The sequence below is a fragment of the Trachurus trachurus genome (genome assembly GCF_905171665.1).
Source record: "Trachurus trachurus genome assembly, chromosome: 3".
NCBI lineage: Eukaryota > Metazoa > Chordata > Actinopteri > Carangiformes > Carangidae > Trachurus > Trachurus trachurus.
In genome coordinates this window covers 6623075-6873051 of record NC_139893.1, presented here as the reverse complement: position 1 = coordinate 6873051, position 249977 = coordinate 6623075, and the positions used below count along the sequence as shown (strand labels likewise).

The 249977-nt window shown below is 40.8% G+C and overlaps 14 protein-coding genes across 17 annotated transcripts in view; 7 read left to right on the top strand and 7 right to left on the bottom strand.

Annotated features, from left to right (window-relative positions):
• gpc5a (glypican 5a) overlaps positions 1–21509 on the bottom strand; it is a 146489-nt gene extending 124980 nt beyond the window's left edge. Inside the window, exons 1-2 of the mRNA XM_084001279.1 lie at positions 21056–21509; positions 16435–16596 (exon numbers count right to left, since the gene is read on the bottom strand). Of these exons, the coding sequence (XP_083857405.1) occupies positions 16435–16596; positions 21056–21227 (334 nt within the window). The 5' untranslated portion in view covers positions 21228–21509. The remainder of the gene's footprint in view (positions 1–16434; positions 16597–21055) is intronic.
• An 11503-nt stretch (positions 21510–33012) lies between these two features.
• LOC310984223 (ephrin-B2a-like) lies at positions 33013–41741 on the bottom strand (the record flags this gene model as incomplete). Its single annotated transcript, XM_083969382.1, has 5 exons — positions 33013–33425; positions 34468–34560; positions 38660–38752; positions 40530–40810; positions 41620–41741. 5 exons carry the CDS (start codon positions 41739–41741, stop codon positions 33013–33015), a joined length of 1002 nt encoding a protein of 333 aa, XP_083825508.1.
• A 20489-nt stretch (positions 41742–62230) lies between these two features.
• On the top strand, positions 62231–64560 carry LOC311008084 (C5a anaphylatoxin chemotactic receptor 1; the record flags this gene model as incomplete). The annotated part of the gene is made up of 2 exons (XM_084001519.1): positions 62231–62350; positions 63613–64560. The coding sequence occupies 2 exons, from the start codon at positions 62231–62233 to the stop codon at positions 64558–64560; spliced, it is 1068 nt and encodes a 355-aa protein (XP_083857645.1).
• Positions 64561–66548: 1988 nt separating this feature from the next.
• On the bottom strand, positions 66549–70081 carry cenpq (centromere protein Q; the record flags this gene model as incomplete). Its single annotated transcript, XM_084001518.1, has 7 exons — positions 66549–66707; positions 67672–67791; positions 68022–68151; positions 68501–68569; positions 68943–69060; positions 69180–69237; positions 69977–70081. The coding sequence occupies 7 exons, from the start codon at positions 70079–70081 to the stop codon at positions 66549–66551; spliced, it is 759 nt and encodes a 252-aa protein (XP_083857644.1).
• A 1146-nt stretch (positions 70082–71227) lies between these two features.
• mrpl16 (mitochondrial ribosomal protein L16) lies at positions 71228–74723 on the bottom strand. The gene is made up of 5 exons (XM_083994206.1): positions 74499–74723; positions 73376–73447; positions 73065–73213; positions 72286–72579; positions 71228–71510 (listed from the first exon to the last, which is right to left on the bottom strand). Exons 1-5 carry the CDS (start codon positions 74566–74568, stop codon positions 71319–71321), a joined length of 777 nt encoding a protein of 258 aa, XP_083850332.1. The 5' UTR covers positions 74569–74723; the 3' UTR covers positions 71228–71318.
• A 1302-nt stretch (positions 74724–76025) lies between these two features.
• Positions 76026–80304, top strand: LOC311008082 (tyrosinase-like; the record flags this gene model as incomplete). Its single annotated transcript, XM_084001517.1, has 6 exons — positions 76026–76763; positions 77985–78195; positions 78320–78461; positions 79223–79431; positions 79633–79658; positions 80149–80304. The coding sequence occupies 6 exons, from the start codon at positions 76026–76028 to the stop codon at positions 80302–80304; spliced, it is 1482 nt and encodes a 493-aa protein (XP_083857643.1).
• A 454-nt stretch (positions 80305–80758) lies between these two features.
• Positions 80759–82731, bottom strand: txnl4b (thioredoxin-like 4B). Its single transcript, XM_083994268.1, has 3 exons — positions 82531–82731; positions 82271–82422; positions 80759–81555 (listed from the first exon to the last, which is right to left on the bottom strand). Exons 1-3 carry the CDS (start codon positions 82660–82662, stop codon positions 81390–81392), a joined length of 450 nt encoding a protein of 149 aa, XP_083850394.1. The 5' UTR covers positions 82663–82731; the 3' UTR covers positions 80759–81389.
• A 363-nt stretch (positions 82732–83094) lies between these two features.
• On the top strand, positions 83095–88230 carry trmt10c (tRNA methyltransferase 10C, mitochondrial RNase P subunit). Its single transcript, XM_083994831.1, has 3 exons — positions 83095–83883; positions 85831–86307; positions 87650–88230. Exons 1-3 carry the CDS (start codon positions 83335–83337, stop codon positions 88208–88210), a joined length of 1587 nt encoding a protein of 528 aa, XP_083850957.1. The 5' UTR covers positions 83095–83334; the 3' UTR covers positions 88211–88230.
• A 1611-nt stretch (positions 88231–89841) lies between these two features.
• blzf1 (basic leucine zipper nuclear factor 1) lies at positions 89842–108326 on the bottom strand (the record flags this gene model as incomplete). The annotated part of the gene is made up of 7 exons (XM_083998909.1): positions 108259–108326; positions 107878–107974; positions 106273–106760; positions 104683–104882; positions 103853–103981; positions 91195–91462; positions 89842–90030 (listed from the first exon to the last, which is right to left on the bottom strand). Exons 2-7 carry the CDS (start codon positions 107894–107896, stop codon positions 89842–89844), a joined length of 1293 nt encoding a protein of 430 aa, XP_083855035.1. The 5' UTR covers positions 107897–107974; positions 108259–108326.
• A 712-nt stretch (positions 108327–109038) lies between these two features.
• On the top strand, positions 109039–126328 carry ercc5 (excision repair cross-complementation group 5). Its single transcript, XM_083994166.1, has 15 exons — positions 109039–109222; positions 109923–110098; positions 110776–110891; positions 111046–111156; positions 111923–111983; positions 112093–112236; positions 112315–112525; positions 113412–114317; positions 115744–116030; positions 120587–120706; positions 121770–121983; positions 122714–122858; positions 124221–124421; positions 124573–124657; positions 125492–126328. The coding sequence occupies exons 1-15, from the start codon at positions 109135–109137 to the stop codon at positions 126122–126124; spliced, it is 3498 nt and encodes a 1165-aa protein (XP_083850292.1). The 5' UTR covers positions 109039–109134; the 3' UTR covers positions 126125–126328.
• Positions 126329–127465: 1137 nt separating this feature from the next.
• LOC311007953 (protein-lysine methyltransferase METTL21E-like) lies at positions 127466–135420 on the top strand. Its single transcript, XM_084001376.1, has 5 exons — positions 127466–127739; positions 131599–131756; positions 132598–132715; positions 132824–132921; positions 134437–135420. Exons 1-5 carry the CDS (start codon positions 127691–127693, stop codon positions 134761–134763), a joined length of 750 nt encoding a protein of 249 aa, XP_083857502.1. The 5' UTR covers positions 127466–127690; the 3' UTR covers positions 134764–135420.
• A 4225-nt stretch (positions 135421–139645) lies between these two features.
• On the top strand, positions 139646–149853 carry LOC311007929 (protein-lysine methyltransferase METTL21C-like). Of its 2 annotated transcripts, none has more exons than XM_084001347.1 (6): positions 139646–139718; positions 144345–144394; positions 144657–144950; positions 147200–147360; positions 147989–148106; positions 149372–149853. In XM_084001347.1, exons 3-6 carry the CDS (start codon positions 144698–144700, stop codon positions 149764–149766), a joined length of 927 nt encoding a protein of 308 aa, XP_083857473.1. In that variant the 5' UTR covers positions 139646–139718; positions 144345–144394; positions 144657–144697; the 3' UTR covers positions 149767–149853. The 2 variants fall into 2 exon arrangements, with proteins under 2 accessions (XP_083857473.1, XP_083857474.1); XM_084001348.1 differs by having other exon boundaries at positions 139664–139718; positions 144345–144407; positions 144658–144950.
• Positions 149854–153995: 4142 nt separating this feature from the next.
• tpp2 (tripeptidyl peptidase 2) lies at positions 153996–181579 on the bottom strand. 2 transcript variants are annotated; one of them, XM_083995067.1, is made up of 29 exons: positions 181330–181579; positions 179082–179210; positions 178827–178922; positions 178111–178215; positions 177847–177971; positions 177567–177730; positions 176417–176571; positions 176240–176316; positions 175993–176120; positions 174689–174937; positions 173927–174042; positions 173651–173822; positions 172609–172766; positions 171779–171855; positions 171569–171675; positions 169959–170113; positions 169686–169802; positions 168654–168754; positions 168456–168552; positions 168228–168365; positions 165188–165432; positions 163363–163441; positions 162089–162127; positions 161466–161617; positions 161272–161368; positions 160327–160457; positions 158712–159054; positions 158344–158463; positions 153996–157548 (listed from the first exon to the last, which is right to left on the bottom strand). In XM_083995067.1, the coding sequence occupies exons 1-29, from the start codon at positions 181492–181494 to the stop codon at positions 157459–157461; spliced, it is 3927 nt and encodes a 1308-aa protein (XP_083851193.1). In that variant the 5' UTR covers positions 181495–181579; the 3' UTR covers positions 153996–157458. The 2 variants fall into 2 exon arrangements, with proteins under 2 accessions (XP_083851193.1, XP_083851194.1); XM_083995068.1 differs by lacking the exon at positions 162089–162127.
• A 9683-nt stretch (positions 181580–191262) lies between these two features.
• On the top strand, positions 191263–247581 carry rasa3 (RAS p21 protein activator 3). 2 transcript variants are annotated; one of them, XM_083993167.1, is made up of 24 exons: positions 191263–191505; positions 209044–209161; positions 211111–211214; positions 214390–214484; positions 218041–218117; positions 224666–224746; positions 224933–225005; positions 229013–229086; positions 229191–229295; positions 230292–230448; positions 230578–230726; positions 231159–231273; positions 231754–231828; positions 231992–232115; positions 233627–233733; positions 235193–235270; positions 235405–235482; positions 235631–235704; positions 241797–241903; positions 242902–243017; positions 244291–244499; positions 244603–244706; positions 246012–246195; positions 247394–247581. In XM_083993167.1, exons 1-24 carry the CDS (start codon positions 191451–191453, stop codon positions 247467–247469), a joined length of 2535 nt encoding a protein of 844 aa, XP_083849293.1. In that variant the 5' UTR covers positions 191263–191450; the 3' UTR covers positions 247470–247581. The 2 variants fall into 2 exon arrangements, with proteins under 2 accessions (XP_083849293.1, XP_083849292.1); XM_083993166.1 differs by having other exon boundaries at positions 230292–230726; positions 242935–243017.
• The last annotated feature ends 2396 nt before the right edge of the window (positions 247582–249977 follow it).

Genomic DNA, 249977 nt, shown 5'->3' with positions numbered 1-249977 from the left:
GCTGTCTGCTTTTGGGTCCAGTTCCCCTAAAACCCTGACAAAAGAAGCTCCAGAACCAGAAGGAGGAAAGAAAAACTGCACAGTTTTCTGACCTTGTTGTTGTTTTTGTTCACTTGCGAGTCTGCAGGCTTCTTCTAACAAATGTTCTAAATTATGTTTAAATGAGAAATAGTGCTTGGATTAGAAAACCACATAATCAACAGTTTCAATCATCATGGTTTAATTTTCGCTTTTCAAATCTTCTCTTTTCTTCTGACCCACAGTTTGTGTAAATGCTGTTTACCACACATTTAAATACAAAACAGGTCTTTTACCCAAATAATGCTTAAATGAGAAATTGATGAACACTGGGACGGTTCCCAGTGGCCCGCTGGTCCAACTGGGCCTCTGGTAGCGACTGCATCATCAAACAGTTACACAACAGCATCATCAGGCTGATGGTTTACGTGAGGTTGACCTGGGACGGAGTCAAATTCACTCACTGGCTGATTTATTGTTTCTGTCTACCACCAATTTTAGTTTTAATGCGAATTTAAGGGCAGAACATTATGTGCCCCGAGTGGCGGCTAAATCAATCAAGGTTAACTTTATTAAATTTCCATTCAGTGCCATGAAATATAAAAAGGGAGGCGAGCTGTGAGCTGTGAGCTGTTCACACACGCAGCTTTGTTTTCTCTGTGGTGTTTATGACATTTGCACTTTGTGATGGGATAAAACATTTTTACAGTGCAGCTCACAGACGGTTAAATAAAGGGGGGAAAAAAAGTGGTCACCATCATCATCCTCGGCTCCACAGACTGGAGACGTTGAGAAGCTCTTAAAGGGATGTGCATAATATATACACTTATACTCACTCCCAAGTGCTGCTGTTAGAAACACGTGTAGAAATTTAAGAGCGATCGTAGAAAAACCCTCATAACTTCTAAGATCGATCGTTATCAGACCACGAGACTCGGGTCTTATCTTCGCTACAAAGAACAAGAGCTGGTGAAGAAAAACTAAGAGCCTCTCTGGTGTTATCTAGATTCACCACTTCTCTGACTGTTACTCCTCTTTACATATAAACTTTAAACTGAAGAGACGGATTGACACATCGAGGGAAACGAACAGATCTGAGACCAGTGACATTATTTCTATGTAAAACCCAGAACAACTGAAACTCCTGTGTCGCAGCTGTAACTTCAGTGACTGGAGTTTTCCCAGCAGTCACTGGGAAAGTTACGTCAGGATGTTTCATTAGATTTTATGGCTGCAACTACCAGTTATTTTCAACACGTATTAAAGAAATAGTTCATCAAAAAAATGAAATTCAGTCATTATTGACTCACCCTCATTATTGACTCACCCTCATGCTGATGAATACTAGAATAATAGTTTTTTATTAAATATATTTTATATATTTATGGAGACCCGGGAGGCCGGTTCATAATCCACCCAAGACTTTATATGAGAGTCAATAGCGCCCGACACAAAAACGTCCATAAAACTACACAAAAACCATTTAGTCTTCCTCCACACTGCACGTCCACTGCAATCCAAGTGTCCTGAAGGGATATAGTCCAGAGTTTACTGGAAACGACGTCATTTAAGACATTTTTACAGCCCCAGGCAAATTCAATACAGGACTGTTTAGGCTGTAAAAATGTCCTAAATGACGTTGTTTCGAGTAAACTCTGGACTATATCCCTTGGTTTGCAGTGGACGAGCAGTATGGAGGAATATTACATGGTTTTTGTGTAGTTTTATGGACTTTTTGTGTCGGGCGCTATTGACTCTCATGTAAGGATTTCATTGGACTACGTACCCCCCTCCCGGGTCTCCAGATGCACTTTGAGGAATAAAAAACTACTCCGCAGTATTCATCAGCATGAGGGTGAGTCACTAATGACTGAATTTCATTTTTTGGTGAACTATTCCTTGATTTTTTTTTTCTCCAATTAATCAGTGAACCACTGTGTAAAATGAATTATTGTTTTGTTTTATTTGGGAGGGAAGGTCAGGCCTTCAAATTATTTAAAGTTACTTAGCAACATATTGACTCAGCTATAATATTAAACCGAGGGGGGAAAAAAGAAGCTGGAACCGGATCGTATTTCAGACTCTAATGAACTTGATAAATGATAAAAACAACTGTTATATAAGAAGAAGAAAAAAAGCTGGAGATTCATTTTCTACCAAATGGCAAAAAAGACCATGAATTCATTTTATAATTTGGATGTTTTAGCACTAATATGTCACATTTGTTTCCCAATGAACTAATTTCATAAACCAAACAAACCAAATAAAATCAATTAACTCTTTAGTGCAGCTTTATTATCTAGGAGTGTCTTAAATTACAGTTAGTTGTAAAAACTTTCAACTAATCACGAATGTGAGAAGAACAAAAACTCAAATTACCATCAGTATTGAACAGACACTGGGCTCCTCGTTGTAAAAACCAACATTCATTTGTCACTCATGCCAGGATACCAGTGATAAGCAGGACAATTATACCATTATATCTGCCATGTAGGGGAGAAGGACAGGATGAGGAGGGGAGGGGGCAGTGGCAGTGGGAGCAGACAGTAGTGCTGCTGTGTGTTGCTGCTTGTGTTTAGGATTTCATCGCCCAGACGACTGCGGCCTAATCCCCGGAGACTCCTTCCTTACTTAGGAAATACTTCCTTCCGTCAAACTGACAGAAAAAGTGATTTCTCTTTTCCTCAAAACAACTGCGGTGAAACGGAGAAGCACAATCCTAAGAAACATGCCAAGAGTTCAAGAGAGCTGGAGGGGGAAAAAGAAGAGAAAAAAAACTGACAGGGATGTTTTCACAGCAGAAGGAGAAAAAAAATGCAAAGAGTCGAGTTTGGGCTGAAATCTTAGAGGATTCAGTTACAGAAAGTCGCTTTTTTTTTTCTCTCTCAACCAAACGTCCTGATGCGCCAGAGAACGGCTCTAATCTGTGTCTGGTTCAGCCCCAGAGCTGGACTGGAGCTGAATTATTTGAAGAATGACTGGTTTAAATTGAGAAAAAAGAAAAAAGGCGGCTATTACGGGGTCACACCAGTCACTTAACATACCACCAAATCAAAGCTACATGGTTTGTGCAGCGAGCTGTGAGTTGAGCTGTGAGTGTGTGAGCTCAGACTTTAGTGTGTTTGTGCATTTTTTAGGGGGGAGCTGCACAGTCAGCTCTCCTGCACAAACATCACACTATAACATCAGCCAGGTCGAGCCAGCGTGAATCTACGAGGCGAGAGGGGGGAAAAACACAGTGTGAATCTGTTGTAAAAGATCCAGTTCCTGTTTAACAGCGAGATTTGTCATCTAATGAAAATGAAAATGGCCCTAAGACAACAGCCAGGGGCCTCGAATCTCCATTTCAAACGGGCACACACACACAGAGGAGACAAACAATGTAAAGTGCTGACAAGTGTGTGTATTTTTAGGTTTCATCTCTATGCAGTGGTGAGTGGCTACAGTGCAGTGTGTGCGTGTGTTTGAAAGAGACAGAGACAAAATGTAAGATAGAGAAAGTCGGGCTTCATGCGTGTGTGTGTGTGTGTGTGTGTGTGTGTGTGTGTGTGTGTGTGTGTGTGTGTGTGTGTGTGTGTGTGTGTGTGTGTGTGTGTGTGTGTGTGTGTGTGTGTGTGTGTGTGTGTGTGTGTGTGTGTGTGTGTGTGTGTGTCTGTTGATGTGCACAACTGGGACACACAGCAGTCGTCCAGGATTTGAAGAAGTGTGTCAACTGAACTGGGTCTCCTGTGCAGCCAGAAACACACACACACACACATTCAGTATCTTGTATCAGTGTAACAACACTCAGGGGTCTCCTCCAGGAATGAGGATGTCGGGCATTAAAAAAGTTATTTATAGGAAACAGAAACAACAGAAAAACTGCAGTTTGCATACATCACTGTGAGTTTCTACTTTTCAAAGCATCAAAACTGAGATGAATATTTGAAAGAGAAGAAGGTATGTGATATGCAACAGAGGAACGTTGTGAAGATGTGAAGATACTGACTCGAGGGATGCACAATGACGGTTTTTTAATAACTCATAATGGCGATAATCAGCAAATGTAATTAATTGTATGTCATTGAATGAAATTATCTGATTTGCCGATAATAATTAACATAGGGGATGTTTTACTTCTTAGATGGTGAGAGTACGATAGAAGATCAATTCCACTCCTTTCCAGGAGCAAAAATGGATGGATGGATTTTGGCACCACTTCTTCACACTAAATTAAAGGGATAGTTCAATAGTTCAACATTTAGTCTTAGGAGTAGGTTTGTTACCTTTTATTGTCGGTGCAAGCTATTTTTAGAACGGCGGAGCAGAGCCGCGAGCTGCTCAGAGCTACGCTACGGAGGCTCATGGGATTTCTTGGTTTCCCTCATCAAACTCATCAAATACACAATCCAACAACTCCACAACGCTCTGGTGGTCAAGTTGTGACCTGCACATTCACCACGCTATGAGATAATAACAGAACGTTACAAGACAGAGTTGTTTTAGAGGTAAATTCATGCAAAACCGCTGATGCGCGTTGCCTTCAGGAGCAGTTTTTCATCAAGCAGTCTCTGAATTTACCTCTAAAACAACTCTGTCTTGCTATATTGCGTTATTATTTCATAGCGTGGTGAATGTGTAGGTCACAACTTTTGGAGATGAGTTTCATGAGGGAAACCAAGAAATCCCATGAGCCTCCGTAGTGTAGCTCTGAGCAGCTCACGGCTCTGCTCCGCCGTTCTGAAAATAGCTTGCACCAACAATTAAAGGTAACGAACCTACTGCTATGACTATAGGGAATATGGCAATGGGCCAATTTGCCAAAAGGTTGAACTTTCCCATTAATGCTTTACATCTCAGTTGTTGAGTCCATAGAAAAGACAAAGTCAATCATGAACAAATGGGATTCATTTCATATGGATTTAGAAAAAATAAATTAAGAAATGAAGTCTCTTAATTAATTAATGAATCAACGAGCTGTGGAGACGCAGGTAAGCAGAGTGTGTTACCTTGGAACAGAGCAGACAGATAACAGCATCCATCTGTTTCCTGTCTCTGTGCTAAGATAAGCTAACTAGCTGCGACTGATGGAAGCTGTATCCAACTTCTCATCCGACTCTCTTGCCAAAAAAACAAATGAGTAAATTGGCCCAAAAATGTCAAACTATTCCTGTAAGCACTGGGAACAATAACAAGATTAGAAAAACTTGCTACGCTAACTAGCACAGGAGCAGCAGCGACAGGAAACAGGGGGGGAAAACAAGTCCCGACTACGTTGTTTCTCTGCAGCAGAGCGAACGCCTGGATTTGTTGAAGGGTATTGACTCTGAATAATCCCGCTTCCCTCCAAATCCTGATCCTCTGACTTCAAACGCTGTGCAAAGACTCTCAATAGAATCTGGCATCCTCCCAACTTTCTCTCTCCATCAGTCGCTCATTCTTCTTCCGCGCATTCTTTTTCCACTCTCTGTCCTCCCCTGGATCAACTGTCCGGCCTTGAATCACAAAGCCAAACCCCAAATTCTGTGGGAATCTCGAGGAGAGGAGAGGCCCCTGCGTTGGCTGGAATACACACACACACACACACACAACACACACACACACACACTCCTCTTGTAAGAGTGACAACAAAGAGGGGATGGCTGTGGACCTGGTGGACAAAGACTCAGCTTAAAGAAAGGTCGCACACAAAGGAATAGAGAGCAGGTTGGAGAGGACAGGAAGAAGAATCAACCTATGAAATCTTCAAACAAATCCAACCACAGCTCAGTTATATTCACTTTATGCAAATGTTCATCACACATTCATATCACAAAGTCGGCAAAGAGGCCGATGATTTACGTCTTTTCATTCACACACTCGGCTTTTTGCTGCCTGACAAAAACATCTAAGAGTCGACTGGTTTGTCTACAGCCGAGCTCGAAGCCTGCTCAGAGAGGAACCAACAGGATCAGGAGGTGTAACGTTTATTATGGTCCCCCTTTAAAGGAGAATTCCAGTCATTTTCTAAGTAACGCTCTACAGCTCTAGGTCCCCAAGTGCGACCATAGGAAAAAATCTGAGAAAAATCTGTGCAGCCCGGACCTAGCTCTCCTCCTGCTAGCTACACTACACTGCAGTTAAACAGCGAAGTAATGGGGGCAGTTCTTCTAACCGTGACTTTGGCCTCTATATGATGCTCAAAATATCACTACAGATGCTTTGCAACATCCACCAGTTCCTTACCACACAACACTGGGTCTGCATAACTCTGTTAATATGAGAAAGCAGTGTTAACTGTGTGTTTTTATCACGTAGCTCTGTTTACTCTAGCTTCCTGGGTAGACCTTGATAGTCGACTGTCGAGTTCAGGACTGTTTCCATATACAAAGACAAAAATGCGAGGAAAACATGGATTTAGGAGGAAAAATTTGATTTTGGATGGGGAAAAAAGCGTAAATATGAATGTAACTGCTTTTTTCCCCCATACAAAATCATATTTGGATGGGAAGGAATTCTCCTTTAATGTTACCATGCTACATTTGCTCATTAATAGCAGCTGCAGTTTACAGGAATGTTGTTCCTTTTGCAGCTTTTTGGTCTTAAAACCAAAGTATGATACACATGTTTAAAAACTACACTGACATGATAGTGACAGATGAAAAGTTAAGGGACCAAGCTGCAAATGTCATAACACGACACATCCAAACACAGCAGAGACGGTTCACTGAAAAACAAAAAGATGAAGTCACAGATCAACAGAGTCGTTCGTGCAAAAGTTTGTGCTGATGCATCTAGAGATATTTGCAGGATCTGTGACCTGTTGGTGGCGCTACAGTCTGCACTACAAGTCACAGCAATCCATGTATCAGGTTGGACAAACCCAGTCTGCTGCCAACTCTTAAAAAACCACATATATGCAACCACTACAATAATATTTTGTGAATAACCTTCAGAGATAACAGCTATTCAACAAACTGTTTGTTCTCCTGCTCAGTCTCATACAAAATCTAAAACCAACCGTCTTTTATCACATCAACCTCATTGACCCTGAAAATGTCTTAAACAATCCATAAAACCATGTGAGGCAGCCTGGTGTGTCTTGATGGGACTGGGAGTGTAACTTGAGGAATGCTCATTTTCAAGACAAAAGATCCTAAAATGTTGAGTCCTAAAAACAGCAGCATATTTTTCCCTGACTGAGGCAAGCGGCCAATTTGTGACCAACATAGAAACTTTTACTGGAACACTGTGTTACTGTAGACAGTGATGCAGTGTTGTTCAGCGGCTGGTCACAGCACAATATCTGTCCTTGGGAAGAAAAAATTACTGTTTGTGAACTTGAAATTCTTGGAGAAATGTGGATTGCAAAGGAGCAGTTAGGTAAGTGTGGTGGCTGCTCCAGTTCTGCTTTTAGAGCAACTCGCTCTTTTTTTTTCTCTCTTTGCACAACGTCCCGTGAAGAGCAGCCTGGTGATCACACGGAAATATTAAAGTAGAGGAGAAAAGAAGAAGAAATGTGTTGGTCCAGAGTTCGGCTGAGGGAAGTCGCCAGCAGTGGAAATTAGTGTGTTATCTTTTTTACGTCACCTCACACGTTAGCTACACAAAGACAAAGTGTGTCGTTTAAAAGCTGAAGTGGAAACAAATGTTTTACACTCAGTCTGACGATGATGTCATTATAAATCTGACGGTTTGACAAAGATTACAGCTCCAAGAAGCACAAAAAACTGATTCAGTGTATTTTCCTACTGATTTCAGCCACTTAACACTGCAGACAGATAAAATACGTACAAAGAAAACTATTGTGAACTGCAGCTTTAACTAGTATTTTCACCGTTTTCAGGTTTTCCACTGATCAGAAGTGTCCAGATTACAAGAGCTGGATTAGTTCCCTCAAAATGAACTGTGTGTAGCTGCACACACGGTGTGTAATTATAATCTTGACACAGGTCTTTCTCAGGTAGACAGATAGGTGATCTTGCAGGACCTGCCTCGAGGCCCAAACAAATTTGAAATTAATGAAGCCCCCGAGGGCCCGAGGCCCCGAGGCCCCGAGGCATTTGTCCAATTGGTGATCCAGCTTTTCCTCTAGAGGATCCTTGCAGACTCGTTGCAGTTTTCAGCCACACACAACATGCATATGGAGAGGAAGAGCAAAAATAATTTACATCAGGAACTCAGTTTGTTAATAACATTGACCAATAACAAAACACTCAGCTTAGATTCATTCAGATTTAAACATATTAAAGGGGTAGTTCAACATTTTGACAAATTGCCATAATCCCTATGGTCATAGCAGTAGGTTTGTTACCTATAATTGTCGGTGCAAGCTATTTTTAGAACGGCGGAGCAGAGCCGCGAGCTGCTCAGAGCTACGCTACGGAGGCTAATGGGATTTCTTGGTTTCTCTCATCAATTCATCAAATACACAATCCAACAACTCCAAAACGCTCTGATGGACAAGTTGTGACCTGCACATTCACCACGCTATGAGATAATAACAGAACGTTATGAGACAGAGTTGTTTTAGAGGTAGGTCACAACTTGTCCACCAGAGCGTTTTGGAGTTGTTGGATTGTGTATTTGATGAGTTTGATGAGGGAAACCAAGAAATCCCATGAGCCTCCGTAGCGTAGCTCTGAGCAGCTCACGGCTCTGCTCCGCCGTTCTAAAAAAAGCTTGCACCGACAATTAAAGGTAACAAACCTACTGCTATGACTATAGGGATTATGACAATGGGCCAATTTGACAAAATGTTGAACTATCCCTTTAATATATCCATTTATTACTGAATGTGGTGATTTTAAATTTGTGTAAAACTGAGGCAGTAACTTTTTCTTCAATGCATAAAACCTTGTTCCTTTTCTCATAAAAAAGGACATTGAATTATAAATGTCGTGTTTTGTAAGTGCAGCAGCAGTAACTAACTGTGGCTCTTGCCAGGAGACCATTATCTCCACCTCCTGCTGCCAAGGCTCCGTGTCCAGGGGCAGAAAAACGTATCAAAACATACAGGACCTTTAAGATAAAGCTGGATTAGATGAGAAATGCACTGACACAGAGCTGATAACAGGGTGTTTTTCTAACTTTATGAAAAGTAAACACTGCACAGTAACCTGCAGAAATCCAACCTTTCATCCCTCATCCACTCAGATTTTAGCTTGTGACCAATGGGGTTTGATATCACCGCTACGCATTCCAGCCTTTCACAAAAAACTAAGTCTCATTTCTTCTTCAAGGTCAAATTTGTCACAGTGTCTTGATGTGCTGCATATCTACAAGTCAAAGTTGAAGGTTACAGTTTCACTCGCTCCACGATGTACATTTGTCATGTCTGTCCTCTGCTCTGTTTTACAATCAAATTAAAAATATTCTTTTATAGGATTCAAACCCAGGATGTTGTGGCCGTATGGTATGGGCGTTAGCCAACTTACTGCTGCCTTTACTGGACTTAACCAAGATTTATGCACTGAAATAGAGACTGTTCAACAGACACACACACACACACACACACACACACACTTTAAACCATCATCTGTCTAATCAGCACCGTCCACCACCCCCCTTTGGCTTCGACATCCGCGGCTCAGAGTGTGTTGTTGTACTAATTTGACAGCCGACTGTGGTCTCCTCTCAGTCCCGCTGTGGGGCCGCTGCCATTCAACTAGTTCTCTTTTCAAGTCAAAAGAGTAGAAGTTGTGTAGTGGATCCCTTAAAAGCTGGTAAACAGAGACGCAATTAGCATTTGCGGGTACAAATAGCACGGCGGGCTAGCTTTCCACTCCAGCGGTAGCTCGGCACTCGGTCCGACAGCCGCTGTTTGATCAGCAGCAGCACTTGAGCTCCGGACAAAGCAGAAGCTCACCGTTAGAAGAAATGCAAACAGAAAAAAAAAAAACGAAAAAGAAAGAAGAAGGCCGAGACGGTGACTGTGTCGACCAGATTCCTGTGTCTCATGTCGACTAAAAGTCTTTTTCTTCTCCCTGGGATAGAAACCAAAATGACACATTGACTGGAAAGTCGACCACAAGCCCCAGATTGTTAATGGTCACGACAGCTACACGCCACAGACGTTGATGCAACAGCAGCATCGGATTTATAACCATCGGTCTGAGTTTGCTCATCTAGTGGTCATGTAACGCTTGAACAAGACTTCTCACTGACTCAGCCCGTTTCTCGCGAGCCAAAACTGTTCAAAACTACCATTTTATACTTCATACTTTTATGATAAATTATCATTATGCAGCTGGGGAAAAGAAGTATTGAACTTGTCAACATTTTTCTCAGTTAATATATTTCTAAACGAGCTATTGACATGAAATTTTCACCAGATGTCTGTAACAACCCAAGACCCAAGTAATCCACACAACCAAAGAAAGCACAACTTGTATGTCCATAAATTAAGTTATGTGAAGAAAAGGAGGTGTAGACAGGAATGGAAAGACAAGAAAACAGCTGGAATCTGTCACTTATTATCATGTCCTCTCTCAGTGCTCATTGACATCACTTTAGTCCTAATTGATGCCTATAAAAAAGGTCTCATCATCAAGATGTCACACAAGAGGCATCTCATGATGCGTAAAAGCAAAAAGCTCTCCCAAGACCTAATGTCCTAACCCAACCTAATGTTGGAAACATATGGCCCTTTCCCAACAGCACTACTCGACTCAATTTTCTTTCTTTTTTTTCCACTATAGGAGTACCTGTTACCTGGTTTCCTGCATCTGTGTCATGTGGGTTTCACAACCTTTAGGAGACCAGCAGCAGCAGCAGCAGCAGCAGCAGCAGCAGCAGCAGCAGCAGCAGCCGGTCTCGAGTCTGTTGCCTCCAAAGGGAGAAGTGAACGTGAGCACAGATTATGGTCGATTGTTTGGCCCGATAGTCATTTAAGTAAATACTGGACTTCTTTTTTTTTTTTTTACAAGCCACCGAAATCATATCTTTTGATACGAAAATGGCAAATTTCAGGCAGACAATCAAGAAGACCTGTTTCTGTCTCAACAACACACTCTCGCTAGATCTGGCACAGATCTCCTAGGTAACATCAACTAACATTCGCAAACGTGCTAACTAATTTTCAGAATGCTAAATATGACTGTTAGCTCTGCAGATATCTTACGTTAAGGTGCGTTCACACCGGACATTTTATTTTTGTCGCTGGCGACGAGTTTACATATTAAGTCAATGCAAACGGGCGACTGAGCGAATATCAGTTGAATCGCTGGGGATCGGAGCGACAGAGCGTTCGTCGCTCGAGATGAGAAATCCCAAGTCGACGTCATCTCGCTGGTCACCAGTCGCTTGCCTTTTAACGCTGATTGGCTGCCATAATCCTGGTGGTGCCGTGTATAGAGACATGGCAGTGGGCATGACGCCATCAAAGCAAAAAGGCAAGTCTGTGCCAAACTGACAAGTGACAAAGGAGCGTTACGAGCGACAGCAACAAAAATAAAAGGTCCGGTGGGAACGCACCGTTAGCAGAAGAAACTAGCTAATTTTCCACCAACAACTTTTATCCATCAACACACATGTTCACAACATGAGGTGCGAGCACGGGCGACCACGCCCACTTAGGAGACAGGAAGTGTATAACATTTCATATCATTGGCGCAGCTTGTAATGAGCGATCTCATCATAGTAGAGTATCTTTGGTACTATGAAGTAATCAGTGGCAAATGGAAAATGACCAAAGTCAAGCAGAGCTGTAACTGTGTAATGGAAAAGGGCCATTACTGACAGCATTGGTTACAGACGTGTTTCTTAACTTATGAATTAGTTGGGGCCGAAATCTGGAAGTGAAAAGAATGTAATTTCACCATAAACCAGCTTCAACCAGGTTTCCTGCGAGATTCAAGAGTCAGAATCAAAAGAAAACTCAGAAGAGTCGTCCAAGAGCCGAGGACCAATCACAGAGAGAGAGCTGGAATTAGCAGGTACAGGGAGTTTAAGAACCAAAAACACTGAGTAATGACCTCAACCTGCATGACCTCTATGCACGCTCACCATGCAAGACTCTGTTGTGTTGATGTGTTCAATAAATATTTGTGTTTTATGTGTTTCAACAACGCATCGACTCTGGATCGGTTCATGTTTTATTCCTCCTCACAATCTTGTTTCAGGTTCAGTTTGATTCACGAGCGGCCGCCGCAGCAGGAGGAACCGTGTTGTAACAAAACCCCCTTCGCTCCTCTCATCACATAAGGAGCAACACGCCGATTATTTATTTACACAACTGGAGTCTCCTTCAGCTCATCCCAGAGGAAATCATTCCTCTGATCTGCTGATCTCAGACCAGTCAGACCTGGATTTGAGCTGCACTTCTCTCTCTCTTTCTCTCTCTCCCTCTCCCTCTCTTTCTCTTCTCAGCTGATTCACTGTGTGTTTGAGTTTTATTTGAATCCTGCCCTACGGGACGCTGGGATTGCACAGGTTGGTTGCCATGGATTTAAGACAAACTTGCACAGGATGAAAAAAAAAAATTGAAAAAAAGAAAAAGCTCTCCTCCCCCTAAAGCCAGCGCTCAGCAGGGTGCATATTTGTGCATTGTGTGGACGACGTGCAGGAACCTCACAACCGGTGAATGAAAACATGAAGTCCTGAGAGACTTACTGACAGAGCAGGAGCAAGAAGAGGAGGAGGAGGAGGAGGAGGAGGCGAGGTGGGGGTGGGGGGGGGAGAAGTGATGTGCTGCAAAGCTCAAAGGCCGGCGGCTTGACAGTATGCCATCAGCTTAGTCTTTATTCTTTCTATTTTCTTGCTCCCCTGTTGCCCCGACTATCTCTCCTGGCTGCGGAGCGACTTGAAAGGCGGTGGTCAGGTTCATTTAGGGACAAGATATTGAAATAGTGTGGCACATTTCTTCAGAAGCGAGAGTAGAGAGAGAGAGAAACGTAATGAACCATTACTGCGGGGACGAGCTCTGCTTTGAAGCTCTGCTCATAATTAACAGCTAAAGCGCTTGTTTTCGGTTATTTGCGTTACTCATTATGCTGAAAGTATCGAGCGTTTTTTTTCTTTTTTTTTCCGACATAAAGGATGCCCTTGAAGGTTTCTTTTTTTTTTTTAACTGTAAAAAAAACTGTCTGTAGCCCATTACAAGCGCCAAAAAACACGAGCATTAAATCCCCCAGGAAAAAGCATCTTAAACAGCGTTTTATGGGCTCGTTTTTATTTCTCGGTGTCTCCTGAGTGTTTTACAGTTATCCATCTACATTCCTCTAATTTCTTCATTCCCCCTCTCTCCCTTCGGCTGCATCATATAAAGACGCCTAATTGAAGGCTTTGCTCAAAACAAATGACCACATTAGCCTGCCCCCCTCTTAACTCGTCCTTCTTCCTGTCTGTGGTTGTAATGCATTATACACTCATGCTGCTTGTTCTCCATTGTCTCTCAAATTACAGTGCAGCCTGCCAATCATTTACAGACTACATCTATAGGGACATTTACCCACAACCCCCCCATTTGCCCCCGCCCCCAGATCGTCCCTCTGCTCCTCCACAATGTTTATGGTAAAGTAGACAGAGTCAGACCAACACCACAGGAATGATAGGAAGTGCTGAGTGCAGCCAGTCAGTGTTAAATGTTATTTCAATTTCAACATCATCTGTTTTTTTGGCCGATTTCCACGTCTATTATAATCTGAAAACACTCGAAACAAAACCCACGGTCACACACAAGATGAATAACAAACAATTCACTCGTGTTAATTCGGCATAATTGAACACTCCCTGGATAGAGGAGCGGCTGATTAAATGCTCGACTTGTGTTTCTTTTTATGTCTTCACATGAACAGTGCAACAATTCCCCCCCCCCCACCCCAGTCAGTTAAGATCTAAGAAGCTGCCAGACATTTCTGTCCCTCCGTGCTTTCCATACATATGGTGCCACAGTGAGGTTTTTCTTTCTTTTTTTCCTTATTCATGTGACAAAGACTCCTAAACCCTCTACGGCCAAACAGAACAATGCCACGTGGGTGGCTCTGTGTCTGTGTGTTAAGTGTGTAAACAGATATTTTAGGCTGCGAGTCAAAAAGTCTCCAACTGAAGTATCAGCTTTCAGCAGAGTTGCTTCAAAGGAAGAAAAAAAAAACAATATAAAAGCAGGTGGAGATGAACAGAGTTAGGAAATAAATCACTTTTTAACCAACAACTCACAAGAGGGAAGATGCAGGGAAACAAGCAGCGTATCGACAGTTTTCTGACAAATCAATTGTTGAATAACTCGAGAAAATTAAAGCATAAAGTTTATGCAACTTCAGCCCCAGTTCGGCAATTAACTAAACCTCAAGAGTGGCTGAAAAACAATAATGGTTTAACCTAATATTGGGAGGGTTTATAGCGCTGCTGCTGCTGCTGCTGCTGTGACTCCAATATGCAGCTTTAATTGCTGAACTTCTGTTACCACTTGTATTATGCAGCAGCGTGGATGTTGGAACAGCCTCCAGTGTTTGTTGACTGATGCGAGCCGATGTTGACAGGGAACTCTGTTTGGTTTGGCAGGAGCACACACTCGCTGCCATTCCACACAAGAAACCATGTGAGTTTTCGGAGGATTTTTGCAGCAGCAGCAGCGAACAAAACCCTCCGTTGGTTCCTGGACAGTTGACAGAAAAGTTCAGATTTAAACACTTATTAAAGACTGAGGCCTGGCGGTGAATATTCAATATTTCTCCCTATTGTAAAAATAAAAAAATAAAAAAATACAAGCTATAATCAACAAACCGACAATGACTTGATGAAACCAACAAGTCGTTTATGAGGCTCCACTGCTGCCAAACACCATTAAAAACGCATCAGTGGACCACAGTGTTGCACTGGGTGACATGGCCCTTCGTTAAAAAGAAAGTGGGTAATGTCACTAAAGTAGCGTGTTAATCCGCATCTGAAAATAGTCCAACACAACCTTTTCATTCCTGTTTCAGAAAAGTTTTATAAAAAAACTACTTCTTTGCTGTTTTAGAGAATTAATTCACCTTTTTTTTAAAGGTCCAGTGCGTAAAATGAGGGAAAACCAACGTGATATCCAGCGTTCAGATTCTAGATCGCTCGCAAAGTGACGGTGGCCTTCGAGGACAAAAAAACTTGTTTACCATAACTGGGAGTATTTCAGGAACGATGAGGTGAAGATCTAAACCATTTTACGATATGTCTGCTGTTTCTTTCTCCTCCTTCTTTCCTTCCGCCTTCTTCTTCGTTGTTTACTTATGAACACAAAACTTACAAAACGTGCTCTGATTTTCTGTTCGGGATACAAAAACCAAACAAATTTTATTTTATAGCGATTATACACTTACACAAATATATTTATATTCAGATTTTCCAATAAACCTTGCAAATTATTACACACTGGACCTTTAAGCAGAATTATCTGTGACCTATTTCTAAAGACGTCCTCTGTAACAAGTGATAAACATGGACAAGGTAAAAAATAAAAAAATAAAAAGTTATATATAGTAATGAGAAACGTCAACGCCGGCCCTTTATTTTTGAAAAACCGCTGCACTCCATCCACTTTTATGAGGTCAGCCATGTTTTCAGCTTCGGTTTAAGTTTTTAGAGGTGTACTTTAGAGGTGCCAGTCTTCATAAACACCGGCATAGATACTGAGCATTTTAGCTGAACTTCAAAACTTCAAAAACAAACCTGAGTACACACATGAAACATCTGATGACAAAGAAGAGGGCACTGCCCCTGCAAAACCGCCACTAAAACACTGTGATCACGCGAGACGCTCCTATAAATCATTTGAGCTGAGGAGGAGGAGGAGGAGGAGGAGGAGGATAACAGCACATCTTTAAACCGAGAGACGTCGTTAAAGTGAATTGGTTTAATGATACGTCTGAGACTGTACATGCAAGTCATAAGCTCTGAATTTGCTGCCCACCCCGTTTCAGCCGTCACATGACGACTATCAGCTGCAGAGGGAGAAACATCCCACGCCTCGGCACCGAGACGGGAGGCAAGCTGTTGCCTGCCAGTCAGCTGTCAGTCGCTGCTCAATGGAGACGGACAGGAAAAGATTTTGGGGGGTTTTTCCAGCCATTTGACTTTTTATCTCCTCGGACAGGAAGTTAAAGATTTGGTAAAAGTAAAAAAAAAAAAAAAGGTCCCTGTGCAGATATTTACCCTCAGACGGTCTCCTGAGCCTCCTACAGGAACAGAAAACCTTTCTAATCTCATGATCAGAGTGTAGAAGGAGGAAAGACCCTGCTCTGTTCACTGTGAAGTGGAGCCTCACACATAAACACACACACATATAAACACACTGACTCATCCACTGTTTTCACAGCAGCCCCACTCCTCTGCACACACTCGGAAGTGCAAACAAACATTTACACACATGCAATTATCCACATAAACACGAGTGCGTGTGCTTATCTCAGCACATGTTTATGAAGCTTCGCCCTCACAGCAGCAGCAGCAGCGAGTCAGCGACACACTTTAACTCTCCTTTACCTTGAAACGCGGCCACGTTGCGCGAGATGAGGAACTTGAGGCTGGTGCTGGACATCTGGAGGAGGTTCTGGATGTCTCTCCGAGCCGCCACCTGGTACTTCTCCTCCATCTTTTTGGTGCAGCAGGTCAAGTTCCTGGACATACACACCTGAAGGTCTGAACCTAAGAGTCACAAAGAACAAATGTTACGATCTTAAAGGGGACATGTTATGAAAATATCACTTTTTAAAAGGCTCTTTAACATATATTTAGGTGTTTGTTTTGCCTTCCGACCCCCAAATTGGGAGAATTGACTAAACAAATCTGTCATTTTCAGGCTCCTGAGGATGAACTCCATGTGGTTTTATGAGTTGTTCCCTCAGTTGTCTGACAATGATGTCATTAGTTTTTGAATTTGCATAATACCACCCCTACCTGTGAGTAACAGTACCGGTAGAAGGGGTGGGGCAAGAAGTGGTTAATTTGCATTTAAAGGGACAGGCGCTGAAACCAGCCGTTCTGAACAGGACTGTTTTAAGCGGATGAAAGGAGCTGTGATGTTTGCATTGGGGTATTTTGACCAACGCATGTCACAGACATGTCTTTAAGACACCTGGGAACTATTTTAATTTGTGGAACAGGGGCATAATACGTCTCCTTTAAGACGCTTGGATGGCTCGGTGTCTGAAATACAGTAAAAAAATTTCCACCTCCACCCTTGGTCGTTTCTCTATTGGATTTGACAGCCGCAGTTTGTGCCACTCGTGTTTCTACTGAGTCATTCAAGAGTCACAGAGATTTGATATTTGTTCCTCTGAATAATGAATATAAGAGAATCGATCGAACCCGGCTCTATCTGAACATGCCCAGAAATGTCGCTCCTAATCCAGTTAGTGATAAATGACACACGCTCCTGTTACATACAAAGGAAATTGTTCTGCATCGTGTTGTCAGAAGATATGAGCAGAGCACACAATAAAAATCAATATCAGTGCAATCAAATACTACTGATAACACGTGTTTGGTTCCTCTTGTACAGATATTTGTTGTTGCAATCTTTGTTTTGGGGGCATGTTGCAACAAACTGTTATGTTCATTATCAAATCATCTGCTTGTTCGTTTCTCAATTACTCATTTGGTGAATGAAACTCCAGTAAATCATTAAAGATGAACTCACTTGTTGATCCTTAAATCAGCTGACTAATCAATGAAACTTGTGAAATCAGAGCAGTGGGTTTAAGATATTATTATTGTGCAGGAAACAGAATATTTCTATCGGGATTAAACGTCTATTTGGGTTTTGCAGATACCTTCAGAGCTGATGTGTGTGTTTCTCTGAAGAGAAACGAATGTTTTCCACTGTTACTCGAATTCAATGCTAATACACGAGAGGCCTAAACTGGGGGCTCATGCATTTCAAAGACAAGTAAGTCTGGTGGATTTTAGCACTTTAAATGACCCAGTGATATTAATAAGTGAGTGTGTTTAACTTCTTACAGTATTATCTAACTGGCACCTGTCCAAACTGTCGAGCTTTTCGGCTTTTCTTCCTTCAGCAGCAACAGATCCACAGTCATCATGTTACAGCTGCACTGAGAGGCTGAACCCTATAAACTGGATAAAACTACTTTCTGCTGTGAGTTACATGACAACACAACCATGTAGATGTTCAACAGGTGGAAACTGACCTTCTTGGTTTGTGGTGTGAAGGTACAGCTTTTTTTTGGCAAATTGGCCCATTGCCATAATCCCTATAGTCATAGCAGTAGGTTCGTTACGAGACAGAGTCGTTTTCGAGGTAAATGCAGAGACTGCTTGCTGAAAAACTGCCCCCGATGGTAAAGTGCATCAGTGATTTTGCATGAATTTACCTCGAAAAACAACTCTGTCTCATAAAGTTTTGTTATTATTTCATAGCGTGGTGAATGTGCGGGTCACAACTTGTCCACCAGAGCGTTTTGGAGTTGTTGGATTGTGTATTTGATGTATTTGATGAGTTTGATGAGGCAAAAAAGTAGATCGAGAGTAGAGTCGCGCACATCCAATTTAAAAAGGTGCTGGCCTCAAACATAAATGTAAACAGAAAATAGAAAAGAGGAGACCGCACACTTAAGCTGTGCTGCACTTAAGTGTGTGGTCTCCTCTTTTTTATTATGAGTTTGATGAGGGAAACCAAGAAATCCCATGAGCCTCCGCAGCGTAGCTCTGAGCAGCTCACGGCTCTGCTCCGCCGTTCTAAAAATAGCTTGCACCGACAATTAAAGTTAACAAACCCACTGCTAAGACTATAGGGATTATGGCAATGGGCCAATTTGCCAACATTTTAAACTATCCTTTAAGCTTTTTACTCACTTTGGACAAAACAAAACTCTTAAAACAGATGTAAAGTCATGACAACATCCTCTGGTACATAACACCATGATAATCTCTGTATAATCAAAGTGTTGGACCAACACAAAGACATCACGGTGGTAGACGAACCCACCAGGTAAAAAAAAAAAAAGCTCTTACAATGGAAAATTGTTTTAGCAAGGACAAGAAAACTCAAAGATCTAGATGCTGAGGGAAGATCTGAAGTCAAAGCGTTATCACCTCTCTAAGTGATGTCTCAGATTTTTCCCCCCATGAACAAAATGTAAGCAATCTGCACACATGCGGGGCGATCAAAACATCTTAAAAGCCACCAAAAAAAACCTCCTCCTTCGACATGCCTGGACAGAGAGACCATATCAGCCCCAACGCACTACGAGGCTGAAGCATGAGGAGGAGGAGGAGGGAGGTGAGCAGGCGATGGCACACGTGGTGGAGGAATTCAAACTCTTCCAGATAAGACAACATGAAAGCACCCCAGGCTTTTTTTTTTTTGCTTTTCTAACCTTTTTTTTTTCTTTTAAAAAAAGGCTTCTCAGAACTATTTCCACTTCTAACAACAGCAGCAGCACAGACAACAGCTTTTGTTTGGCCGAGGCGATAGACTTCCCTCTGACCCAAACTGAAGACGGTTTGGCTTCTTCTTCTTATCAGGCAGCCGGCGTCAAACATGGAAACAGCTCTCTCTCTCTCTCTGTCTTTCTCTCACTCTTTCTCTCACTCTTGGATTCCTGGAATTTCTGGAGGTTATTTTTCACAGGCCCGCACTCAATTATAGATAACTTCTTAAAAAAAAACAAATCACACTCAAGGATCAGCTCCTACCTCTTCTCCCATCTCCCATTACACTATCTTGTGTATCTCAGCACATTAATCTGCATCCATCAAGGAAGCGATTCCCATCATCTTCACAGTGTCAAGATGAATTTGGACTTGGAAGACCTTTTTTTTTTTTGCCGCTGTGCCGCCGGGGGATTAAAGGTCAGCGAAAGGTGCAGCTTTTTGAGCAGTAGCAAGTGTTTTTACAGGGTGAGGAGCTACTGAAGCAGGGGCTTATCATCACAGGAGGGGCCGACACCGCACCGCACTGCACAGAAATGTATCTCAGAGCTCAAAGTTTGTCCGAGTGTGCAGATGTGAGGAGAAACAGCAGAGGTTTAAACCGGTACAGGCTCATTTAGACGGGCAGCAGAGTTGGTGGTGGTGATGGTGTTATGAGGGTTATTTAGAGGTTTAGACGGCATTTGAGGTTTTTTTTTCTGTCAATTAAATGTGTTTTCTTCGCAGCAGCAGGAGGAGAAGGAGGCGGAGGAGGAGAGTGATGATGGAGTTTATGAGGAGCAGTTTGTGGCAGAACGGTAGTCAACACCATTAAGATTTACTTTTTTCCAAGAAGAGCAGGGAGCAACAAGCTGTCCACTCAATTACAGCCCACATGAAATATCCACAGCCCTAATCTCCCCTACACACACACACACACACACACCCAGCAGAACCGTCATGTGGTGTTATTATTACACACTATGGGCAGTGTGTGTTCAGAAAGTTACATGAAGCTCCAGTTCAACCAACTTTATACACAAGATAATTCCTGTTTATCCCAGCGAGCCACTTATCTGCTGTGGACAGGCAAAGGAAGAGGGAGGGGGGGAGAAAAGTTTGGACTCCTTTTCATCACAACCCACAAGAAACCTCAGCACCTGAACCTCCTGGGTCCACTGGATTAAAACAGAGTTCTTTATAAATATAATTAACCCAAGCAGGGCTGGGGATGGAGTAGCTAAACAATAAGTGGTATTTAATGGAATAAAGTGATTTAAAAATGGGCTGAAAAAGCAGAATATATCTAAATATTTCATCATATATGAAGAACCAGATGACACAGAAGACAGGAACTTAGGAAACTCACATTATATTGATTTTAAAAAGTCCCAGTTCAAACAGTTCAAAGCTCATTATTGTTGTTCTGTCTATATCATTATCACAACTGCACACACACCCTCTAAAATGGGTTTAAAAAGGTGTGTTCCCCCAACTTCAGAGAGCAGCTAAATGGCAGGTTAAAGAGTGAAGCAAATAAGGTGCAGTTCATGAACTCCACAGGAAGGTTCAACAACTTCTACTGAATATTTCTCTGTGTCACATGTAGGAAAATTTTGAAATAAAAGAAATAAAATCAATTTTAAAAAAATGTGAGATAACAGTTTGTGTAGCACCAACACACAGAGAGAGAAGGAGAGACTGGATGGTGAACTTCATACATCCAACATACCTGGTCTGGGGCTTAGAGGCAATAACTGAGCTGGTCCGATTTGCCTGAGTTGGAAAACTTTGCGCACTTCGTCGCAGCTGTTGGAGCTTGAACCACAGCAGCAAAGGGCCAGAAGCAGCAGCAGCAGCAGCGGCGGCGGCGGCGACGCACAGCCTCTCCACACCGAGCCCATTTTAACAAGACGCCAGGGAAGTCCAAGTCCTATAGCTACACTCCACAACAACACACTCCAAAAAAATAAGAAGAAAAACTCCAAGTTTGAAGTCTCTCAGGTGAGTCCAGTCCACATCTCAGGTCTCAGGACTTCAGGGGACTCGAACATGTGCAGAAGAGGAGCCGCTGCTGCTGACGGTGATGATTTAGATCCAGAGAGAGAGAGAAAGTTGCTGCGGTGGGTGCGAGCCGCCGCCACACAACGGCATGTTGTGTCCAAGTTGGTTGGACCGACAGGCAGAGGCGGAACCGTAACCATACCTGCTGCACTCAGCGTCTCCATCCGCGGCCGAACAGCAGCCGGACGGCGCCATCTAGTGGACACCGCCCTACTTTAACCAAACACCAGGATTTATTTATTTTTCTTTTTTTTTAATGGCACTTACATCCTATGTATAGGCTAAATAAACGGCGTAAAAACTTAGTTTGAAGGGGTTTTATCCAGGGTTTTGGGGGATTCATTCCTAGGATTTATTTTAAAATTCATCAAAAAGTATTTTTAAATCACTCATGAGTAGCTATTCCTGCAGCTAAATTCAGGTGAACAATAGGGGGCCATGTCAAGCTTTCATGTCATTTCTGGTCAAAAGGGAAGGTTAAAAAAGTTGTTTTGGCGTAAAAACTTAGTTTGAATGTGTTTTATCCTGGCTTTTGGGGGATTAATTCCTAAGATTTATTTTAAAATTCATCAAAAAGTATTTTTAAATCACTCATGAGTAGCCTACCTATTCCTGCAGCTAAATTCAGGTGAACAATAGGCTAGGGGGCCATGTCAAGCTTTCATGTAATTTCTGGTCAAAAGGAAAGGTTAAAAAAGTTGTTCTAATATGTTAATCTTAAATTTAATTAGGTTTAAAAAATATATTTTGTTTTTTCCCCATTCTGCCCTAAAAGACTTAACTGTTTGTATCAAGATTTATGTAAAAATACAATAATTTAGTTCAATGTGATGAATTGTATTCAGTGCACATCCACACATTAATTTCTAATAGCCTATTTCTTTATTTCCCCAAAATACTTTTCAAGATTTATGAATAAATACAAGAATTTATGTTTAATTGTATTCAAGAAACATCCACACATTTATTTCTAATGAGCATTAAGGCCAAATGTAAAACAAACTGCACATTTCAGGAGCTGTAAATAAACTTTATACTGTGTGAAAGATAGACTTTGGCATGCAAGTCTTTTTACTGTTCTTGAACATGGACCCCTGTGATTTACCTGCTGTCACTCAAAGATTGTGATCTAAAGTGTCTTAACTGGGGGGGAATCAGTGCAGACTGCACCACAGTTCATTACCAGACTAGAAGGGGTTTGACGTGACACTACTTAGTATTATATTGGTTAATAGTTTAATTTGATTGCATGAAGTGTGGAGAGAATCAAACATTGTTCTCGGCTATAAACTATGTTCTTTTGTTCTCCTCCGTTTCTTACAGAGTTAAAACTACAAAAGAGAAAATCCATAAAGTTTCTATGTAAAAATCTTTCTGAAGAACAACCCAAAACTTGTATGTAATGTTTAAACACCAGTATCTGTGAGGTCATTATTTTGTGCAATGTACATAAGGCATTCAGAGGGAGGAAAAAGGTTTGAGAAATTTAATATATTACCAGCAATATTACAATTAACCAATTCTAAAAGATATGCAATTTTATATAGACCAAACTGGCCCAAAACATCACAGGACATGTAATTGAGTGCAGCAGTTTTCTTATCAACATTCAGGTCAGGATCGAGGTCAGCTCCATCTCCTCGTTCCTACACAGGCCGGGACAAGTGCAATACCTCAAGGTACACAGCATTGCTACTAATCCCCACCTGCACAGGAAGGGACGTCTCCACACATCCAAGATTCACCACACACACCCCAAAAAAAACAAAATAACACGAGGTAAACACTCAGTAAGCAGAAAAAAAAATACAATCCTGAGGAAAAGCAACTCCACTTGGCGAAGCACATCTCATCAGCCCAGTCAGTTTTGCATGGATTTGCACAGCGAACCTCAGTTAAAGCTGAATGCAAACCAGCAAAACTGACCAAGTGATGATTAACAGTCGAGTCCTGGGACGACTACAGAAAAAAAAATCTCATCTTCAGACAAGACGCAGTTAGTTAGAAGTACTTCAAGTGCTTACATTGCAGTAGATAGGGGAAAACACTACCTGCACTATAAGCACTTTAGTACTGCTGAAACTGAGAGGTCAGGGTTTGAGAACTGGCATATACTCCTGGGTTTTTTCTTTAAAAAAAAAATAAAAAAAAAAACATTTCAAAGTGTGTTATGCAAATCAGATTGTGTTTTGATGTGTCACCCCCAAAACCAAACATCTTAGCAGGTGGAGAGCAAGCAGGCCACCATCAGTTTTGCATAGATTTGCACAACTCATCTATTCTTGTAGTGCAACTATGCAAAACTAGCAGAGAACTGCGAGATATTTGAGCCCAATTAGAAATTAGAGAAAAGAAAATGGTCTGGTGGTGCATATCACAGCCCCTTATGCCAGAAGGAGCACTTAGGGCAGTAGGTGCTAGTCTATTTCACTATCTGCACTAGATGCACCTTAGCACAAAGACAGTACTTCAAATGACATGTAACAACATCAACAGGGCGTAATAGTCTTGCACACCAGCGTCAGAGTATTGCTGTAAGTGCCTCCACTGCAGTAGGTATGACATAGTACTACCTGCACTGTAAGCACTTTGACAATACACAGACTGATTTTAGCATCACTGCCTTCCAGCACCACTGGAAATGACGGTCACACACACACTCCTCCATGTTTGACGGCCCTGCACCTCATGGTGGATCTGTAAAAATACACAAAAAAGGACACAAGTGATCGATTAGTACAGGCAGTGAATGGCACTTTTTGTTTTTTGGCATTGCAACAAGTTATTTACACACATATATGCAGGTAGATGCAGTTTATGGTGATCTTTCTTCCTTTTTCTTTCTTTTTTTTTTAAAATCGTGTTACCTGAATTGTTTTTAACGCCAGATAATGTGCATTGGTTGATGGATAATTGCACCAGTGTGTTGCTATGGTGGTTAGAAGATGTTATGATTTATTGTAGCAGCACGAGGTCAGTGAAAACATGAATGAAGCAGCGCAGCCTGAGGCCCCGCGTCGAGTTCCCTGCAAACACGGTGACGGGAGCGCGCCTGCGCAAGCACGCACGGCACGGCGTGTTGTTCACCCCTCCCCCACCCGTCTTTAACATGGCGCCTCGAAGTGCGCCAACCTTTTAGCCATAAATGACTTCTTTAAGAAAAAAAAAGAAACCACCAAGCTAAACGCAAGGCTGTGGTTGCATTAAATTGAATTCTTGTTGTTTATTTAATTAAAAAAGAAAAAACGGGGAGGGAAAACACCGCGGAGCTTGTAGATAGACACACACGGCCACCGTCCGTCCGTCCATGCAGCAGCAGCGAGCGGCTAACACACATTAGCCGCCTGGTGAAAACATGGCACAACCCGTGTTTTTATCACCGTGCTCCAGCGCAGTTTGGCGGCACAGGGGCAGGAGGCTGTAATCAATATTAATCAATCGAAACAAGCTTGTTAATTTTTTTGTGGGGCGTAATATTATTATTAATTATTATTATAATAATAAAACGGTAGGAGTTGTAGTTTTGGACGACACTGATTAGCATTAGCACGCTGCTAGCTAGCCCAACCAAACAACAAATGGAGCACACGTTTGTGAAACACACACATCTGTCCCGCAGCTGGATTATTTACCCGCATTTATACACTTTTTTGGCTTTTTATATCACCCGCCCCGCATTTGTGATAAGAATAACAACAATAACGTTAGGTTTTTTGCGTTTACTCCCCCCGCGAAATCTACATGCAGCGCTAAGTTGATGCAGCTAGGCTAACGTATGCTAGGCTAAGCTAAGCTAAAACGCGCGGCCTACAACTGCCCCATGTGCTGCTGCTTTGTTCTGGGGGGCACTTTAACTCACACACCACTGCACTCGAGTCTGTGCAGCGAATAAACGCAGGATTTTACAAGTTTTTACTTTTCGAAAACACCACACTGCGGTTGTTTGTTTAAAGTGCACGGTTGTTGTGAAAGAAAAAAGAGGCCGGGTGTTTATTTTTTAGTGTTAAAACTATAGTTCCTCCGCCCGGGGAGAGCACAGCACAGCGCACAAACAGATTCAGAAGCTGCTTTTTCAAATCTCCCTCATTCCCCTTCAATGGTGGAGCTGAGCTGAGCCGAGCCGAGCCGAGCTGGGCTGCCATGCGCCTCACGTTGCACTGTTTTCATCTCATTTTTATGTCTTTTTACTGTTTGGATTATCCCCCCGCGCACTGGCGTGATCAGATGTGAGCGGCATTACAAAAAAAAAAAACACATACACACACACACAAGCATTTAAAAAAAACCTACCTTTAGGATTTAAATTCACTCCAAAAAAAAATAAAAAATACACACACATGGAAGGGAAAAAATGAGCCCAAGCCCCGACGACTTCCTTGCCCGATAAACATGCGCTCGGCACAGACAGACACTACACTCACCAAGCCGAAATCCACCATCTTCGCTCACTTGCTTGGGCTGCCGTGTTAGTCTCTCACCACCGACCAAAAAAAAAAAAAGAGAGAGAAAAAAGGGGGATAAATACGTAACTATCCCGAAAACTTTTCTACCGCCGGATAAAAACGACACACACTAAAGTGAAATCCGAGCCCAGAAAAACGTTGCCTTAAAAAAAATGATCACGGAGAGGGTTAGGAAAGTGGCGCGAAGAAGGCGACCAGTTGGTAACCATGTGGGTGAATGAAGGGCGGCTCCCACTGAACGTAAATATCTAGCTACAACCCCCCAACTCTCCACATTAGCATACATAAACTACGGTACTTCCGACAGACAGACACAGCTCCAACAACCATCCTCTCTCCCAAGGAAGGAGAGGGGAGGAGAGGAGAGGGAGAGACAGCCAGGGCCACACATCACTGCTCCTCTGCTCTTCTTTTAATGTCACCACTACACATGCATGCATGCATTGCATTGCACCGCCTTGCTTAGTCATATATAACACTACTACACTTTGATGCACGTTTAAGTTTGTGCATTGCGTGGATTAATAATAATAAAATAAAATAAAAAGATAAATAATTAAACATTAAAAAAAAACTGAGAATCCGTTCATGCTTTAATTTTACAATTTAAACTTTTAAAGAAATGCAAAAATAAAACAACAAATTAACCTGTTGCACTTTAAAATCAGGATTAAAAAGAAAAAAATATATATATAAAACCTGTACCTTTTTCATGTTTAATTTCTGTCAGCCTCCATACAAATAGATGCATGAGAAAAATGTGTTATTTTACAAACTCAATACAAGTTTTACACATTTTTATAAACTAATTTAAGCCATTTTTAAAGTTGTAAAGCCAGAATCACAGTTATATTCATGATAAATGAGCCTATAAACTAATAGGACCGAAAACAGCATATAAAACCGCAGAAAGAAAAATATATTAATTAATTCATCACCCATTATAAAGCCTGAGTCTGTGGTTTGTGAACAGTTGGATGAAGGTCTTTATTTTAGAGGTAATACATTACACTATTAAAATAATGAATCATAATAATATCTTAAAGTTATGTCAGATTACATATTGTTCTCTAAGTTTAGCTTTTGAAAAAAGTGTATTTTGTTGTGAAACTATTTACATAAATGCAGCAGTGAGTGTTGAGTCTGAGTCTTTAGTTTTAGTTTAATTAAACAAACAAAAACACACAAACGTTCTACAAAATTAAGTCCAGACAGATGATTGAAAACATTTTTTTTTACCAGAAAAATAACATAAATTGATAAAGAATAACTACACAACAAAAGAAACAGATGAACAAGTTTTTTGTTTTAGAATAAATTTAAAGTATTGTTTTAGTTGTAGTTATTTGTGATAGTTTGTCAGCAACATTTCTGCAGAGTTGAAGGGAAAATACACAAATAATCTAAAACACATCCAACTTCATGTATCTGGTTTGTGTCGTGTAGAAAATCACAGTTGTCAAAACTTGTTTAGGACAATAAAATGTTTGTGATTTGAATTCCCTGTCAAATAAACCAAAATATCTGCAACATCTCATGGTCTCAGAAGTCACAGTAGCTTTAACACATGCACTGTTTTTTTTTTTTTTTTGGTTTTTTGTTTGTTTTGGTTTTTTTCGTCTCAGATTTAAAACGAAACGTCTGGATGTTTGGATGTTGTGGAGACTTCATGAGCAAAGACATGAGCCAACAAACCACAACAGAGGAGCAGTAGACTAGTCCTCCAACAGATCTGGGGCCTTCACACAGGATGTGGGGGCCCAGGCGCTTTTCTGCATCTTGTTATAAAAGTCAAATCTGACCAGACTCATTTGAACTTGTGCCATTAAAGAACTGTTAAAATCCACTCAATAGAGACAAACAACACACAATCCTACAACAAATGCTTCAGGTGTTTATTGCACGCTGGATGCAAAATGGACTTTTCTGCGTTTGCATTTGTGCACAGTGGACGTTTTTTTTTTTTTTTTTTCAGGGGGCTGTTTTGAACATGAGCTGTAAATCTTTTGTGGTGTTTTTGTTTTCAAATGTTTCTTAAGGTTTTAACTTTTAATTTACCATGAATACAACATATAACTGAAGCGGCATACCTCAATTTTCTCGTTTTCAGTCAGTCATCATCCACAGCCGACACTGGAGCATAAATCATTTTTATTTACTTCCATAATCTGGATTTTTATAGTAGAAATAACACAATAAACTTGTAGAAACAGTTCAAAACTCATCACATGCGGAGAAACATGACATCCGGGACCACATGGCACCAGATGTTTTATGAGCTGAACTGGTCATGCAGTAGTCATCTAAATAATTGTTTAAGACCCAAAGATGTTAAATAAATCCGGTATCTTATTTTATTTTATTTTTTTCATAGTTGGTTTGGTTCTTGAAAGGTTTAAGTTCTTCTTCCACCACTGCAGAACAACTATTTTTGGGGGGAAAATAGTCCTCTTAATGATGTTTATTGTCCACAACACAAAGATAGAAATACAGTGATTGATTAGAAATGACACTAGATTGTTGTTTTTTTAATTATCCAGTACATTTTATGTGTTGAAGACCGACAACAAAGAAACCAGAGATTCTCCATTCTCCATTCAGCCTTTGAATCCTCCAGATTCACCTCCACCTTTTCCCCTCATTAAACCAAACCAGCGAGAGGTCAAGAGTCTAACAAAAGGTTTGATGAAAAGCTTTAATGTTTTGTTTTTTTAAATCATTTATCTGAAACATGTGCATGATACAGTATAGTAGCCGGCCAGCAGAGGGAACTAAATACTGTACAATAACAGCGGTGTGGTGGGTTTGCAACTGTAAAAAAGAAACACTAACCACAACTTCCCCATCACTGGAGTTCCTGTTGTTAAAAAAAAAGCAAAAAAAAAAAAAAAATCATCTTTATGTAACCCACTGAGATTCAGAGGGAGGATGGAGGAAGCTGCTGCTGCTAAAAAAAAAGAAAAAGAAAAAAAAAGTCCAACATTTCAGTTTTATGGTGTTTGTGTAAAACACCGTACAGGATATTATTGTCCTCTTCTCCCTGTTTGATTTCCCCCTTCCTCCAACTGTCCATAGACAACTTTTCACCCTATAATACCAGAGTGTGTGTGTGTGTGTGTGTTTCTCCTCTCCGCTCCTCTCACTGTGGGAGTGGGAGTGCTCAGTCATGACCCCCCCAACCCCCAACACAAAGCCAGCGGTGGGGCTAGTAGTTCCTCTGCATATGGAAGTGAGGTGGGGGAGGTGGGTGGACACAGGGAGGTTTGTAGACTTCACATTGTCCCATGGGGTCAGATAAAAGCTTATGCCTCTCCTTATTAAACCCCCCCCTTCCAAAAAAAAAACCCCACTCCACCTCCCACCTCCCCCTTTAAAACCCATGTGCTTGTTCTCTGCACAAATAACTGTTACAGATTCATCAGAGCAGGTATCAAGTTGCAGGAGCATTTAGGTCATGTTTCATGTGATAGTTTAGATAATTTGTAAAGGGAAATAAAGAGAAATGTTATGCACTTGATTGTAAAAATGATTGTTTCTTCACTATAAAACCAAGCAGAGGAAAAATAAACTCTCCCTAGGTAAAGTGCACAACTTAAAAAGCAGCACGGATGATATCCAATCCCATACCTGAGATCCAAAACATCCCCTTCTTCTCCTGCATGCAGCACCACTTCTGCCCCTCTTTTTTCCTTTTTTAAAATGGCCTACCCCCCAGTCCAAGCCCCTCCCACCCACAGGGGCCATGGGCCTGGGGGTCTCTTGTTTTGTTCTTCCTATAGAAGCCCCGGGCGCCATTGTCTGCGCGTGACCCCGGGGTCAACTGAACTCACCTCGCCCGACCGCAGCCCATTCAGCTGTGAAGCTTCACATGGGACAAAAACATCTCACAAGAGCAAAAAAAGGGACCGGTCCCGAGCGAGGGGGTGGGAAAGACACGGACAACGAACACACTCTTCCGCCACCGCCGTGCTGCTGCAAACAAATTTGTGTTAAATTGTTTTTGGTTTTTACAGTGCTGAGCTGCACACAAGTAGTTCAAGGGATGGAAAATTCACCTTCAATGAATCAAATGCAGTTTGGTTTATTAGAGTAATAGCTCATTGTATTGTCAGGATCGTATGTTTCCCCAATGAAAACACTGAGATTGGCCAAGAAGACACATCAAGCCTATTAACAAAGTCAATTATAGAGGAGTAATGAAGTTATCCTTGGCACATTTTCTATTAACTCTCCTTCAGATATTTTAAATACATCTCTCGCCAGAGGGTAAATTGCGTTTTTTGCTGCAGGATAAGAATGAGGCCGCCCACACCTGTCATCTATTCTGCAGCAGCTCCGTCTGCATCAGGGCTACGGGCCAAAGAGGAAAAATGAAAAGTGGTTCACGGTGAAGAAGAGTGTAACCTAATTCTCTCAAAAGTTGTACAGCAGAAAATTAGTCAAATTGTTTATTTATCTGTTGTGTTTAATTGTAGCTGAGTAGTTTGCTGCACACACACACACACATACACACACAGAGAGCACATGTCCTGAAGATCCTCCTCCCTCCTCCTCCTCCTCCTCCTCCTCCTCCTCCTCTTTCATTCAGAGGCAACAGTGTCCCTGGCGGAGAGGAAGCTCATGGAAGCTGACAGGTTGAAAATGTGTTGCATGATGTGGCCGAAGGAGCATGAAACATGTTCATCCATGGATGCCGTGCACAGCGCCACAGGAGAGACTATGTGAGACAATTAAATGTATAAGTGTGTGTGTGTGTGTGTGTGTGTGTGTGTGTGTTTTTTATATATTTAAATACTTTTTTTCCCCCTTTGTATACGTTCACAGATAATTTCATGGCTTTTGTAGACACATTATTTCAAAGATGGTGCTACAGCCCAGAGAGAAGTTCAACCTTCAGCTCAATTCAAGTCAATTTTTATGAGAATATAGCTCAATTTGTGCAAAGATTATAAAACAATAAAGACTTCCTATTCACAGAGAGATTACAACACATCCAATCCAACAATTACCGTTTTCTACTAAACATTATCCAACTGTATTTTGCCTCATGTCATTTTTCTTTTTGTCCTCTCAACCTAATAAGACAGGGTGAGAAACTCATCATGGCGCTCTGAGCTGCAGACAGACAGTCACTATCCCAGGAGCACCATTAGAAGTGTAATGAAGAGACATGCTCCCCTGGGCTGGACCTAATTTTATGCCTTCAACCTCCAAAAATCATTCAGAAAATGTTTTTTCTTTTTCTTTCAATAGTCTTAAAATAGTTCCACATCAAATCAACCCGGCAGCTGAAATGTCTGAAAGTCTTTTCGAGTGGCTCCAAGTGCTGATTTAAGACCACGATGGTGTTAACAACCGCCGTATGCAAATAGTGTGGCTGATGTAACTTACTGCTTTAAGTCATCATGTGCTGCTCGCTAGTTTTTTTTTTGTCCACAAGGAAAACTGAGGCAGTGTGCTGTGATTTATTAACATTAATTCTGACTCAAACTTTCATTTCTCCACCGTGTTTCTGTTCATTCTCAGCGTCTGTCACTTTTACTTTTTGTCCCTGTTGGTTTTGGGGCAGAGAAGAGGAACAGAGACAAAGTTTCTCACTTATAACAAAACCCAAAGCCTTTCCTGTGTTGAGTCATCAGCAAAATTCAAAAGAAGATTTCCTTTTTGCCACCTACGTAAATCTCGGACTTAAAGTGCTGTCTATTCAAAAAAAAATGTAAAGAAATTATACAGCACAGAATCCCTTGAAATTGTTTCACTTTTAATAAACGCCACAAAATCAATGATTTTCATTTCAGTGAAACAGAAATTTACACACGTCAGGTATGAAAAATCTGCATCGAAATCAATCTCAAATGTGATGTGAGTGAGTCTATGTAGTGCATTACAGCAGGGCTCCAGACTGTATCGCCCCTAAATGGAGGCGTTTAGCCCCTAAAATTTAAAGGGATAGTTCAACATTTTGGCAAATTGGCTCATTACCATAATCCCTATAGTCATAGCAGTAGGTTTGTTACCTTTAATTGTCGGTGCAAGCTGTTTTTAGAACGGCGGAGCAGAGCCGCGAGCTGCTCAGAGCTACAGTACGCTACGGAGGCTCATGGGATTTCTTGGTTTCCCTCATCAAACTCATCAAATACACAATCCAACAACTCCAAAACGCTCTGATGGACAAGTTGTGACCTGCACATTCACCACGCTATGAGATAATAACGTAACGTTACGAGACAGAGTTGTTTTCGAGGTAAATACAGAGACTGCTTGCTGAAAAACTGCCCCGACGGACCGCGTATCAGCAGTTTTGCTTGAATTTACCTCTAAAACAACTTTCTGTTCTCGTAACGTTCTGTTATTATCTCATAGCGTGGTGAATGTGCAGGTTATAACTTGTCCACTAGAGCGTTTTGGAGTTGTTGGATTGTGTAATTGATGAGTTTGATGAGGGAAACCAAGAAATCCCATCAGCCTCTGTAGCGTAGCCCTGAGCAGCTCACTGCTCTGCTCCACCGTTCTAAAAATAGCTTGCACCGACGATTAAAGGTAACGAACCTACTCCTAAAACTATAGGGATTATGGCAATGGGCCAATTTGCCAAAATGTTGTACTATCCCGTGATTTTTCCATCTACTGGCACATGTGTAACCAGTAAATTGTTTTCTTTAACACTGATGAAACGTTGAAGGGGAGAGACTCAAAGAATCCGGCATCTGTCATTCCAGGTGTGAGGATCATGAATGAAAAGGAGTTGTGAATATTTGCTTTGTGAGTCGATTTACAGTGTGCGCCCCTAAAATGTTCTGCCTTGTGCTCCTAAAATCTTTCAGTTAGGGGGCAAATGTGCTCCTAGTAAAAAAGAAAAAAAGTTAGTCTGGAGCCCTGTCCTGCATTAGAGCCTTAATATCAACCTTTATCCCCCAGCTTATCAATAAATTAAATTAAATACACATATACTGTACATCCGAAGACAAACAACTGATGTCTTGGTTTGCTCAACACATAAAAATAACTGGACACAACTACACAATTCTCTCTCTCTGATTGTCTCTTCACTAAGAAAACAAAGTTGTCCAACAGTTTTGCGTGCACATGGTCCAGTGTGACCAGCATGAGACTCCTCAGATGTTGTGTAACTGCAGCCTGAGAGTGTGATCAGCAAAACACACTAGACTTTGTAGTAGAGGTTGGTGGGAGTCTGGGATGTGAGCTCCTGCACGATGTAGACCGGCGGCCCGTAGTCGCCGGTGCTGACGCGCTCGTAGTGGCGACACACCATGCTGTCGGACGGCCGCAGCGGGAAGACGAGGTCGCTGCGGTCCGAGCCGTCGTTGTCGCCGCCGCCGCCGCCGCCGCTGCTGCTGATGCTGTCTCGCTTCGGCGCGGCCAGGGTGCTGAGGGACAGGGAGGCCGAGCGGTTCTGGTCCTCGGCGACGCAGCGGCGGCGACGGTACCTCCACAGCAGCAGCACCAGGGTAACCACGACGACCAGGACGAGGACCACGCAGCCGGAGAAAACCCACACGAACAGGCCGGACTCGGAGCCACCGGGGGTCGTTGGTCCTGTTTCTGTTTCTGAGGCTGAGGAGAGGGAGAGGAAGGGAAAGGAAAAAGAAAGAAAGGAAGGAATGAGTGAGATGAAAGAGTAAACAAGGACATGTGACGCAGTTGCAGAGATTTAAAAACAGTTTCACTCGGTTTCTGCCCCGGTTCAGGCCCCATCAGCAATGTGTAAACATGAAAAACCTCTGTCACAGCTGGACACTGGAGAACATGCTCTAATCTGTAGTGTCACACTGATAAACAGCCTGGTTGCCTTCCCCTGACACTGAACCACAGTCACTGGAGCTTTGTATATAAAGTGAAATATGGACGGAGGTATTAATAAATCCCCCCCAAAAAATAAAATAAAGGAAATGCTTTTTGATCCCTGTGTTGATGCCGTTTTTCATTCTAAAAGAAATGAGTCTGTTTGTTGATTCATTAGATGCAGAAGGAGGAAGGAAAAAATATTTCATCACTTTCTTGGAGCAGATCAGAGACATCTGAAATTTAGACATTTACACATCGCTCTCTTTTCTTTTTAAGATTTAAACTTGTGTTTTTGTGCATTTTGTGAGTTTTCTTCAAATTACAAAGAGGAGCAAACAAAAAAGCATCAGAGAAGAATTGACCCTCGTCAGAGCAGCCAAAGCAAGATAATGTTTCTTCTGCTTCTGTGCCACCAAACAAAGAAACATCAATGAGCAGCATCACTGCACAAACTCTGTCATTACACTGGGAACTTGTCTTGAACCCTCACACACTAATGCAACAAAGCCTTGGGCCCGAATAAACATTAATGCAACATTTATTCCTGTTTAAAGGAAAACTGCTATAAAAAAAAACCTAAAAATCCTGATTCCTTTATAAAAATATTTGGTCTTTTATAAATCCAGTTCATATTAATAATGAATAGTTATTGGTTTTATTTGTTGTTTTTAATGGATGCGTGAGCAAAAACCAAAATACAGTTTATTATACTGTATAATCACCCGTTTTCTTTGAGAATAGGTTTTGCAGTTCACACATCTGTGCAAAAATAAAACGTTTAATAAAAACTTTTGACTTCTCAGTTTCGTACCGTTGTCTTTCCCAGACGAGTCCTTGGACTTTGGTCGTTTCGGAGGGAACCTGGTGGGCGACTCCTGGAGAGTTGTAGGTGGATCTGAAGAACCTGGAAGATAAAGAAGAACAGTTGAAATCACAACATACTGCACTGCTGGGACCAACCCCAAACCCCCCCAACCCCCCATCCCTTCTTCCTGTCTCCTCATTTTCATTTTTATCTCTCCATCTTCACGGTGGTTTTGTCATGACACGATGTTCCTGTTTGTCTAATGATGCGTGTCCGTGTCGGCCCCTCAGAATCAGAGCGAGAGCAGCGTTTGTCTCTGGACTGATCATTAGAGTCATTCAGGTAAAAAACACATCACAGGAGAAGTCGGGGAAAACGTTTTTTTAAACGGTAGACACATGTGTTAGAGTCACGACTGGGACACACCATGTTTTTCCAGATTGTAAAAACTACTAATGCTGCTGTCACTTCCCACACCTACAGGTTTATCTACATGTGCCTTACTAATGTGGAAACTGTAGGAGATAACATTTAAATATAGATAAACAAGGGTCACTTGAATAATGTGTGTGAAGTTCTTTATTACATTTATGGCTCATAGGATGTGAATGAACTGTTCAATGGAAAGTGGAGGATTCCTCTGCTTTGACTAAAGACATTTATTCAACTGATGTTTAAACTACAACATTACAGGGGAAAATAATCTACTTTTTACTTCACCACATATTATTAACAGCAGGTTTCATGTTAAGAAAAACATGTTGTGTTTTTCCAACCATTTAAAAACATCAGTGATTTCCTTTCCTTTCTCAACTCCACATTATGTTTCATTCATGAGCAGTTCAACAGGTACATTATTCAATCATCACAAAACTAAACAAAATAAAACTAAAGCCAAAATGTTATCAGCAAAAGTTCTTGGAGTAAAAACTACTTTGTAAATCATAACTTTGTTTTTGTTTTTCTTCCTATCTCCATGAATCATCTCATCAGATTTATGCTGTGACTGTTTGGATTTAACTGAACATAAAGGAGTTATCTCTGATGACGACAGTAAACTGCTGCGTACTTATTGTTGGCGTCAGCAGAATTAAATACTTTTACTGAGGGTGGACACAGTGATGTTGTCATGTGATACACAGGTTGCATTAATACTTCAGTATATCCACTACAACAAAACTACCTAACTATAGTCTAGTCGATGTGATGGAGGTATCAAGAATAGGGCTGGGTATTGCTACTGATTTACTTAATCAATTCGATTCCGATTCACAAGGTCCCAATTCAATTCGATTTCCGATCCCATTCGATATTGATTCATTTAGAGACATTTCAGTTTTAACACCAATTTTGCTGGGTTATGAAAGAGATTTTCACAGAACTAAGAAAGATGAAACTCTCTAACCTGGTGCATTATCAAAAATATCAATGTTTACATAAAGAGTTTACCCAAAAGCAGTTAACATTAATGCACATTTATTTAAAGGGACAACGAGGAGTTTTGGAAAAGCAAAGCGTTTTCACACTACATTTATGAGCCTCCGCGCGCACCGTAAAATTCTTTTGACCGGTGCAAGACGGACTCATGTTTTCATTCATCAAGAATTAAAGTCAGAGGTTCAAAGAGGTTCACATACCGTCGTAGTTCCGACCATAAACGGCGATTCAGCTGCGTTATTCTCATGACTCGTTGCGAAACCGAAAGTAAAAAACGCTGGTCGGCTCGACCAGCATTTCCGCCACCACTAATAATAACAAAATAACGATAGAGACAGAACGATATATTTATCGAAAATGGGCCCATTAACAAGTGTGGGTAGCGTAGATTCATCCACATTAACGTGAGACTTTTTTATAACCAAATAGAAACTCCTCGTTGTCCCTTTAATATGCCCCACTACAGATGTAAACAGTGCAACTATTCAGTAGCCTACAGTTGTGGGTGGTAATTGCGATCACGCAGATGTAACAGTGGAAACAAGAAATTACATACATTAACAGATCGATCTAAGGATTTATCAGATCTTTTAAATGAAGATCGATATAAATCAGAGATTACATGCCCAAAATCTAACACTTTGAAAAGGACAGTTATCTTTCGTGCCATCAAGCTTTGGAATAACTGCCCCCTCCATATACGACAATCTAACAGCAAGTCCTCATTCAAATACCATCTAAGAATGCACTATTTAACAGCTGAGCAATAATCCAGTCTGGCAAGTATTATATCTTATCCCTGTTTTGTTCCTGTCTGTGTTGTTCCTGTTCAATGAATGACTGATATTAAGTCAAGACAACTTGTTTAAATGCAATCAAATGTAAAAATGTATGATTTCACAGCATCAATGTGCTGTTGTTAGTATTACTGCAAACACGACGTATTAAGATCAGGGCCGTTGCTAAGAATTCTGGGCCCCTGAAAGAATACGCAAGTGGGCCCCTGACTTTTCCACTTTTTTTTAGACTACGTATGTATTATCATTTTTTATTTAGCCTACTTTGTTTTGTTGCTAAGGCAGCATTGCTATGAGTATTAGTCAGGGTCTTATGCAGAATAATTCAGTCATACAAAGATTAGACTACTGGGGTTTTTTGTGGGCCCTGCTGGGCACTGGGCCCCTAGAATTATCATCACCTTTCTCCCCTACACAACGGCCCTGATTAAGATGTCTATTTGACTGATGTGATATTGAAAATATGATCTGTTTTTCTCTTTTCGATGTAAGGAAGACTAGCTTGTGCCATTGACATCAGCTAATGGGGATCCTTATAAATAAATAAACAAATAAATAAATCGGAAGAGGGTTAGGGATTAAGATTTCAGTTTATCCACTTCAAATAATTAGTCTACACCACTAGTTGTACACCTCATGCAGGACTTGTTGTATTTTCATATCGCTGCAGTGACACTTTTATTCTAATAAAGGGTCTGAATATGTTTCCACCACAGCTTTTGAAGCTTTAAATGCAACACTGAATCACTGCAGCATGTTTTTAAGTAACACAGGCGAAAACATGGAGGTAGCTTCCTCCAAAAAAAATGTAGGCTAGTGTGCAACACACCAGGGCTGTGGCCTTTGAGAAAACTAAACCAAAATCTAAATTAGGATATTTTTTTATATATTCATTTCATTCATAGATTCATGAAGACAACACATAGTAAACAACATCCCTGTCAGTTTAAATGTAGTTACTTCCTCTGCCTTAACATCCACTCACTGATGACAACATGATTATATTTTCAGATCTGAAGGCACAATGCGAGCAGAGCGGACACGTCACCGTGCCGACGCCGAAACACAGGACGGGAAGCATCAGCGGCTGATTTGACAGGACCTTGAATACGCGTTAGAGACGTTAACGAGAGATCACAACCGAATCTGACTTATTAATGTTTGCTGTTGCTGTTTACAGCGGCAGTGTTTGTAAACACAGCAGAAAAACAGCCCCCACATTTCCAGTTATGATCATTTGAGAAACACACAAAATGCTGATTTTTTCATCTCAGCCCTTTGAATAATTTATAAGAATAATATTTCACATTTCTGAGGTCAGAAAATAGCATTTTGAGTCGTTAACACATTGAGCTTTTAAAACAGAGACGTGCAGCATCTGTCGATTTCTCCAATCGTGTGCAGCTCCATCAAACATCAATGTATAAACGTGCACATTATAAATGCTTATTTGTTTGTGAATGTGGGATAATATATGCAATATCTCAATATGTTTCTCTGTGAATATTGTATTTTAGAGCGATTTATCCTCAGGACATTTAATCTGATAGCAGCGAATATGATCAGAATCTGCTTTATTAAATTTCAATGTATGTGATAAGAGCACAAAATGATAATAATAATAATAAAGAAGGACCACTGTTTATTCTGATGTTAATACAAAAAAAAGAAGGGAAAAGAGATTATTGACTGTAATAACCAGTCCAAGCGATGGCATGCGAGATAATACTGATGGCCTTAAGCTGCCAGAGGTTTGAATTAGGATTGGAGATAATTCGCGATGACAATCTCTCCACAAGAGACTGAATGGATGATGGAGATTATCTGACCACTTACTGGCTCCACAGAGGAGCTTGATATTATTGACTCAAACATACAATAATAATAACCACCACAATCAAACAATTGTCAAACTGTTGTAAGGCAGCTGCACACACACACACAAACAAACACAAATTACTCACTTTGGCCGACTCTCAGCACCAGCTTCATGGATTTAGTCCTACACACACCCCCATTGGTGTTATCCAGCCCCTGCAGAGCTCCTGTAGAAGTGGCTGGCACACACACACACACATAGACACACACATACACACAGAGAGAGGAGGCAAACATTAAGTTTATATTTCACGCAATCATGCAAACACAAGATTATGAAGCAGCACATAGTTTCATTATGATTTCTTTGCAGAAAGTCTCAGTTGCCACATGTTGCATCACTTATGCAACATGAAGATGCAAACACAAAAGGCACAAATTATGATGTTACATATAAACATGTTGATAATTACACATTAAAACAAAAGATGCAAATAACCGAGGTTGCAGCAGCTTCTCATCATCTTCATGTTGTTTGTGCACAAAACCCGAAGATATTTAGTTTAATATCACACAAGATAAACTGCGTCCTCTTAAAGGACTTGTGTTTACGATGTTGCATGTTTGCGATTATATGCAACTCGTATGATTAATTGGTTATCAATAGGCAATCCAATATAACAGTCCAGCTGTTTTGTGTTTGATTGATACAGCCCAACAGCTGCACAAACTGGAAGATGGAAACACAACCATCATCTCTCAATAATAATAATAATGTAACATCATAACCTGTACAAACGGTTTATGCTGCAACTCTAAAACTGGCAGCTGAATTTAATCTTGTTTTTGCCGAACTGACTAATCGATGAATCAACTTTTAATTTCAGCCCGAGGTGGTTCGCAAACTCAGTGACATTAACACAAATAAATAGATTTAATAACCTGACTTTTAAAAAGAAATAACCAGCAGGAACTCAAATACACAAACACACACACACATACATGCACGCACACCAAGAACTCTAGTTCACCCCTGTCACTCCCCCATCCACACACACCCACATATACTCACATACACTCACATACACGCACACACATAGACTTGTTAGCAGCATTTAGGTCAGATAACAACATCTCACAGGCAACAAGCCACGTTGCCATGAAAGCTCCCATCAAATCTGCCTGATGCTGTAAAAGCCTTGTGTGATTTGGGGCATGTAAGCCCTTGGAATCACACTGGCCTTTGCAGAGCGAAGTGTGTGCTGTCAGAGCGTGGCGAGGTGGATGAGGCTACATGGTCAGACTTGCTCTCTATCTCATGCATCACTTGCCACTAAGATGCTGGTTTAACCGACAGCGGTCCAATAACGAGGCCACATTTTTTGATTCTCACGCAAACTGACAAATTGAGAGGGAGCCAAAGAGATGACGGCCTCCTCCTCCTCCTCCTCTTCTTCTTATTCTCCCTCTTGGGGGAAAAAGAAACAGTTGCTTGCACTGGTTCATCTAATGCTCCATGCACTCCACCTGTGGCAACCAGCAGCTCCATGTTGCATATGCTCAGCGAGACAAAGACACAGGTGATGGATTATTATCTATCTATACTGCAAAAACTCAAAATCTTACCAAGAATATTTGTCTTATTTCTAGTCAAAATGTAATTTCTAGTCAAAACAAATCTCATTCTACCTAAAATAAGACTCATCACATTAACAAGTAGCTTGTTTTTAGACACTTTTTTACTTCTTTCAAGCATATTTTCACTTGAAATAATCTGATCGTGGGTCAAGTTTTTCTTTCTTATTACAAGCACAAAAAACTTGCTTTCACTGGCAGATTTTTCTTCTTATTTCAAGTGAAAATAATCTAAAAACAAGTTGATTTTTAGGTGATGAATCTTATTTTAAGTGGAAAGAGATTAGTTTTGACCAGAAATTAGACATTTTTGACAAGAAATAAGACATACTGTATATTCTTGGAGAGATTTTTGAGTTTTTGCAGTGTATTCTGACTCACAGGTGATGTAATAGTCCCTCCCCTTGAGGAACTCCAGGCCCCACAGGTTGGGGCTGAACTCCTGAAACTTGAAGGTGAACTTGACGTCGCGGTGAGGCTTGTCACAGTTGAGCAGCGGCGTGTCCGTCTTGTCGATGGTGCAGCTCTCTATCTGACTCCTGGAGACCAGGTAGATTCTGTAGAACTCCTCGCTCCCCGAGGAAGCGTCCGCCCGGGGACACACGATGTCCATCTTGTCCCCTATCTGAGGATACAGGACCAGACCCTGACCTGGAGTAAACCTGCAGAGACAGTGGGATGCAGGAGAGGACAATATGATGAGACATGGTTGTCTGCGTGCAACACAAAAGAGACAAAGTTATAAAGTTTTCAATGAGATCTTTTAGTTTTCAAAGCCAAGGAATTAGAAAAAAATAAATTAAAAAGCATTGAAAGAAAAAGGTTGCGGATGTTTTCAGATTGCTTTTTATTGTCTGAGGACAATGATATTAAATTTTTTAAAGCTGTAAAGGTTAGTCATCAATCAGTTTAGCAGATCAACACAAAAATGTATCTGCAGCTCTTCTGATCACTGAGTCATTTTTCAAGCAAGAAACATAAAATAAAAAAACATTTTAAAAAATCTTCTCTTTCAGCTTCTCACTGCCGGTGTTCTTTGTCTTAATGTGACAGAATATTTTTGACTGTTGCACATGGACCCTGAGCTTGATGCATCTGATTTTCCACATTTTCTAACATTCAATAGATAAAGAAATAATCAGTTAATGGGGGAGAAATAAATCACATTCATTTAAATGACACAGAACAGAGAAAGGAGAAAGTCCCTGCAGAAGAGACCGAGAACAGCATCAGTTTGGCTTCATAGATTAAAACAATTAATCACAAATCAAAACAGTCATTAGCTCATTTTCGGTGCTAATTGACCTATAAAACGCTGCAGCTTCCCCTCTTGTTGCACCTCCAATTAACTAATGAGTTGGGTCATGAGTCACGCCACATGCACAAAGCAGCTGCAGAAAGTTGCAGCCATCCATCCCAGTGTGAAAACAGATGCATCCAACCAACCAACCAACCAACCAACCAAACCTACTTTGCATTGGAGCTGGTCCAGTGGATGGAGTCCAGAGTGGCGGCTCGACAGCAGCAGATGACGGCCAGCAGCAGCAGCAGCAGCAGGATCACGGCGCCGCAGCTCCATGCGCGTCTCCCCATCACCGTCCGGCAGGTAACTAAATAAAAAACACACGACGGCGGCTCGGTCTATCATAAAACAGAGTGAAAAAAACGGGCTAAAATCTGTTGCCCGTGCATGTCTCCTCCTGTGGCCCCAGGTGCGCGCACAGTACGACACATCCCTGAGTGAGATCCCACCACCAAGTTGCCGCTCTTCCAGTTCCTCCCGCAGTTGGATGAAATCTTCCACATTGTGCGTAATTGGCTGCAAAAACCAAACCATTCGTGTGACGAAATCCGTGTATTGAGGACAGAGATTGTGTGTTGGAGTATTTAGTCATCAGCTGACTGACCGGTCCGCCCATACACAGGCTCATGCGTAGAGAGGAGACCAGAGCAACCCCCATCCCCTCCCCTCCCTCTCTTATGTACATACATTTACATTAACTCAGACCAGACTGTGAAAAAAACGCCCAAAATATCTATTAAATCAGAAAAACGTGTAAAAAAAATATCTTAATTTATGGTTTAATTTGTCTTTATATTCACATCCACATCAATGAGTGAATTATTTATCATATTGATTTATTGATATATAGCTACCGGTACACATTTATTTGTATTTAGGGGAAGCATTTTCTACATTTTAGGGTTTAAAGATGAACAATGTGTCACCTAAGGCACATTTATGATTGTAGGTTTTAGAAATAAAAGTTTTTTTTTTTTGTGATTTCTTTTTTAAAACCGTGATTTGTTCACAGACTGATTTTTTCCATCAACATGATGACTAATTTAACCTTCAGTTACAACATTACTATTATTCATTCTGTTTGGACTTGATGTGCAATGTTTGGACACACGCACACACACGCACGCACACACACACACTTATCCCCATGCAACTCAACTAACCACATGGGGAGGGGGGGGGGGGATTCAGGACTAGAAAGTACAGATTTGATTAATCAAGCTTTCTGTGGTCTCCCCTGTTGTTGGGAAAATTCATGGTGACAAACAGAAAGGAGAGTGAAAGCGATGACTCACCAATCACCTTAACTGAACTCACTACACACATACACAGACACACACACTTTAATGAGAGGAGGACAGAGCGATGACCATCTACTGCAAAAAAAAAAAAAAAAAGTTGTGCAAATTCCTCAAGTAAAACAAAATAAATAAGAAGCTGAGTTCACTTCTTCCTGAATTTGTTTGGTTATAATGATTTTTTATGATGATGTGGATCAATACGTTTAAAATCTTTGTAATGAGTTGGGATTTTCTTTAAAATCCTGTATATTCTGTATTTAAGGAGCCGAGGCTGTAATCCGCCTCATTTTCAGGGAATCTGAACTAATGTCAAAGTGGTTTAAAAGATTACAGAGGGCTTCTGTCACAAGACTAAAGCAGCACAAATGACGGCTGAACTGCACAGACGTGTCTGCCTCGATGTCTGGAACGGCCTCGGCTTTTTATATATATATGTGTGTTTGTGTCTGTTCAAAGTGCTGGCAACATCTTTCATATTTATAATTCATTTAAACCTCGAGTATTTGTTGACACAGAAAACAGATCCAGAGATGTTTGACTTTCTGATGTAAAACACAAAAATAACTTTTTGGTTCTACTGAGACAAAGTTCAGAAACACAAATCAAATATGTTTAGCACTGATTTTTATTTTATTTTATGTCCAGCTGCCAACATAAATGTACAGGGAAGATTCAAGGCATGACACAAATACAGTACAACTAACCCACAAAAGGCAACGCAAAGAAAACACAGTGAATCTAACCACAAAATAATGTAAAATGTAAAATCTTTACACTGGTTGAACCATGTTTTGTTCGTTATTCAGCATCTTTTCCATCTTTATCTGTAATTAGGTGCAGTTACAAATCAAAAAAGTCAAACACACTATGCATGAGTATGACCTTTAGCACAAATCTATATGTTGCAATGAAAACTATATGACTGATGTTGAAACATCCGCGTTTCATAAGTCTGTTTCTATAATTCTGACAGTGCTCTTGTTGCCACATGGTTGTCAATGAGCTTTTTACTGAACCTATAGAGGAGGAGCATAAAAAAGCAAACTGTAACTATTTTGACATATGTGGTTTGAAGTTAATGCAGCACCTCCAACATTTAGACCCTATATTACATTCATCCAGATCACTGAAGTCTTCCTTTAAACACACAGTCCTGGTTAAAGTTGTTGGTATCTGTGAATTTCATGCACATTATTCAGATTATTTTAGGGCATAAATGCAACAGTCGTGTTGAAATAAATTGCTCAAGGTCAAAGAACAGTTTGCGATGCTATCAAGAGGTTCCCAGGACATGGTGCTGAGAAGAACTAATGTGTGCAAAGAAGGTGTGAACTGAAAAAACACCACCCAGGATATTTAAAGAGCTTCAGGCTGACCTGGACCAATCAGAAGCAAACTGAACTAAGTAAGGCCACCAAAGGAGCCCATTATTGAAAGAAAGGCACACAAAAAAAAAGCTTTCTGGAATAATATTCTACAAACAGACAGAGCTGGTCAGTAATTCAGTTTGTTTATAGGCAGTAAACTAAATGAAAACCCTGAAACTATAAAGCAGGTTCTCTCCTGCTGTCGGGGCTACTTTGGAGTCTCTGGTACATTGAATGTATCAGAGGAATGATGAGATCAGAAGATTGATTTTCAGAGTGATTTGTGTAAAGCTGGGTTTGAGGGGAAGGTCAACCCAATGCACACACACATACACACACACACACACATCCAGCAGTGCCGCAAAGAAAAAATGGATCTGAAATGGAAAAAGATGGACTGTTTTTTAAAGTGGCCTGCAATTTGAGGTGTGTCGAGGTTAAAAGCTTTAAAGGTGCTCTTTTTCTTTTGACAGCAGCAGCAGCAGCAGCATCTCCACTGCTCGACGGCTTCGTTGACAATAGAGTAACGCACAGTGAAGATTTAGTCCTTTACAGCCTCACTTGGTGCTTTATGATGAGGTCTCCGTCCCAGTAGAGGCATCAGTTGGCACCAGAAGTCTTCAGTGTGTGTGTTTTTTTTCCCAGAGTAAAGCTAATGCTAACATGTTAGGTGTTTAGTGATTGACAACCCCTATCACGATTAGCATTAACCTCAACCTGGGACTGGACTTGCTGTTGCATCATCACCATCATCATCATCGTCATCATCCCTCCCATGCTGCCTTACCTCAGACTGCTCAGGACGTCCTGCAGGGGGAGGCACACACTCATATTACGGGATGGCTTTGACAGATCATTTCTACATTTATAAACTGCAACAGTTTCATTCACAAGAATTCACCACATAAGCAAATGACTGGGTGTTGTAATTCATTCGTAGTAAGTTGTACTACTACGCTTACAACAGCAAAGCTTTTGGAGAATCCGATTAAACAGGAAACTACCACTCATTTAACATAGTGAGAAATAATATTAAAAAAAATATTAAACTGGGATGCCAATTCATGATTGATCAGAAATGTCATCTCTATCTATTCTCTTTACAGATATAAGCAACCCATTCATAAGAAAAAAACAAGAAAATACTACACCGACAAACATTTCTCTCACCGTCCTTAGATTTTATTCTTAACAGCTGAGATTTAAACTTTGGCCTTGTAGACATTTCTGCTCTTTTTACTTCTCTTTTCACTTCAGAAATCTAAGATATATTTCAGCGTTGACCCTCTAGAGGGTCCGTATTGAAGAGTTTAGCTGTGAAAACTCTCGAGGTGAATCAGCCCCAGTTTTTTTTTTTTTAAAGACTGAAGGAGTCCAGGTGTGGAGCTGGTACTTTCAGTAAAGTTCGTTATCCATCACTCATTACCTCTCCCCACAGGGAGAAACGTTAGGAAAGGCAAAAACAGGATGTAACCAGGTGTTGCCATAAGTCGACTCAGGTTAAGAGTTGATATTAATTTAAGTCGAGATGTTGTCAGGAAGTTAAAGACTGTGTGTGTATTTGTAGTTAGGTTGGTACTGACCTGTCACCACATCCACAGCACTTCCTCTTTCAGCAACTGGTGTTTCACTCCTTTGCTCTGAGCTTCTCTCTCTTCTTGTCGTCTCTCCGCCCTCTGCATTTGTGTGTGTCTCTCTCTCTTTCTCCTGCCCTCTCCCATTCATCAGTAAACCAACATGTGGGTTTACATTTCTTTTATATACTTGCGTGAGTCATGCAAAAAAATCCCCTGTCTAACTGAATGACTGTTAAAAAGAAAAGAATATCACGCAACAAACTTATTAAAGTAAGATGCCATTTATCTTTATGTAAATTCCGCCTACAGTATAACATGTAATGTGTTCAGAAGTCACGGTAATATCTTAATTTCTTGGATTTTTATGGGGTTATTTTACGGTTTTGCCAGAAGTAGTGACGGCAGGAAAAGGTTTAAACAAGAATGAGGGCAATTTGACACCATGAATTGAAAGTAAAATATATTTTCAAACATGTGAAAGGTTTGCCAGGAAAACATGTCCAATGAGCAACATGTGTAAAAATAAAAAATCCCCCTTCTTCTTTTCTTGTCTATTTAAAGGATTTTTAATGTGATGTTCGAAGAAATCTAAAGACAGAGATCATATTAGCCAAAAATGAGAAGAAATGGTTAGACATTGTATTAACACATTACATTAATCTAATACTTCTACATCTGATGTAAAAAAAAAAAAATTACTGCAAATGGAAACAAATCTGACTCAGTATCAAACTGTTTCCCCTCCCCACAGTTTCCACTGCTTCAATGAGAGTGGATGAATAAATAAAGAGGATTGAACCACATAGTTGGTGATTCCTCACTTTCCCTGCCTTAGAAATAAGACCAAAGCTTTTGCCCCACATACATCTACAGCACTAAATCTGTAGTATGTGCTACTATAATGTTTGGACACTTTCAACAAATAGGAAATGACACAATAGGAATAGAAAGTTCTCTGTTAACATTTGATATTTTTATATCTGTGTGTTTTGTTCACCCAAACTCTTTCTGGAGGTGTTTCATTACCACCCACATCTTGTGCTTTTTTCCATCTGTGGCAGTTCCTCCATTTCCCCTGTGTGTTGCACCATGGGAGAACACAGTCCACTGACAGATCACTCACAAAATCCAGCACAGTCTGTATCAGGTCTGGTTTGAGTCTATTTCTGAGTATAAATCTGGTTAAAACATTGTTTCTTGCAAAGAGCAGGTGGTGATGATGGGTGCTTAATTGCCAATGTTCATTAGTCATCATTATGTTCAATAAGGGAGATTGTAATATTCCCCTCTGAGTAGTGCTACTATTTCAAAGTTGACTGGATGCTACAGTGACACTTTTGTAAGTATGTTAACTTCAGAAAGTAATAGAAATAGAAAACAAAATTAAAGATACAAGCAGCAATCGACTGGCCAATGGTCATCATGCCCCTGCTCAGCAACGTCGGTCAAAGTGGCTGCAAATCGCCAGGTACAGGGCTCAAAAGTCAAAGTCAAGGTCACAAAAACCAAGATGTCATTGAGTGTGTCACATGGTAAGTGGCTATTTTAAAGGTGGCCATGAGGTGATGCTATAACTGTAACCAAATATGGACACGCAGAAGTGTCTTTGTGGCCAGTCTGAGGAGGGCACGCTGGAGTTATGGCAAGTAACATAGGTAAACTGTTCTTCTTGGATTGCAAAGGAATTAAGTTTGATGCTGAACTGGCAATATTTTCTCAAGGTTGGCGAGTTATGTTATGTTTTTTTTTTGGAAAAACTGAATGTCACCCACTACAATAAAACCTGGTCACCATTCATACAATTTGTCCAGAGCTGATCCCTCAAAACACACACTCATTCATCCCCTCCATTCCTCCCCCTCTTTCTTATTCTTTCTTCTTTACTTTATCAACCTCCGTATTCTCTGTTTTTATTTCCAATATACCCAATATTCCTGCTCAACACCACCCTCCACTCTCTGGTTTGTTCTGTCCCAGTTTGTTTGTTTGTTTGCTCTGTAATCGCCCTTCGCCCCATACAGTTTTGTACATGTCTAACTGTCTGTGTAACTGTCTTGTAATGTGTGTTTAAATGTTGATTAATAAAAATAAAAATAAAGACTGGTGAGTTAACAGCTGTTAATGTTGACGTTGGCAATGTAGCAATAGCGAAAATGTACGTGCAATTCCTTTAGGTGGGCTAACTGGGTTATGCCAGCATGTACGTAAGTCATGCTAGCAGCTCTTTAAGATTAGCCGATCTTAGCCACAGATGTGTGAGTCGGTCGGAATTACATCAAAGCAAAATGGCGTTGCACTTTCTCCTCAACTTTTACTTACGTGTCATCTAATTTGTGTTAAATTAATAAAAGTGTAGAATTACTTTGCAGTGGCATTTCCATTCCCACTGTTAATTTGTGATTTAAAAAGGTCTGTGCGCATATGTAGTAGGGACGAAAAAACACACTTTCTTTCTCTCCCTTATGTAGCTGATGTATTTCCCCAGCCGTACTTTTTGATGCTCGAAAGACATCCAAACAAACATCACCTTACTGTGGCCGGCCTTGTTTTCCGAGGCTGTGCAATGAAACGCATTTACCTTGGAAGTCGGAATTTCCGACCTGGATCTTTCCGAGTTCCGAGTGCAATCGAACGCAGCATAAATAAAGTCAGTAGTGAGATAACATCACAATTACTCTGGAGCTTTTTAATTAAGGTAAAAATGTAGCATAGCCATGGGAAAAAATCCTGCTTAGTTCTTCTTTAAATTAGCAAAGAATATCTAAGGCTGTTGGGAATGTCATTATATTTTGCTGATATTTGGACTTGAACCAAAGTATTGGGTAAATTAAATAAATAAGTTGACATTATGAGAATGTAAGGCATCACCATGTAAATACATCCTCAGGGGAGAATGAGTGTGTGAGCTCCAATCTGATGGCGGTTCACTCAACAGTTGTTGCAAAATTTCCCTCTAAATCACAAATATCGGCCTCACCTCAGGTCATATGAGTTCATCTTCTGAGGACAATACATGACTGTTCAAGAATTTGTGCCTGTTGATTCCAAGAAATTTTGCAATATATACAGAAGTGTCATGGCAACCTGTCTATGATACAGCATGTCAATAAAAATCACAAATGACAACCTCATGGTGGCATTTCTTTTATTTTCCTCCTACAAAAAAACAAGCCGTTTGTGCAGCAGGTTAATGTGACGCATAGTTACGTTTTGTTGTTAGACGACATCTAGTGGCCGTAGTTGTTATTACAGCAGCAGAGTCTGTGGTAATGTAGAATAAAAAGCGCCACATTAGGAGATAATTGGGTCGGATTGATTGATAAAACTGGGTCAATACAACATAGGGCAGAGTGGTATTTGATTCCCGTACGAAAGTCACGGTAAAGCCTTCAACAAAGGTGACTGCGTCATTATCACAGTAGCCAGGGTGCGATTTGCCGGGGGGGATGGTGGGGATTTTCCCCCCCTCTGTTTTCGATGTCCCCCCCTCTGGTCATTTATTATTATCCCCGGTGGGGATACGTGTTGTCCCCCCCTCTGGTCAGTAATATCCTACTTTAGATCAAGTCTACATCATTTGAACCGTGAGCCTTCTCATCCCCCCTACAGTAGCGCACAGCGTCTCCCAGACCGTCATGTGTAGCCCAGGCTACTGTAAATTCTCTAAAAAAAAAAAGAAGAAAAAAAAGGCGAGAGATGCCGGTTGCACTGGGTCGGGTCTGTCTCCAGGTTTGAGCAAATAAAAGCCGGTCTCAAGCCGGGTCTGTTCTATATGCTTAATGTTTGGGTGCAACAAAATCAACATCTAATCTGTCCCTTCGAAATAAAGTTTGTGACGTGTCTGTTTGGAGCAGCTGCGGACAGATGTGCAGCTGCAGTGACAGTTTCCTCATCACTAAACCTGAGCCACCATCCGATCCTTCCTCGGGACAAAGTCTCTTGGACATATATTAGCTATATTCTGTGTTTTTCCTCTCTTTAACCGTCTCATTTCAGTTTTTGTCGGGTGGCAATCATCTGGTGCACCCGCTGTTTCTCTCTCGCGCTCGCTCACTCACTCACTCTCGATGCGCATATAAATGTTATAAAACTAAATAAAAAGGAAATTGAGAATTGCGCAAATTGAAATGACCTATAGTGTAGTCTATTCAATGACCACAGCTGATCACCATGCTTGTCGTGCCACACCTGTCACGTCTCTATAAACACAGCTACAGGCTTTCTTTTATTTATTTATTTTTGCCGCGGTCCGACCGCATCTGGTCCAGGGTCAACACTGGTCGGACCTGGTCGGGTCTTTGCTCATTTATTTGCTCAAACTTGGAGCCAGACCCGGTCCACTAGGAGACCAGGTTGAGAACGGTAGTTGTCAGGTGCGGAGGTACAGTGCGTCGAGGGGGAGGGGGGGGGGGGGGGGGGGGTTGGGGGACTAAAGTGACCACAACAAAAGATCGTCAAGCGCTGACGGATTAGATTATTCGATCTTTTCCTAAACTGAACAAACTAGTTTTGGCGCCCAAAACCCTAATCAAGCGATGACGATTATTTCAGTAATCATGGCGTCAATCGGTATGCCACACTTGCGGGCGACATGTTTATATTATGGTAACCGTGGCAACCAACGTCCGGTAGTACATGTGTCACTACCTCAGGAGCCACTGCTATGGTTCATATCACGTTGTTAGAAGAAAAAAAAAAAACGAGAGAGATGGTTGTTTAAGTTAAGGACGACTTGTTGTATTTACACCTTCACTTATACGACTATTAACCATTCATTTCTTGTCAGGCCACCTGCACAGTCACTGAACACTATGAGTGAGCAGAGTTGTGAGATGAATTGGTTTTCAGTTATGGGAGTGTCAGTGGGGATTTTGAGAGACCCCTTTTCCACTAAATGACTGTGATCCTGCTTCTTCTCCTCATTACGTATCTCAGACGTTGCCTGCGAGTTGGCCTAGAATCTCATTGCCTGCAGTGTTTGCTTGTGGTAACTCCGTAACCAAGTCATACATGGCGTTTCTGAGAAGACGAGGTGCCTCCCCGTCTATTCTCACAATACCCAACCCTCTTTGCTGTGGCATCGGCGTAAAACTCACTAGCTAGCTTCACAATTTGGCTTCACTCAAACTCTTTTCCTACATGTCACTCGTTGGAGAGAAAGACTCGTCCTGTGTATCACATCCCTGCGAGTGTTGAAGAGAGAACACTAAAGCAAAAGTACAGCCAGATGATGTAATAATTTGAAGGGAAAAGGTTGAAAGTACATGAAGAGGTGGGGGAAGAAGCAGAACCGAGGCAGGGACCCCCCCTCATTCACTTACTGGAAATTCACAGTGTAATATACCAACACGATCCCCTACAGTATACGTCTGGCAGCTTTCTGGCTCTCTGTCTTCTTATAGATCACAAACGTTGTGAGGAAGTTGCTTCATAAGTTTCCCTTTTCATTTAAAACCTCATATCGTGAAGATTTATGTCTGTCTGTCTGTCTGGGTCTTCAAAGAGGAACTGACATCATGTTTAGGTGTTAGGGGGAAAGCAGATCCTAATCTTCTTTAGAACTTCGAGTGAAGGGACGGGATGTAAAACTTCACCGGCGGCTACTGAGAAAATCAGAGAGGGTGAAAGTGTCCTCATTGTTCACGGTGTATTTATTTGTGTTTAGTCAAAAGGAGGACAAAAATGTACTTTCTTTTTCTCTATATACTGTATCTTGAGCGCAGGAGAGCGTCGTTTCATTGTTTCCACGTGGGCACCTCGAGGGCCTGACGCTGACTCTGACTGTCTTCCTGTCATATGTGGGATATGCATGCGAGACGCGACAGACGTACAGCTGATATGATCTGATAACATTTCCAGCTCTCTATGCCGTCACTGTGTTTCAGTCTGTGTGTCCGCCATGAAGGAAAATTTCCGACAGACAAGACACATGACAGTTTTTTTGTTTGTTTTTGTTTTGTTTTGTGTTTTAGTTGCGTTCTTTAGAACACATGTTTTTTTTTCCCCTAAATTTACCAGCTTCAGTTTCACAACAAAAGCAGCATTTGTTTTATCCCACAACAATATTGAATAACGACTAGATAAACACTACGAGCAACAAAGCACAGAGCACAGAGCTCTCTTTCATTTCCCTTCATCTAAAATTAGCACATTTAAAGGAAGTGTGGGTGGGCTTCAGAAGTGGAAAGAACAACACCATAAACCAGAAAATTCTTTCTAAAATTTCTGGTTATTGAAAATATTTAGCCACAAAAACTGGTTCCATGAAAACCGGCGTTAGATTTAGTCTTAATTCACTTAGATATTGATATAGCACAACAAAATATCACTCGTTTCGTTAATTACTCTATGAAGTTGAGGTTTCGATGGCTTGAGATTGATTATAGTTCATACATAAGAGGGTTGTATTGTAAAATTGTTTCATTGTCTTTTCACCATGTGATGTTAAACGCAGAAAACCAACTTCCCCTAAGTGTGTCTTGCTCAATCCCAAAATCTAAAATTATTAGTCTTGAAAGTGTTTTATATTGTAAATATTTTCTTTGTTTCTGTGTCTCTCATGGATTTTCCCTCAAGTAAGAGCAAAGGATGCTGGGAAATGGTAAATGGCCAAAAAATTTCTTGAAGGAAATGATGCATATAGGAGGGGATAAACAGAGGGAATCCGCTTGATTCAATGTAAGACTCTTTATTCATGTCCTGATTTATACCTGTAGAAGGTGTCAGTGCTCCGACAGACTTGATTCATGGGTTTTGGAAAAGCCCTTACCTATTTACTGGGAAAGTAGTTTGAACATCTATTAACATTATACAAGTCAAGCAGAAATGTAAGAACAAGCATCTGGGCAGGGTTTTTCTTTGAAGAACATTGAATTAAAGAATATCATAGCAATTTTAATCAAACTGGAAAATTACCTGTCCTGCCCCTGCACAGCCCCTCTGGTTTTACGAGCTGATAAAGTTTACTTGACTGAACAAGTTGGATTCCATTTGAGATCCAATGATGCAACCGCTTTGGTGATTTTAAGAGTCATTCGTACTGTGTGTCAGGGGATCCATCTATTTGGTTATTTGGTATATCAATTGTAACATTACTGTGTCCAAATAATGGGCAAGGGGCTTGAAAGGACAAATAAAGATAAATAAATTATCACAGTGCTCATAAAAAAAGAAGAACGAATGAAAAACATAACTTGAAATATATAAAATACAGTTGCAATAGTCTAAACTTGAATGCTGTTGCTGGTTTTATAAGTTCAAATTGTCTCGCGTCACACTTTGAAATTTTTTCCAAGTTCACCACATTGCCACAGAACATGATGAACATGAAACTCAAAATCCAAACCAGTACATTTACATATTTATATTACAAACCCAACAAGCTTTGGAATAATGATGAGGTTTTGGTTCTTTGATTCCATGTAAATTAGTAGCAGTGACAACATTTTAACTGTTTCTGTTCATGTTTCAGGCTCAATTTGATAAATGTCTCTGTGTTTGACAGTGATTAGTCCAAAACAAATAAAACCAGTTTATTACTTTGTTAGTTATTTTTCCATGTAGTTTGTTAGTCCATATAGCCACCAACCATCTCAGCATTTTTATCATTTAAACCAAATATGTACGGCATCAGTGACCTTCACTCTTAAAAGCAAAAATATAGTTAAAAATACTGACAGCTTTTTTTGTTGTTGTGGAATGAAAATAGACAGTTGGAATTTATTTGTCACTGCTATGAAATAGTCTGATACTTCCAATCAGGGTTAAATATTTAGTCATTTTCAAATGAACTTATTAATAGTCAGAACTGTGGATCAAAGCGACTACCAATGACAAAACTAACATAAATTAACAATGAAATTGCTGTTATGATTTTATAGAACTTAATAAATGAACAAAGACGAGCTGATTAGTCATAAAAATGAAAACTGCAGTGTTTCATATCTGAATAAATTTGAATTCATACAGTTTGGATTCACATCAAAGAGAGTGATTAACAACTCAAACTGCCTAAAATTTTGCACGCCACAGACATGTGAAAGTTATATTTCAATACTAATCAAATGTCATCAATGTGTCAGAGGCGACAATGAACTCGCCCCTTTGAATCACTGAAGCAAACTGTCTCATTTATTCCAGGTGCATGACTTTGTTACATGAAGTCATGTCTCAGGTCCAGTCAAACAATTACTGATTTGATTTCCTGTTTACAAAATAAGCAGCACTGCCATCTACTGGTAAAGATCAGCTATTGTAGTTGTTATACCAATGTCATCAATATAAAAACCTGATGAGGGGCGTCTCTTTAAAGTCATCAAAGCAAAAGAGCTTTCTATCATAAACAAGGATGAGAGTGGTGATTTAAAAGTTTTCTTGTTGTCAACAAACTCAACAACACAAATGCTGAAAAAACAAGTTGTGTGTGGAGCTAAACCCAGATTACTTGTTCCTCTTCTTACCACAGAACCCCCTTGTCTGGAAACACTTCAGTGAACCAGGCTGTTGCAATGGCTGACATGTTTCTTCACCAACATGAACATGAGCAATACAGGTTATTTTTAGTGAGGAGCACGCTCACCGTCCTCCTGCAAAAAGTACTTGTTGTTGCACACCAAATCTGTGTCTTGAAATGTATTTATTCCTTTATGAGTAATAAGTGTTTTAAAAGCAACAATGATCCACCGTTTTAGGGAGTGTATATTGGAGGGGTATTAATGTTTGGCTTAAGAGCAACAGACCGGCTTAGGAAAAAGTATTGCAAGACAAAGGTTCAGTGATTTAATGAATGGCCAAACCTACTTCCTCCAAACAAACACTTCCAGTGCCACACATACAACCTGCAGAGGGTCTTCATAAACAGGATGCACACAAGCTATGTATATCCCTCCCAGTGCTTACGCTAAGGAGGCCCTGAATCAACTGCATGATGCACGACCAAGTGATTTTTCATTGTCCACAAACCTTGCAAACAGAGGACAATAACACACGGTATTAGAAATACAGCAGCTCAAAGGGGGAGGGGGGGGGGGGGGGGGGGGGGATACAAGGCATCTCCATCTCCATCACTGCAAATTTAAGTGTGGGCAAAAGTGAGCACCTGAGCCCTACAGGACTTTACTGGAAACTACAGGCCTGAAACATCAAAACTACCACATCTTAAACAGTGACTGCGATGGAAAACATCAAAAAGTGCACAGATGATGTAAGAGAAACCAGAAAAATCACTGTACACTCGAACCACAAACCATGGTTGACTGGGGATGCAGCAGGTGATGGAGCAGCTCTGAGAACGAAAACAAACAATCTGCCTGTAGACCGCCTCCCCGTCCTGTCTCAGATCAACCCCACAAGGTTTCACCTGTACAACATATGTTGGAAACTAAGTGCTTTGTGCAGAGCAGCTGAAAGACGCTCCTCTAGACATCTTCAGCACCTGAACAGACTGCTGTCCCATCTGCCACCAGCATAACAGTTCTAAAAAAGTCACCTGCACCACACGTAATACTAAATTCTGCATTGAAATAAAATATCCATCTTTTTCTACAAGAGGTTTCTGTTTCTTAAATTTTGTTCACAACTGTATTAATCAGTCAGTGAGCACTTCTTTGCCAAGATTAGAAGATCCATCCACCACCCGACAGGTTACACAACACGATTACCGCGCCTCAGGCTTGTCACAATAAAAGGCCACTTTAAGATGGGAAGTTTTTATTTTACACTGAACTCCAGATCTCACATGACTTTGGCAACAGACGTGCAAAATGAGTCAGTACCATCATTTACCTCATACAGTGCGACACCCTTACAGTCCACCAGGTTGTTTATTTAGGTTTTTAGGTTTGGTATTTAGGTATTTGGGTATATTTTGGTTGTGGCCGAGGCATAACAAACAAGCTACACTGGAACACATTTGCATGAAAGAAACATGAAGCAGATGAACCAACGAATGGCCTTGAGATCTCATTGCAGCATCTCTGTGTATTCAAATTGCAATCAATAAAATGCAGCAGTGTGTGTTGCCTACAGCCCCACCACCAACATGGGCAACCCACACCGTGAAACCAAATGCTTAGACAGGAGAATACAGAATAAAAACATATGAAAGCTTGGAATTCTTTCCCACTGCCAATGACTGGACCTTTTTTTTTTTATGACAGTCGTGGTTAGAGACAGCAAGTGAAGCTAGATGTTAATTGTCAATACAACAATAACTTCACTCAGTTGCGCCAATCAGAGAGAGACCAGAGAGAGAAGGGAGACAGTGACGACAGCAAGGCTTAGACTCCAAAATAAGGAAAGCTGATGCTGATTACCGAACTTTTAAAGATGAATGGCGCTGACTCCAAACCAAGATTCAAATTACTAGCAGGGCACATGGCCATTTCTTCCACTAAGGCGGTTTTTACACATACTGATGGGAACCCATGGGTGCGACTCGTGTGTTCACACACTTACCCAAAAGCACTGCACTCAGGCCCAAATTTCAACTTGGCTGATCTAAACACAGCCTGCGTGGAAACCCCCAAATGTATTTAAAGAGAAAATGGGCTTGTTCAAGGCTCTTTTTGCACTTTTTCTAAAAGAGGCACTTTCTTGTTAATTCTATTCTGAGGTTTCTGTCTTGTTCTCTTTAACTTGAAATGCAGGACTTAAATTCATTCACCTGGGGCTACTTTTATTTATAGTAAAATAGCTAGTTGTTTACTACACAAGTGGCATATACAATACTAACGTTTCCTGCGTTGAAAACTGACAATAAAAATGAAAATGTACATTGCTGATATAATGGACATAGTGGTAGGTAGGCACCTTTTACTTAAATTTAGTAACTGGACCTCACTGAATTTGAATTGAATACCCCTGGCCTAGAAGATGCTGTTATCAGAATAAAAATACCTCATGGATGTTTCTGCTTTCGGATTGGTGACTTTATTATTATATTATATATAACCACTGTACACTGGAATGTTTTATGTATGTTTTTTTTTATTTTATTTAGGATGGTGATTCATATGTATTGCAAAGATTTAAGGTATTTTTTGTTGATTTGTCTAGTCTTAATCATGGCATGATAGTAAATGTATGTACTGGTGCTTTAGAGCACAGCTAATGGGGATCCCCACAAATACACCCATATAAACAGATGACTAATTTGCCCATTCAAGTCGATCATAGATCTTGGGTTTGCATGTGTACCTGTGCTTTGAGGTTGTGAGGTTCATTTGATTAATTTCATTACCTCCACATTCTCCAAAACAGTGATACCCAAACTGGGGTACTCGTACCCCCCAGGGGTACGCAAAGTCATGTAGGGGGTATGAGAAAAAAATTAAAAACAAAGAACTTAACCTCAGATTACAGGGTGAAGTGTTATGTAAAATATTAACAGGAGGTGGCTATCGTCTCTGGTCCACTTTATTGACGAACGGTTAACATATCACTGGACCGACTAACTGGATTTCGCTTAACGTTGCCAGAGGTCACATTGCCATTTCTTTCACTAAGGCTGTTTTTACACAGTTTTTGTTCCTACGTCCTGCACTACAGAAAATAGTACCAACACACAGGCCTTATTCAATATGTGAGATAAAGTTGAGGCCATGATAAAGACATTGAACACCTAAACTGCATGGACGTTTTGTGTGCAAACAACCTCTTTTAGACAACACAGTGCGAAACGTGACACAACCAGGCACCACGCAACATCTGAACAGGTGGACTACAGTACACCGATCGGGAATAACATTATAACCAACTGTCTAATTGTGTTGGTCTCTTTTGCTTCCAAATACACAACAAACTGTGATGCACTGTGTGTTTTGACACGTTTCTATCAGAACCAGCATGAACTTCTTCACCACTTTGAGCAACAGTAGTTGTCTGTCTGTTGGCTCGGACCACACGGGCCACGCAGCCCCAAACCTGAAAACAACATCATCTTCTTTGTTATTGTTATGTGCCATAGAACAACATGCACTAGAAGAAAACCTGTTACTGTGTGACCCGGCCCCGGTGGACAGACTGTCTTAGCCAAGAGGAAATGCTCACCAACACTGATTTAAAACACGGTTTGTGAAAAAAAAAGTGGTTTGGAGTGTGTCCGGCTAAACTGGAACTTGCAGAAGAAACCACAGCTGTGTGCCCATCTTAATGCCGTGATGTCAAAACAGCTCAAGTGCGGTTGAAGCCAGTGTCTGCACTGACCAGTGCAAGCGCATTAGACAACCTCAGCGACATGTAACGCGCTGGAAGTGGCAACTCCACACCTCAGACAGATACGTGGAGAAATGACAACAATTACCCAGAAACTATAGTTTGTTTATGCGCACAGTGATTGACAGTGTTCAAATTATGGAAGAAGAAATATGTTGAAAAAAAAAAAGAGGAAGCTGAGGAAAGCCATGTGTTTTACTTCACTTCAGAGGGTTCGAGCACCAGAACTTCACCACCCACAGGTTCATCTTGTACATTTTGACACACGGGCGGCTATGGCTATTCTTCAATGCATTACTTGTGTATTAAAATCATTTAAACAGAGATTTAAAACGTGCTATGTCACTGCCCACACACGTCTTTATCAACATGTGTAAGATTACCAGATAAATACTGATTAGATTACCACATCCTGTGAAAACATATTTCCAGTTTACACTGGAAAGAGACAAGCGCGTCCTGAATCTTGCCGGTATATTCACACCCACCCGTCCTTCATGAGGAGACGCCTGTATCGCTGTGGGTGCAGGGGTCAGATTTGAACTAATGGCGACAATTAAATAAAAATAAAACAAAATGTTGGCATCGCTCTCTGCTTATTTCCTGTCACATGTCACTTTATCTACAATCTAATTGGGGCAAAAATATAACCAATTCATAAACTTTTAAAGGTCCAGTGTGTAATATGGGGGTAAAACCTGTGATATCCAGCGTTCAGATTCTAGTTTGCAGCACTCACTTGCTGGCACTCACCCCTCCCTCCCGTCGGTAAAGTGACGGTAAAAAAACTTGTTTACCACAACTGGGATGACTGGGAGTATTTCAGGAGCATGGAGCGATGAGGTGAAGATCTAAACCATTTTACGATATGTCTACCGTTTCCTCTTTCTTCATCATTGTTTATTCATGAACGCAAAACTTGCGAACCGTACCCTCTGGCTGGCTGGATTTTCCGCTCGGGCTGCCGTACAAACATGGCGGCACAAGATGGCGACACTCTCTAAAGCAAGACCCTTGCTAAATGTATATAAGAATAATTATAAGGCTACGAAAACCAAACACATTTTATTTTATAGTGATTATACACTTATACAAATATAGCCTATTCATGGGTGGTATATTCAGATTTTGCCAATAAACCTTACCAATTATTACACACTGAACCTTTAAGGCTTCGAGGAAAAAGTATGAGGAACCAGTTAGAGGAGGATCAAAGAGGAGGTCGGTGATGTAGCTCCACGGGGAACTGGGCTTTCTCCCTTCCTCTGCACCTTGTACACCACTGACTTTCAGTACAACTGTCATGAGTCATGTCACCTGCAGAAGTTTTCTGATGACTCCAGGAGTTCATGGCCACTGGTAGACAACTTTGTAGAGTGGTCAGAACAGAATCACCTGGAGCTGAACGTCAACAAGACCAGAGAGATGGTGATTGACTTAAGGAAGAAGAAGACGCCGGAAGAGGTGGAGGACTACAATACACTGCCCATCCAAAAGAAAAGTCACACACTCTAATATTTTGTTGGACCGCTTTTAGCTTTGATTACGGCACGCATTTGCTGTGGCATCGGTTCAGTAAGCTTCTGCAATGTCAAAACATTTATTTTCCGTCCAGAGTTGCATTCATTTTTAGAGAGATATGAACTCTGTGGCCACATTGGACCACAGTTCTTCCTTGAAGATTATGGTTCCCCACTATCCTTCCAGTTTTTTCGCCTTTCTTAATGGAAAGCACAGTCAAGAGATGGACAGGAAATGGGGAGGCAGAGAGGGGGGAATGGCATGCAGGGTATTGGATTACTAACAATAGAAAAGCGCTATATAAATGTAATCCATTATTATAGGAAAGGGCCGCTCAATGCAGAATTTGAACCGGGGCCGCCTGCAGTGAGGAGTGTAGCCTCAACACATGGGCCGGCTGCTCTACCAACTGAGCTAAACACTGCCCCCTTAACCCAATTTTAATCAGCAATCTCCTTAGATGTTTTATTCTGTCACTACAACACATGTCTATTGTTTGCAAGTCTGTCTCTGTACTTATGTCCATTGCATGTATGTCTGTCACTGCTTATTGCTGCTTATATGTCTTATTGAATTGTTGCTACACGGTGCACTTTTGCCCAAGACGAATTTCCCCTTTTGGGGACAATAAAGTTTATCTAATCTAATCTAATCTAATTTGCTTGATGCTGCATACCAATAATCTGACCCCTCTGAAACATATTAAAATATTTTCCACAACCACAAGATGTGTCTTCCGACATGGTTGTTTAAGAAATGAGACTGCATCAGTTAGGGTTAAATAAGTTGTTATCAGCTTAAACATAATCATCCATGCAGAAGTTATCCAATGGGAGACTCTTACCTATTAGCTTTGTTAAATCCAAGTGGTGACTTTTTTTTTATAGGCAAGGCAAGGCAAGGCAATTTTATTTGTATAGCCCGTTTTTACAAACAGTTTGTCTCAAAGGGCTTTACATGGCATCGTAGCAACATCCTCTGTCCTTAGACCCTCACATCGACTGAGGAAAAACTCCATGGAAACCCTTTTAACAGGGAAAAACAGGAGAAACCTCAGGGTGAGCAACAGAGGAGGGATCCCTCACCCAGGACGGACAGACGTGCAATAGATGTTGTTACAGACAAGAAAACATTATAGACGCGCAGTGTACCTGGGAGTGGTGATCGGTAACAAGACTGGACTTGAAATCTAATGATAATGATAAGATAATGTTTGACATAAGAAATTGACATAAAAAATTAAATGACAAAAAAAAATAAAACAGCTAAAACTCTGGTCATAGGCATACTGTCACTAGGCACTTCCGTTTTTACGCACTGCACCTTACATTTTATTTTGCACTAAACTACAATCAACACTGCTTATCTATTGTATATGGGTCAATGACATGAAGCAATCCAATGTCAAGTGGTGTAACCAGATTTTTTTCATAGAAACCTGACTATATACAGGACAATAAATCTGGACTCAAATGTGGAATAAATGTAATGCACTTTTACAATGCAACACACACATTGTTTAGATGAAAAGCTGCGTTTTTAAGATAGGTCCTGCCCAGTGTTGATAAAATGCATTAAAATTCAAAAAATCCGAAGAAAGTATTTAAATCCACTTTAGGTAGATAAGAATATATAATATTTATTATTCTTTCGTGGTGACTCCATTTGACATTTTCAGGGCATTCAGTATTACTTTTGTTAAATAAAAAAAAAACATTCAAATGTCATTTCAAATGAAATCTGATGCATGGTCTTAAAAAAACTTATTTGTCACTGACCCATATACATTTTATTACATTTTATACATCTAATGTGTAATTTCATTTTAATTACACAGAGCAGCTAATCCAAGTGGTTGTACACAGAGGATAATGCTTCTCACGGCTAAAAAAAAACATATGTGCGAAAGTTGTGTAGTGCTTTCATATTTCATAGGAAGGAGTGTTGCAACCACAGAGAGAGAGAGAGAGAGAGAGAGAGAGAGAGAGAGAGACTGCTCTTATAACAGTCAGTAGGCGCACCTTCTTTCTTTATCTCCTGCTGTTTCTCCACTGCACAAGGCAAATAAAGCAGGTAAGAAGAAAATTCTTTAAATTACCATGACACAGATTCTGTTTCTGTCTTAATGTCTTACTGTGTTACTAATGAATCTAGAAATCTGACATTCATGAGCTGTTAATCACGGAGCCAAGATTTTAATCAGTAACCTCATCCTTCGTTAGCGTTGCTATTGTGTGAAGGTGTGTTGTTCTTCAGCGCAGGAGCGTTTGCATGCATGCTCCTCTCATTCCTGCGACATACAAACAGGTCCGGTCTAGATGTTTTTTCAGTTATGGCCCTGGGGCTGCAGGGATTGCAAGAAAAAAAATCTGTCTCAAATTCCTTTCCATTTAATCATTGCTTATAATTACTGCTACCTGACATTTCGATTGTATGTATGTCAATGTATATTTTAACCTTGTGAGTAGCTCAACTCCTTTTCCAGGAGACAAAACTGGTCCTTCCAGTTGCTAACCATGGAGGGACAATCACTTGGATACATAAAATCTACTTGAAATTCAGTGAATGATGTATTTCTAAGGTTGAAAAATGATTTTATCAGACATGAAATCCAACAAGGAAGGAAGTCTCATTGGTAAAGGATGTCGACACCACATCTGTGCTGAGAACAATACTCCATATGCAATCGTGCATATTTCTTGTGAAATTTCAAAAGAGAACTTGAAGAAATATGAAAAGTATGTTACATTGAATCAACATTGGCTGTGCTTCAACTCATCTTCACCTTGACAGCTCCTCAATGGCTCTATTGAACGCCACCGGCCGTGCAGGTCTAACGAGCTCCAACAGCTCCAACAGCTCTGTGCAGGATGAGGCGATCAGGGGCATCCAGATTGCAGCCACATTGATCATCTTCTTGGTGAGAACTCTTTTATATGTTTCCACATCATTAACACTACCGCTTTACGTAGGGCTGCAAACATCAAGGGCGTGTAATATCAAGTAATAGCTGGAAATGACCTGTCAGCTATGAGATTCAGTGGCACTGGAAGACTGAACTTATGTAAATTATTGTCAAATTTAAGATAAACTGCATTTGCATTGTAAATTTCCCCACTGTGGGATGAATAAAGGATAAAGGATTATCTTATTTTGGTATATAGCCTACTATGTTGTGGCTCACCTTTTAAAATACAGTTTTGGGAGGACAGCAATTTCTTTGGGAAATAGGATTCCTTTATGCAAAAGTAAGCCTTAATATTTTCATATTTCAGACTGGTCTCCTCATTCAGCTCTGCAAGAAAAGCAAATATGCATTATGTAAAGGAGCGATATGTAAAACTATGGCCAAAACTGCTGCTGCAGTCAAACTCAAACAATGCAACAATCCTAGCTCCGGTGCATTTATTATGTTATTAATGCAAAGTCCTTTTTTAAATACATAAATGAATACTGTAGCGCATCATAGTGAGGTCTTTTAATTTTAGTAACATCAGACATAATCCACAATGCTTGTAGCTGCAGCTCAGTGGTAACTAGCGACCTGGATGCTGAAATGCGACCGACTTTGTGATTGGAAGATTGAGCAGAGCAGTGGGTGGAGCAACAGGCCAAAACATAAACGTGATTTGTGTGCTGCAAATAACATTTCTAAATGCAAATATTCTGGCTGTACTGTTCAGTTCAGTTCATATTAACATGTTTCCTTAGTCTCTGATGACATATTGGGTGATTTTATGATTAATTGCCATAGCCTACATTTCTTACAAATAGCTTCTTTAACCATGACAAAGACCAGAGCATGACCGAAACATGTTGGTGTTTTTAATGTTTACAATGAACTAGCCGCCTAAATCATTGTCTAAATGTTGTCCATTGTCTAACTGTGTCTGTTTATGCCTCATCTTTGTATAATAGCTTGTATTCTGTGTATTTTATTACTTTTATGTTATGTGTAGGGACTACAGATGGAAATTAGCTGGGAGCTAAATCTGGTGCAACCATCTTTTCATTTTTTTCCTTTAAATGATTAATGTAATTGCACATTGTCCCTTATTAAACTAATAAACTAAACTACACTGAATACATTTTGTTTGCTGTTGTGTTAAAGCAAATATGCATATTCTGCATAAAAGCCTGTAATCTGATTGAATGTCTGGCTGGTTGTCATGGTTCCTCCAGGTGGGCATACCTCTGAACGGGCTGGTGGTCTGGGCGCTGGGAATGCGGAGCAATCGCCACCTGGTGCGCAGAGGCAGCGGCGAGGAAACGCGCGCCGCCAGCAGCTTCCGCATCTACGTCCTGAACCTGGCTCTGGCCGACCTGGTGTTGCTCCTGCGTACGCCGCTCATGTTGGGCTACCTCGCCTCCGACTACAGCTGGCCGTTCGGCCACGGCTTCTGTTCCCTCATCATCTTCCTGCGAGGCCTGGGGTTGTACGCCTCCGCCTTCCTCCTGTGCGCCGTGGCGCTGGAGCGATGCCTGTGTCTCCTGAGGCCCGTGTGGGCTCGACTGCGCCGGCCCGCCTGGGCTGTTCCTCTGGCCTGTGGCATCTTATGGCTGGTGGCAATAATCCTGTCTGCCCCTTACTTCCACAGCGCTGTCCTGAAGGAGATGGGTGGGAAACTCCAGTGCTTGGAGAGCGGGGTGTTTAACATGGGGCTGTTTCTCACAGAGACCATAGCAGGTTTCATCTTACCCCTGCTGGTGTTCCTGGGAAGTAACATAGCTGTCATACTCACGATTCATCAGGCAGTGCCTCCAACACCCACCTCCTCCTCCAACCCTATAAACGCCCGCAGGATGACCAGGATGTACCACGTGCTCTTCTTCACCATGCTCCTCTTCCTCACCTGCTGGGTGCCCTATTTTGTTTGTCGGTTCCTTCGTGTCTTGACCATGGGACGCTCTGATTGGACCAAGCTGCATAGACGGGCATTATATGGCGCATACATCTCTCTGTACCTGGTGTACATCAAGAGCGCTATTAACCCCGTGCTGTATGTGTTTGCCGCCCGAGGCTTAGGCCGGGCGATCAGGGCTTCGGTTGTGTCCACCATTGAACGACTTTTCAACGACGACTCCATGGAGTCCATCCGCAGGAAGTCACTCAAGAGCTCGCAGATGTAGCCGAGAAGTCTAAATCTTTACATTTTAAATACTTTTTTTTATATCTAAAACGTGAATGCTTCACATCTTTGAGAGTTGAACATGTCAAATACTTTTTAACTGGTTGATTTGACCACGATTCCTCTATTTGCACAAATTGCTCACTGCTAAACCATCACCACCACCACCCACTCACCTTAAACAATGAGCTGGGGTTAGAGAGGCAGGTTTAAGCATGTGTTGTAGGCCAGGCCAGTATTTTCCAATTTTATGTCCAAGACCAAGAGTCACAGCAAATAGAGAATTATGTGGATCTCATCTCAACATGTAGAGATGTAATCATGTGGGGTGATCTGACTATAACTAAATGTGATCAAAGTTGAATCATAGTTTGACTGCACCCACTTCTGCCAAGTCACCAGATAACAAATACGAGTTCCCCTCTGACGGGGCTCGTTGGCATGCAAATGATTAATTAACTCAAAGGCTTGGACCCATTCAAAGGACCTGGCTGAGAAATACAGCTCAACCCCCCATGTCTTGTCAAAAGTGTGAAAACCACAATGTGCAGAGGGGCAAAGCCACATCTCATCAAGCTGTGAAGGAGGCTGTGTTTCTCTACAGTCAAGGAAGAACAAGAAGATACACAGTCAGTAAAAAAAACTTGATGACTGAAGACTCTAGAAATGCCGATTTGTTGCGACACGCTGAAAAGAACTGTCATAATCGGCATGGAGCTTAAATCATGAATCATCTTTTACAGGGGAGGATGGAAACACCTTCTTTGTAAACAACAGACCCACACAAAGTCCACACATATCAATGTCGCAGCTCGTGGACCCCAGAGTCACCGCTGTCACGTGAGTGAGAGCATTAACCTGTGTGGACTGTGTCAGTACGATCCCAGGAACTGATACTCCATCATTGAACCAGAAACTGATCATCTGTTCATTCATGCATGGGACTTTTGTTTTTTAAAGATATTTTAGTGGTATTTTATGCCTTTATTAGATAGACAGCATAGAGAGAGACAAGCAATCGGGAGCCGAACCAGTGATCAATGCTTCAGGCATATGCTGACATGGGAAACTGTTCTCCAACCACTATGGGATTTCCATGTTAAAACAGCTATTATCTGTTGCTTACTTGCACATATAGAATAACATACATATTGAATATCCTGTGTGTCTGTAGGTAGCAGGATCATTATCGTGTTGTGAATGTACAGCATATAACTGTACCTGATTTATGCAAAGATGGCATTTCTGTTCATTTACTTTGTATTTATAGGGATTGAACTGTAATAAATCGTAGCACTTTACATTGATTTTCTGTCCACAATAAAACAACAATAAACAAAAGTCAATTTAGCTAAATCAGATTCTAATCTTTTAATTACATCTGATCATTGTCTACACTTTTCTATAGAATGCAGAACTTGAATTAACCACAATCAGTCTTTATTTACAAATACAGTGTGTCTTTATACTGTTTTGGTGTACTGTGTATAGGCTTAAATTATGATTGAGATTCGATACTGGGAGTTTCTTTCCACCGCAAACCGCATCCATGGTGTGACCATCAGTTCAATCTTTAATGTTCACAATCAACTGAATGATGTTTTTTTTAAACTGAGAGCAGAAATACAGAGAGGGGACAAGGTGCAACACGTTGCAGAGTGTGGGTGCCAATTCACTGAGTTTCAAAAACATAGCAGACATTTGTTTTGTTTTTTTTACCTTCTTACATGATATTTCTTTGCTTTTGCCAACAATTCACACGGTTGCCCTGTTAAGCATTAATATTACCACTGTTTGTCTACTTTTAAGTTATATATTCTTACTGCAAATGCCCCACAAAAGCAAAAGTAGAACCATGTCACTGTGACCATGTACTAGTTCCCTATGCAGCAAAACTCCCATGAATGTATGCACACACCACTTTGAACAGTGAATTTCCCCTTTTTTCCAAAAAGAAAAAGTTGCAGGCTTGTGCAAGGAGATACTGATCTAGGTGAAGTTAGCGTTAAGCAGCTGATCAGCATGTTTGTGTGCATGTAGCAGTAGCACCTGCGCATCATGGATGGCCTCTGATTTTTGCAGAACTTCTCCCAGTTTCTGGGCAGTGGCCTCTGAGTCACTGTCTGTTATCAATTTTCTCATCCAATTCTGAGAAAGAAAGAAAGAAAAAAACATCAGTGCCACTGTATAGTTTCACGTGTTTCAGGTAAATGCATAGCAACTTGCAAAATGTTGTCTGAAACTAAAACAAAAACAAATATTTGACCTGTAGCTGAAAAGATCAGCCTATGTAATACCACAGTCTCTCTCTGTGCCTTGCACAAGACATATTTCATTTTTTCTATTGCAGCAGTACAGAGACGTTGCAACACAGGGAACATGTTTAGACTTTCCTGTTACAGTGAAAAGGAAGAACCAACCAATACTTTTCACAACTTATTCACAAAAAGAAGAACAATGTGGACGTGTTAAATAGTAAAATTGCGAAACATGACAAATACATCACACATACTGCAGAGGAGTGACGCCCTTTCACTCACCTCTAATATCAATTCATCTTTCGGTGGAGGGTAAGCTGGAAGGTTCAGAACTGCATGTTCAGCTATCTTCAAACGCTTGTATGAAAAAAAACAGGAAGAGAGATAATTCATATGTAGAATTCAATGTCTTAACCTAATTGTTGAGATAAATGGTATAATTGTGTAAATCTCTGGTTTCATGTGATTTAAGTCTCGTTTTTCTGACAGAAAACAGACATATTTTATACTCGCCGTCGCCGCCTTGAGTTGTTTTCTCAACAACAGGCAAGCAAACAAACAATTTTGTCAAAACAGTCACATTTCACCATGCTGTTCAACAAGTCACGTACAACTGGCTGATATCTGTGTATCGGAGAACCACAATCTAACACTTCTGTTTCTGGGTCACCTCAATTCTTATGTCTATGTTAATGGCATGGCCCATTTAATGAAGTAAAATCTAAAAGACAGAATTAGCCTTTGTGCATTTTTACAACAGAATATTCCTCTTCTGAACATATTCAAAAACACAGCATAACATTTGCTTGATGTGCATGCTTTTGTTTCTATATGCTTGTGCGAGAGTTTTGCACCTCTTTAGCTTTCTCTTCCTCTTCCTCCACCTGATCCCTCAGTGTGCGGCATGTGTGTTGTAAAGAGGTCGTCTCCTCCTCTGCATTCTCAAGAGCTCGGACCACTGCCCTCAAGTCTTCCTGAAAAACCGCACAACGAAACCAATTGTAACACACAAATGCTACAGACATTATTTCCTTACGTGGATTATATAGAATCTATATCTGTTGACACACATCTTCTATAGTATGTATGATTATTAAATAATTGTTCCAGTACTAACCACAAAGTAAAACTAATCAAATAAATTCCATTTTGAAATCATCACACTCTGATTGTAGCTCCCGCCTCCGACTACAGTGTTTTTCACCTCCAGTGTTCCCAGTGTCTTCTCTCCAACCACAGATTTCTTGGACTCCTCCTGGTGGCGATGGGATGAAAGCTTCACATCTTTTTGTTTCTGCGCTGGAACTTTGAGCTGTGCACACTGAGCAAGGAACCTGAAAAGATTGAGAAATAAATGAGAGAACAAGAACAATAATATTTCAAATCAATAGTAGAAATTAATGTTTACTCAATTCAACATTATATGATGATATATCAAATCATCATTGTACAAAATGATGCCATCTGAAACCAATGATCGAAAGGAAATACAAAGGAAAACAATGCACAGAACAGTTTTCAAGCCAGCTGCTATACTACCTTTCTGAGGCAATACATTGGTAATACTACATTTACTAATAAGTAAACATTCAGTTTTGTTGGGTATATCGCCATTTCTTTCTGCTAACTCTTGTGAATAGTTTATGTTAATGACTATATTTCAATATCTGACTTGATGCTCACCGGTTTTTTATTATGTTCAGATGTTCCTGGCTCTCCTTCTTCTCTGTCCGTGTCAAAGGAAGAGTTGCTCTGTTAACACAGGAAAACAAAAGTTCAAAACAAAAGAGCTTCCAACAGATTCTCAGTGATTAAGTTCAAGTCAGGGAACTGTGGGAACTGTTGCAAAATATTCATTACAGTGAGTTTGGAGCTAAACTTTGTATTACTTAGCCAGCCTCTTTTTAAGGTTTGACCATGGCATGGTATTTTCTGCTGAAAGAAAAACATAACCCTGAACTAACATTTAAATAATGGTCCATTTCATATGTTTTCATATAAAAAAACAATGAAATGTGTATTTCACCCACATTTTTGCATACTGTATCACTTGGTAGGTCATGACAATTACACTTTTAAAACTAGAAACCAGAGTGTAACATGGAGTAAAAGTTGTGAAACTTACAATAGTGATAAGTCCATTAGGTTTTCCAGAGCACTGATGGAGGACCGCGGCATCAGCACCCAGTTTTCCTGTCCTTTGGCTTTTTTGGCTTTCGTTGACACTGAGGGTGACCTTGCAGCTGTTCAGGACACAAACAGTATCTGGTTTGGTTCATAGACACTGACAGTGTGCTCCACCCTTTTCCCGACATCATCTCATATTTTTACTGTTCACCCAGTTCAAAGCTGCTGCTCTTACCTTTCCTCTTCTGTGCCGGTTTTGGTTGGACGACGTCACTGTCACTGCCCTCCATGTCCTAAAGTGAAGACATCAGGGGAGACTGGGGTAAGTTGAGCCACTTTTTATATTCGGGATCACTACATCAAGGCAATTATAGTTTTTTGCCAACTTATATATCTGCATCTGCATATATTTCAGGATTAGGGCTGGGTATCACTACTGATTTACTGCATTGATTTGATTCAGATTCAGAAGGTCCCAATTCGATTCAATATTGATTCATTTAGAGCTATTTCAGTTTTAATTAATACCATTTTGCTTGGATATGAAAGAGATTTTCACAAAACTAATTTTGCAAATTGTACAATATGGACATCTCTAACCTGGTGTATTAATAAAAATATTCATGTTCACATTAAATTGACCAAAAAAACAGTTACATTAATAATGCACATCAACAATGCAACATTATATAGACCCTCCAGGATTTTGTGATATTTTGTGATAGGTTTCCAATGGAGAATAATGTGGAAAAAGACCCCTAAAGACCCCTAAAGGTCAGCCACGTCTGAAATTAAACCTTGGGGTATGTAGATGAAATGCTGAAAGTTTCATGCTTTAGTCATTAAAACGCACAATTATTTTTGCTTATCTGCCCCACTAAATAACCTAGTTTAGGACACTTATGGTTTCCTAGCAACAAGCGTTGACTCAACCAGCCCCAGTCTCGCCCCCACCTACACGTTTCAAGTAAAGACAGGACGACACAGACGTCAAATCTAACGTCATGGTGTTAAGATTAAACTTAATCTTACCTCATTCTCTGTTTCTTGTGGTTTCGTCGTCTTGTCGGGTTTTTTCTTATTTTTCGCCTTCGGTGCTTTCGATGCCGCCCGGTTGGAGCCCCGTACGGGTTTCATAACTTCAGCGTCTTCAGCGTCTGGCTACGCTAACGATAATGAAATAGCGGAAGTAAAGCAACAACAAACTGGGACTCTCGTTGTGTAAATTAACACCTATACTTATGTAAAGTTAAAACACAAACGTCGTGCGCATAAAGTCACAAAGTACATAGATAGTTGACAAACTAGCCTAGTTGTTGTTGTTGGTGACAGAGCTCCCTTTTCGCGCTGCCGTTTTCGAACAGTTACTACTGCGCATGCGTGGAAGTCGACAAACTTTTCCCCTGAGCTGATCCTGACAGGCAGTGATTCTTCCCCCCTGTTCAAATATTGACCTTAAATCAAGTTACCGATGTGTTACAAAACTATTGATGTATCACACATGGGTACACCACATGTGAATGCTGCACACCGTAGGCTGAAATTAAACGCAGCTCTTTTAGATATTGTAGTTTTGACTGTGGCAAGGCGAAAACCCTGCCTGCGAGAACTGGAACAGGGCAAATAATAGATGGGTGATTTGGCTGTAGTACTTGTTCACAGTCATGTTCATAGATACAGTATAATGGTACTTGTTTAACTGAGCCATTTCGATCAAAGTGACTGTTAAAAACATACTCTGTGATAGGATATGTTTTTTTTCTCCATCTTTCTGTAAACATGAAAAAGAAAAACAATATATGGACATATTGGGTACTTTTTTGACATTTGTTGTTTAAAGGGAAATGTTGACAATGTTCACATTAGAGATTCTTGGTAAGAACGCATTTGTTTATTTCAATACCATCTTTGAATATAATGTAATTTAAATGGTTTGCAGCAAATGAAAGGCAATGATGTTGTGCCCTAGCAACTGTTGCTTTGTGTAGCTGTTTGACTAGCATCTCTTATGTCAGTAACGGAAACTCATCACTTCCTCAGAGCTGTGTCTGGCTGTGACTTGTTAGTAGTGAATACTAGTGAATACTGAAATCTGTAGAGATTTGTTTAAACCTCTCTTTTTTTTTTTGTTATCTTTTTGCAATTGATTAGACAGAAAGACTCTACCAACACACTGCAGTCACCATATGAAACTGAAATACATAATGTGGTTTATTTTTTATAAACAGAGAACAAAAACATGTCAAACACAAATATGTTTCTTTTTTTCTTCTTTTTTTAAAAAAAAGCGAAAATGAAAGATCAAGAGTTAGAGGTTGTGGTTGCCTCTTCAATGGTGTGGTCTGGGTGGTGGCACAGGATGACAGTGTGGCTGTCACACTCTTCCTGGGAGGTGAAATTTGCCTGTGAAGCGTCCGTGATTGTGCAGGTCAAATGGACTGATCACCTTCCTGATGCCCATCATGTTGCCCCGTGCGATCATCTTAAAGGTCCAGGGGTTCTGGTTGTTCTGCTCCAGTTCAGCCTGCTTCTTGTGCATGGCTGCAAGGCTCTCTCTGCTCACCACCTGGAGTAAATACATAAGAATAAGAAAATATTGTAACATATACAGCAGACACCAAGGAAGAAATTAAAAACTAATCAAACTGTTAGAATGTCTTTGCTCAACTTTCTTCACGTCATATAAATATATTACCATCTACACCTAGATAAACTAATACATTCAAACAGTACACAAGTCCTTTAATTGATTTATATTTTTATTATCTGCCAATTTAGACATTTGTGCTTCTTTGTTTATCTTATTTATTTATATTAGTATTTCTATTGTTATTATTTATTTTATCTACTCATTTTATCTACACATTAATTTATTTACTTGTTCATTTATTTATCCTCTTTCCCTCTTCCTTTATCAACCCATCTTTTTTTTTGTTTTTCTTTGCCTTTTAACTATATGTGTACATATCGGGGCTTGGTGCTGGAGGGGTGGGGGTGGGGGGGTGGTATCTCGTCTGTGGTATGTTGGATTTATATCTGTAATTACTATTGTAGGGAGAACTAATGTTTTTTTTGTTATGTAAAATTCAATAAACGGATTGCTAAAAAATACTGGAATAAAAAAACAGTACACAAGTCCGACCTTAGTGAAGGTTAAAATCTTATATTTTGCACAAAAACGTTTTAGTAAAGTGTCTGAGTGTAATTGATCCATCAAATTAAAAGTCCTATCATATAAGTCACCACTTATAGACTTGAGTATTAAAGCTACATTAAGAGGAACTCTTTCAGGATATAATGCATGTATCAAAACAGTAACTAAACTGTATCCGTCATCTCACCTGAGCCGGGAATGGAAGCTTCTTTGCCACTTCGGTCAGGATATGCTGAACCTCCCCCAGCTCCACCTTCCCTCCCACCTCCACGATGAAGCGACCATAGCGGACAGGTGTCACGTAGTGGTCGATGGCTCCCTTTCCTCCGCCCATGCGCTGACCGAGGCCTTTACGTGTGATGGGCTTATACGGGCCGTCGACGCGCCAGCGGGCAAATGTGGTCCGGGAATCCATCTTGCGGTTGATGGTTAGACGCATCATCTCTATGTGACCCCAGTGGAGGTAGCCCCCTCCCATGGCCTGAATATAACAGAGCGAGACAGAGAAAGAGGAATTCAATTCAACACTTTGTATTTTTCACCTGAGTTTCAATATGTGTAAGGGAAAACATTTATTAAAAAAGTGAATGTCGATAATTTCCATAAGTCAGAAATGGTCATAAATATTATTGTTCTTGACGCAAGAGTGAGTCATAATTATCATGTATTTGAATCACTACATTTCTCCTTTAAAGTGAGTCATTTTCTATTTTCCATAAATGTAAATTTTAAGTTTTAAATGTTTCTATATAATTCTATGATTAAAATAACAAATGTCAGAACACTTTGCACTTGTATCCTGTCTGGACTGTGACATTTATAACAGTTGGTATCACAAGTTTGGCAATAGGCAGTTACCTACGGTTTCATATTATAGACAGGTTTGAAAGACTACTTGTAGGTACTATAATCTTCCTATTTCAAGCAGCGGTAACAACAGTGTTAACACAAAATAAATGCACTCACCACAATAGCGTACTGTCCTGTAGTGAAGTCATTTGCTGTCTTGGCTTGGCCTCGGATATCGCGCAGCTTCTTCATCTCTTTCCTCACCCTTTTAAGGTCTGGTACCTTGGCTATAAACTTCAGCTTGGGTTTCTCTGGCAGCACCACATCTTCAGGAAATATCACAAAATAGAATCAAAAGATGAGAACTATGTCAACATACAGTTTCAAACACAGACGACAGTGAACTCTCCATATAACTGTGTACATGCATTATGCATTACATGGAATAACATATGAATGAAAAATTGTAGGAACTTGTTGTAAATTACCACTGAAGTCTGGAGGGATGTCGTGTGTTTTAAACCCAGCAGCTAGGACTTTCAAATGGCTGCACAAAGGACCTGTGGGAGAAACAGCAGACGACATGTTAGCATGACGATGGTCTAGGTAAAACAACAGACTCTTCCTGATGCAAAATGATCAAATTACTGCTAATAAGCCACAAATTATATTTATTTATTTATTTATTCAGTTTAATGGAACAGTTGCCTCTGTTTTACTTTCACTTGTTTCATTGTGTTAGGCAAGTCTCCAGGTTGATTATAATAATGTCCTAAGAACATTATTTAATAGACCAAGTTGGTTCAGTGCAAATGCAGTGTTTGTAAACGCATGTGTTAAATGTGTTAAGAAACCTAATGTATGTGTAGACTCGACTAGAACAAACTTATTTTAGCTTGACTAACATAAAGTAACTTTTTATGCCTTTAGAAACTTAGCTTTCATATTTTTTAATATATGTATTGTTTTGTGTATTGTGTGTCTTGTATTATGGACCTGAGTGTTTAATAAAGTTTATGCCTCCACATAATAAGTTGGTTATTCGTAATCAATTTAGTCAACAATCATATTCCTAATACTCCTTGCCATCCTCTGTACAGGAGATAACATCACTTTGCTTTTGAATGTCTTCTGCTGGGACCCAACCATTTATAGCATATTGAAGCCCTGCATTATACATATCACCTGTACACTTTATATTATTGATCTGCATGTTTACATTTGACTTTAATCACCATTTTAACGGCATGTTGTTTTTCACTGATTAGGGTTAAGTAGTAGTAGTAAGAAGAAACATCCTGGGCTAACCCTGCTCAGACACTTACACCATGTTTATACGTACACTGTGTCTGTTAAATGAACAAATATATATATATATATATATATAAAAAAAAAAAAAGTATACAATAAAGCTATTCATTATAAGGCTAGGACCAGTCCCAGCCTGGTCAGATGCGTTCATGAACTGATGAAGCCTCTTGGATGAGAGGTGAAACGTCTTCCTAGACAAATAACCAAGTCCATTTGCTTTCTATTTAAATTTCTTTGAGATAACTATGAGCTGGACAAATGAGAATATTCACAGGCTTATTAATTATGATGTTAATTTACCTTGGAGGTGACCGGGGGCTTTACAAACACCCGTCAATCCGCCGACAGCAGCTTTGATCAACGAAATCATCTCGCTAACTTTCACAGTGGAGCTATAAATACAAATCTGTCCCTGTGTGTGACCGATAAAGGAGCATTTTAGGTGGTAAACTAATCAAACTGTTGTAGACATCATGCTCGGTACAAGGTCGCTGCCATTGCTGTGCAGCGCCGCTACTTCCGGTTCCGCTGTGACACTTCCGGTACGACGGATTTTCACAATAAAAGCGTTTCCACCAACAGGTGCCACTGGGGCCAAAAGGGGGCCCTAATACTGATTTGTGCACAAGCCAATGTTATTTTTTTCTTTCTTTTTTTCTTTTAAGTGAATAAAATGTTTCTATTCTATTATTGCATTAAGTTTAAAGTGGTGTTTCTGTTGTGAACAAAAGATTTCTGTTGTAGATTATCCAGGTGGCACACGTAGGCTACATTTTCTGTCCATGGAAGTTAGGAAAGATAAAGACCTCACCTGATATGTTGCTGTTATATGTTTGAATTGTATTGTCATATAATAACATATAACTTCCAGTATCTGTTTTTCATAAAGAAAACTAGCCTATATCCACTGTGGAGATTTCTTTATAATGAAAACTAAACCAGAAGTTAATTAGCAACTAAAGCAGGAGGGGGCAGGACCTTTGCTGTTAGGAATTTGTAGAATTTATTTGAAAATACTTGAAGAAATTTGTAAAACTTAAGGTTTTCTTCTCTTTTTTTTTCGTTTTATTAAAAATTTTTTTACCACATTTTCTTCCACCTGTTAAATAACAAATGTAGCCAGCATTCAAGAGTAGTCTGGTTTTATTAGATGTGATATAAAAAGTACAAATGCTAAATAGTTGATGATATAATTTCTACAAACAAAGGCCCCCACAGCTTACACGTTAGCATTACTGTTGTCTGCATTACATCATTAGAGGACATGTGTTTACAGGCCTCCTCCAATGACTGATGGATACAACACGTGATGCAAACAGCACCAGAACGAAAACGAACTATGAGCCACGAGTGATCTGTGGTTGGTCCATCCAAAGTTCTGTTTTTCCTCTCCTCTCTTTCCTATCTCTCTCTTTTTTGTCTCACACACGCAGGACACTGACCACATCAGATGACCTTTTGGGGGCTCATGTTGACACAGGTGATAAAACACAAGGGCCATCCGCTTTCACTTCCATTTAAAAATTAACCCTGAATGCTAAATAGCTATGCAGTATAGAGGTTGTGGTGGTGAACCTGTATTGCCTGGTCCAATGATGTAACACAGAGAGGCAGCTGTCTGGAGACTTCACAGAAATGCCTACGTGCCACTTGTTCAAACATTGCAGCCAAAGTCAAAGTATAAGAGCCACATATGACCCCTTTAAAAGGAAGCTGCCAGCCAGCAACAAGCTTGTCTCAGTTGATCTGACTCCATCATCATCCTCCACCATGGTGTTATTATTATCACGCTATCAAGGATTTGGGCTGCTCCTTCTGTTTTGTTTGATGAGCCACCACCTTAGAGATGTCGAGGCTCAGTTTCCACGTGCTTGTACGACACCAGAGGCGCTGCGGACCCGGACGTGTTGCCCGCTCTGGAAGGGTTCGCCCTGTGGGTTCAGCTCAGGACGGGGAGTCTGTGCCCCACATCCTGCCAGAGACCTCCCAAAACCAGTGGACTTCAGGGTGAGCTGGCCTCGTGCCTTCTACGACTCGGTGTGCACATGCTGGGGGAACTACGACGGGTTTGAGTGCGGTCGGTGCCTCCCGGGCTGGAGGGGCCCTCACTGTCTGCAGCGGTATCATGTGGAGAGGAAAGAGATAACGGATCTGACTGATTCTGAGAGGGAAACCTTCCTCGAAAACCTGCACCAGGCCAAACGGAGCCCCAGCGAGCGTTACGTGATCCTCACGAGCGACGACACAACGGTGGACGGGAACTATGAGTTCCACAACACGAGTGTGTACGATCTGTACGTGTGGATGCACTACTACTCGGCCAAGAGCTTCGCCGGGTCTGAGAGCAACGCGGCACACAGGGGCCCAGCTTTCCTCTTCTGGCACCGTGTGTTCCTGCTCTTCATCGAGAGGGAGATCAGGGAGCTCACAGGGAACCAGGACTTCCACATCCCATACTGGGACTGGACCAGAACCGACCACTGCAACATCTGCACCAACAAGTACGTTGGTGGAGTCGGCCCCGGCGGTCGTATTGACAGTGCCTCCCCTTTCTCAACGTGGAAGGTAGGTGAGCTATATTCAGAGATGGACACAGAGTACTTGACCCCAGTACTTGAGTAAGAGTATGCTTTTAAATTTACTTTAAAGCAGAAGTGAGTGATATATTTGTGTTAATATAAGTCTTAAATAGTTATATCTTCCGACAGCAATCACTTACATAGAGTGTTTGGACTGAAACACGGGTCTGTCAGTCCCTCTGCTCTGCTCTGAGCCGAAGAGAAAACATTTATCGTATCCTACAGTTTTTATCCAATGAGGAGAGAGAACGGCATGCAGGGCTGTGTGTGCAGCCAAGGAACGCCGTGAATGTGGTGACGTAGCGACGAGGACTGTTATGGTGCGTTCAAGGAAACTCGTATTTTTCCGACCGTGAAGTGGTACCAGTTCGATCTGGTACGAGTTCACCGGTCGGAAGTTACGAGTGGCCGTTATAGTGACTTTCACCGGTAAAACAGGTCGGAAAAACACGAGTGGGTTGCCTGGAACGCTACAAAGTCGTAAGTTGTAACTTGAAGCTGTAATTTACGATTTCAAAAGCCTGCCTGGAACGCAGCATTAGCGAAAACGACCGGACCACTCACTTCTGCTTTAAGTAAGAGTAGAGTAAGAGTAAATTTCTTATTTTTCACATCAATGAATTTCTATAATTTTTTCTAAATTAATTTCAATAATAATAATAATACATTTTATTTATAAGCGCTTTTTCGAATGCTCAAAGCCACTTTACAGTTTAAAAATCATAAAATACAGCAATTTAAATTGTAATTCAGTTAAAAACAGCAGAGACAGTATAAAACACAGAAAACATTATAGAACACAAAAATTATATATTAAAAGCTAATTTAAAAAGGTGGGTTTTGAGCATGGTCTTGAATGTAGCTCTTGTTTCTGAGAATTAACTCTTTGAAACCTGCACTGATGTGCTGCTTTTAGGGGTTAGGGTTTCCTTCTTTGACAAACACAGCTTGTGTCCAATAGTATTTTAGAAAAAAAAAGAAGGAAAAAAAAGAGTAGACCTGAAAGTAAAGAGTACTTTTCAGCCTTCCTAGAAATTAACTCGAGTAAAAGTGAAAAAATATTTGTCTTGGAAATGTATTCAAGTAAGAGTAATAAGTACCAAAGAAATCTAATACTCAAGTAAAGTACAAATCCTCTGGATATGTACTCAAGTAAAGTAGGCTACTCAAGTAAATTTACCAACTCATTTTTCTTTTCATCCCACAGACCATTTGTCCGTATCAGGAAAGTCTCGGCATCATCTGCATCCACACTGATCCCTCTGCTCCGACACATCTGATCCGCAACCCTGGAAAGGATCTGATCTACAGCACGCTGCCGACCGCCGGTGACGTTCAAGACGCCATGGCAATGCCTCTTTTTGACACACCTCCATTTGACAAAACATCTAAGAACAGCTTCAGGAACAAGCTAGAAGGTAAAATCATGAATGATATCTCTTTTTCTTCAAATGCCTGTGACCGGAAGTTCAACAATTTGTGTCAAACAGGGCAAGGAAATTTTAAATGTAGTTAAACATGTTCTTCTTTTGTCCTCCAAAGGTTTTGAGATGCCCGATGATTCACGACACCTGAATGCTTCGATGCACAACCTGGTCCACAGATACATGAACGGCACCATGTCTCTGGTCCCTACTGCAGCCAATGACCCCATATTCATGCTGCACCACAGCTTCATTGACAAGTAAGTCGAGTAGTTTAACTTTTTCAATTCCCATTAAAAGATTTGTCTTATTTTATAATAAAGTCTGTTTGAATACCAACTTGCTGTATATGCACTGAAAGGATTATTGGCCGCTCCTGTCCCCAGTGACCTCTTCACAAAACAGTTAAAATTTAAAGGGATAGTTCAACATTTTGGCAAATTGGCCCATTGCCATAATCCCTATAGTTTTAGCAGTAGGTTCATTACTTTTAATTATCGGTGCAAGCTGTTTTTAGATCGGCGGGGCAGAGCCGCGAGCTGCTCAGAGCTATACTACAGAGGCTCATGGGATTTCTTGGTTTCCCTCATCAAACTCATCAAATACACAATCCAACAACTCCAAAACGCTCTGGTGGACAAGTTGTGACGTGCACATTCACCACGCTATGAGATAATAACAGAACGTTACGAGACAGAGTTGTTTTTGAGGCAAATGTAGAGACTGCTTGCTGAAAAACTGCCCCCTGAGCAATAACATGACTGTAACTCCTGAAGATACCCACTCAGTTTGTCTAGCTCTGAGCTGAGGCCTCACGTTACCTCTGCTTAAACTTTGGATTGTATATTTGCACAGGATGAGGGCTGTGCAAAAAAAAGGTGAAGCAATCCTTTGAAAACAAACTTGTGCTATACGTTCACAACCAAGTTAGCCACAGATTTGAGTTAACAACACAACAAAGACAATGGTTTCTGTGGTAATGGTATTTTCTCTGCTGTGTCATATAAATGGATGTCATCAGGCTTCTGGAGAAGTGGCTGCAGGACCACAGTGAAGCCTCCTACCCCGACAGCGAGCATGTCCCTCCAGCCCAGAGAGCGCAGGCCTACATGGCGCCTTTCTTCCCGCTGCGAACCAACAGCTACTACTGGGGCCGGGACACCAGCAGCCTGGGCTACAGCTACAGCGAACACAGCCTCCCTCGCTCCGGTGTGACACGACAGGCTGAAGGTAGAGATGATGATAAAAACTAATGTAAGAACAAGTTGAGAGCTCATTTTATTTTTACTGATTCTCACCTGTCTGATGGTGGTGAACATGGGACATTTTTGCTTTTTCACTATCAGAGTATTTAGAGGAATCTTCTACCAGTGGAGTCCAGTGGCAGTGGCCTGTTCTGGGTGTGTTCAGTGTCGTGCTGCTCTGTGTCAGTGTCGGAGCGGCTGTCAAGTGCAAAGGTGAGAAATTAAAAACCCCAAGATTGTGATGATGAAAACATGTTTCATGCAGAGGTAGATTCTTGTCTCATCAAATCCCCTCTGATCAGGCAAACAAAGGCAAAGTCAGGACGCGCCGACAGAGGCAAAAGAGTCAGAGGTGAGTGAGTCTTTGGATTCGATGTTCAGATGTTAAAGGTGAAACGTGAAGAAATCATTCTTTAGCAAAGATTTGTAGCACTTCTGGATCTGTCAATCTTTATCTTTCTATCTATTTTTAATGTTATGAATTTCTGTATTATCATCTTCTTTTTTTAACTTTGAAGACAACCACTGTTGTTTTTACATAGGGGAGATATTTTCATAAACCTTTTTTGGCTTCCACCTCTCCTGCACAATGTTTAATTTCAGTTTACATTGTTTCTATGTAGGTTATATAATGTGCAAATAAACTGAACTAAGTAAATACACATATAACCTGTGTCTCTTATTTGACTTGTGTCGCTCGCAGTTTGACTACAGGTCCAACGCTCTGTATACGGTCTGGGCCAAGGAGACGAACAGGAGCAGTGATGTTACATCCTGTGGGAGTCGTCCACAGATCGCAGCAGCAGGACGTCCATCAGACGGCGAGGAGTCGGCTGTCGATGTGGAGATCCACCTTTAGATTTAAATGAGTGAATCTACTGCAGAGCACAGTGAAGGCCATGTTATAACAGTGTAACATTAGAATATACATCGATTCAAGGTTGCAACTAAAGACTTAATTCACTATTAGTTCAGTAGATCTTTAAAAATGATTATTTAGTCAATTGTTCAAACTTTTAAGTTCATTATGCACACCTGTATGAAGCTGGTCCACTTGAATACAACAGTTCTGCTAACAATCATGAATTTTCTGTCATTACAAAGAGGAATGTTTCTTATATTAGTCTTTGTACAAATGGCTAGTGTGAAATACACATTTATACACACCTTTGTGTTGACATTGTAAACAGATGTGACCCCACCAGTGTCATCAGTTAACTTTACCTCCAAACAAATAGAAAATAAAGTACAAACAATGTTACATGATAAAATATAAAAGTTTATTATAACAGCAGAATATGTACAGTGGATAAATTAGTTGCGTCTGGTGTACGGCTGTTTTCCATGGGAAATATCAAAGTGCCACAGGATATTTTCACAAGAAAAAAAAATTAAGAATGAAGCTGCAGAGACTCAGGACTTACATCGTCTCTGTCAATCATTAACTTATGATACAACTATACAACTATATCCTGATTATAATAAATAACACTGTAGGAATTTTAACAAGACCCATTACACTGTGTGTATTTGTTAATTTGTTGTATATTTGTAATGTGTCTTTTTTTATAAAACACTTGAAAAACCAATTTTTATTAAAACTGTCTCACAGCACGTTCACATTACTGTTTGATGTGTGACCCATTGCAACCTATTGATCAGTGGCACAGTTGGAAACCACTGCCTGGAGAGTGTGTGCACACCTGTGTGGTAAAAAACAACAACAACAACCTCACAAAGGACCAGAATTAAAAGGAAATGTAACTTTTTGTTTCTTCAATTGGAAAATAAATATGTTCAATAAGGCTGCTGAGTTGAGACATTGAGGTTGTTTTCTGTCTGACAGTCACAGTTTTTTCTTGTGAGTTAGTGGAGCAGCAGTGGTAGATGCCACTCAGAGAGAAGTCACTGTGGTCATGAGGCGACACGGTGAACATGGTGAGTTTATATTCCATGGTAGAGGAGGTCGTATTTGGGAATATTCTGAGGATCGATGGGACTCTGGACAATCATCTTCCCACGCATGGCTCCTCTGTATATGACCTCGATCAGATCCATGAAATCCTGCTTCGTCTTAAAACTGCCCACGAATTTGGTGTGATCAGGAGAGCTGGAAAAGAAAAAAACAGTAAAATAATTATCAACCAAATCAGGTCATTATGAGTCTCACTATTTACAACACATGCATCTGTGGTAACTTATAGTTTGAATGTGGATGTGTAAAGTGTGACTTTAGTGGATGAACAGACAGATTTTCTTCTTTTTTTTTTGCAAAAATGCTAGATATTCTCTAATGTGGTCTTTTAAAGGTGGTGATTTGCTGTTTTTTTGTCATATATTACAGTGGGCTCAATATCTTTCAGTTATCCTTGGCTCTGCAAAGGGCTGAGGATTTTTTTTATCCATTTATTTATTCATTTTTAATGTTTAATAGACTTGATACATAATCAGTGAATCAAACCATGTATTACGGTATTCTTCCAGCTTTAAATTATTACTTCTTTTTTTTTTTAAACCACATGGGTCTGAAAAGTTGACAGACATTTATTTAAAAGAAAATGAATGCTTTAAATGAATCATGCAGGATATTTTACCCTGATACAGCACAATAAAACACACCATAGTAAAGTTGAGGCAACTTTTCCATTCATTTATTAATCTATCAATAGGAAATTATTTGGATAGGCTACTATTTTAAATCCTGGTTTAAGCTTCACTATGGTGGCAAATACAATGTCTGGGAGATTTAGACCTGAAAATAATAAAAGGCATAACTAATAATGAAAACTTTCATTTCTGATCCAGTGTATTGATCATATATTTACCCATAATCCACTTTCATGTGCTGCCCGTTGAAGAAGAAAACAGTGGAGGGGATGTAACTGATGTCAAAGTATCTGGTGTAGATCGGAGCTCTGTCCACGTCCACGATGTAGATCGACGCCATGTTGCTGAGGTCGTGGGCAGTTTTTGACAACTGAGAGAAAAGAAAAACAACAGAGAAGACAAAAATCAGCAAAAACCAGTTCACACACAGACAGAGGGAGAAACTGTAGAGACATTTAACAGAGTTTCTTCTTCTTACTATCTCGTCGAGCTGGAGACAAACCGAGTCTTCGTCTCTGCCGAACCTCAAAACTACGACCTTTTCCGCCACACCTTTAATAACCTCATCTATGTCTTTTTTACACGTTAACTTGGGCAGAAACAAACTCATTTTCGAGGCTCAGAGAGAAATCAGCTCCGCTTGTTTTGTTAACAACCGGAAGTGACGACATCGTTGCTGTGCAACACTGTAAAAGTCCCGTTCCCCTGGAAACTATTTATCTTTTCTTTGAACTATATTTTTTATTTTTTTGTGTGTTTTTTGTCGTGCTGTTCTGCATAAATGTATAACTTTTTGGTTCTGTATATTATACTTGCTCAGTTAAAAAAATAAAAATAAAAAAGCCGACGTAGATTTTATTTTTTGTTGTTGTTACAATTTATATCGACGTTTCATACAGAATTTAAGTTTTTATTAGTTTAAACATTTTTTCTAGGATAAAAAATAAAATAAAAACGTCGATAAAGATTTAAGACCAAATCAAACACTCAGCGTCATTTCACTACGACACATAATAGTGTGACACCGTGCGGCAACGTGACCTTCCCCTGCAGAGTTGACAAGCATGGACGCGGAAACCACTAGTCAAGTCAACTTCGGGTATATTTAAAACACCGGACAGCGCGCTGATATTAATTATAATGTTTTTATATATATGTATAGCCTATATAAATGGAAAGAAGCAGAGTAACTTCTGTTTAAATTCTCCATGACATAGTCGCAGCCTGTGTTTCCTATAGTTTTCGTTCCTAGCTGCTGTTGATAGTCCTTAACTTAATCGCTATGTTGCGGCTCTTCACCTCCCCGGCTCTTCATTTACTCCACACATGTTGTCATCCGGTGGCTTCCTGTGTCACCAAGAGGAACCTGGTGAGACTGAGACTTGTCCCCGTCTGTCAGCATCATCATGCCCGCCACCTCAGCACTGGCAGCCCGCTGTGGAAAGACGCTCTGCAGCCTAAAGGAGAGAAGCCAGAGGAAACAACAGACACAATAATAGATCTGGACAAGTGGAAGTCCGTGATGCGATCTAGAGCTGCGATAGAGGAGAAACAGCAAGTCAATGATGAAGAGGAGGAGGTTAGTGATGATGATGGTGATGATGAAAGCATCGTTGAACCTGGAGGTGATGTGAAAGATGGCTCTTCCCTGGAGGCGACCAGAGATCTGGTTGTGATGTGGCGGCTCGCAGGGAAGCTGGTGCCGCAGGAGATGAGCGACGAGGAGGTGGAGACTCTGGCAGCTCTCACCACCAAGTCCTCCAGGAAGAAGTACCTGAAGTACCTGGCCATCAAGGAGGGCCACAAGAGGGCCCGCAAGGAGAAGCAGCAGGTGATGCACACAACACAACACAACACAACACAACACAACACCCAGCAGCTCACTCCTCCCTGCTCCAACAGAAACACTGCACATACAACGAGATAGATAGATAGATAGATAGATAGATAGATAGATAGATAGATAGATAGATAGATAGATAGATAGATAGATAGATACTTTATTGTCCCCCTGGGGGGAAATTTGGCTTGGGCACAATGCCGCCAGACCCATCAACCACATACAAAAATCCACATAAAAAACCCCATAGAGATTTACAAAGAGCACAGTGGATCATAAAAAACCATAAACAATAGTTTCTACCAGGCTACAGTCAGTCAGACTCCTAGCAAAAACAAAATAACCCGGGCACATGGCAATACAACACACCAATTTTATTTTTACACTTTATTTATATACAGATATAGATCTCTGACCTTTTTTTTTTTTTTAGAAATTTTATGTTCTTGTCCTTCTCTTAATCTCAGGCTCAAGCCTTTTTAAAGTGTTTTTCGTTGTGTCTTTCCACCTGACCTGGAACAACCACACAAAAGTTCCTATGTGTGTATGCACAAATGGCACTAGGGATGTCACGATTATAGATTTTCTTTGTACGATTATTGTCAGAGAAATAATCATGGTATTACGATTATCACGATTATTATGCATCAATTAATTTCACAACACTATGAATGTGTAAAATCAAATTCAGTCAAAATATAACTACATTACTAATCTCTTAATAAAGAACCAGTTATTAATCCCCCAGGGAAAGTGTTTGAAATATCTAAGTCTTTAATTGTCATCTATCCCAAATGTTTAAGTTTATTTAAAAAAAGATTTTTACAATACAAATGACACGCAAACATATAACCAATTCAGTCTTACTTTAGATAAATGGACCAGTATCTGTGCATTTACCTTTACTTTGGCGCACATCTGCCAATATGGCTCCAACATAAACTTTTTGGGAAAGTGATGGAATGTTTACGATTAATTAATTGTGGCGTTTAATACCACAAGTAATTGAAAGTGAAAACAAGTAATTGTGACATCCCTACTTCAGACACAAACGACTAGACAGCATCATCACACACAGATCAGCTTCTTCAATAGTTTCTACCTGGCTACAGTCAGACTCCTCTCAGTAGCACTTGGCACTTTTTACACCTATTTTATTTTTTTTACACTTTATTTATATACAGATATAGATCTCTGGCCTTTTTAGAAATGTTATGTTCTTGTCCTTCTCTTAATCCCAGGCTCGAGCCTTTTTAAAGTGTTTTTTGTTGTGTCTTGTATGTCCTTGTGTTTTTCCACCTGACATTCTTGTCATGTCACAGTTAAAAGTGCAAAGGTGTAAAACAAGCAAACCAAGCAAGAGCTTTTCTTGGTGATATAAGTCAATAATAATAATAAGACTGAAAAATCAAACATAAAATAAGCACATAATCATGAAATAATCTTATTTTATGCAAGGGTTAGGGTTAGGTCTTATTTCTTGTCAAAACGCCTTTTTTCTAGTCAGAACTAAACTCTTTTCACTTAAAATAAGACTCATCACCAAAAAATGAACCTGTTTTTAGATCATTTTCATTGTTTCAAACTAATTTTCACTTGAAATAAGTAGAAAAATCTGCCAGTGAAAGCAAGATGTGCTTGTTATAAGAAAGAAAAACTTGTTCCACTATCAGATTTTTCTACTTATCAAGTGAAATATGCTTGAAAGAAGTAAAAGGTGTCTAAAAAAAATAAGCTACTTTTTAATGTGATGAGTCTTATTTTAAATATAATAAGATTATTTTTGTTTTGACTAGAAGTTACATTTTGACTAGAAATAAGACAAATATTCTTGGTAAGATTTTGAGTTTTTGCAGTGCTGGAACAACCGCACAAAAGTTCCTATGTGTGTAATTATGCACAAATGGCAAATAAAGTTTTTGACTCTGACTTTGACAGGTGAGGAAGGTGGAGCGGGAGGCGGCGTTGGAGCAGAGGAGAGCGCAGGCCGCCGCCGATGGAGAACCGACGGAGGAGCTGAAGAACTCGTTGATCCTGCAGTTCTGGGACCGCTCGCTGGACCGGCTGCTGGGCTGGCGGAGCGTCCAGGCCATGCGCTTCAACCAGCCGCTGGTGTTCGACATGAGCTACGACGCCAACATGTCCCGACGGGAGGTGGAGAACACGGCGTCGCAGCTGCTGGAGGTGGAGGGCTGGAACCGCCGCGCTGCCGAGCCCTTCCACCTCCACTTCTGCAACCTGCAGCGGAGCGGCGCCTACGAGAAGGAGCTGCTCAAACGCTACGGCGCCGAGACCTGGGAGCGCCTGCTCATCACCAGCACCGAGCGGCAGCACGTCGACGTCTTCCCCCGGGAGCGGCTCGTCTACCTCACCGCTGACTCCCCCAACGTCCTGCGCAAGTTTGACCACTCCAAGGTAGGGATGATGTCAGTGTCGCGATTATAGATTTTCATTAGGGCTGGGCCGATATGCTTTTGTGCCGATTCGATTCTCTAACGATTTTTGGGTCCCGGTTCGATTTAAATTGCGATTCTGATTAAACAAGTATTGTGATTCGATTTTTACCAAGTATTGCGATTTTATATTTCAATTATTGTGATTTTCTTTCCTTAAACAAGAGCAGGTTGAACCAAACACTTGATAATACATCATAAGTCATAGATATAGATATAGATAGATATCTGTGAACAAACGAACACAACAGGCCGGTTTGATTTTGTTGAGTGTAATAGCACAGAATACATGATAGTACAATAAAGATTGGTCTTCCCAAAAAAAAAAAAAAAAAGACGATAATTGTCAGAGAAATAATCACGGTATTAGGATTATCACGATTATTATGCATTAATTAATTTCACAACACTATTAATGTGTAAAATCAAATATAGTCAAAATATAATTACATTACTCATTGTTTACACAAAATATTTTAACCCTCCTGTTGTCGTCCTGGGTCAAGGAAGGAAGGAAGGAAGGGCGAAGGGAAAGAAGGAAGGAAGGACAAAGGGAAAGATGGGAGGAAAGAAGGAAGGGAAAAAGGAAGGAAAGATAGATGGAGGGAGGGAACAGATTGGGTTAATTGGGTCAAAAAGCAAGGAAGAAGTAAGGACGAAGGGAAGGAAGGAAGGAAGGGAGGGAGGAAAAAAGGATTGTGGAAAGAAGGAAGGGACAAAGGAAGGAAAGAAAGATGGAGGGAGGGAACAGAATCATTCAAGGAAGGAAGAAGGGAAAAATGAAGGAAGGAAAGAAAGATGGAGGGAGGGAACAGATTGGGTCAATTGGATCAAAAGAGGAAGGAAGGAAGAAGGGAAAAGGGAAGGAAAGAAAGATGGAAGGAGGGAACAGAATCATTCAAGGAAGGAAGAAGAAGGAAAGAAGGGAGGAAAGAAAGATGGAGGGAGGGAACAGATTGGGTCAATTGGATCAAAAGAGGAAGGAAGAAGAAGTAAGGACGACGGGAAGGAAGGAAAGCAGGAAGGATGAAGGAAGGAAGGGGACATTTTGGGTCAATTTGACCCAGAAGGAACAGAACAGGAGGGTTAAGTCTCTATTAAAATATGCAAATGACACTGACTCTAGCATTTAAATTCCTACCAATTCAGTGTTCCTTTGACGCACATCTGCTGGTACGATTCTGACATAATTTTTTTTGGAAAGTGATGGTATTTAGGAATCTTTACAATTAATTAATTGTGGCGTTTAATACTGCGATTAATTGTGAAAACAAGTAATTAATTTGTGACATCTCTGCTCCAAGGTCTACATCATCGGAGCGCTGGTGGACCGGTCCATCCAGTCGGGCTTGACGCTGGCCAACGCCAAGCGCCTGAAGCTGGCCACGGCCCGTCTGCCGCTGGACGAGTTCCTCCACTGGGAGATAGGAGCCAAGAATCTGACTCTGGACCAGATGATCCGCATCATGATGACCATCAAGGACACGGGGAAGTGGACGGAGGCTTTGAAGTTTGTGCCCACGAGGAAACACGACGGCTTCTATCAGCAGCAGACGCGTAAAGAGACGATCAATAACAGGACGAGAGGAGACACAAATCATGGACCACGGCGGCAGAACGGTGACAGGCCGTTTAGATCTGGGGACAGAAATACAGAAAGGACGTTTAAAAATGATGTGGAAAAAGGTTTTAACAACAGGCCCCATAAAGAGCTTCGGTTCAACAACAGAGACAAGGCGGCTGCACAGCAGAGCGACAGAGAAAACAGCCACGCGTCCATGAGCAGAGTACGGACTTCGTTTAAGAGCAACGTGGAGGGAAGAAAGTCGAAAGGCAAAAGCAAAAAGTGGTGGGATGACGAGTGAAGCCAACAACTAATGTAAATTAATATGGATGTTGTATGTTTTTCAAGCACTGTCTGAGTAATGAAATGTAAAAAAAAAACATGAATGAATGAAGTGGTGAATAAAATTTGCCATAAATGCTCTTAAGTGCTTTTTTATATACAGTATATACCAAATCAGGTTTATAAACAAGACAATAAGACATAAAAAAGGTAGAAAGTACTTTGGTTTTTATTTTAGTCTGGTGAACAAATGATGTATAAATATTTTCACTGTAAATTATTCCATGTTCAATACAGATGAAGTAAACCAAAGTATCACAACAGCTTGGCTTTAGAAAAATGTAAAAAGATATAAGCATTAAATTACCGTTCATTTCATTGTAGTGTACTCTGAAGAAAAAAAAAGTCTTTTTAAAATATTTACAGCAAACATGACCCTGATGAGTATGACATTATTCAACAAATCAAATCGATCTTTTCTGAAAAATGTTGTTCATATACAGTATAGCGTTTCACACCATAAAAGTCAAACTCTTTGCAAATAACTGGACCAGTGTGTGTGTGTATGTGCATTGATCTGAGCTTCCGTTGAATAATAAAGCTGCACAATAATAGTTCATATCAGTACCGATGAAACACTGAATGTATATCATATCCATTACAGCACAAAATATACAAAATACTTTATATAACAATGTTTTTTTAAAATAAGATAGCACCATCATACTGAGGACCTGCGGCGTTGCAGTGTAAGAGGCTCAACTTATCTTTATCATTGCACAGTTACAGTTTGTGTCCGGCTGAGCTGTTCGGCTGCACCGTCATACCTCTGACCTGTGCAGGACATCCTGTTTGCTCTGCCGTGGACACACTGAGTCATGGAGTAAAAAGAAAATGCAAATGCAAATAAAACTTTATAATAAACCCACACAATCTTAACGGTCAAGTATGATGTTCACTGTTGTAACACTGACTCATCCAAACCTCACAATCCCAGCAGTGAATGAAATGGCTCTGAAATGCAAACATCATCATCATCGTCATGGGTAAAAGGTTGATACAGCAGGTTGATACAGTTTAAAACCATCGTCATTCAGGGCTGCTAAAGCTAAAGCTCTGAAATAGTTTGCACTCACCAGGGTTCCCACTCTTTTCTTGAAATCATTTGACTTTTCCAGGACATTTTCAGCGGCTACAGTCTGACAGACATGTTATTATACATCCTCTGTCCCGTTCATGCTTTGGAGAAGTGTTCTTCTTTTCGACAGTTGTACCTTATTTTGTACATTTTTGTTTCTATGTTTCTTCTTCTCTCAGCCAAGATGTGCAGTCTATGGTTATGCAATAATCTCTTACAGTAACATGCTTAGAAACACAAACATGGGGTCCAATACTGGAAACACTCATCAACTCAAAGTCTCTTGTTTTCTCACTAGGCACTTTTTTTTTTAGAAAATAAATCCTTAGTGAGGTCTGAAAACGGCAAATAGAGCTCTGGTAGCTGATGTAATAAATAATTTCCAGGACAACTGAAGCTTTTCCAGGACATTTGACTTTTTTTCTCATTTTCCATGTGTTTTCCATGGTTGTGTGTCCAAGTGGGAACCCTGACTCGCTCGTGTTCAGACCGTCTGAAACAGTTTGTCCCCTCTACAGCACCAGGATGTCTCCCGTGCAGCGCTCGCAGCAGTTAAACGTGATGTTCTCGTAGCGGGTGTAAGGGTGAAACCTGCCAATGCTTTTCTTGCTGCTGAGGAAACTGGACGAGGCGGAGGAGTCACCGAGCGGAGGCTCCGTGTGGTTTTCTGAACAGGAAATTGGATCCAAACTCTTCAACACCTGGGGCAGATAAAAAAAAAAGAAAACACATCTGTGAACTTGTGGATTTCTTGTCAAACATTACACTGTGTGCACAATTATTAGGCAATGGAGTATTTTGACCTCATCATCATTTCTATACATATTTTCCAACTTTAAGCTATATATAAACCTGAATGTTTGTTGGATTTAAGCACAATGAAGTACTATATTAAGGTGTACATGATTATTAGGCAACTTTTTTACCTTGGACAAAATGGGCCAAAAGAAAAAAAGAAATTGAACATGACTCTGAAAAGTCAACAATTGTAAAATGCCTTTCAGATGGATGCAGCACTCTTAAAAGTAGCTAAATTATTGGGGCATGATCACCGAAAGTCAAATGTTTTGTTGCAAATAGTCAACAGGGTCACAAGGAATGTTTGGAGAAAAAGAAAAATACGCAAATTAACGGCTAAAGTTTTGAAAATAATTAAACATGAAGCTACCAGGCAGGAACCCTCTCATTATAAAAAAAAATACACATCATCTCACTACTTAAATCCAACAAACATTCAAGTTTATATCGCTTGAAGTTGGAAAACATGTATAAAAAGGATGATGAGGTCAAAATACTCACACAGTGTAGAGAATGAGACAATCAAAGGACACACACATCCTACAGACAATTAAAACTAGGTGCTGCTGGACCACAATGTGGAGTCTGCACACTAGAATATGATAATATCGCACCTACATCTCTCTTATACATTGCTGTGGATCCTTTGTAAATCCTTTGTTATCCTCTGTCACTATTTTTTAGAGCAGCAGAGGTGCCTCTTTAGATAGATAGATATTTTAGATAGATATATTATATTAATAAGATATTTTTTCTTCGTGATATTTGCATCTCATGACAGTTTACACCTGATGTTTTTGTCATGTAATATTCAAGTTGTTTTGATATTTTCAGAAGTGGATTATGTGATTGTTATATGTATTGAACTGTGCAGGCTTTTTAGCTTTGTTGATCACTAAGCAGGTGTATCTCTGCAGCAGCTTCACATCTGATGAAGCCCGGGACAAAACGTCACATGTGGTGATATTCATATTAAATATTCTGGAGCATATTCTAGCGTGCAGACTCTATTTTTCAGTTTTTGACTGTGTGTGACTGATCATTGTACATGGATGTGGAGTTTGTACCTTCTCAGCCATCTTCTCAGCCGGTGTGCTGCAGAGCTGCTCAGCTGTCGTGCTGCTGCTCTTCACTGCAGTGTTGCTGCTGCTGCTGATGCTGCTGCTGCTGCTGCTGCTGATGCTGGTGTTGGTGTTGCCCAGCAGGTGACCGTTGATGGCGTCTGCTAGCTTGAGATTGGCTGCTGCCAGCTCCCGTGTGCTGAGGGGCTGCGCACTGGGGTAGTAGGTCTGCTGCCGGCCCCACTGCAGAGACACCAGGAGCTGTTCCAGAGATCTGACCACACAAGAGAAAAGAAACATCGGCACATGGACTCTGTTGTTTGATCCACGCTTTAGTATCAGTGTCTCAGCTACGAGGGCTTGAATTTTATGGGCTCAAAATGTAATGTTCATCAGGCTTTCCACCTATCTGATTGGCTATATCGGATCGGCCGATATTTAGCATTTTATGTAATTTGTGAGATCGGCCGTAATGTCTTCATTCATGGATCCATTCATGGATCGTTAGCTAATGATTCAAGATTAGAACAACTTTATTGTCCGTCACATAGTGACAAGGCTCAAAACATAAACTCCACAAAGACATAAAACACACATTAAAACCAATGAGATTTGTTTCTTTTGATTTAAACAAACAAAGCAAAATAGACACGTCTCATTTGTCAAACATTGGCAAAAAATAGAAAAAGCATGCAGCTCCCTGATGGATAGATGGACAGTTTTCAGAAGGCCAACATTTCTATATTAAAAATGCTTTAAAAAAATAAAAACCATTGCAATATTTCAGTTTTGGAAATACTGATTTTTAGGTCTTCACTGAATGTTAGTCATAATTATAACTATTAAAATAAACTGAAGAAATAAAGACAGTGTGTAATGGACATATAGGCCTATATAATGTGTTAGTTTCACTTTAATTGAACACATTCTACATCGCGGAGGCGACGTCTCTCCTTCACCTCTGAAACGGGGCAGAGCTCCGTGGGAAACACCTGCCTGACACAGCAACGGACATGCACGGGGGGAAAGAACGGCGTCGCCGTCGCACCGAATGCACGCGGATACGCGCCGCTTTAATGAGCGCACGTCGCGTCTACATTGGAGGTGAATAGGAAGGCTGTTACCAGTATAATCAGAGACCATGAATGAGTTGTCGCACACACTGAGGTGAGCAGCAGCAGAGCGGCCGCACCGTGACCGTGGTCCGCTCCAGCTGCCTGGTGTCTCCATTACGCACCACGCGTCTTTTCAGTCACTTGTCCAAGTTCTCCTTTACTTTTTTTTTTCGAGACAACACTCATTATCTCTCTCTCTTTTACCGGCGGTGTCAGCTGATGTGCACATCTGCAGCAACCCAAACAAATGCACATGTTACTGTTGACTGGCTCTATTCCAGCCACATGATTGGTTCGGCGCGAAGGAAATCTCACGGCCTTTTACACCGCGGACGTAACGAATAAACGTGAGCCAGGGGCCAAAATTCGAAACAAATATATATTTTTTTAATCATAATTCTCATTATTCTCCTGATGTCGGTTTAATGTAAACCGATTGCGCTGATATGCGTCATGTGACAGACAGCGGGGCAGTGCTGCAGCTGCTGTGCTGTGATGGACCTGATCAGACTGGTGGTGGTCCACAGTCAATCAGTCCCAGATCCTCCACCGTCAGCAGATCCCCCGAAAGCCCCCGCAATAATACATCGACAAGAAGTTAAGTGACAAGTTACACCTTTTCGTCGGCTTATTATTTGCGGATTTTTTTTTTTATAGCCTATATAACATTATCGTTATTGGCCTCAGACGAGTCTCGGACTTGCAGAGCAGCTACAGTAGCGTTGTGACCTCAACCATGGTTGGTGAGAGCAGAAATGTTGTTGTAGGCCTGTGCATATTCTCATTTGTCCAGGTCATAGTATTTCAAAGGAGGTTAAATCGAAAGCAACTGGACTTATACTGAGTCTCCACACCAGATAGTTGGACCAGTCCCAGCCTGGTCAGATGCTACATGAACTGATGAAGCCTCTTGGGTGAAGGTGAAACGTCTTCCTAGACAAATAACTAAGTCCAGTTGAACCTCCTTTGAAAAAAAAAAAAGTTGTTGGTGGGCTCGTGAATTTTTTTTTTTTGACACGAGTCAAGGAGCGATAAATCGCGTATCTCGCGTTTGGTCGCGCGTCACAACTCGAGCGAAAAAAAAGCGTTCCTCGTGTTTGGTGGGAAGCCCCTCGTGGGTCTTCCCATCACCTCATGACATCATGACATTATGACATCATCGCCTCATGGCATCATGACATCATGGCATCATGACATCATGACATCATCACCTCATGGCATCATGACATCATCACCTCATGGCATCATGACATCATGGCATCATGGCATCATGACATCATGGCATCATGACATCATGACATCATCACCTCATGGCATCATGACATCATGACATCATCACCTCATGGCATCATCACCTCATGGCATCATGGCATCATGGCATCATGACATCATGACATTATGACATTATGACATCATCACATCATGACATCATGGCATCATGGCATCATGACATTATGACATCATGACATTATGACATCATCACATCATGACATCATGGCATCATGGCATCATGACATCATGACATCATGGCATCATGACATCATGGCATCATGACATCATGACATCATCACCTCATGGCATCATGACATCATGACATCATCACCTCATGGCATCATCACCTCATGGCATCATGGCATCATGGCATCATGGCATCATGGCATCATGACATTATGACATTATGACATCATCACATCATGACATCATGGCATCATGGCATCATGACATTATGACATCATGACATTATGACATCATCACATCATGACATCATGGCATCATGGCATCATGACATCATGACATTATGACATTATGACATCATCACATCATGACATCATGGCATCATGGCATCATGACATTATGACATCATGACATTATGACATCATCACATCATGGCATCATGGCATCATGACATCATGACATCATGACATCATCACATCATGACATCATGGCATCATGGCATCATGACATCATGACATCATGACATCATGACATTATGACATCATGGCATCATCACATCATGACATCATGGCATCATGACATTATGACATCATGACATTATGACATCATCGCCTCATGGCATCATGACATCATGGCATCATGACATCATGACATCATCACCTCATGGCATCATGACATCATCACCTCATGGCATCATGACATCATGGCATCATGGCATCATGACATTATGACATCATGACATTATGACATCATCACATCATGGCATCATGGCATCATGACATTATGACATCATGACATTATGACATTATGACATCATGACATCATGACATCATCACATCATGACATCATGGCATCATGACATCATGACATCATCACCTCATGGCATCATGACATCATGACATCATCACCTCATGGCATCATGACATCATGACATCATGGCATCATGACATCATGGCATCATGACATCATGACATCATCACCTCATGGCATCATGACATCATGACATCATCACCTCATGGCATCATCACCTCATGGCATCATGGCATCATGGCATCATGACATCATGACATCATCACATCATGACATCATGGCATCATGGCATCATGACATCATGACATCATGACATCATGACATTATGACATCATGGCATCATCACATCATGACATTATGACATTATGACATCATGACATTATGACATCATCGCCTCATGGCATCATCACATCATGACATTATGACATTATGACATCATGACATTATGACATCATGACATTATGACATCATCGCCTCATGGCATCATGACATCATGACATCATGACATTATGACATCATCGCCTCATGGCATCATCACATCATGACATTATGACATCATGACATTATGACATCATGACATCATCACATCATGACATTATGACATCATGACATTATGGCATCATGACATTATGACATCATGACATTATGACATCATCGCCTCATGGCATCATGACATCATGACATCATCACCTCATGGCATCATGACATCATGACATCATCACCTCATGGCATCATGACATCATGACATCATCACCTCATGGCATCATCACCTCATGGCATCATGGCATCATGGCATCATGACATCATGACATTATGACATTATGACATCATCACATCATGACATCATGGCATCATGGCATCATGACATTATGACATCATGACATTATGACATCATCACATCATGACATCATGGCATCATGGCATCATGACATCATGACATTATGACATTATGACATCATCACATCATGACATCATGGCATCATGGCATCATGACATTATGACATCATGACATTATGACATCATCACATCATCACATCATGGCATCATGGCATCATGACATCATGACATCATGACATCATCACATCATGACATCATGGCATCATGGCATCATGACATCATGACATCATGACATCATGACATTATGACATCATGGCATCATCACATCATGACATCATGGCATCATGACATTATGACATCATGACATTATGACATCATCGCCTCATGGCATCATGACATCATGGCATCATGACATCATGACATCATCACCTCATGGCATCATGACATCATCACCTCATGGCATCATGACATCATGGCATCATGGCATCATGACATTATGACATCATGACATTATGACATCATCACATCATGGCATCATGGCATCATGACATTATGACATCATGACATTATGACATTATGACATCATGACATCATGACATCATCACATCATGACATCATGGCATCATGACATCATGACATCATCACCTCATGGCATCATGACATCATGACATCATCACCTCATGGCATCATGACATCATGACATCATGGCATCATGACATCATGGCATCATGACATCATGACATCATCACCTCATGGCATCATGACATCATGACATCATCACCTCATGGCATCATGGCATCATGGCATCATGACATCATGACATCATCACATCATGACATCATGGCATCATGGCATCATGACATCATGACATCATGACATCATGACATTATGACATCATGGCATCATCACATCATGACATTATGACATTATGACATCATGACATTATGACATCATCGCCTCATGGCATCATGACATCATGGCATCATGACATCATGACATCATCACCTCATGGCATCATGACATCATCACCTCATGGCATCATGACATCATGGCATCATGGCATCATGACATCATGGCATCATGACATCATGACATCATCACCTCATGGCATCATGACATCATGACATCATCACCTCATGGCATCATCACCTCATGGCATCATGGCATCATGGCATCATGGCATCATGACATCATGACATTATGACATTATGACATCATCACATCATGACATCATGGCATCATGGCATCATGACATTATGACATCATGACATTATGACATCATCACATCATGACATCATGGCATCATGGCATCATGACATCATGACATCATGACATCATGACATCATCACCTCATGGCATCATGACATCATGACATCATCACCTCATGGCATCATCACCTCATGGCATCATGGCATCATGGCATCATGGCATCATGACATCATGACATCATGGCATCATGACATCATGACATCATCACCTCATGGCATCATGACATCATGACATCATGGCATCATGACATCATGACATCATCACCTCATGGAATCATGACATCATGACATCATCACCTCATGGCATCATCACCTCATGGCATCATGGCATCATGGCATCATGGCATCATGACATCATGACATCATGACATCATGACATCATGACATTATGACATTATGACATCATCACATCATGACATCATGGCATCATGGCATCATGACATTATGACATCATGACATTATGACATCATCACATCATGACATCATGGCATCATGGCATCATGACATCATGACATTATGACATTATGACATCATCACATCATGACATCATGGCATCATGGCATCATGACATTATGACATCATGACATTATGACATCATCACATCATGGCATCATGGCATCATGACATCATGACATCATCACATCATGACATCATGGCATCATGGCATCATGACATCATGACATCATGACATCATGACATTATGACATCATGGCATCATCACATCATGACATCATGGCATCATGACATTATGACATCATGACATTATGACATCATCGCCTCATGGCATCATGACATCATGGCATCATGACATCATGACATCATCACCTCATGGCATCATGACATCATCACCTCATGGCATCATGACATCATGGCATCATGACATTATGACATCATGACATTATGACATCATCACATCATGGCATCATGGCATCATGACATTATGACATCATGACATTATGACATTATGACATCATGACATCATGACATCATCACATCATGACATCATGGCATCATGACATCATCACCTCATGGCATCATGACATCATGACATCATCACCTCATGGCATCATGACATCATGACATCATGGCATCATGACATCATGGCATCATGACATCATGACATCATCACCTCATGGCATCATGACATCATGACATCATCACCTCATGGCATCATCACCTCATGGCATCATGGCATCATGGCATCATGACATCATGACATCATCACATCATGACATCATGGCATCATGGCATCATGACATCATGACATCATGACATCATGACATTATGACATCATGGCATCATCACATCATGACATTATGACATCATGACATTATGACATCATGACATTATGACATCATGACATCATCACATCATGACATTATGACATCATGACATTATGGCATCATGACATTATGACATCATGACATTATGACATCATCGCCTCATGGCATCATGACATCATGACATCATCACCTCATGGCATCATGACATCATGACATCATCACCTCATGGCATCATGACATCATGACATCATCACCTCATGGCATCATCACCTCATGGCATCATGGCATCATGGCATCATGGCATCATGACATCATGACATTATGACATTATGACATCATCACATCATGACATCATGGCATCATGGCATCATGACATTATGACATCATGACATTATGACATCATCACATCATGACATCATGGCATCATGGCATCATGACATCATGACATTATGACATTATGACATCATCACATCATGACATCATGGCATCATGGCATCATGACATTATGACATCATGACATTATGACATCATCACATCATCACATCATGGCATCATGGCATCATGACATCATGACATCATCACATCATGACATCATGGCATCATGGCATCATGACATCATGACATCATGACATTATGACATCATGGCATCATCACATCATGACATCATGGCATCATGACATTATGACATCATGACATTATGACATCATCGCCTCATGGCATCATGACATCATGGCATCATGACATCATGACATCATCACCTCATGGCATCATGACATCATCACCTCATGGCATCATGACATCATGGCATCATGGCATCATGACATTATGACATTATGACATCATCACATCATGGCATCATGGCATCATGACATTATGACATCATGACATTATGACATTATGACATCATGACATTATGACATTATGACATCATGACATCATGACATCATCACATCATGACATCATGGCATCATGACATCATGACATCATCACCTCATGGCATCATGACATCATCACCTCATGGCATCATGACATCATGACATCATGGCATCATGACATCATGACATCATCACCTCATGGCATCATGACATCATGACATCATCACCTCATGGCATCATCACCTCATGGCATCATGGCATCATGACATCATGACATCATCACATCATGACATCATGGCATCATGGCATCATGACATCATGACATCATGACATCATGACATTATGACATCATGGCATCATCACATCATGACATTATGACATTATGACATCATGACATTATGACATCATCGCCTCATGGCATCATCACATCATGACATTATGACATCATGACATTATGACATCATGACATTATGACATCATGACATTATGACATCATCGCCTCATGGCATCATGACATCATGACATCATGACATTATGACATCATCGCCTAATGGCATCATCACATCATGACATTATGACATCATGACATCATCACATCATGACATTATGACATCATGACATTATGACATCATCGCCTCATGGCATCATGACATCATGACATCATCACCTCATGGCATCATGACATCATGACATCATCACCTCATGGCATCATGACATCATGACATCATCACCTCATGGCATCATCACCTCATGGCATCATGACATCATGACATCATGACATTATGACATTATGACATCATCACATCATGACATCATGGCATCATGGCATCATGACATCATGGCATCATGACATCATGACATTATGACATCATGACATTATGACATCATCACATCATGACATCATGGCATCATGGCATCATGACATCATGACATCATGACATTATGACATCATGACATTATGACATCATCACATCATGACATCATGGCATCATGGCATCATGACATCATGACATTATGACATTATGACATCATCACATCATGACATCATGGCATCATGGCATCATGACATTATGACATCATGACATTATGACATCATCACATCATCACATCATGGCATCATGGCATCATGACATCATGACATCATCACATCATGACATCATGGCATCATGGCATCATGACATCATGACATCATGACATTATGACATCATGGCATCATCACATCATGACATCATGGCATCATGACATTATGACATCATGACATTATGACATCATCGCCTCATGGCATCATGACATCATGGCATTATGACATCATCGCCTCATGGCATCATCACATCATGACATTATGACATCATGACATTATGACATCATGACATCATCACATCATGACATTATGACATCATGACATTATGGCATCATGACATTATGACATCATGACATTATGACATCATCGCCTCATGGCATCATGACATCATGACATCATCACCTCATGGCATCATGACATCATGACATCATCACCTCATGGCATCATGACATCATGACATCATCACCTCATGGCATCATCACCTCATGGCATCATGACATCATGACATCATGACATTATGACATTATGACATCATCACATCATGACATCATGGCATCATGGCATCATGACATCATGGCATCATGACATCATGACATTATGACATCATGACATTATGACATCATCACATCATGACATCATGGCATCATGGCATCATGACATCATGACATCATGACATTATGACATCATGACATTATGACATCATCACATCATGACATCATGGCATCATGGCATCATGACATCATGACATTATGACATTATGACATCATCACATCATGACATCATGGCATCATGGCATCATGACATTATGACATCATGACATTATGACATCATCACATCATCACATCATGGCATCATGGCATCATGACATCATGACATCATGACATCATCACATCATGACATCATGGCATCATGGCATCATGACATCATGACATCATGACATCATGACATTATGACATCATGGCATCATCACATCATGACATCATGGCATCATGACATTATGACATCATGACATTATGACATCATCGCCTCATGGCATCATGACATCATGGCATCATGACATCATGACATCATCACCTCATGGCATCATGACATCATCACCTCATGGCATCATGACATCATGGCATCATGGCATCATGACATTATGACATCATGACATTATGACATTATGACATTATGACATCATGACATCATGACATCATCACATCATGACATCATGGCATCATGACATCATGACATCATCACCTCATGGCATCATGACATCATGACATCATCACCTCATGGCATCATGACATCATGACATCATGGCATCATGACATCATGGCATCATGACATCATGACATCATCACCTCATGGCATCATGACATCATGACATCATCACCTCATGGCATCATCACCTCATGGCATCATGGCATCATGGCATCATGGCATCATGACATCATGACATCATCACATCATGACATTATGACATTATGACATCATGGCATCATGGCATCATGACATCATGACATCATCACATCATGACATTATGACATCATGGCATCATCACATCATGACATCATGGCATCATGACATTATGACATCATGACATTATGACATCATCGCCTCATGGCATCATGACATCATGGCATCATGACATCATGACATCATCACCTCATGGCATCATGACATCATGACATCATCACCTCATGGCATCATGACATCATGGCATCATGGCATCATGACATTATGACATCATGACATTATGACATCATCACATCATGGCATCATGGCATCATGACATTATGACATCATGGCATCATGACATTATGACATCATGACATTATGACATCATCACATCATGACATCATGGCATCATGACATCATGACATCATCACCTCATGGCATCATGACATCATGACATCATCACCTCATGGCATCATGACATCATGACATCATGGCATCATGACATCATGGCATCATGACATCATGACATCATCACCTCATGGCATCATGACATCATGACATCATCACCTCATGGCATCATCACCTCATGGCATCATGGCATCATGGCATCATGGCATCATGACATCATGACATTATGACATTATGACATCATCACATCATGACATCATGGCATCATGGCATCATGACATTATGACATCATGACATTATGACATCATCACATCATGACATCATGGCATCATGGCATCATGACATCATGACATTATGACATTATGACATCATCACATCATGACATCATGGCATCATGGCATCATGACATTATGACATCATGACATTATGACATCATCACATCATCACATCATGGCATCATGGCATCATGACATCATGACATCATGACATCATCACATCATGACATCATGGCATCATGACATCATGACATCATGACATCATGACATTATGACATCATGGCATCATCACATCATGACATCATGGCATCATGGCATCATGACATCATGACATCATGACATTATGACATCATGACATTATGACATCATCGCCTCATGGCATCATGACATCATGGCATCATGACATCATGACATCATCACCTCATGGCATCATGACATCATCACCTCATGGCATCATGACATCATGGCATCATGGCATCATGGCATCATGACATCATGACATTATGACATTATGACATCATCACATCATGACATCATGGCATCATGGCATCATGGCATCATGACATCATGACATCATCACATCATGACATCATGGCATCATGACATCATGACATCATGACATCATGATCACCCCTCGTGGGTCTTCCCACCAAACACGATGAAAAGGACGAAGACGCGAAGGTCCCGTCGCCATAAAAGAATCGCGTGTATTGCGTCGCAAAAAAAAAAAGTCGCGTATACCGCGTCTCGCGCCTAATCGCGTCTCGCGCCGAATCGCGTCTTTGCGTCACGGCCTTTTACACCGCGGACGTAACGAATAAACGGTGACGGTGTGAACGAACAACATAGAACAGGACCAGACGTGGCGTTGTTTCCTCTTTTCACCGACAGCTCCACTCTCCCTTACTTACACTAACTACTGTTATTGTTGAGAGCAGAGCATTGTGGGATTTGTAGTTTTTGACCAATCGCAGGTTGTGCTCTTTCTTTTTTGTGATTCTCCCGGTTCACACATGTATTTTTTTTTTTAGGGGCAAATGCGAGTGAAATGCTCGCCCATGGTGGGCATAAGAAAATTTAAGACCTGTCTAAAATTATTTAAGACTTGAACACAATAATTCAACAAATTTAAGACATTTTAAGGCCTAAAATTTAGATTTTCAAATTTTAGACTTTTTAAGACTAAGATACTGGAGATACTGAATTTTAGGTCTTCACTGAATGTTAGTCATAATTATTACTATTAAAATAAACTGAATAAATAAAAGACATGGGATGTTCCATTCAGTGTGTAATGGACATATAGGCCTATATAATGTGTTAGTTTCACTTTAATTGAACACATTCTACATCGCGGAGGCGACGTCTCTCCTCCACCTCTGAAACGGGGCAGAGCTCCGTGGGAGACACCTGCCTGACACAGCAACGGACATGCACGGGGGAAAAACGGCGTCGCCGTCGCACCGACTGCACGCGGCTACGCGCCGCTTTGGGTAACGAGCGCACACGTCGCGCGTCAACATTGGAGGTAGGCTGTTACCAGTATAATCAGAGACCATGAATGAGTTCACCTCAGTTTCACGTGATTGTCACTGTCAGCCTGTTAGAAAAACATTTTACTGACCCCAGCTGAGACGCTGAGACCCCCCCTCCACCTCAAAAACAAAAACTCACCTAATTGGTCATGAAAAAAGCGAGTTTCGCTTTTCATCTGTCGCTATGGGAGGAATTTGTTTTACCAGCAGGAAATATTCTTTGACAATTGCCTAATAAAGTCAAGGGTCTTTAATTCATAGGGCGAGTGGTTTTGTTACCTGTGAGTGAGCACCATGTCCCCAGAAAACTCTTCTCTTTCCAACAGCAGGTCCTGAATTGCACCTTGTGCCTCTCTGGTCTGTCTTTGCAGAGCTGCTCTGGCGTTCGTCAGCTCCTCTGCCATGACCCTGAAGAGACAATATTCACATTAAGGGTATATACAGGAATCTTGAAGTTAATTTTAATACCTTTTTAAGACTTTTTCAAGACCTTCTCAATATTTTTTAATACCTCACCGCCACTTCAAGCTGTAACCATTTACATCAGTGACACTTTTACTGTAACAGTTTTAGTTTGTGATAAAGACTATAGACCACTATGATACAACAGAATTCAAAATAGGCTGGGATAATAAATCAAAGGCAAATTTTATCAAAAAACAAAACAAAAAAACATTGCTCCACTCAAAAAACAAAAACAACAATCTTCTTTTCTTTTTTATGTACCGGTTCATCTTTGGTTTTTAATAAAATGAATAAATCCACACACTTTTACAATGTTTTTTAGGACTCAAACTCTTGGACAGCTAATTCAGAAAAAATACCGTCAAAATTTAAGACTTTATAAAGTCGTGAAAAGACTTTTTAATACTTTTTAAGGGTCTTAATTTTCCCAAAATTGATTTATCACCTTTTAATACTTTTCAAGACCCCGCGGATACCCTGAAAGTCTTCATCCAGAGTTATAACATTGATACTCCTCCGCGTACACATAAAGCGATTATGAAATGACAGGAGCAGGTGGTGCTTTCCAATAAAACCCATCTATCCCATCCCTTTTTTTTTCTTCTTTTTTTTTTCCAACCATTTCTATTTTGTCCGTTTCATACCTGCTGGCGAGGAACTTGCTCCTCCAGACGTCACACTGGATGCTCATTCGCTCCAGCTGCTCCGCGGTGTGAGCCAGGCTGCGGCCCAGAGCCTCGTTCTCCAGGATCAGCTGGTTCTTCTCCCGCGCCAGACGCTCAAAGTGATACTGAAGGTCATCGCCCACCGACGCCACCAGCAGCTTCTTCAGCTCCCGGTTCACCTGGAGCGGATAAACAGTAACAAGTTCATTTCACAGCTGATGGAGACACACATGAGGAAATAAAGTGTTTCTTTTCAAAATAAACAGAAGAACAGTGGTGTTATCTCGTGGACAATGAAAGAGCAGGATTCCTGCGTATTAACAACTGTATGTCCGGACTGAAACGGGAAAAAAAGCATTCAGTTTCTCTGCCGCCTCTCCAATCTGAACTGAAATAATCAAAATGTATTTCACTGGAAGCCTTCTGTGCTGTGTTAATAAAAAAACGGATATCAATCGAACAGTGCCTGTGTTCCTTCCTAAACTCATCTGTAACCATAACTCCTGCGCTTTATTTGTCAAATCTTTTGTATTTCAATGTTTGTTTTTGTTATTGTTATCTATCTGGCTTTATTCACTATGCAGTGTGCTGCTGCCTTTCTTGGCCAGGTCACCCTTAGGAAAGAAGTCTTGACCTCAATGGGTCAATATGGTTAAATAAAGGTTAAATTAAAAAAAAAAGTTAATAAATAATGTCTCATATAGAGGAAAGTTCAGCTATTATAGATTCTCCTACTTGTGGTGAGGAAAATGATTACCCTGTCCTGGTTTAAACCTCTACCTCCATACCTTCAACACTGGTGAGAGAGACTAAAGGAACTTTATTTTATGGAAAAGAAAAATGCAAAATTTAAAGAGACACCGAGGAGTTTGCTTTTGGTTATAAAAGAGTCTCATATTAAAGTGGATGAATCTACGTTACCCACACTTGTTAATGGGTCCATTTTAGATAAATATATTGTTTTGTCTTTATAGTTATTTTGATGAGTGATCAACTCGCCCAGCATTTCCTAGTTTCGGTTTCCCGGACGCTGCCCGGATCGCTAGTTGGCATCGTTTATGGTCTGAACTACGACGGTATCTGATCGTCTTCCAACCTCCGACTTTCATTCTTGATTAATGAAAACATTCTTGGCAAATGTTTTCGCTTTCGTCCGTCTTGCGCCGGTCCAAGAATTTCACAGTGCGCGCGGAGGCTCATGGGAAATGTAGTGTGAGAACACTTTCCGAAACTCCTCGTAGTCCCTTTAAGGACTTGACTTTATTGACTTGTTTTTGGTTTTGTGGGCCCCAGTCATCTCCCATTTTGGATGGCCAGACAGATGAAATGAAAACAGCTTGTCGTGAGAAGTTTTTTTTTTTTTTGTGGAGGTCTCCTGTCCAATGTATTTTCTTTGTTTTGTGGGATGTCCATTTGTGATGTAGATCTTGAACCAGGTTTGTATGTTTGCTGAGACACCAACTGTTCCTTGGTTGTTGTGTTTTGTCTTTAGTGTATTGTTTTGTTTTTATATGCATAGTTTTAAATAACTAATCTAATAGTCTAATATCTAAACAAAGCTGAACTCACCTCTGTTTGCACACGGAGCTGGTTCGAGAGGCCTTCCTTATCCTGCAGCAGCCGGCGCTCTGAGTTCTCCAGCTTCTCCAGCTGAATCCTCCAGTCTTCCACCAGAGGCAGCGGGGGCGAGTGTTGCTCCTCCGCCTCCCCTCTCTCCTCGGCAGCTCCTACCACGCGGCTGCTCCGGCTGATTGCTGCTCGTGGGACGACGATCCTCACGGCCTCCACCTCTGTGCAGTTCTCGCGGCTCACTTTACCCAGGTGCAGCACCCCCAGGGGCCGAGGGGCCGGAGGAGGCGGAGCAGCAGCAGCAGGATGGGCCGACTCTGGGCTGCGTTTAGCGGATGATTCTGGGCTGCGTTTTGGACTCGCCACCTTCAGGAGGGGAACCGCGGACGGACTCGGTGGCCGTGTGTCTGTGTTTACCTCCAGGATGGCTCTCGGCTTTTCAGTTTCCATGCCATCGCCAGCGCCTCGGACGGGCGCTCTGGCAGAAGCTGTAGGGAAGTAAATGAGATCCAGTTGTGAACATGTGAGACGACCAAAACCTAATCACAGTGCAATACGGCAAATTGAATGTATGGTTGTGTGTTTTGTTTTATTTCATTATTAGATAGATAGATAGATAGATAGATAGATAGATAGATAGATAGATAGATAGATAGATAGATAGATAGATAGATAGATAGATAGATAGATAGATACTTTATTAATCCCAGAAGGTTAAATTCAAGTCTCTCTCGCTCATCCAGACAGTTAAAACAGTTAAAACACAGACCAGTGCATACAATAAATACATACAAAGCCAGCCTAGTGTGCAGTGTAAGAGCACGTATAAATGTGGAAGTGGAGCTATAGAATAAAATCACAGTGTAAGTGCATGATAAGAATTGTATAAAAGATAAAAGACTGGATAAAAAACTATAAATAAAATAAATACCAACTAATAAAACAGATCAATAAAAATTATTGCACAGGTTCTAGTCAGTAGCAGGAGCACAAGCCATTAGCTGAGGACTATTAACATTATTTATTCTAGACATTTTTTTTTCAAGCTCATCTACAGTCTCTTTTTTATTTATCTTGATGGTTGCACTGTCTGGTTTGACATTTTAAATTTCATTGTACATGTAACAATGACAATAAAGGATATTCTATTCTATTCTATTCTGTGTTGAACCTCAAAATATGCAAATAATGATAATGACAGTGGGATTTTAGTGGGCTGTTGTGCCAAACAAACAAGTTCCTTTACATTTGGAGAACATGATTTATAGGCCAGGGTGTTTCTGCAGCACTACAACACTTGGTGGCAACAATGTGACACATTTTGCCCTTATCTGATATGATAAATCAATAATCAAAACAGTCGTTGATGACTTTTCTGTGGCCAAACTAATCAGATAAACACATCAGCTCAAGATGTCAAGACATTAAATGCATTATTCTCAGTCTAAAGAGGCAAACTCTACACACGATGGATATGAAGAAACCAGTCTCCTGCTTATTCATCTAAAGATAAGTCAAATTTGATGTGATATTATTAATAAACTGTGAACGAAACTGTGAAAAAGTCTCTTGTGTCTTGAATAAAACAGGAAACAATGCACATACCTCTCACAACAGCAGTCATGGTGGCTGGTTGTGTCGCTAGCTGTAAATGGAGCCTGTGGTTTCAATGAAACCCGGTGCGAGTCGACTCTTCTTCTTCCTGTGGCGATAAACAAAAAGAGAAAGTATTTTGTTGTTATTATTATTTTATAGCACTCAGATTTGTTTTGTTTGCTTCAGCGGTTCAAAGAGAGGCCGCTAGTCAAAGGTCGGAGTTAATCGCTGCTGTAGTGAGATGATAACGGTGGCCTTTCGCCGGGCGGTTCGCTTATAACGTAAACAGAAAGTTTAATAACAACCCAGATTACGGCAACATAACACAACTACAGTGACTTTTATCAACAAAACTGGGATTTATTCAAACTCTTAAATAACGTACCGGACGATTGTGGGTCCAACTCCCTCGATTAAATCGCTGTAAACCTCAGAAGAGCTGTTTGGTTTATTTTGTCACCGGAAACAGTTGGCTCCTTGTGACGAAGTGGAAAAATATTCGTGTTATCCTGAGTTTCGTCTCTCAGGCACAACTTCCGGTCCGATGCAAGGAGCTCATTGTTGCTCTAATTGTGGCTTGAAATTACAAATAAAACCTCTAAATGTGACCTTTGTAGTGTTTATAATGTTAATCATAGGAAGTTTATTTTGTAAAAGCAGTAAAATTACACAGCTATACAGCCTGCTAGACCAACCCGGCAAAATAATACCACTCCTTTTATACCGGAGGTTGACGGTGTTACCGGAGAATGTGTAGCCTACAACGTAAATTTTACATACACAGAAGTGCAAATTTATAAAACCGACTCCTAGATTTTACATTTTTCATAACAAATTATTTAAAAAATAAAATAAAAGCAAATCAATCTTGTGAAAAGGAAAAATGCCATAAACAGTTTAGTATTACTGATAAATATGGTTTACAAAAGAAGCCCTTCATTTATTTTATGTTTGTACACAATTATTTGTCCAATTAATTTTTTTTTTTTAATAAAATAAACTATCTATGAGTTAAAAAAAAAAAGAAAAAGAAAAAGAAAGAAAAGAAAAGAAAAATGTCTATAACACGGAACTATTTGACCGTTGTGAATATTTTCTACACGGACGTAAATTACTGTTACAAGAAGCCGCTTTGTTGTTTCTCTGGTTGCACTCCAGTGGTTTCGGTGACAATGTTCAGATTAACTGGGCTCAGGTCGCTGTTTGTCGTGTGTTTCAGGTTTTGACGTTCACAGTTGTTGAGTGTGAGTTGTAGTTTCCGCCGCCATGGGAGTGCAGGGGCTGTGGCGGCTGCTGGAGAGCACAGGGAAACCCATCAACCCCGAGACTCTGGAGGGGAAGATCCTGGCTGTCGGTATCCTCCACCTGCTGCTCATCTCTGTTGTAAATGGGACTTTTACAATATAAGCAAAACTATGTGTAGTATTGATTTGAAGTCACACCTCATAGAAGTTATTGGTGGGGGGAAAAAGTCATGCATTTTCCTTTAAAAATGTTGTTATGAAGTAGAAGAAGCACTAATATCCAAAATGAAGAAGTCTGCACATAAGTTACTTTGCTTTATGTAGAATTTGTTTTTGGTGTTGGATCTGTTATTAACATACATTATTAAAAGAAAGCTGTTGAAAAAGTTGATTATTTCTTTTAAAGCATTAATGTGAAATAAGTATTGGATATTATCAGGTTCACACAAGACCAAATAAGTTTAATAATGTGGTCAACTCAGTGTGGAAATATTATTTGAATTTTATCATTGAAACAGTCATTTATTCATAGTCTTTACATCATCTCAGCTCAGCTTAAACTTTATTTATAGAGCACTTTAAAACAACCAAAGTGCTGTACAGATCAATAAAAACATACCATTATTAAAATACCATATGTAAAGTGCAATAGAAAACAAACTATAAGGTCATTTCACAGGGTCAAACTGAGTTTTAAGATAAAAACTAACTTATTAACAGTCATTTTTGCCTTGGTTTGTTGTTCTTTGTCAGCTGTATTGATGTGTCTGACTGTCCTCCTGAGCTTTAACCTTAACCAGCCGCCTCCAGACATCAGTATCTGGCTGAACCAGGCCGTGAAGGGAGTGAGAGACCGCGACGGCAACAACGTCCAGAACGCCCATCTCCTCACTCTCTTCAACCGCGTCTGTAAGCTGCTCTTCTTCAGAATCCGGCCGGTGTTTGTGTTTGACGGCGATGCACCGCTGCTGAAGAGGCAGACTCTGGTAGGTCCAGAGGTTCCTGGAGAAACACGCAAATGTTCAGTGTTAAAAATATGGATGGATGGATGGATGGATGGATGGATGGATGGATGGATGGATGTGAGTAGGGATGTCACAGTTATACATTTTCTTGGTACGATTATTGTCAGAGAAATAATCACGGTACTACGATTATCGCGATTATTCTGCACCAATTAATTTCACAACACTATGAATGTGTAAAATCAAATATCGTCAAACAATAATTACATTACTCATTGTTTACACACAATATTTCAAGTATCTATTAATATATGACCAATTCTTAATCCCCAGGGGAAATGTTTGAGATATTCAGGTCATAAATTCTTATCTACCGTATACCAAATATTTGCGTTTATTTTAATCATTTTTTGTTTTGTTTTGCTTTTTTTTAAATTAAAAATGACACGCTAACATTTAAATTCCTACCAATTCAATGTTACGTTAGTTAAATAGACCTGTATCTGAGCATTTACCTTTATTTTTGCGCACATCTGCAAATAAGGTTCTAACATCAAATTTTTGTGAAAGTAAAGGTATTTAGGAATCTTTACGATCAATTAACTGTGGCGTTTAATACCACGATTAATTGTGAAAACAAGTAATCGTGACATCTCTAGATGTGAGTTAACGTGGTTTTGGCTGTTTCTCTCCTGCAGGCTCTGAGGAGGCAGAGGAAGGAGGAGTTGAGCCGAGAGTCCAAACAGACCAATGAGAAGCTCCTCAAGACGTTCCTGAAGAGACAAGCCATCAAAGCTGCACTTGGAGATCGCAGGTGAGATATGTAACATTTTCATTACATTGTGTGACATGTGGCTCTGTGCATATGCAATTAAAAGTTTAAACTTTAAATGCTCTTCTTACATAATTTTCTACTAAACTAACATTGAAATATTTCAAGTGTCCCTCTTGTTTTTTCCCGGCCACAGTCAGGAACCTATGCCCAGCCTCTCCAGTGTGACCAGGAGTGAGGTGGACGACATGTATGTTCTCCCGGCTCTTCCACCTGCAGAGGAGAACGACAGAAGCAGATCAGAAAGGTTAATAGTAGCCAGTTATCATGGATAAAGTGTAGAGTAATTCAGTCCAAATGTTCAGTCACATTTGCAAGCAAATTTAAAAGGATAGTTCAACATTTTGGCAAATTGGCCCATTGCCATAATCTCTATAGTCATAGCAGTAGGTTCGTTACCTTTAATTGTCGGTGCAAGCTATTTTTAGAACGGTGGAGCAAAGCCACAAGCGGCTCATGGGAATTCTTGGTTTCCCTCATCAAACTCATCAAATACACAATCCTACAACTCCAAAACGCTCTGGTGGACGAGTTGTGACCTACACATTCACCACGCTATGAGATAATAACAGAACGTTACCAGACAGAGTTGTTTTAGAGGCAAATTCATGCAAAACCACTGATGCGCGTTCCCGTCGGGTGCAGTTTTTCTGCAAGCAGTCTCTGAATTTACCTCTAAAACAACTCGATCTAGTAACGTTCTGTTATTATCTCATAGCGTGGTGAATGTGCAGGTCACAACTTGTCCACCAGAGCGTTTTGGAGTTGTTGGATTGTGTATTTGATGAGTTTGATGAGGGAAACCAAGAAATCCCATGAGCAGCTCGCGGCTCTGCTCCGCCGTTCTAAAAACAGCTTGCACTGACAATTAAAGGTAACGAACCTACTGCTAAGACTATAGGGATTATGGCAATGGGACAAATTGCCAAAATGTTGAACTATCCCTTTAACAAAATGCTCTGCTTTATTCAGTATTATTTCACCTGTAAACTGACACTTTTATCACTTTGCAGCTCAGAGGAGGAGGAAGAGAAAGACTCGGAGGAGGAGATGGACAGTTTTGATGTCTATCAGGTAACAAATAAAATCGTCACATTTAATTATCAGTGCAGTATATTTTTGTCACTCAGTCTGTCTTTGTGTAAATGCCCAGTTTGTTTGATAATAGGTGATTGTGTTTCAGGAGGAGCTGTATGATAATCCCAACTCAGTGGACATCAACTCGGAGGAATTTGCCTGCCTGCCGCCGGAAATGAAACACGAGATTCTCAAAGACATGAAGGAGTTTTGCAAAAGACGTCGGACCATGTACCACAAACCTCCAGAGGTGAAGATCCAAAACAACTCACACAAACACTCACCCATCTCCTCCTCCTCCTCCTGACTCCTCTCCGCTCCCTCGTAGCTCTCGGGAGACTTCTCCCAGTACCAGCTGGCCGGCCTGCTGCAGAGGAACAAGCTGAACCTGCGCCTGGAGAGCGTGGAGAAAGAGATGAGCCAGCGCAGCGCCGGCAGCGCCCCACAGCTGTACCAGCAGGACGGGGACGAGAAAGACCACAGCGTCGAGTCACGTCGCCTGGTTTCAGAAGACAACTCCCACTACATCCTCATTAAAGGTGAGAGATGTGTGAAGTGAACCTGCTCTGATTTATCATAGTCTCATAGTCACAACTCAGAGCTGCATTATCACACAGGAAACAATAAAGTAGAACAGTAGTTGTGTCTTTTGTGCAACATTTAAATCTGTATAAATCTGACTAGAGTTTATCTATAAATTAAACACATTAAAGGGATAGTTCAACATTTTTGCAAATTGCCCTATTGCCATGATCCCTGTAGTCATAGGAGTAGGTTCGTTACCTTTAATGATCGGTGCATGCTGTTGTGAGATCGGCGGGGCAGAGACGTGAGCTGCTCAGTGAACACAATGGAGGTGAACGGTACCGGTCCCCTGCCCTGCCCCTCATCAAACTCATCAAATACACAATCCAACAACTCCAAAACGCTCTGGTGGACAAATTGTGACCTGCACATTCACCACGCTATGAAATAATTGTGTATAATTATGTAACATTACAACACATGAAGCAAATACTCTGAACTACTTTGCACTTTTGAAATCCCTCCGCCCGGCAGCCGTGTCTGGGATGTAGTTCCGGCTGCATTTGCCTCTAAAACAACTCTGTCTCGTAATGTTACATGATTATCTCATAGCGTGGTGAATGTGCAGGTCACAACTTGTCCACCAGAGTGTTTTGGAGTTGTTGGATTGTGTATGTGATGAGTTTGATGAGGGACAGGGGACACTGTACCATTCACCTCCATTGTGCTCACTGAGCAGCTCACGTCTCTGCCCTGCTGATCTAAAAACAACATGCACCAATAATTAAAGGTAATGAACCTACTGCTATGACTACAGGGATTATGGCAGTAGGAGAATTTGCCAAAATGTTGAACTATCCCTTTAAAGACTGCATGCTTTGTAAAACCTTTCTCACTCAGGCTCCGCTAAGAGTAAACCTGTCCCTGAGGACCGGCCTGCAGCTGCTCCCTGGGCTGGGAGCTCCCTGTCCGGCTGCAGAAGACGGGCGGCGGACAGACCTGAGCCTCTGTGGAAAACTATTAGTGAGGAAGAGGAGAAGAAAGAGAAGGAGAAAGAGAAGGAGAAGGAGAAGGAGAAGGCGGGTCCTTCCTCAGAGGAGGCCAAACCCTCAGCATCTAAACCTTCTCATGGAGACACGTCATCACCACCTTCTCCCCGTACGCTCAAGGCCATCCAGGCTGCGATGAACGACAGCTCCGACGAAGAGAAGCTGGATGAGAAAGACCAGGGTGAGAAGGATGGGAGGGTTTCTCCTCGTACACTGATGGCAATCCAGCAGGTGTTGGCTGAGGAGGAGGAGGAGGAGGAGGAGGAGGCTCTAATCAGCAGCTCGTCTGTCAAACTGCAGGCGGATGTCCATCACCCTGCACCACCGGTCGTCATCAGCAGCTCAGAGGAAGAGACCAGACCGGATGATGCAAAGTCTTTACCGAGTAAAACATCTGTGCACGAGAAAGACGGTTTGATGGTCAGTAGCTCTGAAGATGAGATGGAGGAGGTGATTGGTCAGAGGAATAAAGCTCTTCACATGGCAGGGCAGCAGCAGCAGCAACAACCTCCAGAGAGAGAGACGATGTCAGAAGAGGAGACAAAGAAAAGACGAATGACAGAAGATGTGCGGACAGGAAGTAGAGAGCAGGCGAAGGAGAAACAAGAAGAGAAGGAGAGAAGAGAAACACGGATCAGAAACAGAGAGGGTCCGGTTCAACCACAGGAATCTGCTCCGAACGCGTCCAGTGAAGCTCCAAAGGAAACAAACGGAGACAAAGTGAAGACAGACGACGGAGAACGGAGCGAATCAGAAGGTAAAACCACATTCACACCGGCCCAAGCCTCCATGGGGCCCTCTATTACTGCCAGTAATATTGATTATTGACCATTTACACACCTACTACACACTTATTTCATTTTTTCTAATCTGTCTAATCCTGATCCGACCCTGGCATGTTTTTACCCATCTGTGGTTTTTAATAGACCTTTTCAGAGAGTATAAACAAAGACAGGTGTGGCTCATTAGAAAACGCTCTGGTACACTAAATGGAATGGAGCCTTAATTAGTATCCTTGGTAACACCTGTATTTGTTTATACTCTCTGAAAAGGTCTATATGAAATGGTACCAAATTCAGCTAAAGGTGCAGCCTGCGGTTGATTTACACTTAATATTCAAAGTGATATAGTACTAAGTGGGATAATTAATGTCATATGGACCTACTAAAATTAACAAAACAAACCAACAGGTAGGCTAATGCATTTGCTTTAAACACGTCATCTGCTTTTTTTATTTTTGGTTTTAAATAAACTGCAACAGGTACAAATGGCACGCACATCCCAAAGAAAGTATGTAATACTGGGTCCGAGTCCGCTCTGCACACCAGAAGCTGCTCCTTGAAAATTTAATAAACGTGATGTTTCAGGCACCTGCCCTTCATTTGACATTAAGTAATAAAGTGGAGACTCACCTCCTTATTTACAACCCCTAGGGTCACCTGATGCAATAAGGTGTGAAAAATAACAACCTAATCAGAGGAAATATAAGTTCATGCATGTTCATGTCATTCAAATTCATTGGTGGATCAGTACAGTATGTATAAGCATAGGAAAATACATGCAAAAATAACAGAATACCAATATACACAATTGATTTGGAAATATATAAGAGAATTTGTGCAAGTGTAAGACCTGAAATACACATAAATCACACACACACTCATGTGGTTTTAAAGGGAAGAAATGTTCTGTAATGGCGCCTCAAATACCTAAGTATCAACAACACAGTGAGAAGACTTAATTTGTCTTCACCTGCACAAATTAAAAAGTATACTGGTATTCTGTTATTTTTGCATTGCATTGTACCCTCTTGTATTGTATCACTGCATGTATTTTCCCATGCTTATACATACTGTACTGATGCACCAATGAATCTGAATGACATGAACATGCATGAACTTATATTTCCTCTGATTAGGTTGTTATTGTTCACACCTTTGGTTGATCACACCTGACTGCATCAGGTGACCCCAGGGGTTGTAAATAAGGAGGTGAGTCTCCATTTATTACTTCATGTCTAATAAACTGCAACAGCAGTGTGAAACAACAACAATTAAGGGGTTTTGTAATTATGCAGGATTTCTCTAGGGATCGACAGAAGTTATTATACGCACTATAGATTCAAAAAAGTGAATTGCTCTTCGAAAGTCGATGTTTACATGTTGTGCTGCGTGTTCCCTCAGAGAGCTTCATCGAGGTTTCAGAGGAAGAATTTAAAGAGGAGGATGCAGATGATTCACCCGTGATAGTAAGAGAGGAAGGACGAGCAGCTGGAGTCGACAGAGACGAGACGAAGACGGAAGAAAAACCAGAGGAGAGTTCGACCGAGTGTTCGGCTCCGGCTGCTGCTGCTGCTGCTCTGAAATCTGAAGACGACGAGACGGAGACGCAGAGCGACGAGAACGAGCTGAAGGAGGCGACAGAGTCGAGCTCTTCTCCAGCTGTCAATGAATGGGAACACATGGACGTGGTCAGTACTTCTATCACATTAATCGATTGACAGTGAGTTGATTAATTAAGGCATATACTATTTCGGTAATCTGTAAAGAATTTTTCTTCTTACAGGGTTAGTTCAACATTTTGGCAAATTGACCCATTGCCATAATCCCTATAGTTTTAGGAGTAGGTTCGTTGCCTTTAATTGTCGGTGCAAGCTACTTTTAGAATGGCGGAGCAGAGCCGCGAGCTGCTCAGAGCTACACTATGGAGGCTCATGGGATTTCTTGGTTTCCCTCATCAAACTCATCAAATACACAATCCAACAACTCCACAACGCTCTGGTGGACAAGTTGTGACCTGCACATTCACCACGCTATGAGATAATAACAGAACGTTACCAGACAGAGTTGTTTGAGAGGTAAATACAGAGACTGCTTGCTGAAAAACTGGCCCCGACGGTATCGCGCATCAGCGGTTTTGCATGAATTTACCTCTAAAACAACTCTGTTTCATAACGTTCTGTTATTATCTCATAGTGTGGTGAATGTGCAGGTCACAACTTGTCCACCAGAGCGTTGTGGAGTTGTTGGATTGTGTATTTGACAAGAAATCCCATGAGCCTCCGTAGCGTAGCTCTGAGCAGCTCACGGCTCTGCTCTGCCGTTCTAAAAATAGCTTGCACCGACAATTAAAGGTAAATAAACTCAAATTATTCATCTTTTTAAAATTTTTGAAGATGGCTTTGGAAAATCGAGAAAAGCATTTTTCACAGTTTTCTCACATTTTTTATTGACAACTAAGGATTTAAAATAATTTCCAGATTCCTTTATGGTAAAAAAAACAAAAAAACAATCATCAGTTGCAGCTCTACAGTTGTTGTGTAAATGTCTGAGGTTTCAGCTGTGACGTCTGGTCTGAATGTAAAGGGTCAGTTTACCACAGCTTCACCCAGTCAGACGCGTTACACAATGACGGTCAGATTATGTAACGCTGTTAGGTAAAATGCACTAACACATCTGTCTGTATCTCCAGTCAGATCGTATGAACCCATCGTTGTGATCGTTGCGTCACCAAAGTGTCTGTGAACATTTACAGAAGCTTCGTCAGAACAAACAAAGAGTCTGTTATTAACTTCTGTTTACACTTCACGTAACATGGAGCGGCAGAAAAGGTCGACGGGTTTAAACCTCCTGTTGTCCTTATGCGTCAGATTGACCCAATCTGTTCCCTTCCTCCATTCTTCCTTTCTCCCTTCCTTCTTTCCACAATCCTTATTCCCTTCCTTCTTTCCTTCCTTCCTTTTTCCCCTTCGTCCTTCCTTCCTTCCTCTTTTGATCCAACTGACTTGATCTGTTCCCTCCCTCTGTCTTTCTTTCCTTCCTTTTTCCCTTCCTTCTTTCCCTTCTTCCATCCTTCTTCTTCCTTCCTTGAACGAATCTGTTCCCTCCCTCCCTCCATCTTTCTTTTTTTTTTTTTTTTTTTTTTTTTTATTGGTATTCATATGTATTTCCACATATCTTTTAGTTTATATCACATTTTTCTTTCTGTTACATACATATGAAAAAGTAAAATTCCAAGGTTATTCGTGAAATGTATAAACTGAACAGTCAAAGAAAAACAGTTTGGCAAACACTCATTCACTGGACTGTTTCTGACATTCTTCTAAATCACACATAGACAGTTCTTGTTAGTGTTTTACATTGGCAGGTTTAAATATTTGCTTACAGGGCCCCATCTTGTTGAGAAGATGTCCATCTTGAGATGAAGGTGTGCTGTTATCTTCTCCATCACGTATACCTTTTTAACTCTCTCCTGCCACTGGGGTATGGTGGGAGGGAGCGGTTTAAACCACAAGACAGTTATCATCTTCTTAGCTATTAATAATAGGACATGTAATAGATACAGCTTTCTTTTTTCCCATCTTCCCTTAGGGAGTGCTCCTATAATATAAAATTGTGGGGTCAGAGGTAAATCAATGTTTAATATAGAGAATATTTCTTTCTGAATCCCTTCCCAATAGTTTTTCAACTTTGGGCAGTCCCAAAATATGTGTGTGTGGTCTCCTATCTGGTGACAATCCCTCCAGCACAAATTTGTTGTGTTACTGTCAAATTTGGAAGTTATGGAGGGGGTTCTAAAATATCTCACTTTCATTTTCCAATTAAATTCTTTCCACATTGGGCTATTGGTTATTTTATGTCCCTCCTCACCAGTGATGGGAATAACGGCGTTACTAACGGCGTTATCTTTTTCAGTAACGAGTAATCTAACTAATTACTATTTCCACCGTTACAACGCCGTTACCGTTACCGACAATTAAATGAGGCGCGTTACAAACTACTCAGTGAAGCCGTTGTCCTCCGACTTGGCTCATCTCATCTCAGCCACAGAAGCTGCTAAACTGTTGTTGTTTTTTCCTCCTCTCCTTTGGTGAGGGGAGGGGGGAGGAGGGAGGGACGAGACAACCGCATAAGTGATGATGATTGGTTGAGGCAGAGTAAGGTTTCATGCTAAGCCAATCAGAGGCAGTGTTCAGTTTGTACACAAACCACACACGCACGCAGTTTAGCCTCACACACACAAACTAGCAGAGGGAAGCTGCCGAGATCGGAGGGAAAGTGGAAACAGACACTACTTTAATCTCCCTGAGGTAAAAGACAAGAACATGTGAGGTGTAGCTACATTATGTCCCGGAGCGAAGTGTTTGTCCTGAGCTTCTGCTCACCTGACTCTGTGCAGCTTCTTCATTAAATCCAAACAGTCCCACACAGCGACGCACTGCTCCTCTTTGACCCCAAAGTCTCTGTAGCTCATCAGCTGGAACTCTTCCAGAGCAGCTACAGCAGCGCTGTGACCTCAACCATGGTTGGTGAGAGCAGAAAAATGTTGTTGTTGTAGTGAAAATGGGCGGGCTCGTGAAGACGCGAATTTACACAAAGTCAAAACGAGCGATAAATCGCATTTCTCGCGTATCTCGCGTTTGGTCGCGCGTATAAACTCGAGCGAAAAAAAAGCGTTCCTCGTGTTTGGCGGGAAGCCCCTTGCGGGTCTTCCCGCCAAACACGATGAAAAGGACGAAGACGCGAAGGTCCCGTCGCCATAAAAGAATCGGGTGTAGCGTCGCAAAAAAAAAAAAGTCGCGTCTACCGCGTCTCGCGCCTAATCGCGTCTCGCGCCTAATCGCGTCTTTGCGTCACGGCCTTTTACACCGCGGACGTAACGAATAAACGGTGACGTGTGAACGAACAACATAGAACAGGACCAGACGTGGCGTTGTTTCCTCTTTTCACCTACAGCTCCACTCTCTCTTACTTACACTAACTACTGTTATTGTTGAGGCCAGAGGATTGTGGGATTTGTAGTTTTTGACCAATCGTGTGCTCTTTCTTTTTGTGATTTTTCCGGTTCACACATGTTTGTTTTTTTTAGGGGCAAATGCGAGTGAAATGCTCGCCCATGGTGGGCATAAGAAAATGTAAGACCTGTCTAAAATTATTTAAGACTTGAACACAATAATTCAACAAATTTAAGACATTTTAAGACCTAAAATTTAGATTTTCACATTTTGGACTTTTTAAGACCCCGCGCGCATACCCTGTTATTTCATATAAAAGTTTAAGTGCATACATATTTTATGATGCTGTGTATTATATATTTAAGACCATCTTAGAATTTTCTAATAAATTTAATACTTTTTAAGGCCTTAATTTTAGATACATGAATTTAAGACTTTTTAAGGATCCGCAGATACCCTGTTGTGCGCTCGCAGCAGGACAGATAATCAGATGGATAATCGGTAAAGTTAATAATTTCACTTAATGTGGCCATGAATAAATTATTTTCGATGTTTCGCCTGTTATTAAACGCAAATCTTGAATAGGTCTCCGCTGTTTTCACATTTAAAAAGGTCTTTGTTGTCTTTGTACAGAGACAATATGAGATTTGCTTGTAGCCACATCACTTAAAAAACCCACTGTAACCTATTTTCATAGGCACACCAGCCTCGCTTCCAATAAAACACACACTCGCATTCCATAATTGCGATCAGTGAAATATATGAAAACAATAAAATACAATTTAAAAATGAGAGAAAAAAAATCCAAATTCTTCGACATATTTAAACTTAAAAAAAAGAAAGAAAAAGTAACGCAATAGTTACTTTCCCTGGTAACTAGTTACTATTATAGTGAAGTAGTGGAGTTACTAACTCAGTTACTTTTTGGGAGAAGTAATTAGTAACTATAACTAATTACTTTTTAAAAGTAACGTTCCCAACACTGCTCCTCACACACATCTTCCCAGCATGTATCTTCGATAATAACATTAATTTCTAACTCCCATTTCCCTTTTATATCCAGAGAGTCCCTCCCTCCATCTTTCTTTCCTTACCTTTCCCTTCCTTCTTTCCACAATCCTTTTTCCCTTCCTTCTTTCCTTCCATCTTTCCCTTCGTCCTTCCTTTCTTCCTTGACCCAGGAGGACGACAGGAGGGTTAAAATGACAGGGATGCATTTTAGACTCAGTGGGGTATCAGGCCTGATGCCGGGTGTGTGTGTGTATCTGTGTGTGTGTGTGTGTGTTGTGCAGGAGGAGCTGGAGGCTCTGGAGAGCTCCCTGCAGGTGGAGCAGACCAACCTGAGGGAGCAGAAGCAGCAGCAGGAGCGGATGGCCAACTCCGTGACGGGACAGATGTACCTGGAGAGTCAGGTGAAGCAGAGAGACCAACACACACCAGCATGTACTGTACACACACATACACACACACGGTTACACACTGTCGCTGGGCCAGGAGATAGATGACGACCCGGAGCAGGTGTGAGACCAGGATAAGTTTCTTTGTGGCGTCTCGCGCCAAAAACTTCCAAGAACTATGACGTGAATTCACCGTCATCGTTTTCTCCTGTGTAAAATCACCACTATAACGTAACGAGACGCTAAAGGAGAATTAGTCAGAGTCTGATGACAGGAAAGGATTTTAATTACATTAACCGGCCAAAAACAACCACAGGTTTACTGCTGCAGATTTTAAAGGGATAGTTGTTCAACATTTTGGCAAATTAGTTAGTCGTAGGAGTAGGTTCGTTACCTTTAATTGTCGGTGCAAGCTGTTTTTAGAACGGCGGAGCAGAGCCGCGAGCTGCTCAGAGCTACGCTACGGAGGCTGATGGGATTTCTTGGTTTCCCTTATCAAACTCATCAAATACACAATCCAACAACTCCAAACGCTCTGGTGGACAAGTTGTGACCTGCACATTCACCACGCTATGAGATAATAACAGAACGTTACCAGACAGAGTTGTTTTAGAGGTAAATACAGAGACTGCTTGATGAAAAACTGTCCCTGAAGGCAACGCGCAGCATGAATTTACCTCTAAAACAACTCTGTCTGGTAACGTTCTGAATTATAATTATCTCATAGTGTGGTGAATGTGCAGGTCACAACTTGTCCACCAGAGCGTTTTGGAGTTGTTGGATTATGTATTTGATGAATTTGATGAGGGAAACCAAGAAATCCCAGCTCTGAGCAGCTCGCGGCTCTGCTCCGCCGCTCTAAAAATAGCCTGCACCGACAATTAAAGGTAACAAACCTACTGCTATGACTACAGGGATTATGGCAATGGGCCAATTTGCCAAAATGTTGAACTATCCCTTTATAAGCACAATCTAAATGTTTTTTAAATCTATATAAATCATGTCTGTATCTTTGACAAAGACACAACCCTGGATAATTATATTGAATGTTATCAAATGTTTTCCTCTGGGGAACCAGGAGCTGCTGCGTCTGTTCGGCGTGCCGTTCCTGGTGGCGCCGATGGAGGCCGAGGCTCAGTGTGCGGCGCTCGACCGGGCCGAGCAGACCAACGGGACGATCACCGACGACTCGGACGTGTGGCTGTTCGGAGGCCGACACGTCTACAGAAACTTCTTCAACCAGAACAAATACGTTGAACACTACCAGTTCAGTGACCTGCAGAACCAACTGGGTCAGTGCTGCAATCAGTCAATCAATCAATCAATCAATCAATCAATCAATCAATCAATCAATCAATCAATCAATCAATCAATCAATCAATCAATCAATCAATCAATCATCATCAGTTAATTTCCTATTGTCCTTTTTACCATGTTTCCATATAATAGCACCAATAAGAGCTGAAGGAACAAGAAAAAAGTCTTTTCCATGAGCAATTCGGCTTTGATTCTCTGTTTTTATGCAAAATACATCCAGAAAAATTAAGTTTGTGAGCTTTTTAAAATCAAAATCAAATCCACTTTATTAGTTTCTGGACATTACAGCCTATTTCCAATCAGGTCTATTAAAACTAGTAACCACTCAGTAAACTGCTGGAAACAGTATCACTGTTTCATTTAATGAGTTTGTTCCTAAATTCTCTGTGAACCCTGTGAGCTGCCGTAGTCTCTGTCAGCTATTTCTGAGCAACGTATTTATCCAGTTTCTTTATTCAGTTGAAATGGGAGAGTAGGGTTTTGAAATAGTGCAATGGTGACACATTACAGCAGGAATCTGATAAGCTAATATTGGACGTATCAGCGACAGGTGTTAGTGGCTGATGAGCTGTCAGCACAACTGACCGCAGAGAGTCCATTAACTGACCCCCCGTCGGTGTCCGTCTCTTCTAAACTCGGCCGTTCCTTTTCAGATTAGGTCAATCTGTAATCTCTCTCTCCCCCCTCTCTCTCTCCCTCTCTCAGGCCTGGACCGGACCAAGCTGATAAATCTGGCCTACCTGCTGGGCAGCGACTACACCGAGGGCGTGCCAGGGGTCGGATATGTGACCGGTATGGAGATACTGAATGAGTTCCCAGGGCCGGGGATGGAGCCTCTCCTACAGTTTAGGTGAGTGTTTGATCCAGGGTTTGGAGGAAGTTAATGTGTCAATCATCTGAAACCAAAATCTAAACAAAAAGTCTGATGTTATGAAGCGTTCAAATCTTGATAAGAGGTTCACGGTAAACAAAATAGCAAAGGTTTGTGGTTTGGTTTGGTTTGATTTGATTTGATTTATCTTATTTGGATGCCCATTAGCTGATGTAATACAAATAAACTATTCTTCCTGGGGTCCGATCAGTATGTAACAATAAAAATACAAATCAGAAATACACAATCAAAGCATAACAAAAAGATTTACAAACATAAATTATCCATAAATAGTCTACATAAACAACATACAGTATGTAAAAGTAACAGCATATAACCAATTAGCCTGTGCATATTCTCATTTGTCCAGGTCATATAGTATCTCAAAGGAATTTTTCAATCGAAAGCAGCTGGACTTGGTTATTTGTCTAGGAAGACATAGGGCACTAACGAAGTCGAAACCAACTTTCCATCAAAGACACTCAAACGACTGTCGTTGGCACTTGGAGCACAAAAGGGAACCAGTGACATCATCAGCCTTGTGAACGCCCACACAAGAGGTTAAATAGTGAGTCTCCACACCAGATAGTTGGACCAGTCCCAGCCTGGTCAGATGCTACATGAACTGATGAAGCCTCTTGGATGAAGGTGAAACGTCTTCCTAGACAAATAACCACGTCCAGTTGCTTTCGATTGAAAATTCCTTTGAGACATATAACCAATTATCTAAGATAGTATCTAACAAAAGATAGAGCTCAGATTTTTTTTTTCATTTCTCCTTTATTTATTCAGGGAAGGTCAATTGAGAGCGAGCTCTCTTTTTCAATGACGCCCTGATTACAAAAACACAATTTTATACAATATACAAGGTCATGATCCACAATTACATACAGGTTGTAAAACATTCGATAATACGTTTTTAAAACTATCTAAGGAAATAAGATGATCCAGTTTCAGACAGTTTTGTAGGTTATTCCACTTTTGGGGGGCATAAAACTGAATGGCAGTCTTCCCCAATCCTGTCCTGATACTGGGAATATGTAAAACCAAGGTGTCCTGTGAACAAGTGTGCAAGTTACAAATTCTAAGTGAGATTAAGCTGGTAATATAAACAGGTAAAATTTCAAGTAAATGCAATGTTGTTCCCTCCTTACACTTAAGGATGGCCATCCAACCTTATTATAAAGAACACAGTGATGGGTTCGGAACACATCTCCAGTAATAAAACGAAGAGAGGAGTGATAAAGTGCATCAGCTAGATACAGCTACATACACAAGAAATTAATAAAGAATAAAGAAATAAAGGCTTATTAAAGTCTGTTCATGTCCTCTCTCCTCCAGTAAATGGTGGCTGGAGGCTCAGGAGAAGAAGCGCCTGACGTCCGACCCTCGCGACACGAAGGTGAAGAAGAAACTGCGAGGACTGAAACTGCAGCCGGGCTTCCCCAACCCGGTGGTGGCTCAGGCCTATCTGGAGCCGGCGGTGGAGGAGTCGGACAGCGCCTTCAGCTGGGGACGGCCGCAGCTCGACATGATCAAAGAATATCCTTTGTCTCAGTGTGTGTGTGTGTGTGTGTGTGTGTGTGTGTGTGTGTGTGTGTGTGTGTGTGTGTGTGTGTGTGTGTGTGTGTGTGTGTGTGTGTGTGTGTGTGTGTGTTTAAATTGTGTGAACTTTCCTGAGCTGCTCGTTCACGTTCTGTCTGAATCGTTTTGGATGGAGCAGCCGGAGGACGGAGGAGACTCTGCAGCCGGTGATGAAGCAGCTCAACTCACAGCAGGTAACTAACTGGGAGAGACCTCAGGGGAATAAACTGGAAAAAACGCAATGACATTAAAGGGATAGTTCACCAAAAAATGAAATTCACCCTCATGCTGATGAATACTCCGGAGTAGTTTTTTATTCCTCAAAGTGCATCTGGAGACCCGGGAGGCCGGTTCGTAGTCCAACGAAATCCTTATATGAGAGTCATTAGCGCCCGACACAAAAAGTCCATAAAACTACACAAAAACTCTGTTATATTCCTCCACACTGCTCCTCCGCTGCAATCCAAGTGTCCTGAAGGGATATACTTTATTGATCCCAAGCTGGGAAATTACAGTGCAGCAGCAGCAGCATTACACACAGTGACGATAACAACATATAAGAATATAAAGAACAAACTATACATAATAAAATAGCAATAGCAAATAAAATGTAATGTACAAAAGTATGTACAACAAATTGGCAGTGTTGATTTCAGTACAAAGTAAGTAAGAGTCTGACAGAGTAGGACTGAACGGGTTGAGTCACTGGAGTGTCCACACTTAAAGTAAACTACAAGTAAATAACTAAGATAGTGAATAAGCTCTAAGACATTTGAATAAACCGTTGTCGGAGTAGTTGGCCAGAAATAATAGATCTTTATGACCAACACAGATGGATTAAAGTAACCTAACACTAAGTAAAAGCTAATTTTAAAGCATTTTCTGCCATAGAAAGATGTAGCTGCACCAACAAATCCAGTGACAATACTCTTCTCAGTCAGAGTAGAAATTAATGAAATCACTTTGTCGTCTCGTCATATGTTTTGATTCTACACATCTTCTCTCTCTCTGTCTCCGTTTGGGTTCAGACTCAGCTGAGGATCGACTCGTTCTTCCGCCTGGCGCAGCAGGAGAAGCAGGCGATCCGCAGCCAGCGACTCCGCCGAGCCGTCACCTGCATGAAGAGGAAGGAGAGGGAGAGCGAAGAGGAGGAGGAGGAGGAGAAACACTCACCTGTCAAATCTAAGAGAGGAGGAGAGAAGGCTGCAAACAAGACTCCAAAGAAAGGAAAAGGAGAGAAAGAGAAGAAGGAGAAGGAGAAGGAGGGAGAGGAGGAGGAGGGGAGGAGGTCTGTGGCAGGAGGAGGGTTTCTGGGGTCTGAGGTCATCGGTGAATCTCCAGTTCCTCCTCTGAAGGATGAGAGCAGCAGCAGCAGCAGCAGCAGCCTGGACCCCTGCACTGTGGCGGTTTCACCTCAGTCTAATAATAATATTAATAGTAATAAGATTAATAATAATAATAATATCAGTCGTCCAGCTCAGAGGGTTCATAACAGTAACAGCGGCAGCGGCAGCAGCTCCGGTGACGACAGCGATGGCGGTTGTAAGGTTGCGATGGTCACGGCCCGATCCGTCTTCGATGGCGCCCGACGAGGCCAAAGAGGAAAAAGCACGAGAGCGAGAGGAAGAGGAAGAGGAAGAGGAAGAGGGGGGAAGAAGTGAGGAAAAGAAAACACACTGAACTGTCAAAAACATAAATTATCTTAAATAACTGACATGAACATGAACATGTGACACACTCCTGAACAACGTCGGTCATAATGTTTTTGATATTTATGATAGAAATGTAAAAAATGCCCCATGTTGTCAGCAACTATGAATTGAGCTTCGTCTGTGTGATGGAATATTTGTTTTGTAAACTATTTATGTGACTGTTTGTTTAGATTTTTACCTGTTTAGTGGTAAAAAAAAAAATTGTGAATGGATAAAAAATATTTTTGCATTACAACTATTTTCCACAGCAGATCAGTCACTTGTCGTTTGTTGTGCTGATGAAGTTTTGGTGCCAAACGTCACTTACATTATTTCTTACAGGCTTTAATTCAGCTTTGACATCTATCTATCTATCTATCTATCTATCTATCTATCTATCTATCTATCTATCTATCTATCTATCTATCTATCTATCTATCTATCTATCTATCTATCTATCTATTCCCCTCCGTCTCTTTCTTTCTCTATATTTCTTTCTATCTACCCCGTCTTTCTTTCTTTCTTTCTTTCTTTCTTTCTTTCTTTCTTTCTTTCTTTCTTTCTACCCTCAACTCTCTATCTCTTTCTTTCTTTCATTCTATCTATCTATCATCCCCCTCTCTCTGTCTCTTTCTGTCTTTCTTTCTTTCTCTCTATCCATCCACCTCTTTCTTTCTTTCTTTCTACCCCTCTCTCTTTGTCTCATTCTTAATTTCTTTCTTTCTTTCTTTCTTTCATTCTATCTATCTATCATCTGTGTACCCCGTCTCTGTCTTTCTTTCTTTCTTTCTTTCTTTCTTTCTTTCTTTCTTTCTTTCTTTCTTTCTCTCTATCCATCCACCTTTTTCTTTCTTTCTTTCTACCCCTCTCTCTTTGTCTCATTCTTAATTTATTTCTTTATTTCTTTATTTCTTTCATTCTATCTATCTATCATCTATCTACCCCGTCTCTTTCTTTCTTTCTTTCTTTCTTTCTTTCTTTCTACCCTTATCTCTCTATCTCTACCTCTTTCTATCTATCATCCCCCTCTCTGTCTCTATCTATCTATCTATCTATCTATCTATCTATCTATCTATCTATCTATCCATCTATCCATCCATCTATCTATCCATCCATCCATCCATCCATCCATCTATCTGATAAAACAATCATTCATTCCCACATTAATCTGAGCTGTAATTAGTAAAACCAGGTGTTTTTTCTTCTCCTGTCTGTGTTAATTATAATCCTGTAACTCTGTCCAGCTCCACTCGGCCGCCCGGTGCAGCAGGTGCAGCTGTCACTCACTTTTACAGCTGAGAGGGTGAGGGTGAGGGCGGGGGGAGTAAAACATACCCGGGGAGAGTGAGAAATGTGGCGTGTTTGAACCAAGAAGTCTGGAAACTCTGTATTTGCGTGTAATTTAAAACCCCAGCAGCAGCAGGATCAGGATCAAGGACCTGGGTCCAGACTGACCTGGATCGGAGGACGTGACCTTGGATCACTGAAGGTTTTTCCTGTCGTGCTCCTTTTCCTCCTGCTGCGACTCCTTCAGACATGGAGACCCAACAGTCCAAGACCATGGAGGACTGCAAGACCAAACAAGGTGCGGGTTTAGAGTCACACATACACACGACAGGAGAGAAAAGACTTTCCTTTCTTATTTCAGTGCTGGAAATTCAGCTAAGGTCAAAACCAGCATTAAATGTGTTGTTTTTGAAATGTATCAGAGATTATAACCCGTTTAATCCCCTAAAATCACCTGAGTATGAATGGTATTTCAGAGTTATGTCGTGTTGAAATATTTATATGCTGTAAACAACTGCATCTCCTCCTGTTAATGATAAATATAAAATAGATATTTATATGCGCCACACACAGACAAAAGCTATAAATTTAACCCCTGGACGTCACTCAGGCTTTTGCATTGTGGCGCTGCCAGACCTTCTCTACGAGCCGCCGTTGCATAACTGCCGTGTGTCAGACATAGTTGGAGTCCAACACGCTGACAGGATGTTACAGACAAACACGACGGGATCAGACACAGGAACAATGAGCTGCTCTGTGTTTTAATTATAGACCTGAGAATCAGATTTTTACCTGTAACAAGATATGAAAGAAAAACACACTGCAAAAACTCAAATGTCCTACCAAGAATATTTGTCTTATTTCTAGCCCAAATGTAATTTCTTGTCAAAACAAATCTAATTATACCTCAGGGATGCAAACAGCGCGCCGAAAAGCGAAACTCGCTTTTTTCATGACCAATTAGGTGACTTGTGTGAATCGTTCAGATCCGAAGAGTTTTTGTTTTTGGGAGGGGGGGGGGGTCTCAGCTGGGGTCAGTAAAATGTTTTTCTAACAGGCTGACAGTGACAATCACGTGAAACTGAGGCGAACTCATTCATGGTTGTCTCTGGTTATAGCACATTATATAGGCCTATATGTCCATTACACACTTTTAGGCCTTAAAATGTCTTAAATTTGTTGAATTATTGTGTTCAAGACTTAAATAAGACAGCTCTTAAATTTTCGTATGCCCACCATGGGCGAGCATTTCGCTCGCATTTGCCCCTAAAAAAAAAAAACATGTGTGAACCAGGAAAATCACAAAAAAGAAAGAGCACAACCTGCGATTGGTCAAAAACTACAAATCCCACAATCCTCTGGCCTCAACAATAACAGTAGTTAGTGTAAGTAAGGGAGAGTGGAGCTGTCGGTGAAAAGAGGAAACAACGCCACGTCTGGTCCTGTTCTATGTTGTTCGTTCACACCGTCACCGTTTATTCGTTACGTCCGCGGTGTAAAAGGCCGTGACGCAAAGACGCGATTAGGCGCGAGACGCGGTAGACGCGACTTTTTTTTTTTGCGACGCTACACCCGATTCTTTTATGGCGACGGGACCCTCGCGTCTTCGTCTATTTCATCGTGTTTGGTGGGAAGACCCAAAGGGGCTTCCCACTCAAACACGAGGAACGCTTTTTTTTCGCGCGAGCTTTTACGCGCAACCAAACGCGAGATACGCGAGATAAGCGAATTAGCGCTCGTTTTCACTCGTTTCAAAAAAAATTCACGAGCCTGCCCATTTTCACTACAACAATTTTTTTTTTTTTTTTTTTTTTCAAAGGAGGTTAAATCGAAAGCAACTGGACTTAGTTATTTACTTATTATAACTAAGTCCAGTTGCTTTCGATTTAACCTCCTTTGAAAAAAAAGTCTAGGAAGACGTTTCACCTCTCATCCAAGAGGCTTCATCAGTTCATGTAGCATCTGACCAGGCTGAGACTGGTCCAACTAACTGGTGTGGAGACTCAGTATAAGTCCAGTTGCTTTCGATTTAACCTCCTTTGAAATACTATGACCTGGACAAATGAGAATATGCACAGGCCTACAACAACATTTCTGCTCTCACCAACCATGGTTGAGGTCACAACGCTGCGCTGTAGCTGCTCTGGAAGTCCGAGACGTCTGAGGCCAAACGCCGCCGTCGCTTCTGGTCCATGAGGCGAGTTCCGGGCTGATGAGCTACAAAGACTTTAGAGTCAGCGCGTCGCTGTGTCGGACTGTTTGGATTTAATGAAGAAGCTGCACAGAGTCAGGTGAGCAGAAGCTGCCCCCCCCTCACCGTGGAGCCGCTGCTGTCTCACAGCCGCCACCGACCCCTAGAATAAAACACCACTAAGCCGTGGACGGTCGCTGCGTGGATAAAATGCTGACGACCAAAACAGCCGCCACCAGGTCACTGACTGGAGAGTTTTAAAGTCGGCACATGAACGCAGCTCAGACCGGCCGGTGCCTCAGCACGGTGATCAGCAGGACGCTATAGCCTACCCAGTACCGGCCAGCTCAGTACAGAGGGGGGGGGGGGGGGGGGGGGGGGGGGGGGCGGGGGGCGATAACGTGACGCACAGTATACTGTTATGAGACACATTATGCATCCCAACTGTCTTTTTTTAGAGGATTTTTTTTTTTTTACCAAGAATGCGCCCAAAAAAATCATGATCCAGGGGCCAAAATTCGAAACAAATATATATTTTTTTAAATCATAATTCTCATTATTCTCCTGATGTCGGTTTAATGTAAACAGATTGCGCTGATATGCGTCATGTGACAGCGGGGCAGAGCTGCAGCTGCTGTGCTGTGATGGACCTGATCAGACTGGTGGTGGTCCACAGTCAATCAGTCCCAGAGCCTTCCTATTCACCTCCAATGTAGACGCGACGTGCGCGCTCGGTACCCAAAGCGGCGCGTATCCGCGTGCATTCGGTGCGACGGCGCCGCCGTTTTCCCCCCCGTGCATGTCCGTTGCTGTGTCAGGCAGGTGTCTCCCACGGAGCTCTGCCCCGTTTCAGAGGTGAAGGAGAGACGTCGCCTCCGCGATGTAGAATGTGTTCAATTAAAGTGAAACTAACACATTATATAGGCCTATATGTCCATTACACACTGAATGGGATGTTAAATCCCATGTCTTTCTTTTCTTCAGTTTATTTTAATAGTAATAATTATGACTAACATTCAGTGAAGACCTAAAAATCAGTATCTCCAAAATTGAAATATTGCAATGGTTTTTATTTTTTTAAAGCATTTTTAATATAGAAATGTTGGCCTTCTGAAAACTGTCCATCTATATGCACTCAATACTTGGTTGGGGTTGAACTACTGGAAATAGACTTTTCTGTGATATTGTTGACTTTTCTGTGATATTGTTAATATCCCCCCCCACGACAATTCCTCTCTTTTTTGGTCCTGACCCGTTTGCATCCCTGATACCTAAAATAAGACTAATCACATAAAAAAGTAGCTTGTTTTTAGACACTTTTTACTTGTTTCAAGCCCATATTCACTTGAAATAAGTAGAAAAATCTGATAGTGGAGCAAGTTTTTCTTCCTTATTACAAGCAACAAAAACTTGCTTTCACTGGCAGATTTTTCTACTTATTTCAAGTGAAAATTTGTTTGAAACAAGTGAACAAGTTAATTTTTAGGTGATAATTCTTATTTTAAGTGGAAAGAGATTAGTTCTGACTAGAAATTAGACAAATACCCTTGGAAAGATTTGAGTTTGATTGAGTTTTTGCAGTGCAGACGTTGGTCACCGTGGATTTTCTGTGATGTGCCGGCGTGGACAAAATAAAAGCAACACTGCACAGTGACTTGGTTGGGTTTGTTTTTTGTCTTTTGTCTTTCTATTTCTTTAACTTTTTCTTTAACTTTAACTTTTTCTTTTCTTTTCATTTACTTTTCTTTTACTTTTTCTTTTCTTTTACTTTCCTTTTCTTTTTTCTTTTTTCCCCCATACTTTGTATTCAAACCATTTTCAGACCACAGCTGATCATATCGGACTATTAATTCACCCACCTATAAAGATTTTCGTCTACCAAAAAAGTCTATATGAGTCTTGTGTCTTGTTTATCAAACTCTTAACTCTGATTTTGGTAATAATATATACAAATGTTTTTATTCAGTCTGTCCAGCGGATGCAGAGCTGGCCAACGCCATCATGTCTCGCCGTTCCCTCCCCACCGTCACCGGCCCGGTGGCCTATGAGGGATACACCTTCTCCGACCTGGAGATCCGCCTCAAAGAGTCCACAGACCTGTACGGCGCCGTGCTGTGGCCCTCGGTGCGTTGACATGGTTGGTTATTGGCAGAGATGGACAGAGTAGCTGCTCGACCCCAGTACTTTAGTAAGAGTACAAATACTACTGGTCAAATGTACTCCGTTACAAGTAAAAGTAGCTCAGTCGACATGTTACTCGAGTAAGAGTAAAAAAGTACTTGCTTTTAAAGGTACTTAAGTATCCAAAAGTACATGCTTTTGAATTTACTTTAAGTAAAAGTAAGAGTAAATTTCTTATTTTTCACATCAATGAATTACTAAAATTTTTTCTAAATGAATTTAAGGACCTTTTAACTCTTGTTTCTGAGAATTAACTCAGATAAGGCCAAGGATTTTCAGAAAGTTCCTCTGGATCATTATCAGATTCAGACTGAGACTCAGCGGATTCTTTTCTTTCTTCTCCTGATGATGCAGCCATTGTCACGGTGTAGTTTTGAGTTGACAAACGCAGTCGAGAGCGTGGCTACTTTGGCGGTATCCTTATGGGGAGGGATGACGTATTTCCGCTTTTACGTAGATCCCAGTGGAGAGCTGCACTGTGATAGGTTTCCTTCTTTGACAAACACAGCTTGTGTCCAATAGTATTTTAGAAAAAAAAAGAGCAGACCTGAAAGTAACAAGTACTTTTCAGCCTTCCTAGAAATTAACTCAAGTAAAAGTAAAAATATTTGTCTTGGAAATGTATTCAAGTAAGAGTAATAAGTACCAAAGAAATCTAATACTCAAGTAAAGTACAAATCCTCTGGACATGTAGGCTACTTAAGTACAGTACTCAAGTAAATTTACTAATTAATTTAACCAGCTGTTGTGAAGCCTCTTTTTTAAATCCCGTGTCTCCGTGCAGGCGATGGTGTTGTGTCACTTCCTGGAGACAAACCGAGACCAATACAACCTGATGGACAAGAACGTGATCGAGCTGGGAGCCGGGACTGGACTCGTCTCCATCGTCTCCAGCCTGTTGGGTACAAAGCGATAGATCCTCCTCGACCTCATCTCTGGTCGTTGTTATTGATTATAGTTTATTGATTTGGTTTGTAGCTTTAACCGTCTCCCTCCCTCTCTCTCCTCAGGTGCTAAGGTGACCTCCACTGACCTTCCAGATGTGTTGGGGAACCTCGAGTACAATGTGCTCCGCAACACAAAGGACCGGTGCAAGTACATCCCTCTGGTATAATAATTAAATTAAAGGGATAGTTCAAAATCTTTTGGCAAATTCTCCTCTCACCATATTCCCTATAGTAGGTTCATTACCTTTAATTATCGGTGCATGTTGTTTTGAGATCGGCGGGGCAGAGACGTGAGCTGCTCAGTGAACACAATGGAGGTCCAAAACGCTCTGGTGGGGAAGTTGTGACTTGCACATTCACCACGCTATGAAACAATCATGTAAAATTGTGTAACATTACAACACATGAAGCAAATACTCAGATCTACTTGAGCTTTTGAAATCCCTCCACCCAGCAGCCGTGTCTGGATTGTAGCTCCGGCTGCATTTGCCTCTAAAATGACTCTGTCTCTTAATGTTACATGATTATTTCATAGCGTGGTGAATGTGCAGGTCACAACTTCTCCACGAAAGCGTTTCTGGAGTTGTTGGATTGTGTATTTGATGAGTGTGATGAGGGACAGGGGACCTGAACCGTTCACCTCCATTGTGTTCACTGAGCAGCTCACGTCTCTGCCCCGCCGATCTCACAACAACATGCACCGACAATTAAAGGGGTACGCCAACATTTTTTTCTGTGTCTTGCCTCACTCCCGAGTCCATGACAAGCAGATAGACACCTTCCTTTCGACTGTGCGTGCAGTAACAAGGGAGATAGAGCCGTATCGCCCGTAATTAGCTTAGCTCAAACACTGGAAGTGTATGGGTAGTGTTAGCCTGCCTCCTACCTGAGCCGAAATCAGCAGTCAGAAGCTGATTTCATTTTAGCTCTAAACTCTGTAAATATATCACTTTATCAACATTTCAAACATTATTAGGTGAGAAAGTAGCCGTTTAGATCAGCAGTGTGTCGTTAATTTGTCTAAATACCAGCTGTTTACAATTTTGTTCGGACGAATTTGGCGCTACTCAAGCTAGCCGTTGTGACCAACGCACTTCCGGTTACTTTCACAAAACACCCGTTGCCCTTTACATACAGAAAACCATGACGATAGAATTTGTGCTTTTACTTTGAAACAGGAAGCTAACCTACCCTCGATGTAGCTAGCTTGAACCAAAATAAACCGTCTTTGCTTGAACCCTCCGTTTTGACCGATCTCGTCCCGTTAGCGGCATTTGACCGCTCAAGATGCCTTAGATCGGTCCGTTTAGAGTTGCTGAAGAGTGTCTCCAATGACTTTAGGTGGAGGCAGGCTAACACTACCTATAAACTTCCAGCGTTTGAGCTAAGCTAATTACGGGCGATACGGCTCTATCTCCATGGTTACTGCACGCACAGTCGAAAGGATGGTGTCTATCTGCTGGTCATGGACTCGGGAGTGAGGCAAGACACTTAAAAGGTGATGAACTTACTGCTATGACTATAGGGATTATGGCAATAGGAGAATTTGCACACAAAAAAAAGTTGAACTATCCCATTAAGATTTATCAAAGTAGAAAGACGTGTGGTTTGTTTTTGTTTTTCTTTGGTGTAGCCTACAGACAAAATGTTGAATCTACTGTCGTGCATGTCTCCAGGTCACTGAGCTCACCTGGGGTCCGGAGGTGGAGCAGCGTTTCCCGCGGGCGACGCACCGCTTCGACTTCATCCTGGCGGCCGACGTGGTGTACTTCCACCCGTACCTGGACGAGCTGATGGACACCTTCGACCACCTGTGTCAGGAAAACACGCAGATCCTGTGGGCCATGCGTTTCCGTATGGACGCGGAGAACCGCTTCGTGGACCGTTTCCGGCAGCGCTTCCACCTGGAGGAGCTGTACGACCTCCCGACCCTCAGCATCAAACTGTACCGAGCCGGGAGAAAGGAGCGGAGGAGCAGGGAGCAGGGCGAGGCCGCCGCCTGAGAACAGACTCTTTGTTATTGACCCTGAACTAAGTAAGGGTCACATCTGGAAACTGCAAAAACTCAAAATCTTAGCAAGAATATTTGTCTTATTTCTAGTCAAAATGTCATTTCTAGTCTAAACAAATCTCATTATACCTAAAATAAGACTCATCACATTAAAGCAGAAGTAAGCGATCCAGTCGTTTTGGCTAACTTCTTGTCAGCAGATGGAGTTAGCAGTCCCCGCCCTCGTCCCTACGTCACCACATTCACGCGCATCCCTTGGCTGCACACACAGAGAGGACCGCCCCTTTATGCCGTTCTCTCTCCTCATTGGATAAAGGTTGTAGGATACAAGGAAAGTTTTCTCCTCGGCTTACAGCAGAGCAGAGTGACTGACAGACCCGTGATTCAGACCAAACACTCTATGTAAGTGATTGCTGTCGGAAGATAGAACTATTTAAGACTTATATTAACACAAAAATATGGCTTACTTCTGCTTTAACAAGTAGCTTGTTTTTAGACACTTTTTAATTCTTTCAAGCATATTTTTACTTTTTTAAATATTTTTTTTATAAGTGTTTATTTCACACCAGTCCACAGTAACCAGACAGAACAAACTCACACATCAACATACCAAAACAGCAACAACACAGAAAACAACAATACCTGGCCTGAAAGGGGGATGGACGAAGCATAGCTTTTAAATTTCCATCCCCATTTACACACTAAGACACCATCAAGACATACATAACAACAAATAAATAAATAATAATAATAACAAAAGGAAGAAACAAGCAAGCAGACAAACAAACAAACAAACAAAAAAACATTGCGAACTCCCTCAACAGTCCTAATTTAATTTAATTTAACCACCCCCATCTTCCCTATACATGTCAAATAAAAATGAAATAATCTGATAGTGGGGCAAGTTTTTCTTTCTTATTACAAGCACAGAAAACTTGCTTTCACTGGCAGATTTTTCTACTTATTTCAAGTGAAAATGTATTTGAAACAAGTGAAAATGATCTAAAAACAAGTTGATTTTTTTTTAGGTGATGAATCTTATTTTAAGTGGAAAGAGATTAGTTTTGACCAGAAATGAGACATTTTGACAAGAAATAAGACAGATATGCTTGGAAAGAGTTTGAGTTTTTGCAGTGCATGAATAGTAACTGTAACAGTCATGTCAAAACCAGATCGCAAAATGAAACTTCTGGCATCAGATTCACTTCCACATCTGGGCAGATTCCAGCTGTTACACACCCCCAGTATTGACCGACAGCTGGAAGATCTGTGTGTGTGTGCCAGAATCGGCCCAAATGTGGAAGTAGCATCTGACACTGGATCAGTATTTGGACCAGATGTGGTCGGTGGAGTCGGGCCAAGGACACAAGTGTGTGTTGGACTTATTTTGCCATCTGGGAAAAGTTTCATGGCTGTTGAATAAATGTCTTAAACACTGAGACTTGAGGTTTTTTATAGCTCAACGCACATAAATATTTCAGAATATATTGCTGTATTTACATATTGGATATATTTATTGATGTATTTTTATTCTATATAGTAGACACAACTCAACTCGGCAGGTTACTTTATATTACATTTAATAATAAACTGACTGTATTATATAATATCTGGACACTCTTGTGGCTTTTTTTGTATTTAAGTGGCCATTTGGATTCATCTTAACCACCTGTGGTAGTGCCATCTTCCCAGCTTGCTCTTGGCTGACTGTGTTGTTGGATTTATGATGATCTGATGATCACTTTGCAGATGTGACTTTATATTATAATATACAGCAGGAAGACATTATAATATGCAATCATGTTCAACCCAGTATAAACAACCGTAATAACAACCACATGAGACAAAGCAGACATAGCAGAGCCGGCCGAAGGCATTAGCGAACTAAGCACTTTGACCACTAGGGGGCCGCCTGAGAGTATTATGAATGTTGAATGTGGCTGCGGCTGCAATAAGGCAAATAACAGTGGTGAAATCTGCACGTTTAGCTCTCGGTTTCTTTGCTTGTTTTGAAATAACCTCCAGTTTTCAAGACACCACTGCCAAACTTTTTACGTAATCCCACTCTAACTCTTGTTGCTGTATGAGTGTCTCATATTGATTCAGTGCATTTTATAATACGGGATGGTCCAGTATTATTATTAGCTAAAGGGATAGTTCAACATTTTTGCAAATTGGCCCATTACCATAATCCCTATAGTTTTAGGAGTAGGTTCGTTACCTTTAATTGTCGGTGCAAGCTATTTTTAAAACGGCGGAGCAGAGCCACAAGCTGCTCAGATATGGATGATCATGGAATTTCTTGGTTTTCCTAATCAAACTCATCAAATACACAATCCAACAACTCCAAAACGCTCTGGTGGACAAGTTGTGACCTGCACATTCACCACGCTATGAGATAATAACAGAACATTACCAGACAGAATTGTTTTAGAGGCAAATGCAGAGACTGCTTGATGAAAAACTGTCCCTGAAGGCAATGCGCATCAGCAGTTTTGCATGAATTTACCTCTAAAACAACTCTGTCTGGTAACGTTCTGTTAGTATCTCATAGCGTGGTGAATGTGCAGGTCACAACTTGTCCACCAGAGCGTTTTGGAGTTGTTGGATTGTGTATTTGATGAGTTTAATGAGGGAAACCAAGAAATCCCATGAGCCTCCATAGCATAGCTCTGAGCAGCTCGGAGGCCCACGCTGCACAGGCCGATCCCCAAGGCCACGTGGTCCCCGCTGCTCTTGGGCAGGAGGATGCGATTGGCGCTTTGCGGGTTGATTGTTTTTATATTTTTACACATCACCAGTGAAACACTTTTACACAGGTCAAACTAAAGGTCGCCTCCATGTAGGGCGGTTGCGGTTTGTGCTGCTTGCTTCAGTAACATGAACACCGACGTGTCGCACAATTTCTTCATGTTTTGGAAACTCACCAGTTCTCGTGAAGATCTTGGAAACAAACTGTTATAAATTAGAGCCACTTGAGGTTATAGAGTGGTGACCCATAAAATCTGATCTCTCCTTTATGATTCCAAAACGATTCCTGCAGCATTTTAAGGGACTCGTTTATCTGCCTTGTGACACCTTGTCTTTGTGCCCACTGTGTGTGTGTGTGTGTGTATGTGTTTGTGTGTGTTATTATCGGAGCAGAGAGGGGTTTATCTCAAAGCCGGTGACACTAAAGCTCTACTAAAGTGTGTCATTGTCAAGACAAACAACAACCACACAACAGCTGAAACCGCGCGGCGGCGACGTCTCGTCTTCGTAACTCCATCACTCTCTCAACAATCCTCTGGAGAAGATGCTGCCCAGCCCATCAAACCGAAGAGAAGAGCTCCCTATCTCTCTTTTCATCCAAATAAGGCTGCTCGCTCGCTCGCTCCACATCAACAACAACACAGCTGGGCCATGACCTCACCGCTGTGCCCTCTCCGACTCCCCCCTCCTCCTCACCCTCCTCATCCCCCTCCTCACCCTCTCCCACCATCCTGCAGCTCCTGGATGCGTTTCAAGCACTTTTGGATGAGGGAGGGGGAGTGAGTGGATTTAGTTTGCAGAAAACTAAAACTGGGTGATACTTCATGGTCGCTATTAGCTGTCAAAATGCGGGGGGGAAGCCTAATTGAGGTTTGTATTACAGGATAGCCCCCTTCTTTCTCCCCAGGGACGGGGGTGAGGGGGGTTTGGCACCATCTGGGGTTGGTTGGTTGGTGGGTTGGTTGGATACCGGCCTGATCCTGTTACTTCCCTTCTCTGGTGAAGCAATTGAGGCCGTCGCAGGAAAAGTGAGCAACAGAGAAATGTTCCAGAAGAGTCTTAAATAGACTCCTCCTGTCTCCATGTAGCTAAACACAGGCAGAAGACGGAGACACCAGGAAACAACAAACTCATGGAGCTCATGGGGATTTTCTTTTTTTTCTAGAGGTTTTTGGTGACAACATAAACACGAACGCCCATGACGGGGCTGTCGGTCAGGTCAAATACAAATCATGCAATGGCCTGGATTTCAGCAGAGCTCGAGTCGTCTCCCCTCCTCTCTGTGTGTTTGTGGACGACCGAGTGAAACTGATGCACTGTCATGCACTGACCTGAACTCACAATTGTGTCCAAATATGTGGAAATCACTCAGTAGAAGTGGAAGTTTATAGTTTTACCTTCATGTTGTTTCCATACACTGCAAAAACTCAAATATCTTACCAAGAATATTTGTCATTTCTAGTCAAAATGTCTCATTATACTTAAAATAAGACTCATTACATAAAAAGTAGCTTGTTTTTAGACACTTTTTTTTTACTTCTATCAAGCATATTTCACTTGGAATAAGTGGAAAAATCTGCTAGTGGAGCAAGTTTTTCTTCCTTACAAGCACAAAAAACTTGAAACAAGTGAAAATGATCTAACAACAAGTACATTTTTAGGTGATGAGTCTTATTTTAAGTGGAAAGAGATTAGTTTTGACTAGAAATGAGACATTTTGACAAGAAATAAGACACTTTTTTGCAGTGTATTAAGTGAATTATCCAGCGTGAGGTTTGTGGCTGTTGATATCAGGACATTCCTGCTGCTGCTCCCTCTGGTTTTTGGCTGCAGCTCTGACCTATCTCTGCTGTTGTTTTTGTGTGTCACTGTATGTGTGTGTGTGTGTGTGTGTGTGTGTGTGTGTGTGTGTGTGTGTGTGTGTGTGTGTGTGTGTGTGTGTGTGTGTGTGTGTGTGTGTGTGTGTGTGTGTGTGTGTGTGTGTGTGTTGTGTGTGTGTGGATGGGTGTCTGGATCTACGTGCACTCCGTTCCTGTGTTGATTTCTCATGCGGCATGGCTCTAAAAATACCCCCGTGTCCTTGTGATGGTGATGGGTGGGACCTTGCAGGATGCTGAGTCTCTATAATCTTTGCAGTCGTGGGTCTCCAGATGCAGTCGACACGGCCCCGAGGTCCTGAACCGGGAAACGTCACAGGTAGGTGGAGGTTTTCACTATGCATGACAGAGTCGTGTTATCAGCTGCGATTGGACAAGTAAAGTGGAAGTGTAAAAAGAAGTGAATAAATATAGATATAAATATGATATGATGTTCATCTTATGTTTGATGTTTATATGTTAGGAGTCGGACAGCATTTATGTATTTAGCTTGCTCATGTGTGTGAGATTTGCCTTTTCTGATGAAAAAATAAAATGAAACTGTAACACTTTATAATAAGTACACACTATTAAGCATTAGTTAAGCATTAAATACTGAATTCTTCATTTATAACACATGAATACTCATTAGTCTGTAGTTTATAGACACAGTTAAAAATGTTTTACTCATCATTGATAAGCATTAACTGTATTTATAAACTACATACTAATGAGTATTCATGCATTATAAATGCAGAATTCAGTATTTATTAAGGCTTAACTAATGGTTAATAGTGTGTAGGCTTATTATAAAGTGTTACCAATAAAATAAAAATGAGAGTAAAAGAATAAATGTGAATTTCCCATTGAAGGAGTGAGTAGAGCTGTAGAAAAGAAATCAATATATGCAGATAAAAATATGATAAATATGACAATAAATTAGGAAAAAAGTACCATTGCTTAGTCAAGAGATTTAAAAAAAAAAAAGCTTCTCGTGATTTAATTTACAAATTGCAGCAGAACCTAAAATGCATTTTTTTTTAATATATATGTGTGTTTTTCCAACAATACAGAGCATTTTATATGGAGACTCTGTTCGCGCACTCTGTGGAGGAGAGCAACTACATGAGAGGAACAGAGGAAGAAGAAGAAGCAAGTGAAGATGAAAGTGAAGATGAAGATAAAGATAAAGAGGAGGAAAAATGTAAGATAAGTCGCTCAGCTCCACATTTTTGTGATTCAGACTCCATTGATTTCAGAGTTTTGACCTTTTTCCTTCTTCTATCTTTCAGATGATTCACAGACTGAATCGGCGGCTGTGACGCAACGGAAACTGAACTGGGCTCCGTTGTTCTTCTACAGGACAGATAAAGAGGTTTATCACTATGTGGGACAGGAGATCGTCATCAAAGAGGGTTTGGACTCGTACGCAGGCATGATATGGCCGGCGGTGAGTTTGTCACAATGACTCTGAGCTTGTTTTGGTTCTGCACTGCAAAAACTCACAATCTTACCAAGAATATTTGTCTTATTTCTAGTTAAAATGTAATTTTTTGTCAATACAAATCTAATTATACTTAAAATAAGACTCATCACATTTAAAAAGTAGCTTGTTTTTAGACACTTTTTTTTACTTTTTTCAAGAATATTTCACTTGAAATAAGTAGAAAAATCTGAGCAAGTTTTTCTTTCTTATTACAAGCACAAAAAACGTGCTTTCACTGGCAGATTTTCTACTTGTTTCAATTGAAAATTAGTTTGAAACAAGTGAAAACTGTCTTAAAACAAGTTCATTTTTAGGTGATGAGTCTTATTTTAAGTGGAAAGAGATTCGTTTTGACTAAAATTGAGACATTTTGACAAGAAATAAGACAAATATTCTTGGAAAGATTTTGAGTTTTTGCAGTGTGATATTGATTGTAGTATTGATCGTCGTGTTTCCTGTCCTCAGGCCCTGGCTCTGTCCAGTTACCTCGACACTCACCGTGAGCAGCTGAGCCTGGTGGACAAGGCCGTGCTGGAGATCGGAGCAGGAACTGGGCTGGTGGCGGTGGTGGCGGCTCTGCTGGGTCAGTGGGGGGGGGGGGGGCAACATGAACCTGAGCTCAGAGAGAGAGACAGACTGAGCTCATGGGGCCAAAGAGAGACATTAATACAACACAATGTGACACAGAACACAAGAAAAACAACACAGAAGACACAAAGGGAAACAGAGAAACGAAAAAGAAATGCAAAATGATGACAAAGAGATGGAAATCATTGATATAAAAAAGTTGGTAACCTTTTAATTTACAGGACGTGTGATAATGTCAAGAAATAACGATTAATTGCACAGTAATGTCAAGAAATAGCCTAGAAATAACAGCCAATTTCATATAATAGTAACATCATGTTTTTCATAAAGGCAAAAGATTACAAATGCTTTTCATGCTTTGAGTTTTTTGGGAAATGCAAGAATTTTTCTCCACCAAGTCCTCGGTGCAATTGACAGATATTTCTGGGCTATTTTCTACGCAATCAATCGTTATTTCTTGGCTATATTTCTCGACATTACAATGAAATTTAACGTTATTTCTACGCTATTTCTAGACATTATGACGCAACTTCTTATTATTTCTTGACATTATCACATAATTAACTGCCTGTAAATTAAAGGGTTACCAAAAAGTCTAAATTGACCACAATGACACATAAAATGACAAAGAAGAGATGCAAAACACTTCTGAGGAGCCAAAATGGCTTTAAAGAAATAGTTCACCAAAAAATGAAATTCAGTCATTATTGACTCACCCTCATGCTGATGAATACTCTGGAGTAGATTTTTATTGCTCAAGGTGCATCTGGAGACTCGGGAGGCCAGTTCGTAGTCCAACGAAAACTTAATAGGGCCCGACACAAAAACGTCCATAAAACGACACAAAAACCATTTAATATTCCTCCACACTGCTCGTCGGCTCCAATCCAAGTGTCCTGAAGGCATATAGTCCAGAGTTTACTTAAAATTCATGTCATTTAGGACAATTTTCGGCCTAAACAGTCCAGTATTGAATTTGCCTGGGGCGCGGACATGAGCGGACTTGCCTCAATGACGTTGTTTCGAGTCAACTCTGGACTATATCCCTTCAGGACACTTGGATTGCAGTGGACGAGCAGTGTGGAGGAATATTAAATGTTTTTTGTGTAGTTTTTTTGGAGGTTTTTGTGTTGGGCTCTATTACTCTCAAAGTTTTCGTTGGACTACGAACCGGCCTCCTGAGTCTCCAGATGCACTTTGAGGAGTAAAATAAAACTACTCCGGAGTATTCATCAGCATGAGGGTGTGTCAATGATGACAGAATTTCATTTTTTGGTGAACTATTCCTTAAAAAAGAGATGAAAAATCAACCAAAATAGCTACAGAGAAACAGACAACTAAAAAGCGACACAAAAACACTGCAAAAACTCAAATATATTACCAAGTATATTTAATTTGTCTTATTTCTAGTCAAAATGTAATTTCTAGTCAAAACAATTCACATTCTACTTAAAATAAGACTCATCACATAAAGAGTAGCTTGTTTTTAGACAATTTTTACTTCTTTCAAGTGTATTTTTACTTGAAATAGGCTAAGTAGAAGAATCTGACAGTGGGGCAAGTTTTTCTTCCTTATTACAAGCACAAAAAACTTGCTTTCACTGGAAGATTTTTCTACTTATTTCAAGTGAGAATTTGTTTGAAACAAGTGAAAAATTATCTAAAAACAAGTTCATTTTTAGGTGATGCGTCTTATTTAAAGTGGAAAGAGATTAGTTTTGACTAGAAATGAGACATTTTGACAAGAAATACAACAAATATTCTTGGAAAGATTTTGCAGTTTTTGCAGTGAAGACTGTAAAGCAACACAAACTGTGCATATTTTACAAGGGGGTCCGCCCGCTATTCAGACATCCCGCTATTCCGACATGTCTCTATTTAGACATCCCGCTATTACGACACACACACGTCATCTTTTTTTTTTCTTTTTTTTTTTTACACAGCTATGATACCCATGCGCGTCTCTCTCTTTTTTCTTTTCAGCATGCCTATCACTGGTTTGATGAGGGAGTGATGTTCTTAATCTCAACAACTAAATTATCAAGTCGCAAACAAAACTGACACACATGATAAACAAACTATATGCTGCAGTTTGTTTGTCAAGTTAACGTGTCACCTTCAGCACCACGGACAGCGCCGCGGATGAGCCGCGGAGAAGCTGCAGCTGTGAGCGTCTGGGCTCTGGGCTTAGGGCCTGGGGCCTCATTTATCAAAACTGTAAGTAAGCAGTGTAAAACTGCTGCTACTAAATGTTTTGCTTAGGCCTATGGCGAAAAGACACCCAAAATATTTACACCTTTTTCAGATATATCAAACTGTGCGTGCACAACTCTCCGCAATTTCTCTTTGATAAATCAAACTGGATCAAAGAATGGTGCGCACTTGCGCACGTGAACACACCTCCGCCCCCGGAACGCCTAGACAGCACGTGCATATTAATTAGCCATGTGCGAGCAGCTACAAAGTGACAACGAAGACAACGGGCGGAGGGTGGGGGGAAAAAAGCGAGATACATGGCATCGGGCAATAAATCAGTCAGAAAAATGATCTTGCATTTTAATAAGCTACAATAAAAACAAAAACCTCCCATATCTCAACAAAAGGGAGCAGAAAGAAGAATAATCTTATGTAATCTGCCTCTTTATCCCAGAAAATCTTTTTCTTTTCTTTTACCTATGTTAAAACAATGTAGCCTAAAATGTAAAGTGCCGCTACGACGATGAAAAAAAAAACGTCGGAATAGTGGGACGCTTGAAAAATAATGTTAATGCCGCTATTCCGACAATTAGAAGTCAATGTCGAAATAGCGTCATGTCGGAATAGCAGCATGTAGCCTAACCCATATAAGGAGACGTTACATGAGTCTAAATGTGTTTTACCTCCTGTCCTCAGGCGCCTCGGTCACGGCCTCAGACCTGCCTGAGTTCCTGAGCAACCTGAGCTTCAACCTGAGCAGAAACACCGCCGGCCGCTGCAGACACGCTCCCCAGGTGGCCACTCTGTCCTGGGGCTTCGAGCTGCAGCAGACACACCCCACATCCCTCCACCGCTACGACTACGTCCTGGCCACCGACGTCGTCTACCACCACGACTGCCTGGACGAGCTCCTCGCCACCATGGAGCACTTCTGTCAAGCAGGAACCACGGTGATCTGGGCCAACAAGATCCGGATGGAGAGCGATGTGAAGTTCATGGAGAAGTTTAAAAAGACTTTTAACACCAGTTTACTGGCCGAAGACGGAGACATGAAGATCTTCACGGCAACGTACAGGGAAGAAGGAGAAAGAGAAGGAGATGTAGAAGGAGAAGGTGAAGAAATCCAAGAGAAGTTAGTGAAGGAGGAGGAGGAGGAGGAGGCCGAGAGAGGAGACGATGAGGAAGAAAGTGATGATGAAGAGGAGGAGATCATCGATGAAGATGATGGATATGAAGAGGATGAGGAGAATAAATCGGACTCAAACTGCAGCAGCACAACGGCCAGTGAAGAGGAGACGACAGGTGAGTGAGGTGTAGAAAGGTGCAAAACTATTCACATCTACTTAATTAAATTAATTAAACTACATTTTTACCTTAAAGGGATAGTTCAACATTTTTGCAAATTGGCCCATTGCCATAATCCCTATAGTCATAGCAGTAGGTTTGTTACCTTTAATTGTCGGTGCAAGCTGTTTTTAGAACGGCGGGGCAGAGCCGCCGTGAGCTGCTCAGAGCTACGCTATGGAGGCTCATGGGATTTCTTGGTTTCCCTCATCAAACAAATCATCAAATACACAATCCAACAACTCCAAAACGCTCTGGTGGACAAGTTGTGACCTGCACATTCACCACGCTATGAGATAATAACACAACGTTACCAGGCAGAGTTGTTTTATAGGTAAACGCAGAGACTGCTTGCTGAAAAACTGTTCCCGACGGGAACGCGCATCAGCGGTTTTGCATGAATTTACCTCTAAAACAACTCTGCCAAAATGTTGAACTATCCCTTTACTAGCTTCAGAGTAATTGTGATGGTTAAATAAATGACTTGTAACCTGTTACAGGGAGAATGGAGGCTTTCTGCCTACCACCTAGCATCTCTTGGCTGAAAACAAACCTTGCAAGATCAGTGTCCCGTGATCTCTTGTTTATGACAGATAAAACTACACAAATATACACGTCGGACACATATATATGATATATAACGTTATCCACCGCTACATGGATTGATTTCTTGCTGGCTTCGTTGAAAACAAATGCACATGGCCAGGAGGAGGGTTAGCAAAACAGAGGAAAAGCGACCAGACTTGCATAGTTCCCCTTTGATTTAAACAGCTTCAGAGTAATTGTGATGGTTAAATGACTTGTTGGCTCTCTGCCTTCCACTTAGCCTCTCTTGGCCTAAAAAAAAACAAACTTGCGAGATCAGCGCCTCCAACTCGGAGTCTCAGATCTCGTCTGGTGAGAATGGACATGGACCAGTGATTTACGGCACTACGACAAGAAAAGAAGTGACCAAAATAGCAAAAAAGCAACTTGTGGATTTGCATAGTTCCCCTTTAAAATACCAAAAGTAGAAGTAACTTACAAATCAATGCATCTTCAAATCCAAAAACACGACATAAAACAGTGAAACACTGACTGGAACCATTTTTCTGCATAGTGTGGTATATTGATGTGTTGATGAAAAGAAGGGATCACCGCCGACACGTCTTTTCTTGCATTCAAAAAGAGTTTATTACAAGAAGAAGAACAGTGTTCAAAAATGCCGAATCGTGGAGCATCTCTGGTGCCAAAATGAGATCTCTCTCTCTCTTGGCCTAAACCCCAAACCTTATATATACGTTTTCTAATTCTCCACCTTTTTCCAATATAAGGATATGTTTGACCAAGATGGTCAGACAAAGACAGGATCTAAAAACAGAATCTAACCTATGCCTTCTGACATTTAACCTCTTGACCACTATAACTTAAACATAGATACAGTGTCAAGTATCCCCCAAAACTATATGACCCACAGAGATGGGTAAATGACAAGAAACACATTTCTCAGGATACATTCCACACTACTACTAGACACCTAATCTAAACATCTTGCTGTAAATGTAGCATGCGTGTGCCTTTCTCTCTTGTAACATCTGAATTTATTTATCCATTTAACTATAAACTTTTACTTATCACAAATGAAGTTCCTATCCAAATGGTGAATGATCTCTGACCTATCCCTTAACTTTTAGGCTAAAAAAACACCATGAAAAACATATGATAATTGAAGATATTAAAGCAAAAAATGTTCAGGTGGATAATACACTACAATAGCGACACCTTTTATTTTTCATATCTTGACCCCACATGTGTCTGATAATTGTGTTTCCAGAGTTTGCTTTCACCGAAAATAAAGATTAAAAAGCTATTTTTGGGACGTTACGTTACTGTGTCTGTCTGACTGATGAGGTTACTGTGGTGAGAGAGAGACACACATCATGGAGAAGCCAAAACTATTATCAGTGAAATCAAAGTGCCGTCGTTCTCTCTGCCCACTGGTGTCGAGTGTCCGGTTTTAACAGGACGAGAGGCAGAGAGAGACTCACTTTTTCCATTTGGTTCACTTGACAAAATGATGTCATGTTTTATGGCTGATGCATCTTTTTATTGAACCATACGCAACACAACATCTTTATCTTTATTGATGAATGACTTTTAAACTTTTAAAATCTATATATTTTTGTCTTTATTGAGTTTGATTCTGAGGGAAAACCTTTGTTTTACAGGGAAGACGTCGCTGTTCCAGAAAGCCGTCCAACAGGACCGGGTACCAGCCTGGGTTCCCAACATCTATAGCAGCTTTGGTAAAGACATCTACCACTATGTCGGAGAAGACATCGTGATTTATGAATCCATAGACTCGTTCGGAGCGGTCATGTGGCCGGCGGTGAGTGTTTCTGATTGGAGGAGATTTGAAGGGATAGTTCAAATTCAAAATTCAAATTTCACTCATTATCTACTCCCCCTCATGTCGACTAAGGGCTGGGAGAAGTTTCAGAGTCCTCCATGGCTTCTCTGAGTTACAGCGGGGCTCCGTGCAGCACTGCATGTCCATATGACGGTAGCAAACGGAGCTCACTTTTCTTTGTCCAAAAAGACACACCAAAAAACATCCAAATACCTCCATACTGCTCGTCTGTAATGTCCCTCTTGTATTGAAGCCCCAACATGAGACAAACCGCTACAAACAAGCTTAAAACATAGACTTATTTTATTTTTTTCGGAACAATTTCTCATGTTGGGGCTTCAATACAAGACGGACATTACAGACGAGCACTATGGAGGTATTTGGATGTTTTTTTGGTGTGTCTTTTTGGACGAAGAAAAGTGAGGCCCATTCACAACCATTATATGGACATGCAGTGCTGCACGGACCCCCCCAGTAACTCAGAGAAGGCACAGAGGACTCTGAAACTTCTCCCAGCCCTTAGTCGACATGAGGGGGAGTAGATAATGAGTGAAATTTGAATTTTGAATTTGAACTATCCCTTATGTTTCTCTGATATTCTCTGCAGGCGTTGGCCCTGTGCTCCTTCCTGGACAACAACAGGAACCTGGTGAATCTGCAGGATCAGGAAGTCCTGGAGCTCGGAGCGGGAACCGGACTGGTGACCATCGTGGCCAGTCTGCTGGGTGAGCGCACACACACACACACACACACACACACACACACACACACACACACACACACACACACACACACACACACACACACACACACACACACACACACACACACACACACACACACACACACACACACACACACACACAAATACATGAATCCAACATTTACTATGGTCTATTCTGTATTATAGCAGTATTATAGCATGCCCACTATTATAGCCTACATTATACGACACTAGGTTTTATATTCTGTCCTATTTTCTCTTTACCATGTTATATTAGTGCATTATTTCACCTTATGTTTAATGTCTTTACCAGTAGCCTACTACTACATTATATTTTAATATAGTACATGTCATATATTCTCATAAGTATCATATCGCCTATAATTAGTTAAATTGTTATATTCTATTATATATTGCATTGTATTTAAACTAACACATAAATAGGGCTTCAACTAATGATTATTTTCAATTAATCAATTATGTTTGGTCAATAAAATGATGTTGAAAAATGTCAATCGGTGTTTCTCAAACCACAAAATGACGTCCTCAAATGTCTTGTTTTGTCCACAAACCAAAGAGACTCAGTCTGTTGTCATAAAGGAACAAAGAAACCAGAAATATTCACATTTAAGAAGCTGAAATATAAGAATGTTGACTTTTTTTCTTAAAAAACTACCTAAACCGTTTATTCAATTACCAAAATAGTTGATGATTAATTTAATAATCGATTAATCAATTAATTGTTGCAGCTCTACACATAAATAGTATCACTTTACTCTTGTAAACACAATAAATCATTTGTCTATTCTAGTTCTGCATATGTATTTATTTGCTCTTGGTTTGTGGATAATTCTTACTTTTAGTGAACCAGTGTTTGAAATCACATTGTGACTTAGTTTCTCCTGTTCCTGTGTTTTTTCACAATGCTACACAATAGATAAATGTGTGTCACAGGAAGTTCAGTTGATTTATTCCTGAACAGTTTTTATAAGATTTTATTCACATTATATCCGTCAGTTTTCAAACGCACCCTTTGTACAATCTTCTCCTTACTTTGCTGTATTTTTTTAATTTCTTGTTACACTGATCTTTCACACAAATGAACAAAGCACGGCATTATGAGATTATATAACAAGAAGGACAATATGAAAGTGTCTGTCTCCTCTCGTGAAAAAGATGTTCACCTAAACCTCAACAAAGAACCCGTCTGTATCGTCACATTTCCTGTTAATAAAGCTCATAACAGTGTCTCATGTTTCTCCTCAGGAGCTTCAGTCACCTCCACAGATTTACCGGACGTGCTCAGTAACCTCCAGAACAACGTGCGGAGGAACACGAGGGGTCGGTGCAGACACGAGCCCCAGGTGGAGGTGCTCTCCTGGGGCTTCGACCTGGACCGCTCACACCCGACATCCCTCTACCGCTACGACTACATCCTGGCGGCCGACGTGGTCTACCACCACGACTTCCTGCCCGAGCTCCTCGCCACCATGAAGCACTTCTGTCGCCGAGAAACCACGGTGATCTGGGCCAACAGGTTCAGGATGGAGGGGGATGTGACTTTCATGGAGAACTTTAAAAAGACTTTTAACACCAGTTTACTGGCCGAAGACGGAGACATGAGGATCTTCATGGGGACGTTCAGACGACAGGAGATATAGAAAGAAGCGTGGATGGAGAGAACTGGAGCGGTCGGTCGGACTAAGATCATGTTTGAGAGAATTTAAATGTCCCAACCTCAGAAAAAGAAAAAATTAAACAAACGTCATAAAGCTGATAATAAAGGGATAGTTCAACATTTTGGCAAATTGGCCCATTGCCATAATCCCTATAGTTTTAGCAGTAGGTTTGTTACCTTTATTTGTCGGTGCAAGATATTTTTAGAACGGTGGAGCAGAGCCGTGAGCTGCTCAGAGCTACACTATGGAGGCTCATGGGATTTCTTGGTTTCCCTCATCAAACTCATCAAATACACAATCCGGCAACTCCAAAACGCTCTGGTGACAGAGTTGTTTTAGAGGTAAATTCAGGTAAAACCGCCGATGCACGTTCCTGTCGGGGGCAGTTTTTCAGCAAGCAGTCTGTATTTGGCTCTAAAACAACTCTGTCTGGTAACGTTCTGTTATTATCTCATAGCGTGGTGAATGTGCAGGTCACAACCATAGACTGTAAAAAGAATGGACGTAGCACCCGTGACGTCACCCATTGGTTTTGGGGAGTCTGTTTTGTGCCGCTACTACGGGGGTTTGAACCGCGCCATGTTGGATTCTACTTGCCATATTTGGAGTGGTGCGGCCGTTGGCCGGCCGAGAGCCCGCCCACTGGCCTTGTAACAACGGTCTCCGGACCTGTCACTCAACGTTTCCGCGCCCTAATTGGCCAGAACTTTAAACCTAATAATAGTAAAACGGTAGAGTTTAAAAAAAATTCACCCCCCTCAGAGTGTGTGCGGGGGTAGAAACTATCGGTTGAGACCAAAATATTAAAATGTACCAGGCTGTAAATATGTTTTTTTAAGCTGTAAAATCGGCTATTTTAACAAGGGGCTCAATTGGAGTTGCTCCCTTCTGGAGCCAGCCCCCAGCGACAGCCGAGGGGATTGCAGCTTTTTGAATGCGGAAGTGAGCTTCACTTCTCAGACCGACAACTGCCCCCTTGGTCACAACTTGTCCACCAGAGCATTTTGGAGTTGTTGGATTGTGTATTTGATGAGTTTGATGAGGGAAACCAATTTGTAGCACGCGTTTTCTACATTTGAATTTATTCATATTCATTTAAACAAAACATCAGCAGAGTGACAGTTTGGATTTGTTGTTGTGAGGCAGCTTCTCTTCATCTGCATGAACTCATCTCATCACATCTCCAGCCTAAATATTAAATCCACAAATGTCTCTTTTCAAAATAAAACTTCACATTTTAAACTGCGCTTTTATTGTGACAAGGCTCAGGCACAGCTGTAGGAGGATGGATAGTCATAGTCAAAATCAACGTTGTCAGTGTCTGTCTATATACTATACTATATATTTATAGAAAATATAAATTGTGTTTCTCTCTGTTAGCAGTGCTGTTTAAATAGAACTAAATAAATGTACAGAATATAAAATATGTGAGACAAAAAATAAGAGAGATAAAGAGATTTAAAAAAAAGAATAAAATAAAATAAATAAAAACAATAGTGCAATAGATATTTACTGTGCAAGGTATGGGTGTGATATTCTGTAAGGCGATATGGATGTGAAGATATGTGACATTTCTTGTCAAATGAAAAGTTTAACATGAATTTAAACATGTTTATGAAGTAAGTTTAAAAGTAAAACTTTTGTTTTGTTCAGTGAACATTATTTTTGGGTCTTTAGGGGACAGTTATTGGCACAGAGACAGGAAAACAAACCAAAGATGCTGCAGTGATGTGCTCAGGGATGCAAACGGGTCAGGACCAAAAAAGAGAGGAATTGTCGTGGGGGGGGGGGGGGGGGGGGGGGGGGGGGGGGGGTGGCTCACCATTAACAATATCACAGAAAAGTCTATTTCCAGTAGTTCAACCCCAACCAAGTATTGAGTGCATATAGATGGACAGTTTTCAGAAGGCCAACATTTCTATATTAAAAATGCTTTAAAAAAATAAAAACCATTGCAATATTTCAATTTTGGAGATACTGATTTTTAGGTCTTCACTGAATGTTAGTCATAATTATTACTATTAAAATAAACTGAAGAAATAAAGACATGGGATTTAACATCCCATTCAGTGTGTAATGGACATATAGGTCTATATAATGTGTTAGTTTCACTTTAATTGAACACATTCTACATCGCGGAGGCGACGTCTCTCCTTCACCTCTGAAACGGGGCAGAGCTCCGTGGGAGACACCTGCCTGACACAGCAACGGACATGCACGGGGGGGAAAACGGCGGCGCCGTCGCACCGAATGCACGCGGATACGCGCCGCTTTGGGTAACGAGCGCGCACGTCGCGTCTACATTGGAGGTGAATAGGAAGGCTCTGGGACTGATTGACTGTGGACCACCACCAGTCTGATCAGGTCCATCACAGCACAGCAGCTGCAGCACTGCCCCGCTGTCACATGACGCATATCAGCGCAATCTGTTTACATTAAACCGACATCAGGAGAATAATGAGAATTATGATTAAAAAAAATATATATTTGTTTCGAATTTTGGCCCCTGGATCATGATTTTTTTGGGCGCATTCTTGGTAAAAAAAAAAAAAAAAATCCTCTAAAAAAAAGACAGTTGGGATGCATAATGTGTCTCATAACAGTATACTGTGCGTCGTTACCATGGTTGGTGAGAGCAGAAATGTTGTTGTAGGCCTGTGCATATTCTCATTTGTCCAGGTCATAGTATTTCAAAGGAGGTTAAATCGAAAGCAACTGGACTTATACTGAGTCTCCACACCAGATAGTTGGACCAGTCCCAGCCTGGTCAGATGCTACATGAACTGATGAAGCCTCTTGGATGAGAGGTGAAACGTCTTCCTAGACTTTTTTTTCAAAGGAGGTTAAATCGAAAGCAACTGGACTTAGTTATAATAAGTAAATAACTAAGTCCAGTTGCTTTCGATTTAACCTCCTTTGAAAAAAAAAAAAAAAAATTGTTGTAGTGAAAATAGGCGGGCTCGTGAATTTTTTTTGAAACGAGTGAAAACGAGCGCTAATTCGCTTATCTCGCGTATCTCGCGTTTGGTTGCGCGTAAAAGCTCGCGCGAAAAAAAAGCGTTCCTCGTGTTTGAGTGGGAAGCCCCTTTGGGTCTTCCCACTCAAACACGATGAAATAGACGAAGACGCGAGGGTCCCGTCGCCATAAAAGAATCGGGTGTAGCGTCGCAAAAAAAAAAAGTCGCGTCTACCGCGTCTCGCGCCTAATCGCGTCTTTGCGTCACGGCCTTTTACACCGCGGACGTAACGAATAAACGGTGACGGTGTGAACGAACAACATAGAACAGGACCAGACGTGGCGTTGTTTCCTCTTTTCACCGACAGCTCCACTCTCCCTTACTTACACTAACTACTGTTATTGTTGAGGCCAGAGGATTGTGGGATTTGTAGTTTTTGACCAATCGCAGGTTGTGCTCTTTCTTTTTTGTGATTTTCCTGGTTCACACATGTTTTGGTTTTTTTAGGGGCAAATGCGAGCGAAATGCTCGCCCATGGTGGGCATACGAAAATTTAAGAGCTGTCTTATTTAAGTCTTGAACACAATAATTCAACAAATTTAAGACATTTTAAGGCCTAAAAGTGTGTAATGGACATATAGGCCTATATAATGTGCTATAACCAGAGACAACCATGAATGAGTTCGCCTCAGTTTCACGTGATTGTCACTGTCAGCCTGTTAGAAAAACATTTTACTGACCCCAGCTGAGACCCCCCCTCCCAAAAACAAAAACTCTTCGGATCTGAACGATTCACACAAGTCACCTAATTGGTCATGAAAAAAGCGAGTTTCGCTTTTCGGCGCGCTGTTTGCATCCCTGTGTGCTACGTTTCTAATACTGGTTTTTCCACATTGAATCAGCCTGAAAGTGACAAATTTGGTCCATGAGATCCCAAATTGTGTTTTAAAAACCACAGATCTCAGTGTAGATGAGAGGATTTAATGTTCGTCTTTGTTAAATGTGAAAATAAACAGTTGCTCAGATAAAAACAGTAAGTCTGAAGAGGTCGCACTGAGATATGGGGAAGTATTTTATTGTTTTAAAGTTTCAGAGTTGCTTTTGCTTTACTTTTTAATTTTTTTTTATATCTTATTGTTTTGCACAGTAATAAAAATCTGAAAGAAAAACTTTTTGCTCTCACATTTTGGTCTCATTTTCTGTATTTTGAAGCTGTGAACCAGTGACGACCAGTGGACGCTTTGATTCTTCCAAATAATTTTTATTCAGTGTCATTTTCCTTGTTTGTGACTTAATTCCATGTGACCACAAAAATTGTGCGACAGTAGCTCAGGTCTTTCCAACACGTCTTTTGAGGAAGAAATGGGTATAAAATAATACTGAGAGCATACAACCTTATTATCTCATAACATTCTGTAAAATATTGGCATTTACTAGATTTTTTTATGACTATAAATATAAACACTCAACATCCAGAAGAAGAAGAAGCATCATCATCTCTGAAAGTCTTTCCTGACACCAGCAGCAGAAGAGCCAGAGCGACAGATATGAAGAGAAGTTCTGGTGCCAGAAGTGGACGGTACAAGTCCTGTGGTGAAAGTTAAGGCCATTTTTTCCCGGAGAGAGAACTTGTCATTGGCAACGCGTTAACTGTCAACAGCTGAGTCCTTGAACGTAACATCAGTCTGAACCAAAACCCAAAACACAGGAAACAGGAGAAGAGACAGAGAGAAAGAGAAAGAGAGATAGAGGACGAAGAAGAAGCAGGAAACAAAAAAACACAAGGTCCAAAAAAGGTAAAAATGATTAACACAAATAAAAACCCTACTGACTTGAGTAAACCTGTGCACACTGCAGGAGAAAAGGAGGAGAAGAGGAGGAGGAAAGGGGGATTGGTGGCCTGTGCTGAGGCTGCTGCAGAAAGTGCACACACATCACAGCTAAAAACAGAAACACAAGGGCGTTCGTACCCCTGGGTAAACATGAGCGTATAGAAAAGATCGTTTACTCCCTCCAGGACCGAGCAGCTGCTTTTACATTTTACATTCTTCTTCTTCGTTACGAACCTTCGCACTGTGAGAAGACGTGAAAACAAACATCAGCGTGAGAGAGGAGGAGACCGACCGGTGATTGATTAAAGCCAGTGGTGTTTTTCTTTTTTCTTCCATTTCAATATTTAAGTCCTAACTTTTTTAATTTTTATTTCTGGTGTTCTGGTAAAAACCTTTTATATCTTTCACATGTTGTTAACAAATAAACCAACTGAACCATGATGGGAAATTCATTCTTTGGTTAAACTGACAACACTTGCAGACTGTGACAGGAAGTCACAGCTGGTTTTTTACAGATTGATTGAAAATAGTCAAAATTCATGAATATACATAAAAAGGTAAAAACCTACGGAATCGTATTGCATTCACTTGAATAATAATTTTTAAAAATCCTGTTTTTCTGAATATTTTTTTCTGTTTTTCGTGGTCATTTTTTTCGGACTTAGCTATTGAGATTTCAAAGAGAGAGAAGCTACCACCTGCAAGTAACGTAAGGACTGATTTTAAAATAAAGGTGCTAGTGACACTCTCTGAGGTGGTGTTCTGTAATAACAGGTAGTTTCCTTTTCAATATAAATCTGAATTTACTGGGAACACAGTGAAAATAAGAAAAACGAGTGGGGTTTTCCTTTGAGAATCTACATTGCCGGGGATAGCTCGACTGTATTTTTTGTGGAGCATATTATCCGTGATGAAGTGGAGGCTTGACAGCAGCGGTTAAACGGGAGCTTCTCGCTGGATTTTGAAATCTCGTTAAGTCTGAAAAAAATTACCCAGAAAGAAATTAGTCAGAAATCGGGGGGGGGTTTTTCCAAGTGAATGCAATACGCTTCCGTAATAACTGAACATGTTTTATGTATTTTTTTGAGTGAGATGTTTAAAAAGTGACCATGCCAAATGTTTTTGCAGTTTTTTTTTCTATTCAGTTCCTTAATTTCCATAATATTGAAAACAAATGTCAAAAAAAAAAAAAACACACACAAAAGCACTGGCTTGGCCCTTTCAAGTACATAAAGGTATCTGAAGGAAAATAAATGCTCATGTTTAACCAGCCTCTGAATCATTTCATTTCATTTCTGTTCATGTAGACAAAAATATGCTCAACAGTTTCACATAAAATCTTTCACAAACACACACTCAGAAAAAGAAGATAATTGTCAAAATCTTATGCTGGATTAAAAATCTTTCAAATTGAAACAAACTAAAAATCTGCCTCCAAATAAAAACAGCTTTTTCCTTACACCCTAGAAGACATGCATATATTCAAAATACATAATTAGAATAATATTTGTATTATATACCTATTGCATCTTAATATTTTTTTTTCCTTTTAATGTTACGTTGTGTATGTACATCATTTTATGACACTGTGTACAGGTGCAACATTTTGAATGCTGCGGAGAAAAAAAACATCTCTACGACGACCGTGTGAACATTTTACAGTGAAATCTGCTCTGAACATCCGACTGCTGCCTGCGACTGCATCCGTCCGTGTTATAGTGATGAGGTCTGTCTGAAGGTCGACACATGGTAACAGCAGCGTGAAGACGACACATCTGCTTCACGCTGCTGTTGTTGTTGTGGTGTGAGCTTGAAAAACCATGTGTCAACCAAAGGCTGATGGGTGAAATGACTGTTAAGCAGCTGAGTGGGTCGATAGATTGATTCTGCTGCAGCTTCCTGTGGTCAAAAAACCTCTCGTCTTTCATCCCATCAGGAAAAAAGAAAAAAACAAACTTAAAAAAAAAGGTAAGGTACATGTAGAAAGGCACCTCAGCACTGTTTGTGAGTTGTGAGACTATATGAGTGTGAGTCAGAGACTAAATCTTTGCTGGAACGATTGAAAAAAAACAGAAAAAAAAGCTTGTTTTAATTCAAACGTCATTAGCAGCAGCAGCAGCGGCGGCGGCGAGTCTCTCCTGTCCTTTCACTGAAGCTGCTGTTGTTGTTGGTGGTGTTTTTTGACCACATCGGGTCACAGTTTATTGTTGCTAGACTTTTGGGGGATGGATGAACCCCCAGGAACCCACACTGGCTCTTTTACAATATTTACACGAGAGAGAGAATGGAGAATGAGGTCATTGATATGATACGAAGCCCGGGCAGCTGAGGCGGGCGGGTGGATGTGAAAACCTACAAAATGTGTAGATGCAGACGTAGACAAACACCAAAAAACAAAACCCCAAAAAGGACGACGACACCTGTCATAGATTATCATTGAGCTACAGTATCAACAGGACGAGGCGAGAGTTTTTCTTTTTTTTTTTTCTGTTGTTGATATTCAGACGAGCTGCTGAGTCGGTCGCGCTACATTAAAGACGTTTAAACTCCACCGCCACCACCACAGGATCAATACGATCTCTCGCCTGACGAAGGTGTCGAGTGCATCGAACTGTTTTTAACAGTGTCGTCCTCCATCTTGGTTTTTGTCTACATCTGAATTTTAACTAAAAAAAAAAAACCCACAAGAACAAGAACAAAAAAAAAAAAACGAAGTAACTCTCAGGAGGCAGCTGGTTGGTCAGATGCATAGACCACGTGACCCTGAGGGACATGATATCTAAACTTGCCATGTAATGGACCATGTACGGCCATGCTGCTCATGCATGTGTGTGTGTGTGTGTGTGTGTGTGTGTGTGTGTGTGTGTGTGTGTGTGTGTATGTGCCTAGAAAGGTGTGAAGTCGACCGGGTACATGATGGGAAGCCAGTTCTCACTGAAGGTGGCGCAGTGTGTCCATCGGAGATGTCGCATGAGCTGCAGAAAAAGAGAAACAGGAAATTATTTTTAGGGAACTGAGCAGATTTTCAGCAAAAACAAATCTGTTCAATCATTTAAGTTTTAAAGTTTTCCAACTGGAGTTTTGGGAGAAAAACGAGTCAAAATGTGTAGAAGATAAGAAAATATAATGTTGAGCAGACGTCATCTCTCTTCTTAATAAATCTTGACTGCTTACTTATTTATCGAACGGTTGTCTCATCTTTTATTCATATTATTTTTAATCCCATTGTTGGCGCTTTATTCTTGATGATGTTCTTACATATTGTTGCTGCACAATAGTTTGTTTATTTATTTATGGTGCTGTATATTGTCTCATATCATAGTATGGATATTATTATTTATTGTTTGTCATGTGTCAAAAACATACATTAGCATATCCAAAATACCAGTGATAAATTGAAAATAGAGAAGTCTAGTTAAAAACAGGAGCAGTTGGAGGTAAAATAAGATGCAGTTATGGATTTAAATTGTCCTAATGTTAAGTGTGGTAAGTTTCAGATGGTTTTGCAGAGTTTTCCAGGTTGCAGGTGCACGGTAAGAAAAACCGGACTTTCCAAATTCAGTATTAACAGAGGGAACTTGCAGTGTGAGCCAGTCCTTTGATAGAGACTTGCATTAAAAGATACTTAAGAGTTAATATAGGATGGTAAGAGGCCAGTGAGAGCTTTAAAAATAAACAAAATCCACTGTCTATCACACCTAACAACGACTTTTCTCCAGGGGACAGTAGAGTACATTTTAATAGTAATCAGGAGTCGGTGCTTCTCCTACCTGGATGCAGTTCCTCATGTTTTCTTTGGTGGGCTTCTCCTCCACCATCTTTGAGGCGTATTTTAAGGCTCGGCTGTACATCTTGTTCACCAGAGCGTGTTTATACGAAAACATCAACACCTGAACAGTGGGAGGAGTCAGAAGACAAGATTATATTAACAAGCTTAACAACGTCTGAATAAATGCAAACATTCATGGCTTCATGGAGACGTAACGTGAATCTTATCTTGTTGTTTTTTGTGTTTTTCATCGGATTTGTTGAGAAAAATAAAACCAAAGAGCCTTCTTCTTTCATTTCACATCTTAAACAGAATCACATCAGAATATTTACAGTAATATTTTCTAAAAAAACCCCCCGTCTCGCTCACCTTAGAGTCCGTCAGCTCCGCCCACTTCTGCACCTCCCAGAAGGTGCTGTTCAGGGATTTGGCGACGCTCTGCACGGTGTCGTCAGAGCTGCTGGCCACCTGCTGCTGCTGCGGCTGCTGCTGCTGCTGCTGCTGCTGCTGCTGCTGCTGCTGCTGCTGCTGCTGCTCCCCGATCATCTCCTCCTCTTCTGTTGGTGCCGCTAGACCCGTAGCCACGGCGACAGCCACGGCAACGGCACCGGCGCCATCCTGTGAGGCCTGAGGCAGCAGCAGCTGGTCGGCCAGAGCGCAGCCCTTCCTGCAGAGAGCGTCCAGCAGAGACGACTTCTGCTTCTCCATGTCGCTGAAACACAGAGGAGAGGTTTGAGTTGCGATGATGAGTTCATATTCTCTGCTTGATTTACTTCTGAGTTGTTTTGTGTAGGAACTCTAATCAGGGTTCGTACGTTTTGAAAAAAGCTGGAAAAGTTATCGATTTTGAAAATATAATTTTGGACAATTCCAGGCAAATCTAACCTGGGGCTCTAGTTTTCTAATATTTTAGGTCTAAAAGAAGATTTTCTTTTTAATATCTCCTGTTACAGCAGCGATGAATGGGAGCAGACCGATCTTACACTGTTTAGGCTGTTTACAAGCCTCAAAACCGCAATTTTTTTTTCCACAGACAGCATCAGATGGCTTCTAACACACATCGAGGGATTTGTTTACTTCAGGCAAGCCGACACGTTTGTAAACGGAGCTGTCATACAAAGTCTTGTGAAATCTCGCGTGAGAGTCAAGTTGATGACTAACTATGTTTACAGGTCGTCTGAAGCTCCCGTTTGTTTTATCAACAAAAGAAAATCAACTCAGAGCCACAACGTCTTCGTAGCAGTGAGAGTGAGTCTGGATTTTTATTCTACCTTTAAAGATACTGAGCGTGTCAACTTGACTCTTGCACAGGACTTTGTGTTACAGCTCCGTTTACAAACATGTCAGCTTTCTTGAAGTAAATAAAACCCCTCGATGTGTGTTTGAAGCCGTGTAGGCTGTAAATAGCCTAAACAACCTAAGATGGGTCTGCTCCCATTCATCGCTGCTGTGGCGATGAACGGGAGAAGACAGAACTACAGCAAAACAGGAGAAGAAAATCTTCAGATTCATTCTTTTACACCTAAAATATTAGGAAACTACAGCTCCAGGTTGAATTTGCCTGGAATTGTCCTTTAAGTGTTTGATCTCAAATTGATAAATAAAGATTTCCTATCAACAAATTGCACGCATTCATCTGATCAGTCAGTAATATTCTCTGCTGTCAGGTATTGTTCCCCACCCCCTGCTGTAAAGAGTGAAGGTTAAATATAATAGATACAAGGCTGAAAATCACAGCACATGTCTATTCTGATGATACAAGTCAGCGGTGTAAAATTCAAGCATGTGGAAGCCTCCTTTTATATTTAATAGAGGATGGGACAATATCTGAAAGTACAGCTTTTTTTTTTACATTTATAGTTTTATTCCTATATTGTATGGTCATGGAAACTTGCTGCCAAGTCTAAAATGTGTATGAACCCTGCCTAATTTTACTGCAGATCCAGCTTCAATGGATTATTTTCATGTTTATTTTTCTACTTACGTCTTGATAGAGGCGGCGTCGGGGCGAGGGTCCGTCTTCATGGTGAGGTAAACAGCCAAGGCTGTCTGGTCGATGTTGGAGATGACGATTTCGGCTGCTGACACCACCTCCCTGAGGCGTTTGGCACGCTCCTGAAACACACACACACCATTGAAAAGAGATAGTTGTTAAAGGGATAGTTCAACATTTTGGCAAATTTGCCTCATGGACAAGTTGTGACCTGCACATTCACCACGCTATGAGAAAATAACAGAACGTTACCAGACAGAGTTGTTTTAGAGGTAAATTCATGCAAAACCACTGATTAGATTAGATTAGATTAGATTAGAAAGACTTTATTATCCACCGTAGTGGAAATTTGTCTTCGGCCTTTCCAAGACAACAAAGCATAAAACAATCAAAGCACTCCACAGCATACACATAAAATACATAGAAACAGGAAACAAACTGAATGTTGTGCAAAATAGTCACAGACAACAACAGCCCTCTAAGGGGTTGCCAGGTGCAGTCAAATGATCATAACATATTCAGAGCTTGTATAGCCTGATGCGCGTTCCCATCGGAGGCAGTTTTTCATCAAGCAGTCTCTGAATTTCCCTCTAAAACAACTCCATCTCCTAACGTTCTGTTATTATCTCATAGCGTGGTGAATGTGCAGGTCACAACTTGTCCACCAGAGCATTTTGGAGTTGTTGGATTGTGTATTTGATGAGTTTGATGAGGGAAACCAAGAAATCCCATTAGCCTCCATAGCGTAGCTCTGAGCAGCTCTAAAAAAACAGCTTGTACCGACAATTAAAGGTAACGAACCTACTGCTAAAAATAGGGATTATGGCAATGGGACAATTTGCCAAAATGTTGAACTATCCCTTAAAGTTTAGAGACTTTAACTTCTGGAGCAGAATAACTCCTAAGCTCCTGATGAGTCGACGTCTGTGTCTTAACCTTCTCTGAGTCGAGCTGGTGGAGTCTCTGCACATGCAGGGGAAGGTATTCCGAGAAGTTTTCCATCAGCTCGTCGTAGATGGAGCTAGAGTCCAACCTGAAGACGACACAGTGAGGACATGAGGACACGTTTATTGAGAGAGAAGCGACTGAAACACACACAAAAAATCAACAGATAAGAAGCTTTTACACACTTTGTCATCCACTGAATCTTCAGGTCGCGCATGGCTTCTGCAAACTCGTCCTTCACGTCTTTCTCTTTATCTGCCTCCTTGTCCTTCTCCTTCCCTCCATTCTTGGTTTTATTGGGAGCCGGGATTAGATGGTAGAAGACTGGAACGATGTCCTGTGTGAGCACAACAAAACTGTTTTAGCAAAAAACAAACAATTTAACAAAAAAAAAACATGACACATCTTTTTCTACTCTGAATCTGAAAGTTCTCACCCTCTCAACCAGCTCGCTATGGATCTCTAACTCACAAAATGCTTTATAAATTTATAGTTTTACAAATAGTAGAGCCCCATTATCAACTGATACTGGTATTTATAGATATATTAATAATTTTACTGACCACCAGAAATCTTTAACTACTCCATATATATATATATAAAAAAACCTTTATGACTAGACTGTATGTTCCAGTGCAGCAGCAGCAGTGTTGACATGCTTTGACATGATTAATGCAGATGTAACAGATCCCATCCTAAGGTAAGGAATAAGCCAGTTTCCAGATGGTAGGAGAGCACAGGACGCTCTGTTGTACAGTGTTTTTCTTTTTTTTTTTTTTTTTTTTTTGTATTTTAGCTCATCCAGTACCTTTTTAAACTTTCCTTGTCGTTTTGCAGAGGCCTGCCCCTGGTGGTCAGAATAACACACAGTGAGGAAGAGACAACACAAACACACCAAAAAGGATTCGCTCTGTCTTCATTTCATCTGTGACCCTCACACTCAAGAGACTCAAGAGTCAAGCCTGACACCTACCTGTCACACTTTAAAACACACGACACAGTGGCAAAAAACAAATCTTAACCGACTTGTTTTTTTCTTTATATATATATATTTTTTCACATTTCTTTGCTGAAAACTGAATAAAATCAGTGGGTTACATGATGAGTGAGCATTTCACATGACATTAGCAGAATTCTTTCAAAGCACAGGTCTTTAGCGATGCAACATGAATCAACATCTGGACAAAGAAATATTGATCTGTAAATTAGTTTCTGAATTCAGAAAGTGGTTTGCAGTGGAGCCACTGAGTAAAGCAGGTTCAACCACAGGCACACAGAAGCTGAAAAATATTCATGAACAGCTCTCGAAAAGACATAAAGTCAAGCACTTTGCAGCCTGAAACGATAGTAAGAGTCTGCTCTGGAGGTAAAAACATTTGCCATTGTAAAAGAGTTTTTGCTATTCACCTTTTAGATATTTTATCCAATTTACTGGTGGTTTTTCCTTTGGCACTTCCTTCTGTGTGATTTATTCTTTTGTTTTGCTTTTTAAAACTAATGTTTTTTCTCAAATATATATATGAAATGAAGCAAGAAATTCTTATTTCATTTTCATTTAAAATCATTTGTGTGTTACAGATTCAATAAATAACCAGATCCACTGTGTTGAAATCTGACGCACAACAGCACCAGATTGGTTTTTCTGGATGAATGGACAAAGGCAAATGAGTGAGGAAGAAAAAAAAAAAAAGGACATGCACTAACTAAAAAGGATGGAAACCGGTTTAAAAGCAACAGACCAGACCGATGAGCTCAGGTCTGTGTGTGATGAAAGATACAGACAGAAACTTAAAAAGAGGAAAAAAAGCTGAGAGCACTAAAGCACTGGTCTTTAATCCTGATCATCAGGGCTGTAAATACTTGATTTTACTGACTAAATTTCATATTTTACATCATTTACCAGGGTGGCAGCTCTCGCCGTGTGGTCTTGTTGTGTGTTTTCACCCAATAATGTGTAAAAAAAAAAAAAAAATCCCTGAATTTGGCAGAAATGAAAAACCAGCACCAGTGACTTTGGGTCCTGAGGAGCAGGACTGACCACAGCTCGGAAGTAAAAACACAAACAGAGAAACTGTCACTCACTGCTTTCTTGCCGTACTCGCTCTTGGGGACGACGAGCGACCCCGTGAGATAGCAGCCTGGACTCGTCCCCTTAGGGATCCTGAGAGAGGTGAAGGGAGAGAACAAACACAAACAACATATCACACATATGAAATCATGAGTGTAGAGAGAGGAGGTATCACATGGGTCGACTCGTGACTAACTTTTCTTATAACTCAGAGCTTAGCTTCCCCCTAACTTAAAATTTTAGGAGCGCAAACAGAAAATTTAGGGGCGCACAGTCGTAAATCGACCTGCAAAGCAAATTTTCACATTTCCTTTTCATTCATGATGCATCGGGATTCTTAATGGGACGATTCTGAATCGATGCCACATGATCAATTTTAAAATTTAAATAATTCATTCAAGTTTGTTTGATGATGTTGTTCACATACAGAGACCGTGATATAGTATATATATATATATATATATTTTTTTTTTTTAAGATTTGTTTTTGAGAAATTGCGCCTTTAAGTGGGCCGATTATTTTTCTTTGTGTGTTCAGACTGCTGTATCGTGGAAACGCATTTCAATTATATTTTCTATTTTATTTTACGTAAATAAAAAGTTATATTTGTCTGACTATTTATGTTAAATAATGAAAAAACCATGTGTGGCAACATAGAAAATTGAGGATGTGATGCATCGTATCATTGAACCGATGATGAATCGTAATTGAATTGAATCGTGAGGCCAGTGAAGATGCACACCACTATTCACCAGTGTTGAAAACGGCAAATGATGGCAAGTAGATGATTTTAGGGGCAGTCTGTATGATATCCAGTGAATATTTACCCCCAATTCCAATCCGTTCCCTAAAGACTCAAGCCCTGAACCCTCACTGACTAAAGTGACGTCAGCTGTAAGTGACAGAGTGTGAGAGTCTGTGAGGGTCCAGATGCTGTAAACATGAATGGAACAGCACTTACCCACTCTCACGACACGTTACCTTGACAACAACATGTTTTTAACTCCGCCCTTGGACCGATAAATTTACTGTACTTTCAATACGCACAAGGTGTGCAAGGGAGGCGGACTCAAAACAAAATATTCCTGGATCAGATCTGATCAAATCATCATCAATAATCACAAACTGCACGTTAACACTGACAGTAAACTTCTTCTTTTCTTTTTATTTATTCCTTTTTTTTTGGCTCCTGTCCATTAACAATAAAGAGACTGGCGGAGCTCTCTCTGACTACTTGTGTTAATTTCTTTCTTTTTTTAACACTTGCGTTCCGACGGCATCTCATGTGTTATGGTTTGACTTCACAACGCTATGAACTGTGGGTAATTCCCCTACCCAAAGTCAGCATCGGTGCTGACTTACGGTAAGGGGGCAGTAAGGGCTCATTCACTGACTCACTGACTTGATGATCTGACAACGGAACAGCCCTCACACACTCACGGACTTCCCGTGAACGCGCCTCTAAGTCAGTGAGTCCGTGAGGGGTCGGATTGGAATTGGGCCTTAGGGTACAAGAGCCTCAACAGAATTAAGTGAGGAGGAAGTGAACACCACTCTCTTCCTGCCTGAGCAGATATTCAGACTCTGAACACAACTGTGATCCAGTTTACCCTGAATCTGTTACCAATCTTCATTTAAAACTAAATTTATCAGCCTCCTGTCAGTTTATCAGACAGCTGCTTCTTCCTCAGTAATATTATAAATATTATCTCCTCAGGACTGACAAGATTTCCTGTGAGAAAGAATGATGATATCTTTTTTTATACTGAGAGACATCTTCTGTCCTGTCAGTTTTATCATCTGTATTTACCATAAACCCCCTGTTCTGTTCTGACTCACTTGTCGTCGGGCAGGGCCGTGACGTAGAACGGCTGCGTGGCGCCGGGGCACAGCGTGACGGAGTTCGCCTTCTTCTTGCTCATGAGGGCGCCGCGATGCGACTCGTACACGTCCAGACTGAGCGTGGTGGACAGACGGTGGGACACCACGAAGGGCAGGTCCTTGAGTCGCTCCAGCTCGTTGGACTGCTCGTGGCGAACCTGCAGACGCACGGTGTAGTCGCCCTTCTCCAGCTTCAGGGAGTACTAGTAAAACCAAACACAGAGAGAGAGATGTATCAGTTTATACAGTCAATCAATCAATCAATCAATCAATCAATCAATCAACCAGGCTTTATTTGTATAGCACTTTTCATGCCCATGGCAGCTCAAAGTGCTTTACATGTTAAAAACAAGCAATATAGGGGACACATATTGGGAGACATAGGGAACACATGTTAGGGAGACATACATAGATTCGCAAACACATACACATTCACACAATAATTTTAGAACATTGGATTTTATCGGGGAAACGCTATCTAATACTCACTCATTTGCAGTGGGGAAAACACTAGATAAAATGAAGTAAAATAAGTAAAATTGAGAAGACGAGAAAGACACTAGGTAAAATTAAATAAGATAGATAGAATGAGAAGATAAGAGAGATACTAGATCAAATGAGGTAAAATAGATAAAAAGAGAAGACCAGAAAGACACTAGGTAAGAATAAGCAGGTGTAGTGGGATAAAATAGAGAAAAGAATGGGTGAATTAAGATAGAATAAAAAAAGATAATAATAGCAAACAAATAAATAAGAAAATAAGATAAATTAAGTTAAATGCATGTTTCAAAATAATAGAAATAGTACGAATCAGTTGAAAGCAAGGCTAAAAAGGTAGGTCTTCAGTTTGCTTTTAAAAATGTCTTGTCCTTCTTATCCATGATCAGTCTGGTTACTCATTTCATTAGTGGTTGAAGAGCGTGTTTACATTTACTGCAGTAAAAACGCTGAAGTCTGCATTACAGGAAGCGATTAGTAATCAGACCTTTCTCTGGAAATGTGACTTGTTTGTTTATTGTACATCGTGTGGTTGGAGATGTTGTCTCGGTCCTGTTGTGACTTTTTGTTCTGCTGTGTGTGTGTATGTGTGTTGGAGCAGCGTGACTTATTCAGACTTCTTGTTCTACTTTGTGTGGGGGGCAGTGGTGTGTTCCTGACCACATGTGTCTGAGGGCTGAAACCATGAACCAGTTTTTACTTTCGTCAGTCTTTTGTCATGTATACTGGATATATTTTAAATGTTAGAAACTGTCAGTGGTTTGCATGTCAGAGAAATCTGTGCTTTTCTATAAGGTGAGATCAGATTTCTTGTACCGGTCTATAGAAGATGTTATGTTAAGAGATGGGCTCACTGGAAAAGGCTGAGGCCCAAGTATGTGTTGAACCCACTGAATGCTACAGATGTTTTATTTATTTTACCTTTATTTTACCAGGCAGATCGCTTGAGATAAAAAATCTCTTTTCCAAGCAAGGCCTGGCGTGAACACTAGGGAAAGAAATAGCACATAGTCTTTCCACAAGTGCAACTCAACTCCTTTTTTTTGCTTTTCGACTAGAGATAGTACCTGGTGCTATCTCTAGTGGAGATACTCAGCCCTGGTTTCAAGCGAGCCGATACTAAAACTTGACGTCAACCGACTGCCTTCCACAGAGTGTGTTGTCACTGGAAGAGTCCCGAGTCCAACGTCTGACACAAGAATCAAACCCGCCATTTTTAAAAACTCATCTGCAACAGCGCCCACTGATCTGTACTGTGGCTGTTATTATTATTTCATGTAAGTTAAATGGCTGCTGTGCAGAAAACCAAACCATGGTGCGTCGATGAGGTGCAGCAGGTGAGTTTGGAGCTGACGAGAGAATCGAAAAAAGAGAGCTGGACGGTGCGACTGTTCGGGGTGGGAGAAAAAAATCGATTCACATAAGTATCGTGATATTTTTGGGACGATTTTTAAATAATTTTTATTTTTTTAAATAGATTTTTTTTTCTTAAAGGGACAACGAGGAGTTTTGGAAAAGCGAAGCGTTTTCACACTACATTTATGAGCCTCCGCGCACACCGTAAAATTCTTTTGACCGGGCGCAAGACAGACTCATGTTTTCATTCATCAAGAATTAAAGTCAGAGGTTCGAAGAGGATCACATACCGTCGTAGTTCCGACCATAAACGGCGATTCAGCTGCGTTATTCTCATGACTCGTTGCGAAACCGAAAGTAAAAAACGCTGGTCGGCTCGACCAGCATCTCCGCCACCACTAATAATAACAAAATAACGATAGAGACGGAACGATATATTTATCGAAAATGGGCCCATTAACAAGTGTGGGTAGCGGAGATTCATCCACATTAACGTGAGACTTTTTTATAACCGAATAGAAACTCCTCGTTGTCCCTTTAAATATTGTGCAATGTGCATTTGTTCGCCTTTTTTACATACATAGAGTCCAGGTTTTGAAAAGGGTTTAAGTTCACTTTATAATTGAGTATGTTAATTTATAGGCTCCTACAGTATGTGTGTGCAGATAAATGTTAAAATGTAGCAGTTTACCTCAGTCTATATCTCATTTTGTCAGAAAGGTTTCAGAAGCCTGTTTTTTCTATACTCTTTTATTTTTGCCTCTTTTATGCAGTCCAGGCTTTTGAAAAGAGAGTAATCATATATATTGCTGCTGAATAAATCTTAAAAACTGACTTACTACATGTGATGTGTATTTTTTAGGGGAAATATGGTTCCCGGAATAGTCTGTAGACAATCATAATCATTCAACCGTTTCACTGGTGTTAAAAATGCAGAAAATCGAGAAAATCTGCAATTTAAATCGAATCGGCATCCAAAAAAATCGTAGAAGAATCGAAACGGGAGAAAAGCATATCGTCCCAGGCCTAGCGACTGTACTCAGTTGTAAAGGAAAATGACCTAAACCGAGTCAGGGTGAGGGGAGGCGAGCCGAGTAGAGCTGTAACTGTGTAGTGGAAAAGGGCTGTAAGTGGCCGAGCGAACCTGGTGCGGGTAGGCGTCTCCTGAGCCGAGTAGCCTCTTGTTCTGGTCGTACAGCATCCAGAGCTGACTGTCGAACTCAGACTCGTACAGCAGCTCACACAGCAGGGGGCAGCTGGGGGTGACTTCTCCACTCTTGGGCTGAGGAAAGAAACAGACGAGGATCATAAACACTGGAAACAACGAGGAGAGAAGTCTCTTTCTGTCTTTCTTTCTTGAACGTTGCTGTACCTGGTGGAAGCTGTAGGTGAGGACGATCTCGTAGAGTTGTCTGTTATTGGGGAGAACGTCCCTCATTCCCAGGGCTTTAATCTTTGAACTCAGAGGTCTAGAAACACAACAACAACAACAACAACGGTCACTCGATGAACTGCACTGCACAACTGTTATCAAACAACAAAACAAGCATCTGTGTGTGTGTGCACTGACCTGAGGGGCTGCACCCAGGACTTGAGGGTGATAGTGGGGGAAACCTCCTCGTACCTCAGAGGAGACGACACCTCGAAACTCGTCACTCCTTCTGAGGCATGCTGGGTAGAGAGTCAAAAACACACAACTTATTTTTATTTTATTTATTATAATTATTCTTATTATCATTATTTGAGTTACTATTGCTCTTGTCATCGCTGTTATTATCGCCCTATGATAAGGTACTGTTTACAGGAGAAACCATGGACAAAGGAAGGTGCATGTGGGGCAGATAATCACAGTTATTATTGTTATTTTTTAATTATCATTTCTCATTTTTCGGATACTCAAGTTACCTATAAATTTAGGTAATATACCTGTTCAGAAGTGCTGTGTTAGAGAGTGTAGGTGCTTTTGTAATGAATTAATTTAGATTTTTTTTTTCCTCTTTCCTTTTCTTTTTTAACCTATTTTTTTCTGTATATGCTCTGATGATATGACTTGATGCGATGTACATGTATGAGCTGTTTCTTCATATAAAAAGTTTAATAACAAAAAAAAACACACAACTGTTACTTTCTGTGGTTCACTCTCTGTTGTGTCTCTCTACACCTCTTCCTCTCAGCTTGGATTGAATTATAGCAGCCGAGGTCAAGCACAAACATTTGCATATGCAAATTCTTGCAACGTGCTTGCAAACCGCACCCTGTCAGGAGATTTCTATTCATCTGCTGCCACCAGAGGAGCTCACATTTATACACAGAGGTGTGCAGGGGGAAATGTCTGCCCAGCTTATATGTGAGAGGGATCAAAGATTTAGGTAAATACACTTTTGTTGCTGTTATAAGTCCTGCTCTCTTTCTCTCTTCTACCTCTGCTTCTCCCAGCGGAAAAGCAGAAGCAGCAAAACAACAGATTTTCTGCCTCATCCTCTCTTCTGTCTTTTAGCAGATGAATAGAAACTAACTAAAACATTTTTTAAACAGATCAAATTCTCCTTAATCTCACAAGACAGAGTCAGTAAACTCAGCAGCATAGAGGTGAAACTCTTACTATGTGCAGGGGGGAAGGAGAAGTGCTCAGTCCGTGGAAGGAGATGCTGTAGTCCACCGTGACGTCACCCAGGCTCGCCCACCAGCGCGCAATGCACAACTCTACAACCTTTCCTGACTGCAGAGGACACAAAATGCACAGAAATCAGTCTACCAATGCCATTTTTATGTGCATGCATCTAAAAGATCTCTATTAAATGCATGTATACATTTAGCAGAAAACCACAGATGACCATGTATGCTAATGTGCAAAGGAAGAAAAAAATGTACACACCAGCACAGGAAACGCCTCAGTTAGAGAGCCTCGTTCCAGTAGTGAAGAGAACTTGTAGAATTCATTTGCTCTGTAGGCTTTCTGTTTGACCAGATGCACCGCGTGGAGAACGAACTTTGACGACACGTCTCCCGAGTGAGAGGTCAGCGTGATCTCTGCAGGAGAGAGAGAGAGACGGAGATGGACAGAGGTGAAAACACAACAACAGGGAGAAGAGAGGATGCAGACAAGAGGGTGAAATAACAAGAGGTGAAAGCAGGAAGTGTGGGAGAGGAAGATACGAAGAGGGAAAGAGTCACATTCTGATTATTCCCTGATATCTCCATGTGAAAAAAAAGTAAAGTCACAATTTCCACCTCGGATTTCAAATTTATCAAGAGCTGAAAAGAAACTATTTTCAAACTGAGTCAAACCAAACACCACGGTTTCATTTTCAAATCTAAAGGTTACATCGAGACTCAGAAATGTGAAAGCAGCTCTCAGATGTAACCAGCACTATACTGAAATGTATCAACGTCACTCTGTGACTCAATGTGGAACAAAATTCAACATTTGATACCTAAAACAAAACACATTGAGACTGAATGACGCCACCGGTGATACAAGGTTTCTGCCGTATCTGACATTGAAACATTATACGCTTGTTGTAAGGGCAGATAAAATGAAATTTAATGCTCATTTCACAGTCATATCAGTGGGAAAAAGAAAAACCAGTATGACACTTAAAACCTGCAGGTCCAAATCAAATAGATACATTCATTGAGATATATGTTTCAAGGCTATAAATAAAAATATTTCTTGACAATTAAACCACTAATGTGACCAGGAGTCACATAGACAATATCATAAAACTTATAGGGATAGTTCAACATTTTGGCAAATTGGCCCATTGCCATAATCCTTATAGTGATAGCAGTAGGTTTGTTACCTTTAATTGTCGGTACAAGCTATTTTTAGAACGGCGGAGCAGAGCCGCGAGCTGCTCAGAGCTACGCTACGGAGGCTAATGGGATTTCTTGGTTTCCCTCATCAAACTCATCAAATACACAATCCAACAACTCCACAACGCTCTGGTGGACGAGTTGTGACCTGCACATTCACCACGCTATGAGATAATAACAGAACGTTACCAGACAGAGTTGTTTCGAAGTAAACGCAGAGACTGCTTGATGAAAAACTCCCCCTGAAGGCAACACACATCAGCGGTTTTGCATGAATTTACCTATAAAACAACTCTGTCTCATAACGTTCTGTTATTATCTCATAGCGTGGTGAATGTGCAGGTCACAACTTGTCCACCAGAGTGTTTTGGAGTTGTTGGATTGTGTATTTGATGAGGGAAACCAAGAAATCCCATTAGCCTCCGTAGCGTAGCTCTGAGCAGCTCACGGCTCTGCTCCGCCGTTCTAAAAACAACATGCACCGACAATTAAAGGTAACGAACCTACTGCTATGACTATAAGGATTATGGCAGTGGGCCAATTTGCCAAAATGTTGAACTATCCCTTTAAGTTTTAAAAGTTGTAATACCATCTTCATCCTTTCTTGAGTGAAATCAATTGAAGCTTTTTCAAACACACACACACACACCCAAAGTGTCCTATACTGACCTGCCCAGGAGGCTCCCTGAGGAACAGTGATGAAGTGGCGTCTGATCTGTCCCGGTCTGAAGTGGACGTCTGTGAAACTCACCTCCTGATTACGACTGTCTGTCACTCTGATGGAAGATGGACATACAGAGCTGTCAGACACACACACATACACACATATAAACAAACACACACACTCACCTTCTACTACAGGAAAACACAAGAACTCACTTGGTAGGGACGATAACTGTGATTGGGACTCTGAACAGTGGGCCACAGGTCGGCGCTGCTGTGTCGTATCCACACACCTGAAGAACAAAACACACATTAGCTGCGTTTCCATCACAGGTAACGCAAAATAAAAGCGATATTTCTGAAATTTAAAAAAAGGACAATTACTAATTTGCAGGCATTTTTACTCCTTGGCTTTTAATACAGCATGGGAGTTGTGTGGTCTTTGTCTTTTACTGTATTGTTATATTTCTCAGGGTTTTATCTGATCTTATGGTTTTCTTATTGCTTTCATATGCTTTTAATTTATTGTATTTTAACTTTAACTTTCTTTATTTTACTGTTTTGTATCTGTTGTGCTGCAGCACTTTGGTAACTTTGTTGTTTTTAAAATGTGCTATACAAATAAAGTGGATTGGATTGGATTGGTAAGCATCTTGCGTTTCCATGGTGTAGGGACAGCGATCTCTATAGCTGTTGTCGTTATTGTGATTTCTCTCATTGTGAATGAGGATTTCACAGACGAACTATAGATACAAAATTTCAAGAGCTGTGTGATGTTCTTGAACCAAAAGAAATACTTCCGTAACATTTTTGCGATACGCTTTTATATCGATACGTCTGAAAAACTGTGCGTAAAATGAGAGTGTAAAAATGTTTGAGCTATATTTGAGAGGATTTTCGAAATGTAGTCGTTTCCATTACAATATTTAGGTTTTTTGCACATTTCCAGGGGTAATGGAAACGCATCTATTGACAGTGATCAGACAAACATGAACACACACAGCTTCATCTTCTCCTCCTCCTCCTTCACTCCATCCTTTCTCTACCTCTGTGTAGTGCACTCCCTCCCTCAACCCCACAGGATCGATGCGGACGTTGACGTGGCGACACTGGTTCATTAGCTCCAGGTGGGAGGGGCACTGGACCCACGGAGCTGCACATGTCAGCGCCAGGTGAAGCTGCAAGGAGATTCGTTCAGAGTTTCCTGTGAGGAGCGTTAGAGGAAGACAGAGGAGTAAAAAGAAAAGAAAAAAGAGATGAAAACACTGAAAATGTTGAAATAAAATTCTGTTAAACAAAGAAGAAGAAATTATGAAATCCCATGTTATGAAATGTAATGATTTGGTTTACTATAAAATAAGCAACATTAAAGTTACTCCCTGTTTGTGTACAAAGTTTAGGTCCAAATATGATTTGCGAGATGTTTGTAAATTTGTTGTACAAAAAGCTAGACAAGAGATTAAAAGGAGATGTTGTTGTTGTTGTATATCTGTTGTTGGAGTTACACTATGTAATGACCTGTAGTTCATTTTCACGACGGAGTATTAGGGCCACATTGAGAAAAAAAAGAAACACAGAGAATAAAGTCATAAATTTACAAGAATAAAGTCGTACATTTCCTACGAGAAAAAAGTCACAACATCACGAGAACAAAGTCGTAAATTTACGACTTCATTCTCGAAGTTTGTGATTTTTTCATTTGTCAACGTGGCCCTAACTCTGTCGTACATTTTCGGTTTTCAAAAAAAAAAAAAAAGGTATTATGGGCAGTTTTTGAAAGTTAAAAGTGTTAATGATTTTGTAAATGTTTTTTTCTCCTTTTCCTTTTCTCTCTGTTATTTAATGATTTCTTTTCTACTTCTATATTTAATTACTGTTAACTTTCCTTGGTTGTGGTTTAGTTTCGCTTTTATGTTTGTTTTTTTCCTATATAGGCATAAATGTGAGCTTTATGCTTCTGCCTTTTCATTCACTACCTTATTGACAATGTTTGTATTGTTGATAGTTGTTGTATTATGTGACAACTGAATTAATAAATATTTTAATTTTATCATCATCAACATCAACATCATCATCATGATTGAGCACCTGTGTTCTCTGGGAAGATGGGTTCGATTCCTACTCCATGGTCTGAAGGTGTAAGAACTTGGCCTGGGTCCCTGAGGTAGATGCCTCTCTGCGATCCCACGCTTACTGTGAAGCCGAGGTGGCTTGTGGGTAAAGAGGCGTGTTGAGTGAGGTAGTCTAATGCCCTCTCCACCTGAAGAGGGAGGCAAGGCGGAAGGAAAATTACTGAATGTCAACACAAGAGCAGGTACAAAAAAAATTCCCGATAAGAGATGAAGCAGCTGCAGTTGCAGTTACCTGGATGATGCCGTGTCCCTGCGCAAACACCTCGATGTCATCGACCTTCAGAGCCGCGTTTTCCAGCGCTCTCCTCACGGCAGGGACAGAGGGACGGATCCCCATCTGTTTCAGTCCTTTAGCACACAAGATAAAAATACACGTCATTAGCATTAGATTTGCATTCATGCTAACATCCAAAAACTCTGGAAAAAATTAAGATACCACTGCAAAATGATCAGTTTCTCTCAGCTTTACTATGTGTTTGAGTAAAATGAACACGTATTGTTTTATTCTATAAACTACTGACAACATTTATCCTGAATTTGAAATAAAAATATTCTCATTTAGAGCATTTATTTATTTGCAGAAAATGGCAACTGATCAAAATAACAAAAAAGTTCCAGTGTTTTTAGACCTCAAATAATAATAATAATAATAATAATAATAATAATAATAATAATAATAATAATAATAATAATGCAAAAGAAAACGTGCATCTTCATTTTTAAACAACACATTTTTTTTTTTTTTTTTTAACTTTTTAAGAGTTCAGAAATCAACATTGCTGGAATAACCTCAATTTTTAATCGCAGCAATGTTTTTTATAATCTTCATTAAATACAATTTGGTTCAGGTGATCACCTCATCAGTGCTTGTGTTGAATTTCAATAGACGTGGGAATCGAACGGCTGCCAAACACGTAGAGAAGCTGATTTATTAAGTCGTAGTCTTTTATTTTTTCCCAGAGCTGTACGTATATTCCCATGAACCTGAACGCACCTGACAGGACTAGTGCGATGCCTCCGCAGGCGTTGGGCGACGACATGGATGTGCCGTTCATCAGCTGGGTGCCACGCAGGGTCCAGTTGGGTACAGAAGCGATGGCGCCACCGGGGGCGCTGATGCTGACCCCGAGGGCGCCGTCCGTACTGGGGCCGCGGGACGACCAGGTGTACTGGTTGGGAGGCAGCTTCTCCCTCAGGGAATACTCCGCCACCATCATGTCTGGAGTCACATACGCTCCGACGCCTGCGGAGAAAACAAAGGGAGAACGAATGAGCACAGATTATAAACAACAGCAGAGAAACATTTTTAACCGTCCTGTTCAAGACTTGAGGATCATTTTAACTTGATTCATCTTTAACTTGGCCTTATTACACAATAATTTTACTCACATGATTGTTTTTGTTTTATCATTGCTATTGTTTTATTGTCTATCACTGTGTTTTATTACTTTCTGATTGTTGACTAATATTGTTTTTAATTGTTTGATGTTTTGTTTAAAGCACCTTGAGATGCATTTTATGTATGAAAGGCGCTATATAAATAAAATTATTATTATTTACTGCGTTTACATAAACTTTAGTATCCCGGTTTTGATCGGGGGTTTTTAAGTATCCTGTTTTTGTGTTTGAGCATGTAAACACCACTTCCCGATTTCAGAAATAGGGATAAGCCCTTAGGACAACAACAAGAGCATATTTCTGGAGCGACGAGGAGACTGAATTTTGCCCTTTTTTTGTAATGAAAGAGCTCAATACAACGGGATGTTTAGATGGAAGGAAACACAGAAATGCTGACCTATTCAAGTCTGTCGCTAATAAATTATAGGATGCCGGTTTCCCAACACGGAGAGCATGGAGCAAGTCAGGTCACGGTGGAAAAAAGTTACTTCATGGCCAAACATCAACACAAAAAAAGTGGCTCTGATCCATCACCACCTTTTAAATTCTATCAAATTATGGACGATATGCTGGGTCACTCGCTCGCCACGAATGCGGAGCCTCCACATATGCGCACATGAGACGAAGTAATCAGAAACCAGGATACTGGTATTTATCATGTATACAGGGATACTGAATAACCAGGTTTCTCTAAGTTCATGTAAACACCATATCCCCAATTTGATCAAAATCGCTGGATAACTATCAAAACCGGGAAACTGAAGTCCATGTAAACGCAGTAACAGATGAAGAGGCTAAAGAACAAAAACGATGAATTCTGGATATCTGCCCAGTTACAGGATGATATGTGTATCAATATATTTGTTTTATATATGTGTGTGTGTGTACGTGTGTGTGTACCTATGACACTGCTGGTGGTTCCTCCCGGGCAGCCGACTGTGGAGAGACAGGGGCCGTTGTTTCCAGCACTCGAGACAAATATCACATTGTGCTTCTGGACAGCTTCTGTGATCACCTCACAAATCCTCCTGAAATACAACGATAAAATAAAAAAAATAAAAAAGGTGTGAGAAACAGAATAAACCCACTAAATGACACACACACACACTCCATGCTCCTACTACACACACACACACACAGTACATACCCAGAATTGGGCCAGTGGGTGGCTTCCCCGTAGCTGTAGTTGACCAGGTCACACTTGTAGTTGATGACTTCAATCATCTTTAAGGGACAGAGAGATTAAAAACAAAAAGATTAAATAAAATAGAAAGGTATAATATAAATACAAACTGTTTGAACTGTGTTTGACAGAGTGATATACCGCTCGGATGAGTCCTGTGCCCGTTTCCATGGTGCTGAGGCGAGTGTCACCGATCTTCAGAGCCAGGATCTGGGCGCCGGGGGCGACGCCGTTACGTTCTGGTTCCTCTGGGAAGTAACCCGCCGCAATGCTCGCCACGTGTGTCCCATGAGCCCCTTTAACAGCAACCAACAGGTTAGACCAGAGATGACACAGCAGAACCTCTGCAACCTGAATGAACTGAACTGAATCGAGATCTTAAATTGTTTGTTTGGTGAGGCTGGGCGATATTCATATTGATATCGATGGAAATATGAGACGTGGTCGATAGAAAGTCGATACAGTGTTTCCCACACATTCATTAATTCGTGGCGGCCCGCCACAAATAAATTACGTCCGCCACGAATAGATTTTTCAGCTTTTGGCTCAACCAACACAATATCATTCCGTTCATTAATCTCTGCATAGCGCTCTTTCTCCGTTATTGCCGTTCACACACACACAAACACAGAAGTGCGTATGCGTGACAGCAGTGCGCAGTAAAAGCGAAACTCATACGGTCTGACCGGAGTTCGGCCTGAAGATTGTTCCATGTTGATGGGGCGGCAAAACTGAACGCTTTTTCCCCAGTTCAGTCCAAGCAAGGCGTACCATACCACGTGTTTCCTCGAACGAAAATGTGAAGGAGAACTCAGATGACCGACCATGAAAAGACGCGTTGTACATTATGTTTACGTGACTGAAACTCTGACAAGTAACGCTAAACTCTCACAATGGACACACCAGGACCGCCGTCACTCTACTCCTCACCCCAGAGCAACTGTTGTGTTCATACTGACACAACCGCACCACACTCGGGCGTTAAGTTCAACTGTGCCGACGAAGACACTTCTTGTGTATATATATATATATATATATATATATATATTATATTATATTATAATACCTGTTTTATTTATATGAAACTGTTGTATAATGTTTGTGATTACGCCTGTCATGTTCAATTTTTGACAGAATATAAATATTTTAATCACAAATAACCTTCTAATATCTTCAAAATCTTTCTTGTGAGTATAAGGGAACATTAAAACTTGACAAAAATAGTGATTTGAATTATATTGTGATATATATGGACTAATATGAAAAAAGTTATTGAGAATTGGGACCTTACCTCCACTGGTGACGATGCAGAGTGTGTTTCCCTCATCATAAATATTGACAGAGTAGTTCAGCATCTCAGCGTTTCCTAACGTGGCGTACTCTTGTGTCTCTCTGTAGGAGCACAGCACAGTGCACTGGGACAGATCTCCACACTCTGAAGTGTCCACGACAGCCCTAGAGAAAACAAAGAGGAACAAAGTGGTGACGAGAGTGGACTGGACTGTGAAGAGGAATAGTTTAAAAGGTGCATGCTGCATGATGAGGGGGGGAAAAAAAGGCGTCATTGCTACCTCCATGTTACACCGTCATGCCAAAGCACACAGTCGTATACCGGACCGGGATCACTGTACTTCTTTTCTAGCGACGCCAGCAGCTCTGACTGACACTGCAGCTCTTCTTTCTGCAGCTTCTCCATCTGGAGAGAGAAAAACAGGGAGAAGAAGGAGACGTGCGAGTGAGTCATGACCGAGAAATCAAAGCAGGAAATGCCACATTACTGCGACTAGCCTGCGAACAGTGATATGAACTCAAGAACTCAAGTTCGTAGCTCTGACCTGTGAGGGTGTTGGGTGAGAGAGGTCAAACTCTTCGGTCTTGCGACAGACTTCGGCCAGCGCTGCTCTGTGTGGCGGGTCCCACATCTTCTCCTTTCGCTCTTTCTAGTAGATAAAAAGTAACAGAGCCTTAACAACACTGATAAAAACCAACAAGTCTCCAGTTTCTATTTTCTATTTTATAATAAAGATTTCTCATATTGCACACTCTTGTTTCATTAATCTGGTGTGACTAAATACTAACTTTTTATTTATTTATTATTTTTGCTCGAACATATCATTTAAAACAGTATGAACAATAATTATGATTGGGATGTGCGAAGGGGAGGTATGAAACCCAAAAGGACTTATATGAAAACCTCACCCATGAAGAACATAATCAAAAACCAAATTTGCTACAAGTAAAGACAAGAAAAATAAGGAATAATTAAATGATAACGAAAAAATAAGTAGAAAAAAGTCAAGTCAATCAATTTTGCAACATAAAGTCTGGAAATCAAATAAGTAAACTCTTTCTTATTATGCAGATATTAGATGTAGTCTAAATCAGTCTTTGCATGCATAGCCCTATCTCTAAATTTGTGCTCATGTGCAAGTTTTTAGATATATTATATGCTATAATGTAATCGTACATCTAACAACGTGCACAACCAAAGTGTTCAAAGTCAAAACCAAGCCAGAGCTCATCATACAGTAATAATGTCATGTCTTCCTACCTGTATTCTCTCTTTAAGGGCCTTAGGGAAGAACTCATAGCCATTTTTAACTCCAATGCGATACTTCCCTGATGGATTGACCCAGGCAGGAGGGATCTGGGAGACATAAAAAGACACAATGTGACAGCGACATGAAGGAAGATGTGTGCCACGAGGGTGCACAACATGAATTCACAAGAAGCTGCAACAGAACATTACTAAGGCGACAGCTGTTGTTGTTGTGTTGGTGTTAAAAAGGTGTTTTTTTTTACTGACCTTAAGTATTCTACCAGAGAGGCCGGTGATTGTCCCGTCTTTAGGCTCAGCCACTGTGGTCATGTTCACGTCACCGCTGCCTGTTGTGTCAATGATGTCGACGATCTTTGGCTTCCCCTCAGTTGTAACCTGAAGAAGGTGAGATGATAGAAAGGTCAGGCTGTGCAGGAGGCATCACATACAGTAGATTCAGTTACTGACACTGGCCAGGAAGTGGATAAGGAATAAGTGAACCTGAAAAGTGAATAAAGTCTAATATATATATTTTTATTTTTTTTGTGGGGATCCCCAACAAATAAGTGTCTTACATCTAAAAACAGTACATTTTAAAACATAGCTACATGTACAATCATGACATGAAGTCAGCAAAAACATTAAATCTTTACAATACATATACAGTTAAGGTCAAAATTATTAGCCCCCATGCAACTTTTTAACATTTCCCTAAAATAATGCCCAATGTTAGCAATATTCATAAAATTTTATTTAGTAAATCATTCATCAATGATATGACCCCATTTTGGTACACTTTGGAATGTGAAATAAATATTCAAGATTTATTTATGAACAATTTGGTAAAAATTGAGATGGTCAAAATTATTAGCCCTCTATGGGATTTTTTGCTTGCTTTTTCTGCTAACTCGGTTTGAAACCACACCTGAGCAGTCAAAAAACACAAGATTTCCAAAACTTTGGAGCGCAAAATAATCAGAGATGTCAACAAGAAACCCTGGACCTCTGCAAAGACGATTGTTGCTGAACTGGCTTCATCTGGACATGATGTTTCATGCAAGACTGTTGTGAGGGCTCTTCATCGTGGTGCATGCCCAAACAGCTCATGTGTAGTTTCATCAGACCAAAGCACAGACTTCCAAAACTCACCCTAATGTTTCAAATTGTCTCTGGCAAAGTTCAGTCCGACTTTGATGTGCTGCCGTGAGAGCAAAGGGGTTTTTCTTGGACGATGACCATTAAGTCCACCACGATGAAGATCCCTCACAACAGTCTTGCATGAAACATCATGTCCAGATGAAGCCAGTTCAGCAACAATCGTCTTTGCAGAGCTCCAGGGTTTCTTGTTGACATCTCTGATTAGTTTGCGCTCCAAAGTTTTGGAAATCTTGTGTTTTTTGACTGCTCAGGTGTGGTTTCAAACCGAGTTAGCAGAAAAAGCAAGCAAAAAATCCCATAGAGGGCTAATAATTTTGACCATCTCAATTTTTACCAAATTGTTCATAAATAAATCTCGAATATTTATTTCACATTCCAAAGTGTACCAAAATGGGGTCATATCATTGATGAATGATTTACTAAATAAAATTTTATGAATATTGCTTACATTGGGCATTATTTTAGGGAAATGTTAAAAAGTTGCATGGGGGCTAATAATTTTGACCTTAACTGTAGGTATAGTGTATGGTGGGTATAAAATAAAAAGGCAAATCAAAGTGACAACCACAAAAAACCGACACAAAATTTTTCAGTACAGCTTTAAAGTCACCATCCTAAGCCGAAAATACACAGGAGGTATTGTTATTTTAATAATACCTAATCTTTTAGGCCATGAAATCAGATTTAAATACCTTACCCTGTATTTATTTACACACACAAACTGAAGGGGGCAGGTTTTATATTTGCTGTGAGAGGTTGGATATTCATTTATAACAATAATAGCTAATAATCCATACTGTATATATAAATATATAAATAGCAGGTCCTTCTGAATTAACACTGTGCAGCTAACTACTGGGGACTGTGGTGTGACTTGGCAGCTAACATGGAGCTAGTTAACGACTCATCATTACCGACAACTAACTAACCAACCAACCAGCTGTTAAAAAAAACATTTAAACTAAACTTCTGTGCAGCTAAACCTGATTGAATTGAACCATATGACAGGAGGTTGAATAAAACGTGTGATTACTGAGCAGAGAGAGAGGGTGAGTGTGAGGCGGAGTGCAGCTGTTAGCTTCCAGGCTAACATGCTAGCTAACTAACTAACAAACAACCGTTAAGTCAAATACATAACTGTCAAGTGTAGTTTTTTAACCACCGAAATAATATTTAATAACAGAAAATAATTGCATTTCATCGGTTACTTTGTGTTGCTTTGGTTGTCATGGCTCTTGTGTGCATTTTTTTTTGACAAAGCTATGTGAATGAGTAACGTTAACGGGCCTTTTAGCCTTTAGCTTAGCTTCGATGCTACCTCCACAGCGGAGCAGCAGCAGCCGGTTAACGGGCTTACCTGCATGCCGGGGGCCCCGGGGTCCACGCCGGTGTCGAGGATAGCGATGAGCACCCCTCGGCCATCGTACTCGGGGAACCTGGTGAGGTAAGACGCGGCGCCGGTCTCTTTTTTGGGGAGCAGCCCGTGGAAGGGGAACGGTTCTTCGGTGGAGTGAGCAGCCATGATGATCCGCGTCAATGAAAACAAAAAGCAGCAGCAGCGAAATGGGGAAGAGAAGAGAGGGAGAGAGAGAGATTCACACACCGTGGGAGAGACGAGGACGAAGGAGGAGGAGGAGGAGGAGAGCTCCTGCTGCTGGTTAAAGGGCCAGTGCGTGAGGTTTTTATCTTTCTGTCCTGCATAGACACATTTCTCACCAACTTTCATTCAAATTCATTTATTAATCATGATTTGTTTTGTTTTATTTCCCCCAGTGCTGCCTCATTCAGGAGGAAATCTCTGAACTCCCTGGCGGTCCCTGAAGGTAGCACCTCTCTAACCTACTACAAGGCCTAGCCTACTAAAGGTAAAAGTTTCTTCATTTTCACTTCAAACCCAGGAATGATTTGACAGTTTTGTTTTGTTTTTGTTTTTGAATTGAACTGAATAAACTTTAAAGCAGAAGTAAGCGGAATGTGTGTGTTAATATAAGTCTTAAATAGTTATATCTTCCGACAGCAATCACTTATAGAGTGTTTGGTCCGAAACACGGGCCTGTCAGTCACTCTGCTCTGCTGTAAGCCGAGGAGAAAACTTTCCTTGTATCCTACAACCTTTATCCAATGAGGAGATAGAACGGCATAAAGGGGCGGTCCTCTCTGTGTGTGCAGCCCTTTACAGTCTATGGTGCAGCCAAGGGATGCGCGTGAATGTGGTGACGTAGGGACGAGGGCGGGGACTGCTAACTCCATCGGCTGACAAGAAGTTAGCCAAAACAACCGGATCGCTTACTTCTGCTTTAAATACATACAAACGACGACCTTGTGAGTTGTGTAGCCTGATTGCCCTGGGGATAAATTATCTGTTGACTTGTTCTTGAATGTCAGACCAGCAGCTTCAGAGAACAATGATCTGCACTTGTTATTTTGACCCTTACCTGTAGGCCTATGTATTACTGGTATGTTATTTTGTCAGGTTTACCAAATCTAACAACAAAAGAGTGTCCTATAGGTCAGTGGTTCTCAAACTTTTTTCCCTCAAGGACCCCTAAATTGACACAAATTAGACCACGGACCCCCATTGGACAAAATTTTGAAGTCTAAACACCAGAAATGCACTAATATTTGTTCTGAGACTGAAGAACATTACTTTTATAGTCAATGTACATTGAAATTAGGGCCAATGGCATGAATTTTTGGAAATAGGTAAAAAAAATTCTAGAAAGAAGTGGAAAAATTCTCCCCAAAAAAAGTTTTTAAAAAAATTCTAGAAAAACTGGTGAAATTAAAAAAAATAAATTAAATTTCTCAAAAAAAAAAATATATATATATATACAGTATATCTTTTATATTAGATATTAGATATTTGAGAACCATTGCTATAGGCTACAGTAGCATGCAAAAGTTTGGGCACCCCTGATCAAAGCAGCAGTGCGTGAGGTTTTATCCTCCTGCATAGACACATTTTCTCACCAACTTTCATTCAACAATATTAATTATATGACTTCAAATTCATTTATTAGTCATGATTTATTTTTTCCTCCTCAGTGCTGCCTCCTTCAGCAGGAAATCTAGGAACTCCCTGGTGGTCCCTGAAGGCAGCAGCAGCAGGAGTACCTCCGTCTGTGTGTGTAATACAATACTAAAGGTAAAAGTCTCTTCACTTTCACTTCGACTCACAGACCCAGGAATAATCTGACAGTTTTGTTTTGACTTGTTCTTAAATGTCAGGCAGCTGCAGAGAACAATGAATCTGACACAGATTTTATTTGAATGGCCTGCACTTGTCGGCCCTGAAAAACTATCTAATAAAAATCCTTCATAAAAATTATTTCATCCCCTTTGCAATAACCGCCCTGAATAACTAAAAATAGACACATGTTGCTTTTAACAGCCCCCTCTTTTTTCTTTTTTTTAGTATTGGATGATTGCACTTATAATGTTGTTTGTTCTGTCAGTCATGCAACAGAGTCACTTTTACACTTAAATTTGGGGAACTGAGACTTTAGAAGCACTTTGAGGTTGATATTTAAGACCATTCATATGTGTGATTCCTAGATGTCTGATAAAATATGAGCTCTCTTAGATATTTATTCATTCAACTTTTATTTTAGATCAGGGAGACGTTGTTGAGGTAGAGACGGCAGCAATTTTGAGCTCACATAAAAGTGTCAGGGAACACAAACACAATAAAAGTGAAAAAGTGTCAAGAAATAAAACAACAATGAAAAAGCAACGCAATCGTGAAGAATAAATATATAACCATAATAACTTTTAAAAATAAAGGTGTACAGATGAATAAACTGATGCTGTTAAGTTCTTGATTCATTTAGGTCTACGTATTTTTGACTAACACAAGTTTTTCTCCCCCAAAATTAATAAAAAACAACAGACTAAGCAGCAGTAGCATTAAACTGTTCAGCTTCTTTCACTCCAGTGGTCCTCTGGGGAAACCAACGCATCATTTAACGACAGTATAACGACACAGGAAGAACTCCCAGTAACGCAAACAAACTGCTGCTCATTTCGGAGCTGAGATGCTGAAGCTTTTTTCTTTAATGTGGCAGAACTTGTTACTTCTGCTAAATCTACCTCGGAGGATGCTATTGCTGTACAGTTCTCTCGCTTTCTGATTGAAAACCACAATTCACAAGCCACATTTTCCTCTTGTTGTCAGCAGCACAATAAGAGCTGTCACAAAATAAGCCTCTTTTTTATTATTGTGTATATGTTTTCCTTGCATTAGATGGATATATAGACAAAATTAAGACCTGCTTAAAACAGACAAATCTAAAATATGTTTGTGAAACCAACCCAGGTGCCTCTGCCTCCATCCTGTGATTGTGAATCTGTTTCAGTGCGATCATGATACGTCCACACTAGATGGAGCTGTAGTACAGAGAGTTGTGTGATTGCTGCAGTCGCACTCTGCTCTTTAGACTAAACCAAAGTCATTGTTGGGAAAGTTTTGCTGTGCTGCTGCTGCCTGTGACATTTCAGAATGAGTGGATTCTGTTGTAATTGTCAGTGACATTTTAATGTGCAGTGCGCTGTCAGAGGAGTTGAAGATCAAACTCAGGTTTTTATGCAAACAGCTGCTGTATGAGAAGTCGTGACTAAAGTTTGCGTGCAGTAAAGTTCACATCATCTTTGACCTCAGATTGTGACTGAATCTGAACATGCAAGTAATCCTAAATAATAAATCCACACAAGGAAACAAAGTTGGATAACATAAATGCATGATTGTGTTGCTTGCTGGTTTGGTTTTCACACCATCGGCTCACAGTTGTTGATTTTGTGGTTTTATTCTCCACAGATTTGACGCCGAGATGAGAACTGAGGAGAAAACCATAAACAACCGATCCAAATCAAAACGGAAGTTCTTCTCATGTGAGTTGAACACATTAATAATCTTCAGATTAATGTCGTATGTTGTATGATGATGATGACATTGTTGTTGTTATTCTTCTAAGATTTGATTCATGCTCTATTCATAGAGATTTTTTTTATTTATCTTTTCCATAATACCAGGATTAATTTTGCACAGGTCAACCGCCATCTGTTCACCGTCCTGCCTCTCTCTAATGTATAACCACCACGTCCATTCATATTTGTACACATTATGGTACGGTGTGTGCTTATACAGTAGTACAAAGAGGGGGGGGGGGGGGGTCAGTCCACAGTTGGGAGGGTTAGTTGTGAGCGTACAGTTATTTTGAGCGTGCCAACGCCCTCGTACTCTGCACTGGTGGTTTGCTTGTGCATAATAAAACAACAGTGAGCATCCCTTCACTAATCTGCTTAGAATCAGCATCTGCCCCCTCTTCCTCTTTCTCTCAGTGGCATTGTCACTCAGATAAACACACACACACATGTATATGCAAACTTGCACGGGCATTGTTTCATGTTGTGCTTATAGGACACATGGTTCAGTTTTAGTTTATGCCTTCTTCTTCTTCTTTTTTATTTATTTATTTAATTATTTTTTGCAAAAATGAGTTACACCTCAACAACATGAGGGGCTTGTCTGTTAGAAACCATTAACCAACACACTCACGTACACACACATACACAGTTACATATGCAGGCTTGTGGTTTACCACAGGGCGTATCCACTTTTGCTAAACTGAAATAAATGCATGTCGCGAACATCTTTAAAGCTTTATTTCCCTATGTGATGCCGTGCATACAGCTAGAAGAAGAAACTGTACCCTCATCCTGCCGTTTTTGCTTGCAAATATGATACTGCTTTGGTTGGTGTGTGATGATAGTGGCCACCCTTGCCCCTAACAAAGCAGTCCATGGTGGTTTGACTGGGTGTGCATCTGCGCATGCAAAGTGGAAACCAAGAGGAGAGTCCTCGATTTACCTGCTGGGCGAAGTCGACATGAAACGAGAGCCCACAGGCCTCTCCCATCTCGCTACGAGCAGCATAAACACGTGGCTGACAGGATGTGGCCAACACAAAGGATCCACATTATTACTGTTTTCCCCACAAGCAAACACCAAGTTTTTTTCCACTGAAGACAAAATAAATTCGTCTCGAGAGGTTATTTATACAGCATGGCTGATACCATGGTTATTATCTAGGAAAATAGCCACAGAGTTTTAGAGGAGATAGGCAAAACGCACACGGACCGCGTCGTTAACTACATCGCTGATAATGCACGCAAAGGCACAATATGCACATTCAGTCAGCCGTGAGAAAAGTACTCAGGTCCTGCACTGAAGTTAAAGTGAAGTGCAAGTAAAACTCATCTGGATATAAACTTAAAGTATCAAAAATAAAAGTGCTCATTTAGCAGAATGGTCCATTTCACAATTTTGGGATTTTTGGATTATGTGTTGGTGTCACTTCAAATATTAATAACTTTAGAAACCATTGGATAGTGTATTCTATCACAATGAATCATAATGCACTTGTTAATTATGTCTTGCATTGACAAACCTCTGTAAAAATACCAATACACATCCATCCATCCACTAGCTACACAGCCTCATCTCACATTAGACAGCAATGTAAATGGTGAAACACTTGCATTTACACTGCTACTTAAAAATATAAAAGTACTAACACCACACTGTACTTTAAGTATCAAAAATGAAAGTACACATTATCCACAGCCCTTGGGTTGTTAATACAGATGTGTAAGCAGCATTTTACTAGTTTGGCTTCACAGATGCATGTTAATTTTTGGTACTTTTCTTTAAGTTTTGATTCTTTTTCTGTAGAGTATGGGCTCATTTGACCTCCGTGCAGGCCTTAACAAGTTAAAATTGGCAGGAAATTTCAAAATGCTTAAAACACTCATAGATGTGTGCATCTTGTGACCACAGGCCCTAACAGAATACTGCTGTTTGTTTGTGGTCACAAACCAAAAGTATTGAGTAGATGACCCAAAACTATAATCTCATACAGCACTTCAGTGGATGTAGTAAAATGTAAAATGCAGTGAATGTTACTTTTCACCAGTTCAATGATTTGACTCTTTTAAGTCTGTAGAAAGTGACGCAGTTGTTACCGGACTAGTTTGGCACAGTTAGCTAAATTTGGAAAAACTCAAAATAGCACTTAAGCACTGTGCTTGAGTAAATGTACTTAGTTACTTGCCCACTGCAGGGCTGTGGAGGCTGCGGTGGGTCTGACAGGGAAAACGGGAGCGCTGAGACGTGCAGCCTAATTAGATTTAGAGCTGTTCTCAAGGAGTCACGGATAATCCCAACACCTTGGCACCGGCCGGCAGCGTCGTTCGACCGTTCCAGGTACACAGAGACTTGTCCGACTCTTCTCCTTCTTTAAGTCCCACATCTCTGGGCTGCTTTGGGCTCGGCCAGCTGGGTTTGTAGAGTGTTCCAGACCAGAGCTGGGGCTATTTTGAGGAATGTGGTCATAGTGATCTCAGAGGCGCGGCCCAATAGGCTCAAAGTGTGGGCCGACGATGGATGACCCTGCACCTTTTCACCTGAATGGATCTTAAATCCCGTCCAGACATCCCTCTCTCCCTCTCTCCCTCTCTCCGGGAGCTGGCCAGCGCTCTGTCTATTCTTCCATCTGTTAAATTTGGCCAAAGATCAGTGTCAACAGGAAAATAAGGATCATTTATTCTTTCCAGTCTGTTGCTGTCTTGTCCCGTGGCTGCCTTTCAAAACATTCAGTCAGAGATTATGTTTCCATTAGCTTCTTGTCTGACAAAAGATAAGATAAGATAGGTGTTAATTCTCTCTAAGCCTTTAAACAAAACACTTTAAAATGGCCGGTTAATGTCAATGTGTGGGCAGAGAGAGGAACTCCCTTGTGCATTTTTTCCTCAATTTTCTGACTCTAACCTTTAAAAAAAATGCATTTCCCTGCATGAAACATCAATTATAATCAATGCACTTCTCTTCTGAAACATATCATTGAAACACACAGCCTATAACTGAAATGTGCATATTGTTGATCCTCGGTAGTTTTTCAGCCTGCAGCCCTCAGATCAGCGTGTTTATAGCAACAGACCATTTGCTCCACAGGAACAGTTGTGTTGCCTCTTGCATCTGCAGTCTCTCCCTGATCCGGTGGAGTCAGGCCCATGTTGCTGCATGTGGGGCCCATGAAGGGGGAGTATAACACTCACAGTCAGTGAACACTCACAGATGATGCATTGTCAGTTCTCTGGGAGGGTGGGGTGCACAAATAACTGCTGATGTACAGGAGTGTGGTGACCTAGCTTTTGCCAGCGCCTACACTACACTATTAAAAAAAAAATCATTCAACATTATGAGCCAGTTCTTGTCAATTCAGAGTCTGGCCAGCCAAAGTATGAGGGGCGATTAGTGACACAGAGGGGGCGGGGCTTTGTAAGCATTGTATCGCGGGTGATTAGTGCCAAAGATTTGCAGGAAGAGTAGAAGCAGTGCCATCCACCACAGTTTCTGGCTGTTTTAAGGGGAGTTTATGCATTTTAGAAACATTATTTTCCCATTAACATTACCATGTTTTTAGTCTAGCAGACAAAATACAATGTTCTGGACAACCTTATGTCCATTTAATACTTATTTTGTTTCCCCAGTGTTGTTATTGGTTGATTAAAATTGAACTGGGTAAAGATATTTGTGATTATCTGACAGAGGCTGACAAATGGCTGCTGTGCCATGTTGCAGGTTTGTTGACATGAAACTAATGTGCTGCAGCTGAACCAAGTAATACAGAGTCAGATGAGAGTTTATGTTTATATTTGCAACTTGGACAAGGTGAAGACTTTAGCAGTTTGGTGTATTGCTGTCAAATAGTTTCGCACGGTGAAATTCTTGGACCAAGGAAAGACGCCGAGAATGTTTTCATTCATCAAGAATGAAAGTCGGAGGTTCGAAGACGATCAGATACCGTCGTAGTTCCGACCATAAACGGCGATTTGGCGGTGTTATTCCCATGACCCGCCGGGCAGCGTCCGCAAAACCGAAAGTAGGAAACGCTGGACGCTGGTCGGCTCGCCCAGCATTTCCACCACTAATAATAATAACAAAATAACGATAGAGACAAAACAATATATTTATCGAAAATGGAGCCATTAACAAGTGTGGGTAACGTAGATTCATCCACATTAATATGAGACTTTTTTAAAACCAAATACAAACTCCTCATTGTCCCTTTAAGTTAGCAAACATTATATTACCAATATTCACAATTGGATCATGTTGGGCAATGATATCAGTCTATAAACATTTTCAAATTAGATATTAATAAAATAGATAAAATGACATTGCTGAATTGCTATGCACGATTTTAAGCTTAAATGTTACATTTTTTACCTTAATTAAACAGCTTTGGAGTTATTGTGATGGTTTAATAAATGACAAGTAACTTGGCTGAAAATCAACCTTGTAAGATCAGAGCCTCCGACCTGGTGTCCCAGCTCTCGTCCAACCGGACCTGCATAGTTCCCATTTAAATCTATTTTAATTTAATAATTTTGATCTAAACAGAGGAACTATGCAAGTCTGGTCGCTTTTCCATTGTTTTGCTAACGCTCGTCCTGGCCATGTGCATTTGTTTACAACAAAGCCGGCAAGGAAAGCAATCAATAGAGTGGTACATAACGTTATATATCATATACGATGTTACAAAGTGTATATTTGTGTAGTTTAATCTGTCATAAACAAAAACTGTGCTGCAGAGACGAGATCTGGGCCACCGGGGCAGGGGCGCTGATCTTGCAAGGTTGTTTTTCAGCCAAAATACGCAATAAGTGACACACATGTGAAAGGCAGAGAGCCTCCATTCTCCCTTGTAACAAGTTACATGTAATTTACTAATAAACCATCACACTTACTCCAAAGCTGTTTAATTAAGGCAACAATGTAGCAAAGCCCCAGTATGTAACTTATTTGGCTTTTTATTAGCAAAAGTAAAAGTTGAATCACACCCGCATACAAATGAAAGCTTTCTCGTACCTTAGAATGAGTTGTTACAAGTCGTTACAAATACATAAGTGGGCAACGCACCGAACCGAGGCGGCCATGTTGCATCGCCATTTTTTACGTTCAGTGGCAGCGTGACCGTAGGTAACCACGGAAACTCACCGGAGCTGTGGGCTCGGCCTGTTAAAACTGTCACCACTGTGTAGTGTGAGGAAGGACGGAGGCACTGGTGTTGCATTCAGGTGCAGTCAGGCAGACGGCTGTCAGCAAACCAACCGGATGTCATTTTACTTGATGAGAGAAAGACGGTAAAACAATACCACATCACCATGACAACATATTGTCAGACCACTTGTTTACATAGACGCTGTCTATGTCCTGTTGCATGCAGTGTTTGTTGTCTGTCTGACGTCTGCCCGATTTCACGTGAATGCAACATCAAGAATACGTTCCGATATGCAACTGCACCGCTAGATGGGGGGAATTCCTATATTATACCTTTAAATTTGGATAGTTTTTTGTGTGTTTCCACTGGCATTGAAGTGTGGGCGGGTATGTTATCCTGGGGTAGGCTCTAATACATAGACTGTAAAAAATATGGACGTAGCATCCGTGACGTCACCCATTGGTTTTGGGGAGTCGTTTTTGGGACTCAAATATGGCGGCCTGAACAGCGCCATGTTGGATTTACGGGCCTCGAACCTGCCCACTGGCCTCGAACGGCCTTGAAGTCGCGGTCTCCGGACCTGTCACTCAACGTTTCCACGCCCTAATTGGCATGAATTTTAAACCTAATAATAGTATCGGTAGAGTTTTAAAAAAATTCACCCCCCTCAGAGTGTGTGCAGGGGTAAAAACTCGGTAGAGACCAAAAAAATAAAATGTACCAGGCTGTAAATATGATTTTTTAAGCTGTAAAGTCGGCTATTTTAACATGGGGCTCAATTGGAGTTGCTCCCTTCTGGAGCCAGCCCCCAGAGGCCGCCGGGGTAGCCTACTGCAGCTTTTTGAACGTGCAAATGGTCTTCACTTGTAGAACCCACATCTCCCCCTTGCTCTAATATAGAGAATATGGAGTTTTATATTATGGTATTATAGTAGTAATATTGAGTATTTGATAATAATCATTATCTCTTTATACATGTAGATTGAGAGATTCTCTGATTCAGAAAGTGGGCGGGGCTTCAGCTGTTCACTTTCCTCAATGACAACACCACCATGTTCCAGCTCCGTCACAGCAGGGCACTGTTCACCCTCCATACCACCCCGGTGTGGGCGGTGTCTGGCCGGGCCACACCTCCGCTGCTGCCGCTGCTGTTGCCGCTGCTGCTGCCGCTGCTGCTGCTGCTGCGGGACTGAAGCCGAAGCTGCTGCTGCTGCTGCTGCTGCTGCTGCTGCTCGCCTGTTCTCACCCACCACCACCACCAGTCAGTCAGTCAGTCACCAGCGGGGAGTATGGTCGCTGTCCGGAGCGCATAGATGTGCAAAACCCCTGGAATATCCGCGCGCTGGAGAGAGAGAGGCCGGACCGTGGAGGACCGTCGACATTCAGCCGTCTAAAGGGAACCAGCCACGGGAGAAAGCATGGCGGTAGAAGAGGAAGGTCTCCGGGTTTTCCAGAGCGTTAAAATAAAAATAGGTAAGAAGCGAAAAAAAAAAAAAAAAAATCCCTACCCCCTCCTCCTCCTCCTCTTCTCCTCTCCTCTCCCTCTCCTCTCCCTCTCTCTCTGTCTCTCTCCAGGCTGAGCGCCTCCCTCGGCGGCCGAGCCGAGGGGGCTGGAGGCTGGAGGGAGCAGATCCGTCTTGTTCTGCCCCTGTTATTGTAATTCAAATCACACGCTTCGCCTCCGGGGCTCTCACACTGTAAAAACCGCAAAACTGTACAAGTGAGAATATAAACGGAAGTTAATAAATAGATAAGTAAGTAAATAAATATAGCCTAACAACAATGTATAGAGATTTTTCACAACACAGGCTGGTGGTGGTGGAAATGGAGTGGGAACCCTGGCAGCTGGCATTAGGATACAGATCATGTGTCTCTCTTACATACACACGCACACACACACAGATACACGCACACGGAGACTTGGATCGATTTTATTTTAGCACAGTATGCGACACAAAGTCTCCACAGCTGTAAATATCCAGATGCCTGCTAAAGCTGTTTCTGCATGTACACTTATTGAGATCAAATAATAAACCTTTATTATTATACACCTCAGCTGCAGACACCCATTCATGCCACTGGCTGCACCCCCTCCTCCTCCTCCTCCTGCTCTCTTACCCCTTCCCCCCATCCCCCCCTCCAAACAGCTTTATGCTCCACTGTCTAGCTATTGATTGTTAGCCTAGATTTCTATATTTAGAGATCTTGCTGGTCTCCAGTGGGTTCCCCGGGTTTATAGCAGGCATGTGCTGCTGCAGATCTGTGAATGGAGGCTGAGCGACGTTGCTGCTGCTGCTGCTGTGGTGGTGGTGGTGGTGGTGGTGGTGGTGCAATTCAGAAACTGTCAGGGAATTAATTTCCTGGCTGTTAATTAGTAATGTATGTGTAATTACACAGTGGAAACTCTGCATTAATCTGCATAATCACATGTGAACTACCTCAGAGGCTGGAATAGATAATGAAGGACAGATAATACTGACAATATTGTAACCAAATCAGCACATTATATTGGAAAATTGGGATTATTTTTGATCTGAAGATTGTTTTCCCTGTACAAAATTTCCTAGAGTGTCTTTAATTTTAAGTTTTTCCATTTTTACATGATATAAAAGCAACAAAATCTGCAAATCTTCACAATGAGAAGCATTTATAGAGTGACCATCACAACTTTTAATGTTAAAATTCAACTAACTGTTTGTAGAGTGATCATTATAGTGTCTGTGTGACCTGTGAAACAACATTTACATATATATTTCTGCCTTTTCAGTATCTAATCATTCAAAGCAGTCCATAATTTCCTCTAAACTGATAACTCAGGTCATTACGGGACATTTGTGACCATCTCCTTTCTCTCTCTCTCTCTCTCTCTCGCTGACATCTGGCACCCGTCTCGTCCTGGCTGTGCTGTCCGGTTTGTTTTGACTCTAAACATGCGACAGAAGGGATGAGCAGAGGAGGAAAAAAAAAATGACAACAAACACACGGACAAGCTGTGAGGCCGTGTGGTCATGCCAGCCAGCGTTAGAAAGAAACACTCTCATCACTAGACATTTATTTGATTTTTAAATTTATTTTAAAGCTCCTTAAACCTGCTGTTGCTCAAATTGGCCACAGAAAAAAAAAAAAAAAAACAGCTGGAGAGTGAATCAGCCCGGGTGGAGTTAATTAAATAGTCCGGCCTCAGTGAGATAATATGCTCAGACCTGTAACTCCACGGAGAGTTGTAATATTTAAATCACAATGGTCTCATTAGTTTTGCTGCACTTCTTTGTGAATGAACAGTTCAGTCGCTGAGTTCCTGTGAATGAAAAGTGAAAGAGACGAGGACGTCGCTCGCTCTGTCGCAGCAGAGCGGCTCTTCTTAGAAATAAACCTGCTTCAAACGAACTGGCACAGAAAGTAAAAAACAAGAAGTCTGATGACCAACATTGTCATCGGTGAAGCCCAGTGAGTCTTGTTTATTATTATAATACACATTTCTGAGTGTTGTTGTAGACAGGGACGGACTGGCCATAGCCAGGGCAATATGGGCAAATGCTGTGACGACACGACCGAGGTGGCCGCGTGAAGATACAGCCGGGCTGATGTGGCTGCATTAAAAAGGTTGGTCAGGGCCAGCTGTTTACGGCCGGCCAACTCTAAAAGAGTGACAACACAGTTATAAATGCATAAAGGTAACATATAGCTCACCTGGTAGGGCTGCTTGTCCTATGACCAGGAGTTATGGTCCAGTTGGGTCCATGCCTATGTTCCCACAGCCCTATGTTCCCACAGTTCTAAGATTTTTCTCAAAATTAGGCCCTATGTTCTCACTGGACTCTCTCTACCTATCTGGACTCTATCTATCTGGCCTGTCTAGCCTCTACCGGGTCTTTTTACTAAACTTAACCAACTCTTTTCTTCATTGCCTAAACCCAACCAATGGTGGGACCAAAGGGTTGTGGGAACATAGGGCCTACTTTTCAGTGACAACAAAAGTTAGAAATGTGGGAACATAGGGCTGATAGGGCTGTGGGAACATAGGAATGACCCCGTCCAGTCTGGGTTTGAATCCTGCTATTGGATATCAATGCATTTTCTTGTCTCATCATCATTATGATCACTGCTATTTTATATGTGGCCGATGTTGTTCTGTGACCTGCCCTGAGCAGGTTTCGAACCCGAGTCTCCCACACCGCGGGCGACGATGCTAACCGCTTCGCCAAGAGGTCAATGACCACTTGGCAAGTGGATTAGTACGTCCTTTATGGGTGAGTTTGACTTCAGTACCGCTAACCGCCACACGCTGTCACTTCTCCACACTGGTACCTCGTGACTGTGACTATCCACAAGTTTCCGAACGTGCATTTCTGGTGGAATTGTACATTTACATTTCCATGGTTTTCATGGTTTTCATGGTTTTCTTTTAGCCTTTACAGTCTATGGTTTTCAGTCATAGTTGCGGTAAACGCATGGATCTATTAACGCTGGCTTTTAACACGGATGTCAATTTGTGTGATATCCATTGTTAAAAGCTGGTGTGTTGATCCGTATGCGTTTCACAGATTTTCATTGAAAAAAAAAAAAAAAATCCATGCATTTAACGCGACTACCGAAACCATGCAAATGTAAACATAAAATTCCACTGGAAGAGCAAAACCGGCTTAAGTTTTTGACGTTCGGAAAAAGGTGGATACCCGCGGACCTCCGTAACTGTATATTATAGTATATAGTGTTTGTGTAACGTGTGGCCTCTCTTTTTGGTGCCAGTCCGTCACTGGTTGTAGATGAAACACTATAGTCTCGCTTCAACAAATATGTGTCTTCATCTTCTCAGATATGAGGATTTTTTTTTTAGTTTTCCTTCATTTTCTATAAGTGTCATTGGATGTTTATAGGTTTTTTAAATTGTCGGTTGGACAAAAACATGAGTGGATGGATCAGTGGTAGTCGTTGAGTAAAGTAGGAGGAGTGGAGATGAAAAGTCAAATATTTGCCTCTGACATGAAGCACCGGTGGAGTGGAAACACTGGAGTGAAGCAGTTGACGTTTGCGTTGACACTTGTGTCGTTACCTAGCAGCAGCAGCAGCAGCATCGGTCGTCGTAGTCAGCCTCATTCCCATGGTGCACTGCTGCCTGTAACGTCTCTGTTATACGCTTGCATCACATTGTTTTCATCAGAGCCGTGTCCTTTTCTTTGGCGTGAGGCTGCAGTCGGACCGATGACTCACAGCTGAAAATCTGCCACATATTTGTAGCTGAGGGGGGAGAAAACTTATTACTTGTTATTACGCTTTGCCAGATGATGATGATGATGATGACGACGACAATGACGATGTTGGTTTCCTGAAGGAGAAGAACACACTGGGGGGTTTTCGGAAACCCAAGCGGGGGACTATTACTGGGCCTTTTTGGTATCCGCGGCGTCTGGGGGAACACAGGAAACAGGAAACTACCCCCCGATTCCCCTTCCTGATTGGCTGGAAGAGACTACAAAAGAATTGTGTTTTTTCCTGCATGGCAACAAGCTATAATACAAAGCAGATGTATGTGTGTGGGACACGGCGGGACAGAGGTGGCAGCTTCTCCTCCTCCTCCTCTGGTCCATGTAGGAGTCAGCAGCAGCAGCCTGGGCTTCGTCTGTCAGCGCTCGGAGGGACGACGACGACGGGAGGATCTCTCCGTGGCACAGCTGGAGTCGGAGGCTTCGCGCTTAATTAACGGGAACATATGTGTGCAGTCGACTTCGCTGTCACAGTTTGATCTGACACATCAGAGTACGAGCCGCACGCCCCATCCAAGAAACACATAAAGATGATGAATTAGTTTAACATCCTAAACCTCAGATAACGAGTATAAAATCTCTGGTTATTACAAGGCTCAGTTGAGTCTTTGACCTGCAGTGAGGTTTTCACAAGAGGGGCCCCTTGTTTTGTTTATATCATGCCCACTGACGCACGTTCGCACAGGCGTGGTGATTCACGCCACATTATTTTGTATTTAACACTTATTCGCCGCATTGCAAACACATAACAACGGACCGACCGACGGAGGCAGTGAAAGTACAAAAAAACACACAGATTAAAAAGAGGGGAGAAAAAAGTTGGTTTTCCAAATGTTGCAAGGAAGGAAATGCCTTCAAGATGTTTGTCACACCTCAAGGATACACACCACGTTCGCTTGTTTACAAGAAAACTCCAGAGGGCACGTTCAAGTCTGGGAGTTTTAGCCCAGAAACTATTGTTTTGTTTCAGCGAGGAGGACGTGTGTGTATGAAACAGACGAGACACGTACTCTAAACATAATACAGATTAAATCAAGAGTTAGAAGTGTATTTCCAGTTTGATAATGTCAAACAATACAGATATAAACCTGCAATAACTAAAAGTTGAGCTGCTAACCTGTTATCACCTTTTAAACAATTTATACAGATGTTTATACAGATGTAAAGTCTCATTAACACCAGTTTGGAGTTTGTGTGTCCAATATTTTCCCTTTTTTTGCTTCGTTTTGGATTCACATCTGTCCCTTTTAGCTGCTAATAACAGCACCTCTATATTAACTACAGTATGTGGCTGCTGCGTTGTCTTCTGCAGGTTATTTTAAAGCAGAAGTAAGCGATCCGGTCGTTTTGGCATGCCGTTCTCTCTCCTCATTCGATAAAGCTTGTAGGATACAAGAAAAGTTTTCTCCTCAGCTCAGAGCAGAGCAGAGTGACTGAGAGACCCGTGTTTTGGTCCAAACACTCTATATAAGTGATTGCTGTCGGAAGATAGAACTATTTAAGACTTATATTAACGCAAAAATATCGCTTACTTCTGCTTTAATGAATGAGAACAGTTGATATTAGGGTGATTGAAGTGAAGATGTGAGGCTGTGAAACCAAAACAGTTCAGTTTAAAGCTGTGAAAAAAAGCGTGAACTGTGACTCATTTCACATCATCACATCGTCACATTAAAATATACAACTATCGCAGGCAGCAGCTTAAAAGGACAGTAGCGTTAGTTTAAGGGAAGTACTATTTAATATCAACAGATGATGACGTTGCAGGTTTAGATCCGTCCAGATTTGTGATGTTGCTAAAGGAGAAGTTTTTATTTGGTTTGACGTAGTAGAGGCGGTGTTGAGCGAGAGAGACAGTAGATTACAGTAAGTAAAAGTGTTGGGGGTCCAGGAAACAGTGGGCGGCTGAATTCAGGCAGCTCAGGCTGGATGACTCAGCCGGGTCGACCCCCCTCACCCCCGCTCTCCCCTCCCCTCCTTCCCCTGACAGCTGGCCAACAGAGGTTCCCATACTTCCTCCCGTCCAGACGGAGCAGGAGACGAGGACGAATATTATCGTAGAAACTCAGTAACCTAGTGAAGTGAAAGAGCTCAGGGTCCGTTTTTTGGTTCTGTTTTGTTTTTTTTAAACAGAATAACGATGAATTTCATATGATTCAGCGATTGCATGAGTGATCGATGTGTGTAGTAAGTAGTTTGGGAAGTAGTTTTGCAAAAGTGTATACAGAGATCTGTGATGTTTGAGCTGTTGGCAAGAATCTGATGATGTGATGATTCACATCCTGATGCATCAGGAAACACCCATAAACAAGGTGGTAAACCTCTTATAATATTAAAAAACACGTTGTTATACACATATTTTTTTTAATTATCGCTCCACAACACCATAGGCCATTGTCCGTCTGTCTGTATATCTGTGTTTATTTAATTATTGTCGATGTCTGTGTCCACTTTTATGTTATATGTGTGTCGTAAATGTTAATTTGCACATTTGGAGTTTGGGGGAAACGCAATTTCGATCCCCTCATGTGTAATTGACTGTTATATAGTGTGATTGACAATAAAGTTCACTAAACTAAACTAAACTAAAACTTAACAAACACATATTTATTTTTGGTATATTCAGACTTTACACTTCCTATATAGTATAACATCCTACAAAAATAGTAAATACTTATTAAACAGAGGAATAAACATCTGTAAAAAAAAAAGTGCCACAGGAAGAACAAGAGTGTTATATACATGACACTTGTTGCAACACTTTGTGCTGTCTGGTCAGAGGTGTCAGAGGCTTAAATAGACTTCGACTTAGATTTATTCGTCCCAGAAGGGAAATTAGTTTCCATTCGACTCTACATTTACATAAAGGACATCATACAAATAAACACACGGAGCAGCAAAACAGATTATCACACACACAAGCATGCTTATCAAGATCAACATATGGCATAAACGGAGGAAGAAGAACGTCAACGGGGTCTAAAAACAACAAAAAGGCCTCTGTCACCATGTGAACTATTGATAATAAACGATCAATACAGAGCTTTAAAGAATCAATACAACATCACATCGTACAACTTTCTTATATTTGTCTTTTACACCTCTGTCGATTGTGTCACCGTTAAAGGTCAGAGCGTCTGTTTTAGTTTCTTAGTGAATATTTAGCTCCAGTCCAGGATCATGATGGGTAACACACCTCTGAGATAATGAACAAACCTGACACACACACACACACACATACACATAAATCCATTTCGTCCATTTTGTCCTAGAAGTCTCGGCTCTCTGGGAAGTCGTTTGCTGTAAACACGCGTCGTGTTGACTGTTTAGACGCTCGCACTGTTTCGGTCCACGCAGCTTCAGGCTGGTGGAATAATCCGGGTCGGGAACAACAGAAGCTGTGGAAAGCGAACGTGTCCTCCATGAAGAGAGAGAGAAAAAAAAGAAAAAGACGTCCGGGGAAGTGTGGGCGTACAGTATATAGGCCCAGCATGCAGGGTCAGCAGGGGTAAACACAGAGTCCTGCAGGAACGTCCTTCAGACGCCCTGCGGGAGAGCTCGACCTCTATACCTGCCCACAATGACACCAGCGTTCAGAAAAAAACAAAACATGGCGTCGTCCGTCGTGCCGCAAAGTCGAGTGTTAGAGAGTCAGTTTTTGATGTTGTTCGTTGTTGAAAAGCAGAAAGTTTTTGTTCACAGTGGTGGTGCTGCTGTTTGCTGCTGAGTAAATCAGGTTTTGCAACAGTGTTCCTCTCCTCTGGCAACAGCAGCAATGTCAGCTTGCCACATTACAGCCGGGACTTACACTCAACTCAACTCAACCCGCTCTCCCTTTTCCTGTGCTTGCAAAAGATATCGTATCTTCTCAGGCCTCAGTGTGCCAAGCCTGTGTGTAAGAGAGTGTGTGTGTGTGAGAGAGAGAGTGTGTGAGTGTGGGTAGCAGAGAAGAAACAGAGAGCCTTGACTTTATTTGTATTAAACCTTTAATTGTTTTTTTTCAAGTCAGAAGAATGAACAGTTTTGTGATAATTATGTAAATTAATGTAAAAAAAATCTGTTTGGAGAGTTGGAGAGAGGTCAAAGCTGTGAAACCAGTTCAGCCTCTTTTCTCACCGTGATACCACTCTGCTCTGGGTTTGGAAAGATTACACTCCACACACACACACACACACACACACACACACACACACACACACACACACACACACACACACACACACACACACACACACACACACACACACAGAGGCCAGCAGGTTTCTGACCGTGATTTGAGACATGTGAGCGACTCATGAAGCCGATTTTGTCCCCCAACAACAAACAGACTGTAGCTTCGTGCTCCGTGTGCATTTGTTTGTGTATTTTTAGTTGTTTTTTTTTACTCAAGTTTTCCACTCAGACTAACGGACGTGTGTGAACATTAGCTCCGGGCTGCAGCCGACAGACACACACAGAGTTTGATCAGTAACTGAACTCTGGTTTATCACCACAGTCAGTCGGCGGCGGCGTTGGCAGCGGCGTTGCTGCAGCTCAGTCGCCCTTTAACTGTCAACTACTCCCCCCTTTCTTTTCTTTTTTTCCCTTCTGTTTTCCTCACACTGTGTGGAAACTTAAAGGTACAATGTGTAGGAATTCCCCCCATCTAGCGGTGCGGTTGCATATTGGAACGTATTCTTGATGTTGCATTCACGTGAAATCGGGCGGACGTCAGACAGACAACAGACGCTGCATGCAACAGGATAAACAAGCGTCTATGTAAACAAGTGGTCCGCCAGCACGAGGCAAAACAATATTGTTACGAGGGAGAATGGAGGCTCTCTACCTTTCACATGTGTGTCACTAATTGCGTATTTTGGCTGAAAAACAACCTTTAAGTTACGAGAAAGCTTTCATTTGTATGCGGGTGTGATTCGACTTCAGCAAAATACGTATTTATGAAAGCAATATTAGATTTTTGCTAATAAAAAGCCAAATAAGTTACATACTGGGGCTTTAATCAGCTCAGCTGGTCGTTTCGGGTTATTATTATCATTATTATTATTATTATTATTATTTTGGTGAACAATTAGGGACAAGCAGAGCCGTATTTATAAAGAGTTGGGTTGGTACAGTCTGCTAATAAACCAAAACCAGATGTTAGATCCGCTCCAACAGCTGGTATTGACTCTGACACTGACAGGAAAACGTGTACATTATTAATTTCCAACATGTTCTTTCTGCTTCATCTTGCCGAGGGTCTCCTCTCCTGTTTTTCATGTTTGATGTATCACACAGTGTTTTATGGATAAATACTGGATCACATTGCACAGATGTCTGCTGTTTTTTTTTTTTTTGTGGTTTTATTTTGTGGTTGTGTCGTTGACGTCCGAGGAGGAGCTGGATGTGATGTACGGTGTGTCATGTCAAACTAAACCGGGGAGGTTGTTTTATCTGACCTGACCTTTAAGGCCACTTGTAGTTTCACTCCACCCAAACTCTGTCTTTTTATAATCAAACATTCAAACCAGACGCGGTTGTGTTGTTTTTCTGCCTGCAGCTGTTTTTTTTTTTTTTGGGCCAAACTGAGATCGTTAGGAAAATAAGAGCAGCAGCCGGTGGATCATTACTGTGATGAATGAATGAATGAATGAAGCTCTGTCACTAACTAACTGACTATACTTTACTTTACTTCTCTGGTTGTTTACATGCAAACTGACCGCAGCAGCAGCAGCAGCAGCGTTTTCTTTCTCTCGAGGAGTAGAGATGCGGGTGAAGCGGAGAAGTGTGACGTGACATTAAAGGTTTCAGAGGTTTTTTGTTGAGTGGCGGTGGGGTTTCAAGATGAGCGGTGAAAGGTTTCTGTCGTGGTTTCACCTATCGACGTCAATCACAAAGGTGCAAAATCATTAACTGGCTTTTGTTTTCTTTTATCTTGTCTGGCTGAACTGTTTGAACGTTTGATATAAAACAACTTTGTCCAAGACTTTTATTTTGAAATTTGACCCAAACATCAAATCCTAATTGTCTTTGTATTTGTCTGAACAGTTTATTCGCGGTCAGGAGCTGTTTTTTTTTTGTTTTTTTTAGGTTTGAGTCAGTGTCAAAGTATTGAGTCTGACAAAAAGACGCCGTCTTCCCAGTTGCATCATGGGAAGTGTAGGATCCCCGGCCCATAGGAATGACTGATCACCTATCACACTGTGTGTTGCACCAAGTTTTTATCCGTTCTTGTTGTTGCAATCTGTGTTTCACAAGAGAGAGAGTGTGTCACAGCCAGGAGGAGTGTGTGTGTGTGTGTGTCAGCTGAGATCAGATAATAACATTTTTCTTTCGTTTAAATGCGAAAGAAACATCTTAGTGTGTGTGTGTGTCTCTTTATGTGTGTGTGTGTGTGTGTGTGTGTGTGTGTGTGTGTGTGTGTGTGTGTGTGTGTGTGTGTGTGTGTGTGTGTGTGTGTGTGTGTGTGTGTGTGTGTCTATATTGGGAAACAGTAATGACTTCACAGTTCTGTTTCAGTTCTTGATTGAATTGACTGTCGACGTCAAAACATTAGAGACATTAACGCTGAGACTGTAGATTTGTACTTTACAAGTTTCACTCCTTTTCTTTCTCATCATGTCTCTCTCTCTCTCTCTCTGTCTCTCTCTCTGTGCCACACACACACACACACTCTCACACACACACACACACACACACACTCTCTCTCAGGGGTAACTGGGTTGTTCGCTGCTTTTAAACTACATCTTGGATCCAGTCAAAATTCCTTTCTCCTCATCTCATTTCCTGTTGTAGCTTTCTCCAAAGCTAACCGCTCTCCACTCCTCTATCTGGCTGACGTCTCTCCCTCTCTCCCTCTCTCTCCCTCTCCCTCTCTCTCTCTCTCTCCTTGTATTCCCTCCTCTGTCTTTCACAGGCCTCGCTTAGTCGAGTGTTTAGCCGCTCAGAGCGTTTTTTTGTTTCTTTTCTCTTTTCATTTCTACGCCCCGTGAATCCTCGGATGTGTTTGTGTTTGTGTCGGGGCAGATTATGAGCGGAGCTGTCTGTGGCTCGTCGTCGGTCTGAGTGTGGTCGTCTGATCTGAAACCAGCCGATGGAGGAGGAGGAGGAGGAGGAGGAGGAGGAGGAGGAGGAGGAGGAGGAGGAGGAGGAGGAGGAGGAACAAAGCTCCACGTTCACCACCGCGTCCATTACGCCGTTTGAATGACTCGTGCTTCCTCATTTCTGCAGTTTTCTCTCCTCTTTCTCTCCTCTGCAGAGAGTCAACCTTTATTCCTTTTTTATTTTTATTTTATTTTGATGTGTCGATCTGCTCCCGTTCGTTCGCTCTCGCCCTCTTCGGGGTGTTCTTGTCATCATTATTTCTCCACAATCCTGCTCACACCGCCCCCGTGTTGTTGTTTTTATGTCCTTTTTTTCTCCCCTTTTTCCTCCCTGCGTGCATGCCACACACACGTGCCAACAGTGTCGTTGTTTTGCACAGATACTAGGGCAAGATATTCTCCAAGGGCAGCTGCAGTGATGCCTGATGAAAAGAGAAAGCTGCCGCTGCCGCTGCCGCCGCCGCCGCTGCTGTTGTTTTTTTCTTATTCTGCTGCTTGTTTTTGAATGTTGAGGAGAGAAAACACACTCCTCCTCTGGAGAGAGCAGAAGACGGAGAGATGAAACAAGAGGAAGCGAGCAGAGATAGAGGAAAGTGAAAATGGGTTAAAGCTGATTTTGAGAAAGAAAATGAAAACAAGGGCGCAGGATAAGGAGTGCGTGGATGACAAGGAAGAAACTAAAAGGAAAAACAGAACAGCAGCAGCTCATGGAGAGAAGGAGAAGCAGATTACACACTGTGGTTTTATAATAATAAAGTCTTTAAAGTGTTGGATGACAGGTGAGAGGAGAGGCCGGTCCTTCTCTAACTCTCTCTCTCTTTTATTCTCTCCATAAGAAAACAGAAAAGTTTATCCGCCCTCCTCAACTTCCCTCAAACTGACAAACTCTCCAGTTGCTGCTTCTTATCAGCTCGTCCGTTCCTACGAGACGACAGGAAGCCGCATCATTCATGTCGCCAACTTAACTGTTTTCTAGCTGGACTCATGTGAACCCTCGGGTGTCTGCTGCAACAGTTTGTGACGTTTGTTCGATCACCGGCGTTCAAACCCCCACGATCTCGTACACAAAACATGTTTCCACTGCACGTTTAGAAAAACTCATGTGACGACAAGTCAACGTTTCTCTTCCTACTTGATTATAGACACGATAGTTTACATCATGAATCTAATTTTCCTAAATCAATATGCCAACGCTGCTGTATAACAGGTCTGTTATTGCAGCTCTGACGTCACAATGTTCATGATAAGAGATGGAGAAAAAAGTTGAGCACAAACGTCACATCGTTTGGATCAAAAGTCGACTGATCGATCGGTTCGATGGATTAATCTACAGTAATAGGACATTTTTATAAACTTAAAGGGATACTAAACCCAAAATCGATTATTAACCAGTCATCTACTCACCGTCATAACAAGGAAGGGTTTGGAGAACTTTAGGAGTTCCAGGGGGGGTTCGGCTTGCAACATATTTTTATATAATGGCGGTGGATAGAGTTCACTTTTGAATCGTCCAAAACACACACTATGAAACATCCAGATACCTCCATACTGCTCGTCTGTACTGACCCAAGTGTCCTGAAGCCGCTGCATGGAAAAGTTGTTGATCTCTGTTTTTGCACAAGATGTGCGAGATTTGCTGTGAGATGTTCTTCCGTATTTACATCAAACATCCAATGGTTTACAACGACGAACGAACATCTTGCAGCAAATCTCGCACATGTGCACAAACATCAACAGAGCCACTGGGAGCTACTGCTACAACAAGGATAAAAACAGAGATTCTTCAGGACACTTAGGTCAGTAGGACGAGCAGTATGGAGGTATCTGAATGTTTCATAGTGTGTGTTTTGGACGATTCAAAAGTGAACTCTATCCACCGCCATTATATGAAAATCCGTTACCAGCCGGACCTCCCCTGGAACTCCTAAAGCGTTTTGATGACTCAGAAAGTTCTCCAAACCCTTCCTTGGCATGACGGTGAGTAGATGATTGGTGAATTATCGATTTTGGGTGAAATATCCCTTTAACTTATTGGCAGGAATATCAGCTTCTTCTTATTATTGCACCAGATCTCCACACTGAAGATTAACAGGGTAACACATCACTCTGTACCTGAGTAGTTTATGTTTAAACAGGTCTTTCTACGGGGGGCAGTTAGGGACAAAAAGAGGTTGTTGTGATTAAAATGTGTTGCATCACTGTCTGACTGACTCTCACTGAGCTGTCTGGCCTTTTGACTCCTACTATGCAAATTCTTTTGTATCGGCCAATAAACTCATCTGTCGCCTTTTTCCTGCTCCAAACTATTGTTATTATTACTGTATATCGGCCTTTGAAAATCCACGTTCAGTTGACGTCCAGTTTGGAGTCGTTTTCAGTTCACAGGCAACTGAGACATTTATTTTTAAGTTTTCTCACGAGTTTTTTAAATTTTTATTCCTTATCTGCTATTTGGGCTGATAACAATACAGCAACACTGTCATATGATAAAACTGACCAATCGTGTCATCCATCCATGAGCTTCACAGCTTTTCCTTATAAGGTCGTACAGGAAGTGAGTGCCATCGGTCACCAGTTAAACCAGTCAGCATCAAGTCTTTGGACTGAGGACACACAAATCCAACAATACAACAATCAGAAACAACTTCAAAGTTCAAACACTTTATTATGACGAATCTCTGACAAGTTTCAAGTCTCTGCTGCTCGATTTTCGTATTACCCTGGAAAAAAAACAATAACAGAAACGCTGTCATCAGCCGAGAGAAAAGTCCAGTATTTGGAGTAAAACTTGTGCAAACTGTGTGTGTGTGTGTGTGTGTGTGTGTGTGTGTGTGTGTGTGTGTGTGTGTGTGTGTGTGTGTGTGTGTGTGTGTGTGTGTGTGTGTGTGTGTGTGTGTGTGTGTGTGTGTGTGTGTGTGTGTGTGTGTGTGTGTGTGTGAGAGAGAGAGAGAGAGAGATTTATGTGGACGTCTTAAAGTATTTACTCTATGTGAATTATATAGATGCAGTCGTATCCTTTTTTGTCGATGTTTTTTTCTCTCTCTCCAGTAGCTTCTCCAGTTTTTGGCAAAGAGATTTGTTTTTACGTTACACGATGAGTCATTAAACACACACACACACACACACACACACACACACACACACACACACACACACACACACACACACACACACACACACACACAGTGAGAGCTGAGAAAGCCGTGGTAATCCCGGGGTGTTTTGGTTACTGGGATGACCTGGATGGTGCAATCCAATCAGGAGACTTCACAGGTCATGAATGAGAGAGAGAGAGTGAGAGAGAGGGAGGAAAACAGAGATTGGGGGGGGTGGGGGTTCGGGAGCGCGTGGACGGGGGTGAATGAGGAGGATTATTACGGCAGCGAGATGAAATAAATGTTGGAGAGAGATCGAGAGAGACAGGAGGAGGGAGATATAATGACGGGAGGAGGTGGAGGGATAAAGACGGAGATAAGAGAGACTGACGTCAGAGCTCAGCTCATAAACACACACTCTGTGTAAACTAATTGAAGCTCAAGTGTAAGTCTATGTGTGTGTGAGAGAGAGAGTTTCACAGCTCAGGTGTAGTTTGGATTTGTGAATGAGTGTCTTAGTGTAACTGTGCAGCTTTAAATAATCTGTTTTTCAGAGACTTTTTTTTAGAAACAACAACAAACCAGAACAATAAGTGACATTTTTTACTTGATAATTGTCGAGAAGTCGCATTAAAAGACCAAAATCAACCATGTTTAAGCTGTTTGTTGACTGTATTTTAAGTGTTTGTTGGAGGATTGAGCAGCTCAGCTTTAGAAACACACACCCACCTCGCAGGTGAGAAAACACCACAGCAGTTGAGCAGCTTCCTCAACTTCACGTCTTTTTTTTTTTTTGCTTTGGCCTCAACTATTTCTGTCTCTTTTCACGTGAGCGTCATCATGAATGTCTTCCAGGAAGGACCGTCCTTATCTATTATCATTTAACTCTCAGCTCAGGATCTGAATCTGTGACCAATTCGAACAACAGCAACATTTTTTTATTTTGCACGAACATATCACATATCAATAGTATGAACAATCATTATGATTGGGATGTGTGAAGGGGAGGTAGGAAACTCAAAAGGGCTTATATGAAAACCTCACCCATGAAGAACATATTCAAAAACCAAATCTGTTACAACAAGTAAAGACAAGACAATAAGGAATAATTAAACGATAATGAAAAATAAGTAGAAAAAGTCAGTGATTATACAGTGAATATAGGAAGAAAAGAAAAAATACATACGTACATGAATGAATAATGCATGTGAAGAATTTCAACCTCTGATCACATACATTTATCCAAACACCTGCACCTTTAGGTAATTACTAATTTCCTAAAACAACTGTGGGAACTGTGGGAACTGTGCATTTGTCAGGGACTATTTTCAGTCGCGGATTAAGACACATTTAGGACAGCAGTGAGTATTTATGGCAGGAAGTGTTTTACTAAAAATAAACTACAGTGCTGCTCATGTTGTTGTGCTGTGATTTTCTCTCCTCCGGCTGCAACAGAAACAACGACTAACTTGTTTATTTCTAGATTATGAACTATTAAATGTCTGAGTTTAAAGAAAACACACAGGTTTTTTTTTATCTCAGCAGTGTCATTTTTGCACGTTGGCGAGTGTTTCATGACTCATGTGATTCGTTCTCATCATTACAACAACAACAACAACAACTCTTCCTGCTCAAGTTTCAAACTGATGCAAAGAATTGAGTTGATTGTTCGACATAACAGAATAACTCAAAGGTCTAATAATGGCCGTGCTGCGTTCAGGTGCAGATGTAAAATTACTTCTTGGATCTGTTTCTGTTTTTTTTTTTTTTTTTACAGCCTGTTATCCAGTGTCAGATGTCAGCTTCCCCTCCTCCAGGGTGTAAAACACTGCAGCTTGTATCACAGTGTCGTAGCGTTGTGTTTCTTGGTGCAGCTGCAGAAACTTGTTCCTTGTTTTTAAAAAATGTTTACTTCCAAGGAGCTGATGATTTAAACTTTATAACAGAGGTTTTTTTTTTTTTTTAAGTGGAGGTTAAGGTGGAAATGAAAGTGAAACAAAAAAAAAACAGTGTATTTCTGAGTTTTGCTCTAATTCTTGTGAAACACACGTCACAGGCCTTTTGAAATCCCGAAAATGAAACCAACCAATCGAGAAGGAATCGTGAAAAGCAGATCAGACGTTTTTTGCTTTGTTTTTAATCTCATGGGGGGTTGAAACTGAAAATGTGGAGAGAGATGCAGTCGTGGATAATCAGATTTTAAAGAGAAAGCGTCAGTGTTTGCAGACGGCAGCGCTAAAAAAAACGAAAAAAAACACAGTGTTTTCTTTGCAGAGAAGCCACTCGTTTTTTTGTGTGTTTTTTCCAGTGTTGAATTCACCGTAGCTCGGCTCAGTCGGCTGAATGAATGAATGGCAGCATCAGATTTCCATGCAGATAATGGAGCGTCATTGGAGCAAACAATGACCGTGTTGCGTTAACACATGTGTAACTGTAGAGCAGCGAGTCCCGAGGGCAACGAGACGCACAACAGCAACCGGCAGAGTCCTGACAAACACCGACTAATGTGCATCCACAGCTTCATAAAGGGGGAATATATTGCTCCTCCGGGACTGGAGCAGTGCACAACCTTTGTGGTTTGTGTGTGTGTGTTTGTGTGTGTGCATGTGTGTGTGTGTGTGTGTGTGTGTGTGCGTGTGTGTGTCTCAGTGGGTGGTTGGACCACATTCTTGTGAAAGGGAGTGTTATCTGTCACACATGTGCGATGAACAGATTTGAGCTTCAGCAGCAGGAGTCAGGAGGAAATGTCCCACGCAGATTCTTTCATTCACACATCTGACAACACGGACACACACACACACATGGACACAGACACACACACACACATGCATGCACACACACACACATAAAACAGTCGTCACTCACTGTGCAGTTTGATAAATTGTGACATTTTAAAATTTGTAAAAATGCTCTGCTATGACTATTTTTTGTTTAAAATTGCTTTCCCACAAAAAAGTTGTTTAAAAAAGCTCCCAAAGAGGCTGAAAACACGTCTACTATTTCTCCCTCATTGAAAAATCCAGATTCTATGAATATTCATGAGTATGCAAATGCACCATGACTCGCGTTAACGGAGGAGCGAAGTCAAAACACGAGGTTTGCACCGGGGCAACTAATGATAACATGTTTGAACATCTGTGGCTGTGTAAGTAGATCACATCACAGTGAACAACAAATGAGATGCAAAACAATTTCAACGGGATTGGTTGCTAGGGATTATGACGTATTATTAATCCCGACTGTTTGCTGAAAAACTGAATCCAACTTTTTCAGACTCTGGCTTTGGAACTGTATTTTCAGATCTAACATGCTCAGGTGTGGTTGCATTAGCGACTTTGCTGCTGAAATGTCTTGCAGCAGAACCCAAACACTACAGTGACATTTTAATAATTTCAAAAAGTAAATTTTTTGGTTTAGGGGGTCTTTAATCATTTTATTTCTTTTGCCTGCTTTCAATTTTCCCGAGTTCTGTTGTTGTTGTTGTTGCTGATTACGACAGTGTCCGTGAATAATGATAATAATAATGATAATAATAATAATAAAAACTTCTTCTCTCTTTCCTCGGTGCAGGAGAAGCCAAAAACATCCCTCCGTACCCGGGGCCCAACAGGATGAGGGACTGCTACTGCACCGTCAACCTGGACCAAGAGGAGGTGTTCAGGACCAAGATCGTGGAGAAGTCACTGTGGTACGACGACGCTTTCCTTTCACAGAAACGTGAAATCATGACGGTCAAATAAAAACCAAAAGCTGACATGGTGTAAAAGCAAAAAAGAAAACATAAAACGCCAAATGAAATAGGTAAAAAAAAACAGAAAACCATACAGAGCAGCCGTCAGTGTTTAACAATTAATGATCTCGCAAATACAGTATGGTTCAAATACTTGGGACAAACATACACTGGACTGGAGGAGTAAAGTAGAAGTAAACTCTTGGAAAATGTCAATAAAATGAATAGAAATAAGAAGAAAAAGGTGAAAATCCTTGAATAATTATCACGCTTTGTTTCCCTACTGTGTTGTGTGGATATAAAACTTGTAGAAATGAGGTGAAACCACAACACCGACATTATTCTTCTCCAGTCGATCAACATTTCTAAATGAAACGAGACAGTTTGTCGTTCACCTGCAAAGTCTGAAGACACAAAAAAGCTTGTTTTTATCAATGAGACTGAGACGACTGTGGAGAATGTAGAAGGAGAAACTCCAACACTGAACCTTAATATAACAGGAAAAAGAGCAATAAAACACACAGGGACTTCAGCGCTCAGCACTTTTTAGCATTTCTATTCCTGTTGATATACAGTGGAATGTGTTTCACATGTTTTAGGATGTTGATGCAAAACAACCTCAAGTTTCATGTCTCTTGTCGGTGATCCTGTGATGTTTTTTTTAATCTCATTTATGAATCTTATGATAAAGTTTGGAAGACAGTGAAGAAAAATGACAGATGACATATAGGAGCATTGCTTTTTAACTTTTTCTAAAGTATCCTCATGGAAAGAAAACACAACTCTAGCACAGTAGAGTAAAGTTGAATACACGGATAAATGTCCTGCACCACAGTTTTAAAGAAAACATTAAGAAAAAATATATATTTGGCTTATATTATCCCATTAGATCTATATTTTTCTGTTTGTTCAATCCTTTCCTAGTTGTTTTATGTTTTCCTGTCAGTTCAGAGTCGAGCTACACGATCCTGTAACCCGTGGGATTGTTTGTAGATGCAGTCAGTCGAGCCTCCGTCCATCCGTCAGTCTGTCTGTCTGTCTGTCCGTCGTCACGTCTCCTGAGTAACAGAAGAAGTCAGTCATTGTCAGCAGCAGCAGCAGCAGCAGCAGCAGCAGCAGCAGCAGCAGCAGCCTGAGGCCGCAGCTCATGAGATTCTCATTGCCCTGATTTCTATGGTCATTGTTTCTGTTTGGACCGACGGACACAAATAGAACGACTGTTTGTAGGAGGAGAACGAGCTGTTGAGTTTGACGTGGGTTTTTTTTTTTATATCTGCAGAGTTGATTAATAGTCACAGACTAAGATAATGGAGAGTTTAGTTGTGTGATGTTTACATGAAGGTGAAGGCGACTGCTTTAATGACGAGGACAGACCCTGTTTAAAGTCTAAAACTGTTACCAACTTCTCTATAGATTGTCTAATGGGTGGGATTTATGACACATCACGTTATTTGTTGTCAAAAGAAGAGAAGAAAGACCGAGTATTGGTAATAAAACTTTGTATCAGTCACAAGAACATCCTGGAAATTGATAAGACAAAGACAAATCACACTAACTAATGCAGAAACAAAGGTGTCTGTTTAAAAACTTATAAAAACTCACAATGTTAATAAGACCATCATAAAACAGGAGGGGGGAATCTTATTATGAAATCTTTTCTCGTAATAATTGGTCATCAGTTTTAGATACTAAAGTCTTCATTGTGCAGAAAATTGTGATTTTTTGGGGTCATACTGTATAAATTAAATTGGCTCCAGATTTCACATCTTGTTTCTGCCGTAAAAGTCTTTTACTCGACAGTTTGTACAGAACAAGTTACAGAGATTTTATTATTTTTTGACACAAGCTGTTTCGCTCCATTGGATACAATCGGTCTCTAATCTCGGCCTCTCCTTTCTCTCCTTCAGTCCGTTCTACGGGGAAGATTTCTACTGTGAGATCCCTCGGAGCTTCAGACATCTTTCCTTCTACATCTTCGACAGGGACGTGTTCAGGAGGGACTCGAGCATCGGTGAGTAAACGTCTCGGCTGCTGTGAAACTCCTGTTTTCACACCTGCGACTCACTGGGACACAGAGGGCCCTAGTTTGCTGGCGCAGCGCAGGTGGCGCAAGGTAGCGCAGCCGGTCTAATGCAAGTTTCGACCAGCGCAGCCTAGCGCAAAGTCAGATTGGGAGATTTGTAGATCGCGCTGCGCTGAGATAGGCGTGGCGGCGCAGCAGGGGGAGGCGTCACAGATTCTGCTTGGTGCAGTGGAAGTTTCGTCCGAAAATGTCCCGCCGAAGTTGCGCTGAAAGCTCGCCACCTCCAACCAGGTCTATTCTCAGCGCAGAGCGGAGCGCAGCAGGTGCAGTGGAAGTTTGGCTGACTGACCTGCAGTGCACACACGTCACCAAGACCTCACAGGCAGATCTCCACAGTTCCAGACACATTTCAATGCAATAAATATCCACAATAACCACTATTTAATGCAACTAACGGAATCAACACGTGAATTTATATCTATATAGATTGTCCCGTCACATCTGACGTCAGATCAAAGCAGAGATCAAAGGCTGTCGGTGCGTAATGGAAACTCCACCTGAATTAACACAGCAGGGACGAACTGGCACTGAAAAGCAGCTGTGGATGTCCCAAGCAGGACTGAGGGTGGATGACTGCATGTCACTGTCGTGTTGAGATACCACTCTGCCCTTGTGATGATCGCTTTATTTATTTATTTACTTATTAATTCATAAGCACGTGCGACCGCATCACGCAGCCGTAATGAAAAACAAAACACAAATCATTATCTCTCTTAGTCCACCACAACAGCCTCGCTATCAGATAGTCAGTATATAGCCTACTACAGTAGGCCTACTCAGCATCTCTATCACAGAAAAAAAAGAGAAAAAAAGAGACGGACAGAGAGAGAGAGAGAGAGAGAGGGAGAGGGAGAGAGAGAGAGCGCGTCCTTGCTGTTTTCATCCACATGGTGTGTGTTTATGTTGTGATTAGTGTAGCCTACACCTCTGATCTTATACACAGGGTTTGAATAAATGTGAGTTTCTTTATTAGTTTATAGTTGTTGTTTCTTAGATTGCGTAGGGGTTCTCAGTGTATCAGATCAATCCTGGTTAAGTATATTAGTAAACTCATTATTGGTCACTCTGAGCTCGGACCTCCGGGGAAACAGCTGTTTCCTCCGGGGAGAGGTTCGGCCTCTGGCGTCGCTGTCTCCTCCGTCCAGTCCAAGTATAAAATGACAAACTTGCAGCGCGCATCGCCCTCCGCGCAGTTAAAGGTGAGGAGAGGAGCTCATTTGATTGGTGAAGATCTGACTCAGCTGTGTCAAACCCACTCCACGCCTTTCTCTCCTCCTCCTGTCTTCCTCCCGCCCTCTCTCCTCCCTCTTCGCCGTTTGCGCCGGTGGGAGGGACGAGGGGAGGGATTACGCTGGTCTAAGTCTGACTGCGCGGCCCACGAATCTTGCGAAATGGACCTGGTCCAGCCCCGTTGGCGTGGCGAAGCTGCGCTGATCACAGACTTCACCTGGTCGACGAAACTAGAGCCCAGAGACTCTGTCTGTCCGTTCAGGCTCCGCTGAGGTTTTACAGCAACTAGAGCCGGAAGATTTTTACTGCAGCAGTCGACTCTGTGGAGCATTTAACGTGTTTTCAGATAGATCCTGTTATTAAACCAAACAATAGACACACAAGAGAGGCAAGAGGCAGTTTGATTTAAAATCTCTGCTTAAATCTTACAATTTTAAAATAGTTAAAACTAAAAAAAAATGTGGACTCAAGTTTATGAAATGTGAGAATTTGCCTTTTTTTTGTCTTAAAAAATCACTGTAACTGAGAAACTTTGAGCTTTGGTGAAATGTTACAGGCACATTTAGATATATTCTGACATTTCATAAACTTACCGATCAAGAAAAATCAACAAATTAAGTAAAACTAAGAATCATTTTCATGGCAGCTCTGAAAGTGTTCCATCAAACGCAGTGAAGTCATATTGTGTGTTTCTGCTTATGCTAATGTATTGATGAATATTACCACTATTTCACTTTTTAGTCAGTTTTATCTCATTGATAATAACTTCAATTTATATAGTGCCTTTAAAAAAAAAACCCTGGTCGCTTTACAGTGGAAAAACAAAAAACCATTATACATTAGTTCTGTAGATTTTATTTTCTGGTTCTTTCTCTCTTTGCCCGTAATAAAAAAAAACACAGTTCATTCAGATGATCACAGTCAGAGTGAATCATTTATCAGTTAAAGAAGCAGATTTGTCCCTCAGACGTTGGTTGAGACCAAAACTGGAGCAAAAAAGTCGACTCAGGTTCAACAGGAGTTTAGAGGAAACGATGACAACGTTGTTCTGTCACAGCTGGAAACTTAAGAATAAACAACTCTGTGTTAATAAGTTTAACACAAAGCTGTATCTGGAATGGGATCAATACAGTATATATATACAGTATACCCACACAAACCTGGATTTTAATTGATTAAGTCATTAGTGAACTGTTTAACATCAACACTTTCCTCCTGTTTCGAGTCTTTAACACTGAAGCTTTTTGTTCAATAGGTGAGAGAGAGAAAGTTATTGATCAGCTCGTTCTCTTGATACGGGCGTGAAAAGGTGACAGTTGAATGTGTGTGTGTGTGTGTGTGTGTGTGTGTGTGTGTGTGTGTGTGTGTGTGTGTGTGTGTGTGTGTGTGTGTGTGTGTGTGTGTGTGTGTGTGTGTGTGTGTGTGTGTGTGTGTGTGTGTGTGTGTGTGACCAACCGCAAACTGTAAAATCTCCTTCTGGGTGGGATTTGCATTTTAAACGGCTCCTGTTTACGTGTGTTTATGTAGCATGTGTGTGTGTGTGTGTGTGTATGTATGGGTGTAACCTGTTAGTTTCAGACGTGACAGGGTCGTTTCCAGGTCACTGACACTGCATTCACCTGACAAGCATTAAAAAGAGAAAACTAGTGTGTGTGTGCGTGTGTTAGTTTGTGTGTGTGTGGATTTACAGTACAAGAGCAGACATGCCAGCCTGCGTGAGTGTTTGTTGAAGCTGGCATCTGAACGCTTTGTTGAATACTCAGCAATGACTCAATGTGTTTGACTCAGTGTGTTGATGATATATGTGTTGATGATGTGTGTGTTAATGTGTGTGTTTGTGTGTGTGTGTGTGTGTGTGTGTGTGTGCATACAGGTAAAGTTGCAGTGAAGAAAGAAGATCTGCAGAAGTATCACGGCAAAGACACCTGGTTCCAGCTGCAGCCTGTCAGCGCTGATTCAGAGGTGCAGGTCAGTACAGAGACAAAACACACACACACACACACACACACACACACACACACACACACACACACACACACACACACACAGGCCTTTGTTTTACCTGAGTGGTGGTGAAATCCAGACCTTTTAATTGGCTCAATTAGTCACTTCCTCCTACTCTACGACTCCTCTGCAGATTCATGTGAGCAAACAGGTGTGAAGCTGAAACACCTGAGATCTGCAGAGTCACAGTCAGTTACCTGTCTGTCTCTCTCCAGTGTCCATATTGAGATCCGATCACATATTTAAATTTAAATTAAGAAAGAAAATAAGTAGTAGAAGTATTTCCGAACCTCCAAGTACTATCTGATTGCAATCCGATCACTGAAAACGTATGAACGGACCCAGCTTATATCACGTTTTCTAAAACACTCCTGTTGGTTTTTGTGAATATTCTATATCCGTCCTGACTGAAATCATCTCGTCAAATCTCTAATGTTGATTTTTCAGTCTCATTGTTTTTACCTGAGCTCAGAGCTGCACCTGAATCCACTTAAAGCAGAAATAAGCAGAATGTGTGTGTTAATATAAGTCTTAAATAGTTATATCTGCCGACAGCAATCACTTATATAGAGTGTTTGGTCTGAAACACGGGTCTGTCAGTCACTCTGCTCTGCTGTAAGCTGAGGAGAAAACTTTCCTTGTATCCTACAACCTTTATCCAATGAGGAGAGAGAACGGCATAAAGGGGCGGTCCTCTCTGTGTGTGCAGCCAAGGGATGCGCGTGAATGTGGTGACGTAGGGACGAGAGGCCAGGGACTGCTAACTCCATCCGCTGACAGGAAGTTAGCCAAAACGAAGAACAGCTTTTATTTTTACACTGAGCTAGAAAGTTCATTTATTTGCTTTTTATTGGACTTTTTAGTCGTCGTAAAGGACTGAGATCTGGACAGTTCATGGACGCCTTTAAAACCTTACTGAAGAAAAATCGTTAGGTTTCTGTTTTTTTGTTTTTTTTGCTCTCTGGCTCCCACTACAGTTGTGGAGTCTAATTCCTTTTTTTTTTCGGTATTATTGTTAATAAGTCGTAAGTTGAGCTCCAACAAGATGTTGAGTTCAGTGTCTCCAGTTTTCATCCTGTCTTTTCTCTGAGCTTTCATTAACCGGTAAAATCCAGTCCAGGATTTCCTCGTGTGCGGTCTTCTCTTGCCTCTTCTTCTTCTTCGAGCTACAGTTCAGCTTCTTATAGCAACGCCAGAGGTGTTGATGTTGGTGTGAGACGTGTTGACGAAAAGCGATAGTGAGAGTTTTTTATAGTGTAAAATAACAGCAGACCACAGACCAGCAGGGGGCGCTGCGTTAACGACAGGAGCTGTTCTCTATGTTACAAACCGTGAAACGTCTAAATGATTTAAGATTTAAGATAAAACAGTCACATAATGACGATTTAAAAGTGAATTTATTCAGATTTCTGTGCCGTTTCATCTTGCGTGCAGCCACTGAGGCGATTAAAACTGAATGTAATTGTGCATAAATTAGTCTGTTTGACCCATTTTACGAAAGGGAAGTGTATTATTCTTAGCTGCAGAAAAAAAAAAACCAAAACAGTATTGATCTTTGTTACATTAATGATCTCAATGATTAATCCATTGTTTCTGAAATCCACCAACCAGTAATCTGCTTAAATTTTTCTTTTCCTTTTTCTTTTTTCTTTCTTTTTTTTGCACTTGTCCTACATTCTTATTTAATGCAGTGTTTTCTACTATTCACTATTCAGCAGCCTCGACTCTCACCCACATGCATGCACGCACAGATAGGAAGGCACACACCCAGCACATAGCACCACACACACACACACACACACACACAGAGTGCGAGACAGAGTGAACAGTGAACAGTAACATCTGCAGACAGATGGGTGTGTGTAGCCCTGGAGCAGGGATCTGAAACAGAGACACATTCATCCGAGGAGCCGGGGAGAGGAAGGATGTGTGAGAGAATGACAGAAAAGAGAGAGAAGCTGAGGGAGAAGGATCAAATGAAGTAGGAAGATAGAGTGTCTCTCTTCTCTTTTCAATAGAGGACGCATTGTTTGACCTGTGTGCACATGTGTAAGTGCGTGTGTTTGTCTCTCTCTCTCGTCTCTTCTTTGCTCGAGTCGGGCCAAAGCCGCCCGTGTGTTTGCATACTGATGCTGTTAATTAATGGAGCTGCTTCTTTTTTTTTCTCTACACAGCTGCACCACTGCACTGTCATTATGTCATTAATCCAATCACTTCATCAGGGAGAAAAACAACTTCAGCAGCAAGCGTGATGATTTTCAAACGCTGGCTCTGTTGGCGGATGGTTGATGATACTTCCTCGTGTTTCATGCAGTTGGAAAAAAAACAGTTTCCAGCATTACACAGCACATTAGATACATTATATCACTGTATTAAAGGTGCATCTCAATAGATTAGAATAGTATTTGAGTGCATAAAGATGGACTTACTTTTCAGAAGGCCAACATTTCCATATAAAAAATGCTTTTTTAAAATTGGTTAATTGGTTTTCAGAGACTGAATTTTAGGTCTTTATTGAATGTGAAGCCATAATCATTACAATTTTTGGCAACCCTTTAATTTATAGGCTGCTAAAATTACGTGATAATGCCAAGAAATAACAAGAAATTGTGTCATAATGTCTAGAAATAACGGTCAATTTCATAGTAATGTTGAGAAATATAGCCAAGAAATAACAGTTGAGAAGTCAGTTGAGAAAATTCTGGCCTTTCCCCAAAAATTCAAAGCATGAAAAGCACGTGTAATCTTTTGCCTTTATGAAAAACATGATGTTACTATGAAATTGACCGTTATTTCTAGGCTATTTCTTGACATTAACACGTTATTAACAGTCTGTAAATTAAAGCGTTACCCAATTTTTCTTTAAAAATTAAAAGAGATGAACTAAATAAAGACATAAAATGTTTATTCTGTGTATAATGGATCTATATAATGTATTAGTTTCACTTTTTGAATTAACATAGCCTTTAGCCTTAACATAACGTAAATAAACTTTTCTAAATCATTGAGATGCACCTGTATGTGGATGTGTGTTGGAGATGAGCATTAGATTTTTATTTGTGCTGGCAGCTGATGAGGGCGTGGGGGGCTTTTATTGTGAAAACCGTAGTTTCATGCATGTTGCACAGTCTCATGTTGATGATAATTGTTGTTGTTGCACAGTTAAATCTGTGTATAGCAGCACAGGAGAGTCGTGAAGCGAGCGGCTCTTAAATCTGAGAAAATGAAAACCATGTGACGGATAAAAATGTTTTCAGAAAACTGTGATTATTCACGGTGAGAGCTGGACCGTCACCAACCAACCAACCAAACAGGCCTGAGATCAGTTTATAGAGTCGATGTTAAACTGGATTAAGTTTTAATTCACATTCACACTGAACGAATTTGACCGGCGGACAGTGAAGGCGGTCTCTTTAACGACACCAGGAGCCTCCATGTCATGTCAATGGAAAAATATGTGATGCATAAATAGCGTTGATGTGTGTGTGTGTCTGTGTGTGTGTGTGTGTGTGTTATGTAGGGGAAAGTGCACCTGGAGCTGCGTCTGAGTGAAGTCATCACAGACAGCGGAGTCATCAACCATAAACTTGCAACACGGTGAGTGCTGCACACACACACACACATGTAATAATACCATACACTGTGGTTTTATCTGACCCACATGCAGAGAAAATCGAGTTTATGTGAAGAGGAAAAAACAGAAGATTAATTTATTCTGCACATTTTGGAGTTAAAGGGATAGTTCAACATTTTGGCAAATTGGCCCATTGCCATAATCCCTATAGTCATAGCAGTAGGTTCGTTACCTTTAATTGTTGGTGCAAGCTATTATTAGAACGGCGGAGCAGAGCCGCGAGCTGCTCAGAGCTACGCTACAGAGGCTCATGGGATTTCTTGGTTTCCCTCATCAAACTCATCAAATACACAATCCAACAACTCCAAAACGCTCTGGTGGACAAGTTGTGACCTGCACATTCACCACACTATGAGATAATAACAGAACGTTACCAGACAGAGTTGTTTTAGAGGTAAATGCAGAGACTGCTTGATGAAAAACTGTCCCTGAAGGCAACGCGCATCAGCGGTTTTCCATGAATTTCCCTCTAAAACAACTCTGTCTCGTAACGTTCTGTTATTATCTCATAGCGTGGTGAATGTGCAGGTCACAACTTGTCCACCAGAGCGTTGTGGAGTTGTTGGATTGTGTATTTGATGAGTTTGATGAGGGAAACCAAGAAATCCCATTAGCCTCCGTAGTGTAGCTCTGAGCAGCTCGCGGCTCTGCTCCGCCGTTCTAAAAACAGCTTGCACCAACAATTAAAGGTAACAAACCTACTGCTATGCCTATGTGGGGTTATGGCAATGGGCCAATTTGCCGAAATGTCGAACTATCCCTTTAAAGTGACTCAAAAACTGTTTCTACATTTGAATAAAGAGTTCACAGCCGATTATTGATCAAACTGATAAAAGTCAAGACGCTGTTAAAGGTGAAAACAAATCAAAGTTTGCTTTCATTCATTATTTCTATATCTATATGTATACTCCGAGGCTGTGAGCTCCTCTTCTTCTTCCTCACCTTTGTTGTCGTCTTGTTGTTGCTGCTGCCTGTCGATCAGTGTGTGTATGTGTGTCAGTACACAACGTCAACACACACACACACAGACACACACTGATACTGTTTATGTGTAACTCATAAATCTGCTCTTACAACGCCAGACAAGTGCTGTCGTGTGTGTAAAATGTGGTTCAACATGCATGTGATCTGTTTGGGTTTGCAGGCGATCAATGATTTGTTTTGGATGGATTATTCTGTGTGTGTGTGTGTTTGTGTGTGTGTGTTGTGTGTGTGTGACATGCAGCGGTAAAGTGTGACGATGAGCCGACGTGGCTCCGTTCCCAGAGCACAGTGTGGGTAAGGAGCTTAGAGCAGAGCAGGAGGTCATCTAGTCAGATCTCTCTAGAAAGACACGTGTATGAGAGAGAGTTTCTGTGTGTGTGTGTGTGTGTGTGTGTGTGTGTTTCTGTGTGTCTGTGTGTGTGTGTGTGTGTGTGTGTGTGTGTGTGTGTGTGTGTCCATTCAGCTCTGAGGATCACACTAACTGACGACATCACACATCGCTACACACTCGTCTTTATTTACAGCTTCATAAGAAAAACGTGAGTCAAAGAGCAGCAGCTTCTTTCACAGTCCTGATTTACTTCCTGTTTATTCTCATAGATGTTTCACAACATTTACATACAGTAGATTATTAAAAAACAAAAACAAATTATTATATTTAAACATATATATATTCAGATATAAACATATATTTCCATCTGATGCTACTTTCTACCTCTGATCTCCAACACAGTTTAGAGGGAAATGTTCTAACTTCACTCTTCTACTTTTATCCGACTATAAATGTCACTGTTCAAAGTTCAGTTTATACAGATGAAAATTAACTAATTTGCTCTGTTTCTCAAAATAAGTAGTCCTCTATTCTCCTCTAACTCCGTCATCATCATCAGACACAAATCTCTGCCAGTGAATTATTGTAAATTAAATCAGGTGTAGTTACATAAAATACAATTATCCGTCAGTTTTCACTTGTTTGGTTCATGAAACTGCTTCAAACTCTCAAACAAACTCTCCTCAGCATCAGCAGATGAATCTGTATTGTAGCAACGCACTAATGATGCTGCTGACCTGTTTCCATGAAGACGCCACACTTCCCTTCCCTATACGTAAAACATTTGTAAACTGAGTCGTTCGGTTCGTTGTTCGCAGAAAATATGAACATATATCAATCAATGTGATCAACTCAAAACATTTGATCGACTAGCTTTAACTTCCTCCAGGTCGTCGTTTTTAAAAAACACTGTAAAGTCTAAACGCTTCACAAAGAAAACTGACACACACACACATACACACACACACACACTGTTCATCACTTGAACTCAGTTTATCGAGGCGACTTTGGTCCTCGGGCTGAATTCATACAGTGTCGTCTTTATAAAGTGAGTTAAAGTGATGGAGAGATTCTTTGTAATAACAACTTTAACTTTACTACAGAGGTAAAATATCTCTAAACTTTATATAACAATGTGACATTCAGGTTCAGTTTTTACACAGTATATACTTTACTTTCAACACTTACAGTACATTTTCTTCTAACACGTTTATTAAAGGCAATAATTAAATGTTAAAGGTTTCTCTCTCTTCACTCTGACTCAACATTTTTCAGACCCAAGTGATCATCTGGTTTCAGTTTCTTCACATTTGGCCTGTTAAATCAACTTAAATGTGTAAAAAAACAAAAGAATGTCTTAAAGCAGAAGTGAGTGATATATTTGTGTTAATATAAGTCTTAAATAGTTATATCTTCCGACAGCAATCACTTCTATAGAGTGTTTGGACTGAAACACGGGTCTCTCAGTCACTCTGCTCTGCTCTGAGCCGAGGAGAAAACATTTATCGTATCCTACAGTTTTTATCCAATGAGGAGAGAGAACGGCATGCAGGGCTGTGTGTGCAGCCAAGGAACGCCGTGAATGTGGAGACGTAGGGACGAGGACTGTTATGGTGCGTTCAAGGAAACTCGTGTTTTTCCGACCGTGAAGTGGTACCAGTTCGATCTGGTACGAGTTCACCGGTCGGAAGTTACGAGTGGCCGTTATAGTGACTTTCACCGGTAAAACAGGTCGGAAAAACACCAGTGGGTTGCCTGGAACGCTACAAAGTCGTAAGTTGTGACTTGAAGCTGTAATTTACGATTTCAAAAGCCTGCCTGGAACGCAGCATTAGCGAAAACGACCGGACCACTCACTTCTGCTTTAATGTAATGTAATAACAACGCGTGGTCTTGTGATAGAGACACACACACACACACACACAGTCTGGTGTTCAGAGAAACTTCCTGGCCGGTTGTGAAATATCATCGTGAATCACGTCTGGTAGCAGGAAACTTATAACACAACTGACCGACCGACCGCTCTCTCTCTCTCTCTTGTTTCTTTGATTTCTCTTTTCTCGTACTTGGAATATTTTCCGTCCCGTCACTGATGCTGATTCACCATCACTTCCTCTTTTTGTGTGTGTGTCTGTTGTTGTTTCTTTTCTTTTCTTTTCTTTTCGCTGTGATGTAATTCGTTTTCCTCCAATTTAGTATTTCCGACTCCCATTCCGACTCAGAGTGAAATTGTTTTCGACAGGAAATGTGGGAGCTGAAACAAAACAAGCCGCACATTAACCTCCTCGTGAGTAATGCGGAGTTTAAACAAATAAAGTCTGCGTGGCGGTCGGTCGGTCGGTGTGGATGTGGATGTGGATGTGGATGTTGAGGGACGGGGGGATGACGGGGACACAGAGGGACAGAGCAGCAGAGTATAGAGGCCGAGCAGAGGTTATATATAAGCTTATTGGACAGGAAGCGCTACGGCATTAGTGACGCTTAACCCAGCCCACTCCTTACTCCTTATTAGGAACCTGTGTGTGTGTGTGTGTGTGTGTGTGTGTGTGTGTGTGTGTGTGTGTGTGTGTGTGTGTGTGTGTGTGTGTGTGTGTGTGTGTGTGTGTGTGTGTGTGTGTGTGTGTGTGTGTGTGTGTGTGTGTGTGTCTGTGTGTGTGTGTGTGTGTGTGTGTGTGTGTGTCAGTCCAGCCGATTTGCTGTGTAACTCGTCGTGAGCTGTGACTAGTGGTTCATCACAGTGACAACAGGAAGTGATTCGTCCTGTGTGTGTTAGTAATCCCCTCGGAGCATGATGTCACCGTAGGATGGAGGGAGAGAGAGAGAGAGAGAGAGATGGAGGGATGGAGGGAGGGGGGATAGACAGACAGACAGACAGATATAGATAGATAGATAGATAGATAGATAGATAGATAGATAGATAGATAGATAGATAGATAGATAGATAGATAGATAGATAGATAGATAGATAGATAGATAGACAGAAAAAGAAAGAAAGAAAGAAGTAAAAATACAGAGAAGAGGGATAGATAGAAATAAAGAAAGAAAGTAAGAAAGAGGTGGATCAATAGAGAGATAAAGAAAGAAAGAAAGAAAGAAATAAAGAAAGAAAGAAAGAAAGAAAGAAAGAAAGAAAGAAAGAAAGAAAAAAGAGACAGAGAGAGGGGGATGATATATAGAAAGAGGTAGATATCTAGAGAGAAGGGTAGAAAGAAAGAAAGAAAGAAAGAAAGAAAGAAAGAAAGAAAGAAAGAAAGAAAGACAGAAGTAAAAATACAGAGAAGATGGTTAGATAGAAAGAAAGAGGTGGATGATAGAGAGAAAGAGATAGATATAAGAGGTAGATATATATAAAGAAAGAAAGAAAGAAAGAAAGAAAGAAAGAAAGAGAAACGGGGTAGATTGAAATAAATTAAGAAAGAAAGAAAGAAAGAAAGAAAGAAAGAAAGAAAGAAAGAAAGAAAGAAAGAAAGAAAGAAGGAAAGAGATATAGGGGAATAGATAGATAGATAGATAGATAGATAGATAGATAGATAGATAGATAGATAGATAGATAGATAGATAGATAGATAGATAGATAGATAGATAGATAGATAGATAGATAGATAGATAGATAGATGCGTCACTGAGAGGAAGTTATTTTGGTTCTTGGAGTCAGAGACCGGTTCAGTTTCCCAGAGACGAAGACGACGTGACTCAGCGTTCGGTCACGGCTCCGTGAGGGGTCGACGCTCAAACTCCTCCGGTTCAGTTTAGTTTAGTTTAGTTTGGCCAAAGACACACGACATCTCACATGAATTCACTGTAAAGGTTAAAATATATTGTGTTTTTCATTAAAAAAAACTGTTGCTGTATCTAGTGGTGCTTTTAAAAACAATGAAACTGTCTGTTTTATTATTTTATTGCTTTAATTGTTTCATGTCTCTATGTACAGCACTTTGTTTTCAACTACGGTTGTTTTAAAGTGCTATATAAATAGAGTTGAGTTGAGTTGAGTTGAGTTGAGAGCTCATTTTACTAGTAAATGACTCTATTTTACACAGTTTTTACACAGCTATGATCAATTTAAGAATATTTCATGAACTCAAAGATGGAAAGTTGTAAATAACTATCAAACAAGACGATCAATCTTTAATAAATTATAGATTATCTCTAAATCCACTTTAAAATCTTTGGTACCAGGTATATTCTGAGGTGACTGTTTATTTTATATCAATTACTATTTAGCTTATCGTCCTGTTCTTTGTCAATACTTGATGTTAAGTTTTGGATGAGGGAACGAACAAACAATTAGATTATGATCAATCAATAGTTTTTAGTTTGGGTTAAAGTTTTTTTTCCCTCTTCCACTCCTTTTCGACTTTGTTACAGTAAAAGTTTTTGACGGTTTCTTTGCTTTGTGCTTTTCGTTGTCCGTATTAATTACTATCATTTTAACCTTTTTTTTCCCTGGTTGACAGCTATGTTTTTAATTTTTATATAATTTTAACAATCAGTATCTTGTTTGTTCCCTTTTTCTTCACACACATTCAAAATAGACATAATAACATAAACAGTCAGGAGGAGTGGGGGCAGGTTGAATCTGGTGCTGCCGATTAAAACCAGTTAGACTCCCTTTCCCTCTGTGTGTGTGCGTGTGTGTGTGTGTGTGTGTGTGTGTGTGTGTGTGTGTGTGTGTGTGTGTGTGTGTGTGTCTTTGTGTGTGTCTGTGTGTGTGTGTCAAAGAGGCTAAAAGCTTTGCAGAGCTGCTACTCCGGGTGTCGGCTCTCACTGTTGACCCTCGCACATTAGTCATTTGATTAAGTGATAATATGAAGCTTAATGGAGCTTAAAGAGTCGTCAGGGGGGAGATTCACTTGTGTGTCTGTGTGTGTCTGTGTGTGTGTGTGTGTGTCTGTGTGTGCGTGTGTGTGTGTGTGTGTGTGTGTGTGTGTGTGTGTGTGTGTGTGTGTGTGTGTCTGTGTGTGTGTGGAGAATCCTTTTATCCTGTTCCTCTTTAACCTGCTGTTATTTTCCCTTCTGATTAAACCGAGCCCAGCTAAACTGTTTTTGTTTTTTTAACACGTTTTATTTTCTAACACGATGATCCCTGGGATGCGACGATGACATCACACACAGAGGGATAACGCTGCTTTATAATTAGCATCATGTCCATGTGTAACAAATGTGTGTGTGTTTGTGTCTGTGTGTGTTTTACAGAGTGCTGGAGTGCCAAGGTCTTCCAATCGTCAACGGCCAATGTGACCCCTACGCTGCCGTGTCTTTATTAGGACCTTCAAGGTTGTTGCGGGTTTTTTTTAACTTTCACATATCACACATCATCCACAGCTTTGTGTTTAACTTCCTGTTTAACTTTTATTAAAGCACCCAAAACTTTGGGTGAAGTATCCCTTTAACTTCCTATTTAACTTTTCTTAATGAAGAGGTGTAGTGAGTTTAACCTGTGTTTAACCTCCAACACCACAGGTCTGATGCCAAAAAGACCAAGGTGAAGAGGAAAACCAACAACCCACAGTTTGAGGAGGTTTTCTACTTTGAGGTAAGGTTATTTTTATTTTATTTTATTTTAATATTTAACTAGACATTAAAGGGCTAGTTCAACATTTTGGCAAATTGGCCCATTGCCATAATCCCTATAGTCATAGCAGTAGGTTTGTTACCTTTAAAGCAGATATCAGTGGAATGTTTTTGTTAATATAAGTCCTAAATAGTCCTATTTTCCGTCAGCAATCACTTACATGAAGTATTTCAGCCTAAACACGAGTCTCTCCGTCACTCTGCTCTGCTGTAACCCGAGGAGAAAATTTTCCTTGTGGGATACAAGTGTTATCCAATGAGGAGAGAGAACGGCATGAAGGGCTGTGTGTGCAGCCAAGGGATGCGCGTGAATGTGGTGACGTAGCACGAGGACCAATTGATGCCTGACAAGGGCGGGGGCTGCTAACTCATGGTGCGTTCAAAGAAACTCGTACTTTGTGTTTTTCCTTCCTGTGAAGTCATACCAGTTCGATCTGGTACGAGTTCACGGGTCGGAAGTTACGAGTGGCCGTTATAGGGAACTTTCACAGACAACAGGACGGTAAAAACACGAGCTACGGGTTACCTGGAACGCTACCAAGTCGTAGTTGTGACTTGAAGCTGTAACTTACGGTTTCAAAAGCCTGCCTTGAACGCAGCATTAGCCGAAACGGCCGTGAAGCTGATATCTGCTTTAATTGTCAGTGCAAGCTATCTTTAGAACGGCGGAGCAGAGCCGCGAGCTGCTCAGAGCTACGCTACGGAGGCTCATGGGATTTATTGGTTTCCCTCATCAAACTCATCAAATACACAATCCAACAACTCCACAACGCTCTGGTGGACGAATTGTGACCTGCACATTCACCACGCTATGAGATAATAACAGAACGTGACGAGACTGAGTTGTTTTAGAGGGAAATTCATGCAAAACCACTGACGTGCCTTCCTGTCGGGGGCAGTTTTTCAGCAAGCAGTCTGTATTTAACTCTACAACTAAACTAAACTAAAACAACTCTGTCTGGTAACGTTGTGTTATTATCTCATAGCCTGGTGAATGTGCAGGTCACAACTTGTCCACCAGAGCGTTTTGGAGTTGTTGGATTGTGTATTTGATGAGTTTGATGAGGGAAACCAAGAAATCCCATGAGCCTCCGTAGCGTAGCTCTGAGCAGCTCACGGCTCTGCTCCGCCGTTCTAAAAATAGCTTGCACCGACAATTAAAGGTAACGAACCTACTGCTATGACTATAGGGATTATGGCAATGGGCCAATTTGCTAAGATGTTGAACTATCCCTTTAAGGTGTAAAAGCTGTTGGACACCTGAACGATGCAGCTACATGTAACTCATGTTGATCATCTCATAAACATCTGTGCTGCTGGGTGGACGATCATGTGAAAATAAAAAGTATCATCCCCCTCTTGTCTTCGGCCCTCGGACGCCCACACACACACACACACACACACACACACACACACACACACACACACACACACACACACACACACACATACACACACACTGACAAACCACAGTCCGCAGGGACATGACAACATGTGGGAAGTGGAGTCATACGTTTTTACATCCTCTTGGCTTCATGTCCGACCACAGAGAAACAGTTTATTCAATATGAATCAGTCGCTCACAGGTGTTTTCACTCACGCTGCCGGCGCAGTAACATGTGTGTGTGTGTGTGACGGGTGTGTGTGTGTTGCACGTGATTGACAGCTCTTATTATTTTAGTCGAGTTACACCTTTAACTTTCTCATGGTTTCGTGGACTTTGTGGCTCTGATTCAGCCACCTCCAACCTGACTAATGTTTGTAAAGATCCAGATTAACTCTGAATTTAATCACAAGTTTTGTTTTGTCACGTTAAAAGCTGCAGGTTTAAAGTCTTGTGCACTGTCTTTGGTGGTTTTAAAATAATGTTGTTCAAGGTTTTCACAAAGATAAAGCAGTTAAGTTGTCATTTACTGGTCAAAATAGCAGGCAAATGTAAATATAAAGCTGTTTTATATGGCTATAATATGTTATATATCTAAATATACAGGGTTCAATGTGGTAAAATCAACTTACTGTTAAATTCAGATAAGTAAAACCCTGTGAAATTGTTTCTATATATTGAATGTAAATGACAGAAAAAAAACAGGCTGCGAATGTGTAATGTATATGTCACAATATAGTATTACATATGGCTATAATGTATTATATATCTAAATATACAGGGTTCAATATGGTAAAATCAACTTACCGTTAAATTCAGATAAGTAAAACCCTGTGAAATTGTTTTCTGTATATCGAATGTTTCAGATTGAATTAGTATAAACATGTATCATTGTTTAATTAGTAAATATTAATCTGATTATATGATATTTATAGACTCCCTCTCATCCCACCACTGCTGTAACAATAGCAACAGGAAAAACACACGCACACACATTTGCAGCCTGTTTTTTTTTCTTTCTGTCATTAAATGATGTTTTTAAAAACACACCACAGTTTTATACTAATTCATATTCATTAGTTCACATGTCTAAATCGTTCTTCACACACTTGGTGCACAACACGCCTTTTCACTGTGCCCCCGTTAACCCCCTCGCGCACCAGCAGCTCCGCTCCTCGGGACATTTTTGTTGCCGTCGCTCCTCCCTCTGGCCTCCAGAAACGCAGCGGGACAAGAGTATGATTGATTCAGACGAACCACCAAAACAATCTGGCCCATTGATTTCTGTCCCGACAAGATCGTCTCATTTATTCCCGACCGCCGCATCAACAACAGGCCTGAGCGGACCCTGTGGTGCTCACACGGCTCGGCGTCCATCACATCTCTGTCATGTGGTTGTCTTCATATATATATTTATATATTATATAGACCTTTTTCTCTTCTTTCTCTCTCTCTCTCATCTTTGGACCCTGACACTTCAGCTGTTGGATTTGACTCATTGTGGCCTAATTAGAAATAGAACAACTAATGTCAACAAACTAATTAAATATTTAAAGATTTTTACCCTAATTAAACAGCTTTGGAGTATTACTTGCTTTCACAATTAATTGCGGTATTAAACGCCACAATTGATTTATCACAAAGATTCCTAAATACCGTCACTTTCCAAAAAAGATTATGTCAGAACCATCATGTGCGCCAAAGTAAAGGTAAATGCACAGATACTGGTCCAGTTACCTAATGTAACATTGAATCTGTAGGAATTTAAAAGTTTGCATGTCATTTGTAATAAAAAAAAAAAAAAGATTAAAATAAACTTAAACACTTGGTAAAGATGACAATTAATTCCCCTGGTCCTTTATTAATAGATACTTAAAATATTTTGTGTAAATAATTAGCTTTGTAATTATTTAGACGTATTTAGACTACAACATAGTGTTGGGAAAGTAATTAATGCATAATAATCGTGATAATCGTAATACCGTGATTATTTCTCTGACAATAATAGCGTTTTTCCATAATCTCTTGTTTACAGTATGACAGATAAGACTACACAAATATGCACACCGTAAAGCATATATAATAAATAATTTTACCCACCGCTCCATGGATTGCCTTCTCGCCGACTTCATTAAAAACAAATGCACATGGCCAAGCGACCAAAACAGCGAGAAAAAAAACAAAAAAAAACAATCGTTCCCCTTTAAGAAATTCTGATTTTCCACAACACAAACTGGTCGGTCTCATGTAGCCCAACTCTTCAAGTCGGGTCAATTTAAAGCTGCACTGCAGAAGAATTGTTCTTTGCTCCCTGGCTCCCCCTACAGTTGCAGAGTGTAATTCCCGTTTTCATCACTGTCGTAAATATAAATCCTAAATTAAGCTCCACTGAGTCCAATGTCTTCAGTCTGACGTAAAGTGATACATGTCCTGATGAGAGGACGTAAACCAGAGTTACATAGTGAGATCACACCAGACCAGCAGGGGGCGCTGTGTTAATGACAGGAGCCTTTCTCCCTGTTACATAATGTTGATTTAATATTAATTTAATATTGATTTAATATTTACTCCATCTCCATCAACAGGTGACGCGGCCGCTAAGTTACACCAAGCGACAGTTTGACGTTGAAGAGGAGGACGTTGATAAACTGGCGCTGAGGTGAGACACCGACTCAGGATCAGTCCTGAACTCATTCTTCTTCTTCTTTTTCTCTTGTGTTTACTTCATTATTCCCTGTGTTTTGTTTTGTTTTGTTTTTTCAGAGTGGATCTGTGGAACGCCAGCAACCTGAAGTTTGGTGACGAGTTCCTGGGCGGCGTTCGGGTTCCTCTGAGGGCCCTGGGTCAGGCCGGGGTCCACGATGCATGGTGAGAGGAAGACGACTGATTAAACTGACATTCATTTTAGTTATTTGTACTTTTTTCTTCTGTTTTTTGATGCTTTAAATGTCTACTTCACCACATTTCTGACATAAATATTTAAAGTCATCAAATACACAATCCAACAACTCCAAAACGCTCTGGTGGACAAGTTGTGAGATAATAACAGAATGTTACGAGACAGAGTTGTTTTAGAGGGAAATGCAGAGACTGCTTGATGAAAAACTGTTTCCGACTTTTTCCCGACCGTATTTCCCTCTAAAACAACTCTGTGTGGTAACGTTCTGTTATTATCTCATAGCGTGGTGAATGTGCAGGTCACAACTTGTCCACCAGAGTGTTGTGGAGGTGTTGGATTGTGTATTTGATGAGTTTGATGAGGGAAACCAAGAAATCCCATGAGCCTCCGTAGTGTAGCTCTGAGCAGCTCACGGCTCTGCTCCGCCGTTCTAAAAAAAACTTGCACCGACAATTAAAGGTAACGAACCTACTGCTAAAGCTATAGGGATTATGGCAATGGGCCAATTTGCCAAAATGTTGAACTTTCCCTTTAAGTTATTTCAATTCAATACCTAAAGTTGCTAGTTAATTCTTTTCAAAATAAGAGTAGGCTATGACACATTGTTGAAGATTCCGTCAGTGACTTTCAAAATAAATCAGTGTGTTGTTGTGTTTCCTTGTCAGGTTTAATTCATGTTGTTTGCAGTTGCACCGTCCTCTGAACGCCTCACATGTTTTTATTACAGAACTGTTTTAGGCCCAAATTATGAAATATTTGACAAAAAAAAGTCTCCAGTCAGAGTGATAGACTTTTATTTTGAAGTTTCTACCTTCAGTAGCATCAGTATGAACCATCTAATAATATAAGATAAACTCAAGTACCAGTCACAGGATGATAAATACTTTTATTTTGATACTTCTGCACATTTTTATGAATGGGATTTTCTACTAATGACGTATTTTATTCTGTATTTCCTCCCTCAGGTACTTTCTGCAGCCGCGCGAGAACGGGGGGAAGTCGGTGAAGGTGGAGGAGCTCGGCTCTCTGCGCCTGAACATCGTTTACACCGAGGACCACGTCTTCCCCTCCGAGCATTACACCCCGCTCCGAGACCTGCTGCTGTTCTCCGCCAACGTCGAGGTACGACAGGTTGGAGCCCCTACGTCTTTTTTTTCCCCCTTTCCTTTCCTCCCAGTTCCTGCAGCATCGTCGTCATCTCATCGACTCATCATCATAAATCCTAAAACCCTCTTTGTGTGTTTCTTTCAGCCCGTGTCGGCGTCCACGGCCAACATCCTGGGGGAGGTTTGTCGGGAGAAGCAGGAAGCGGCGATCCCCCTCGTGCGTCTCTTTCTCCACTACGGGAAGATCGTGCCTTTCATCAGCGCCATCGCTCACGCTGAAGTCAACCGCACGCAGTGAGTGACACCGACCGACACTGCAGCTTTATCTTTTAATACATAAGAACGAAGTGAAACACATCTTTGACATAAGCTGGATGGTTGTGGTTTGTTTTATTTTATTTTCCCCCCTCTGCTAAAGTAGTTGCAGACGTTTCACTGCGGTCGGATTTTTTGTGGAGATTAATAATTAAAGTGACTCTAGGAAGTGGGTCATTAGGTTGAATGTGAACTTTTTTATAAAGTGTATTTCCTGCTGTGATATAATTCACAGCAGGAAAAAAGAAAAGACGACTGTCAGAACAGAAAAGTCGTGTCTTTCATTGATTTTGACAGGCTCTCATTTTGAGACTCGAGCTGTGGTTTTAATTTGTGTTTCCTCCTCCTCCTCCTCCCTTCCTCCTTTCCTCTCTCTCTCTCTCCCTCCCTCCTTCCTTCTCCGTGCTGCAGGGATCCAAACACCATTTTCCGGGGAAACTCCCTGACTTCCAAGTGCATCGATGAGACCATGAAGCTGGCGGGAATGCACTATCTGCAAGTCACACTCAAACCGATCATAGATGAGGTACTGAGGCACTTTGCATGTGAATGAAATCTCTGTTTCTTTCTTTCTTTGGTAACACTTTATTTTAAGGGGTCCTTGTTCCTGTGTATCTACCTAATTAATTACAGTGTAATTACCTATGTAACCGTATGTAATAACATGTACTTACATTGTAAATACATAGTGTATTTTGGTGTACTTACAGGTCCTTGTTACACTTGTAATAAGAAATGCTTGTGCAAAGAGAGAGGCCACTTTGGCATTTCTTATTACAAGTGTAACAAGGACCTGTAAGTACACCAAAATACACTATGTATTTACAATGTAAGTACATGTTATTACATACGGTTACATAGGTAATTACACTGTAATTAATTAGGTAGATACACAGGAACAAGGACCCCTTAAAATAAAGTGTTACCCTTTCTTTCTTTCTATAAGTTTTTTTGGGGGAGAAAATAAAATTCCTACTGAACTCCTTTTTATGAATCTATTTCACAGATCTGCACAGAACACAAATCCTGTGAAATCAACCCGGACAAACTCAAGGAGTCGGAGAACCTGGACACGAACAGGGTGAGTTGGATGCTGAGTCAGATGTTTGTGTGTTGGTATGTTCATGTTTGTTTTTGCCTCTGTTATCTGACACCTCCCCCTCCTCCTCTTCCTCCTCTTCTCCCCCTCCTCCTCTTCCTCTTCCTCCCACCTCCTCCTCCTCCCTCCTCTTCCTCCTCATCAGGAAAACCTTCGTCACTACGTCGACCGCATCTTCAACGTCATCACCACCTCCGGCGTGCGCTGTCCCACCGTCATGTGTGACATCTTCTTCTCTCTGAGAGAGTCCGCTGCCACCCGTTTCCAAGGTAACGCACATCCTGATGAATGAAAAAAGACAGAGAGAGAGAGAGAGAGAGGGAGAGAGAGGAAGGGTTGTTGGTGGTGGTGGTGGTGGTGGGGAAGCAAACCACCACTGATAATAAAGAACAGGAAACAGACAATAAAGAACAAGATGTGCGAGATGTCCAAGGACGCCCGGGGATCACAGAGCGGCTTTTGTTGCTCTGCTATTTGTGTCAAAACTGAAACCACTTAAGCCTCCTACACACTTATTACTGGTCGTCTGATGCCGGGTGGAGAGTGTGTGTGTGTGTGTGTGTGTGTGTGTGCACTCGGTGTCAGATGCTGTGCTGCCTCCTGTTGGCTGACGCAGGGCGCTGCAGGCACAGCTGAGCAGCAGGATGGTGTTACACACTGCCCGTCCAAAATTTAACTAAGCTAATAGGTCAGAGTCTCCCATTGGATAATCACTGCATGGCAACAAGTTATTTTACTCTAGCTTCTCATTTTAGATATTAATCTGTTTCAGAAGGGTCAAATTATTGGCATCAAACTAATAAAAACATCCAATGAGATTGCTAAGACTATTAAAATTGGGTTAAGAACTGTGTCCAATGCATCATTAAAGGGCATCTCCAGTCATAATATCTCTCAACATACTCCCAACTGCAGCATGTTGGACGTTTATATTTGTTTTTGTTCAAGAATCTATCGTTTTTTTCAATGTTCATTTATGGGGCTCCGGACTAATTTTAAAATAAAATAACTCTCCCATCATCAATACAAGATCTTGGCGAAAAATTAATGCAACTCTGGATGGAAATAAATGTTGTGACAGTGCAGCAGCTTATCGAAACGATGCTGTAATCAAAGCTAAAGGCGGTCTAACGAAATATTAGAGCGTGTGACTTTTTTTGGGCGTGTATATATATAATATACTGTATGATAAAAAAAATGTTTTGGCTCATCCCACATGACATCACAAGACACTTTTATTTCTGCAAAAAAAACACCGACGACAGAATAAGATACAATACAATACAAAACGAGATGGCTGCTCATCTAAAAGGGGCGATCTGTAAATACATTTGAAATATGGCAATGAAATTTGTGCTGCAGCTCCTTTAGACAACATCAATTTATTATAGCTCATATCCAGTCACACACTTTTCCTAAAAAAAAACTATAATATAATATAAATTTATAAAGAAAAATATAAAGGAAGTGCATATTGGCTTCAAAAACTGACAATTTATTTGTTATTATTATTAATTATGTACAATATATGTGTCAAATAAATGTTTAAAGCCACAGGTATCCTGATAAAATGCAGCTTTTCTGATCTCTTTAGTATCTGTTTTTATCTTTCTAAAGGAAAATATTGTGCAGCTCTTTACAAAGAAGATGATAGAAAATCGCCAAATTCACTTGTCTTCTTCTAGACTGGCTTGTGTGTTTAATATCTGTGATATAAATGGGTTAAAGCAGGTTTCTTCCTCTGCTTCTGCTTAATGTTTTTGTCTTTTCTGCTCTTTAGTCGACCAAGACGTCCGATACACAGCAGTGAGCAGCTTCATCTTCCTGCGTTTCTTCGCTCCGGCCATCCTCTCCCCGAACCTGTTCCACCTGCGGCCGCATCATCCAGTGAGTCTGATTTATATACATATTAAAAAAAACAACATATTAACAAACAAGAAGCAGAAAATCTACATGAAGTTCACAGGAACTCTGTTATGTTTATCTGAAAGGACACAGCGAGCCGCCCTCAGCTCAGCATTATGGGCAAAACAACAAAGATGGCAGCAGCTGCATATGACCCCGACGCCCGATGTCCTGTGTACATACTCAGAGATAATGTGTTGAACCGGCTGCATGTACAACAAACAGAGACGAGTTTGGTTTTATTCCAGGAGCCATTAGTGTTGTGAACAGTACACACAGGAGAAGAAACGCTCAGTTTACCCTGTGTGTAAACTGATAAACGACTTGTAGCCTACACACACACACACACACACACACACACACACACACACAGGTCGCTGTTATAGAGAGTTTCCGGTACCTGGGTCCTCAAAAGCAAAAAATTATCACTAGTAGATAAAAATTATTTTCTGGTGCCATGGATTGTGATATTTAAAGATAATTTTTCACGCAAAGAAGACGACAATTTAGCGAGAAGAATTTTGATAATGTTAGGTTTTGTGTGTGCCGCTTTGTGCTCTCGACGCGAATGATTTACGTCACCACCCGCGATTGATTGAACTCTGCAACAGACATGGAGATCTCTCTGCTCCACTTCACCGCCTTTTTCCAAGGGCAGGAGGATAAAAGCATAGAAAGAGGGGAAATCGTTATAAGTCAGGGCATGTTTAAGCAATACAGTATATCATATGGCCAGGCTGTGGTATACGCTTATTATACCACATAGTTTTTATTCAACCAGAAATACATTATCCAATAAAATAGCCCCACTGTGAAAAAAATGTTAGCTCTGCATGTCGTCTTTTCCTCTGCTTTTTTTTCCAGGTGAACTGCTCAATCCACTCTACCATTGTTAACCCTCCCCGGAGGTGAAAGTTAACCTCAAATGTTTGAATTAAACTAATTTAGTCTAACGTCGTTAAAAAACAACACAGACTGTCTTTTGCTACCGACTACAACGCCATACGTGCCTGACGGGGAGTGATAGCTTACGCTGTGATAAGGCTTTAAAATAGTAGCCGTGGTATATGCTCATTATACCACGGTTAACAACCAATCAGATCACTGCATTTCATCTTTCCGTTTTATACAGAGAGTTGAATCGCTGTGGATCATGGATGTATTATATCATCATAGATCCATGCTCCATTCTCAACAGCATTTAACTGAACAATGGCTCAATAAACGATCAAACTCTAGACATGAAAAAATATCATTTAAGCCTTTAAACAACATTTGTGTGTAATCCAAGGCATAACGACTGGCGGATCAGAAAGTAATTATCTTCTATCGATTGAACACCGTTCATTTTTTACGCTCCGAAAGGTCCCATTAGTTAATCCGATCTCATAATTGTATTTTTAATTTTTTTATTTTATATCATGTCCTCTCGTGTCTCTAGGATCCGGCCACTTCACGAACTCTGACCCTCATCTCCAAAACCATCCAGACCCTGGGAAGTCTCGCAAAGTCAAAATCTGTGAGTTTCAAAGTGTTTTTTTTTTCTATTTTCATTCCTGTAATAAAACTAGACTTCCTTTGTTTTTTGTTTTAAAATCTAAACCCGTAAATTAAACCACAACCGTCTGATTTTCTCCCTTTAATTCCTTTAAGGCCAATTTCAAAGAGTCTTACATGGCTGCGTTTTACGACTACTTCAACGAGCAGAAATATGCCGACGCTGTGAAGAACGTGAGTGGTTCAGCTTCTTTTTTTCTCTCTCTCTCTTTCCTTGTAACAGTGAATGAATACATTGTTTGCACTTTGTGGATCAGTTTCTCTTTGTCTTGTATAAAGATGTATAAAATAAGACTGAGGAGATATTTTTTCATCTCCACAGTTCCTGGACCTGATCTCCACATCTGGCAAATGGGATCAGAAGAGTATTGAGACGCCGATCATGCTCAAAGAAGGGTAAGGTACCAACCTACTGTGCAAAAAAACCTACAGGAAACTAAAATATATAAAACTGTCAGTACCATATGGACGGTATTGTATTAAATTAGAGAAATTATGGAACGGTAATTTAAAGATTGGCATCAGCTCTCACCACAAAATCAGTCAGATTTTTGTTTACTGCTAATTACACCACTTGTCTTGGTTGAGCCGATTATGGACGCAGAAGTTTCCAGAATAGTTTTAGGTTTTGAGAAATATTCACTTTGTGATGGAAGATTGATAATAATTACTGTCTGTTCAGTAAATATAAAGAGCAGCTGCTTCGCTCGTGCTGCGTTCATGTACTTTTGCATAAACATTTAGCGTCTAAGTGGAAGAAACTGCTCATATTGGAGACATCATCATACTGCAGATTATATTCTGTGTTTGCCAGGATTTAAAGATATACAGTGGTTTGTACTGTGTCGCCTGACGGAAAGAAGGTTCTGGGTTCGATACCCACATGTCTGGCCCTGTGATAAACCAGTTTTCTTGTTTTCTTGTTTACTTGTTTCGAACCTTTGAACACTAACAAGAGCTGATTATGAACCAATTTTGAACCATTTTGAGATTTCTTGCTGAGTAAAATTACTGGACTTGCTTAGACAGACAGGGTTTCCTACACAAGTATGGAAAATTAAGGAATTTGGTTTTATACTGTACATCTCTAGGTCTGGAAAAGTATGGAAAATGGAAATTATTGTGCGATAAAAAGTCTTATCTGAAGTTATTTGGGTTAATTATTTTGTATGCGCGATTGCACCTAGCTACAATCTCCTGGAAATTATTTGGTGACATAATGGCATACACATTCAGAATAATGAAAACAAACGATTAATTACATGATTTTTTTTATATTATGCACATCTATTTACTCAAATATCACAAATTATTCGATTTTTTTTACATAGAAGTCTGGAAAAAGTATGGGATTTGGACATTTTAAATGTGTAGGAACCCTAGACAGATCATTTCACTTGCATTAAGTAATTTTCTTCCTTTTTTTAGCGGGTTGTTTTTGCAGTGCAGGTGTTCAGAGAAATCCCACACACTGCGTGACTTACGAATATTTTTTAATTATAGCAACTTTTCTGTCATAGGACCTTCTGAAAATTAATAAACATACAAGAAAACATATCTGATGATTTTTCTTGGGTTTTTTTCTTATATGTTTATTATTTTCCATAATTAACGTGATTGGAGGCCACTGCCTATTTAAAGATGACTTCTTCTCTCTGCTCAGTGTTTTTTGCCTATGACTGAAACGTTGCTATAAATAAAAATATTCGTGCAAGGATTCCTCTCGTCATAAACAAGTCAGGATCAGCTGATCCTAGTCCCACACAGATGTAAAAAACAGATGTGCGAAGACGCCTTTTACTTTGATACTGAGAACTGAAATATAATCCAAAATCATCGCTAACTCTCTACTCCAGCTGTTTCCACCTCCCCCCTCCCTCATATCCAGTCTCGATGCTAAACTGGAGATAATCAGAGTGAGAGTGGTATCAATCTTGTTTTAGTCAAACAGCTGCACATCTATGACACCCCCCACCCCATTTTGGCGCCCAGTTGCATTACACTGCAAAAACTCAAAAAACTTACCAAGAATATTTGTCTTATTTCTAGTCAAAACAAATCTCATTATACTTTAAAATAAGACTCATCACATAAAAAGTAGCTTATTTTTAGACACTTTTTACTTCTTTCAAGCATATTTCACTTGAAATAAGTAGAAAAATCTGATAGTAGAGTAAGTTTTTCTTCCTTATTAGTACAAGCACAAAAAACTTGCTTTCACTTGCAGCTTTTTCTACTTATTTCAAGTGAAAATTTGTTTGAAACAAGCGAAAATGATCTTTAAAAATTATTATTTTAAGTGGAAAGAGATGAGTTTTGACTAGAAATTAGACATTTTGACAAGCAATAAGACAGATATTCTTGGAAAGATTTTGAGTTTTTGCAGTGTAGAAACACACATCTCCTCTGACAACACATGGGCTGCAGTTGTTTGGACCGATATTTCAACCGTCTGAGGCTGTAAGAAAAAATACAAAAAAATAAATAAATAAAGTGGGAGCAGGGTTTCCAGGTGATAGTAGTTGTGCCAGGTCGTTGCTCACCAACCCCTTCCCCACCCTCTTCTGTTTCTGCTACCGGGCGTAGGAGTGTAAAACTCACTATAAAGAGGGTTGATGGGAAGGGGTCAAAAGGCACGAAGGGCAGGTAAGAGCTTCTCCGTATGATAATAATAATAATGATAAAGGCTTTGCCCTTGTGACCCCCCACTGCCCCCCCTCCACCCCTATTGTGTGTGTATGCACCGTAACCCCCCCTCCACTCCAAAACCAAGCCGGCCATTTTTCTCTCCCACCAGCATCGTGCACTTTTACAGATGCTGCTGCACTTTACTTTATATCTATTTATTTATAATTTGTACGTAAACGACTTTAAAATGGAGCGACCGTCTGTCGTCTCTAGGGATCCGATGATGATGATGATATAAAGTAAAGTGTCGACCTTAAAGGGATATGCCAACATTTTTTTTTCATGTCTTGCCTCACTCCCGAGTCCACGACAAGCAGATAGACAACATCCTTTCGACTGTGCGTGCAGTAACAAGGGAGATACGGACAGAGCTGGCGCACCGCTAATTAGCTTAGCTCCAGAGCTGGAAGTGCATCGGTAGTGTTCAGTGTTGTTTTCGTTAACGATGACGATGACGAAATATTTTCGTTGACGCCCCTTTTTTTCTTGACGATAACGAGACGGTGACGAGACGAACATGGCTCTCTGATGACGAAAACATGACGAGACGTGTGTGAGTTTTCGTTGACGAGACGAGAACGGACGTAAATGTTAGTGGTCGGGCTGTGATCGCCTCTACATTCCATATTATGGATTGTCATTACTCTAAGCGTCACACGATTTAGCAACGGCTCCGTCAACAACAGAACAACGCTGCTGAGACGAGCCGCGGTGCGCCGCCGCCCGGTGCTTGTATCAGAGCGGCAGAGAGCAGCAGGTAGTGATCCGCTGCTCTGGTGACCTCGGTCAGTGCGGTGCAGCCGCTCCGCGGCGCTGACGGGTGGTCAGACGTTCAAATGCACGACATTTCTGCTTATTGTGCGTGTAATCTGTCCATTAAAATCAACAAGTGTCTGCAACACTGCTGCATCCTTGTGTGGTTATGCCCACCACCTGGCATGCAGCGCACATTCTGCTCAACACACCTGCCGTCACTCCATCAGAAAAAAAACTGAATGCACTACTGTTACCACTTTATCTGTGTGTAGGCTAATGCATAATCCTTAGACCATAAAGTATTTGGCATTGGGTGGAAACATTATGTGTAAAACAATTCCTTTATTGAATTAATCTGTTGAAAGACTTTTTTTTTTTTTTTACTGAAACTGACTAAAACTAGACGAAAACCTTGTTGAGTTTTCGTCGACTAAAACTAGACTAAAACTATCACATATAGGAATGACTAAAATTGACTAAAACTAATAAGTATTTTCGTCAAAAAGACTAAGACTAAGACTAAATCTAAAATGCCTGCCAAAAACAACACTGGTAGTGTTAGCCTGCCTCCACCTAAAGTCATCAGAGAAACTCTTCAGCAACTCTAAATGGAAACCGGCGGGCTGATCTTCGTCTCAGAGCTGACAAAACTCTCCGGTAAGGCATCTTGAGCGGTCAAATGCCGCTAACGGGGCGAGATCGGTCAAAACGGAGGGTTCAAGCAAAGACGGTTTATTTTGGTTCAAGCTAGCTACATCGAGGGTAGGTTAAGTAAAAGCACAAATTCTATCGTCGTCATGGTTTTCTGTAAGTAAAGAGCAACGGGTATTTTATTTTGTGAAAGTAACCGGAAGTGCGTTGGTCACAACGGCTAGCTTGAGTAGCGCCGAATTCGCCCGAACAAAATTGTAAACAGCTGGTATTTAGACAAATTAACGACACACTGCTGATCTAAACGGCTACTTTCTCACCTAAAAATGATTGAAATGTCGATAAAGTGATATATTTACAGAGTTTAGAGCTAAAATGAAATCAGCTTCTGACTGCTGATTTTGGCTCGGGTAGGAGGCAGGCTAACGCTACCTATACACTTCCAGCGTTTGAGCTAAGCTAATTAGCGGTGCGCCAGCTCTGGCTGTATCTCCCTCGTTACTGCACGCACAGTCGAAAGGATGGTGTCTATCTGCTGGTCATGGACTCTGGAGTGAGGCAAGACACGAAAAAAAGTGGTTGGCGTATCCCTTTAAAGCCTGCTCACTTTATAGGAGGCGTCACATGAACAACAGTTGAGCTCCTCGCCCTCCCCCCTCCTCGCTCCTCGCCATGCCAGACATGCTTGGTGTGACAGTGACAGCAGGGGGTTGGTTACTGTACAAACATTTCTGGGATTTCATATCTGCCCGTTCCCTGACCTTTAATAACCACCAACCACTCAAACAACCACTCAAACAACCCTGTGACTGTGAACGCACCACCACCACCACCACCACATTAGAGTCTCCAGCTCAGCTCCAGGTGTTATGGCAGATGTGAAACCAGCACTTTCTTGGCTCTGTACTGTAATGTGAGAGGAGTTGTAGTCGTGGTTGTCGTAGTTTAGTAGACTTCCTGTGGGAGCAGCAGCAGCAGCAGCAGCAGCAGTAACGCTGGTGTTTTAAAACCCCTGGTTCCTCATGTTTCATCTGATCTATGGACCAAAGACTCTGATGTTTAGTCTCCTGTAAAGGGCCGTGATGTCGGTGGTTTTACATGTCGTACCTCACTGCCTCCGTCAAACGATTTCCAAAACCACTGGTTCCACTTATTTCATTAAGGGTGAGAGAATTTACATTAAAGGATTGGAAGCTTCTTGATGTAGATAATAATAATTAGTGTGTATTTACAGGTGCATCTCAATAAATTAGAATATCATGGAAAAGTTGTTGCTTTTTAAGATACTGAATTTTGGGTTTTCATGTAAGCCTTAATCATTACGACATGGAATATTTCAGTCTGTGTGTCATGGATCTATATCAAGTGTTAGTTTCACTTTTTGAATTGAACGACTGAAATAAATGAACTTTTCCATGATATTCTAATTTATTGAGATGCACCTGTATTCATTTATTTATTCGGCAAAGATGCTGCAGCAATCAGTTACGTATTAAATTTTCGGTTGCTGCCAGAAAATGAAACCCAGACTTTAAAAAACATGCAGATATGAAGATGAACATCGATTTCATTTAAAGGTTTTATGTGATTTTCTTTCATCATTAATTCATCTTTTTTAATATTATTTTTATTATATGAACTGCACATTTGAGTTTCCTAAAGTCCAGTTGAATTTCTTTAAAAGTCCAGAAACCAAAGATTAAAGATAATTGCTGAGCATCTTTCAGTGATTGATTAATTGAGCTCTAATGTTTTGCAGTAAAATCAATTTCAGAGGGTCAGATCCTCCTACACCACATTTTTATATACATTTAATCTCAAGTCTGATTGATGAGCTGTCTCATTGATGATTTTCATAATAGTTTGCTAAAGGAAAACAGGAACCAGTGGCTGTTTGGATCAGTCTATAATCTTATGAATGATTTGGCAATAAATTATAATTCATCACTTCTTTTTTTAAAGGAAATGGGGTAAAATATGTAAAAAACACCTTGCAGTGCCTTTACTCTGCCGACCGACCTCCTCTTTGACTCATAGACTGTGAAATCTATGAGAGCTGTACTGAAGTCTGTTTGTTTTTACAAGTACAGCAGCGATGAATTCAAGGAACTGCAAGCATGAAACTGGAATGATAAATGAAAACTGACTGCACAGGATTCCTTTAACCAGAATGAAATCTGTGGTTTACAAGTTGTTTCAGTTAAAGTCATTGATTTATTCTCTTATGCATTTACATAGTGCACATGTAAAGATATAAATAATGGATGCATTGTGCCATAGAAAGTCAAATATTGTCGAATATTAAAGCGTTTCTGTGACACATGAGCTCAGTTGTGGAGGTTTACATTGTTTTTTTTGGTTTTTTTTCTTCCTCTTTTCTATTGTTCTCTCAGATTCATGATAAAGAGAGCTCAGGGGAGGAACCGCTTTGGGATGAAGAACTTCAAAAAGAGATGGTTTCGTCTCACCAACCACGAGTTTACCTACCACAAAACAAAAGGTAAGCTGAAAGGTTTCCTCCTCATCTGATCGTTGTGCATTGTTTTGTGTTGTGTGTTTGTGTGTTTGTGTCAGGAGCAGCAGGGAGGGGAGAGACGCTGAGAGAGAATCTGCTGAATGTACATTTAGCTCGAACACTTTGTACATCCAGCACATGTGGTGAAGATTAAGCTGCTGAACAGGCGATACATTTTTTTTTTCCTTTTTCCCAACACCGCAGTGAACAAAGGGAAAGAGATGAGCTGCAGAAACTTTAAATAAACTGCAATAACAGAGGAAAAAAACAGGAAACTTTACAAATGTGAGAAATAATTGGTGATGCATGTGAGTACAAAAGAGAATTGATGGGACTGATGCATGTCGGTGAAAAGCTACAGGTTACCAATATGGTCTACATGAATCAAATCTAATTACAAACTGTAAACATGATATTATTTCCAGGTTTTCTTGAAGGAAAGTCTCATTATCTCTGATGTCCATTGCAAGTAAACTTTCATAAATCCCCTGAGACATGACAGGACTTTGTTGTTCCAGAGTTACCGCCTTTAAATTTAGTCAGTATGAAGCTAATTAAGGTGATAAATGTCTGCACCTTCAGGGTGAACTGCAAACAGGAACACATGATAGATATTTCAGCAAATTTTAAATGAGCAAAAATTGCAAAAAATAGGAAAACAAAGTGAGTAAAAATAAAAATGAGGCTTCTTCATCCATCATAAATTCTGCAAAAACAAAATAACAATGTGCAACCATATTTTTTTGCTGGTGCAGCACTGAGTACACTATTTATCTATTTTATTTCACATAGATGTGGCTGTATGTTAGTTTGTGTGTGTTAATGCTGTTCTATCTTACTGTTATCCTTTTATTTTATTATTGTTCTACGGCTGAGCCCTTTTTAACCATACAGTGCAATATAATTACATTGTGTATGTGTTCTTTATTTTGGTATAAACAATGACCATAGAGAGTAACCTTGAACCTTGAGCCTTGATATTTTCCCAAGTCTGATGTGTTTCCTCTTCGCTCCAGGTGAGGGCGCTCTGTGCAGCATTCCCATAGAGAACATCCTGGCTGTGGAGCGGCTGGAGGAAGAGTCTTTCAAGATGAAAAATGTAAGTTGCCCACTCTCCAGGCAGCTTCCCACAAACTCTTTGGTTTTGGTTTTGAACATTTTGCCTCAGATCTCTGCTGCAAATATTTTACATTCCTCCCTCTTCTAACCATGACAAAAAGATCAGACCACATAACTCCAATCCTCCGCAACCTTCGCTGGCTACCTGTTGTCTTCAGAATTCGATTTAAAATACTCCGTCTGGTCTACAAAGCACTTAATGGTCTCGCTCCACAGTATCTATCAGACCTGTTATCAGCTCACAATAGTGTAGAGATCTCCTCCATGTGCCCAGAGCCTTTACCAAATCAGGTGACATGGCCTTCAGCATCTACATCTATGCACCTAAAGAGTGGAATAGTGATAGTCTACCACATGATCTCAGAAATGCTCCGACGCTGTGCTGCTCCTTCAAAGCCAAACTTAAGACTTTTCTGTTTAGCTGTGCATTTCCTTAAAGGGATAGTTCACCCAAAATTCAAATTTCACCCATTATCTACTCACCCTCATGTCAACTAAGAGCTGTGAGAAGTTTCAGAGTCCTCCGTACCTTCTCTGAGTTACGGGGGGGTCTGTGCAGCAGTATTTGTCCATATAATGGTTGTGATTGGATACCAACTTTCTTCATCCAAAAAGACACACCAAAAAACATCCAAATGCCTCCATACTGCTCGTGTGCAATGTCCCTCTTGTATTGAAGCCCCAACATGAGAAATTGTTCTGAAAAAAATTAAATAAGTCTATATTTTAAGCTTGTTTGTAGCAGAAGCTCCCAATGTCTCGGTTCACTGCTCTTTCTGTGTCGGAACAATTTCTCATGTCGGGGCTTCAATACAAGAGGGACATTACAGACGAGCAGTATGGAGGTATTTGGATCTTTTTTGGTGTGTCTTTTTGGACAAAGAAAGTTGGTATCCATTCACAACCATTATATGGACAAATACTGCTGCGCAGACCCCTCCTCCCCGTAACTCAGAGAAGGAACGGAGAACTCTGAAACTTCTCACAGCTCTTAGTCAACATGAGGATGAGTAGATAATTAAGAGTGAAATTTGAATTTTGGGTGAACTATCCCTTTAAATGTCTTTGTGTGTATGAACTTATGTGTATCTTAGTATCTATTGCTGTTTACTTTTAATATGTTGTCCTATATGTAAAGCACTCTGAACTGCTTCTGCATGATATGGTGCTATATGCATAAATTTGATTTGAATTGAATTGAATTCTTCTCCTTCTCCTTCTCCTTCTCCTTCTCCTCCTCCTCCCTCCTCCAGATGTTCCAGGTGATCCAGCCGGAGCGGGCGCTCTACATCCAGGCCAACAACTGCGTGGAGGCGCGCGACTGGATCGACATCCTGACCAAAGTCAGCCAATGCAACCGCAAACGCCTGAGCACCTACCACCCGTCAGCCTACCTCAACGGCCACTGGCTCTGCTGCAAGATGTCGGCGGACGCGGCCCCCGGCTGCACGCCCTGCACCGGGTACGAGCCGCTCGAAGCCGTTTGATCTTTTTATTTCCTTTTTTTTTGTTTTCCACGCTCTCTCTCTCTCTTATTTATTTCCCCGTGTTCCCTCTGTTTGCAGCGGCCTGCCAGCAAACATCCAGCTGGACGTGGACGGAGACAGAGAGACGGAGAGGATTTACTCCCTGTTCAGCACATACATGACCAAACTGATCAAGATGCAAGGTCAGACCCCAGCAAGGGTTTTTTTGTTGTTGTTTTTCTCCACAATATCTTTATTTGAGTTTTAGGCAGCAAAAAGAAATACAGTCTTTGACATTCCTGCAACATGTCATACAACATAGGTTAGCTGCCTTATTATGATGAAAACATCACATACAACAAAACAATAGAGACACCAAACAACATGCTTCTCCTGTTATTTAAACAGATGATAGAGAGAAAAATTTAAATTAAAAATCAACCTGCAGTGGGTCTAACAACTACATACAAGTGTAGTTATGTGTTATCTGGGCTTTGATTTAATTTTATATGAATATTTTTTTCTTAATTTTCCTAAAATTCACACATTTTCTTTTTCATTCGGAGCTAGAACTTCTCAAAAATAAAAATCAAATAAAACCTCACCACACATATGTTCCAGATGTTTTTTGTTTTTTTTGCAAATGTTTAAATGTTTCTACTTGTTCACTGACTCATAAAGTAGAGTATAGTGGAGTCTTATTAAGTGATATAATGAAAGATTACGGATATTTGAGAAAAATTTCATTTCATTTGATCGTCTGTTAAATCTGAGTCCTTAATCAATGAAGGGCCTCCATATAGTATATTCTATGCTGTTTAGCCTTTAGTATGTAAGTTATTCTTTCTGATGGTAGACTTGATAACATCTGTCTTAACCATTGAGTGGTTCTTGGTTTATGAGTCTTTTTCTATAATAATGCAATTACATTTTTTTTTTGTTTATTTCAAACCAGACCACAGCAACCAGACAAAACAAACAACAGACACCAACATACCAATACAGCAACAGCACAGCTAGAAAACAACAACACCTGGCCTGAAAAGGGGATGGAAGAAGCATAGCTTTTAAATTTCCATCCCCCGTTTACATACATATAGACACATAAAGACACATGACAACAAATAAATACGTAAAAAACAAACAAAAAACAAAACAAAAATAAAACATTGCTTACTCCCTCAACAGTCCTCTCTACATTTGTCCTATATTTATTTATTTAACCACCCCCATCTCCCCTACTGTACAAATCAAACATCTGTTGTTTAAATTTAGGCTTTGACTATTTCTAATGTTTTCAGCCAAACCATTCCACAGTATTACTCCACAAACTGAGACACACATAGATTCAAGGGTTGTTCTTGTGAGCTGCTGTGCTGTGCCAAACAATCTTTTCAATTATGACTCTTACCTCTTCCCAGAACAGGTGACAAGAGTGTTTTTACATGTTTGTGAAGAGGCTGGTGTGTTATTTGTCTTGATTCTCACTCTGCCCCCCCCCCCTGCAGAGGCCTGTGGCAGTAAGTCTGTGTACGACGGGCCTGAACAGGAGGAGTACTCCAGCTTCGTCATCGACGACCCGCAGGAGACCTACAAAACCCTGAAGCAGATCGTCTCAGCTGTGCAGACGCTGGAGCAGCAGCACACCAAGTACAAGCGGGACAAGTTCAAGAAGACAAAGATAGGCAGCCAGTATGTGGTTTTATTGTTGATCACTGCTTGTAACTACAGTTATTATGTAGTTTTAGATTATGTTTCTTTGTTTTTTTGCACCATAAAAATCAAGGACAATTACAAAAACAGAAATGAAACAGGAATAGTAAGTGTGGCAGAGGTTAAAAACCCTGTATATGGGCTTATACAAAATACCACCCCGAAAAATACACAAAGATTCAAAAACAATTCAGCAACAACAACAACAAAAAGAAAGAAATAGAAATACAAGTGCCTTATTATAACAAAAAGAGTCTAAATAAGATTATGAGTATGTATAAGTGTAAAATGATTGTGTATGAGTGGATGAGCATGTATAGATTCACCTGGAGGATGATGCAATGATAACTATACTAGGAAAAGAAACTATATTATATATAATGGGAAAAATTAAGAAACACTTTTGTTTTATTCCATAAACTACTGACAACATCCCAAATTTGAAACAGAAATATTGTTATTTATTTGCAGAAAATGGCAATTGGTCAAAATAACAAAGAAGTTCCAGTGTTTTCAGACCTTGAATAATAATAATGATGCAAAGAAAACAAGTTAATCATCATTTTTAAACAACACAACACTAATTTTATAATTTAGGAAGAGTTCAGAAATCAACAGTGGTGGAATAACCTCTATTTTTAAACGCAGCAGTGGTTTTTATAATGTTCATTAAATATGATTTGGTTCATGTGTTCACCTCATCAGTTCCTCATTAGGTACAGTGAGCTGTGCTTGTGTTGGAGTTAAAGACGCAGGAATCGAACGGCTGCTAAACATGTAGAGAAGCTGATTCATTAAGAACAATTTTTGCGGCGGTCTCTTAATTTTTTCCTATATATACGTACATATGGTGCAATGGAGGCTGAGAGCTGTGCGCCTCTAGTTAAACTCTGAGCGACCAGCAGGTGGAGCAGTGGCACAGTTCACACAATCGCCTGGTATTAATTTAACATGTGCAAAGTGTGTTGGAGATTAAAAGCTGCATTTTTATCATTTCAAACAACTCCAAACTGAAACTGGGACTGAACTGTTTCCTGTATTTTCCCCTCAGTCAGTTTTTTGGGACCTGCTTTGTTCATCAAACAATAATAATCTTGACTTCCCTCCAACTCCAGTGTTGTATTTCTCTTCTGGTGCCAACAAATAAACACAATATCTCTTCCTTTGTTTCCCACAGGGAGCATCCGATTGGAGACAAGAGCTTTCAGTGCTACATCCGCCAGCAGTCGGAGAGCTCCACCTACTCCATCTAGCCGCGGCGCTGTGTGTCGACTGTTTCCATGATGCCCAGAACCAGCATAATATTTTTTTTCTTATACTGCAAAAAAATCCATCTCAACGACGCTCCGGATGGGAGCGCTGGGTTTTAAATCTTTCCCTCTTGTTTCCGGTGCAGCCAATCCATGCTCGAAGGAATAATTCTTCCTTTGTTAAGACATTTCTGGCTGATTTGGAAACTGATATACTATACTTTTTTTTTTTTTTTAGTTTTAAGGCTCGCTGCCAGATGCAACGAGCTGTGCAGATGGACTTTTTTGCAGTGTCTCAAGGTGCATCGCTCCAGATTTTTTTGGAGAAAACAGACCTCAGATCGGCGAGAAATGGAAACAGAGGAACAGTCGTGGAAAGGAAAGAGGGATGATGAAGATAATCACACCATAAACATCTTATTTGAGCCTCCTCCTCCTCCTCTTCCTCCTCCTCCTCCTTTCTGCGATGTGACGGAGAGAACAAACGTTTTTCACTGGACAGTTTTTTTTGACAGTGACCAACACGCACTTTAATCATCTCCAAATCTATGGATGAACAAGCCTCGCAGCACACTTTTCAAAAAACAAAAACAACAAAAAAAAAACCTTATTGTATTTGATTTGCATTTGGTTATTGATGTTTGATTTTTTTTTTTTTTGCATTTGGTTATTTTTAAAGCTTGTTGAAATGTTCCATTGTATTTCACATCTGAAAGACCAAACTCTTGAAGGAAACAAGGACTGTAATTTTATTTTATTTTATTTTCTCTCTCCCCCTCCTCCTTGCTTGAGTGGCGTCGTCCTCATGTACCTGTTTTTATTTTATTTTATTTCATTTTTTTTTAAAGTTTTGTCCCGAACCTCCTCAGGAAGGCTGTGAAGGTCGAGGGAACACAAGAAGAAGGGATTGTCAAGAAGACCAAGCAAGCACGGCCCAGAGCAGCTTGATATCGGCTATAAAAACTCACTTTATGGACAGTTTGATCCCTCGTTTTTTTTTTAAAATCTCCAGTAAGAAGAGAACAGATCAGATGTACGAGTTCAGTTCATGGTTTTCAAGCCTTGTTGTCGTTGTTGTCGTCGTTATTGTTGTGGTTTTAAATCAGTACAGTACCTCTGGGTTAAAGGAATAGTTTGGTTTTGGATAGTTTTTCTGTTGTGTTTCGTTGCTTACACTGAGTTTACGTTACGTCAGACAAACCCATGGATGCCTTTATGTGTATGTTTGTATGCAGGTTTGAAGAGTTGGCTGAGTTTATGGATGTCAAAATAGAGAAATAGAGAAAAACACTGGATGGCTGATTAGAAATAAAATAGAAATCATGTTTCTGTATCATATCAGGGTAACTTTGTCCCAATCGGCTCTATATGCACAGCTCCACTACTTCCTGAACTTAAACAAGCTTCTTTATTTCCTGTCTTACATTATTGTACAAACTGATTAATCCAGCTTCAATTCAATTTTATTTACAGTTTTAAGCACATTTCATGTACAGGGCAAACTCAGTGTGCTTTACAATAGTTAAACAATTATAATACAATGCAATAATAGTGCAAACAATTAAAGAAGTGCAAATTTAAAACAAGACAAAACAAAACAAAATCAAAACAGTATCTCATACACACACATCTAGCTTGGGGGGACACATTAGACACACACACACCTGCCTGTTTTATGATCAATATGATTAATCAGTTTGTCCAATAATGTAAGAAAAGGAAATAAAGGAGCTTGTTTAAGTTCAGGAAGTAGTGGAGCTGTGCATAAAGCCTATTGGTTGGAGCTGTGCATAACAATCTGTTGTGGGGTCAACTCATTTCCTACAACATTTAAATGTGTGCATAAACATAGGTTAATTTAGTGAAATGCACCACTATTTGAAACTATAGTGTCCAAATTATTAGGTGAATTCTGCCTTTACAAAATAAATTATGTACATATTGTTGAGGATTTAGTTTGAGGTGGACCACATTATACTGAAAGGTGCTTTATCATTTGGATTTTACAAATATAGTAAATCCAGAAAAGTGACTTTAACCATAATATTATAAAACAAATATCAGTATTTGTTCCTGACATCCATTAAATAAGCTCAAACTGACCTTCAAACTGTCTGCAGACATATTAAAGGCACATTTCACTCTTGTGTAAGTAGGAAAAGTAAATGAAAGCCAAACTATCCCCACAAACAATGAGCTCATTAACAACAAGGACGGTTTTAGACTGACTTCTACAGTAATTAATCCATATACTAACATGTTAACCAGTCTTATCTCCAGTTATGATTGTGATAGTGTCTCACTGATTTGCCCCCCGCCCCTCCTACCCCCACAACTCCTTTATACGTATGCATTCCTCTGAGAAACTGCCTGCTGTGAATCTCACTGACTGGTCACAATCTGTCGAAGGTACATGATTTATTGTCGTTCCCACTCTCATTGGCATCGTCCATCGTTCATCAGCGCTCGCTCTCGCCAAAACAACGTGCATGTGAAGTTTAGTTGTAGCCC

What these genes read in the sequence shown, in the direction of transcription:
- rasa3 (XM_083993166.1), top strand. Translation starts at nt 191,451, where the DNA reads ATGGCGGTAGAAGAGGAAGGTCTCCGGGTTTTCCAGAGCGTTAAAATA. An exon ending in GCCGGGGTCCACGATGCATG is followed by an intron (nt 229,296 to 230,291) that starts GTGAGAGGAAGA and finishes TTCCTCCCTCAG; the next exon opens with GTACTTTCTGCAGCCGCGCG. An exon ending in GCTGAAGTCAACCGCACGCA is followed by an intron (nt 230,727 to 231,158) that starts GTGAGTGACACC and finishes TCCGTGCTGCAG; the next exon opens with GGATCCAAACACCATTTTCC.
- LOC311007953 (XM_084001376.1), top strand. Translation starts at nt 127,691, where the DNA reads ATGGAGACCCAACAGTCCAAGACCATGGAGGACTGCAAGACCAAACAA. An exon ending in GGACTGCAAGACCAAACAAG is followed by an intron (nt 127,740 to 131,598) that starts GTGCGGGTTTAG and finishes GTTTTTATTCAG; the next exon opens with TCTGTCCAGCGGATGCAGAG. An exon ending in CATCGTCTCCAGCCTGTTGG is followed by an intron (nt 132,716 to 132,823) that starts GTACAAAGCGAT and finishes CTCTCTCCTCAG; the next exon opens with GTGCTAAGGTGACCTCCACT.
- tpp2 (XM_083995067.1), bottom strand. Translation starts at nt 181,494, where the DNA reads ATGGCTGCTCACTCCACCGAAGAACCGTTCCCCTTCCACGGGCTGCTC. An exon ending in CATGACGGTGTAACATGGAG is followed by an intron (nt 177,731 to 177,846) that starts GTAGCAATGACG and finishes TGTTTTCTCTAG; the next exon opens with GGCTGTCGTGGACACTTCAG. An exon ending in CTCCTTCCCCCCTGCACATA is followed by an intron (nt 168,755 to 169,685) that starts GTAAGAGTTTCA and finishes CTCTCTACCCAG; the next exon opens with CATGCCTCAGAAGGAGTGAC.
- LOC311007929 (XM_084001347.1), top strand. Translation starts at nt 144,698, where the DNA reads ATGAAGATCTTCACGGCAACGTACAGGGAAGAAGGAGAAAGAGAAGGA. An exon ending in GAGCGGTCATGTGGCCGGCG is followed by an intron (nt 147,361 to 147,988) that starts GTGAGTGTTTCT and finishes TATTCTCTGCAG; the next exon opens with GCGTTGGCCCTGTGCTCCTT. An exon ending in CATCGTGGCCAGTCTGCTGG is followed by an intron (nt 148,107 to 149,371) that starts GTGAGCGCACAC and finishes GTTTCTCCTCAG; the next exon opens with GAGCTTCAGTCACCTCCACA.
- trmt10c (XM_083994831.1), top strand. Translation starts at nt 83,335, where the DNA reads ATGTTGCGGCTCTTCACCTCCCCGGCTCTTCATTTACTCCACACATGT. An exon ending in CCCGCAAGGAGAAGCAGCAG is followed by an intron (nt 83,884 to 85,830) that starts GTGATGCACACA and finishes TGACTTTGACAG; the next exon opens with GTGAGGAAGGTGGAGCGGGA. An exon ending in GCAAGTTTGACCACTCCAAG is followed by an intron (nt 86,308 to 87,649) that starts GTAGGGATGATG and finishes CTCTGCTCCAAG; the next exon opens with GTCTACATCATCGGAGCGCT.
- mrpl16 (XM_083994206.1), bottom strand. Translation starts at nt 74,568, where the DNA reads ATGATTTCGTTGATCAAAGCTGCTGTCGGCGGATTGACGGGTGTTTGT. An exon ending in CATCCCTCCAGACTTCAGTG is followed by an intron (nt 73,214 to 73,375) that starts GTAATTTACAAC and finishes TATTTCCTGAAG; the next exon opens with ATGTGGTGCTGCCAGAGAAA. An exon ending in CAGGACAGTACGCTATTGTG is followed by an intron (nt 72,580 to 73,064) that starts GTGAGTGCATTT and finishes TGTTATATTCAG; the next exon opens with GCCATGGGAGGGGGCTACCT.
- ercc5 (XM_083994166.1), top strand. Translation starts at nt 109,135, where the DNA reads ATGGGAGTGCAGGGGCTGTGGCGGCTGCTGGAGAGCACAGGGAAACCC. An exon ending in ACAGTTTTGATGTCTATCAG is followed by an intron (nt 111,984 to 112,092) that starts GTAACAAATAAA and finishes ATTGTGTTTCAG; the next exon opens with GAGGAGCTGTATGATAATCC. An exon ending in TGTACCACAAACCTCCAGAG is followed by an intron (nt 112,237 to 112,314) that starts GTGAAGATCCAA and finishes GCTCCCTCGTAG; the next exon opens with CTCTCGGGAGACTTCTCCCA.
- txnl4b (XM_083994268.1), bottom strand. Translation starts at nt 82,662, where the DNA reads ATGAGTTTGTTTCTGCCCAAGTTAACGTGTAAAAAAGACATAGATGAG. An exon ending in GTCTCCAGCTCGACGAGATA is followed by an intron (nt 82,423 to 82,530) that starts GTAAGAAGAAGA and finishes CTTTTCTCTCAG; the next exon opens with TTGTCAAAAACTGCCCACGA. An exon ending in CACATGAAAGTGGATTATGG is followed by an intron (nt 81,556 to 82,270) that starts GTAAATATATGA and finishes TTTCTTTTCCAG; the next exon opens with CTCTCCTGATCACACCAAAT.